The 270,918-nt window shown below is 41.0% G+C and overlaps 6 protein-coding genes across 9 annotated transcripts; 4 read left to right on the top strand and 2 right to left on the bottom strand.

The window, feature by feature from the left end:
* Positions 1-14,238: 14,238 nt before the first annotated feature.
* Positions 14,239-18,797, top strand: eny2 (ENY2 transcription and export complex 2 subunit). Its single transcript, XM_063486675.1, has 5 exons — positions 14,239-14,425; positions 14,652-14,732; positions 15,169-15,239; positions 17,818-17,892; positions 18,089-18,797. Exons 2-5 carry the CDS (start codon positions 14,665-14,667, stop codon positions 18,160-18,162), a joined length of 288 nt encoding a protein of 95 aa, XP_063342745.1. The 5' UTR covers positions 14,239-14,425; positions 14,652-14,664; the 3' UTR covers positions 18,163-18,797.
* An 82,824-nt stretch (positions 18,798-101,621) lies between these two features.
* gdf6a (growth differentiation factor 6a) lies at positions 101,622-109,167 on the bottom strand. The gene is made up of 2 exons (XM_063486302.1): positions 108,384-109,167; positions 101,622-104,270 (listed from the first exon to the last, which is right to left on the bottom strand). Exons 1-2 carry the CDS (start codon positions 108,742-108,744, stop codon positions 103,309-103,311), a joined length of 1,323 nt encoding a protein of 440 aa, XP_063342372.1. The 5' UTR covers positions 108,745-109,167; the 3' UTR covers positions 101,622-103,308.
* Positions 109,168-118,196: 9,029 nt separating this feature from the next.
* On the top strand, positions 118,197-132,696 carry sybu (syntabulin (syntaxin-interacting)). Of its 3 annotated transcripts, none has more exons than XM_063485282.1 (8): positions 118,197-118,383; positions 124,504-124,547; positions 124,755-124,941; positions 125,341-125,541; positions 127,793-127,892; positions 128,073-128,225; positions 129,478-129,633; positions 130,889-132,696. In XM_063485282.1, the coding sequence occupies exons 2-8, from the start codon at positions 124,524-124,526 to the stop codon at positions 132,051-132,053; spliced, it is 1,986 nt and encodes a 661-aa protein (XP_063341352.1). In that variant the 5' UTR covers positions 118,197-118,383; positions 124,504-124,523; the 3' UTR covers positions 132,054-132,696. The 3 variants fall into 3 exon arrangements, with proteins under 3 accessions (XP_063341352.1, XP_063341350.1, XP_063341353.1); XM_063485280.1 differs by having other exon boundaries at positions 118,197-118,379; XM_063485283.1 differs by having other exon boundaries at positions 118,197-118,379; positions 125,395-125,541.
* Positions 132,697-134,710: 2,014 nt separating this feature from the next.
* ebag9 (estrogen receptor binding site associated antigen 9) lies at positions 134,711-141,551 on the bottom strand. 2 transcript variants are annotated; one of them, XM_063486192.1, is made up of 7 exons: positions 141,259-141,551; positions 140,843-140,937; positions 140,464-140,545; positions 140,162-140,317; positions 138,822-138,932; positions 138,351-138,442; positions 134,711-136,161 (listed from the first exon to the last, which is right to left on the bottom strand). In XM_063486192.1, exons 2-7 carry the CDS (start codon positions 140,923-140,925, stop codon positions 136,044-136,046), a joined length of 642 nt encoding a protein of 213 aa, XP_063342262.1. In that variant the 5' UTR covers positions 140,926-140,937; positions 141,259-141,551; the 3' UTR covers positions 134,711-136,043. The 2 variants fall into 2 exon arrangements, with proteins under 2 accessions (XP_063342262.1, XP_063342263.1); XM_063486193.1 differs by lacking the exon at positions 140,843-140,937.
* A 622-nt stretch (positions 141,552-142,173) lies between these two features.
* ttk (ttk protein kinase) lies at positions 142,174-154,786 on the top strand. Its single transcript, XM_063486999.1, has 25 exons — positions 142,174-142,220; positions 142,794-142,881; positions 142,964-143,186; positions 143,267-143,373; positions 143,465-143,608; positions 143,764-143,875; positions 143,958-144,039; positions 144,149-144,261; positions 144,446-144,533; positions 144,646-144,754; positions 145,613-145,838; positions 149,299-149,405; positions 149,972-150,115; positions 150,230-150,399; positions 150,591-150,736; positions 150,996-151,122; positions 151,425-151,517; positions 151,631-151,788; positions 151,926-152,077; positions 152,201-152,325; positions 153,296-153,370; positions 153,467-153,643; positions 153,805-153,901; positions 153,986-154,071; positions 154,154-154,786. The coding sequence occupies exons 2-25, from the start codon at positions 142,794-142,796 to the stop codon at positions 154,220-154,222; spliced, it is 3,018 nt and encodes a 1,005-aa protein (XP_063343069.1). The 5' UTR covers positions 142,174-142,220; the 3' UTR covers positions 154,223-154,786.
* Positions 154,787-157,585: 2,799 nt separating this feature from the next.
* On the top strand, positions 157,586-226,136 carry bckdhb (branched chain keto acid dehydrogenase E1 subunit beta). The gene is made up of 11 exons (XM_063486134.1): positions 157,586-157,808; positions 160,196-160,273; positions 160,476-160,544; positions 164,984-165,117; positions 167,665-167,820; positions 169,186-169,294; positions 174,290-174,387; positions 175,727-175,837; positions 210,261-210,347; positions 223,302-223,456; positions 225,673-226,136. The coding sequence occupies exons 1-10, from the start codon at positions 157,631-157,633 to the stop codon at positions 223,440-223,442; spliced, it is 1,161 nt and encodes a 386-aa protein (XP_063342204.1). The 5' UTR covers positions 157,586-157,630; the 3' UTR covers positions 223,443-223,456; positions 225,673-226,136.
* Positions 226,137-270,918: the final 44,782 nt, after the last annotated feature.

The following is a 270,918-nucleotide window of genomic DNA, read 5'->3' on the forward strand; positions in this document are numbered from 1 at the left end:
TAGCCTTTTTCACATTTCAAGTGTTTGTTTTTATTATTTCTGGCTCTGCAGCTGTCTGCTGCTGCAGCCATTATGCTAATAACTGAATGTATAAATTCACTGAGATTTAGAAGTAGAAGGGGCTGCTTAATTAATATGAACAGGTAAAATTTTTTAAAAGTATATAACATCCTTAAAGTGCAGCATAAAGTAGTGTTTGGTATTTCAGTTGTTTTAAAACACCTGTTTTTCCCCCCATAAAATGGAGACTCTGAAGTAATGACTTCATCACGTAGCCTTCTTAACTCTGCTTTAGCTGTTTTGTTTGTCATTTCTTTTCACATTGTTTTTAAATGCTGCTCTTAAGAGAATGTGTTAAAAGCTAGTCCATTAGAGTAAAAGAACAAAAGAGCAGAGCAATAATGATGTGTTGTGCTCTGCAGTCTTGAACTGAGGTAGCCTCTCTCCCTAAAATTCATTTTGTCTGTGTCCTGGTAAGGTTTAGTGGTTTTTGCCTTTTACAACTCATACTTTAAAGAAATATAAAGCTGTATGCTTTTCTGTCTATAGAGCTTTGGAAATGCTGCAGCGTATAGACAGAATTAATGAGGAAGGCCACGTTTCATTAACAGAAAGGAAATCAGGGCAGTGGTAGAAAATGAAATGAGCCATAACAGCTCTGTTTGTTTGTGACATTAAAACCCGTCTCTTCAGATCTCATGGCGTAATAGGTCACTAAATGAAGATAAAGTGCGCGCTGGAAAAAGCTGGGGGAGGAGAATTATTAAGGCAGTACATTAACCTTTTCAGGGAATCCGAATAATGACAGATACTCACTGACCTCATTTCAGGGAGTGTACAATGCGCTGCACTGTACAACTTCCGGCACACCGCCATTTACAATCATACACTTGGTTGTAACTGTGGCAACCTGGTATACAGAGTAGTTAGACAGTTTTAGAGTGGCATGTTGTGGTTAAACGGGATGGTATTTGTGTATGGGTGCAGAGCTCAGTCTCTAAGCTTTGAGATAAGGAGGAGGAAATTTAGAAAATGTACTGACTGTAAAGGCTGTCTGCACCGGTGCTGTGATTAAATGTCATATTTCATACAGTTAAAAACATTAATCTCCTTTTTGCAAATTTCAGAAGGGGCACTGATTTAGGAAGCAATTACAATTACGTTTTCATCCACACATTGTGAAAAACCACTATGAAATGCAAAGCAGCAAGCTCACAGATGTCATCAGACTGGTCAAGCTGCCTAACTTAAAGTGAAGCGAGTCCTCTTTAATCAGACAATCACACTGTTTTGTTGTGTTAAAGCAGCATGTAAGCCACTGTTTACTTTTTGGGCTGATTGTGTCCTGCCCTCCAAGTCAGAAACAGAGACTCAGGTTTGTAAAGAGGGTGTGCTAACCAAGATTACCTTTATCACAGTGTGCAGACACAAAAACTGTGTTCACACCAGTGTCAACTGTTATAATAATACCCAAATACTGCACGAAGTAGGCAAGAGCGTTCAGCCAAAAATAAACAAATTCTAAAATAATAAACACAGCAAGTTAGAAACTCTTCAAGGGAAATTTTCATCTCCTTGGGACCTTAATAGTTTCTCTAGATTTCATGGTAATTCATCAAGTAGTTATTTTTAGAGATATTATTAATGATTTTTAAGAGAGAGATATTTTAATCTGAACCAAACTAAGCTGCAATGCCAGAGACTGGCAAAAAGGAGAAACAATACTAATTAAGTGTCTAATTAATAGATTGTAAAACAAATAAACTGCTGAATCAAAATGAATAGATACTATACATACAGGACTGGGCCACCTACATATTATATCCTTAACTCTTTAATTTCGATGTTAGACTAATCAAATTATTAGGTGTGTTTTATTGCATGATTTGATGTTGTAGACATCAAATAAAATGATGAGTCATCTTTTTGAAAGTCTTGATGCGTAAACTGTCGTGCTAATGGCATGGGTACTATCCAGTGCTGGGGTAGCAATGTTCTTACCCAGGTGTTTTCACCTGGCCTCTGTGCTAGTTTACTAAAAATTAGAAGACACTGATGGTGCACAAATTACACTCGTGTTCATAAAACTGAAATGTAACAGCAAGCCAAAACACAAAAGATCTCAGTCTCATTTTATAATTTTTTAATTTTAATAAATAACATGCCAGCTGAGTCGTGTAAAGTCTTAAAGGGCAGGTGTATAGGAATGGATATGTATCAGCTAAATTGGAATGCTGTGTTCATAATGCTATGTAATAATAGGATTGCTTAATAAGAGCCCTTTGTGTTTACTTGGTAGATGTACAGATAAATCAAACACTTTCTGTAGGGACTTTTACATTTTAATGTTGACACGAAATCTGACCTATACCATCGACTCATCCTTCAGTCCATTCATCAATTTTCTTCTGGTATTCCAGTTCAAGGTCAGAGTTTTTCCCAAGCTGTCATAGGGTGAGAGGCAGCGTACATCCTGCACACATCGCCCTATAGTCTTATCTAAATGACTAAAAACAGCGAAGGAGGTACATTTAATTGGTCTCTGCCTGTAGCTTTACTAGATGTCACTGAATTCTATACAGCAGTTGTTTAAAGTGATCAGAACGTTTCGGGTGAAGAAATGTAAAAGGCTTTTACAACGCCAAGTTTGAGGGCACAGAATTCCAGGAGATGACCAGCTTGTCTTTACATTTTTAATTCAGTCTGTTCCTTATGTTGGACATCAACCTTTTCAGTTTCAGGGTGAATACCACTGAACCCATGACCCAGCTCACAGAACAGCTCGGATATAGTATTTCAAGGAGAAGTGATTCTGAGCCCAATTCTGAAACTCACTCATGTAGAAATCTGACCTATACCAAGAAGAAGGAGGGAATTAGATAAGGCTGACTGCACTTTTTAAATCACTAGTTATTCTTTAAAACCTCTACACAGCTGCAATCTCTGATGACGTTACATTTATATTTATAGTCACATGTCGCAAGTTTTAGTGAAACAGGTGGCGTGAATTAAGAACATAATTTTCACTTAGAGTTCCCTGCAGCTTTCATCGTTATTTCTGCTCTTATGCAATTAGCTGCGTAAACAATTTCCTCATTCAAGAGGCTGTGATTACCACAAATACAGCGAGGAATCTTGTTTGGAAAGGTGAGTAGGGGCATTTTGATAAATATATAAGAGAGATGAGATTTTTATTGCAATGATGACATTTCTGTTTGCCAGGCATAATTTGAATATACTCGGTCTTTGCTGTGTCCTCCCATAAATCCACATCCAGGCATCCTAGACTTTAGCCTATCACATCAAATCTATTATGTCTGTCTCGAGGGAGATTTCCCAAACTTGTTACCAGCTACTGGCTAAAGATGGATATATTTCATGAAACTGTAACACTGCAGAAGAATATAGCAGACTGTTAAGACTGAAACTTTCATCATCCTTGACAAAACAAAGGTGGGATTGACATTTAATTATTGAAGGAAAAGTGTTGATTCCATGTGATGGACTGGCAATATATCCAGTGTGTAGCCTGCATCTTGATGGCCCCCCACAAGGCTAAGTCGGATTAGCTGTTAAGAAAATGATGGATGGTCACATGTAAAAAATGCTGACGGACTCTAAAGTAAAAAAGTAATGCGACTGATCCTTATTATTCATCCTCACACACATAGTGGTGTCGAAACGCTGAAGCACATCAATATTGAGTGATGAATACTGAGTTGTGACAGCAAGTCCAAATACTTCAGCACTGCTCATCCATCCCTGACACCATGATAACTGCTTCTGTCTCCCTGCAACAGTGATCATGACAAAACTGCTCTGTCAAAGCTCTGACTGCAGGTGATTGTTTTTTTACTCACCAGAAACAACATGAAGTCACATATCTGTGTGTCTGCGTACATGTGTGTGTTAAGCCATGACTCCTTGACTGTGTGTTATATTGTAAGGTGATGAATGTTTCTCAAAAAGCGAACAATCTATTAAGTGCGGCTGCCCTTCTGGTTAATGAAGTCAGGGAGCTTCAGAGCACACAGAGCACTCTTCACCACCAACAAGAACAAACAGGAACGCCTGAGCGATCACATCACTGCGACTGCTACCCCCTCCCCCACCCCACCCCACCATACCAGTTCACCAAATACAACTAAAACTCAGCACCACATCATTTCGAAGAAGCACCTGTGCCGCACGCTGGCAGTTCAGTCGCTTTCAGATACAGCTGCTCAGTATAAACTCAATTTAGGGTTTTAGAGCTCATTAAGGAGGAGAAAATAAGTACACCTTTGCAACATGAGTCACACTTCAGGGAAATGATTGGAGAAGTGGAGTCCAAGATTTTTAAAAAATGACCTTCTGCCTTAATGCCCTGATCTGCAAATAATTACAGATGAGTTGAAGTTAGGTCTGTAGAGGCTATTAAGATTAGTACATTTTAAAAAATGTGAATTAAGTGTAAGAAGTTGTGAGTTATTTCTTAATTTCTCTCAATATTTCTGTCTGACATATCAAAAATGAAAACAGGTGTTGGGCAGTAGCGCATCGCAGAGCAATGTAATGACTTTTCCCAGCACTGACTGATCCAGGCAGGTTACGATGCATCAAAGGTGTCCAGGTGTCCTGTTGTTTGCCATCTTACCAAACGATGAGATATTTAACAAGGGTTCTTGTCTCCTGTCCATTGCACGGTTTATCGGTTACGCCCTCTGGCAGCTTCCCTTTGCAGCGTGGCTCAGCTGTAATTCACTTAATGAAACTGGGCCTGGGCTGCATGTGGTAATTTAACCACTGTCAACCTCAGCTCAGAGAAGAATCTAGTTTGGAAGAAAAAGAAGGGGTTCCATTTTAGGTCCAATTCTATTTTCTACTTACCTGCTCCCATATGGCAAAACCATCTGAGGGCACATGTCTTTCCCTAAAAAACGTTTAGCTGCTTTCACAGGGATATGAGCATTTTCTTCCACTTCTAAACTGAAAATCAGAAATTTTCAGCACGAGTCTCACTGGTCTGCAGATGTGAAGCCTGCTTGTATTTTCAAATACTGTTCAAAGTTTTAGAACCACTCCCACTTCCTTCAAAGAAAAGTCATCTCCAGAACAAAACAATGCCCTTGCATGGCAACTAAACTGAGTCAGTTATGCAGTTATAAAGTCCTTTTTTGACACAAATCAAAGGTCACACTTCTGTTTAAAAGCTTTTAATAGTTTGTGTTCATCATGTCCTGACTGTCCTTCGCTGGCTACCTTACTTTAGAATGAATTTACAAGATTTTCCTCTTCACGCCTGGGTATGGCCCCAAACTATATAGCATAAATTCTGACCCCATATAAGCCAGTTTAGCCTCACGGTGCGTTCACACCGAACGCGATAGACGCGACCAGAGCATCAGGTTTACATATAAAGTCATGGGAGAAGCGCGATGATGTGCGACTGGGGGTCCCGCAAAAATTCAGAAGCAGATTTGCGTCACGAAAACGCGAAAATGCATCAGTCGAGCGTCCAAGTAATGCGACTGACGCGTTTGACGCGCGAATAAAAATATGCGCGTCAGTTTGTGTGGTGCATTTTGTGCATTCGCACATTGTGCATTCCCATCCTCAGCCCTTCTGGCTGTTCTAAAGTCAAGGCTTCAAGGGCCCTTTGGCTTTGGGAACTTGAGGATATAAAACCGTGACATTTTTTTTAAGTGTTCCTGAAAATTCACTTTCATAGAGTTGCATTTATGTGGTCTTCTAAGGAGCTTGGAAAGAAAAGCGTCTGGACTTGTTTAAGTTGCTTGAAGACGTTTCACCTCTCATCCAAGAAGCTTCTTCAGTTCTAAGGTCAAATGGTGGGGAGTCCCAGATTTAAACCCTATGGGAGTGTCCGCCAAGAGGGATATGGACCCCCTAATGATCCTCTGCCTAATCACAAGGTGTGAGCCAAGGTTTTTCACACCTTGGCTCGTGTTTGAAACACAGTCAGAAACAACTAATAAAGAAATTGGGAAGATCATTAGTTAGATGGAAACATTAGCCAAGTACTTATGGAGTTGTTGTTAAGTGCCTGATTTGTTCACTGCTCATTTTTAAAGGAACATCAAAACCATGTGGTTTTAGTATATAGGTTTTGTGTAAAAAGTAGCAGTCTTACTATATGAGATTGCACAAAATGAAAACAAATCCAGCAAAGTACATGTACCTCTAATTTTTGCTTACTTGAATATTTAAGGAAATGCATTTAGTCACATTCCAACACTTTTAATAAGTAAAAACATCAACATTCATGCCACAAAAGAAATAGCTGCTAAAAACCAGGATTTTAGAAGAGGATGCTGACTAAACGTAAGCACCAGCACCGTATAGGCATAGAGCAATCTCTGATGTGATTGGTGATGTGTAGCACAGTGGAGCAGCGGTTTGCACCATCACCTTATAGCTCATCCCACGATCCAAAGACATGCATGGGATTAGGTTAATTAGGGATTTTAAACTGGCCATATGTGTGAATATGTTTGTACATGGGTGTCTGTCTCTATGTGTTAACTCTGCGATAGACTGTCCAGGGTGTACCCCGCCTCACACCCTGTGACAGCTGGGATGATTTTCTCATTTTGGCTAGCCACTCTAGTGGAAATCATAAATTCAATAATCAGCACGATGAAGTGAGTTCTCAATAAAGTTATGTTGATATCCTAAGTGCCAAATTTATGTATCTTACCTAGCTTGTGGGTTTTCTTTTGCAACAGTGAGTTACTTTTGCAAAACTACAGAAGAAAACAGCTTATTATGACAGACAGAAGTAGAGAAGGCCCTGGGAAATCACTGAGATGATTGAGCCCTGTCTCTCTCGAGACCTGACGCAGCACCAGCACAAACCCTCTTCTTTTGCATTAAAAAAACACTATTGGGATTTACTGAGGATGCATAGTAACAACACAGTTAAATTTTTGTGGTGTGCTTATTTAATGTGGATTTGTAGGTCTTTCAAGTTGTCAAACCTTTGGGGAGGAAAATCAGGGGTTAAACTATATAGCCCCCCACCCATTTAGGGCTGAAGATGCTGAAGTATCACAGCAGCAAAATTCACTAACATCTGCATACATGAACATACAGCATGGGCGAGAAACAAAAAAGTAAGAGAGTGACAAGTCAGTGTGAGACAAGGACCATGGGTCATTTTAATTTCCTATGTCACTGGCGTCGGTTGGAAGGAACGCAAAGTCCAAACGCATGAAAAATGAAATCACTTGTTATCATTATGTGTTTAGCTGCCTGAGACTTAATAACTCGTTAACTGAACGTTGCAATGCAGTTCTGGCCCAATTTAACCCCTGAGGAGAACATGAATCATGCAAGGTGATTAACTATGGCTTGGGTTACCAGTTTTGTGCTGATTGCACTGTTACTAATTGCTGAAAACTGTGAGTCATCACTGCGTCATAACTACACCTGTTTCAGGCTAAGTCACATGTATTTCTGGTTTTCAGAGGGTGGTTTGAGGTAGTTTTGCTTATTTGAAGAGGTATGCTGGATTCAGATGAATAACAGGCATTCTTTAGAGAGTGAAGTCGTTAGCTGTGTTCAGATTGTTCTGCAGAGTAAACCAAAGCCTCTATTTGGGTGTCTTTACTCAGTAACAGTACGCTCACACATATCTCCAGCATCTCAAATCAGCTTTCTTGTATTTTGTCTCTTTCACTTCTCTTATCAAACACTGACTCGTATCTTGTTGATCACATAACATATTAAAATGTGTGTCAAAATACAGATATTATTCTTACCCAGGCAGAAACTAAACATATTACATTACTGTCTGATTCTTACAGTGCTGTCATGCAGGTTTAATGAATGAAATCAAGAGTCTCGCAGCAGTACTGATACAACTGGCTGTGTGGAAGATTATTTTATTTGACTATAATAAATACGTGCAGCATCGCACAACATGCAGAAACAATAAGTACCTCTTTAAACTGATGCTGATGTGCATATTTAAGCATCTGGCACAGCTGCAACGGTTTATTAAAACTTTATTTGTGAAGTAACTATTTTTAAACATAACTTTATTGGGTCATGATTTGACAGAAATAATGTTCTTTATTCTTCTACACATTCAAGAAGGTTTATATAACTGAGCAGTTTGGATTGAAGTTGCAGCATTGTGGAAAAATCCTGAGCTCCATCTGAGCTGTCGGGATTCATCATGACTGTCGGAATGAAGAGTTTGCCCGGATGTTGGGACAAATGGATTAGATAAAGTGGTCACAAGCGATGATCCTCTGGCTTCAGATACATGCAAAAGCAAGAGCAATTATGCCAGTTAATCTGCAACTGATGTGCCACCATGGGTGCTGAAAAAAAACACAAGAGTCCACACACAGAACAGAGAAGATGACGTAAAAGAGACATTGGTGAGCAGAAGGAACATTAACCTGGAAATTTCTTTGATGCCTGTGCAGAAGAGTGACGAGGGGCACCGAACTGTAAGAGAGCTGTCATCTAGTCTCTGCTGATGCTTGCTGTATGTCTTGGAAAATGTCTGAGAAGCAGATGGCAGCAGGAAATGATCTCTCAGAAGCTAAACTTGGGTCACACCAGAGGTGATTCGGTGAGTGACGGGAACATCAGAGACACTTCTGGCATCACTGCAAACATCGAAAGACATTTTTACGAGTTCATCATTAAATTGGTTGTTCTGACTCTCTTACTACAGCTTTTTATTCCCCCAATGCACTGCCTTGCATTGCAAGCTAAAAGGATATCACAGAAAAAGACAGTCGTGGTTCTCCTAGTCGAACTCAATATTTCACATTAGGGTGTAAACCTTAACATTTTGAACTTATTTTTACTGGGTAAATGCAGATGGTTCCCACCCCTTTATTTCCTGTTGCATCTCGCAACCTCTCCTTATGCCAAGCATGAAGTGCAGTACAACTATTATTAGCACACCCAACACTGAATTGACTTCTTGCGGTGGTGCAGGGATGTCAGCTAGAAGGCAAAGCCACATAAACAGCCAATTTAATTCTGCACACACAATTTTAGAGTTCTAGGACAGAGTCACAGGGCTTATGACCAGTAGCAGAGCTCAGGGAAGTATCTTCAGCTTTTCATTTGAAGAATTATCCAGTTTTAATGCCTTCTCTCCTGTGTGTCTGTGTAGATTCAGTCACCCAGGTCATGATAGTCTTGAGAGCTTGATAAAAGAAGGCTAGTGGACTTTGTTAGGTTTGCGAAGACATTTCCCATCTTATCCAAGAGGCTTCTTCAGTTCTAAAAATGACAGAGAGTCCCAGGTATTTTCCCCCAGGGGGAGGAGTTATCCCATTTGGAAGTGGTTCTGAGGGTCATTGGCTAGCATAGCACCTAGCCATTGTGGATGACACTGGGGTCACACACACCCTTTGTAGCAGGTTTCCCAGAGAAACTCAGGAGACTTTTCTCCAAGCATGGCATCCCAGTGGACCTATCAGCCACTTACAATCCAGTCTTGAGATCCCTTCCCAGCTGCCTCAACCCCCACTCACGTCTTGCCTCAGGTGGCCTCAATAGGTCACATAATAGGGTGGGGCAAGGTTTCACAGTGGTTTCACCTTTAACCCCCGATGATTGTAATGACCCATGCTTTTTTTTCACACCTTGGTTCATGTGGTGACTCACATGATCAGTAGTGGGTCAATGACCCTCGGGATCACATCCAAGAAGACAACCCCCACTTGGGGATTTGTACCTGGGGATCTCCCAGGTACAAAACCTTTTTAAAACTGAAGAAACCTCTTGGGTAAGAAGTAAAACATCCTCAAAAACCTAAAGAAGTGCAACTGCCTTCTCTTTTCACACTCTCAAGCCTTCTCTCCTGTGTGCAGCACGATCATCTAGTGGGAGTTCTAACAGCCAAGAAAATAATTATAGAATCACAATTAACTGAGCAAAGAACTTAATGCTATAAGTTCTTCAAAAAAGCCCAATACTGAACCACATCTTCTGACTTATGGTACCCAATTTAAAAAAAAAAACAAAAAAAAAACCTTTAAATCCCTGTAGGTCCTGTGCGTTGCTAGAAGCGAAGCACATCTCTTCAGCTACCTGTCCAGCTGCCCCAGGCTGCTCCAGCAGAGATAAGTGTGGTAATAGGCCAACACTATGTCAGTATTAGAGGTGAGGAGGGAGAAAAGATAAAGAGTCTGAAAATCTCTGAATGGAAGGGAAAAAATTTATAACCAAGCTGTGGAAACTGGAGCTCTCCCCCTCTCAAGCTAAAGGCACATGTGCTTGTCTACAAACATAAACACTAGTATAAACTCCTTATAGTGTCTCTGGGATGAAAAAAGGTCAACAGCAGCAATGAAACCCTCTCTATCTTTTCATTTTCTTTTCATCTCACTGACCAAATGTCAGCAGAGAAGAAGATAGTTAACCAAGGCTCCCCACACAGACAGAGAGGTTTACTCTGTCATGCAGTCCTGCACGCACACAGAAGACCATTACTCATCCCAAAGCAGGTACTGCATCAATCAGTCTGACATAAGGCAATGCAGGGGGAGGAATTTCCCACTCAAACAAGTAAGGGAGTCCTGCTAAATTCTCCCCTTAGACAGTTCTTGGTCAGAACTCAAAAGGCAGAGTCTCCATCTGGGGCATAAGATTTCTACAGTCCTGCTCAGCCTTTGACATGACGTCCTGTAGCTACCCTGTCATTTTATTAAAAAGGTTTCCAGCCTTCTCACACCATCTATCCTGCAATGAGAGTCTATCAGTTGTGGCTGAGTGTGACTCCCCTAAATTTGAGGAAATAGCAGCAGCAGTTAAACTTATGCAAGCAACTGAGGAGAACTGGAGTGGTAGCTGTGGTAAAGAGTCTTTTATAATCATAAAGGAAAAAAAGTCTTTTTTTTTTCTTTTTTTTTTACATTTAACAGTTATTTTGAAGACATATTCAGACTAAAGTTCCAGCTTATTGACTGTGTAAGACAAGAACTGGTAACATCTTATCAGATTTGTGCACTAGATTGGAGCAGTCTTCATTTGGCATGAATCGTGGCCTTTGAATTTGCTTTATTTTCCTGTTTCTCCTCTCGTTCTCGATCCCCTGCCTTATTAAAAGACTTTGCATTCTACAAGTCTGTTTCATTAGCGTTGGAAAGTTGGATTTCTTCAGTTATCTGTGCAAGACATTTTGTGCCCTTAAAACTTCACTTTTACATTTCTTCTCAGTGGAGCTATATCTGCAAGCTTCTACCAACTTTTACATTAATAAAGCTAAATCCATTTATCATCCCTCTCTCATACAAAGAACTCTGGAGGTGGGGAGCACAGAAAAATGGCTGCAAAGATTGAACTGCTTAGGAAAAGGAGCACTGCTTGTTGCAAATGAAGATGCTTTTCACTCCTGCATTAAAATGATTATCAAAAATATAGATTGATGCTTTTTATTAAAGTAGCTATGCATCAATGTGCCTGAAAGAACAACAGTTGTAAGTTTATTTGGCATTGCCACTTCACAAAATGAACACAAAAATGCTTGCGCATCCTTTCTGCTACATAGTTATGTTGTTGTTGTTGTTTTAAGATTTAAATGTTGCTTAATGATGTAAAATGAGCAAAGCAGAGAAGGGAACTTTAAATGATCAATTAGTGACGCCAAACAAGTGGGGATAATTACAGCTCCTCCTTTTGAGAAGCAGGGCTCCTTTGGTGGTGTCACATTTTTTAAGATCCAACGTATTCCAAGTTCAGGCTAATAAAAAACAACAATGGAAATCTGCAATATGTGAATGAGCAACCCCCAAACTGAGCAAACCCTGACCAAAAAGTAGATGAGTGAATGAATGAATGAATATTAGGTCAGTCTGGAGAAGATACATGCTGACCATTCAGGACACTGCTACCCATAAAACCAGGACGTTAAAATGTGACTCAAAGTTTGAGTCTGCTGCTGGATCAGACTGTTTCATTCAGAAGAAGCTTCTCAGTTCCATTTCACAAAATAAATGCAATATAAACACCGTTTTTACAGGATGTGTTACAGGTGATTCAATAACTCCAGTGAATGGCTGATTTTGGGGTTTGGTATCCTTTTTTTAAAAAACAAAAGACTCGATGAGATTTTTGGAACAAAAAACATGTTCCAGAATGACTTCTTTCTTTTGTTTTGTTTTTTTGCTACAATGCTGGAAATAAAAAATTATGTATGCCGATGAGGTTCACCAGAAGCTAGAAGACTATTTATAAAACTAAAGGTCTTTATGTGAAACAGAAAACTGAACGTTTCTGCAGAAGTCTCTGGGGGAACCAAAAAAAAAAAAAGGTTTTCAAAGGCAATGCTCCCCTGGCCACCCAACTTTTCTTTCTTTCTTTCTTTCTTTCTTTCTTTCTTTCTTTCTTTTTCTTTCTTTCTTTCTTTTTTTTTTTTTTTTACAAATTATGAGAAGAAAAGGCAACACTGGATGCCCAGACCTTTAAAAAGGTGTCATGTACCAGCCAAGTCACAGGTGGCTTTATTGGAATAGATATATGCCCTATGTGCAAGTGTTCCGGGGGTATTTGGAGCACCACTTGTGCTCAGCAGAAAGAAAGAACTAGGTATTCATTTTCGTTTTCAACTCTCTGCATGAAAGCATTTTTCTAGGCCTCACCATCTGAATTCTGATGTGTGCTCTCCAGGACACCAGCATTATTGCTTCCACGCCACTCCTGTGCAGTGCCGGCTTTGTTTCGCATTGTCATTTTGTAGTGGCTGTTTCCGACTAACTCTCCAACTATTTTTTCCTTTTTTTTCCCTTTTTAATATTACTCTTCCTCTCGCAAAGTAGAAGTAGTTTAATGTGAAGCTCAAAAAACTTAATTTGGCTCTTATCAAACCTTCATCTAGTTTTCAGAGTCTCTCAGGTGTTATCAAAGCTGTAACAGCAGGCACCTCCGCCTAAAGAGGCACCCTGCAAATCCTTACACCAACTCAATTTTTGCCTGCGAATATGTTCACTGTGGTATGTAATGAGTATATGAACAACATCAGACATGAATAAACAACCACCAGGCATCACTTACTGGGCTTCTGTGCACCATAAAAATGCTGACGGGTGTCAGCTGATCTGGAGAAGCCTCATTCATTTCGCATCAAGTCACATTATCGAGCCCAAACTGAGAACACTCAGGCTTTGCTTTTGTTTGCTATCCAGACACTCCATCATCTGCATGCACCATTTTCCCTTAGATACTTTTCATTACTTGTTAATATGAATTTGATTAAGAATTGTGTTTTTAATTTGCCCTGCTTAACATTTGCTCGTAGCTTGATGCAGCTGTCATCTGTAATCTAAAATCTGAACACTTGTAAGCTTTAATATTTTTCTATATATTGTATATATAGAAACATTTTGACTTTTTGTCTCATTTTTTTTAACTAATATGTATACACAAAACACACTGACATACAAAATAGTACTTGCAATGTTGAGTAGAGCCTATTTTGGAACTTTTGCTTACTACCATATCAGAACATATACAACGATAAAGATGTAGTGGGTTTTACGATTTCTGGATGTGTGATGTGACACGTGCAAATTCAGACCAGTAGTGTCTGAGTGGTGTGTGTGCTGTCTCTCACACACACATGAAAAAACAACTAACTGCAGAGCATTAAAGCTTCTTTCTTTCTTTCTTTGGCATCCAATTTGAGACTGCTTTCCACAAGAGCTTTGCTGAAGAGGTGTTGTGGAAGAGTTAATGCTGCTCATGGAAACTAAATGAATAATACTTTATTTACCCCATCTCAAAATACGACTGATTGTGCTTGCTTCAAACAATATTTTTAACTGCATTTCCAATACAACTACAAACTACAGTCAACCAGCTATGATGTTTTTAAGATAAACAGCTGCTTAACTAAATTCCTTAAACTTGTAAATTCTATTAGTGCTATTTCTTAAATTTGTAAATTCTGTAACTTAGTTTAGTCTGTTACTGTTACTGTCTTCGGGATTAATAAAGTATTCTCATTCTGATTCTAATTAACCTATCCAAGTCATCTCTTGAAAAGCTGGTGACCAGGTCAAGCTAATAAAATGCATGTAAGACACAGTATACACCAGCAGGGACCAATAGCTGAGGAGCTCATTTCACTTTAAAGGTCAAAGTGAGCTGCAGATTTCGATTAGAGTAAATATCGTAATCAACATCGCCGCCGCGTGATCTATTAGAGTATTGCACTGCATGGGCTGCGAAGCGTAGGAACCATTGAACGCAGCTGTGTTTCCTCTCGGAGTGTAATACGTGATGGTTAAATCCGCGAAGTAAAAACAACTTGTGATTCTTTTCTTGGATCTCTTGTGGAATCGGATATTTGTTACTTAAAGCACAGCTTGTTAGCGCCATTTCTATTTTTGATGTAGCTTATGCTTACCGAATCTGGTAAAGACTGAGACCTCTGTCATTCAACTTTCTCCGGAGTGTAAGTAAATGTTGACTTTTCACTTCGGTTGTGAAGCTTACATTTTTAATGACTTTAAAGACCTGGATGCTGGGAATGGGAACTAATGTCGTTTAAAGTACTTTAGTAACGTGGGTGTGCGCGCGCGCATTCACGTTCGGGTTACTGTTGTTAATGAGCTAACATGGCTACATTAGCCCGATTTTCCTCTGGATTCACTACACGGTGTGTTCTTTGTTGCTCTTAGGAAATCAAAGATTATGAGTAGGGAGTCCAGAATGAGAGCAACAATAAACCAAAAGTTGACCGAGATGGGAGAAAGAGAGAGGTGAGTCGGTTATAGCCTTTTCTTAATAATTATATCTTCGTATTTGTTCACTGTAACTAGCTGAATCCATACATGTGTGACTGTAAAGCTTCTATAAAGCACAAGCTCTGTCACGTTTCAGTACGTCAGTAGTGCTCAGTGCATCAGTTGAGTTAAAGACATTACCAGCTATTGTAAAGCAAACATGTGGCTGCTACATGTTCACTAGGCACACATTTCATATAATAGTAAATACTCAACTCCGGTTGATGCTTCAAACTAGTAAGCATCTGCACTTATCACATCTTCATTTCAGTAGCATGCATCACTCTGAATAACATGTTTGTAAAGTTGACGATGTTTATATGAAACAGTGGGATTTCCAGCCGTTATTCATAACTTCATAACATTAGGATATAAGGGCGCAGTGTGATATGTGCTTGTATCTTATGGACAGATTGAAAGAGATACTGAGGGCTAGGCTCACTGAGTGCGGATGGAAGGACCAGATGAAGGCTCACTGCAGAGGTAAAGAGAACAGTGGTGTTGTTATCATAAATATCACATCAATATGGTCAGGTTATAGGATTAAAAAAACAAAAACTGAACTTCAGGCGGTGTGATGTGGTTTTTTTTTTTTTTTTTTTTTTTTTTTAAAAACCTGTCCCGTTTGGTTCTTTTGCCATCAGAATTATTGTCTAAAGGCGAAGAAAGATGCCCAACGGATTTACTTTACCAAATGGACCATCCCAGCCTTGCCGTAATGGTCCATTTGATTTACCTTTTATTGTTTATTTTATTTTATTTTTTTTTTTTACTTGCTAGATACGGGACAGGGGAAAAGAAAAGGGAGAAAGAAAGAGGGGGGAAAAAACAAAACAAACAAAAAAAAAAAAAACAGCGGAGAACAGGGACGGGGATAAAGGGCAAAAAACAAAAACCAACAAAATAAGCAGACAAAAAATACATATATCGATCACCTGGATCACCTGTTGAGAAAGAAAAAAGAAAACAAGCAGAAGAAAACGAGAGTAATAGAATAAACAACATCACAATGATATATGGGAATATAACACTACAAACTTAATATTAAACATTATTGTGCAGCACGTAAGATCGACAGCGCACAGTGTGCTTTGAGGTAGGAGCCAAAAAGGGTGTAGTTTGTGTGTGTGATCACCTGTGTGTACACCTGTGAGCATGAGCGCGCTTGTATTTAAAAGGTTCCTTAATGTAATGATCTGCTAGAGGGTGTGGGGGGCCACAGTCCCATCCTCCAGGGCATGAAGCAGGTATGGAGGAGATCAAAACTCCAGACATCCAGAGGCCCCCAGAACACAAGAGACCAAGGAAGACCAACAGAGGGGCAGCCACGCCACTGTCCCAGAAAGAGCTGAGGAGAGTCCCAGATGAGGGATCACTCAGCAGCCGCGGAGCAGAAGCCAGGGGGGGTTGCAGTGACGTGCCCGTGAGCTCCGCCGGCAGCCAGCTGTGCCTGAGTGACCGAGCCCCAGGCCGAGGGCACCCCACCCCCGAAGTGGCCCGAGCGAGCCCCAGGTTCCAGGCCCCGATAAGCAGCCACCAAGGAGTGAGCCGGTGTGTACCCGGACGCCCACCCCCGGACACAAAGAACCACCAACGCATCGATGTCTGAGGGCGTCTGCCACCGGCAGGGGAAGTGGTGGGGGGAGATAGGCCTCCAAACCTTGGAGGGCCTGAGATGTCCCCAGAGAGGTGGCGTCTGATACCCAACCTGACATATAGACACAGACATACAGGCACACTCAAATACAAACATCCATTCCCACCCTCATGCTCTCATAGGCAATTACTCCACACTCAACCAACGTGGAGACAGACATAAAGAGACGCTGTACACACAATCACACTCCCCAAGCGTACTCTAAGAACCGGGTCTAGGTACCCTTGCCCCTGGAGGGGGAAACTGCACCCAGACCCAGGTGGTGTTACCCTTTTCCCTGCAGTGGGGAGAAGCAGACTGCCCCGACTCCGCAGCAGCAGGGAGGCCCCACACCCCAGACCCCAGTCGGACGGCCAACTCCTCCTCCTAGCCCCCCCGCTCCAGCAGGCCGCAGAGACCGGGGGTGTGAGAAGACTCCAAACCTCCCTCTACCCGCTCATATGTAGTGTTGATGTATATGTGTTCTAAGGTGCAATTAAAACCCAGGAGGGCATGGAGCTACCTGCCAGAGAGCAGCAGGTAAGCGCATAGCCCCTCCTGATAGCCCTCAATGTCTACGTGTATTTAAAATTGAGAGGTGGGCAACGACGCCAGGGGTGAGGTGTACACCCTGATGGTAATTTGGAGTCCGTGTTGTGATGTGGTTTTAAAGAGGCTGATATATTAACAAATGTAGATTACTGTATGAAAGTTGGAGCATATTTAAATATAGTTTTTCTGTAAATCTGACTGGTTAAACTATATTAATATGTAACCAGTGCCATTTCTACTATCTTAACATTAAAGTGACCTTTAATGTCTGTTTTGAAGTTATTAAAGAAACCCTAAAATAACAGTGCCCAACAGCATGTGGTAATAAAGTTGCTAAATGTCAGCATTAAAATAAACATTTTATACCTGAGGTGGAAGCACCTTTGGTCGCTGCACGACCCAGCCAAAGCCCAGGCTTCACTGTGCCCAGCCTTAATGATGCACAGTAGTGCATGCCCTGTCTTAACAATTTATCGTTCTTGATTTGAAGCAGTTATGGATTATCGTATCAAAAGAAAAGACACATTAACTGAAATGAGATCATTGTATGTTGCCAATCTGCATGAAAGCATCCTTCGTTCATAAAACAATGTGAGGAAAAGTCGAAAGACTTGATGAGATAAGCATAGAAATGTGTTCCCCTAGGCTAGACTTGCACCCTTGTCCTGTTCATGCAAGGTGGTTCACGAAAAGAATGATGCCAGTTGAAGACATGAAGGCAGTGCACTCTTGGCATGCACATGGTTAGCTGCTGAAACTAAAGTTTGACTGTAGAAACTCCTTTCATTAACTAGATGTTGGAAAGCTTGCGGTTGTGTTTTGTTGTAGACTGATGTGAGACTGACTCATCTTTTGCTTTTGTTCAATATGCAGAAGTCATCAAAGAAAAGGGCTTGGAGCACGTTACTGTGGACGACCTGGTTGTAGAAATCACTCCCAAAGGCAGAGGTACCTCACCTTCTCTATTCAAATGAAACCGTGTGTAGTATAAGTATTAGTTCCTGTCTAAGCTCTCCTTTTTTCCCGCATTGTTTATATAAGAAAACATAATATTTTAGATGATCTAAATTGACAAGGTTGTGTTTGTGTGAGTTTAGACACAGAGGTCATTCACAGCCACTGATATTATTTTTTTGTCTTGCAGCCTTGGTGCCAGACAGCGTGAAGAAAGACCTTCTACACAGAATAAGAGGCTTCTTGGCTCAGCATGCCACATAATTTGGATTAATGTTTCATTACACCACTTGTCTATACTACCCTAATACAGATTTATATTTCTCATGATTTTAATGAATTTCAGAGACAAATACCAGTCAGCCACAACGTTAAAGCTACCTCCTTAATATTCTGCTTTGACAGCAGCCCACGGACACAGAACCTGCCTGTCTTGTCTGGCCCCAGGATGTTGGCAGTGGATCCTTTTAAATCCTGTGCGTTGCGGGATTTGGCCTCAGGATTGTCACACTGAGGATGCTCAGTCAGATTGGCCGTTCTGTGCCTTGGTCAATGCCGTGGGCTTTCTGTCATCTTGTCAATCAGTGTTTGCAGTGTGGTAGAGTAGGGAGTAATGCTTGGTTTTCCACAATGTTTGGATGGCAACAAATGAATGCTGGGATTAAAGGGTTCCCATCAGAACATGGCAGTGTCATATAATGAAGTAATCAATGTTATATACGTCTCCTGTGAGTGGTTCTAATGTTGTGGCTGATCACACAAAGTACTGACAGATCTAGTTGTTTCTACCAATCCTATGCCTCCCGTTATTACAGTTATGTAAATACACCTGCCTTGCTTATGTAGTCATCCTTTGTACATGAGATGTGCTGTTTAAATAAAGGTTTTTCTTCTTTGAACTGGAGAAAGTCATTTTTAGAACAAATTCCTTCAGATTGAAGCAGTTACTGTCCAGACTCTTGGAGCGGCACTTGTTTTATGGGCACAGGGTGGAAACAGTTGCTGATATCATGATGATGCAAACCATGAAGAAAATCATCCACTCACTTTGATAACTTTGATTTAAAAAAAACAATTAAATCAAATTCCTGCATATTGTCATTCCAACATCCAATTTGCATCTGTGCCAGTGGTAAATGTATAATGCAATTTATCCTACTACTTTTATGTACTGGTTATTTTAATACATAAAACGTCTGATATTTCTATTTCAGACTTCTTGTACAGTGGGGTAAATAAGAAGGCCGTGTTTAGAGAAAGAGAAATGCTGATTATGATCCAAAGAACACCACAGCCAAGCACGGAGGTGGAAACATTATGTTTTGGGGATGTTTTTCTGTACAGGACAGCTTTACTGACTTGAGGGGCTCATGAACAGGGCCATGTACCATAAAATTCTGGACGAGAACCTTCTCTCAGCCAGAACACTGAAGATGGGTTATTGCCGGGTCTTCTAGCAAAACATACCACCAAAATAACAAAGCAGTGGCTAAAGAAGAAGAACAATAGAGTCACAAAATGCAATAGCAAGTCTCCAGACCTATAGAAAATCTGAGGAGGGAGCTGAAGCTTTGAGTGGCCAAGCAGCAGACGAGAAACCTAAAGGATTCAAAGAGTTTCTGTAAAGAGGAGTGGAACAAAATCCCTCCTTAGACGTGAAAACCTGGTGACCAACTACAAGAAACATCTTAGCGCTGTGCTTACCATCATGAGTTTCTCCTTCAAGTATTAAATCATGTTTTGCTGGGCGATCAAATACTTATTTCACTCAGTGACATGCAAATCAATTTAAAATTTTTATCTAATGTGTTATTTTCTGTATTTTTGATTGATATTCTATCTATCTCCATTAAAATTAAACTACCATAGAAATTAGAGACTGTTTCTTTCTTTGTTCATGAGCAAACTTAACAAATTAAACAGGGAAACAAATAATGATTTTCCCCACTGTACATTATAAATTAAACGTGACTGATGCAATGTCTTTATGTACCAAATCATTTCCTGACTTAAAGCCCATTGTTAACTTCAAATAAACCTGCTATGCAGAGTGAAAGCCTGTCAGCCAGGTCTAAGTTGCAGATTGTTCCTCCCATGTTAAGGTAGAAACAGGACATTTATCCAGATTTCTGTGTGAATGAACTAGATTACATTTACAAATACCCAAAATTAAGGTTTAAGTTTGGGTGGTACAACTGGTGACTGCAAGCCTAGACTAGCACTCTTGTCTTCTACATGTAGTCACTTGAAGGACATGAAGGAAATAAAATCAGTTTTTCAACCTATAAGATCACTGGACCTTCCAAAAAATTTGAGTTATGCTGCGAAAATTGTTTTGTGCTGTGAATTTCAGAAATTTTTTAACTTATATGGATGACATTTGATGTTGAGATGCTACCTATATCCCCGAAGAAGGTCAGGAGTTCTGTTTAATTGTTTTTATAGTTTTTTTCCCTCTGATTTTAAAATTCATATGAAGCCTTGCATATGATCTTCTTAAGATATACTCTTAGCTTCATATGGGGTTTTATGCATTTTATAAGAGTGAAAGAATGACTTTTTTGCCTTTGGTATTCTGTCTGTAGCTACTCTGTAGACAGTTATGCGAGAACAAAATGATATGCATTCCTAGGACATGTGCTTTCCATTGTATTCCAGTGTAAATGAGGGGCCAATTGTATGTGCAGTGTGTAATCCGTGGTATCAACACAGCAGGCAGCTTCACACCTGGCCCTTCAAAGATGGAACCAGAACAAAAATGTGACAAATGAGAGAACAGCTTGAAAATAGTTGACGGGGAAAAAAAAAAGTTATTTCCCACAGCCGCACGAATCACACCCAGCTGGTGCTGTGAATTAACATTGTCCTTTGATTAAATGGACTTGGATGCGAAGAAGAGCCATGATCCTGTAATGACAAGCCTGGTGCTGCTTTACTTCCCAGAATAACAAACTGTTCCCAGCAGAGGGGAGAGATCCTGGAAGGATGAACAGGGGTGACCTTCTTGATGGAGGGGACATGTTTCCTTTACTAAAAACCTGGTTGTCAGGTCATTTCAAGGTCCTCGGAGTGTACTGGACAAAATGAACAAGTGTGCTCAAGTGTTTCAATGAGAGATGGGGGGTGGGGGGATCCATAAAACATAAATTACCACAGTCTAAAAGAGAGCTCATCTCTGTTTTAGTTTAGATGTTGTCTTTGTTTTGTGGTTTTCCATCCACCGTATACTAAACCTTATCACGAGGGTTATTAAAATGCTTCTCTAGTTACACATGCACGACACCTAATTGGTTATGGATGCACTGTTGCATTGACATAGGCCATGAACTCCAAATGACCCGCCCCTAGTAGCACATTAGCGGGTGGAGAGTGACTCTGCGTTCGTCGCCCACGCAGGACAGAGAGTGTGTTTTCTTAGCCAAAGGACCTGCTGTGACATCAGTTCAGGTGACAACATGCTGATATACAGTGGTGCTGCAGAGGCCAAATGTAACGCACTCCTTCAACCAAGCACACACACTCCTTTTTAATGGCCGGCATTAATCCCAATGTTATCAGCAGATCTCTCCGGGCCCTTGCATATACAGTAAAAGGGGGGTTAGGTGCACTGTGGCGCACTGCAGGCTGACATTGGACTGAATTACCAATGATGCAATTTATTATCACATAGTTTTTTGTTTTTCAAATTTACATTCTCACTCTCTGTTCTCGGCTCAGGACCCAAACTGCTCTGCAGAGGAGCTGTACAGTAACCAGATGACTCTGCACATCAATAAAAAGAAGTTAAAGTTGTGGGAAAAAAATGAGTGAAACATGATTTAACAACTACCTCTTCTCATTCACTGGTTCAGGTGGACGCATCTGTGGATATGGCAGAGATTTATGCAGGTGCTGATGGTCAGAATGATTCGTGGCATCCTCCGAATGAGCCACAATCAGTCAGGCAACAACAAAGAGCAATTGCCAAAGTCAATATCAATCTGTGCCTGAGCAGCACTTGACATTTGAAAGGAGAAGACAAACGTGTTATAGGTCTGTGTGTGTGTTACCATGTGCAATTATGTGCATGAAGGTTAAGCGTGTGCAGATACGTTCACCACTCCCAGAATCAGACCGCTACAGCACGACAGCAGCTGTGTCAATAGGTGAAAGAGCCAAATGTGTGGCCCTGTATGCTGAGTCCCAGTGCTCGGCAGTGCTCGGCAGTACTCGGCAGTGCTCTCTCGTTCTCTCTCTCTCCAGTGAAATTGGCAACATTCAAAGACCATAAACACTTCTCGTACTGTACAAACAGCTGAAGAAAAAGGCAGCCCAGGGTGGAAACGTGGCAGAAATGTGCTTATATTATAAACACAATGTTGGGAAATGATGATGTTACAGTGCATCTCCTTATTTGGGATAACAGTGCACCTGCTTCAGTGGGGAACAGTTTAAGAAGTGCCCATGAAATCTTCCATGCCAAGCAGTGTTCATAAATGACTCTCATGTTTACAACAGGACATCTAACCTTTCTTACGTATACGACACAGCTATAGGACTCATGTATCTTTCACACTGTTTTTCTTAACGGAAAGGGCAAAGACAGTGCATAAAAGGCAAACGGTCAAAAAGGGTGTTTCAAAACCAAGAGAGAGAAAGGGAGAATGTGCTCCTCCAAATTCTCAAGACCCGGTGTGCAGTTGGCCCTCTTTACTGTCAACACATGTGAATGCCACGCTCAATAAATTTTTCTTTGAATTCCCCCACTAGAATTTATGAGACGTGCAACATGGGGTTGCAACTCTTTTGAAGCCTACACACTTGCAGCGCTCGGTGCTGTCTGCATTCACGTTTCGAGCGAGCCCAGAGGAGCAGAAATACGGAGGCGCTGGCATGCAGCATCCTGCGGCGAGAAGGGTTTTAAATGTATTTACATTCTGTTGAGTCTCCTGGGAACTGCACTGCTACAAGCTAATGAGGCTGCAGAGCAAGTTTCTTTCTGTTATTCCTGGCATCAGTGCGCCAGTCACAGGCATACCACTCTCACCCACCTCCCCTCCCTTTTCCCTCTCAGTAGCCCAGTGCAAATAATAAATAAGAGGAAATACATCATCCCCCTTTTTCAGTCCCAGAGCCAGAGTGGGTCTGCCAAAGTTAACACAAAGCAATCGTAGGTAATGATCAGCAAATGTGTATAAAGTTTCATAGAGCTTGACTTCACATAATTCTTGTTTAGATCATATTGGCTGGCTGAAGCTCAGCTGTGATGTTGGTGCAGTAGGAACCACGCATTCAAACCCAAGTACACACACACAGAAGCAATCACTCGCACGGTTTTCTCTCATCATGCTTGTTTGTGTGGAATGCTTCGAAGCAGCACTTCTGTTTTATAAGTCGCTGTAACTGATTTGATATGGTATAACGCTGTGGCAAGGATTAGCTACCAGTCATAAAATTGCAGAATTTTAACAGAGGCTTTGTGACACGCTCATACACATTCATTCTGCGCATGTGTTGTCAGATTTTCCATTCATTTACACACGTCGGTGGCTCGCGTACAAAACATTTCATCATGGCTCAATTGATGAAAATTATTTGCTCATTGTAAAAAAAAGAAGAAAAAAGAAGGGGGAAGAAAAAAAAAGCTTCATTGAGTTGGTTTAGTGCTTTACCTACAGCACAGCCAGTGTGTAGAGGGAAAGCCGGGGGGTCTCTGTGCAACAACACGGAGGAAAGAAGCGAAACACAATCCAGACATTGTTTATCCTGTTTCTGATGTAAAGGCCACTTACTGTCGTGTCCAATGCCTAACCCTTAATTTGCTGCTCCAGCCTTTGAAGTGTGTGCATTTTTCTGTTTCCTGACACTACCTTTCCCCCTCTTGCGTGCTCACTCTCTCTCTCTCTCTCTCTTGCTCTCTCACGCTCTCTCTCCTCCAAGCCCCAGCAGTTGATATTGCAACAGGATAGGCCATGTTTCCATGTAGGGGCTCCTTTTAGCCCTGCTCTGATGATAGAAAACACAAGTGGGGCAGGAGGGGGAGAAAGAAAAAGAGTGCTGGGCGCACAGATCCACAGAGAGGCCCCAGCCCCTGCCCCGGCCCAGACAACGCTGCAGGGGATTAGAGCACACCCTGGCAGCAGAATGGTTTCACTTAAGAATTTCAGTAATCACTTTTAGGAGTGTAATATATAGCTGACCTTCGGCAGTGCCACACGACCCCCCGCTCCCCCAGCCATTTGATCAAAGGAAGCGGCAGTGGCTGTGCAAACAGGCGCTATCAGTGGACTCCAATGGATTTACTGCCTGCTTCTTCTCTCTTGTCTCCCCTGAGTCGTGTGCTGATACAAGCCGAAACCCAGTTTCATCTTACAGAACCTATTTTTCTCCCAGCACTAATTTACGGGCCAGATCATGACTTAAGGGAACTTAAAGGAGGCAGAGGATGGGGGGAGGAAGGAGGGTGGCTCAGGAGGCCTCGGGGAAGGGGAGAGAGAGTGGATGTAGGAGCAGCTCCGGGCCCTTATCCATTGCCTGCTGGCTGTGCTGAGAAGAGCGGGGTTCTCATCATCATGGGAAAAGCCCAGTAGGGGCTCTCGTCTCAGCTGGAGCAACCAAACAGCATGGCCTGTGCACAGCAACAATAACTGCAAGCAAAAAGAAGCCAGAAGGCCAGCCCAGTAGGTTTTATGTAGTGCCCTAAACCACAGGAGGCTCTGACAAAGAAATGAGAATAGAGGATGTGGGTATCATAGCAACTAATAATAATCTAGCACAGCCAAAGTTTTAAGATGTTTTTTTTTATCTGCAGCTTAGCCTTTCCTTATTTTTAATTAAACTCATGTACACCTTTCCTCTTAACATACCAGGGCACATTCTGGCATTTTAATGGGCTATTTTATTGCTACAAGATTTCCATCAATCATAAACAGGTAATTACTGCAAACATTCCTCGATAAGGAGCAGACTATCAGCGAACAATGTCAACATGTTGACCTTTACGCTTTTATAAGGAAATATCTTTCAGCTGGTTAAATCTCCAGCAATTTGTAATTTGTGACTCAAACGCACCCCTTCGGTTTCATGCTCTTGTTAAAATGTTTCTCGGGGGCCTTTCTGGTTTCTGTTCATTTCAAAGCGGTTGTTTTTATTTTGACTCAGTTTAGCAGTGATTTATCTGCTCTCTTCGTTTCTATTTTGGCACGAACGCTGGTGAAAAGCTGAAGCCGTGGTTTTCGCAGAGCAGGAAGTACCAATTGCAACCAGCTGAGGGAGCCGAAGAACAGATGACAGAGGGGGAAGTACAGTGAGCACTCTGTATGAGAAGACATAGCAGGTCATTTAAATTGCTGCTGATTCATTAAGAAAATTGGAAATACACATGGAATGTTTTGCTTTGATTTGAGTTTTCTGTGTCCTTTGGATAAACTCTCTGTGGGACATCATTATAAGTCCCCTCCTTGCCTGTACTTATACGATCTCAATTTTCCCCACAGTTTTTCGGGTGCATAAAAGCACTTCATTCATAAAGAATTTAAAGCTAACGATAAACAGACAGATCTTCTTTGGTTGGCATGTCATGGAGCATTTATGTGACTCAGCTGATGACAATGCATGCCATGTTATTACCTGACCACAGAAAGTCCTGTCCTTTTATGAGTTTCTCAGGCAAGCACTGGGAGCGAAATAAAGAAGAATGTTCCTTATTTTGAGCACCTGAAAGCAACTCGGCTGTATGTTTTGTTTGTCCCAGAAACAGCAGGGGAAGACCCAAGGAAAACCTGCTATGGCAAAGAGACATTACTCCTCATTTTCAAAGGCTGTGAGATATATAAAGACACAGATATTCGACTTCTTCAGTTTATACTGATGTGAATCCAGCCTGGTAGTTATGTAATTGCGGTATATAACAAGAAGTAATGAGAAGCAAGTGCAGGTGTAGCACATTCTTCCTGAAATGGTCCTGGATTCCACTCATTAGCTGATAAAGTTTCTTGTTTGGAGAGCAAACAGGAGGAAAAAGTAAGTATTTTATGGTGTGACACAGCTATGGGCAGACTGATAAGCGCAATGCCTGAGTGCTTGCCATTTCATTACCGTAATGCAGCTGGTTATTTTGATGCTAATTGGTGGTGAGTCAGTTTCAGTAAGAAATAATAACTCCTGGCTTTGCTTCATAGAAGTCATTTCGGACTGTGATAATGCAATCGCCTTATTAGTTTTGAGTTCAGAGCCAGCTACATGAACATGTGGTCAACAGTTGCTTTTGGGAAAATGGGAGAACTCTGCTGACCTTCATGATTATTGCTAATTTTGTGGAAGACTGTGCAGCTTGCTGGGTGGGCAAATAAGCTTTCAGGCTTAAAGATGATTAACAACAAGTCTATTCTAATTAGCATCAAGTTGTTAAAACCATTCCATCGGCTCTGTGCTTTATAATCATTATCATCCAGCCCCATCTATTTCACACACATTGTGTTTTGGCCCTCTGATCTTACTATAGATATGTATGGGCAGGAAGGCCAGGCTGCCTGTGTGAATCAGTTGTGGGTGTGTGAATCAGCTGAGCCTCATGTGGCTGCCGTGGCCTTTCTCCCTTGCGACCCAGCAGGGCTCAGCCACCAGCTGCCTTTCACCCACTGCACATTCCTGCTTTATTCCCAAGCTCACCTCACTTCTACTACACCGGTCAGGACAAAATGTATACCAGCTGCAACATAATTAAGTAAATAGGATTCTTGCACAGTTGTTTAAGCCACCTTTATTGAAAAGGTAGCTGTGTAACATACAGGTGTATATGCGCCCAGGCACATACACATAAATTTAGGCACTCAAAGAAAGTCAGTTTACTAACCATTTTCAGTAGGCTATGGCTGTAAGCTGCACTAAAAGGACTCCAGGAATGTCAGTATTGATCTGTCACTCTGAGCACAGGTGTCAAAACATAAGGAACAGGGGCCAGAATTGGCCCAGGAAAGACTCCAATATGGCTCGCTGGACGGCCTTTGGAGTGTAAAGGAGGGCATAAATTTGGGCCTTTTAACTGTAATTTTAGGGTTTTTACTGCTTTTCCTAATATTAAAGACCTACCCCATGGGCATCCATACCACACCAAAGTAATTAAGTAACAGACAAAAAATTAATGACAGAAAGGCTTATTTTTACAGTAGGCCCACAAAAACAATAATAATAAAAAACATTAAAAAAAAAAAGCTCAAACAGTCATGCTGACACATTTCTGTCACTAACTACAGCAGCATATTTTTTTTATCATGTATATAAACGTCATGGTAAAATTCCTCTTCTTTTTTACATTATGACATCACAGGGATCAAATGTGTAGTTAAACCTCTTTACACTGACAGAAAGTTTCACTAGTTTGGCCCACAGTGCATGGCCGTGGCCTAAAAAGTAACTTACTATTGGATGGATTGAGAGGAACTTGTTTTCAAGGCATCCACTGTCCCGAGAGGATGAATACTGTGAATTACTCTGGTGACTCCCTTCCTTAAAATGAGGGTGAAAGACCTGCTCCGTTCTCCATCGGTGTAAATTGAATTGTATAACGTTAAGTAACACCAGATTAAAAAAAAAAAAAAAACTTCAAACACCCCTGAGGTGAGTAGGCCAGTATTTCAGCAATTTCACTTATTATTTGCAGCCTTTGTCAAGACCACATGTCACACAAGGTGTTTGTATGACAGTAGTTTATTATTTGTTATTCAACTAGCAAAACCCTGAGCTGCTCCTCTGCTTCAGTGAAGTGCAAGCACGCCTGGGGACTCTTTCTTTACAATTTGATTCTCTTCTGGCTGCATAATTACATCACATATCAAACTGGCGTTTAAAAAGCAAACTGAGCTGCATTATAGGTCCACAAGGTACTTCATAAATCAGATTTATTCTCTATCATCATCGTGTCTTCATCCAAAAGGATTACCCTCTAGAGATATACAAACACACACACACACACACACACACACACACACACACACACACACACACACACACACACACACACACACACACACACACACCAGTATTTGTGTACCAAGAAGCTGCACACTAGAGTGTCCGCATCCACTATAACTATCAGACACACACAGCTAGACATACACACCCTTCCCTCCAGACTGCTGTTACAGCACTCCAAGCACAGCTGTCAAAACTCAAGGACTTCCAACACAACAATAGCGAGATGGCTCGGGAGGACCAGAGACTGACAGAGAGAGATGAGAGGAAAAGAGATGTTGAAATGACACCTGTGGACAACTCAGGTCGGGCCCCCACCCCCCACCCCCCAGCCCCCACTGTTCCCTCTTTTCTGTCACTCATGCGATCCACCTCCTTCTCTTTCCGATCCCTCCCTCTAAATATACCTCCCTTTTGCTCCAGGCACGAACCACTGTTGTCTCACATCAGCTCTCATAACAGCTCCGGGAAGACCTCCCTCAACCTCACGCCTCGCATGTGAGTCCACACGTCCGAGAGGAGTAATAACACTGAAATCCTCCAAATCAGGTCATGTCAAATTAAGGGAGGTATTTCGGGAGCCCACCCAAGTCTCCGAAGGGGTCAGCTGAAAGCTTGCTCAGGGCCATATTTGCATGTCAAAATATGCTGAATGACTCACACTGCATCACAAACTGAGACTGGAACGTGGTCTCTGAGTGTCGTACAGTCTCTGAGATTTGTTTTTGCGAAGTCAGGTGCAGACACGGGTGAGAAATCCTCTTGGCATGCAGGGACTGGCAAATCAAAACTTTTGACTTAATTGCAGCAAGCAAGTGCTTCTCGGTTGAATTGGCTGCAATAATATTTTTTCACCATTTACATTCCAAATCCTTGGTAAGAAGAATAACTTGAGCGTTGTGTTTATTTTCACTTGTGATGCCACTTTTGGACACCAAAAACATGTGTTTCCTGAAGTTGAATCAAATGCAAAAATGCACACCTGGTGTTACAGCATGCAACAGGGGTGATTCCAGGAGTGTTTTCTTTTTTCTTCTTTAATTAGGTAGCAAGGGGTGATTGAGAAATAGGTCATGAAAGTGACCTATGACTTTCACTTCAAAAACACTTTGCATGCATCCTGTGCACTACACTAGAGGGGTGGCGGTCATATTTAAGACACACACTGGCATACAAGTTAACAATCATAACCAGAGCAGAACACTTAGATGTTCTGTTGCTGGGACAGCAACTGCCTATAGCAATCTATGTGACGATAAAGGTGGGATTCTCAAAGTTTTGATGCCTGACCATCATCTGAAGAGGGCCAACCTAAAAAGTGTACAGAACTCAAGCACTATTAATTGTCAACCTGTTTCAGTCAGCTATAATAATAATAACTTCAACAGAAGAGTCCAAATGAAAGAGAAGTGCTCCTTTAGTTAAAGCTGATTTACACCGTAAATAGGTAGTATAGTATGACGTAAACTCGATACGATACATAAACACATAAATTCTTTCCTTGTTACATCACTGGTCACACAAAATGCTACCGAGGGCTGCCATTGGCCCATGGGCCGTATTTTGAGAACCCGGGATCTAGGAAAATTGCTTTTATCTCTGCTTCATGTGTGATTACACAGAGACGTGTTGGACACTGATAAGGTTTGGACCTTGCTTGGACTTACAATCATCTGCAGTCAACAAGCATTCCAAGGAAGTCCAGCTAACCCACTGATTTATTGCCTAGTGCAGAGTGCGTGGATTCCAGTTTTGAAGTAGCTGGTGGCACGGTAGGTCAGCGAGATAGCTGAGCTACATAGCAGTCTGGGACTTATTCAGGAAAACTCCCAAGGGGGCTGTTGACTGGAAGGAGGTGGTAAATTCCCAGTCTGAGGACTTTGTTTCTGCTGCTATTGTGCAGCAACTTGAGAGGAAATTTGAGCTCATCTAACTTCACATAGTCTGCTGTGTGGAGTTTGAAAATGGAGGAAAGCATAGATGGTTGTAATTAGTATCTGTATACACAAACAAAACTGACACTTCTAATTTGCCCTTTTACTTCAAACTTACTTACTAAATGCTTTCTGTTATCACCAATTTATTAGATTTGGACAATGAATTTTTAGTGTAATTTGTGCACCCAGCACCTAAAATATCTTTGTTCTCTTTTTCATTAAATTTAATCGATCTAAAAATGATTAAAAACACTTTAATGTGCTATGTGGTCTTTCACTACAAGGACCATGAGTTCATGAGTTCAAATGGTTTTACTGTGGTAACATTTCTTACAGTGAGAACAAAGCCAGGGGCAGAACAGTGAGTCTCCATTCAAAGACAGCAGGTTCTGTCCATAACGCACAGAAAAATAACCAAAAAACAGTTTATTGTATCCTAGCTCACCCAGCTTTGTTAACAGGACAAATACATAAACATGAAAATAGCAAACACTACAGATTCCAGTGGCTTCTGGTCAAGCGAACCTCCAGAGATAGTAGATAAGGGCAGCCACAAGATGACAGTAACTTACAGGAAGGATTCAAAGCAACATGAGATCCTTTGTGGAATACTTTCACTTTGGTATGTTTTAACCGATGTCTTTTTAAATTATGCGGGACAAGCACTGCTTGCCTTGCTTGTCCTGACAAAATGCCACTACAGTACAGTAGGTTTATAAGATCTTTTTAAAAAGATAAACCTTTTTGTTTCTGTTGAAATCAGGTTCCCCAGAACACTGACAGTGGCCAAACATTAAAGTTAGACTACATTAAAAAATGGTAAGATTAGCTGAAAAAACCCCAGCTTTGCCCCAGCCCCCCTACGACTATGTACTGAATAAGCAGAAGAAAATGGATTCAGTGCAGACAGGCAATGCAGAGTCCAGCAATAATTATCTGCGGGTTCGTCACATGAATTCATTATCCTGTCATTATTGGCAATAATGTTGATAAGTGCAGCTTTAGAATTCAAGTGTTAGCCTCCCCAAAGTGACAAACCATATATTATACTAAAAAGAACTGTTTATTCAGAGAAACCTGGACTTAACATTACATCTTTCAGTAGCTCTCTTTGGTGTTTGGCTTTGCTTTGAGAAAGTTAAGAGCCACCGCTCTTTGCTATTGACACAGCAGATAAAAAATGAAAAGCTACAAACACAATAACCTTTTTATCATCATCACTGCTTTCACATATTTACCACAGTGAAATAAAATAAGCATACTTTGTAAACTCATCTGCATGATTCATGTGAGCTGGTGTATACAGGCCCTTTGCAGCTGAAAAAGATGCCAAGCGCTTTTCAAGTGCAAGGAAACAGTGTGGTTTCACAATTCCTAGATTAGGACTGAAATCTGCAGTTCCCCCCACCTCTTTAAGTGGCTGTGGTGCACACACAAACCCACTGAGACCATAGAAACATACACAGTGGTTTAGTGTTGGGCACTGGCCAAGATAAATGACTACTTCAGGTGAAAACAAACTATGGCCCCAGCAGATTCTTTTTTTCTTTTCTTTTTTTTTCCATTTGAAGGTTTTGGGGCGACTTTTCTTTGTGTGCCAACTGTTCTTTCACATATGCTCTAGTTTGGCTCTTCAAGCTTCTAACACTCTTCGGGCTTGTGAATTATTCAGAATGAAGAATTAAAGTTTAAATGGTGTTCTGCAGGCACAATGTTTCACATGTGGGGATGTGGTCAGAACTGAAGGTCTAGCAACCCTTTCAAATCTAAATTCAGGAAAATAAAGAGAAGTTGCAAATCTGTCATTCATGTGGTAGGTTGATAGCTGGAGAATAACTGATGCATGTTATGACCCACTGTAACAATGACTTAAATGCGGTCATTTCATGGATTGCACTATGCCAGAACAGCTGAATATGCAAACTGGATATTTAGGGGAGGACTGTTTTACACACAAGTATAAATGATTTTCCCAGCTATTCGGTTACTCTTAGACCACTGCTGTTTTGAATTTACCGTGCTGCTTGTTGCTCTAAAAACATGAGCACAGTCTTGATTAACAATATAAAAACATCTTCTCTTTCAGCGCCTTATCACCTGAGTCCCACGTGAATTATATCACTTGATCACCTGAGTCCCACCTGAGGGTAAGGGGGGAGGACGCCACAGAAGACCCGAATGGCTTTAATTAAGAGAACAATTGCTTTAGTCACACTATTATGAGCTCAGGGTGACTAAATGCAAAAGGCCCTGAAGGAGCATTTCTGAAGATCTCTGGCATCCTATTCAATGTGGACCACCCACCCCCCATTGCTCATTACTAGGACCACCAGCTGGGAGCAACATTACCAAAATGAACAACAGCAAATGTCATGAGTGATTCAGCTTTAACTGTCACCCATGTTAGAAATGAGATACAGAAGTTACTAATTAATTACTATACAAAAACCCCGATTTATCCAAAAAAAACAAAAAACAACAACAACAACTCAGGAACAACTCATGGATTAAATCAAAAAGTCCAGTATTTTGACCTTTTCACCAAACAACTCAGAAGATCAAAAAGGATCTGAGGCTAGAGTCTATACCAGCAGAGAGACAGCCAACCAAGTACAGTCATATTCACAACTACAGCCAAATTATAGTCACCAATCAAACTAACATGCAAGTCTTTGGACTTTGGGAGGAAGCAGCGGTACGCATGGAGAAACGCTCTCCATACAAAGGCCCCAGAGTTGATTGTCTCAAGTAACTAGTAGCCTAGATTTGAACACAGAACATTTTTGCAGTGAGGCGACTATGCTAACGATCGCACCACCGTACAGTCCTACCATATATGTGTCAGATTTTAAAAAAAATATATGTATATATATATATATTATCAGCAAAAAAAATTATTTTGAGGAAAATCTTGATGCATGCTCAATCATCCAGGTAACTTAATCCCAAAAGGTTGATTCTGTTCGTATGGACGTAACGTTTTCAGTGGAGAAAATGTTTCATCACTCAGCCAAGTGACTCAGCCTTATGGTTATATGGTTTCCTCAACCTTATAAATGGTACATTTGCACAATAACTGAGTTTCCTCCTGGTCTTGAATCAAATTGAATTAACCTGACTAACATACTTTTATATGTGTGCCATCAGACAACTGATTTGAAAACTGTATTTTGTTTGAACAGTTCAAACATTACAATATATTATACAAAGGCCTCACTTTGATTTTCTTAAATATGTATGAATCATCCCCAAACCCCTCAGATGAAGGATTCTTCTGAGGGGTTTAGGGAAGACGTACACACAGGAATATGCGCCGAGGCTACTGAGGTATTAGACTGAGATAATGGAAAAGTCCTAGATGAATGGCCTAATTATCATCTAAGATACTGGTATGTATACAGTTTGTGAAGAGCTTACCCATCAAATTAATCATTTGATGTATTCATGTTAGTGAAATCCCTGGGTCTCTCTCTGACATTCCAAAGGCCTTTCTTTTACCTTCCCTCTCCTGTTTCCTGGGCGTAGCATAAATGTTAATGTATACAAATATAAAGATTTCATACATAAACTCCAAAGTCATCAGGTTCTAAATGAATCAGCAGCCATCTTGGGTACACTATTAAGATTTGTAACTCAGCAGAGCTGCACACTTCCACTGGGCTCAGGCTTTGCTTTGGCAACAGGATTTCTCCTTGGAGAGGAATGAATGTGCAAATGTGTTACAGGTGGGATTCATTAAACCGAGACCTGGCACACTGGTGCTCGCTCTGCACAGTTACCACGTTACAAAACCAAGAAGAGGCGAAACGCTAACATACAGCTGTAGCGTACAGAAGTGTGCGCTTCATGCACAAAAAGCTAGCAATGGAAAAATATATAAACACGAGCATATTGTGCATTATTAAGCACATCCATACACATTTGACATCCACAGCTGAGATTTAATAGCCTGATTTCATTGCTCTCCAATGAGCTCTTCAAAACAAAATAACCCATTAATAGAGCTGTTTGTGCCAGCATTATTTCACAGAGGATGAAAAAAGAAAACGTTTTTGGTTAATCCCTGTTCTGCTTCCATTTCCCTCGTCTCTGAGATAAAGATTAAACCTGTCAATACACCATATTTTCTGGATAAATACCATGTGTTCCAAAACTTAACACATGATGAGAAGCTTATCCTTCATCTTCTTCTCAGTGTCAAAGCTGTGATATTAATTTCTATGAATAATGCATTTGAGCTGTGGTCACATCACAGAGCATGCTTACAGATTGTAACTTCCTTTGCCATATTTTTTTTTTCTGTTGCACAGGGACCATTAAAGAACTAAAGGCATTTACTGAGCAGCGATACTGAATATGTAAGAGAGAGCTGGGTGGAAACTGAAGGTGTTCAACAGATCCTAATTATCACTGACTACTACAATGCGTGGAATTCGTTTACAGTGTTGGAAGCAATAAAGTCTTGGGTCTTACAGCACTAATGGGAACTGGCTTGCATAGTTGTGTGCTTTTTGATTTGATTTCAGGCGTATTTGAAATTTTCTCTTGTAAACTCGTTGGCTGGCAGCTGTTTCTTGTCTCTCCACACATACAGTTCATGCATTCTCTTTAATGTGTGTATATTTAAATGTCTTAAAAACTTCAGTGTATATAGGTATTATATTACAACCAAGACTTTCTTACTTCTTGAAGGAAATAGCAGTCCTGTTACAAATGAAAAATGGACTTTGTCAATTAGCTATAACAAAGAAGTTATGGTGTCCAATGTTGACTAGCGTTTAACAGATATTACTCTAGTAAGGTTCTGCAGTCATGGGACTGCTATCCACATGACGTTACCTTGTCCACCATTTTGGATGTGTGATCCTACAGGGTCAAGTGGTTAAGGTTACAGTTACACAAGCCCAGACATCATTTGGCAACCATCTGCCAGCCATAGTTCACTATGGAAAAAAGTATATTCCCCAGGTTACTTGAATTCTCTTCTCACAGATAGGTATATGTTGCTGCACTAAAAACCCTCCTTGCAGTTGCTTTGATTGCTAGCAGATTGCCCCCGGTCACCCATAGTTTGCATAGAAGATGCTGACTTGCCTGCAAACACTTGCAAATAATTCTCCGAGCTGTAATGAAACTGTGAAAAGTGAGACAAAAAGCGGAGAATCTTCTGTTCTGAATGGTGAACAAGATTAAGGAAAATCTGTTGATCAACACAGAAACCGTTTGCCTTTAGCGTAAAAGTTGCACCTTTTAAAATGTGCTGGATACAGCAGTAAGACAAATTTTGTTTAATCTTGCTTTTCATGTAAGTACATTTAGCTTTAAGTCTAATTTTTACAAGCCAAAATTAGCATCCAATTTAACATCACACTGAATCACACATAGAGCTCGCAAACTAAGCTAGCTAGTGCTAGTGCTAGCGTTAGCGTAAGAGCGCTAAACCCCAAAATCCCAAACTTAAGGTTTTCTACTGCTATCTGGCATATTTAGATTTATCTTTGAAGTTGTTTAGACCATTTCAAGTATTTTTGTCAATTGTTGGTCATTTCTAGAATAATCTGGATTGGACTATGACGGCAATTCACAAATCCACTAAATGCATGTTTAAAGCATAGAAAGTATAATACATAGATATGCAGCATCTTCTGGATTGGAAAAACACAGCCAGTGCAATTTTATGTGAAAGCCACCAGATGGCGAAAGCTGTGGTTGCTAAAAGAAATTCTAGCCATATAGAAGTCTATGGGAAAACAGCTTTCTCTCTTGACCTCTGTACACATCTTCCTGCTGACTTTATAGGTTCAGACTTTCATTTTAGGGCCGTATTTAATAAAAAAAATTAATCTGTTTAGTAAAGTTTGGTTATACTATGTTTCAAAAGGGGGTGATTATCTGTTGTGTGAGACCACATTGGTTAGTTGTTGCTTGTCACTCACAAATAATTGGCCAACAGGCGTGTGGTTTCACGTCACACCTTCACCATTGTTGCAACCAAAGATGGTGACTGCAGAAACCCTCAACTTGAGGCTTCAAAAGAGGACTTCAGCAAGCAGTGGGTGATGTAATGGTAGCTATGTCCATCTTTTATACTGTCTATGGTTTGAAATCTTACCTCAGTTATAACTGACAGTACAAACTAAATTTTAAAGAAGTGAGCAAATCGGATATCATCATAATTGAAATATACATGAAGTATTACCTTCTTGTAAATCTTGTAGATCTTATTAAGATCAAACAAATGGCGACAGAACTTCCAGAGGCAACAGTTTTAATACAAACTCAGCTGCTCTTTATAAATGTAGGTGCTATTTCTGCATATTGAGGAATATTTAGATAATGTAACATTGTGATATATTTATCAAAATGCAATGTGTCATCTTTGCAGGTTACATTATTATTATATAGCATTTTGATCAGGCTTCATGTGGCAAATTTGTTAATTTTCAACTTACAAGTAATTTAAGTATTTTTCATCAAGTATCACTTCTAACACATTAATTTCACATTCACACACCAGTTGTAGCTATAGGAATTCAGGTTTCTCTGCACTTGGACAGCCATGAATCAGTCACAACCACCCACCAACCATTTACACCTGGTGATGAGGGCAGGGTGCGTTCAAGTGACCCTCTGTACAAAGTCCACAGCCAGATAATTATTTCCAGTTGCAATTAGAATAACCGCAAGATTTTTTCTGTGTGAGCAAAGGGGATCAGCAAATATCCTTTTCCCTAGTTTTTGCTTTTTTGACATGCTTATATAAATACCCTCCACCTGGTCAGGGGAGTGCCTTTAGGGGAGCTATCAAAGCATTCATAAAAATCAAGATGTATGTGACATCCAGTGGTTTTCCCCCTGCGCTGCACACGGCAGGCCAACTCAGGAGGGCCAGAGTTGGGGTAAAGTTTCCCCTCTTTTACTCCCTGACTAGCAGCTGATCTCTGATTGACTGTGATGGGCTTTTTTAGGCCCTGCATGTATTTGTTTCACAGCTCAGCCCTCACTTCGTCATCTCTCTTCTCAGCATGGTGTTTCAGTGGCCTCTGCTGCTGCTGCTGCTGTGTTTGTCAGTCCAGAACTTAACCTGAAATCATTTGCTTGGTTGTCCACTTCAAATTTTGCTCTTAAACAACTCTTTCACCACAGAGCTCTCATTCCTCCCATGCTTCATTTACAGATTAGGGCATGCCTTGGCATATGTAAAAGCATAAGAGGAGGCAACCGGATATTAGGACTGCGAATGACTGCATCTGCATATGTACATCTGTCAGTATCAGTGAGCGCCATGACGTGCGTGTAAAACGTTTACAAAATTGGGACTGATGACATGCACACTCATATCTTGTGATCAGAAACTCTGGGAAGGCAGCCATGATGGAGGTCTGCCTGACTTCTGTGTGTTCAGCTCTGTGAAGACTGATTGTTCTGTCTGAAAAAGGTTAATACAGGATGGAAAAGTTGAATGAAAAGCAAACTGATTTGTGGGAGGAATGGTGCAAAGCAGGGACTCAGATGTGTTTGAATGGCTTAAAGAAAAACAGAAATACCTCAGATTTTCTGCAATGATTGACGAATGATGAAATGTGGTGTTAAATCTGAGAAAACCCTTATTTGTATTAGTCATGCCAGGGTGTAGCTTTAAGTGTAGCGACATTTACCACTTTGGTCAAAAAAAGGAAAGGAATTAAAAACCATCTGCTCTCTTAGATCTTGTTTCCTTTCATTTTTATTGCAATGGTACTAACAAACCCGTAGGGGGCAGTGTTTATTTTACTCAGCTGGGTTGAACTCTGGCCATAACTGGGCATATATGGTGCAGGTGAGTGCTGTGGCCAGCCTGCAGAGATGGCCACATATTTTCCATTCTTTAATGAAGCCCTTCAATGACTGCTGGGCTACAGCACTTAAGACACACAAGTTCCACTGGTGGAAGGCCCCTGATGATAGACTCTACATAGGGATGCTTACTGTATGAAGTATTTTGAAACATCAAACAGCCAACAGAATGTAGATGTCTGAAGGACAGTAATACAAAAGCCGAGCCCTGACATAAACAACATTATTCACATAAAAGGAGGGCCGCAATCACTGGGACATTTTTGGAGAGATGGCACTTTCCATTGTTGCCCTAACGCCTTTGGTTGTTTAAACATGCAGATCTGTTTCAATGCCTATTCCTTTGTAATCTCTCTCTTCAAACCAACCACTGTGGTGGTTATTATTATTATTCTGTCCAAGTCTTTATCAAAACCTTCAAACTTTTTTAAAAATATGTTCTTCTATATGGCTGTTATCCCACATTAGCCATCAGAATTCTGCTGAAAAGAAACTATAGCAGCTGTTCAAATAGACTCCTCTCCATTGTGAAACTCACAATTACACTTTTTTTTTTCCATTTTGGATTCCTGTAACTTACAACCGCCTGGAGACTATAGCTGGCCAGCGCATCGGTTTCTCACAAAATTATTAATCCGAAAGACACGTCGGCCCACCATAAAGCTGCTCCACTCCAACATCTTGTGCGGCAAATGCACCAGACCCGACCACTGTCAGCAGCAGTATAACATGGCCATCCCACCGGCAGCAGATTGTAACACGAAGCAGAACAAAACATCCTTGTAATCTTTGAGGAAGATCCAATCGGATGAAGTGGGAAGGAACATACAGTAAAGGGGAGGCAAAGAGGATGAATAACACATTTCTTTTTTGGCTACAATAGCCCACTCAGTAGGATATTAAACAAATGAAAGTGTGTTTTTTTTTTCAAAGTCAAAGACAAAGAAGATTAATTAGATTTGAATTGCTCTCAGTAGACAGAAGAAATCAGCTGTCGTGACTTTCAGTCGCATGGTTTTGATCAGCGAGAGAGATGAGAGAGCCAATTTGGTTATTGTTCAGCTGGTCTTTCTTTCCACTCCACATACACCTTGTCAACACATTTACCCGCTTCCTCTTACAATGATGCATTTGCCAATATTTAGAGTCTAAACTGACAGGACACACATTTGAAGTCTTTGTTTGTTTCTTTATTTTACTCTGTTGTAAACCCAGTAAACATCACTCACAACGCAGCCAGTGCAGTCTTGCTTGCTTGCTTTTCTGCAGAAGTTCATACAATGTTATACCCCAGAAATATTCAAATCATGTTCATTTCAGGTTTTTTTGGCATGTTTGCCCTGTATAAAACCTAACACAGTTTTTAAAATCCTTTTCTCATTTGATGTCAACCAGCAATCAAAAAAACATAAGAACGAAGAAACTCAGTATGAATTTGTGAGTCAGTGACACAATTTTCTCTTTGATTTAGACAAACCTTTCCATCATTGAGGGTTAAATCCCTCAGTACCACTCCGTGACCCAACCACTGGCCAGACCCATCAGAGATTAAAGGTGAATTCAGGGGCAAATCAGTTTTCAAGTCTGAAACACTCATCGTCAGCTTCCCACTGTGCCATTACTGCACAGGCATACACACACACGTATATATGCACACACATGGTCAACCCTCATCCTTCCTGCTATGGAGGTCATGACCCCATGTACCAGCACCACAAAAGGAATGAAGGAGCGGATGCATGACCCTTAAAGAGTAAGATGATCATTTTCAGTAGGCCAAGGATGACGTATGTGAAGTTTTACATATATGGATAAGGGATTTACAGGAAGAACTTTACCTTCTGTAACTGTTAAATGTGCACAACATAAGTGGCAGCACTGCCTAGTAAATTGTGAGATATTAAATGTAAGATTAACACTCCAAATGTTTTTTGCATTCTAACTTTTACATGTCACAGGATATAATATTATTATGAGTCAGAAATATGCACACACAGGCAGACACACAAAAATTCCTTTACTTTTGGAATTGTTGCTTACAAAATTCTCTCGAAACAGATTAGACCAGTTATTTTTCCTTTGCAGCTTACCAGCTCAAAATTGGACCGTCTCAACACAATTACCTGCTTAATCTGTGTAATCTTGCTTGTTAGTCTGTGTGTGGTTTAGGACTGTATGTCCGTGTCACCCAGGCACATTTGCAAAAATGAAAGGCATAAGCATTTAAAGTTTTTTTTTTCTTTTTCTGAAAGCTAGATGAAAAGATTGACCGTGCTCATGAGCGTAAGCTCAAAGTATAAATTAGCTTAGTTTAAACACTATAAACAAGCAGTAAGAGCAAGCTTCATTTTCCCCAGATATTAGAGTGGCGGTGACTTAAAAACTGAGACTTGCCCAACAATTTCTTAAAAGAAATAAAGAGTCGAATTTTTTCCTTTTCTTTTTTCCATTTTTTTTGCTCACTTGTGGTTCGGTGAGCGTCTTTCAACACTGCAAACACCACGAAATCTAGAGAAATGAGGCCCAGTGAAACTGTAGGAGGCTAAACATGGATGGCCCATAATTGGATACTGACGAGTGACAATATGTATAAGTCTGATTTAGTCAGTGAGAAAAGGGAGGAAAGACAGAAACATAAAAGAACTCTGGCCTTTGTTTGACCAATAGGGAGTAGATGCTAGTGATTGACTGTGCAAGCTACTCACATCACCATCTTGTCACCATCTTGTTTTCATTCTTAAAACTGTATTTTTACACTTATATTACAAGAAGTATTTACATATTATGGTGATGTGATAAAGAGACTGTGGTATTTGTTTTGTTCTTGTTGAAGTGCTAAATCTGACAGATTGCTTTTTTTTCCTTTTAAAGTTCAGCTTAAATCACCCATAGAAGCACTGTAAACACTGGCTGTGTATTTGATCCAAGTATCCCAGTTTCCTGCTAATGCTAATTTTGGCTAGTGAAAACCATTTTTTTTCTTTTTTTTAAGAAAAAAAGAAAACAACATATATGAACCACGCCAATAAATGCCAAAGCTTCTTGTCTACTGGATGTATAAACAGAGATATTTTCACATACACAAAATCCTGGCTTGAAATCTATGCAAAAATTTCACATTATTAAAGGTTTGCAATAAAGTAAAAACTTCCAGGTGTTAAAAAGCTTTTAGAAACTTATTTTGGCATGAAGGTAATGCAGTTTTTATGTTCCTGTGAGCAATGAAATACAAATTTATTTAGATAATGCTTTCAAACAACAGCACAAAAAGTCCATATACTGCCCAAACAGGTGGCCATATTTGCTTCTAGAAGATCACTGAAGTTTCTGCTATGTTGACTGCTGCTTGGTTTGCCCAAAATTACTCAATATATGGCTGATTTATTTACATTTATGAGGCAGTTTGATTAATGAGCTATGTATTAAGATACCTTTAGTTGTTGGCTATAACTGGCCTCTTCTTCATTTGAAATAGTCTATGATAATGTTTAGATTGTTAAGACAATATTTAGTCTATAGTTATGTATATAGTGTGTAAATAATCATCTTATTACTGTCTTCCAATAACTTTAATGCCTCCAAAGCAATCTTGATGACTTTAAAAAGTCACAGAGGGGCTTAGTGGATCTTAGCAGTGAGTAAGTGGAAAAAACACAGCTGTAAAGACCTAATAAAGCGTTAGCTCACATCGCCTCTACCCCCCACTGTCATCCCCTGATAGTCCAGGCATCTCATCAGTTATCTTTCTGCGAACCTGTTGCTCCTCAGTGTCTCAGGCCAACCACTGCAGCTTCCCCTTGCAGCGAATTTTCATACACACCGCTGACAGCTATCTCCCAGAGCAGTTGTTGGTAAACACAAATGAACTGCTTACCCCAACAACAGGTTTCCTCTAACCCCTAATCCAAGCCAGAGGAGACCCCCCTCTTACCCTTTTGACCTTTTCCTCAGACCAAGCTCCCTCCACTCCTCCTCTGTGGTGGTGGTGGCAGTCGATGGGCCGGTGAGATAAGCCTGAGTGGAATTCCTGTCTGGGTGTTCTTGGGAGTAGTCTGGGTGGCAAAGGAGCATCAGTGAAAATCACTCACCACTCTAGTCAATAAGGAACCAGTTTGAACCACGGCTGCATTTCACGTAGGGGTTTTTTCTGTCTCTCTTCTGACTGTGTTTGAAGTTTTACAGTAGCAAGGAGAAGGTTTTAGAGAGGAAACAGTGCTATATTAGTTGTGAGCCTGTGTGAACTTTTCACAACCTCTAACCTGAGGTAAAACAGCCATAAAAAGCCTTGGTGTGCATGAATCAAAGAATCAGCTTAGCACTGAAAAAGAGCACCAGGAATGTGATCTTATACAAATCGGATTTCTTAGAATTATGAAAGAAAAAAACATTTAGGTCATAGTTATTCTATCACCAGATAGTGGGGGGGGGTTTTCGGTAGAATGACATACGCAGAGTGATTTGTCAATATCTAAATGTGATATACTACTGCAGACCGGGGTCATATCGGCCATATTAACCATGCGTCTAGCACTTCCTTAGAGACTGTAGGTCCATGGTAGAGGGGCCACTCGTCTGGGAAAGAATGCTGGTGTCTAGAGTGGCCTGGGCTAGGCAGCGGCGTGGCCATTGTGCCCCAGGAGAAGGTAATTAGGAAGTGAAACCTTGACCAGTTGACAGCAGGCTTTGTTCAGGGGCGAGTGGGCCAAGAGAAATGCTTTTGAAAGCTTTTTCACTTTCTTTGCAGTGGCGACCTCAACCCCTTCCTCCAGACACATGCTGGGGGAGATCATATATGTTTATTTATGTGGAATATATATATATGAGGGAAAAAATGAATTTGGGAGGGGAAGGGGGGGTTAAGTGGTGGTATTTATTGAAAGAGAAGAAATCTATAGGCAGTCCGTTGTTTGACATGGGCACCAAAACAAATATACAGAGTACAGTACCTGTTTAACAAAAATGGCACTCCTAATCCGAGTTTAAATATGGTTCAATTATTTGTTTCCTTACTTATCATACCCGCAATATATGTTACATTTGAAAGATTCTTACAATTATGCTAATAACGGCCACATCCTGGGCAGAACAGCAGTCCATCCAGTTCAGGATGTGTTTCTGAGCTGCAGCTGCAGCTGGAGCCCATAATCAACTCTGCTGTTTACTTTTCCTGTACTGTACACTTGCTGTCCAGCATTAAACTTGTGGATGAGCCAAACAACCAGCATCACTCTAGTGAGGGCATCCAGCACTAGGAGCCCACGCCTGTCCTGTCCCTGTTGACCCCGGCATTTTGCTCTGGGCTCCTAATGTGACAGCAGAAGTGTGAACATAGTTTTGGCAAAGAGTAAGTTGCAGTAAGAGGAAACTACACACAGCTGGTATACAAGATCCTGGACTGTGTACTTGTGTATATATAGTCCAATTTTAAATTATATTGCTTTAAAATAATTTAAAAAAAAGGTGCTTAGCTCTATGTGATCGCCTGGTTTTTATAACGATTTCAAATTCATACAGTACAAAGTGGAACTATCACATGTTTAACCTGAAAAGCCCTTGACCACAACAAACACATTCCTCTGTGCTTGAAATTGAGCACTAGCCTCGCAGCTAGTCTATAAAGCACAAGAAGAATACGTGAGGAATCTCCCAAGTCCTTTGTTATCCTCTTCTCTACTTTATTATGGCAAGTCTTTCAGCAGGGTCCCTTTGTTACACAGTGGTCTCATTCAGCTCAGCCCCATGACTCGATTTCTGCCCCTCCACACCGGCTCCAACGGGTTAAATGATGTGTAGCTGCTGCCTGAGTAACTAAACCACGGTAGATGAACGTGAAGCCATCAAACAGATCATTAAACTGTGTGCTGCGATCCTTATGATCCAAACAGCTTGGAGATTCAAAGACAAATAAGTTGATGCAAATTTGTCAAAAGCCCCCGTGTTTGCTTATTTAAACATTAAAATAACCCCAAACATTTACAGTTTACAGTTTATAACTGTACAAACTCTGGTGTGGATCTTCAAGCACACCTCACCGTTGTGTTTTGGAAAAAAGTACATCACCTACTTAAAGTGGTTATTCTTACCATCACTCAGCTTTTATGAAGTTCTTAGGGAAAAGCTGCAGCTTTATGGGTGGTTCTTGCGCTGCTTTCGTGCATTTACAGTGCTTACGTCTCTTAGCACAGGTGTCACAAACAGGCTTTTCCAAGTAAATGAAGTCAACTGATTGCTCTTGACTTTCTCCTGGAGACTGTGGAGCTCAGCTGGGACAGGGATCAGTCCTCTGTGACTGCAGTGATTAAAGTTTTATGTAGTTGACAGAGGAGTTAGAAAATGCCAGAGGACATTTCGCTTAATGATGCCATCCCCGAGGCCGGTATTATGTCACTCTGAATGAGGACTGAAGAGACAGAGGGATGACATTTTTACAGGTCGGGTTCTTATAAACACACTTGTGTGTGTCTGCAAAAGAAAGATGTGCCAAACACACACAAACACACACACACAATCCTGCATGAACCACCACACAAACACACACATACAGGCACCTAAGTACATGCATACACTTCTCAAGTGCGACACCATAACACAGTCACTCTGCTGCTGTTGTATCCCGTAAGTGTGTGTATACGTGTGTGGTGAGTGCCATAGTTGGCTGGTGGGCCAGTGTTTGATGATGAAGTCATCAGTTTAAGTAAACTCCAGATGGCCAGGCAAGAAAGTAAAACAAGTGCCATCTGCTTAGATTCAACTGCTGCTCAACTTCTCTCCTCCCCGTCTCCCCGTTTCCCCCTCCACTTTAGTTGGCACAGCTAAGGACCCGAGCACTCAGAACATTAATGCCATTAGTGAAATGTTTCAGAAGAGGCAGCCAAGCACAATGCATTACACTAGCACTACATTACCACCAAGGCCCACGCTCGCTGCTGGCTCACTTGGTCACAAGGTAATGCACAACCTGTAAATCAACTACGGTATTGTGCCTTGATTAAGTGAATGTGTATCACATCGTGCATATTGTTAGCACAGAAAACAGCACAAAGGAGCATATTTTAGTGACTTTAGTCTGACTTACCGTGCACGTCAAGTACTTGACCTTCAGATTTTAGCTCATAATTCAAAGAACGTTAGCAATAAATTTTCATTTTGTCGACAAAAAATAACAAAAGGAGTAAAAAGAAAAAAAAACTTGTGGGTGTTTAAAATGTAAATTTTTTCACCTTCAGGGGACCGTGGATCTGCTTGGAAAATTCCACAAGAACTGATCTGTAAGATTAGGACACATTTTGTATGCAAAGTTGCCATTTTTGCCTGAAGCTGGTTAAAGAGATAATTTGCCTGGAACTAAAATGCATACTTTGTGGTTTGTCATGCTAATGCAGTTGCTTATTTTTTAGGCCATTTATTCTAATGGTGAACACTAATTTAATATATACAAATATATACTTGTTAAATACAAATATTTAACAAGTATATACTGCAGTCTGTTTTTTCTAATACCTAATCAAATTACAGTTTCTATAGATAATATATCAAAGAGGCTCCTGGTTCTGAAATATAATGTATTTCGTCTATTCACGGTTAAGTTAGTAATATTTCTGTTGCAGCACACGTCCCCTCACTTATGAATTTTGAGTGTTGAGCAGTATTCTTTTTGATAGAAAATTTTTATTTTGTTTTAGTCCTTTTATCAAACCATCATTTAGTCTGAATTCTTTTAGTATTAGAGAGTATTAGAGTATTCAGATTATAATAGACAAAATATTTTCATTTGACTAAAATATCAAATGTAAAAGTTTGTTGTGTTTTTATCAATGAGAGTTGCTCCACAAAGGTTAACAAACCGTCTTTGACATCAGATGTGAAACATGTCCACCTTCATACCTTCTTAGTCTTACCTTCCTTCCACATATTGATGTCCATCCATCCATTCACTGCCGCTTATCCTTTTCAGGGTCGCGAGGGGGGTGCCTGGAGCCTATATTGATGTTTTGTTGCCCAGAAAAAGGCTGTACTGTTTCCTTGGCGCAGATCAAATGTGCACTAACCTTACTGCACAAAATATGTCCTGCTTTTCTAGACAACTTAATTTTTCGTGAATAGATCTCATCTCACCAAATCATTTTTATCTTATTTTTATTAATTGAAAAAATGTCAATACATTTCATCATCGCTTTTTGGTGCTGGTACAGTAGTATGTCACTCAACAGATTGAAGATGTGTATACTTTCAATCTACATGCAGAAATATAGACATACATATAGAAATATAGCATTTGTCTTATCATATTTAACAAGTGAATTTGTAGCCTTTTATGCATTTATTAATATGAATTACAACTACTTTGATGGTATCCTTATGCACCTAGCTACTTACCTATTGGGTCACCTAAAAAGTTGGGGAATTGTGATGGCTTTACCAGTTATTTGACTGGCTTGTGTTGCAGTTATTGCCCTGTGTGATGAACAAGCTCAGGCAGGTTTCTTTTCTGTCCTCTCACTGATGCAGAACTCTCAGCGATGCCCTTCATCTGGTTTAACAACATTGGAGTCTACACATCGGTTAAGCTGTGCGTCCTAGAAGAAAAACAGGACCAATCTCCTTCACCACTCTGTGCTGTAATTAAGCCCACAGCTGGCAGTTCCCATTACGCCATCAGAGCAAGTAGACTGACTATGTTCTGTGGCACTGCAGAGCCTTACCTCTCCATTTTTCCCCCCTCTCCTCAGCACCTGTATATTGTAAAGAAGTGCGTCGGCCCAACGAGCCCTGCAGCGAACAGCCTGATGGCTTTGAGAGTGTTTGTTGTGAAACACTTTGGTGTAACACATCATCTCTCCCCTGCTTCAATGCACATTTTAGCATTCCGCCCCAGTTTAGCTGCGCCAGGTGGGGAAAAATGTCCACACGTGTTTTTAGGTTGAGTAAAATTCACACCAGCCTTTTTTTATATATTTGACAGGAAACTACATGGAAATGTGGCATAATGGAGAACAGGCAAGCGCCCCGACAATTGCTGTGGGGGGGACAACAGTGAGGGCCACGAACAGCAACAAGCGAGGGTTTCATCACATCGGGCTACCCCCGAAGCCCCCCACCTCCTCTGTTCTCTCTCTCTCACTCACTCATTCTCGCCTCTTTCACGTCACGTTCGAGCAGGAATTTTAATGCTGTGCAGTCTTGAGTTTGCCCACACCAAATGCAGGCCTGTCCCCTTAGACCAGCTCTCTCCTGGCCAAGATCAGCTGTCTGACCGCAAAGCAGCCTTCTGTAAACACTAGCCAGACAACACAATCACACACACAAAACACTCCAAGAATTATCACACTGACAAAATTACAAGCAAACATTGTCAACAAAATAATTTGCTTCCAGCTGCATACCATATTGGTTTAGATGGAGGCAGTTAGAAAGATTACAACTGGATCAAGTAAAAACAGAACATTACCGTCCAAATCCATTTCAGATTGTGGGAAGTCTTATGTAACATGTAAGGGGAGGGAGGGAAAAAAAACTAATGATGTGCACATGATTGGCAATAGTTGGCTATTAAAATTCCCTTCCCCCTCAAAAAAACCTACTGCAGGTGCTGCAGCAGGACGATTAGAAGTAAAACTGAAAAACTAGAACCGACCAAAACACAGCGGCCCAAGGTCACTGCTGTTATTGTTCCAAGTGGCGCTGTCAAACATAAAAATGACCATGCATTTTTTTTGGTCAGTCGCCGCTTTGTTGATGTATGTTTATGTAAGAGTTTCTGTCAAAACACTGAAAAAAAAGATAAATGTGGCTAATTAAAAGAACATTTCTTTGGTAGTTGCTGTAATAGATACCTCATTGTGAGGTCCAGGGGCAAAAGCTCCCCTTTAACCAATCACGACCTCAGCTCATATTGAATTTGACTCTTGCAGAAGTACTTGATTTCTGGAGTCTTGCTTACCTACAACCCTCCCGTGCCTCCACACACACACACAAAGTCATATATGAGAACAAGTATATGTGCACATGCTATACTAGGGGGAAAAAAGTCTTTGGTGTGTCACATCAGATTTGTACAAAGGTGAGACTGAGGTTCACACTTCGTATTAAAAAAGATGAACTGATGGAAAGACTGAGTCCCTGTGAGTCACGGCTCTGAAGCAAATTGGACCGAGATGCTACAACATGAGCACACCTGCTGCACCTTCACGCTGCCCTCAGAATGTCCTCTGAGTCCTGCTCTGCCATGTCAGAAAGCAACATGTTCCAGCTGACTGCAATTAAACGGTAAACTGGAAATACTTACCATTGATTTAGTTGTACATAAATTGGTCGAAATGTGTTCCAGGGAGGAGACGCTTACCTCACCGCTCACCACCCAGGGCGGACACACATCTACCAAACCAGGGGGTTTCTCAATTAAAGCCTCCACCGACCTTATCCTCACCTGTTTGGATTTTCGTTTGTGTGTGCTTGTGTGTGTGTGTTTCAAGGAAACATGAAGATCATCTGGGGGGGGAAGCGCACAGAAATTGCAGGCTTCACAATCAATCAAGGAAGAAAGCTGCTAGACAAAAAAAAAAAAACAATTTCATAAATTGTTTTTTTTCCTCTCTCTCTCTTTATTATTTGAGTCTGTTAAACATCATAAATCCTCTGGATAGGAGATAGACTGGAGAGCCTCTGTGAGAGATTTATATCCCTTGCCTTTTTCTAATCCAATATCCCCTCCTCTCCAGCCATTCCCAAAATGGTTTGGCTGTGAGGACGCTGTGGAGGCTCTGCTGAGGGGAAACACACACACACACACACATGTTCACACACCCCGAGTGACCAGAGCAACAAGAGGAATGTAGCGAGTTGCGCCACATCCCAGCTGGACTGACAGTGTGCACTAGCGGTGTCCTCCTTTCCACCGAGGAGGATGAAAGGACATCAGCTCATCTAAGACGCTGAAGGAACGCCTGGAATTAAGAAAAGGGGAAGCTCTCCAACAGGGGCTTGCCTGGGAGACGACCTCGGTTCACTGCTAAAGCAAAGAAGAGGAAGAAGATGCGGGGGAGCAGGAGAAAGGGAGAGAGAAGAGAACTTCAAAAACACTCCCCACGCCACACCTGTGATCAATTATGATCTGCAAAATTAGAGAGTTACTAACAAAAACCCCAGCCTGTAATAATTCATAATTATCAAAAGAGCAGAGAGGGAGGGAGCCTGCAGGGTTCACAGGGACTTTGGAATATGTTTGGAGGATGGGGGGGTAAATTGTACAATGTCCTCAGTGTGGCGTCCCACCTTAGGCCCCCTTCAACCAAAGGGTCAAACGAATCTAATTGCGATTCAGTCCTATGCTCGCATGTCTGTTGTCAGTAAAAATATTTGCTTTGAGCAGTGCAACCAGAGTCATATTATTGTAGAACATCAATGTTAATCTCCCGTTCCAAAAGCTCTTTTGGATTTCCAACTTCTAAAACAAAACTGCACGGTAAAATAAATAGAGCGGCAATAAACACCTACTCCACCAGTTTGAGCCGTGCTGTTTGTGTAGCTGCAAGGAGCTGCTCTGCGATGTAACACATTTGTGAGTTAATCCTGCACATTATCCACTGACATGAAACAAGTGAGCAGAGCTATTGGGGTCCAAGAACTGTCGAGCGAGGCCATGACAAAGAGGATGACTCAGTAAGGTGAGAACCTGCTCATAAAGAGCGCTATAAAATGTGATCCTTTATCTCTATCTCTGGTTGTTATATTTGCAGACACTGCTCTTATCTTAACGAGGGATTAAGTGAGATAAATGCACACAACCCTCGTAACTGCCTCTTTTTTTTTTTAGCACAATCATCGAGGCGAAATTTCTGCGAAATCTAAAACACAAGTGTGTAGATACTTCACTCAGAGGATTAAGGCAGGAAGAGATAGTATCAGTGTGAACTGCGATGCTCTAAACCCATCCCGTGCTTATCACTGCTGCTGCTAAACCTGTCAGAGAATCCCAGCAGTAGGAATCAGATACCAGCAGACACTTCTGGGAGGAGTGCGGGTGTGGTGGAGGGAGGAGGAGGAGGAGGAGAGGGGAGCCAAATGACACTCCTTTCCAAACAATCCCAGTGCCAGTGAATATCCCAGAGAATACACTCCCCCTGAAAGAAAATAAATGGAATCTCCTGTTTGGGTTAGATCGCTGAGAAAAAAAAAAGAGAGAAAGAAAAAAAAAGAGGCCAATTTGCTGAAACTGCTCAACATGCTGTGTTTTAGTCACTGGACTTAACTGGAGGAAAAATGTGGCATGCGAGCCAAAATGGATAAGAATGATTGCTGTTCACTACAAGCTGGTAGTACACAGTGTTATCTTTTAGAATACAGTCTAATTTGAACAAAGACCACTGCTGATGTGCTTATTTTAGATACATATAGCAGTTTGGGATGTTAAATTACAAGACTAAAAGTCTGATATGAGCAACAAAGTAAAACAGCTCAAGTCAAAACTTCAGCGAAACTGAACACCAAGTTTTCTCAGCTGCAGATATCCACAGTGCGTATGTATCCACATCCATACATCAGACTTGTGTTCAGTTTTAATTCTGTGAAAACATCAAACATTAAACATTTACACTGAGCATGTAAAGTGGCGCTTATTAGCTGTTACGTGTTTGGCACAATAGAGAGATAAGTGTAGGAGGCAGATACTGGAGGCAAAAGATGTAATTAGATCACATTTAGTAGTCAAAATGTGTTTTTGTAAAGTGGTTGCGTGCATCTGAATAGGGAAAAGCTGATAAGGATGGATATTTTTCTAAATAATGCATGTCAGCAGTGGCTGCTGGGACAAAAATTATTACTCTGCTATCAGGGGTAGGACGATTGATCAGTCTCTCCATTTATTTTGCAGTATTTGCAAAGGGTTTGCAAGTTTTTGGTTCTCTGTGTATTTGTTTGAGTCTGTTGTGTCATGCACCAAGGCAAATGGTGATGCCGTCAGATAAGAACCTTGTTCAGTGATGGAAACTGAAAAATATTTTCCTATTGAAATCACAAAGGGGCTCTGATATTACTCTACAGAGTACAGCTTGTTTGCCAGCAGTAAAAATGCTGTCGAAATAAAGATCATGCATGTTAACTATGATGAAACATCTACAGTTAGTAACAGACAACTCTGCTTTATTCTCCAGTTCCTTTATAGGTTAAAAGAATCAGCAATACTAAAATAATTTTCTTGGTATCAAATTGATACCAAAATTTGTAATATTGTACAGCACTAGTCTGTAACTCATCACATTCTCAAGTTTGGGTATTACAAAATAAAGCAAACCCTGTGACATGTGACATTTGTACATGTCTAGGATCTGGGATCATTGAATCAAAAACTACTGAGAGCTTGAAAAAGGAAATTGTGGTGATGGCAACCAAAAGACCAGAAGTGTAATAGCATTTCACGGTGAAATAGCATGGCTCTGCATGGCCTACAGCCCTGGGAACCACATCAAAGCCTCATCCATTTCCCCCACTCCCCTATTTCAGAACCACTGCTCTCCTTTACTATGTACACTATTTTTAAAAATCCTGATTAATTGTAATGAACCTTTTTAATACACATTCCTTTACTGAAAACTGTATGATGAATCCCTTAAAGAATGGTCATCTTTAATTTATTTAATCTATTTAGGAGGGTCACATTGCTCAAATGGTTTCCCTGGAGGGCTGCCTGGTGAGGTCCATGGTGTACCCACTTAGCAGGAGGCCAAGTCGGTCTCCCAAAAACCTTCTGCGCTAGCATGCACATCATTACGTTAACAGCTCGCTGTCAGCACGGAGACAGGAAGTCAGACTGTTGTGCCATGATGAATGCTCTCGTAAGCAATGCATGTCAAGGATGGCGGTTCAACTGAGGTATTCAGACAAAGGGTGGAGAAGGGGAGGTGGAGTCATTGTGTTGCTGAGTTGTGAGAATCCAAATCTATTCTCGTAACGTTCGCACACCTTTGTTATTTTCCCAGCTACCTCGACAGTAAATTGCATAATAGTAAAGTTAGTTTTTAGCTGGGCATTTTAAGATGAATACACTCGAAAAGTCATATAATCTATGTGATTTTTAAAATCATCACCATCAACAAATTTCGAATCTCAGATATCGCAATCTTCTTCAGATTCCTCTGCTTCTGGCATTGTTGTATATCTTTGACACCTAAGGTAAACATTTAAGATATGATGATGATGTTCAAAGCAAATCTTGTCTGTCTTAAATAAAGTGCATTCAAAAGATTTGTTAACCAAATTGATCCGTGTTCGCTCAGAGTCTGCAGAAATGAGTGATGAATATCAGGCTGGCATTCATTTCAAACTTACTAACCCTGATTCCTGCAGTTTGAGACACTTATTGCCAATCGAGGCTCGCGATTAAGGTCTTGCCAATTTGTTGCATCAGTCACTGGACGTATGCGATTCCTTCACAGTGGATCTGAAGAAACACCGGTGAGTCTCCTTTAATATACGGAAGTCAACAAGAAGACATGAAGGTGTGAGAAATAAGGCTAATGATTATCTTGTGCTAACTCCTGGCTATAATAGCTGCTAGCTTAAAGAAAAGATTGGCCTCTGCATGTTCATTAGCAACTGACTGAGACCCTAAGCGAACAGAGGAATGAACAAATAACTACAGGAGATGATTCAGTACAATCCATTTAGTAGGAAAACTCTTCATTTTGAAAATTAGCAAACGCTTAGATTCCTGCCCCACATGTTTGAATACAAGCTGTTTGAAAACTGAACACAAGGCCAAATGTAAAACGTTTGACAAACAGCAGAGTTATGCCTGACAATGTAACTGACTCCATAATTATTTTAAAGCCCTAAAAGCCCATTTGTGATTGGCTTACCCAGCCCTAAATGGCCTGGAAGTCTTTAGTCCATGGCAGCCGTGTTTTAATGGGAATTGAGGCATAAAACACTCGCCTGACACACACGTATGCTTTTTTATTTTTTTTTTCAATTGATTTGCAAATAATACCCCAAGCACTTCATCTATAATAATTTTCTGGGAATAATTTGATTGCTCAGATGCCTGTTTGGGTCCCCTGTGTCAAAGCCTCTTGCCCCAGTGTGCAATGTACACTATTTCAGCAATGAAAATAAACCTTGTAAATTCTGGGGTCTTTGCCAACAAGTACCCAGATGGTTCATTTAAAAACCATGAAAACAACACTACATGTTTCTACCCCCCTCAAACATATAATTCATATGTAATGTGTGTTTCAAATGCATCAGAATAGTATGATGTGTGTGTTTACATTAAAATTCATGGGCACCTACCTTCCATATGGTCATAGCCTTTAAAAAAAGGGGGAAAATATTATACAAGCAGATGTGAGAACCGGAGCAACACTTAATTTTGGTTAAGTGTGTGGGGCGCCAAGGACTGCTGACTGATGCAAGTGCATAGATGTTGACAGTTAGATTTCATATAATCAGATAAAGTGTGTGATTGCCCCCAAAATCAATCATGATCAGTTTTAAAATCTTCTTACATATAAAAATACAAGATAAATGAAAAAAAAAAAAAAGATTTATTATGTTATTGATCAGTAGCCCAGGTAAATTATATTATTTAGACAAAAAAAGCTAAAGACTGTCTAAATAACTTGGTTTTAATACTACTATAAAAATATATTTAAAACTTGTATAAAAAGGATATAATATTGTGCAAAACTCTTGAGCCACCCTTCATTTCTTCATATTGTTCTAGGAAAGTGAGAAGTTGGTGCAGTGAATTATTGAAACTTCTACTGAAATAAATGGTCAACTGATTCGTATATTGTCTAATTGAACACTCAAGGCACTTTATACAACATGCCACATTCACCCATTCATACAATCACTTTTTTCTACCCAAGTGTTTTCTATCTAACATTGACACTGAAACGGCTGCATTGGAGAGCGACTTGAGGTTCAGTATCTTGCCCAAGGATACTTTGAAATGCAAGCTGGAACAGCTAGGAATTGAACCACCAGCCTTATGATGTGGTTCAACCTGCTCTACTTCCTGAGATACAGCCACCCAGATTATACTGTATATGAGGCGAAAAGGAGAAGCTGCTATTGGTATTGCATGGTGTATAAAAACCTTTTCTATGTTCATAATTGCGTCAATTTTGACAAGATCCCCAACACCACTGGCTGAAATGAAACCCCGAACCATGACAGAGCCTTTACCATGATATATACATGGCTGTAGACACCCACTGTTGTATCCATCTCCTGATCTTTTCCATACGTAATGATAACAATTTGAACAAAAATGTCAAATTTAGATTAATCTCTCAGACCTGTTGCCACTGATTTTCAGTCTACTTCTTGTATAGTTTGGCATTCCTCAGCCTTCTCTACTTCGAAATGACTTTCAGAAAGTGTTGAGCTGCTGCAGATAGTTTTTGTGTGACTTCTTCTTTTGTCCTTTGTCCTTTGTTTTACTCCGTGGAGGCAAAATATAAAGAAATGGGGGGGGTTTCTCAAGACTATTGCACACTGCTCTGCATTTCTGAGGTCATAAATTGCACCACACATTTTTCCAATATACTTGGCATACCAATGGGCCAATTCCTGTAAAAAAAAAAAAAAAAACATGCATGTAAAGTGCATATGTGAAAAGTTGTAGGGAATGTAGAAAAAAGATACCAGATATATGGCTATCCTGTAAACCACAAACCTGATCATTTGAGCAGGAAATCCAGCTACGTCATCACGCTCTTATCAAGTGGTGGCAATAACTCACCTTTTCGTGTAACCTAAATGAAGGGGAAAAACAGCTTGTCTGTTAAAGTGTTTCGGTGATGACAATAAATCATCCAAAAAATGCTACATGTAAGTCGCAGTGCAACATGTCGTTCCTGCCAAGCTTTGGTTTTTATAGCTGGGGACAAAAATACCTGCCTGTGGGGTGTCATTTCTGTATGATATTTTTCACGTCAGTGTTATCATCTGCTTACAGTTGATTGTATTTGGTTTTGAAAACCAATTTAGGTGTTTATTTAACCCAACCACACTGTAACAGAAAAGAGTAAGTCTTCTAATAAATTCCATGGTGACAGGGCACTCCCAAAATGACGATCCCTCCTTCTTTCACCATCTCAAACCAAACCAACCCCCATCTTTGCTCCTCCGGCATCATTCCCGACCCCTGCCAGTCTCTGGGAAACTCCCAGCGTGCTCTCTGCTCCACCAGTAACCGCAGGAAATGAGTCTCGGAGAGTGCTGAAGTTTAATAAAAAATAAATGAATGGGGTGTCCCGGGGATCGACTGAATGAAGAGTGGGAAACAGAGAAAGAGTGAAGTTGCAGTGGGTGCCCTGCAGTGGAGAACAGACAAGGCAGGATACAGAGAAGGAAAAACAACGTATAAATTTGAGCCTTTTTACCGTGTGTGTTTCTGTACAGTCAAACACGGAAACCAAAACCAGCTGCAACGAGAGGTTCTCGTGGACAAGAATGGAAACTCGGATCAACTAGCGGATCATTTAAAACCATCTAACCTTCTCTTTACCCTTCTCTACAACAACCAGCGGGCATTGGGCCTACAAACATGGCACAAACACATACTCAAACACAAATACCTTGTGCATGTGTGCACGCAGACTTAGCTGCATAGATCCTTTTCTTCCCTCTCCTGACACAATAACTCTCATGCTCTGAATGGAGGGACAAACATTCCAGACATGCCACATGTCGGGCTGCTGGCGAATCATTAAACTGTGGAAGAGAAACTGCAGGATACCCTCTTTTTCTCCCATGTCTTCTCTAATTACCCTTATACCTTTAATTGATGTTAAACATGAAACAGGTATTAACTTAAAGAGAAGGAGTAAAATGGAAATCCGCTGGGCACTTGGAGGCAACCGGATGCACTTTATGCGCCGATGAGGATATGTGATAACTCTATAAATTAGGAGTGGGTGTTATCTCCTTTCAGCTGCTGGTTGCTCCCAGGATTACAGCTTACCTCTGGGCCTCCTGAGGGAAAGAAAGAAAAAAAAAAAACAGGCTTGCCACGACAAGGGAGTGAAGTGGAGAAGTGGAGAAACAGCTACAGTAATATACGTTTGTTCAGCAAATCCAACTCTGAGCTGGACAAAAAAAGGGATTCGGAAGTGCTAGTTGTTGGATATCCACTCAGAGCTCGCATATCCTCGGGGCCCCGCTTTGAAAGCGTGGCCCTCTAAGTGCCTGAAGTGTAACACCAAGCAGTCTATTGAGAGGCAGGTGATGTGCAGAACAAAGGGAGGATTCAGCACCTCAGTGACACAGTGGGAAAGAGATGAGTGATTATTAGCCCCGCTGAGGGCCTTGACAGACCATTTAAAGGCAGCTTCCTTTGATTGTGACAGTGTAATTGTTTCACAGATACAATCACGTTGAGCACTTACCTGGGGCAGGGGAAACTGGACTTTCATTAAAGTGCGGGATTGTCTCCAGGCTGCTTTGTAATTGTGCCTGTTGTCTTGTTTTGTGCTGTTGCCCGGACTCCGTCCCCCCGCTTCTGCACTGAGGTAATCCAAAGGTGTGTGGTTGTGAATGCGTGTGGGGATTTGACTGGAGGCTGTCAAGAATCTACGGCAGCCATGAATATGGCATTTTAAGACAATTGAATTCACTCTGCAGATTTAAAAGATTGCCAGCACCTAAGGAAACATTACAAAACTGCAAAAAAAAATACCTAGCCAGACTTGCATGAAACAGTGACAAGACATAGGAATAAATCAAACTCAAGGAGTGTAAACATGCTAAATAAACAGTGGAGGAGGGTGGGAAGGCCTCTCGCTTAATCCTGGTCTCCTCAAAACAGCGAGCTAGCCCCTGTGTTTGTTTTTGATTCGGCAGGCTGAGATGACACAGTCTGTTGGGTGCTCTATTGGCCATGTGGTCTGGGTCCATTGAGCGTGGCTGTGTGTCCAAGGGCCGAGCTGATTAGATAATAAACTGCAGAACGAAGAGAGAGGACGGAACGTTTGGGATGGTCACCCTGCGTTTTTTTGAGGGGGGGTTAGCTCTTGCAGCTGCATCATCTGTCAGGACGCTAAAGAGCTTGATTACTGATAAAAACCTAAAAAAACAAAAAGGAAAACAGTGCTGCATAAACATTTTTAAAGATCTTTAATGTGTTGACATCCAGTATTCGCTGCCAGCTATTATTCTGTATCAGGAGTGGAATGAACAACTTTAAGACATTTATCTGCTTTGTAAACACAGGATGTTTACCCGTTAGCTTAAGAAATTACACAAGTTGAGAGCTGGCCATGGTTTGCAGATTTTGCAACTTGATAAGAACAACATACAAATCATTGGCGCTTTGATATTTCGTGGATGTTTGATTTGAGAAGATTAGTTCCGGGGTAATAACAGGGCCCCAGCATGCTGCCAACCATGATTTGGCAAGAAGAAATACACAAATGCACAGCTGAGGGCTCGACATGAGAGCTCTCCCTCGCTTGTTTATTCCCCCATGTCAAAAAGCGGTGTGAAGAATTTTTCATTAAAGAAAAATAAATTGATGTTATTATTAGTTGAATCAGTCACGCTTTCCACAGCGCATGTAACACAATCCCACTCCCCTTCCTCTTGGTTTTGTGTTCACGGCTCAATTTAAGTAATGCATTTTTGTTGTCAAATGACAAATGTACACTAACTAGGATGGTGCAAGCCCCGCTGACCCTTGTCCTCCATTTACATTTATGCGTAGATGGCCCACGGCTAATTTGAAATCTGTTGCTAGGCATGCAACCCATCCAGAGGAATTTAAGAGCTAGGCAAAATGTCTGCGAGGACACATGAGAGCAAGAGAAAAAAATGTGCGGAATCAAGTGAAGCAAAGACATAAAGCTGATTCAAAAAATGCCTAAAACTGCCAAGGTTAAACACAAGAATTTGCAACTTTCATCACTCTGTGTAGATCATTACTAATCTAAGAAATGGATGCAAAAGAGAAAACCAGAAAACAATTGAGAGAGGCAAGTGGAGGTCACAGTTAAATGACGTTTGAAATTTTTCTATTGACACAGCGGTGGACCAAAAAAAACTGAGGATGAAAACGTCAACCCCCATAAAACAAGTGTACAATTTTGTAACTCGTTTTACTGTCATTGAAAAACATAAATAAAAATTCACTAACAGATATGATGCAATATTTTGCAATGTGGACTACAGGAGTATTTGTTCTGTTGATTGTTTTAAGTAAATTTTAGAGCACATGATTCATTAGGTTTATTCATTTTTTAAAATTAGAGCTTTTCTCCCTTTTCTGTTTGTTTTATGCCGATCTCTTGTCATCCTTACTCCTTTCCTGCTAACTTCTTATTTAGTCATTTTTTACTTTAGAGGTGGCCTATTCATTAGCTAAAGCGTAGCTAACCTTATGCCAGGTTAGCTACAGAAATTTAGCATGCTAGACAACAGCCATTAATATAATGCTCATTTAAAGCAAAGTCTATTCACATTTTAGTGCATTAGACTCTTCCTTGACAGGACATTTGCATAAAATATAAAAAATATTTATATGTATCAAATACACAAAAGTGAGATGCATATTAATGTTGCATATATGAATTTAGCTTTAGCCTTTATACTAATAAGGCCAGAAAAAGAATAACAAATCAGGGACATTTTATTTTTGCCACTGTAATTTTTTCCTGCTTTCTAGCCCCTTCCTTTTCTTGCTGTAACTGCCCTGTATTGTAGTCTCTTAGTTAGTATTGCTAGCAACAGTCTGCTCACCTGCAACTCCACAGAGCCACTTAATCCATCTGTCATTATATTTATATCTGTATGTTAATATTTTTTTAATACGTTCCAGTAAAGTGACAGTTGACACCAATATTGCATCCCTTAGTGGTTTGGCGTGTGTCCACGAGTCCCTGCGCTATGCGTTCCACACAAGAGACTCATTTCTTAAGCCAGATCTCATTCCAAAGGGCTTAGGGGAGTGCTGTTAACGGGGCCCCCAGGAACAGAACCATAATGGGGATCCAATGGGCCCCGATCTCTGTGGAAAGATCAGTTCCTCTGCTTAATGAGACTCGGGGCCCCTTCATGCAGTCGACCTACCTCTCCTCATCGTTTCTCACGTCTGTGAGATCAGATTCGCTTCTTTCTCACCGTAAATCTGGAGAGCAGCGGCCCTGATCGACGTTAATTACCTGCACTCCTCCTCGAGGAAGTTCCCTCACTCGTCAGGTGACTGGATGGACCGTTAATGTGCGACGGAGTTTCTATGCACATGTCCGTGCATGTGTGAAACGGGGAAATTGAGTTATGATAACAGGAGATGAGCAAATTGAATTCTCACACCATATATCCACACAGTGGGACAGCCCGATCCCTCCCTCCCTCCTCTCCACCCCACCACACATCCACCTACCCCCCCACCGTCTCCCTCCCTCCAACTGCGAGAGTCCCCAGCTCTCAGTTTTTAAGTGCCTGAGCTCCCAGAATTTAAAATAATACGATCAGGTTTCCAGGCAGGTAAGTGCATCCAGACTTGTTATCTGTGATATCACCCGTGCTTCAGCCTTCTTCCTCCTGCTCTCTCGTTTTCTCCCCGTCTTCCCCTCCATCTCTCTCTCTCTCTCTTTCTAAGGTATCTCCTGGTTTTCTAAAACTGTACAGTGAAACCCAATACTTTGCATTATATACTTTGTGAAAAGCGGTTTCTGCAGCATCTTGTCATCGTTTGGGTGACCGGCTGCTGTTTGAAGTGCTCTCAGGTTCAGGGCTCGGCGCATAACAGTGACGGCTCGGCTGCACAACAGCGTATTATTTACCCAGATGGGGTTAATTGCTGAATAAAAGAATGGTTCTTTTCAGTTGACCATTGTAAAGCTTCACCCACCCCTCTTCCAAGCCTTCTTCTACACAGACACACACACACACGCACAACTGCACAGAAATATGAGCTAATATACTGAAAACACACACACAGGGATGTATACATGCGCATAGACTCTTAGACACAAACATGTGCACAGCAAGAAAACTATTACAAGGATGTAAGCAAGAAACTAAACGAAGCACCATTCTAAAGATGTGTATCTATTGTGTGAAGTGTAGAGGTAAAGGGGGAAGTGCAGGTCTGCACTGATGGGTGATTATCCACCAGCTTCCAGCATCAGATCAGAACTGAAGGCGATGGCATCATTCCGCAAAAATGCACGCCTCCCTCTGATCACATACAGTACAGTTACTTATCTAAATGAAACTCACATTGCCTGCCTAATCAGATGACATATGATGGCATGCAGTAAGTATGAGAGGTAAAATTCATAATGCGTGAGACGGAAGAAAGAGAGAAAGAGGAAAAAAAGAGTTAATGGAGGAACAGGAGGGGTGGGAGGCAGAAACAGGGAAAATGTGAGAAAGAGAGAGGAGGAGAGGTTAAATAGCTCCCACACTTCAGGGCAGGATGGCAGGTTGGACAGGGCTTGACAAGTCCCAGAACAGTAGCCTCTCCTGATCCCCATTAGCAGCAGCCTGACAGTATTTCTCCTTTGAAGACCAGAAAGTCAACACTCCATTTGTGGAGATAAGGGGCAGGTGAAGGAGTGAGCAAGGCGGCGAGGAAAACAGTCTAAGCTATACTGACTTAGAAAAAAAAAAGGTTAAATCATTTGAACTTCTGCGCTGCTTCGCTGAAACACCGTGCACATTACTCCAGTGCCCTTCATCTTTCTTCCAAAACTGTTTATCAACGCATTAAACTGCCTTCCTTCCTACATATTATACACAGATGCAGCGAGCCAAAGCCATTAGCGTTCTCGCTCTCTGTCTCGGTGACCTGCGCGTCTCTTACAGGGCTCACACTCTCACAGCCAAGACACCCCCCACCCACACCACCCCTTTTAGAAAAGCCAGTGTCCCATCTTAGCCCCGCTCTTCAAACAGGTCTGCATTGATTGACTCAGGGGGCTTTCTCGCCTATCCACCTATTAATTATATGGCCTTCATTAACACCGGGCTGATGAATGGCCTCTGCTGGAAAGGCAAGTTAAGAGGAGGTGTTAACACAGCACCTGCCTGCACTCATGTGGCCACTTATTAACCAACAATGACCTTCCACATCATAAACCCACTGGCCGGCTATTTGCTGTCTAATAAACAGAGCCCCTCTCTCTCTCTCGCTCTCGCTCTCTCTGCCTTCCCTCTTCCATGCACAGACCCCTTTGCTTTAGGCCTCTCAGAGTTTATTGTTCTGGAGGGGGGAAAAAAATAGATGCCTGTAAACTTCGGACACCTGGAATCAACTAAAATACAGATCCATGGGACCAAAAAGGAGTTAAGTAGCATAGGTGGTTAATGGACTGATGAAGAGCCTCTCCACAAGCCCTCTGAAGAGAAGACAGACGTAGCTATACATGTCGGAGCTTTTTCTCTCTTGACAATGTAGCTAATGGTAGCAGCTAGGCAGCACTCCAATGCTAATCTGTCATAATAGCAGGTCAGTATACAATGATCATACGCTGGGTAGATATAAGCCTACATATGTGTGTGTGTATATATATAATACACATTTGTCTTCCACATACAAGTTCATCAGGTTTAATTCAGACATGACGGGAACATATGGACAATAACAATATCTCCCAATATTTGGACAGAAGGAAGAAACAAGAATTGTCTGCTATGGTGCCTCATTTTGTTTTGAAACCTTAATAAATCTCAACCTTTACTGCAGCAGGCACTGCACCATTACTCATACAGCATATTCACTGATACAGTTCACACAAATGCGGCTAACTGGGACTCTTAATCTGTATTTGCTTGTATGCCGTAAAATGATTTTTTTTTTCACAGTTTCATTCCTTAATAATCCCCTTTGACTCAACACTGTACACTTAACAAAAACCACCTTACAGGGCTGGTGGATGGTTAATGCTAGTTTAGTGATTCTGTGCAGGTGCATGTTGGATGAGTAAAGGACCAAGAAGTGAGTCGATGCTTCTATAAGAAACTGGTTTGTATCTGAACCAGTCAACCTGTGTGAGCAGAAGCCTTCTCCGGGTTTATGTCTGTCTGATGAATATTGATTTTCAAATCAGTCTGACTGGATGTTGTTTTAATATTTGTAGTCACACGATTTTTAATTTAATTTTACTTGTGGTTTGGTTAGGTTTAGCTCACTATTTGGTTAGGAATGACAAATGTAGCTTGGATTAAAGTATGCTCTCTTGATTACCTCAACAGAAAGCATCTATATGCACACCTTGACACTATAACTCGAGGCCATGATATAACAGCTCGCATAAATGACGTCTCCAGATGTTTCAGGAAGATGGTCTCAAAAATGCTTTGGGTGATAAATGTTAAAATTGAAAGCGAGCTCTGATCCGATCTGATCCATGGTTTAACTGAACTGGTTCTAACTTTTTGATGTTGGCAGCCCACTTAGCAATACATGAGCACATCAGTTTAAATAGTGGTTTAAAAAAGACTGATGTAACCCCAGTAGATTCAGTTGGCTCTTGAACTGTGTCACAAAGCATCTGCTAGACTTGCCATTGGGACTTCCATGGTTATAGACAACATGTAATAATCAAAATTTTGAAATATGCTTTTTGTTATTAAATGTTTAGCTGAGGAATGAATGAATAAAATAAGTTTAAATTCAGCCAAGTTAATAGTAAAGTTTAAAAAAAACTCTTCCATATAAATCAGTGATGACTGAGACTGTTGCAGGGATATATTTCTGTCAGTGTCAGAGTGAGTAGTTTTGGCCATTTACTCCGAGGTTAGAGTGCTTCATAGTGGTTGTGTGGATGGAGACCTCTCAACGGAGGCTATAGTTTGGTGCATGTCAGACAGACATAATGGTCTGGGGGCTGAGCCACCCGCTCAGTCCCTCTGCAGACCGGGGGAGAAATGGGAGAGAGAGTCCTGGTAATGGGCCCTAATGTGAGGACGTATTTATTTCATCCACTGGCCCAAGTAATTGGCTGTCTTTCAGTGTGGCCGAGGTTAAAACGCCGAGTGATGGATGGCAGTTTTGACAGAGGTTAGCTGGCTTCCGCTTTCACTGCTATTCTTCTCTCTGAGAGATGGATCCTGTCGCTGACTTTGGTGGAGTGATCCACTCTGAAGCCCTTTATCTCGGACCAAAACCTCAAGGCCAATTTTAGCCAAAACACTAACTGTACATTGAATAAAACACGAATTAAGGAAAACAAAAAAGCTATTAGCAATGAACAGAAACCTCATATTTACTCTGGACTGGAACATAATTCTCCCAGTTTGGGTTATAATGTCACATTGAAATTCCTTCATGTAGTACCAAAGTCACTATGGGAGTATGGGATAAATGGGCATGCCAGAGCTTTTAGCAACTAATCTTAATGAACGTAATGATGAGGGATGAATTTAGTGGGTAAAGCACAAACTGAACCAATTATAGAAAGCCACTGCTATGCTGGCATGAGAATATTTCCCTATTAGTACAGTAAATGTATTGTACAATAAACTCAAGCAATTCCCCAGTTGGGGAAAATAACAGAAAGAAACTGTGGCCTCTGCAGACGGTTCTGATAATGTTTCAGTCGTTTATAGCCATTAGTGTTGAGACTTCATCTCTTTATTTATGTCAAAACTACACCAATGTTGATTGCCGAATCGATACACTTTGGACTTACCATCCACTGAAGTGTTTTTATTTGAACATTTCATCCGTTCTGAGGTCTGCCAAACCCGCAAAGAGCTAAATGTGTGAACTGATTCTTAAAAAATGGCTCCAAAAGAGACAGAAGCAAGTTTTCTTTTGTATTGTGAGAAACTATAAAAATATTTTAATGAAAGAGAAGCAAATACTTTGTACAATAATACCAAGAAAATACATGAATATAGACTAGCATGTGGCTACCTCACCTTTTGTATCTACCCATTTGCAGGTTTTAGCACCTGGCAGGTGCATTCAACCATCACAGGAAAATGGGTGGGGTGGGCATATTGAAATGCCACAGAGTTTTCACTGGTGACTTCCAACTAAGCAAAAGTCATTTAATGCATCCTATAAATCTATTTTTTGTTGTTGTTGTTTTAACCCCCCCTCCCCGTCTCATTAGTCCATGTGATTTAGCATCCCTCTCTCATGCCATGTGTAGAGCACCATGCCAGGACAGCTGAAAGCCCTGAAATGCAAAAACAAACTACAACACAATACAACGATGAGGACACTTTAAAACCAGACGTGGACACGGTGCATGTTTTGCTTTTTCACTCTGAGGAGACTTGAAGAGTTATGTTCTCTGTTATCCTTCAGTTGATCCCTTGATTATAGTCGTGCAGGTTATGCTGAAATTCTTAAGCAAGCTGGGAAAAGGGCTTTGTGCATGCAAAACATACTGCTTTATGGGAATGAATCAACCATGTGACAGCTTTTAAATTCCTCAGAGTCTCCCAAACAAATGTTACTCCTGATAGTCGGAAAGGAAGTCTTTGCCTCATCCAAAAGTAAATCAAATACATACTTACGTCTCTATTTTCTGTCTCACACACTTTTCTTACCCCCTCCCTTCCTTCTGTGAAGCATAGCCTGAAAAGAGAAGTTTCCCTGCTTCAGCAGACTAGGCCATAGGGATATTAGTCAAGACAGGCAATAGTGTTGATTACTCATTGGCCATTAGATTGCTTTCACTGCAGTGGCTAAGCCTCCTGCATCATGAGATCGCTTGGCTGAGTGCAAGATTAGAGAGCGTGCTTTGCTCAAATCCCCCCGCTCACCCCCCGCCCTCATGCCCAGCACCCCTTCACCCCTTTAAGCCACCCTTCCCTTTCCTTTCCCTACCCTGAAAAAAAAGCTCATCTGGCTCCCCTCAGGTCAGCAAGGCAGTGCAGCAGCAAGACAGGTTGACTAGCTGTGCAGTCCTTATTACCTCATTTCCTGTGACCACAGTTTTACCCCCTTTTCTTTTTCTGCTGCTGGAACATGTTTTATGATGGTTATACATAGTTAATGGTCCCTATGACTTAATTGTTTTTAGGGTCAATTTAGAGTGACAAATTTAACTGAACCCAATTGTTTCGCTGGCTCCTCGGAACGCATATGGTGAGTGAGGAGGGAGCGGTAATGTTTATGATCTTTGCGAGACCTGTCATACACACATACAAAAAGCCAGGAAAAGTCCCTGTATGCTTAAAACACATGGATAAACATACTGCCACACATACTTGTACTTATGACACCCATGTGGACAGAATGAAGGATGGTAAGAGCTCGGCATTAAATAAAAGTCGTCTGACCTGTTTCAACCTGAGTTTTATCCCTCGGTTTCTAATGTTGGCTTCTAAAGCTCTGACGGGATTCAGTAAAAGCAACAAAAGATTTCCTTCTTAAAACAGAACAAGAAGGTGCGGGGGGGGGGGGTCATATGCGGCACTCCAACGTCCAAAAGTTCTCTCAGAGTCGTTTGGCAAAGTGAAGCTAAAACTTACTATGAGGGTTTATAGCTTTTGAGCCTCCTCTTCAAAATAAGCTTGGACTTGAAAGCTGGTGAAGGAAAAGCGGGGAGAGGCATAGCAGTGCAGCTTAAAGCTCATTACCTTCTCTCCCTGGCACCTTGCTGAGTTGAAAAGGCTTGGTTGCCTCTCATAGACACATCCACTGGCTGCTAATCAGGTCAACAACGGAATTAACCAATCTTTTAGATTTGGTCACTGATGCTTGCAGGTTGTAAAAATACTTGCTTTTGAGTGTCGTTGTGGTTTACTGTGATATAGCTCTTGTCTGTCACTTAGAACAAAGAGGGATAGAGAGTTAAAAGATCAGGCTAAGGCTGAGGGAGTTTTTTGGGTACAAGAACTCAAAAACTCATGTTATGAATCACAGAGCCCCTGTAGTAGTGGAAAGTATCCGAGCACATTAACGCAGCACATTTAAATGGAGGGTGCTGTTGTGTTTTTTCTAACCTAATTCCACTCCATTGCAGTGGCTTAAGTGACAGCCACTTCACTTTTTCTCCTCTACATTTACCAACAGCTGTGACCATCTTCTAAATATAATGCTTACATATCAAACTCATGAACAGTTATCTGGAAATAGCTTAGACTCAATCAGCTCCATTATTTTTTTTAAAAAAAAAGTTGCCTGTGTTTATGAATAATAATTCATTAAAAGCACAGTTTTTGTTAGAGTTTTGCAGATATTAAATGCAGAGATGGTGTATCTTGCTGCAAATCATGACCCTGTGGGTTTGAAAAAAAAAGTCACTCTTGCAAGATAGTAACCTATTAACGTTGACTGTTAGGTTGTGTCCTCTTGTAGCCAACCCCCAGCTATATCACTGAAAGTTAAAGTGAACTAGAAAATCAAGTTATATTGTTTTATATCTTTAATGCTATATTAATTTCTCTTTGAAGTTAAGTCAAAGGTGCTTGCTATACTCAAGCTTGTAAATTTATCCTGTCTTCCTCCTCTAACCCCCAATCACAGCAGATGGCTGCCCCTCCCTGAGCCTGGCTCTGCCAGGGGTTTCTTCCTGTTAAAAGAGAGTTTTTCCTTCCCACTGTCACCAAGTGCTCACTCATAAGGAGTCACCTGATTGTTGGGTTTTCTCTCTATTATTGTAGGGTCTATACCTTACAAGACTGTTGTTGGGATTTGCCACTTTAAATAAAGTAAATTAGATTGAAGTTTATAGTAAACAGATATAGGTAGCTAACATAACAGCTCAATTAAGCGTTTATCATTTTTCCACAGTGAAGCACCTGCCAGATAGAAAATGGTAAAAGAAAATAGTTCCTATAAGCAAGTTCACAAAAGGACTTGTGGATTTTTTTAAGTGAATATATTATGATCCTTAATTTTTCTTTTTTCTTCTTTTTTGCAATCTTCGTATTATTTTGCTATTTGGCCAGAAATGCTGTGCTGCACAAACAGAAACACTGCATTTCAGACCTAATTAACAAATAAATAAATAAATAAAGTGATTTTACTTCAAAGTATAACATTAAGTATAATATTTGTCAATCAAAGTAGATGTTGTCTACTTGTTTTACCACTATACTACATTATAATATCAGTAAAAATATGTGTAGCCTGTCTCAAGGGTTAATTTATTGTGGTTAATTTACAACTAGCTTTTATTACACATTTAAAGGACCAAACAACCCAAAAGATAGTAAGTGTTCAGAATCTTTATCTCTGCATTTCATCACTCACTACAGTTTCTGCTCTGCTGTGTGACACATGCACACACTTTAGGCCAGCTGGAGTGCACTAGCAGCCCTCCCTGACACAGACAGTTACCCGGCACATTGTCCTTGCTGAGAGGTACATCAATCACTCTGATGCAGCATGGTGCTAAACCTGAACCATAAAACTGCTAAAGCTGAGAGTGGCATGTGTGTGTTTTTCGTTCAAAGAATTTTTACTGAGCTTTCTTTCTGAAATAACCCATCCTAACTTATTCTCTTTTCATTGCCACTTGTCCACTCAACACAGAAACACACACACTGATAAACACATCAATTTTAGACGGAAATAGGCTGAAGTTCAACTGGATGTTTTATCAAGTCTTTATTCAATGTGACAAAACAGCACCCGAAAATATTGAGGTTAAAATATGAGGTCGCACAGCTTTGACAGTTCCCACATTAAAGGTTATTGATCTCTCTTAGGGGACAGATGTAAATCTAAATGCAGTGAACCTCTGCAGCTGGCCCCCCTACACCTTAATCCTGTCTGCTGCTTCTCCCCTGCAGTCATGCTGCTTCTGGGAGCCAAGCGGGAAGATCATGAAGGAGGCTGGGAGGGTGAAGGGTTAGGTGGAAGGTGCTATAGCGGTGGAAGAGACCTAGGGTGAGGGCTACTGAGCTATGGGAATGTGTTACATCTCTGGTTAGATTACGGCTCCCAGATGTCCCTTCCCTACATAGCCATGCACAAGGGCCTTTGCAGGACAAGGACTGGCCTTGTTCAACAGTGTTAGCATACATACATTGTTATTTAGTCGCCGGTATTGCTAGTACGCAAGCTAGCATTTTAGCTTTAGCTCATTAGTGTTAAAATGTTGAACATTTATATCTATCAAAAAAGGGGGGAAATGACAGAAGAAGTGATCTTCCAATCTAAGATAAAAGGGTTTGCTTTCTTTGGAAAGAATAGCTGTCATCCAGTTCATTCCTCAGATTCCAGTGAGAAGCAAGAGCGAGACTCACCAGCAGCTCATTTGGCGTGATTGACATTATTTGCTACCATTAGCCACTAGTATGCAGTTGCCCTTTGACCCGCCAGCAACCATGTTGTTTGAAACAACTTTAAGCTGTACGATTTAATCTGCATGGGAAAAAAAGCTTGAGGAACCCGCCTTTCCAAGGCCTCTCAGATCAATCAACAATTAGAGGTGAGATAATGGTGACCATATCTCCAGGGTCAGTGATCATATACTCTCCTCCCTGCCCAGCCTGGCTCAGCCGAATCCCTCCCACTCCATCACCAGAGTCAGAATAACAACCATGAAGGTTGCAGGTGTAGTGAGCTGTGTGTGTTTCTTTAACCACGGCAGTTTGACGTTAAGAAACGCAGAAACTGTCTTTTTTTTTCACTTCTAAATGACAGTCACGGCGTGGAGGCAAAGAAACTGATGCCCTTGCCTAATCACACTGATGTTAAGTGTGAATCAGGCTGTACGAGACAGAGGCAAAGCAGAACTGGTTTATGCTGTGAGCTCTGTGTTGGAGCATTTTGACTGACAGTTTGATCCAGCAGTTGAAAGCTTGTTTACCATCTACTGTGCATGGTCTATGGCAGCGCTGAGACATTTATGCCCAATAAAATAAGTTACAGTAAGGCAATGGTATACAGTCCAATGAAAGATATGCCAGTGACTGTAACAAATTTACTCAGCCACAGTCAAAAGGTTTTATTACAGAAAGAACTTGTTTTTATATTTTGAAATAGGAGTAAGATTCATGATATGGTTTTGACTAACTGTGCAGCTTTGCTTCCAACAATAATTCAGTGTTTCAGGTAAAAAGTTATAAATGTGACCACATCTACGCTCAGCGCCACTGCAGGAACTTAATGGTCATAGTGTTGCTAGTGTACGTCCATGTTAAAAAGGGCCAGTGGTGTTGAAAAATGAAGAACACCTGATGTATATTAAGTTTGCAACAGGCTGAACTGTGACCCTCCCATATTGAGCAGCTGGTGTGAAACAAGGGTTAACAACATCTACACCCAGTCCCCCCATTTCATACTCCCAGTGCCTCATCTTCAGCCCCCTCCCCAAAAAGACTGCAGGCCACATGAGGCAAGGAAGGGGGAACTAAAGGCAGGGCAAAGAGGACCACGGGAGGCTTAAAAGCAAGCTGGATACTTGCCGCTACTATTTATGCCATCTAAAAGTAACAAGCGGTGACTTCTCAAAATGTTCAAGTGTTTAAACTCAGGTGAAAAAGAATCAAAACAAAACAAAAAAAGGAAAAACTACCAAGGTGAGCACTTGCTGTAATAGGACTTTCTCTGACATGTGATATTGATTTGCTCTTGCCTGTCAGTAAAGTGAGTCATTGTTTAACTTCCTCTTCAACACCCAAAACCATCACCTCTCTCCACGGGATGAGGAATGTTTGGATGTCGAAGGATCAGAGTTCTACTGTTGGTAATAATCCTGCTCGCTGTGTTGGGCTGCGCTAACACATTGGGTTTACACATGCATTGATTGCACCAATGACAGCTCAAAGCCAGAACTGAGAGTAAACACAAGATGGTTCGGTGCAAAAATTCAAACTATGTACTTGGATATTTTTAAATGTCTGAAGCAATTAGGGCATAGCAGTGCTTGATTGTAACAAAGGACATCTGCCTGAGTACTAGGCTGAAATGTAGTTTGTAGCTCCTCATTTTGTGTTATTTTACAATTTTACATTTACATTTAAGAGGCTGAACTATGTATGTACTACACAGCCTCATATAGTTTGATTAATGACTGCAGTAATACGTTTGTAAAGATGTTCAATGCACTATGGTAAGCCTACAACAATTATATTGATATATATTTACTGTACTCTGATCCATAAAACAGACATGCTGCTCACTATTATCAGAAACAAATCTGTGTGCATCTGTGTGACTTTTACAGTATTGTAATTGTCTGGACTTTCTTTAGAAATTAACATATTTTCTCTAGGAGTTTGAACAAAACAGTGTACCATGTGTCTTTATGCTCCGTGGTAGCCTGTTAATTGTTTAAATGTGTTTGTTCTTTGCCTTCTGGTGTGTGTTTGACTACAAGGAGGTTAATAAAATAATGTTTCCTTACTTGGGGCAAAATTCCGCATCTAAGGAAGTGTTAAAACCATAGTGCATTTACCAAGCAACGCCAACCAGTCGTTTAAGGCTTTGTGGTTACTTTTTGTTTATTAAAGAATGTCTGACATAGAAAATGTTTTTTAAGGAACTCTTCCCCCCCAAAAAAGGAAAGCATTATCCTGACGCATGCAGCTGACATAAGGACTTGTGTACAGTAGTGGTTAGTTGTTGTGAACACACACGTGTCTGCCGGAGACCTGTTTGTCTCTTCTCTCTGCGCTGCCAGATGCTGCACTGGTGTGTTCTTCCATATGGAACCACTCGGTTGAACAAACATAGAGAAGCCTGATCACCGCAGTGGGAAGGGAACCATCCCTTTGAGTAATAATACTAAAAAGTAGGCTAACTATGCATCAGCTATCACACTTTTACAGGAGTCTACTTGTCCCTAATCCTCTATCCTTCACTCGCCTTCTGAAAATATGTTTTTCACCTTTTGGTCCCATTTACACCTCAGGGGGCCCTAACCCTGTGCCAGTGACTAGCCTGTGACCATCTGGTAGCCATTGGCCACTATGGAAAAACATGCTACAATGAAGCAGAAGTTTGCTTTGTGCATAGTTTGCATGAAAGATACCAACTTGTCTGCAAACCCTTGCGAACTATTCTCAGAATGGTCAGCTCCTGTGCTTAGCTGACTGAAGTGACACAGTGTGTTCTTCTGCTGCTGTAGCCCAGCTGCTTCAAATAGTAAATGGACTGATTCTTATATAGCGTTTTTCTACTCTACATGAGAACGTAAAGTGCTCATGATGTCTAAAACTCATGATGTCTAAATTCGATTAAAAGAACAGTAAACAAAAAAAAAGGTTTAGCTGCACTTCAGCTAATTTTCACACAGTTGAAGTTAACAAAAAAGACAGGATAAAAGACACAAGTGGCTGAATGCTAACATCGCCACGTTGCCATGCTTATCCATCATTATCAAGAGGCAAATTTTCATAGAAGTTCCCCTTGCATAGCTAAAATCAACAATAGATAACTGTGTGATAACAATGAGGTTGAATGCAGTGACATCCAGCCTACAAACACAAATGCCTGCATGCATGTATTCAAACATGTGAAAAATCTTAACACACTTTAATGGACCAGGTCACTCCCTTGGATGTCATTTTTCAGGAGGCAGGGTAGTCCAGCAGACTTTACCAAATGTTCTCTGCTGAGATACCAAAAACTGATGAAGTGTCCAATTTTGCTAAACCTTCCCAGTTACTTTTGTTACATGAATCTAATCATCCAGTGAGAGAAAAATAAACCAAAAGAATCCTACACCGTTTAAAATCAATCAAGTCAGCTGTTTCAGCTTCTTGTCAGTTATTATATTTATTATATAAATATTATATAAAGCCACAATATGACAGCTTAGAACTGGACATGCTTTATCTTGAATATCAGTTTGAAGGCTTTTTTTCATTTTTTGTTGTTGTTTTTTTTTTCTTGTTACAGGAACATTTAATCTTTTAACTGGTGTTAACATCCAAAAATCCTCTGAATCAGAGCTTTGATATTTAACATACACTAGACGTACGCCAGCGCACCACCAGCTATATCATAATGTCTGAAAACCTCATTCCCCATGGAAGCCCGTCTTTGATCATAGGATTGGCTTCTTTCAGCCCCTGATGACACATACTTTTGTGCGTGTGTGTGTGTGTCAGTCTGCCTTGGGATCCCCTGGGGTGAAAATGAGCCAGCCAGTGTCATATCAAGACACGCACACCACAGCACACCTCACCAATGGTCCCCCTATCTGCCTAAATTACAAGATATGGTTTATAGCCCCTAAAAACAGCCATGAGTTTCTTCAATAAGACAGTGAGCTTATAAAGACAGACGTGCAATTAAAAGAAAATCCCAGATCCTTCTGGGTCTATAAGGAGCATATCATGTTGTCAAGGATTGTGATTAGGGCTGGATGTGATAAGGACAGATGTACACTGGACCTGAAGGTATGGCAGTGAGATCCTTTGAGCTGTTGGAACCAATCCAGCCCGAACTGGAGCCCTGCAGTGATCGTCCTCTAAGGGAGAAGATATTACAAAATAGAAAGGAATTCTCCTTTTTCATCTCTGTTGTATGATTAAAGTGGTAGTATTTATCTACTGCTGTAATGAAAAAAGACATAGAATAATGCACATGGTCATGGTTTTCAACTAGACCGCTGAGAAATAACTAAAGCCTTTCTGCACGGCCCCTCGTGACTGAGCTGTTTAGAAACCGAGGCTGCGTTACTCTTCAGCAATTACATACCCTGCATGTGATGTGATCCAGGCTGCTCTTGCACTAATTGTGGCATTTTAGTCAAAGGGTGGGGTCTCTGGGATCCACTGCAAGGCAAGAAATACATGCACACACATTCATCTATTCGCTCCTCCTGCTCTATACCTTCATGGAACACAGTCGACTCTGGCTAGCGTGACAAAGCCTGGTGGTCAAAGTTGTTGTAAAAGACTACAAACAGTTCAATCTCTGTAACTTAAACATACACCTTTTCAAAGTAGTAACTGAAAAAAAAAATAAAGATGTTATTATTTAGATTTACAGGTTTAAGGACCTAAGGGTATTTTTTGGTGTTTGGAGTGGTTAAATGTATGGCTCTTTAAAAACACGAGTAACGGCACATGTTTTCAGACAAAGAAAAAGAAGAAGGAGTGCTTACCATCCCCACACACCTAGCTAATGGGATTGTTGGTATCCCAAAGTTGCTGTAAATGGTTGGAACAGACGGTCCCTTTCCACTGTGTGGAGGCAACAACATCAAACCATTCAACATGCACTTTCTGAGCACTGCAATCAATTTCACCCAATAGAACAAGACCGTGTTTCTAGCAAATGTTTTAGGCTCACAGCCTTCTCTGAAAGGGTTTAAATAATGTATCTCATGCTGCAATGTTATTCTATTCTATTCACAAGTTTAGGACTGCAGTCATCTTGCATTTTTTATCAAAGAGCTCAATGCTAACACTTTAGGCTGTATATAAAGGATGGAAGTATCAAACATGGCATCACACATTTGTCTCTGGAGTCTATATGTTGATGCATCAACATCTTAATGCGTCAAAATTGATGCACCAGTCAAACAAGTGTTGTTGTTTTGTTTTGTTTTTTAATTATTTGTTTTTGAGCCAGAAGGGGGAATCTATGGCGACCGACTCACCTTTGGAATCAGTTTCAAGTAGCAACTCCAGAGACTGCAGCTTTTGGCACTTCTGCAGTGACTTTAGGTTGGAGCTACAATTTAACTTGTAGCAGTGAAGGCAGGCAGTTTTACCTCATCATCCAGTCTCAGAGCGCTTTGTTTAATAACCTCCGCAAAAAGCTAGCACTTCTGAAGCCATCCAGTGGCACTCCAGTACATTTTGCAGATGTTTGACAGTGGGAGGGCAGCAGTAATTTGTGACGTTTTCTCCTCTTTTTCAAACTATATAAGCAGAAAAAGGAGCTGTCATATTAAATAGGCCAGAGGGTTCTATGGTCAGCCATAACACAAATTAAACACAGTATCTATAATGTAAAGTCATCTATGCAGTGACGCTTGCTTCTGCGCAAAAACAGCTCAGTTATGCCAATGTGAGAATTCACTGAAGTAATCACAAAAAGCATATCTGTAAAGCATTGTTCTACATGGGAGATTCTGTGAAATGAAAGATTATTATATAATGAGGATTTCACCAATTCACTTTAATCAATCAATCAATTTAATCGATTTAATATTAAAATTTAGTCATGTAAAGATGTTGAAAACTGTTACCACAAAGCAAAATTTGAATTGCTCTCCTTCAGCTACTTTTTTAACTGCACGATCTGTCCTAGTTAAGCGCAGTCTCAGACTGTCCCTGCAGCTCAGCTGTGAAACTGGGGAAGCCATTAGCATCAGAAAGACATCCCTCCAGGTCTGAGGGCTGCTGCAGTCCAGCCTTCGATTTGGAGTCAGCTGAGGCGTGTGGCGAGCGAGCAAGGTCTCATCATCACCACCACTCACAACCTCTCTCTCTCTCTGTGCGGTCCAAAGTGTTGACCATCTGGGAGAGATGGAGGAGGAGGACAGGGTCCCAATCCAACTAACTCTGTCAGCGAGGCAATGCATTTTCCTCCCGTCTGTGTGTGCAAAGGACAGAGCAAGTAACAGAGCAATATTAGAGAGGCAGAAACACACATAGCAGGAGAGAGGGAGAGAGCCTGTCCTCACTTCGACTAGTGTCTGCTCACTGCTAACCTCCCCAGGTTCTGCATTGCCTCATCCTATATGAGCTCAAAATGGGCTGGGACCCATGTGTCAGGGGTCGCACTGTGGGGACTAGGCTTGGCCTAAAAGCCTGGGAAACGTGTAGATATTTGGCCATATACATTGTCGCTGCCAAGAGCAAATACTGCATGCATGTTAGCTTTTGCACAAACATGGAAATAGACATATACACACATTTAAAAAACACACGGGCAAGTAAGTGGGTGTAAAGCTGTGAAAGAAAGAGGAGGAGGGACACTCTGTAGGTAAACAGGTTGAGAGCATCATGACTGTGCAGTAGGGAAAATCCCCCTGCAGGCTCCCATCCCCCTGTTGTCCTTCCACCACACACACACGCACACACACACCTCACAAATCATAGCAGCTTCTCACCAAAGTCCACATTCCTCAAGATTCAACTTCATGAGAAACATATGGCTGACGTGAATCACATTATTCCTGATTAAGTGAGTATTGGAGAAAAGCATCCATAATAAACATTTTGGATATTAGACATGAGTTCATTAGATTGCTGCAGTGCACTGTAGTGAAAATAATGCCCTGCCATGGTTGGGAGTTTACATTTCTTGGCATTGTGTCAACGCAGCCTTCCAAAGATGGCTAAATAAATGCAAACACAACCATAATGTGCTATTTTCAACTCGTTTTCTCATCATTAAAAATAAGTGAAGATCCTTTTTTTTTCCAAACACCAGTGAAAGAAATTATTGTATTATTGTATATCCTTGTATTTAAACACATAAAGATGTGGTGACATTAGATTTCAGGTGCCATGGTCACGCTGCACTGCATTACAGGATATTTATGGCAGTGTAATGTTCTGTAGTTGCATACTCTTATATTCCCTTGGTGATTGTGTACATGTTTTGTTTTTTTTTAAATCTACCAGCTATTTTAGTATTTTAAATATTAGTGTAATTAGTGTGACCTTTATTATTTTATTATTATCAAAAAATAATTATTAATTATTTTTAAAATACTTATTTTTGACTCATATGATCGAATAAAGATGCAGCATTTAAGGCTCCGTCACACTAGAGTAAACATAGGGAGCAGCCTCCTTGTAACTAGAAAAAAATTTGTGGTTGCATTTCATTTATTTGTTTGTTTGGTTTTTTGCTGTTGAGACCAGTTGCAAGTAACAACCAGCTGATTGCCAAGAGATTGAGTGTGCAACGCCCTGGACTTCTGGGTGACCACTTAAACACAAGGTGACTGCACAGGTAACCTGGTGGGAGGCGACCTGTGTCCCAACTAAGACTGACGGCAATTACTCTCACACATATCAGGTTTGCAAATAACTGGTGTCTAATTTATGAATCCAAACATACTGCCAACAAGTTATAACCTTAGTCTGTTTAGGCCAATGAGTGCAACTTGTCTCTTTGCAATAGGAGACTCAACTGGTTGCCATGACATTGCACTCTGGTTATATACCTATATAAAGGCAAGGTTGCTGACCACCTATGCCACTTTGCAATAAGATTCCTGGAGTAACTATGTAACTTTTCTTTTCTAAGTGGACTCTGGATCTGAGTACTTAATGTGAATTTCTGTTTAATGAGAATTTATGTGTTTGTATATAACAATAAATGTATAATAGAGGGCAATACATTTCAGAATTTTCCTTTTTATCATAGTTAATCATTGTATTATCACACATAACTGTGTGACTATTGCACATAAATGCCAATTCAATAGCAGGCTAATAGCAAACTCAATCTTGCTATTTTATCACCTTAATCTTGATGCAGCACAGTCATTTTGAATCAAAGTAAATACTTCAAAGGCAACAAGAAGTCTGCAAGTTCACTGCACACGGTCGCAATGATTTTGGACATGCAAACCACAGTTTTCCCTCATTTGACTGTGGAAATATTGAAAACCAGTTGTTAACAATAGATGAATATCTTCTTTAAAGGAAACTTTACCGTAAAAACTTTAATACAAGATCAACAGCAATTTTAGAATATTTAAATCGTTGGTTAAGCCGATGGTTTGGGAAAGATGAAATAATTAAGATGAAACTGGTGCCCAGTTTTTTTTTTCTTCTGAAAACACAAACCAATGTAAGCTTTTCTCAGTTTTAGTTTGAATGAAACAGCTAACTACGTTACTATTCAAGGCTTGGAGTTCACTTGACTGTAAATTCTTCTTGTAGTGTTTAAAAGGTGAGTGCTTATGTTTTGACTTGTCAGATATGAATCACAGAGATTAAACAGTTTGAGGGCATAGGGTACAGTCTGGCCTGTGGGGACATGGCTGGAAGCTTTAAGAGTCATTACGTGAAGAAGAGAGTGGCGTGTCAGTGATGGTATGTCATTTGGTCATTGGATGCGCTGTACCCTCCAATTCACTCCATCCCACAATCAGCTGAGGACCCAGATGAAAGGAGCAAGACAGTGACAGCACAGCAAAGAGAGGGAAAATGTATAGAAAGAAAATAGACCGTAGGAGAAAAAAAAGTGCTCCAGCAAACATTGGCGAGGGATAATTAAAGGGCAGGATCTAGTCATGCCATGCGATTACTCAATTCCTGTGATATCCTTGAGAAGTTCCAGACAGCTTGCTCTATAATCTAAAGCTCAACTGAAGATGCTGCAGAGGTGGAAGCGAAGGGCTAAGGTCACAGTGTCATGGCAAGGAGAGGCTTAAGGAAGATGCCATTCCTCTTATTTTGATGGATCTTGCAAAGTCTTGCATATTGCCATAGAAGATATAGAGTATGTGTACGACAGTGAGGAAATAAAACACTCATCAAAGGAGAAAATTAAGCCTGCAATGATAAAAACCAAAAACCTGTTCACTGCGTGAGTCATTCTGCTCGAGGGAGTATGGGAGTATGAAACTTTATTAAGAGCCCTCCAAATCCAGGGCACCTAAATTACAGCTTTGATTATTAATTACCCAAAAAGAAGCCATCTATTACTGCAGCACGTCATCATGTTGTTGGCAAAGAAGCCAGCCAGTGATTCACAACTATGAAGCACAGGAAACTACTCTGGTAAATTACACACAGGGCAGGAAGAGTGTGAAGCATGCACCATAGAGGAAATGCTGAACAGCCTGCAGTCATAATGACTGGGGGGAAAGAATTGTCTGAAGAGTTCATCCCACAGTAAAATTGAGATTGATTTTAATTGATCTAATGAATGTTTCCCATATATGTGACAAAGGAAGCATTTAATAATCTTGATCAGGAGTCCTAAAGCACCTTGAGGTGACTGTTGTTGTGATTTGGCTCTATATAAAATTATGGACAATGTTCTCCTGTGCCTGCAGTGGTTCTCTCTGAGTACTCTGGGTCACACAATCCAAAAGATATGCAAGTATGCAAGGTGATTCTCGATTTGCTATGGATGTGAATGTGATGTGTGTGGATGTATGGGATGTGCAAAAGTGTCAAGCCACCCCTTGTTTCTTTATATTTTCCTAGGAAAAATGGAAATAGGTGCAGTTATTCATTGTAGCATGGAGACATTAATGGAATAACAGAACAAACAAAGATTATGCAATTCTAACTAACCTAAAAGTCAAAATTAGTTCTGAACACCTTTATTCTTCAACACATCTTTATCATGGTCTGGGCGGGTCTGAGTAACTTTCCACTGCATCGGCTCCCCTCCTTTAGGTGGAGTCCTTGTTGTTCCTCACCTGATGGCAATCACACCGGCAGTATTTATGACCAGCGTGCACAACTAGTCTTCGCCAGATTGTCTGCTAACCTTAGTTAGTTCCCGGCATCACGTCGTTTCCTTGGTGTATCATAGTGTGTTGCTTACCTCATTCTTCTGTCTTTTAGTTGGCATCTGGAGCTCACCTACCAAGCCTCACCTCTGGATCTCCTGGATTCTGGTTTGCAGCTGCTGGTAACTTCTATCCTTCCAAACTGCCAGTCTCTCCTGCCTGCCTCCCTGCATCGCACTCTGTACTCACCTGGACCTTTGCCTCCCCTCTAAACAGTCTCCACCTGCAAGCACATAAGGCGGCTCAGTGTTATAATTCTCGGATTAACTCACAACTTTCTTTTGGACCCCTCTGACAATTCTCTCCTCTGTTTTAGTGCCCTGGTCTGCCATATTTCTTCCCGCCCAGTCCCTGTGATCTGTCATATTTTAGTTATTGTCTCAGACGTCTAGTTTATGTTCCTCACTAAATATAGTCTGAGTTTTCAATTTGCTTAAGACTACGGACATTGTGAATAAAGATTTTTTGTTACACTGCACTTCAAGCCTCCGGTTTTGAATCTAAGCTTCAGCCCATCCCATTTTCACGGGCCACTGTGCCATTTTGAATTCTTTCAAACAGGTTTCTTATCATTTTCTGTGTAGTCTTCAGGAATAGTTCTCCAGACTTCTTGAAGGACATTCAAATCTCTTATTTGGATGTTGGCTGCCTTTTGATCCATTCCCTGTCAACATGATCCCGTACTGCTTCAATAATGCAGAGGTCCGGACCATATCGAGGCCAAGCCACGACTTATGCTGTTCCGTTCTGTGTTTTTCAATCCAGGTATTCTATCCATTGGCTGAATTGTAGCCCCAACCCATGACAGAACCTCCACCATGTCTTACAAATGACCACACACACTCACTGTTGAACCTCTCTCCTGACCTCCCCTATATATACTGCTGACAATTTAAACCAAAATGTTCCCATTTGGATTCATCACTCCAATAAGCCCTGTTGTCATTTTCAGTTCCGTTCTTGTGTAACTTGCCAAACCTCAGCTTTTCCCCCGTTTCTCATCCTTAAAAATTGCTTCTTGACAGCCAGACTTCAACTGAGACCATTTTTCATTAGGTGATGATGATGTTTGATGATGTGTTTTTGTGACAGGCTGGTAGTAACAAAGGTAAAAAGACCCTAAAGATACAGTTTAAAATGTATTCTGTGCTAAGTGGTGTATATACAAACAGTTTCTTTTTCTTTTTTTGGTGTATTTTTATTTGAGGGAAAACAACAGACATCCAGCAGCATCTTTGCTTGTGAAAACATTTTATATAAATCTGCCAGATTGGCCCAGAACTTTTTGACCTCAGTCGATTAATTAGCACTTTCCCAGAGTAGCTGCATCCGCTCCGTCTGCCTGAAGATTTATGCCTGAAAGAAGGAGAGTGAAAAAAGAACACTCTCTGATTTCAACCTCTCTTATTTTTTTCCTTTTCTCTTCCTTCACACAGACCTTATCCCACCTTTTCTACCCACCTACCACTCTGCAGAACAGCACTGATCTATAAAAACACACAAACATGACACTGAAACTATGATAAACACCAGGTCTGTATTTAGAGAGGAGAGGAAATCAACTCCAGTTCAGGATGTGACCACTACCTCTGCCCAGATCAATCATGCTCATGCTCCACATGCAGACCTGCATGTGGGGGGCAACTCTATCAGTTGGGCTTTACCTACACACACACACACACAAACTTAGAAATACGCACATACACACAAAGAAAAGCCGTTGTATACAAGTCTCAGTGCAATGCAACACACAGCACACAGAAAGTTAACAAGTCTCCCAAGCAGACAGGTAAAGAATGAGCCCACTGCAACTGGATTCCAGGGCCGTGGTGCTGGGTTTACACTTTCAACTCCCCCCTCCTTATCTCCCAGATTAGTTCGATAAGAGAATTATGAAGCCAGACGGACATCTAAAGCTTCCTGGGGGGTCAGCGGTGTGATGAGAGACAGCATGGGAGGGGAGACGGCCACCTCTGAAACACTTAACCCTCCCAATACATATATATATATATATATATATATATATACACACACACACACAGTTGTGCATGTGCATGCACAGTCCCCTCAACACAAGGGTTTTCCTTATTCCTTTGCTCCATCATCCCTTCTCCCCTTTATCAGAAAGAGAACAAGCGCGAAACAAAGGGGGAGGGAAGTGAAGGAAAGCGCTGAGTACAGATAGCCTTACTTCTGTGACTTCCTTCCTTCTGTGCATTCCAGGTTTTGTGACCCTCCTTCAAGGACAAAGAGCTTCCCTCCTTTTCTTAAAATTCAGGGTTGGGGGGAGACTCCTGTGCAAGTCGCAGGATGTAAAGGATGATAAATTATAGAGGTCAGCAAGTCACCTGGTTACAAGAGCGACTCAGCACTGTGCAGGTACAAACATCTGGACTTGGAATGTCTCTGAAATATATGCAACACAATGAGAAAAATGCCTTCAGTTTGAAAACTTTGAGTTTTTTTGAGTATAGTAAGAACAAATGAAAGCAAATAAAAGAGATATGGATTGTAAAAGACTTTAAAAACCAACAACCTTTATAACATCAAATATATCTGCAAAGCTTCAAATGTATTATGTGTCACAGCATCAATGAAAGCACCAAAAAAGCATCACTGGAGCTTAAACACTAACTAATTTGAAGTGTCAGGTGAAGGTTTCAGTTTATAGCGTGTACACTTTGATAGCTAGCTCTGTCTCAAACTGAACATTTGTGAACATTTACACCCTCCGAATATGAATGTAAAGGTATATTCAACATTTAATTCAGTGTTCAGAAACATCAGAAATGCCAAAACACATTTTGTGTCAATACCCAATAAGAGCCTGTCGCTATTACACCGCTGCCATTATCACATCGATTTTTGGAACCCAGTGTATGTAGTGCAGCAAGCTAGCTCAGCCAGGTGAAAAACAAAAATCTTTACACCGACTACAGTACAGTACAGAGCTCCAGTATTGATACATCGTTGAAGGGCAACTTCAACGATGTATCAGTACTGGAGCTCGGAGATTCCCTGAGTATAGAAATAATTTTAAAAAAAGAAAGCTTTCAGCTGAAACCTTTTCTACTCTTATATCAGAACTGAGAACAGAGGTTTTTTTCTGAATGGCGACACCTATCATTCAGGAGAAGATTGCAGTGATTCCAGTGCACCTCAAGCTTTAATATAAAAAAGTTATAGGGCTGTGATGATGTCACAGCTGGCACACGCAACAGTCAAAGCTGGAAGCATAAACTAAGCTTTAGCTAACTTGCTAGCTATCTAACTAGCTTTAGCTCTTTCTCTCAGGTTTTGATTGTGACCCCTTAGAGGTAATCAGGTTGCGAACTACTTCTGTAGAATCAGCCTAGCCAGCAGCTACATGCTCCCTGAAAAAAAGGGAAAAAAAAAAGTCTGGTGTTTTCACTACTACAAACTCGTTTGAGAACAACATCTCCTGCTGGGTTTTCTGTTGGCAGTGAAAAATCTACCCCCTCACACATCCTCATTTGGATGAGCCCCTACTTGATGCCAGTACCTAAGAGTTTTAAAGAGGCTTTAAAGGAACAACAAGCACTACCCCACCCATACACCAAGTCTCTCCACGGTTCCCCGGCACCTCAAAACCGGCAAGTCTCGGCCTCCATCCATCCCATGATTCATCCTCCAGCTCTGTCATCTGTGACTGGTGACGCACCCTGCTGCCCAGGGCATAATTAAACTCTCACAGAGATCGCAGCTGCACAACACCTTCACCCTCTGTGTTCCTCCACTTTGGTATCATCTTCACCTATGATCAGGGCAAAATAGCTCCTCTGAACCTCCGTAACTCCAACCTTGCTCACACTTGTGCCCTCACCCCCAATCCAGACCAGCCAACTTCTAATGCCAAGCTAATTTAATCCAAAAACACTTCCTATAGCAGCCTGTTAATGTCAGAATAGATTTCCTCTACGTTCTCTGTGACCCAGAAAAGAGCACCACCCTGCCACTTTGCCAGGAACCTTCCACGGTTTTGTGTTTCCCAACAAATGGCAAATATGCTTCAAAACCAATAAACCTACCCCTGATATTTATTAGGCTGTTATTCAAGTATTCCTTCCCTGCCTGGCCAAATAGAGATGCACATCCATGCATTCATGCACGTGTGCGCACACACTAACGCAAACACGCACATGAAAGCGGTCACACACCTTTCGTCAGCTGCAGACACATTAGTAATTCTAATGAGGAGCAGAAGATTAAAGAGCTGTGTTGTCTTGGGTGTTACAGTACACGTCTAACTTTACTTTGAGGACCAGAGGTCAAGAAGAGGAACACGGAGGGAGGAAATTGAGAACATTTCTTGATTAAAGGCCTCTGGAACATCTAACCTTTGACTGTGCACATACTCAGACGGCATATGCTACCCAGCCTGGGTCCTTTCAGTGTGTTAAACCTCCGATAGCACCTGGAAATAAGCTAGGCAAATAGGCAGATGCTTAAGGATTCACATCACTTGCCCAGCCATCTTAGCAGAAGCAGTTAAAGTTTGGGTAATGTAAGTATAGAGAATGACACTAGCATATTTTAGTATGTAGTTAACGTGCACACATCGAAGCTTACTCTCTTCTTTCTTCCCTCTACATGCTTTGATATCTTCTTTAGTATTTGGTCAGTTTGGGTTTGTTAGAGTAAAAAGAAGTGAAAAAACACCAGGTTAATCTGAAAAGTAATGGTTAAGTCTAGAATTGAATCCTGTTGTGAGCAGACGAAGGTGTAAAAATTTTTCACACTTTAAACAACTTTATGGGGCTCATCTCCACCCCTTCCTTTCATTCAGTCGAGCCGGTTTCCTCATGTCCCCTGACCTCACAGTTCTTCTCTCCAACCAGGCAGTTTGCTTATCAATCCTCTCTCAGCTCCGTCATCAGTCTCTCAGTAAAAATCTGGTCCTTTCTTCCAGTTGTTTCCTCCACAACCAGCGTGTTTGCTAGGACCCTGCAACGGCTGCCCTTTTCCTGCTGACTTGGTTGGAGGCTAATAAAACTGTCTTGGTCAGTCATAAGACACCCTGAAAGAGAGAGAAAAGGGTGGGGTTGTTGGTTGGGTAGCTGGGTCACAGCTAAGAACAGGCTCAGTTCTACCTGACTGGCTCAGCTTAGGGGAGGGTTCTTGCTCTAGGACCTCCAAACCTCCAGGATGATAAATGGCATTTAAAAGAGACAGTAAAACACAAATATTGCATAAAGTCCTCAGGTCAAGTTAATTACAGAATATATGGGGATTTGATTGAATGGGTCTCTGGGGTGTGATCAGGCAGAGAAGCTGCAGGCAAGTCTTAGAACGTCGTCCGATGAGCGGCAGTGACTCACACACATTCCTTGAGCTGGGACCTGGTCTGTGTAAAGGACTTCAGGAGACGCAGATGATTCATCCTCCAACCAGCATAAAAGCAGAAGCCATGAGCCAATGTTGGGCACTGCCATATTTGAGTCTTGATTTTGGAAACATTAAGGCAAGCCATTTAAAAACATGTAGCTTTATACTGAAAGCTGCGCTGATCTGTATTTTTATGTGAATTACAAGAAAGATATGCTAAACGTTAATGAACAAATGTTAAAATAACACCACCCCGATTAAAGGAATCCCTGATCCAAATGCTAACTGCTCAGCCAACGGTGCTGCTTTTTTTTTTTCAGGTATTTATATCTCATGTATTTTTATGTGGTTTGATGTTTATAGGAAGGTGTGATCTCAGATTTTAAAGAATTCAGTATTAGTTATGGCACCTAGTAAAACAGTGATAACTCAAAGACTGCTGAGAATTAATTTAAGATGAGGGGGTAGTTTTATCTGAAACAACGCATAAACTGTCAAAATTCATGCAAAACACAAGCATGTCCATAGTGTACACCAGAGGTTCCCAAAGTGTGGGGCCCGCCCCCTAGGGGGGGGGGCGCAGAGCCATTGCAGGGGGGGCGCGGTATGAAAAGAAAAAAAAAAAAAGAGCGCTTGGACACTGCTAGCATAATGGACAGGTTTTTGACGGGGCTCCCACACAATCGCAAAGCAGGAGATGAAGCATCGCCAAATATGTTTCCAAACCAACTTCCTTTCAAGCCAAAGACTAGAAAATATGGTGAAGCATATCTTCCCTTTGGCTTCACCTGCACAAGTGCCGAGGTAGGTCTCCCTGCAGAATTGGTTTTCCCTGCGTCAAGAGCACGCGCTGGGCTCTCCAAATCACGGACAAACAGGATCCCACATTCTTGATTTTTAGTTCACAAACACTTCTTGTAATGACTAAATACTCCTGACATTTTGGAGATGTTAGCTCTTTATACAGTAAAGTTACAGTGGGATACAAATAATATCAGGCTGATCCTGCCGTAATTTGTTCCCCCCGGTTCAAATCACGGACAAACAGTATCCCACAGTTGTTTATGTTTTTAAACCCATTTTGCACAGAGAGGCATTTTTTGAAAAATGTATTGATAGCAATGTTGAATATTATTACACAGGAAAAAAACAACTACACGTAAAATAATCACACCGTGACGCCTCTGCCTTTCTAAATGGAGGGACAGTAACTGCCTGTGTATATGTAAGCGTGTAAAACCTGCAGACAGTCAGATTAACAGTAACAGTATTTTGTCTCTATCTGCCATTCTGCAATCCAGCTCATGTAAACAATAACATGGCGCACAGCGTGACGTGAAAAAAGCCACATACCTTTGACGTTGCGTGACGAACTCTGTATTCCTCGTCCACACGTAAACGCAAAAAAGGAGTTTTAAATAATCTCAGTTTTCGGTGAATCACAACGCCGTTTACGTGTTGACGAAAGGCCCAATAGAAACAGCTGCATTTTCAAAAATACCCGTGTAGGTGTGGACGTAGCGTAAACGAGTTAGTAGTATATTTTATTACTACCTGTAATTTATTGCCGTTTACTTGTATTTGCTTAATTGTTTACTAAATGTTTGAGGTGTGAAATAAACCGCAATATGGGTGTGTGTGTTTGGAGGATGTGTTTGTGCGGGGGGGGGGGGGGGGGTTAGGTGGTGGTGGGGGGGTTAGGTGGTGGGGGGCGCGAACATTTTTCTTGTAAAAAAGGGGGGCCTGGCAAAAAAAGTTTGGGAACCACTGGTGTACACAATGCACTATCTGTAATGTCTTGTTTATACTCTACTGTGGATATGCACACGGACAGCTGTCAATCATGTTATACTTTTTTGAAGACTGCTTGAAGTCCACTGCCTGGAGCACATGTGTAGTTGGAGCATTGTTAAAAATTTTATACGGAAAAGTCCGCAGGTGTCATGATGGACAGGTATGTATGCACCCTAGCCTTCTGACGAAACTGAGCAGACTATAGCAGATTTGCATACTTGGGAGGTATAATAGAGGCTTAAGAGTGTTAGTGGAAGTGTGCAGGAAAAAAATTTATATAAATAAAATACAATGCAATATTTTAAAATAAAAGAATTTTCCATATTAATTTTTACGGATTTTTTTCCACATTTTTAACCATGAATGGAAGTTTACATGCCCATAAACTTCCATAAAAAAAGATAATATACTGACAAAAAGCTATTTATTTACTTGTTTGTTTATTTTAAACAGCGTAGGCCTAGCTGAACTAGGACAGAATTACTTTTTAATGGTTGTAATTCCCAGTTTCAAGTCCATTCACAAACTTCAGAATCTCACAATATGATCAACCGCGATTCCAACATTTTTCAAAGCCCCCCGTTTCACTGTATTTGTTTCATTGGGATACAGTTAAAGTAACAAAAGTTTAAAGTTATGGCAATTCAATTATGATACACTTGGCTAATGTTAGGGAGATGCACTTAATAAAAAGGACAAAATTAATTGCAGGTCTGTGATGACCAGTGAACACCACTCACCTGCCTGAAAGTCTAACATAATACCTTGTTGCACTGCTGCTGATTAGAGGCACTGAATGTAAATGGACAGATGCTGAATTGTGTAACATGGATGAAATTCGATGTTGCACATAGAATACTGAACCACACTGTTATGCGTTAAAGGAAGTTAAACCTTTTGAAACTTCTTTTTCAGTCTTTTAGTTGTGCTGAATGACAACAGCATATTTTTTGCCCTGCTGTATGAATTTGGACACAGAGAATTATGTGCAAAGTTATATCACAAAGCCTTATATTTTACAAAGAAAACAGAATTTCATTGCAAAGCCAGTATTGTTCATTCTTCTGGAAGTTGAAATTCAAGTTTCTGTTTAATCAGTGTTGGTCGTTACTTGAAAATAGTAATTAGTTACTCATTACTGATTACTTCTACAAGAAAGTAATCGTGTTACTTTACTTATTACTTATTTTCAAAAGTAATAAGTTACTTTATTCCTTAGTTACTTTTTAAAAACATGATACACAACCTGAATACATTATAAAGCAATAGACCTTTCAGCCCAATTCTATTTTTCTCTATAATCCATCATACCGAATTGAATCAAATGAAAAAGTCTCTTTATGAAATCTTTTAACTTTATGCACATTGTATCAGGCAAAAATTAAATTATATGCATCAGTGCTTGACTTGAATACATTTGTTTAACAATTAAACCTATTTTTCTGCATATTCCAGCATATAAAATAAAATAATTGTTTGTTTTTGCACTCACTCTTTCAAATAGATGCAAGTAAAACACAGCAAAAAATAAATAAAATCAAAGATTCAGCAGAACTGAGTCCTGTTGCTGTTAAATCTATTTTCACCTGTTTAGCTGGAGCGGGGCCGGTGGAGGTTTGCCCGGTGCCACAGCGGTCATGTCAGCGGAGGGATCCGGGGGTTTCTCTGTGAATTTCACATTCCCGTGGTGGCGTGCTCGGTGCTTGCTCACATTTTAAGTTTAATTTTCATTGTAGAAAGTTTTCTTCCTACGCAGAGTGCAGCAGATGCTAATGTTTTTGTCACTTTTTACTGACTAAAACTTCGAGAAATTTAAGTACATCCACGCATTAAACGCTGCATGTTCGTACTCTCTCCCGCACTCCATATTATCCATTGTTGATCTACACGCGTCTGTTGCTGCCACGGATGTCGCACGCTCGTACATCATTGTCATGAGACACTCTCACCAAAAAAAAAATCACGATTTAATAACGCAGTAACGCAGCGTGAAAGTAACAGTAGTCTAATTACTTTTTGGCAATAGTAATCCCTTACTTTACTCGTTGCTTGAAAAAAGTAATCAGATTACTGCCCATCTCTGTATGTAACACAAACAGAAATTTCATCACACTGGATTGTTCGTGTGTTTGGATAGCTGGAGCGCAAAGGGCAATGGAAACAAGAGATTCTGAGATCTACTGAAAGTCTAAAAAATAAAAAATAAAAACATGGAAAACATGATAAGAATAGTGCAGAGGTTAGTATGCATGCTTTGTGTATGTGCTCACGTCTGTGTTTGTGTGTAGGTGTGTGTATGCATGTTTAAGGGGATCTGTTACGTTTCAGACAGGGGGTTACGTTACCGTTTCTGAGTGTCGGGGTGCAGCCGTGCATGCAATCAGTCTTTTTCTTTATAATTTTCAATATGTCTGTTTTTTTGGACTCTATAACTCAGCACCAATTCACCAACACAATCGCAGCAATCCCAAACACACACACATGAACATTTCCAAGCTAAATGATTTAAACCCCTTCCTCATCTAACTAGCAGACGCCATGTGTTTCTCATGTTGCCCTGACAGTCCCTTTTCATGAGATCTTCATGTTTTATTTCAGAGTAAAAGGGACAGAAAGTGTATTCTCCGTGTATCATGTTATAAAGTACAAATCACATTGAGAGGGAGAGAAAAGCTGCAAAAGAGAAGAATGAAAGGTGGGGGGAAGCAGGCATGGTGGTGGTGTATAAATCTTCATGAGGTTTGCAGGGAAGGAAACTCTTATGCTGACGAACAAGAAGCACATGTAGCAAGCAAGCTACCAGGAAATTGGTATAGTCTTGTATGATTTTATAGGGATCTTGGGCATGCCCTTCACATTAATTAGGATGTGGAGTGCTGAGGTATTTTTTACAGGAAACTAAGTATGGAACCCCTGCTGTCTGCCTCAGGGCTCCAGCTCCTGAATGAAAAAAAACTCTGAGGACTCTGTAACCAAAGTAAAGCAGGATAATGCAGGTCATATGCACACTAACATGCTGACACACTACAAGAGGCTTAAACAAAGAAACATACCTATGTAAGCATGAAAGGAACATTATTTGATGAGTGCAAACAAATGACATTTTTTTCCTTAACCTTGCATTGGCATTGGTAAGGAAAGTAGGCTAATGACTCTTTCTGATGCCTTCGTTTCAACTAACGAGACACTACAGGGACTCATTTTCTATTTGGGGACACAAACCTGATCCCCCACAAGTTAAATTTCCGTTGTAAAGATGAAACACTTGCATTCTTACCTCAGATCTGCATTTCAGCTCTGGTCCCCGCCTCATCTTTTTTTTTTTTAAACCAGCATAAGTGTGTGTTGACTCCCTATTTGCAAACGCCTTCTTCTTTCTGCCCACCCAGGTTGCTCTTCAGAAGTACACAGCAGTAACTTCATCCTCCTTTGCCTTAAACATAGCACTCTTTGAAAAGGCTGGTGCTCTGTCACCAGCCTGAACCGGCACCAAATGAACCTCAAAAAGATGATGTCAAACTGAATTGAACACCTCATCCTCACATGAGCACGCATTACGTATTTTGAGTGTGTGCTGCAAAAAGTCAAAAAACATACTCTGACTCAGGACAGATTTTGTAATCCCTGGGATTCAATTTCTACTGATACTGCTTTACAATATTTTTTTATTAAACAAAAAAACTTGCTTGTATTGTACCCTGGATTGTGAGGGTAACCATAATTATAATAGTGAGGTTTTTCTATCAAAATGATATTTGCATGTTTGGTTATTAAAAGAAAAAGTATGCCTTGTTTTGCACCAGTAAACACTGCTTTGACTGAAGCAGTCTACCATCATTTAAATCTAAAGGAGGCATATGATGCTCCTTTCCGCAGCTTTGCATGATTCACCTTCCTCCTTCATTTAACCCAACTTTCTTTTGATTGGCTGCCTCTGGTAAACAAAAAAGTTTAAATTGCAAATGGGTGGGGCTCATTAATTGCTTCTAACATGGATTTTTATTTGTTTATTTATTTTGCTGCATATGCAATAATGTGTACTTCAGAATGTCCAGGTAACCCTTTGGTTGAATAATTAGTAAATAATGTTAGTAAGAATTATGCTGTTGTTTTGTTTAGTCTTTGATGGTTTTGTGCAAGGACAGTACAGCGAGGAAAAGCCCTTTTTAGGTTGAATAGTCACAGCTGAAAGTATGGAACTGCAAACAGACATAGCTTTGTTGAGCGCTAGTAATCCAGTGTGCATTGGCAGGCTCTTCATATTTCATTTCACTAAATAAAAAACATATAATAGTCAGTGCTGGTTTTATTTCTGATTCTTTGCACTCCACGCAGACAAGCCTGTGGGTAGACCCTGCTGTTGCAGAGGAGGAAGAGCAGTCGGAGTGTGTAGCGCTGCGTCAGAGCAAGCTGTGTCCAAATGTCGTGATGTATGTTTACATAATCTAATGCACAAGTTCAAAGGTGAAGGGGAAAAGGGCTTTTAATGTTTCCGGGTTTATTTATTCAGCCTAGTGTCTGGCTAAGAACTAACTCCCACCCACGCAACCCCTCCCTCCGCCCCACCACCACCTCCACTACCACTCACCCACACACCCTCACTTCAAACCCTCCTAGAAGGGCTCCCACCTCAAATGACACTGCGAGGCCTGGGATGTGATTGGTGAAGAGCACAGTATGGTGGTGGTGGTTGCAACAACTTCTATCCACATGTTTTCCAAGCCAAGTTAAGTACACACAGTAGTATGTAAAGCTAATAATTTAGCAAACAGCAGTCGCTTATTTCTGAAAGGGGGGTGAGGGGTGTGGGTGGAGTGGGGGTGTTATCAATTTCAAATACCTCATGATTTTTTCTGTGCAGGAAAAGATCAGGTTCTTTAATGACAAGTTGTTTCTTTTTGAGAAGAAGTGAAATTGGAATTATGCGTGGAAACCTGCGCATCTGTATCACATATGTATAAAACACTGACTGTGAACGATCCTTTTCCCAGCAGATGGTCAGAATAGTATTAAATGCACACACACACACACACACACACACACACACACACACACGCACACACACACACACACACAATAAAAAATTCCTTTAGGTAGGCAAACACAGTATGCCAGACTTTAACTGTTGTTCTTGTGAGCACAGTCAATCATAAATAGTTGAGCCATTTTATTTGGCCAACTAGCTGTTAGTGGATAGCGTTGGCACTCCAGCCAGAGGCTCATAAAATTGACATGTCTGTAAATTCATGCATTTATTGACACAAACTAATAGATGCAATGCCTTTTCTGCTCTTTCATTCAGTGTTTTCTCGCCATCTTTTTCAGCCATCTGGACACTTTTTGGATGAGGTTTGAAGTCTGAGGGAAGTGCATTTTTTTCTTTTCCTTTTTTTTCAGAGAAAAGGGAAGCTTCAAAATCCTTTAGCAGAATGTTGCAGCCAGACGAAATACACAACAGAAAGGTTTACTGTGCACGGATGCATTCATATTCAGTTTGACTCCAGGAACCGAAGCCAGAGAGTCATGGCTGGCTGTATGTTATAGCTATCAGTCGAATCATGTCTTCAGACAAGGACAAACCATTACATTATGCATTGCAGTTTGAATCCAATTTTAGTGACCCTAAACAGGAATAAGCAGGTGTAAGAAAAATAATAATGTACATTAAAAAAAACATGTACAACTATAAATAATTCCTCAATGTGTTCACAAATGTGCAAAGCAGAAAAAAAAACCCTTCTGCAATCCAATCTATAATAGTAAGTCTACTGTAGTCATACAGACAGTTGTTTCCTGACTGATTTCCTTGAATGCTATTGTACTGTTTGGGTTCTCAATGTACAATTTACTAAACCATACAAAAATATTGTTTTAGCACTTCAAAAATCATAGTTGACATCATGCTTCAGAAATCATGCTTATCTATCTGTCTATCCACATCTGGTCTGATATATCTGGACTATAGGGTGGCTGTGCGGTGCACCCATGCACTCTATTGGCTGCCACTTGCTAACCAAGCTGGCTAGCATTGGCATTAACTTTGCCTCTTACAGCCACAGACGATCACTTCTGCTTCCAAAATAAACTGGAGATGAAAGTAAAGCTTGGACTAGGCTGTGTTGATCTTTCTATACAGTCTGGTTTACTTGTGATCGGTGGCGGATGTTTTGTGTTTTTATGTAGCACAAACCCTTGAAGAGCCCAAACAAATGTGTTTCTTTATTTTCTATTAGTGGAGATTTATAGTTTAATGTCACTGAGAGGAAACTGATAAATTGCACTTTTTTTCATTTTCTTTTTTTTTTCTTTTTTTTTGGTCTGTAAATAACTTACTAAACAGTCTACCACAATGCACATTATGTGCATTAAAATGCATTATAAAGTATCGCAATCACATGCTCAGTTTAAGGTTCAGTACTTATCTACACACTGGGTTTAATGAAATCAGAAAGAAAAGCAAAAATTATTATTATTATTATTATTATTATTATTATTAAAACATGGATCTCATTGAGACCCCATAAAAAAAGAACTAAAGTTAACATGATCTTATAATAAATTGGAAAATAAGGGTAAGGGTAACAGTTGCAGCCAATTTGACTGATTATGCTGTAGAAGCTGAACTGACGTTGCTAAGAATCTGCTTCCTGATCCATCCCCTGTCCCACCCAGTGAAAGGAAGCACTGTACATTACGGATTAAACGTGCCATGAATTATGGGCTAAAGTTTTCCCCCTGTAGAAAGTCCTTTCATTTGCCAAATGGCTGGGCAGTGAAAGAAGAATGAATGGCTCTCCTGTGGCTTTGCTTGTGATGTTATATGTATTCAAATGATTATGCAACCTATCCCCAATTTAAGCTAAAGCAAACCAGCAGCAAGCTTGAGAACAAGCTAACCCTGCTTTCCCAGTCTCATTTTCTCAGTTTCACCCTCGCTCGTCCCTTCCTCCTCATGCTAACAAGATGTGCCATGCACAGGACACCCTGCAGGCTCCAGAGAGCATTGCCTCTGTGGGACAGATGAGGAGCAGGCTTTTGCCGATCAGCCTGGCTGGAAATCAGGAATGCTCTCCTTCTCCACCTCCTCATCCTTTGCCACTACCTCCTCCTCTTCCTCCTCCTTCCTTTCCTAATAGCTCATACCAAACTCACCAGGAGATCTGTGACCGCACCATCCAGAGACCATGAGAAGACTGCCACCAACTTCCCCAGAGGTGCACGATTATGAGCGCAAATGCTTTGCATCTGTGCACTATATCTGTCTGTGCATGCCGCAGTGGTATTTGTGCTATATGTAATGACAGGCAGTCTCATGTCCCCGTGAGGTGAAAGTGTCATTCAACGAGCACAGATATTTTTGGACTTGCAAACAAAAAAACAAAGTCTGTATTATTTTTATTTTTATTCATGAGCCTGTAAGGAAGCACTGGTGCAATTTAATTAGGTTCACAGACAACTGAATGGCACTCCATCATGAGAATGTACTCATTAATGCACAAGCTTGTTAAGAGACTTCGTTTTGAAAATGATGAAAAGACGTTTCACTCCTGTTCTGGTATTTTTATTATTTTATTTTTATGAGAACTTTGTTCCTCCCTTTCCGTTTTGCTTCTTTGCCTCAGTTTAGTCTCTTTACTGCCCTTTCTCTGGGGTTCAGCTGGAAGTGCTCTGTTTTCTCCACAAGAATTTTATGACTGTGTAACAGAGTGTTGAGACACAAAACACTTCAGCAGCACTGGAGAAGACGGAGGGACGGGACTGACAAACAGGGACACAAAGCCTCACAGGAATGAGGAGAAGTGAGATGGAAACAGACCGGAAGAGAATGTGTGTGTGTAGATAGTTAAAGTCAGTGTGTTGACTAAGCATTATTTTTGGTATTTAAAGTTTTTTCCAATTGCTCACAGCAAGTGTCTTTAACTTCCAGAGGACATATGGTGTTAAATGTACCTGCGTTATCCAGTTGTGCTACAATCGCACAGTGATGAGCCACTCTGCATGCCTTTAGCATCTGTTCTATGTCTGTCTGAGGGTGAATGTGCATTTTTTGGGCCAATAAGTGCACAAGTGACAGGTTTGGATGGAACAGTTTGCCTCTGATTAATCAGATTCAGTGCAATCCTAGAAGTTTGAAGCAAGACCCCAGATCTTAATTCAGACTTTCATTTCAAACCCCTCTGAAGTAGACAAAGAGGTAATTTGCAAAAGCATCTGGATCCGGTGGCAAAGCAGACCGGGCAGCAGAGCAAGTTCCCATCCGCAGCCCCTCTCCCAAAACTCCCTCCACCCAGCACCCCCACCCCCAACCACCACCCTCGTCTGTTTATCATAGGATCTCCAACACACAATCAAACATGAAAGGATGAGTGCTCGCAAGAGCCTTTCTAGATTTTGTGGAAATGTGACATCTCTGGAAACGTTTAGCCTGTCATAGCTGCCGCTGCTCTTCAAAGAGCGCCGAGAGGAATAGATTAATGTTGCTTCTGTAACAAACCTTCTTCCTGTCTGTTCGCCTTTCCTACTAAACATGTTGGCTCCCCATATCTACTGTAAGCATAAACAGAGATTACCGACTGTAGAACGATAAGAAGACAACAAATCATTCTAAGATGTGTGCATGCATATCGGAAGCGTACTGGTCACGATTTTAACTCGATAAAGCATTTAGGCTTATTTTTTTTATATCGCAAAATGTTTGCATCTAAATTTCATTATGTCATCTAGATTTAAATAGGTTTATGCCTTTGAGTTAGGCTGACTAAATGGGAAAGGCATGGGGACACATACAATACAGCTGAATGTAATGAAACCAAATGGAGATTTTAAATATGTTATATCAATTTTTTTTTAATTTTTGTTATAGATGAGTACAGTTTAGTAGGAATTACTGAATGTATGAAAATAAGGATACTCAGCATTAGATGAACACTAACATTCTTTTACTCATACATATAAATGAGTGTTTCTTTCATCTTATCATCACTGCATGTGGTGCAAGTTCTACACTTTTTTTTTCTTTTTTTAAGGTGAGTTCAGATTGAACCCACACAGATTTTAGCAGTTGCTGGATACAAAGCCAAAGGGAGGATACAGATAGCTGCAAATCTATTAGTTGTAAATTCATCTGAAAGAGTGTGAAACTATGAAAATATGCGCTGCCCAAAAAAACCCACATTCTAGAACAACTAACTACTTAAGTGTAAAGGGAAAGGAGGGGAAACATAAAATGGACCCGCACATACACACACACACAAATACAGTTGTGCTCCCATCACTTACACTGTCTTACACTGATCTAAACTTCTTAGCCTCAAAACGAACTCCAATTTATCTTCAACCTTAAATCAAGCCTCCATATTAAATATTTGTGTCCTGAACTAAGGAGCAAGTTGTTCTGTTCTTATGGTGTGTTTTGGTTGGGCTCCAAGTTATTGTGTTAGTAGCCTTGAGTCACATAAATAAATACATGAACGAATCCCAAACAACTCCAGCACTGCCATTCCACAGTCGTTCCTGACCTTTGACCTGTGAGGAAGTTCAAACTGAATGAAAGTAACTGTTATTTTGACTTTTTCCCCTATCGTCCTGATGATCTGCGTTCTTAAACAGTATTGGTGCAACTTAACATGACTGCTTTATATTTCAGTCACATTAGACCAAATTTAAAAAAGAATGAGTTCATGTGAAGGAGACCAAAGTACAGATGCAGTCTTGATAGACCTGTAGAGAGCAATTAGACTCATACGTCATAGTGAGAGAATAACAGCGATGGCAAAAGCATGGTGCATTTAACAAAGAGTTACTGTGAAAAAGAACAGCACTACAATATACGGTATATAAATACGAATAGTATAATAGGTCATAGCAACAAGCTCGAAGTGAATCGTTTTTATAATAGCTGATAGTGCTTTTACTTACAGTTGTGGGGGAGCCTATCCCAGCCGTCATAGGACAAAAGGCAGGACAGCCTGGACAGGTCGCCAGTCCGTCATGGGGATGACACAATGAGACAGACAACCATTCACACCTAAAGCCAATTTAAAACCTCAATTAACCTAACCTGCTAATCTTTGGACTGTAGCAAGCTGGAGTATCCAGACATCAGGAGAACATGCATATTCCACACAGAAAGACCCCAACCAGTGAAATCAAACCCGGGACTTTCAGCACTAGCAACTGCACTTCTGTGTGCCACCACTGAGAAACAACCTGGGCGGTACAAGGGTGGCTGATAAGAAATTGGACAGATGGTCAAATGCAGCTAACATTTACAGTAGCCAACTAGACAGCAGTTTTTGAATGACGATAAGTAGTCATTGTTTAATGGAGCATTTTTTTGCATGAGATATTGACTTCTTAAATCACATGTTTAATGGTCTTACAAGCTAAAGGTTGATAGTGCTAAATATTAATAGGGTGCACTTCCTTCCACCTGCTCCTAGAGTTTCATCATTGCAGATCGTCCGATTGTTGGGCTTTTTGAGGGGCTTCTTGCACTGAACTCTAACAGGTCTCAAGTAGCAGGAGTTGCTGCTCTATTCTGTATTGGAAGCCTTTTTCTGGGGGGGTGCGTTATGTGAAGGACAGACATATAGGGACAGAGAGGGTCAGACAGAGAAAGGAATGCTGTTTACTCATTGCACTCATCCATAAGAGGCCCCCCCAGCAGCCAGTCAGCCGGACACTGCCTCGAGTTCAGCGCCACACCCACCCAATACCCCCCCCACCCCAAACCTCCCGACCTTAAACCGCCACCACTTTACCAACACAAAAAGATGCAGCACGGCACTTTCCTTTTCACCCTAGCATGCAACTCCCCCCACCACCGCCACCACTACACCACCCAACACACACACACACACACACCCCTGGCCTCCCCCTTTCCCACCTTTGTATCAGTTGAAAGGCATATGGTTACTGCCATCCGATTCCCCCCGGCTGAAAGTGCCTTTCACTTTACCGCAGTTCACAAAGAGGTCAGACTACGGCAAACAGAAATATTGTGTGAGAGCTCCCTTTTTTTGTGCCTGAGCTAAGAGATGTGAGAGACACAAGAATAGCGGGGGGAAAGAGAGAGAGATAGAGAAAGAGTCGCTGATAAAGTTACATCTGGTCAAACAAACCTCACTCCATTCCTCATGCCAGAAAAGGAGAATTTATGTTGCAGTGAATAAAAAGCAGTATTTGAGAGAACTGACAGAAACTAACGTCGGACGTGGTCAGCCATACATCATTCACTCAGCTCCGCGTCCACGTCCCACATTTTCGAGCCAGGTGGGATTTCCGTATGTAGTCGAAACAGCTGCATTTTTGGAAGCTTGCTGTTTTTTAGGCCACGGCGGTGCGATTTTCAGCAAAGGGCTTTGTTTCTAACTATCTATCTCGCAGGGAGAAAAATCAATCATCAGTGGGCAGGTAGGGCTGATAGGAGCGAGGTGTCGGAAGTGTCACAGTGGCCGGTGTGTGTGCAACACGATGAGGCTGCGTTTCAGTAACAAACCCCTGGGTCCTCAGGGCTATCTAGTCTCTCCAGTCTCTCTTTGTGCTACCCTAGTAAATGATTAATAATGAGTGTTCCTCTGGTGACTTTGTTTGTTAAAAGACTTGTACCTGACAACTCTCGGCAGTTTGTGCACGAAGAGGAGACGGTTTCTAAGAAAGAGCAGGACCTGCTCATCTTTCAGAACATATCCCTGCGTCGGTTAAGCGGGTCGTAAAATAAGCCGAGTTTTTTTGAAGCTATGCAATCTCTACCCCACTGTCCCTATTGTTAACCTTAATAATTGCAGCCATGAGTTGCAGAGTAAATTTTCAATCCACAGCCCTGTAATTAGGCTGCCAATTCAGGCACCAATTTACGACCAATATTTTTCTTGGCATTAAAAAGCTACTGAGCTAAAAGATTTGATTTCCAAACGGGAACTCTGGGGAACCACACCAAAACAGCCTCTGGAAAGAAACCACGCAGCCAAAGAGTCTTCAGCACTTCAAACACTTCACTGGAAGCTAAAAGAGATTAATTCTGAAAAGCTAACTGCTGTTTACTTTGCCCTTTATGAGGGTTTCTTTTTTGGTAGGATAACATTTGGTGAGAAAGTGTCAGAGTCGGTTTTACTCGAGGCCTGTTGTTTCCCCACAGACCAGGGACTCTTCGAGGAGGTCTTCCCCCAGCAAACCTCCCTCCCGCTCTTCTAACTGGAGCAACAGATTGACGACCAGCCATGAAGTGCGCCCTGTTCCACGAGGCCATCAAACATTTATTCATCTCTTAAGCTCCTGCCAACAACTTCATTCACAGACCCTGGGCACTGCACTGCGCTGGGTCGGGGCAGAACATGTTAGGATAACATAAAGATAATGCAGTGAATTTACACATATAAACTCAAGCCAGTGTGTGTGTTTGCATATTAAGTAACGCACTTGTGAGGGGTTTTTTTTTCTTACCCCTGAATGGAAGATTGTCTTGCACCATAAATCTGTCCCTCACTGGGAAGACAAAATGAAAATGGCCCCCGTCATAAAACATCTGTAATGGCTCCATCTACCACCAACACATAATGGGGCAATTACCAAGAAGGGGGCTGGGACAGCATGAAGCCCTTAGCTCTCTTTGGTAAACCACACAGCGCTTTGGTGTATGTGTTTGTGTCTCACATGCATATGTCTCTGCATATGCTTATGCTTTATCCTGGCTTGAGGCCTCTGCGTGTAGATGTTAGCTTGAGGCCCAGAGAAAACTATGTTGCAATGTTCCATTTTTAACCTGTTCACTGACCCCTGGATGCTTCTCCCCTACGAAGCCTCACTGTCCATTCCCCCGCAGTGATATGAAGGCACAGCTAATATAAAAGTGCATTATTGATGCCTGATCTTATGCAAGACCCGGCTCGGGCCTTGCATCTTCCACACCTCGTAATCAAGCGTAATTGAGGTTAACTGTACCACACGGTTGAAATGCTAGACAGGTAAGCCGCAGCCTCTCATGATTAATGTAGTGTGTTAGCGTTCTGGGCTCTGACCTTTTGAGATAGGCCAGGCACCATTTTTAAGTGAAAGCTCTGCCTCTGCCGAGCTGTGGAGTTGTCCATCAAGTCCTCCTGCTGCACCCCCTCCCTCCAAAGTCAGATCCATGTCTTGCTGCCTCATTGCCCCTGACCCATGTTTGTTTGCCTCCATGTCTTGTTTTACAATGCAGAACCAACACCTTTTCGATACCACCCATTTTAAAATCATTTTTAAACCTATGTAGAGCAGTGAAAAAGTTAATAGACACTGAGTCGGTGTCAATCAGGACAGAAAAAATGGCACAGCTGGTACATCAGATTCTTATCTAAGCCATAAATGGTTATTCCAGCATAATCTGGGGTCACTTTGCTGATTAGTTCTTGTTTTTTTCTTAAATGTTGCAAGCACAAAACATAAACTTTAGACCTAACACATACTCGAGTGGCCCAAGCATGTAGGCCAGTGAAAGCTATGAGTCAGGCGCCCGCTGGTCGGTGACCTTCCCTCTGCTCTCGAGCCGCCGCACGGATGTAAACTGGCAGCAAGGTTACGTCCTTACCATGCTCCCAAACATAAGCATTGTCACTGCGAACTGAGTAAATTTACTTTTCACTTGAGCTCATTCAGACACTCACACACGCGCTCTCATAAAAACAAAAAGATGGACTCTGAGCACACAAGAAGACAAGCTGCCTTTATGCAGAGATCCGCAGGAGAACCTAAAAGGTACGCTTGTTAATCAAGGATGGCGAAGACCTGGGTCACCATCTGTAACATAGACCAGGGGCAGTGAATGGATGAGGAGGGGTGAAAGGGCGCCCTCAGACATTCCTTTAGAAAATAAACAGAACACAAACTGGCTTCTCTGGACAGGTACTCCACGCAGATCCATCAGCCTGAGCTTTTGCTGTTTCTTGAAGGTTCTAAATGTGTTTTAATGTGACGCTACAAAGCAGACTTTCACGCTCGGGAAAACAATGCTCTATTGCTCGAAACATTTAAGTGGCATTCGACTGCAACTGCAATAAGATACACTTCCTTCATCCTCACATTTCAAAAGCCCAGTTGGGAGTGTGTTTAATGCAATTAGCAGGTTATCTGTGGTGAAGCGGAGGTGTCTGCTGTCTTCCTGTTACCGTATGGCCTGGCAGGAGGGAGGGATAGCTTTCTTTTGTACCTTGGAGGAACACAAGGCAGATGCCCTGTTAGAAGAGAGCAGCCCAGTCTCTTTTGTTACATCATAGCTGTTCAGGGTTTGGGGGTGTTTGTCCAGACTTTATTAAATTTCTCTGCTCAGACAATGTCTGCTAACCTGAGCAGTTTGGGTTCTCTTTTTGCAAAAAGAGAACCCAAACTCTTTTTGCAAAGAAAGAAAGAAAGAAAGAAAGAAAGAAAGAAAGAAAAAAAAGAAAGAAAGAAGAAGGAAACCTTACAAATACATTTTTACCTTTTTTATGACTCACTGCAAAGACAAAAAAAATGACCTCTGGCATTAAGGCAGAGACAAGTGTATTTAATGTTTAGGGGCCAGCCCCTGCCTTTGTGTTTGAGCCAGTGGTTCAATGAAAGGCAGCAGTAGGGGTCACTTCAGGCATCTGCTCCTCTCCTGCACCACTCGTCTGCCCATCTGTGTGTGACGTTGCCCTTCTGTCCACTCAGACACGCTCACAGATACACAGATACGTCTAGAGACTCACACTCGCTGAATAACGTGGGGTAAGTCTGTGAGAGTCAATTTATTCTGCGTCTGTTTGAACCCAGAGAAGTACCACCTTGCACTGCCTTGGAAAGAAATGTCTGGCTTTATTATTGAAGAGACGACACTATCTGGGAAACCGGAAATGGAGGTCAAATAAGTAAATGATATGTGAGGAAAGAAAACTGTTAAATAAATTGACTGTGTTCTTACTGGAGTGTATCAGTAGCAGTTTAAAAGTCAGACCTGGGCCAAATCTAAGCATTCTCATCTGTGTTTTCATGTATCCAGTAAGTAAGTCAAAGCACAGCATCTAAGCCTTCACAGAGCATTTTCTAATGCTTCTTAATGCCGGTTTAATACATTTCTGTACTCGCTTAGAGGTCCCCTGCTGTCTGGACGATCAGTGTGATTTATGCCTTTCCTGTCGCTGCTGAGGGCATCACTGATAAGAAAGCCGTTAAGTATGAGGAGCATTTATGTCTCCAGAAGAGCCGAGACATTTTCTAAACTCTTGGAGACGCTCCCGGGCTTTCACTGAGTACAGCACCTTGTAGATCTTCACTTGGGCAGCCTTACAGTTCTCTCAAGAGGAGCCTCCATGCACAGATGTGGGGTGTCAAGACTATTTGTGTTATACATTCTCCACATTTCTGATGAAAAGGACCCCTCTCTTTGCCAGTTTTGGTTTGCTTAGACTAATGTATTAGGACCGAGTTTCAAATAAACACAACTCTGGTTTTGTGCTCTCTCTCTCTCTCTGTGCTCGGTGCGGATGGAGGGACAATAACGCAGTTGTGATGGAGAACTTTATAGGAACGTTCAACTTAAGAGTGAGGGATTGAAGCGGGGTAAACAAAGCATTCCTTTCCCTTTCATCGCCATTTAACTGTTCCCTTAAAATCCCGTCTCACCTCCAGGCCAGTGCCCACCAGACCGAGGGACTTGTCAAATAAATATAAATCAAACAGCAAAGGTTTACTGCACGAGTTAATACGCAATAGCTTAGAAATTTCAACTTGATTGAGCAACTTTACAGTTTCTCTAATCCAGAATCAGCTGCAAAGTCTTCATCTCTGGTGCGGAAAAGAGTCCCTTGGTGGTGCACCGTATCTCTCACAGTAGCGCCCCGGTGATGGTACTCCAGACATGTGGCCTGTTTGGGGTGGGGGGCATTTGGTTATACTCAGGGGAATGCTTGTTGTGTCAGTCATTTGCAGCAGCCGCTAAAGAGTGCACTTAGCATCCTCTGTTTCCGCGTAGCAAACATGTGGGGAGTGACATGATACTGTACAAGAGCCTGGACAACATATAACATTTCAAAGCAATTTCCTAATTGTTTCCAGGCCAAGGTCGATAGCACTATATGGAAGCAATCCCTTCTTTCAAACTTTTTTTATTTTCCTTTTTTCTTTTACTTTCTTTTTTTTCCTGTTTTCATCCACAGATTGGAAAACATTAAAGTATTAAGTAAACTTGACCCAGGCAGGGCTAATTCATTGAGAAATAGCTGCATTCAGTGTCATATCAGTGACAGTCAAGTCAGTGGATTCCCCTCGCTGTGGATGGTCACCATGTGGGGCAATCCTGACACATCCAGTCAGTGCACACTTACATTTGTGGTCTGTGATGAGAACGTGTTCACTAAGATCAGATCTGACCTGCCAGGAAACGTGTATGTGGACCAGATGCACTTTGTACATCTCATTCAGGGAATAAAAGTAAAACTACTCAGAGAGACTCTAATGAAGTAGTATCAGGTGACTCTTTTTTTCTTCAGGTAATGAGAGGAAGGATTTTATTAAGATAAAGGAATATTGCGAGAGTGGGAAAATGAATGAAAATGAAGAGTGGAAAATGCAAGGGGTTAAGAATCAGTAATGCAAGCAATTTAGTGTATCAACAGATTAAAAAGACATCTTATTGCCTTCCCATAGCTTCCCCAGAAACTAATCCCCTGCAAAGTTCTTACTGGACTTAAAAACACATCAAATTAATGCAAAAAGAATTTTTCTTAAAAGAATAGTTGGCATCAATCATCAGAAGGCCAGACTGGTGGGCTTTCTTTTGAATTTTATTTGTACAGTAATGGTGTGGAATATTAGCCAGTAATATATGTAAATAAATGATCTTATATATCATTGTAAAAGCTCTTTACACTCTAACTGAATGCACCTCCTATATGCAATTATGAGGTAGACATTAATAATGGTATTTTCCACCCTCTGCAAAATATCGAATACACCTTAAATTACTCTTATCCACGTAAGAAATATATGATTATCATGAAAACTCTGTACATCACAAATAATAAAATAATTATAGAATAGAAATTATACCGATTTGAGTGCATTTTTGTACATTTACAAAGAAATGCCGTTTTCTCATTTCTTCATTCGTTGCACTTTGTAGAGTTCTTTTGGGGCGGGGGACTGTACAAGTATTTACAACTCAAACAAACAAAAAGAAAACGAACAGCAGTGCATTCAAAGCTAATGTGCATTTAAATAACGTCTCGTTTGTGAGTCCTTTTTCTTTTTCTTGTCTTTTTTTAATATTTTGTTTTTTCGTCATCAGAGAAGACGAATTCAGCTGACCACATGTCCTTGGCGCAGTCAGTTGTGGAAGTGCATTTTGTAAAGATGCCGACTTTTGAGCTTGAAATTACGCCTCAGTTATGTGTTCTTTCTTTCATTCACGCATTAAGTCTCATTTTGTGTCCTTTCTGTCCGTAAATGCGCCCTCTCCCAGCGCCTTTCAGCTGGTCTCCAGTAAGGAAAAACAAGAAATCTCTTTGAAGGCATTGCCACCACCACCACCATCACGACCACCGTCTTATCACCTCTCCTCAGACCAGTCTGTGTTTGTGTTTGGTAGATTAGACATTCACCCCCTTCATTTTTATTTTTTTTTGAAAACGGGCACTTGCTCGGGCCTGTAATGACTCCAGCTGGACAGTTACATTTGAGGCCTGGATGCACATACCCAAAAGAGTCCGGCCAGGCTGCCAGGATCACACGTCAGCGCTACAACAAAGCGCTGCTTACAGGCAAAGCCCGCTGTCCTCGGCACGCACAGGTGCGCAGTCGGACTTAATAGTTCCCCCCATCTCACTCAGAACGCCCATCTCCTCGTGCCATGTGGACACGTCACACTTTTTGGGAAAAAACAACAAGAAAAATCTATTTTATGATACTTGACGCCTGGTTGGGAAATATTGTGCTTAACACTTTAAGGCAGAGAGTGGAATTTAATGCGACTGAGCCTGAATAAATAAAAGATATGGCCTCGTGTGCGTGTGTGTGTGTGTGTGTGTGTGTGTGTGTGTGTGTGTGTGCGTGCGTGCGTGCGTGCGTGCGTGTGTGTGCGCGCGAGCGCATCCCTTTTGAATAAAAACAAGGCGCATCATGCGTCAAAACGCTTTGAGACCCATGAGGACTTTCTACCTTCAGCCTTGAACCCACTGAGAGTATCTTTAACAATCTTCTGTTGTTGTTGTTGTTTTTTGTTTTGTTTTGTTTTTTCACAATAATGGCCGCTACCTGCACCCACACTGCTCCACCACCATATCCTCGTACTGTTTGTACACCACGTTATTGCCCGAGTCTATGTACAGGATGCTGATAGGGCTGAGTTTGGTGGGCACGCAGCAGCTGGGCGGGGTGCTGTTGGGGTCCATGGAGTTCATGAGCGTCTGTATGATGGCGTGGTTGGTCGGCTCCAGGTGCGACCTCAGGGGGAAGTCGCACACCCCCTCGCAGTGGTAAGCCTCGTAATCCAGGGGCGCAATGATCCAGTCGTCCCAGCCCAGCTCTTTGAAATTCACGTGCAGGGCCTTTTTGCTGCACCTGGATTTGGATTTCTTCCCGTGCCGCTTCCCGTGCCGGTTGCCCAGCGCCGTCCTCCTCCGCCGCCTGGGCCCTTCTCTTTTGGCCCCAGTCAGCGGAGATACCCCCTCCTCCTTTGCCACCTTCACTTCCTTCTCACCGACCGACCTCCGCGACTTGATCTGCTCCTTCATCTCGTTGAACAGGTTCTCCCTCTTCTTGGAGCGGGTGTAGGCCACCAAGATGGCCTTCTCCTGCTGGGACCGGCCGCTCCTGTCCAGCCCCAGCTGCCTCAGGTCGACCTCGGTGTCCGATTTGCCCAGTGTGACCCTTAGCTGGAGGCAAAGCTGGTTCTCCTGCTGATAGTGACGAGAGCGATGGGGGTGGTGATAATGATGCTGGCGCGCTTTAAACACTTCCCACACGTCCAGCACTTCCCAGCCGGCTTTCGTGGAATCCAGCGGGTCCAGGGACCTGGAGTCCAGCAGCTTGTCTGAGCGGCAGGGGTAGAGCTGAATGTCGTAGAGGCCCGTCGTCTGCAGGGAAGTCTGCAAATCCCCGGGCGCTCTCCTAAATATCCTTAATTCCGCCCCGACCAGCTCCTCTTTTTCTGAAAGGGTTGAGACATCAAACAGATACTTTTGTCTTCGCAGAGGAGAGTGCAAAAGATCGTCTGCGGGGATAAAAGGAGAAAATAATTGCAGTCAGATTCACTTAGGGTGTACAGTGTTCAGAGGGAGGACAGGAGGGGTGAGAGGAAGGAGGGGGTCGGGGGGTGGGGGGCTCACATTCTCCCACAGAGGCCTTCTCTCTCTTTCTTGTTGTTCAAATGTCCACCCTGGACCTGACTGAAACAAACTGCAGCTGACAAGTCCCCAGTCTGGAGGGGAATTGAAAAAAGAAAACAACTCATACCATTATATGGAACTTAAAACTATTGTTTTCCTCGAAATGACGCCTTTTTAAAACTTTTATAAGGCTAAAGGCGGGATGAAGGTTAAGCTCACAGAGTTTATTTGAAAACTTCCTTATATAAAATTTGTGGTTTCTTAATTTCATTTCCTGCAAAACGTTCACGTATTTTGAGATGAATTATAAACTCTGTCTTTTTTTTTTCACTTGATATCACATTTCTCCGAAAATCACGGGAATGACATGAACACTTTTTATAAATATTTTTTTTTCGAACAAAACTCCAGAACAACCTGCCAATATTTGCATTCCGTGCCACTTTTAATCAAAGCCAGTGTATTTTCGCAAAAATACCCACGCTTTCGTTCAACATGCTGACAGACCGATCATTAATTTCCACTTCTCTGGCTGAGCAGAAGAAGCCTAAAACTATTCCTTCCCTAAAAGTCTGAGAAGCAGCCAGAGCATCAGAAAAAAATGTATTTAGTTTTCTCTTCTTTTTTTTTCTTTTTTGGAGGAGGGGGAGAGAGATTTATTGCTGAGTCTTGTTTGTAAAAAAAAAAAAAAAAAAAAAAAACAAGGGGCTTTGTGATGCGAAGGGTCCTCAGTGCTGCCAGACACTAACAGACCAAGCGACATACTGTACACTCAGCTGAACAATACACAATTAATGCATTATTCCCCACTGGAGACCCAGGAGGTCAACAAATATTTCATCAAGGCGAAGCAATGAGACTGGAATTTAACACCGAGACAGGCTGCATGAGAAGGTGTTAGCACGTTTTCAATTTCTCATTTAATGGAAACATTTTTATTTAATTGTGTGTGTGTGTGTGTGTGTGTGTGTGTGTGTGTGTGTGTGTGTGTGTGTGTGTGTGTGTGTGTGTGTGTGTGTGTGTGTGTGTGTTGAAAGGGGGGAAAACTGCATCTATGGCGAATTTTTTCTCCCTCCCCGGTGCTTTTTACTGTTTTCGAATTTTTCCTCAAAGGAGCTTCAACAGTTTCAGTAAAGCACAAAAAAGTAATTTAAAAAAAAGACGAAAAAAATGAATTTAGATTTATTATATGAAATGTTAAAGTTTTATTATACAAATATCTCAACATGTTTCAACTGTTTGTCATTTCACCGTGATTTACTGCGCACTTTTTTTAGTCAAATCAGTATTTTATCGTGATTCTTTTTATTATTATTCATTTATATTATTAAAGTGACTTGGCTAGATCGAAAAGCCCTCGTGATCTGATTTGTAAAAGTTACTCCATAGAGATATTTAAATGCGGTTGTCAGTTTCCTCTGTGATCTCAGCCGAGTCAGACAGTAAAAGCAGATTGAAACCTTGTGCTCCTTTCAGTGACTTTGCACGTCTGGTTTGCATTACTTTTTTTTTATAAGACCTCAAACAAATCGAATACAAGTTCACCAAATAATTAACAGTTCTCAATTCCCATATTCCTCATTAAAGTACTTTCCCTCTTATATTTAATCTCATCCCTGCCAACGACAACATCCCCCTTAAAACGCAAAGGGGACTGTCAGTGACTGACTGCAGGAATTATTTTGTTATTTTTGTTGACAGTTAAAAAAGAAAGTTACAAACTTTTCTTCATTTGAGTATTATACACAAAGCCAATTTTTTCCATTATGCGTAACACGCTTGACGGCGGATAATTGGGGGAGAGTGCGGTAGATTTTATTGCGTGGTTAAAGCCTGCATCCTGTGCACTTTTTTGTGACCTTGTTGGTTGTATCTGAGCAAATGCAAAACATGTTTTTGTCATCTATGCCTGTTTAGAGAGAGAGGGGGATAGAGAGAGGGGGGATAGAGAAAGAGAGCGAGAGAGAGAGAGAGAGAGGCCAGGCTGCACCATCTGCGCTTTAATGAGTTACCCCAAGTGCCAAAAGTAATTTTCAGAATCGGGTTATTCTTTTCTGATCTTGCCTTTTCTGACCTCCAGGAAACACCGCCTGGTTAATAAGCAAATTTCATCTACCTAAAAAAAATGTAAAAAAGTGTGAAAGCAAAAGAAGCTACAGGTCTTTAAAAAAATAAAAAGCTATCTCTGCACGTATGAGTCATGCGCAAAAGTTACTACTTTCCGCGTCAAAAAGCCTTCCCCCGTGTTTCCTGATGGAGGCTATTCAAATAGGGAAATGTCCCAGCTGAGATTCATTGTGCAGGTTAATTCAGTGCAACACTTTAGGGATGCTGGGAGGAATCCCAGAAGTAACCGAAGGTACTTGAGCTGAAAGAACGGAAAGAAAAATAATTTTCCGTAATTAAAGTGGCGGTGGCAAAAAAAGAATACAAACCACTTCACAGCGACGAAACTTCCCTTTCGATTTTTTCCTCTCTCGTCATTTTTTTGGTGATGTGCCCATTGTGGCCGAGTTGGGTCATTATGGGAGAATAGACAGTGTTTGATATGTTATGACATGAACACTCAATTAGATCATCGAGTTCAAATACTCTAGTCAGCCGTTCGATGCCAAGCAGCTCTCAGAGGGTCCAGCTCGGGGTCACAGCCAGTGACACATCACATCAAAATCACAGGAGAGAGTGAGGCGTTTTTCCTATCAAACCAGCTCACACTGCAAGAAATGGCTGCACGGACGAGCAAATTAAATTTACAATCACCCTAACAAAGTCTCTCTTTTTTCTGTTTTTTCTGTCTTAAAAAGAACACCAGCGTGAGAGAACCGCTTTTATTTTCATTGCGCATTTTTGGTTGCTTTCTATGAACTTGAAATACATCTATTTAAAAATCAATTTTCTTGACAAGCGAAGAAAAACATTTGATTATTAGTTAAATCATTTCAATTGCGCATCATTGGGGCTGATATGCTTCTACCGGTCTGCACGGAACAGCTCAGGATGGACATTTTTTGCAGCGCGCAGTCTGCGTCCCGGAGCCGAGGCTCGGAGTGTTTCAGACAGGAGGGGACGCAAACAAAGATAGCTTTTATTTCTCCCTCAAAGATTAACTCGGCGTATGTCCCCTTGTGTGTGTTGGATGTGTTAGTGTTTATCAGATTGTGTTTGTTCTCGCGGGCCGGTCAAATCACTTGGTTACACACGTTAACTGAGCCAAACACCTGCTCCTCACACCGACCCGCTTCTTCCCCCCGGCCCTCCCAGCTCCTCTTTGTCAGAACAAGTTGGTCAAACTGGGCACCATGAAGGCAACAGATTCCACGCTTTAATATATGTGGGACTGGGGTGCTTGCGTTTGAAACTCGGATAATTATTTAAGGATTCTTGGGTAAAAGAACCGACCACGAAACTCACAGCAAGTGTTTTAAGTTGGGGGGGCAAAAGTTCTCTGTGTTCACGTGGAGGTTGGGAGCGGGGACAGCTTTTGCTACAGCCTGCATTGACAGTGATTTACAGCTTTCATCTAGAGAGAGCCTCAATTAGTGTTTTACTGTCGTGTTGCCCAGAGGTTAATTTAAGTGTAATATAATACTCGAAAGAAAAGTTATATGTTTCAGTCAACCGTGGGGAAAACACATCCAAAAATACATAAATAAATAAATAAATAACCATGAAAATCAGCGCAGTGTTCAGGAGCAACAAATAAACCTGCAGCCTTTAAATCTTTGCTTTTGTTCAGCACATTTTTAAGAATCTCACTGGATTCTGTGTGCGTAAAAGTTTGCCTGTACGGTGCTTTAAAGCGTGCGTAAAAGCAGCTTGTTCTTCACTCGTTATGCGTTACTGTCATTTCTTAGCAACATTTTAACAACCTCTACAAGGAGAATATTAAACCTGTCTGAAGGTGGGTGGGGGAGTGGGGGGGGGGGGGGGGGGGAGAGACTGTGCCACAAAATTATGCAAGACTGAGCTGATGGAGACAGCAGCTGAAAGAAACCAACCTGTTCCTCTGTCCACAAAACTTGTTATGGTGTTGGCAGATTTAGAAGAGCGGAAAAAGCTGGCGTTTAGTCCGAGTTTCTCTGCAGCAGAGTATGTCCTGTATATGGAGAGCATGTACTCATGCGGAACAATAGCGTCCTTTAGATCTTCTTTGTGGTGTCCCGCGACAGGATGAGAGGACGCGAAGATGTCTTTTAGGAATTTGGAAGAGCTCTGTCCATCCTGGTGAGGGATCCTGGCACCCCTGTTTCTCCTCGGCGCAGAGGGAGAGATGATAGCAGCAGACTGGAAACACGGTATATTCCCAAGGAAAACAAGGAGGAGGCCCAGATATATCGTAATGACTCGAAATGCGTCCATGGCTGAAACATTCACCGGGAGATGTTAATAAACTCAATTTTTTCCCTCCCCCGCGCAGTGAAGTTAAATTCGAGGAGCTGCGTGAGCCAGAGATGGTGTGTGCTTCAGGGTCTGAGAGCAGCTAACTTTTGCGCTCTCCGGCCGCACCAGAAGAAGTGCGTTTTTCGCTCTGGACTCCACACAAGAGCGGAGACTGTTGGGCCGAAAAGAAACACGCCCACATGGTGGCTCAGTGCAGGGCTTCCCAAACAATTTTATGTCACAGACGTACTACAAAACGTGCATGCTAGAGGACAGAGTGAAAGGGGGAAATAACAGTGTGGGAAAGTTTGGAATGTTTTTGATTTAGCAGTGAGTAAAATGCGTGCACGTGAGAAATCTGATTTCTTTTATTGTGAATGGCAAAAACTCGATTAGGGGAGACCGGGGATAGTTGTAATATTTTTGACATTTCTGTCTGTAGCTTGGAGCTCTTTTAAGGTAGTGGATTCAAAATGTAATGCAAAGTATTTATATGTCTCTGCTATTAAATAGTACAGCTATTTTCTCTGCAGCACAATTACTCATTGCATGGTATGGTCTCAAACACAAAGAGTGAAATGTTACAATTAACCCCATAGTCTGGGTTAGTTGTAACATATCCTGGGGTGAAATGTAACGCAATGAAATAAGGGTACTGACAAAATCTTAAAATGTAATCTTTTTTATTCAACACCTGAATGCACATATAGCTATTTATGTAGCGCTGTGTGTGTGTGTGTGTGTGTGTGTGTGTGTGTGTGTGTGTGTGTGTGTGTGTGTGTGTGTGTGTGTGTGTGTGTGTGTGTGACAGAATGCAGAAATCTAGCTTTTGAACATATTCCAACCCCTAAAAAAAAGACAAATTATGGAATTTTCAACAACTGAATATTTCATTAATTGTGGTTGGTCTTCCTTGAGTTTGGCCTCATTGGCTCAGTGGGCATTGTAACCTACAACTCTTGCACCAACCTTTGAACATAACAATGAAGCTGAATTACTTTTTTCATGGCTTACCTTGGTGTGGTTTGCAAAGTGCTTCAGAGAGAAGGAAGTCTGTTTCTTGCACCCATCCTGATTTATTTCCACTACCAATACTTCCTACTGGCCCATCTCTGGCAAAGTGGTCTGCATAACGTATGCGTGGGAACACAAACATTGGAGGAATTGTGTTGCCAATGGCATTAACCGCATATACAAAGGTGACCAGTGAACCTCTCTGCTGATGTCATTGCCCCATCTTGTTTAATATAAGTTAAAGTAATAGTGTGGTAAGTTGCAACATTTGCATTTTTGTTACAACTAACCCAGACTGTTGCTGTTACAACTGACCCAGACTCCTATAGGCATGAACTAGCTAACATTACAGCCAACGGCTAAAACATTAGCACTAAAGACCTACACAGAATATATCCCCATAGACATACAAATAACATAATTTAAGTTTGATGAGTTTAACTGCAAAGCAGATAATGCTATTAAAAATTGAAATAAAGTTAAAAAACAAAAAACAAAAAACAACTTACTTTTTAGCATACAGATTACTTTTTTTCTTCTTAAATTGTCTGTGTTTGCCAAAATGTGCTAATTTTTCACATGTGATAGAAGAACTGAATTGGGCATGTACAGGATGAATCACATCATTTGAAACTTAGCCCTGATTGTTACAACTGACCCACGTTACAACTATCCCCGGTCTCCCCTATCTAATTTTGTGGATGGAATTATATGAGACATTTCACTGTTTCCTCTTATTACCGTTGCTTTTTTTTCACTGGCAAGTTTGCAAAATTACGTGTAGGCCTTGACAAATTTGAGAAACACTGGAAGTGACTAACAGCCCTCCTTATCGGTAAGTCTGACAGCGTGAAAGCTTCCAAGGATGATGACGTTAGATTAGATTAGAGTTTAAGCGCAGATACGCTGAAGACACAAACGAAGTGATCATAAAGTTGCGACATTTTTTAAAGAAATCTTTAAAGATTATTCATATTTTACAAAAATATATAAAATGTAGGGAAAACTAACTTTCAGGATAAATATCATTTGATGATTTCTTTATTTTTCCGTTTTTACTAATGACTGAGTAGGCGTAGGTTTTCAGAGGCAGAAATGTCATTAAATAACCAGAGCCGTAAAGGCTCCTGGGTTTAAATGTAACTCAGTGGTGTGAACATTGTAAAGTTAAAACGCTCAGCCTCGGTGTAGAGCCCTTCAAATGATTTCGTCGAGACTCTGCTGACCTCTAATGGCCTCCAGCGTACATTACAAGAGGGGTGGGGGGGAGACGTTTCCCACGTCCGTGAACAGAACAGAGACCAACGTGGGAGCAGCTAAGGGTTAAAATGTAATTGGTGTTGAAACTTTTATTCGTGATCAGCTTTCACTCAAACCTAGCCACTTGTTTTAAAGCAGAGCAGACTGTGAGACAGAGTTTGGTGATTGAGGGTTTTTTTCTACTCTTTGCTCTGTATGATGTCAGTAAGAGTAGATATCCTTACCGTGGTCATCTCAGGTACGCAGTTCTTGTCATGAGCAGCGGCTTTTCAATATTTTTGTTGGCAAGAGGCAACTATCAGAAGAAAGCAGTTGTCCTCAAAGGAACTTTTAGCAGACAGTGAGGAAACTGCATCATGGTCCAGTTAAAATAAACAAGGATTATTTTGAACTGTGAATCATGCAAAGCTACTCTAGTAGAGTCTGGGAATAAAAAATATGTCAGTGGAGATGAGCACAACTGCCCCCCTTTAAAGAGATCATTCCGGATATTTGTGTAAATGTATTTACAACACATGAGGTCAGAAGCATCACAGTCTTGATTCAAATTTTGCATTGAGTTTCCCAGGCCTTATCTTGTCTGTCTCCTTACATTAGTAGCAAACAGAAGAAAATTATCATAATGGCGAAAGACTCCAGTGTTATCCCAAACATCAGAATCAGACAGCTAATGATCGTCAGAACAAATAAACTTAGCAACAAAGGAAGGACATGTGTGTTTGGTTAATGATTTCTCTGTTGTAACAATGCTTCTTAGCAATCAGTCCTACACTGTTGGAAAACCTGTTTATTTCCTTAATTGGTGCCACATTTGTAAGTACAATGCATTTGTGGTTTGTGCCCGTTAAAAACTTGACAAATCTTCTCTGTCATTGCTAAACAGCTTATTCTGCTGGTGACGACAATCAGGTGATTAGCATCTATACACCTGTGAGTATGGATGCTGCCACAGTATCAGTTGGTGTTTGTTCTGATAAGTGTTGGTTCTGAGCATATTATGTTTGATATGGTCTACACCATGGGGCAACTTCAAGCCAGTGATTCACAAAACCAAGTTTCAGCATTTTCTGGAGTGAGCCTTGGTACCATCTTGAGACTGAAGGCCACGTTCCATATAACAGGGGATGTCAGAGACAGGCTGTGAAGTGGATGTCCCAAGCAAAAACACCACAAGGATGTTTGCATGGCAATATGGCCGACGGACCAGACGATCTGGAACAGACTGCACACAGTCAATCTCCAGGCTCATAGGCCTGCCAGGAGACCTGCCATGACTGTCCTTCACTGTTAGGTCCATTTGTGGTGGACCTTGTGAAACTTGAGCTTGTGGAGGAATGTTATGTTCAGTGATGAGTCCTAATTCTGTTTACAGTGGTTGGATAATCGGGTAGTATGGAGAAGATCCGGAGAACGCTACGCTGATTGCTGCACTGATAGGGTAACAGCTTTAGGTAGGGCAGCGTGATGATGTGGAGCAGCATCTCCCTCACTAGAAAAAAAACAAGGCTTATCATCACTGGAGATGATCTCAATGCAGCGAGATGAGATTCTACAATCAGTGTCAGTCCCATATCTCCACAGTCTGTGACCAAACTCTGTCCTCCAGGATGACAACGCTTACCCCCACAGATTGGGGTTTATCAGAGACTACCTCCAGAATTTTGGAGTAAAGAGTAGGGAATGGCCCGCCTGCAGTCCTGACCTCAACCTTATTGAACACTTTTGACCAAACACAAATTCCTTTGTTTTGTGCTTAGTTTGTTTAGTCTCGGTTGTCTGTGGCTTCCATATACATTGATAAACTATGCTAATGGTAGTTACTGTTCTGAAAATACTGAATATTGCCCCCTTAGTCTTGTTGATTTAATGATTTATTGATAGTAACTATGGCAATGGCAGGTCTCTGTAAGGTCACAACAGTGTTGTTCGCAGGATCCTATATGCTTCAGTTCAAAATAGATCCTAATAAAAACCTGCCCAGATCTGTACTCCCTTTAAATCATTTTAATTTTTTTTTAACTTTTTTTATTTACCACAAACAAAAATATACATTTTTTAATAAGGAACATAAAGTAAGACACAACCTATAAAAACACAAGTAAACAAAAGTAAACAAACAGGTGTACCATCTAGTTAACACACACACACATACACACACACACACACATATGTATATATATATATATATATATATATATATATATATATATATATTGGTCGGTCGGACCGACCAATAACCTGCCTCAGTACTACATGGAAGCTCCTGTCAGGCATCATATCGGCTAAGATGAACAGGCACATGGGTCAATACATGAGCGGGGCACAGAAAGGGATTGGCAAGAATACCAGAGGCGCAAAACACCAGCTACTGGTAGACAGAACAGCCAGCCGGGACTGCAAGACCAGACTGACCAACCTGTGCACAGCCTGGATTGATTACAAGAAGGCCTATGACTCAATGCCCCACAGCTGGATACTGGAATGCCTAGAACTGTACAAGATCAACAGGACCCTAAGAGCCTTCATCAGGAACTCAATGGGGATGTGGCATACAACACTAGAGGCCAACTCCAAGCCCATAGCACAAGTCACCATCAAGTGCGGGATCTACCAAGGAGATGCTCTGTCCCCACTGCTGTTCTGCATAGGCCTGAACCCCCTCAGTGAGATCATTAACAAGACTGGCTACGGATACCGACTACGAAACGGAGCGGTTGTCAGCCACCTCCTGTACATGGATGACATCAAGCTGTATGCCAAGAGTGAACGAGACATCGATTCACTGATCCACACTACCAGGCTATACAGCAATGACATTGGGATGTCGTTCAGGCTGGAGAAGTGTAGTCGGATGGTAACAAAGAGAGGGAAGGTAGTCAGAACTGAGGGGATTGAACTACCAGAAGGCAACATTGCAGACATAGAGGACAGTTACAAGTACCTGGGGATCCCACAGGCAAATGGGAACCATGAAGAGGCCGCTAGGAAAGCTGCAACCACCAAGTACCTGCAGAGGGTCAGGCAAGTCCTGAGGAGTCAGCTGAACGGTAAGAACAAGATCAGGGCTATCAACACCTACGCCCTGCCCGTGATCAGGTACCCTGCTGGGGTAATAGGCTGGCCAAAGGAGGAGATCGAAGCCACTGACATAAAGACAAGAAAGCTCCTGACCATGCATGGAGGGTTTCACCCCAAGTCCAGCACCCTGAGGCTGTACGCTAAGCGGAAGGAAGGGGGCCGGGGACTGGTGAGTGTCAGCACCACAGTCCAGGATGAGACAAGAAACATCCACGAATACATCACGAAGATGGCCCCAACTGACAGTGTGCTCAGTGAATACCTCAGGCAGCAGAAACCCAAGAAAGAGGAGGAAGGCGAGGAACCATCATGGAAGGACAGGCCCCTGCACGGTATGTACCACCGGCAGATAGAGGAGGTGGCTGATATCCAGAAATCCTACCAGTGGCTGGACAAAGCTGGACTGAAAGACAGCACAGAGGCACTAATCATGGCAGCACAAGAACAAGCTCTGAGTACAAGATCCATAGAGGCTGGGGTCTATCACACCAGGCAAGACCCCAGGTGCAGGCTGTGTAAAGATGCCCCAGAAACAATCCAGCACATAACAGCAGGGTGCAAGATGCTAGCAGGCAAGGCATACATGGAACGCCATAACCAAGTGGCCGGCATAGTGTACAGGAAGATCTGTGCCGAGTATAACCTGGAAGTCCCGAGGTCAAAATGGGAGATGCCCCCAAGGGTGATGGAGAATGACCGAGCTAAGATCCTGTGGGACTTCCATATACAGACGGACAAAATGGTGGTGGCTAACCAACCGGACATAGTGGTGGTAGACAAACAGGAGAAGACGGCTGTAGTGATCGATGTAGCGGTTCCGAATGACAGCAATATCAGGAAGAAGGAACACGAGAAGCTGGAGAAATACCAAGGGCTCAGAGAAGAGCTCGAGAGGATGTGGAGGGTGAAGGTAACGGTGGTCCCCGTGGTAATCGGAGCACTAGGTGCGGTGACTCCCAAGCTAGGCGAGTGGCTCCAGCAGATCCCGGGAACAACATCAGAGATCTCTGTCCAGAAGAGCGCAGTCCTGGGAACAGCTAAGATACTGCGCAGGACCCTCAAGCTCCCAGGCCTCTGGTAGAGGACCCGAGCTTGAAGGATAAACCGCCCGCAGGGGCGAGATGGGTGTTGTTATATATATATATATATATATATATATATATATATATATATATATATATATATATATATATATATATATATATATATATATATATATATATATATATATATATATATATATATACATACATATATATATATATATATATATATATATATCAGTTCAAAAATATGACATACAGGATTACAGAGGTTCAAATAAATTCGGGTCGCCTTGACAAAATGTAATGTTTCCATTTGTCCCAAATCTCAACAAATGTGTCATACTGAAATCTGTGAGAGAATGTAATTTTTTACATTTTAAACAACCCATAGACAGTCTCGTGCCAGTCATTTAGTGATGGAATTTTTACACTTCGCCATTTCTTAGTGATAGTCTTTCGGGCAGCCAGACTCAAAATGCCATATAACAGCTTGGTCACTTTATCCACATTTACTGAGTATAAATATCCAAACAAGAGTTCATCCCAATTAAAGGGAAGTTGCATACTGAGAATAGTCTGTAACTCAGAGTGAATCGAAATTCAAAAAGTGTTGATCAATGGACAAGACCAAAACAAGTGGAAATGTTTTATTCTTTGGGCCCCACAGTTTCTCCAGCAGCTGGAGTAATTAGAATAATGTTTACTTTGTGCAGGTGTAATAAAAAAACCTAAAAAGACTCTTCCAGCCAAAACATCTCCATATATTAGAACTAGAGATTCTCCACTGAAAAGCACATTGCTGATACCAAATATCATTTGAGATTGCCATATTTGTTTCCCTTTCCCATTTTTGTTTAATGTAGATTGTATTCAAATTCTTAACCTCTTGTAAACCCTTGTACAGTCTAGAAATCACTTTGAGACCAGGATCTGCATGGTATGACTTAACAAATATATTCAGAACAAGAAGAAAGAAAAGATTTGTTCTCTTGGGTATAAAGTTATGTAGATGATGCCGGATTTGAAGAAACCTAAAAAAAATCCGTATTGCTTAACTGGTATTGATCTTTTACTGATTGGAAGTCCCTAAGAGTTCCCTTATCATAAAACATACAGTATGCCGTTAAGCCTTGTCCTACCCAGTTTTTATATCTCGCATCTAACTTATTGGGGAAAAAATCGAGATCATAAGCGCACCATCTTAAGATCCTGGTCTCTTCATTCCAATCATTCTTGTTAAGAAATTGTAACCAAAGTTTTAAAGGCAAGTTAATCCATTGGTTTCCTTGATTAATTTGTTTCTTAATAAGTGTCACATCCCCTAAGCTTGCCTGAATTGGAAAATCTCTTGAGGCAGCTATTTCTATTTCTTTCCATCTTGCTTGGTAGTCTACATTGCACCAACACACTACGGTCCTCAGTTGAGCTGAAACATAATAATCTTTCAAACATGGGAACCCCAACCCCCCTTTATCTTTAGCCAGCTGGATAGTTTGGTACTTAATTCATGGCCTTTTCCCCTGTCATATGAACCTGGAAATTATTTTGTCTCACTCCTGAAATTGTTTATCAGTTATTTCAACTGGGAGTGTTTGGAACAGATAAATCATCCTAGGCAAGACGTTCATTTTGACCGTATCAATACGCGACTCGAAATTTAAAATTGGTGTGAAGTTCCATCTTTTAATATCCTCATTTATTTTATAGCACAAAGGTTTAAAATTTGCATGATATATTTTTGAGAGATCTTTAGGGATACTTGCTCCAAGATACTTAATTTGCTCCAAATCCCAATTCAAGTTAGCTTTGGACTTAATTTCCTGATTTGACTTATAATTAAAAGTTAAAATCTGAGTCTTCGATATACTAAGTTTATAACCTGATATTGAGCTAAAGGTTTCCAGAAGTGATAACAGCTTTTGGAAGGTAATATTTGACCCTTTAAATCATTGTTAATCACATTTATAGCAGGACGGTGAACAAAACGTTAGGACACTGAAACTGCTTCAGCTACATTAACTAGTGCTACTATTACTTTCCCTCCTGTTTCATGTCGAGCTGCTCTTTGTGGAGTAGGCCTGTGAGGGCAAAAATGGTAGTTGATTTTAAACGCGCATACGGTCAGCTGTTCTGTTTACCATCTTAAAATAAAGCATCACTGCCCACCGAGCTTCAGTGTCTTCTTGTTCCAGCAGAGGTCCTCCGTGATACAAAAAAAAACTCCTGCTTAGAGGTGGCACGCTGGCATCTTAGTCACTGTGCTGTGTTTCCATTTAGAATCCACTTTAAAACGACTGGAATTAGCTGATGAAAATCCAAATAAATGAGGTAAGACAAAAACATTAACAGTCGAGTTATTTCACCGCGCTCAAAGTTTTATTTTTATGTGTGAATCACACTCTGATTTCAGCACATTTGCCAGTCAGCGGCGTGACAAAACACTGTTTTATGTATGTGTGTGTTTGCAGAATCTGTAAACGTTACGGCATGAATGGCATTTAAAGCGCCAGCATCGTATTTCAATCGGCCTCAGTTTCAGCACCATGGAGAGCCAACAGTCCCTGACAGCAAGTCAGCAGACAGTGTTTACCTTCATGTACATATTCGAGCAAAAAAAAAAACAAAAAACAACCTTCTGTATGCGTACAGCAGATGACATTTTTATATCTGGTATTTAAACGGTTCTAACTTGTGTCCGTTGGGATGATTTTAAGGAATGCCGCAAATCCGTGCAGGGAATGTAAAATCTTTGATAGATGATATGGTTTCGATAAATGTTAAATCCTGTTAAATCTAGTTTTGCAGTGTCGGGGGCGGGGTATTATAATATAGCATACTATTGCATCATGTGCATTTCTAAGAATAATGTATAGACTAAGTGTATGTAAAATTGAAACGTGGACAGCACGCAGTGTACTGCTGTACAAAGTCCATATCGCTACACGGTGGGGGGCTTCGGTGGTTAAGTAACGCCCCGCTCGTTATGTAACACACTTGGGATGGCGGGCACTTTATTGCGCGCGCACAGTCAGTGGTCTCACTTCTTGCCAAATCGCGTGCGTCGTCAGTCTGCACTCAGCTCTCATCCGCCCGACATCCACACAGCAGCGCGCAGGCTGGCACCACCAGCAGAGGAACGACCCTTTGTGCTTCACCCAAACTGACGCGCATCCTTCTGAGAGACATCACCGTTTAACGTCACCGTCCACCATCCAGGCAGGTGTTGTTGTGTTTTTGATCCTCTCATTGAAAACGATGTCGCATCAAACGCGTGTTAGCCTCTAAAATTTTCCCTTAAAACTATTTTAGGAATGGCAGCAGGTGGGGAGGGGTGGAGCTGTTTACAAGTTCAGGAGCGAGTCTTCTTTAGATTTTTTTTTTTCCAATCATGATATTTTTGCCTATGCGCATAAATATGACATTTTGGATGCTTCTGGGTGAAATCTGTCCACCCCATGCTTGAAGTTGTTTACAGCCAGAGACGTCCTGTAGCTGACTCCGCACATCGTTATTTTGGAGACATGTCAGCGCCTCAGGAAAACATTCCCAGAAACTGCGGGGGCGCCAGATGAAACAAAACAAAAATCCCACGGCTGCATGCGATAGGATAAAAATGTAAATCGAGCACATATTAAATGGTTATATGAAAAGAACCGCTTTATTTGTTGGTATGATATTATCTAAATAGGCTTTATAGTACTCAGTTTAAAAAAAGAAAAGGAAAAATGGATTTTGAAGGGAGCTGTGGTAAACAAAGGGAGGCATGTAAACACATGGTGCGCTGTCCTAGGGTTTATTAATGATGGTTTAAATGGCTGCCCAAATTCTCTTTTATTTTCGATGTGTTGACAGCACTGGAAAGACATGCAAACGAAAATGATCGCCACTATATGGAGAATAATTCTGTTGACTGTGGTTTTCTTTTGCATAAACACATCTTCTGTACTGACAGGAAGCTATTTTACCAAAAGTCACTTTTAGTTTCAGAATGCTTCATACTGAAAGTGAAAGTCACTTCCAAGCACTGACATCATGCATTTATGATGCAGCCTGTTTAAGGGTTGGTGGGCTTAAAATAAAAGTTGCAGGTATGACATGTGACTCAGCAGAGAGATTGAAATCATTCCACTGAATCTTTCCTTTTTTTATTTCAGCAAAGGGAGGGGGAACAAGAGTCAAACATCAGCTGGTTTTCACAGAAATCAAGCAATTTAATGCCTCAGTAATAAACACAGCAAATGTACCGACTGCATTATGACGTTAATGTCAAAGTGGAATGAGAAGCTTCGCATTAGTTCATGTGTGTCATCGCCATTATGAAAAAACACATACTCTGGGATGGATTAAGGGAATTATTATTGACGCCCACTCCATGCTGTTTTAAAACAACACCATCTGGATGAGGGGAGTAGCTCCAGTGGAGGCTTAAAGACTTGTTTACTTGTATCCCACTGACAGTTCTTATAAAACATCCTTTCCCAGTTCATCTTCTTACTAAATCAGCAACCTCCCATGAAGTTTGTTTGGAATACAGTTTTTTAAATTATTATTTATTTATGTTTGGATTGATTATGGTTCATATGTGCAGGCAATTTGGCTGTTTGTTGCTTAAAGGGAGGCTTTGCAGCTTAGGCAGTTCTTAGCCTCTTACTCTGCAGGTAGCCAATCAACTTTGTCTAGAGACAAGTAAAGGATCGAATGTATGGGTGCAAGTGGAAAGACTTGGCCACAGTCAAATCATCAAATATGGGTATACCACAGATGGATGGGCAGGAATCAATGTCAACACAATGTAACACAATACTACAAAACCAAGGTGTGTACAGTTCAAATAAAAACAACCTCAAGCAAAGCTAAGTAGAAGAAAGGAACCAGCAAATCTCTTTAGTTCATTTAATCAGGAGACTTCAGTGCATAGGCTTATTCTAACTGAGATGTTTGACACTGTGACTAAGAGCTATACAGTGGCTTGCAAAAGTATTTGGCCCCCTTGAACTTTTCCACATTTTGTCACATTACAGCCACAAACATGAATCAATTTTATTGGAATTCCACGTGAAAGACCAATACAAAGTGGTGTACACGTGAGAAGTGGAACGAAAATCATACATGATTCCAAACATTTTTTACAAATAAATAACTGCAAAGTGGGGTGTGCGTAATTATTCAGCCCCCTTTGGTCTGAGTGCAGTCAGTTGCCCATAGACATTGCCTGATGAGTGCTAATGACTAAATAGAGTGCACCTGTGTGTAATCTAATATCAGTACAAATACAGCTGCTCTGTGATGGCCTCAGAGGTTGTCTAAGAGAATATTGGGAGCAACAACACCATGAAGTGCAAAGAACACACCAGACAGGTCAGGGATAAAGTTATTGAGAAATTTAAAGCAGTCTTAGGCTACAAAAAGATTTCCCAAGCCTTGAACATCCCACAGAGCACTGTTCAAGCAATCATTCAGAAATGGAAGGAGTATGGCACAAATGTAAACCTACCAAGACAAGGCCGTCCACCTAAACTCACAGGCCGAACAAGGAGAGCGCTGATCAGAAATGCAGCCAAGAGGCCCATGGTGACTCTGGACGAGCTGCAGAGATCTACAGCTCAGGTGGGGGAATCTGTCCATAGGACAACTATTAGTCGTGCACTGCACAAAGTTGGCCTTTATGAAAGAGTGGCAAGAAGAAAGCCATTGTTAACAGAAAACCATAAGAAGTCCCGTTTGCAGTTTGCCACAAGCCATGTGGGGGACACAGCAAACATGTGGAAGAAGGTGCTCTGGTCAGATGAGACCAAAATGGAACTTTTTGGCTAAAATGCAAAACGCTATGTGTGGCAGAAAACTAACACTGCACATCACTCTGAACACACCATCCCCACTGTCAAATATGGTGGTAGCAGCATCATGCTCTGGGGGTGCTTCTCTTCAGCAGGCAAAGGGAAGCTGGTCAGAGTTGATGGGAAGATGGATGGAGCCAAATACAGGGCAATCTTGGAAGAAAACCTCTTGGAGTCTGCAAAAGACTTGAGACTGGGGCGGAGGTTCCCCTTCCAGCAGGACAACGACCCTAAACATAAAGCCAGGGCAACAATGGAATGGTTTAAAACAAAACATATCCATGTGTTAGAATGGCCCAGTCAAAGTCCAGATCTAAATCCAATCGAGAATCTGTGGCAAGATCTGAAAACTGCTGTTCACAAACGCTGTCCATCTAATCTGACTGAGCTGGAGCTGTTTTGCAAAGAAGAATGGGCAAGGATTTCAGTCTCTAGATGTGCAAAGCTGGTAGAGACATACCCTAAAAGACTGGCAGCTGTAATTGCAGCAAAAGGTGGTTCTGCAAAATATTGACTCAGGGGGCTGAATAATTACGCACACCCCACTTTTCAGTTATTTATTTGTAAAAAATGTTTGGAATCATGTATGATTTTCGTTCCACTTCTCACGTGTACACCACTTTGTATTGGTCTTTCACGTGGAATTCCGATAAAATTGATTCATGTTTGTGGCTGTAATGTGACAAAATGTGGAAAAGTTTAAGGGGGCCGAATACTTTTGCAAGCCACTGTATATTTACAATGAAAGTCCTTGTAGCCAGTTGTAAAGCTAAAACATCCAGCATCATCAGCAGACTGTCAGAATCCACTGAGACCACTCTTTTTCCAGCCAATTGTTATTAAGACACTACATTCAAAACTGAAAACCTCAGCCTCTGAGAGATACTAGAAAGGAAGTCAAAAGATCAATAAAGTCGTGTCGAGTTATTTTCAGGGAACCATGGATGCCTTTGCTTTGCATAACGTCAGTCCATTCGGTGGCATCACCTCCAAAATTTGTCATCCTGATAGCGGTGCTTCCTAAAAAGAAAAAAATCATTGGTATTCTCGTGACAATCTGCCTCATAGTTGTTTAGACACCACATTTCAGTCAGCACCAAAACTGTCAGACAGGCTGACACCACCATCCACATTTCCTCTTGACCACACCCTGTTTGATTGAAAAATCACACATCTCATCTTCTCTGCTCAGCTCTTGTTTCAGTTTATCCACGTCCACCACCCCTCTATGCCTTACTCATGTTTGTCTTTTAGTTTGTTTTACCTTTAAAATCCATTAATGAGAGCCACAGTTTAAAAGAAAATCCATTAAATATATAAAAATATAAATATTCATTGATTTCATCAAATCAGTGGCACAATGCTCCGTAAACACGCTGGCTAGAGTACACAGTGTTCATTCAGTCTGAGGAACGCATCAAGCAGCTGAATGGTACCTCCCCTTCATCACTTCCAGATATTTCCTCAGTGAAGGGACGAGTAGGATGAGCAGCAGAAGCCTTCACTCTGTGCACATTCATACATAACTGGTTCCTTCTAGCTCGACTCTTTCGCACAGCTTACCCCCTTCAGTTGCTATGACTGTTGCTAGGGCACGGCTGCAGTCGCCCGGCCCTGCTTGGTGCCTATAATCTGATTCTGCCATGCTATTGCACCGGGCTTTTGTGTATTACTACAGCGAAGGATGAAATTGTGGATGCCTGAAAACCAAAAGAATAAAAGTGTAAGATAAAGTGGTGCAGTACAATTCAGAACACATCAGTCTATTTTTGAAGAAGATGGAAGTGGAGTTTGAGTCCCGAGACTCTGTGTTCTAATTTTGCAGTTCAGTTTGGTCCTTTGTGGGTTGGAAAGGAGGATTTTGCACACTTCTGGGCTACTCATTAATGGATAATAGGTCGTATTAGGTCCTTAGTTTTGCAAAGGCAGGTGATCGAAGTACTTTTCTTTTTAATGTAGTAGGGGGGAAGGTGAGATCAGAGTCAAAGGATGCGACAGCAGCACACAGGCCCTGGGGTCAATGACATAATTCCCAATGCTGCTCCCAAAAAAGAATCTGTATGTACTTATGCAACTGACACCCTTACTCGAGGGTGCTGAGAGGCAATCAACAGGCAAGAGGAACTAAAGTAATTTTATAAAGTTTATTCAAGCGTGAGAGAAGATCTGCATTATTTAGCTATGGAGCATCAATAAAAAATGCTTCTCTCTTGTTTAAATATGCACGTACAAAAAAAAAGTTCAGCGTTAGACCAGAGTTTCTCTCTGCTTTGGCTTCTACTTGAAACCCTTTTATAGAAAAAGAAGCCACAGCATCGCTCCAGCATCCATTAGATTTCATTGATTGAAGCACTTTGTGGCATTTGGCAGGCAGCACTGCACTTTTTGCACAGACAGCTGATAAGCAGAGTTAGCATGGCCTCATCTACTGTATTACTGTGCTTTATATCTATCATTTTAATCTGGGATAACTTTGATGAATAATCCGAACATGAAGAGATTGCTCTTTATATCTGCATCTGCACAAAAACCGAACTGTTCCAAAACCACAAGCAAACTGAGTTAAAGGTCCAGTGTGTAGAATTTAGAGGTATTATCACGTCCAACTACAGATGTAAGTAAGTTTAGAACGAGCCCTTTATAGGCAGCGCATCTTCTTATAATAATCCTGCCATGCTGCTGAGCAGAACAAGCAAACCAAATATGGTTTCTAGAAAGGGCTTTTCACATTTAGACTGAATCAACACGCTTATGAGCTCTCCACCATGCTTGGAAATGAAAGGATTAATTTTGTTCCATTTTGCAATGTGATGCCATTGAATCTCACAGTGTTCCTGATTTAAAATTCATTTCTGCCATATGTTTTTTGTTTGTTTTTTTGTCCAGGGTTAGGGTTAAAACTTAGATTTTCTGAACTTTTGATTAGCATCATTATGTAATAGTTTTCCTGCAAAGGTAAAGACATTTCAGCCCATGCTCTGCATGTCTTTATTGCTCATTGGCAAACTTCAGCATGCTAACACAGTAAACAGAAATGCCAAACCTCTGTACGTTAACATCAGCATGCTTGTACATTGAAGCTCTGCAACTATTAAGATTCTTACATAGATGTAGACTCATAATTATTTTTACATAATCTCCTCTCATTTGGATTTTCTATGTAATTCCTTGGCTTCATTTGATTGTTTAAAGGCCGACTGATCCTGATATGAAAAGGTAGCCAACTGTTTATTTTTAGCATTTTTTTTATTTATTTCCTGTGTTGGGCCAAGTCTGCCTTCAGGCTTCTAGTGCCATCTGTACCAGACAGCATTTGTCTGTGTGTGTGTGTGTGTGTGTGTGTGTGTGTGTGTGAGGGGGGTGGGATTCAATGGTGTAACAGGGTTCAGATAGAGGGCCTTTGTTTATTATGAGTTTGACTTCCACATCAAAATTCTTATCTATATACGGTCCACGGGAATGTGACTTACCTGTTTATTTTTTTCTTCTTTCACACTGATCAGAGGAGAAAGCGTGAGGCACAATGGGACCATTCCAAGAGTATGAGGTGAGTCTTAACTGAATGCAAAATACTCTTTTTTACCCATAAAAACAAAGATAAAACAAAAATATCTGCAACCTTGCAGTTATTATCATAAGATAATTAATGATAAATATGACCTGAACTAAATCTTTTGGTAATTCAAGAGAAAAAAAAAGAAAATCATAGTTATCATACATGCACTACATCAGTGCCTCCTGCTCTGATAAACAGGAAAACAAATCACCACAGAAAGGGAGCCCCCGCAGCCGCATCCCACGTCTGGTCCTCCATCCTTTCCGACCGAAAGACAAGGGATCACCTCTGTCTGATTCCCCTTTCTCAGAGGAGGAGGGCAGGGAGTGTGACATCAGCTCTGAGCACTCCAAGAGGACCATCAGCACCAACAGTTTTTGTTCTGGTAAGAAGCTCAGCTCCAGGGCAAGGGCAGGACATGCCTAATATAAACTGAACGTGACTGGTGGTCAGTTGAAAAATCTTATGACAATACTACAATGCAAACATTTTACAAATTTTGAGCATCTTTTTGAACAAAGATGCTCAAAAAGAAAAAGCATCTTTGTTTGGTTTTCTCCCAAACTAACCTCTATTAAGAAACAGAGCAAAAAATGCAAAGAGTGAATGTGTGTGACCACAGAAACTACTTGACAGCTACTTTCTGGTGGTGATGAGCCATTGTAAAAGCTGTTGTGCTATCTGCCAGAGAGCAAACTTAGATTGCGATTGACTGCTTATGCTCGCTGCCTGCCCTGCGCTGCCCATTCTTGGCTATTACTGTCTGTGTGCCTGTCTACAATAGATGACACCGGCTGCCCCACTAGTCAGTCTGTGTCCCCCTCCAAAACCCCGTCAGGCTCAGAGCAGAGTGCCCACGGATCGCCGATACTCCCAGAGCGCAAGACCAAAGTGAAGAGGGTGAGGGTGATGGCCGAGTGGAGTGGTGAAGCACGGAGTGCGCCGAGGCACAAGAGGGAGCTGAGGTCGGCCATGAAAGCCAGAGGTACAATAAAAGAGTACTGCGAAAAATACAAAAACAAAATTTGAGATAAAGCTGACTCAGGTCAAGAAATCTCAAAATCTTCACCTTAGCCCTGCTGTATTATCATCTGATCCTAAGGTTTGATTCTGTTACCACTCATGAGTTTTGTTTTTTTCTACTCACAGACTTCTGTAGTGCAGCATGGTTATCACATAACAATTTCCCACTCTGGGATGCAGCTGCTTACTAAAAAGAAAATTGTGAATGGGAGAAAAGCCATTTGTGTATCTGTGCATTTTTTCTTTATCAGAAAATTAATTTTTTTCTCTTATAATCTGAGGCAAAGGGTGGGAAATGCTTGATTAATAATCAGACTGAACAAGAACTACTGATTGGTGGGGAGAAATGTTTGGGAGCTTAACCAATTAGGCTGATTAGCAGGAGGTCAGCTCACTGATTGAAGGTGCACAGACTCTTAGTTGACTCACAAAGTGGTGGAGGATCACTGAGATTTGAGCAGTTTTAATTGTCACAGTTGTCACTGGACACAGTAATATGGTTTTGTTTAATGGAAAAAGACACTACTCAGGTATGACTCTGATTTCAGTTTTGAATCACTGAAACTCTAAAATGATGACCTGCTTTTGTTCTGCTTGCATTACTGAGCTCACTGATGTTCTTCATCACTGTGCCCAGGCCTCAAGCCTTTGTCCTGCTGCAACAGGACAACAGCAGAGAGAGATTGCATAAGGCTGGATAGCATTGGCTAATTGTGACGTTCCAGTGATATTTATGATGATCTGGTTCATTTTTGGCTAAGCATTAGTATAGATTGCTCATAAATCTTGATGGAAATCCTGTTTAGAGATATCAACACCATAATCCTGCAGTGTTTGCTGAATGAGGGATTGTTTATGATTTTTAAAAAAGAAAATGGGTTTCTAATGCACAACAATAAGTTAAACTCAATCTAAAACGGTTTCAGTTTCTAATGTGGCACCTGGGGAAAATTAATTGCTCTGATGCATTAAACTCAAATTAACTTGGGCTGTGGTTTAAAGGCAGGAGTCATATGACTAGCTGGTAACTTTTGGCTTCTTTTAGCAGGAATTTAAGTAGGATTCTTTTTTTTAATTTTTATAAAATTGACCCTTATTAAATTAAGTAGAACCCAGAGTGTTGCTGAAGAAGTATAGCGGTGATCAAAAGTTATACTGTGTCTTTGTGGATCCAGAGGAAGTATATAATGGTGTACCAAGAGAGGAACTGTGTGACTGCATGAGGAAGTCAGGAGTGGCAGAAAAATATGTAAGAAGACAGAGAGACAGTGGTGAGGTGTGTCGTAGGAGTGACAGAGGAGCTCAAGGCAGGGATGGGATTGCGTCAGGATTAAGCTCTGAGCCCCTTCTTGTTTGCACTGGTGAGGGATGGGTTGACAGATGAGGTCAGGCAGGAGTCTCCGTGGACTATGATGATTGGAGACAACACTGTGGCACGTAGTGAGAGTAGGGAGCAGGTTTGAAGAGAGTCTGGAGAAAAAAGGAATGAAAGTCAGAAGAAGAAAGATGGACTACATGCGTGTGAATGAGAGGGAGGTGGGTGAAACGGCCAAGATGCAAGGAGCAGAGGGAGTAAAGGTGGATGAAGTTAAATACCTGGGGTCAACGAGCCAAAGCAATGGATAGTGCACAGGAGAGGTGAAGAAGAGTGTGGGTGGAGATGAGTGTTTGGGATAATATGTGACAGAATCATGCAGCAACAGTGAAAGGGAAGGTTTACCAGATTGTAATGAGACTTACTATTATGTATGGATTGCAGAGCAGACAGAGCTGGACATGTTAAGATTTTCTCAGTGGGGGTGACCGGAATGGATAAGATTAGAAAGGAGTACGTCAGAGGGACAGCTTAGGTCATGCGGTTTGGAGACAAGGAAAGAGAGACAAGGCTGAGATAGTTTGGACATACGTAGAGGGGGGATAGTGGATATATTGGACAAAGGGTGCTGAAGATGGAGCAGCCCGGCAGGAGTGGACATGGAGAGGGTTGGTGTGACAGGAAGATGCAAGGGATAAGCTGAGATAGAAGCGGATGATCTGCTGCGCTGACCTCTACAGGTAGCAGCCAAAAAAAGGAGACATAATTATGTAGAACCCACATTTTTTACACTTACAGGAATCAATCAGTGTTTCTGAATCACTAAAGATGACTGTTCAACAGTTTGTTTTATCCTGTTGGGACATTGTGCTCTTTTTCCTTTTTTTCCTTCCTTCAGGTAGTGAGGCAGACTTCAGCTCTTCCAGCAGCACAGGCAGCCTAAAGACCAGGGAGGGTCTCAGTTCCAATTCAGTTGGAAAGAAGGCTCTTTCACGCAGGTATGAGGTTTAATATGTGCATCATAAATCACTAACAGATTTGAACTTAAGTTTTCAAGACATGCATTATCCAGCAAGACTGCAGTGTGCATATACACACTTTAAATTTTTTTTTATTAATGAGCACCCATATTTATTTGTCGTCATTTATTTATTTTTATTTTTTTCTTTCATCTTAAGTCGCAGCACTCACATCAGGCCACTTCCGGTGTTCAAACCAGCCGGGAACCCAGCAGCCAACAGAGATGCAGAACTCTACGCTCCCTACCGAACTCCTCCAAGAGCTGCCTCCTCAACCAACAGCAGCAGCTGCACCTCCAGCCCCACTTCTAGGTAATAAATATAGATTTCATGCTTATTTGCCCTTTTCTCTTTATTTCCTGTTAAATGTGTTTGAAGTGTAACCTTTTTTGTAAGAGAAGCAGGTAGATTTTGGAGACTGTAGAGGTTTAGGCTGTGGCTTGGTCCATGTGCAGTGACCACTAGTGAGTGGGTGGCTGGATTAAGCTCAGACAGTTATCATTTCCTCTCTTGCAGCTGGCTGGGATTATATTGGTCATGATTTGGCTGTAGCTAGGATTAATGGGGATTTAATATAGCAAATGTCTGAATATGGTACCCAGACAGTGACCTTTCTGACTGGGTCTCATTTGCAACTAGAGCGAAAGCACTTTGCTTTGGCAAAGAGAACAGGGTCATAAAGTTTTTCATACAACAGAATACAGTTGTCTGAGTCTTAAATATTTGCTAAAACTGAATTTCTAACATGGTGCTTAAGGCAGCAGATTATTTGAAAGGCTCTGTTAGTTTGCATCTCAGCCCTGCATAAGCCTTGACTTTAAAAATCTACTCTCAGGAGCAGTCCAAACGATAGACACTCAACCCTTAGTTTCTGTGCAGACACAGAATCTGCCCTGTTTTCCATGCTCACAGCTTCCATAAGTGCATCATAATCCTCCAGTCCTGTCACTCCAAGACGTGCCGTTTGTCAGCATTCCTCTGCCTGGCTAAGTGTCATGTGACATTGCTTCCCCCTCACATGCTGCTTTCTCCAGGGCTGTATCTATTTCTGGCAGGGATGCAGCATATTTGCATCAAAGCCTAGAGTAACCCAGGTTGCTAGGATATCGTGCTGGTGAAAGAGAGCGGCTTAAATGCTGCTTTGCATATCATCCAAATCCGCTAACTTTTTTGGGGGGTGACAGGAATCCTTTTATCAGTTTTCTCTGAGCATGATGACACACCTGTAGGGGACATTTGCCAAGGCTTTCTCCACTAAGGTGATTTCTTTGCTAGCTAACGCTGCTTGTATTCAGCATTTTAGGATTTTAAGTCTGTTGCCTGCATACCAGTAATCCTGTGTCAGACAGTAATTCCAGGCTTCAGGGAGCATCTGCCCTGACAGCACTCCGAATCCAACTAATTACATTCTGTGGGGAGAATTTAGCTGAAGTTTTAAATTGGTTTGTTTTCTGCAGCTGTTTAAAAATGTCTGCTTGATGAATGACAGACAATCAGTTCCCAAGGTGTAAACATCCACCGTCAATCTAATTTCCCTTTCTCCCTCTCTTTGTCTGCCCAACAGAAGGGCAGGTCTGGGCCGCTACCATTCATGTGGTGACAACCATGGAATCAGGCCTCCGAACCCTGAGCAGTACCTCACCCCTCTGCAGCAGAAGGAAGTGGCCATCAGACACCTGAAGACCAAACTGCTGGAGTCTGAGAACAGAGTCCATGACAGGTTGGCAGCACAGTGGCTCCTCATGTCCAGCTGTTCAGTTTTAAGACAGGATGACGGCAAAAATGTACTGCTGTGCTGATGTAATGCTTGCATGCTGCAGTTCTGCTCCTCACTAACATCTTGTGAAGTCTAAACCCCCTGGAAAAGGAGTGTTGCATAAGACTGCACATAGCAAAGCATACTTTTAAAGAGTGTTTCTTTATTCCTATGCTGCACTTATAACAGTGATGGATTAAATAATGTCCTTGTCATGCATTAAGTATGGGACTGTGGTCAATTAGTTTAGCATGAAGACTCAAACAGGAGCATCTGGGCAAATGGCAAAATATGCCATTTTTATTTTGGGTGAAAATTTGAGTTATTTATTTTACTTTACTACAATTTCTTTGAATGTATACTAAGACAAAAAGGAGGCATAGTAAGAAATCAATAGGAATGGCATTGCTGGGGTTAGATGGGTTAAAAGTGTGGTAGCTAGGTTACACCAGCCATTCCCAAAGTCAAGAGTGCTCTGGCCCACTTAAAAACCAGGGAATCCCATGGGGCCCACTCAATTTTAAATTTTCACTCTAATCAAAATACAAGACACAGGTTTCTTAAATTTTATTCAAAAACCATAAACGACACAGGTTGTTGGCTTTAAATTGATAATGCTACCCAGTCATATGTCATGTGTTAAGGCCCATGTGTGGCCCACCTGCCACTCTGACACACACTTCAAGACACGAGCAATAAATTTAGGTCAGAGTAATATTGCAAACTAATGACCTCCTATTTGATTTATTTTTTTTTTACATAAATGTGTAACTGTACATACTTGTCATTTCAACCTGAATAGTTATTCCCTCCCCCCTTTGAATTCAGGCCATCAGCCTTCACAAACATTTGTATTAAAGTGGCAGACAACACCAAGTTACAAACTCAATAAGTGCAGTGTTTTTTAAAAAAACAAACAAAAACCTCCTGGCATGTGTAAGTGGCCTAGGACTTCTGTCCATATAGTGTATTTCTCTGTTCTAACAGTAAATGTCTAGCCACCTAAACCCACACATACAGTGGGTTGTCACAGCCATCCTCCAGAACATCCAGTCTTTAGCTAAACTATGTATAGCTTCAGACTTGGCATATAGACATGAAAGTGGCATTTTTTTTTTTCAAACTTACAGACTTTACAAATTACATGGTAATGTTCACAAGTGTGTATTCAGAAACTGTTCCTTTAAGTTACTTGGATGTTTTCCTCCCTCTTTATTAGAGAGACAGAGATTGAGGAGCTTAAAGCCCAGCTTAGCAGAATGAGGGAGGACTGGATTGAAGAGGAGTGCCACCGGGTGGAGGCTCAGCTGTCCCTCAAAGAAGCACGCAAAGAGATCAAGCAGCTGCGTCAGGTGGTGGAAACCATGAAGAGCAGCCTGATGGAAAAAGATAAAGGAATTCAGAAATACTTCATTGACATCAACATCCAAAACAGGAAGTTGGAGTCCCTGCTGCAAAGCATGGAGCTCGCCCAGAGTGGTGCCAACCTCCAAGATGAAAGCACCCTGGACTTTATGTACGACAGCTCTGATGGCAGCGGGAAGAAGATGGTGGGGGATGAGGAAGGTGCGATGGAGCTGGGACACCAAGGAGCAGAGGCAATGGCAGACAGCGGGCTGCTGGCAAATGATGAGATGGCGAACAGAGCGGACATTTTGGAGAAGGTCTTCATGTCCACTGCAATGGATTTCAGTCAGGACTGTAGCAGCAAGCTGAGGGCCAGTGCAGAGTCTGGGCCCGGAGTGTCTGCGCTGTCAGGAGAGAGACAGTCAACCGATTCATCCACTGGAACCCAGCCCACTCTACCAGATATGGTTGCCACCTCAGGCACACTTCCGCATCAGGACAAAGAAGTCCAGGCCGACATCATGCCCATGCCTCCAGACCTGCAGGCTCTGCTCTTTCAGCTTCTAAAGTACCATGGGGTTGCAGCAGGAGATGCAGCTCTGTCAGCCCCAGTTAGTCTTCTAGGGTTCCCAAACCTACCTGGCTCCATTTGCACCACCACCAAACAGCCTGACTCAACACCTTCCCAACCCAGTACATTTCCAGAGAGCCCCGAGACCTCTGCCGATTCTGGCACATGTTGCTCAGAGCCTTCCGAGAACAGACGATTCATGGAGGAGCTGGACTTTACTGTCGGCGAGGAGGAGCCTCATCTGTCATCAGGACTGGATGTGGTCGGCAAGCGTTACTGGAGCAACAGCTTCCTGGTGGATCTGGTGGCAGTAGCGGCACCAGTATTGCCTACAGTGGCTTGGCTGTACTCACGGCATGGCTTGGACGGAAGCACTCCGGTGTACAACATCGCTGCCCTGATTAGGGGCTGCTGCATCATGGGATTGCACTCTCTTCGTCACATCACTCATAGGCCTGATGCGTAATGGCTTCCAATCTGCATGCAAAACCCCTGACCTTGAACTAAAGCACTTAAGCATCTTTTCAAGAGTATTTGTGACATCGTTGAACACTTGATATCAATGCAGTCATTTTGGTTCGAGCACTGTTATTTTTTTTTTTGCACTGTAGTTACCAAGAGGTGACATGGAAGGGATTATTTATAACAAAGTTTATTTATGTATTTATTTATGATTTACATGTATAAGCAGATCATCTGGGTAGATGGTTGTGTGTTATCATAGTCCTGTGGTGTCCCTAGCTGTTTAAAGCAAAAGTTCTTTGTGTTAAGAGATTTTCAGGAGGTGAAAGACTGACTGCTGCTTTCTGTTTGATGGGTGGTGGATTCTGGAATGTTTCCTTTCTTCAAAAAGAAACCTTAAACCTTCAGCCAAAGCTTTAATGTAAGTTCACCGTTTTGTGGATTTTTTTTTTTTTTTTTTTTTTTTTTCCTTTTTCCTCCCCTCACTCTGGGGGTGTAGAGCTTTACTTGGTACTGCCTGTGTATTGTTCATAGAAGCTAATGCTTCAAAGCAACTGACACTTGTTATGTGCCTGAGCAATGTGCAATACTGGTAGTAACATCAATGTCCTTGCATCTTTATTATTAAAGCATGATAATTCTGGTTATGTTGTAGTTGGGTTTTTTTGGGGGGGGGTTTCCCCTGACATATTTGCTTTTGGGTTTATTAAAATTCATGGAAATCTTTTTCCAAGTTTGACTTGCGTAAGGGGCCTGTTTGAGGCACAAACAATGGGAGGTTTTTTGTTGTTTTTTTTTCCCATAAATAAATAAACGGGGGTGGGGTATCTCATCAGAACCGAAGTTCCAGCAAGCAGCATGCTCTCGTGATGGCTCATCTTACATAAAAGCTTTCTCGACCTGTCTACAGATGTCCCCTGGGTTGTGGTTCCGACTGTGGAGTGCATTAGATCCACTTTACTGGGATCTCTCAGCTGTTAAATCTGCCCTTACACCAGTAAAAACTGGGTCAGTGCAGCTCCGAGTCTGCCCACATAAGCCTTTAGTGATTGCATAATACCCATCACATTCAGTGAAAATTAAAGCAAAAAGCTGATTAAATCTACATGAGCTAACACTTGCATCTTTGCTACAATGGGTCCATTTCCGCTCCAGCTGTAAGAAGAAATGCTACGTTGACATTGCATAACGATGACTCCTCGGTTCATAAGGCATCTGGTGAGTCACCAGATGCTGTAATCCCCGCATCAGTGTAGGGATGCTAGATTAAATGAGTGGGCAAGCATTGGTTTGAGCATGAGTGCACACCAGTCTTTTAAAGAACACTGGATGTGACTGCACCCACTTAGCTTATCCCCTTTCTGAAAGTAGGTCAGTCTCTGAGAGGTTTGGCTGGCAGAGTCCCCAGGTAGACGGGACTGACATCATTATGATGGAGGTCAGATGTGTGATGACAATAGTCTGTCAGTACCTTCTACAGGAAAGTTTAGCATCAGACTGTGTTTTGATACTGGAATCTTCATGCATGTTGACGCTTGACTCTAATGCTTAAATGATTGATCATGAAAAGAAATGCTTTACAACATGGTAACCATCCTACATTAGCCTATTAGCCACATTGCTAACATTTATGGCCTTGAGAAAGTACGGCCCAGCTAGTGAAATAAAGAAGGCCTCGAAGGGGACTGGCGATGGCTCCCGGGCCTGGCAGATCCCCATGCACTAAATAGAGATGAAGAAGTTAAAGAATTGAGAACAAGGAGGGAGGGTGGGGCACGTAAACGAGAATGAACAGCTTGCAGAACTGGGGGAACCTATATAGATGACAACCAGAACGAGAGTGTTTGGAGGCGTGGTCCTGCTCCTGAAATTCCGATACATAATCTCCAACTAAGTGCAATCGTTCACACAATCTTTGTGTCACTCCATCAAGGTTTTGTCACATTTTCTCCCCTTAATCACTTCTGTAGTTTGCAGCATTTTTCATGAGGCTGGTTTGCAGGTAGGAGATTAAAAAATAGAAAGTTCTAGGTCAGTTTTATTTTAACATGACGATGTCAAGGGAAGAGTCTATACATATTTCTGTTTTGCGGGAAATGGCAATTCCACCAATAGCTTGACAAATTTCAATAAAAACCAGAGTGAGATATTGGTAAGGTTCATCCTCTGGGGACCATCACTGATGGTAACATTTTACAGAGCTCCTTCCAATAGAGTGAGATTTCACTGTAGAAACAAGTTGTTTGCCAAGCGGCCGACACCTAAAAAACACTCATAGACAGTGAAAAAGCCTGAACCTAAAGGTCGTATTCATGAAAAATAATTACCTATCCCACAATGGTTGCTGGAGTTATTTTACTATTTACATATCAGGCGTAGCCAGATTGGCTTCAGTTGAAGGTATGAATCAAAATTTATTAAAAACCTGTGTAGGTCTAATACAGCAGGGATACAATTTGTCAACTCTGGACTTATTACTTTATATTAGTCCTATGTTGTGCTCAACCACTGCTATTTTTACCATTAAGCATGTGTGAAAACAGGATTTTAATGATTAATTTCTGAAAAAAAGAAATCACGACGTGCAAAATTTAAAAAGGAAAACATGACATGCAGCCTTTCTCAGTGAAAATAACGGGGAAAGGGCATTTCCAAAGAAAATAAATCCACACCTGCTTTTAATTTCATTCTTGAATCTATTCATGCTCTAATTATTTTCATATTCATTTTATCATTGAAATTTTAACAGAAATTTTGTCAGTAAATCATTGATTAATATTAACCCAGATATGTCTTCTTTGACTTGCTTTGCACCATTTATCACAAGTCATGGACGAACACATGCTGTATCTGCACTTGCCAATGTTTCCATGACAACACTGACTGGGAATTTCATTACAATGATGCATAACAAGATGCTCAGTCAGAAGCACTTACTTAAAATGATGTGCTAGGAAACGTTTATCCATCAGCCCATTATTTGCCAAGATTACTGTATGAGTGTCCACTGTGATGATGACCCATGTTTTTAAAGTAAACTGCAGACAATTCATCAACTATTTAACAGCAGAGCAAGATTTCCTCCCCCAAGATAAAAGGGAAAAAAAAGACGCATCGATCACTGGAAATTCTCCTTCAATATTAAGGGCTGACAAAAAATGAGTGAATGGCAGATGTGCTGCAGTGAGATTACCATAGGAACCCACAGCTAACATCTGCATTGGCTACGTTCTAGTCTACCATCATGTATCCACACGCACTTAGAAAATCTCCAGCCTTCATTTTAATGCAGATTTCCAGCGAAATTAGGGCCATACAGCACAGGGAGATAATGTGAAATATAAAAGCATCATTCATTTAAAAAAACAAAACAAAAAAAAAAAGTGAAACAGATCAGTTGTCAGACAAAGACATAAATATAAAAAAAATAATAATCAAGCAAACCAAGGGATGTCACTGGTATTCAGTGACGCATAAAATAAATTAGACGTCCTTGCCCTTTGAGGTTGTAAAAATTACAAAAAAAAAAAAAAAAAAAAGGATCAAGAAGGAGAAATGTACTCCCTGTGTATGTTTCAACAGGTAGCACAAGTACCGGTTTATTTACAAATGTTCCTGGAAAATCCAAAATGGAAGATTTTCCTACAGATTTAGTCAGAATCTCAGAAAGCCACTTCTGACCTTTAACCTAAAATGATCTGGATGGTATAAACACAATCTCCCTTAAAGACCAAAATGACCCTGCCACATGAAGAATGAGAATACCCGCTGCCCTCAACATTGCCATGTTTTATGCCGCTGCAGCTGGAAAACACACTAAAACGCTGCTGGTGGAAAAAAGGAGGAGGAGGACAATCTGCTAACATGTGAGTAGTGTACAGTAAGAATCCTGGTAGGTTTGGTGACTTTAAAGACAGAGTAATGATTGAGCTAGTGTCTTTGCCCCTCCCCCACCCCCAATTCCTGTTGCTCAAAAGTGAGCCTCTTTAAAATGTTATGAGAGCTTGACGGCAATTTTCTGCTCCTTCTTCATCATTCTCTGAGCTTCTTTCTCCATCTTTTTCCTCTGCTGCTCCATGAAGCGCTTCTCTCTCTCAGCCATCTTCTGTTGTCTGTTTAAAAAAAAAGAAACAAAAAAAAAAACAACACAAAATTATAGTTAAAAAAAAAAAACAGATGACAGGAAGTGATGTCACACCAAAGCATGTCACCAAAAGCTAGGTCAGCTGAGAATTGGGGAAAACAAAACCCTGCTTTTTGTGCCACTGCTGACAAAGTATTATCAAACACTGTCATCTGGTGGCCATGAAATGAAGATACACATTTAGAAAAGTGATGACTGCAAGAAGAAATATAATGGACCCATTATGCTCGCTGTATTGATGTTGTGTGCAAACAGTGATGTCGCCACAGTTCGGTATCATTTTATACCAGCACTGAGGGTGCGAGTACCGGCTGGCGTATTCTACTCAATGATAGGTCATCACTCAGACAAATCTTCCACATCAGTGCAAGCATAGGAAGAGAAGTCAAAACCAGAAGCAAAGAAGTAGTTTTTTTTTGTTTGGGGTTTCCCACAAAGTCATCTGTATCTGTATAATCTGTGAATACCTGAACATCTGTACTGATCATCAAATAGCAGTACAAAAACAAAAAACAAACTAACAACAATAACACCCCCCCCCCTCCCAAAAAAACAAAACAAAAAAACCCAACATTGTACACTCGTGTTGTAACTATATAGATGTGAGGTGCACAAACAAAGGAAAAGCCAAAGTTCAGCTTTCGGCAGCAGATGTGAGACCACTGTTGACGTGCAGTGCCGTTCACGAGGACAAGAGACGGCGAGCATAATGGGCTCACGAGACTTCTTTGAGTTGTGTGAGATAAAAACAAATGAATTAAAATACTTTTATAGAGCCATGTTGTTGTGCAGATAGAATAATTCAAGTTAAGTTTTTTTTTTTAATCTGAACAAATAACACCATCTATTAGAGCAGGGGTATCAAACTTATATGAGCTGTGGGCCACTGCTGGCACTGTCATCTCATTGGCGATCCACTTTAGTGTTCAAGTAGTACCAAAAAAACCAAACAAACAAGAAAACACCCAAAAATATTTCTGAAAATACAGTGGTTTTTTTCGTTTTTTAAAAAATTTAATATATTGTATAACAAGACAAAATTGCAAACGTGAACGCAATTCTTTTTCCTCACTCTTAACTAACTGAAGCCATTCATTGAACTACCACATAAACAGACTGGTACTCTCTTTCTGGCCAGACATGTGGAAGGTCTTCTGCTATAATTTTATTCATATTTAACAAAATAAAAATGCAGGCATAAGTGTGCACATTAGTTTTTGACTGCTAGTGAAAATTGTTCTCTTTACAAATAACTCTCTTACTGAACTAACACATGTTTGTACTCTCTGCTCATATTGCCTTCATATTAGATAATTTTCAGCTTATAAAAGAACTTATTTTAACATTGCACTCAGCAACAAACAAATCCTCCCCAACAAAAAAAGTAACTTCAAGGACCAAACTGTATTATATTTCTACGTCAATGTAAGGGCCGCAAGCAGCGGTGACGTGTGCCGCAAGTGGTCCCCGGGCTGCGAGTTTGAGACCCCTGTATTAGAGGATGAGCTAAAGGAAACTAGAGGAGCTAAATATTAATTAACTGCTAATGACCAGCTATGTTAACAATCTATGTTTTTTTAGACCAAGATTAAGAAATTCTTTTGTAAGGCTGGAAGCAAAGATTTCTTATTCGGCAGTTTAGATACCTCTGTCCTCACTGGTAGGAGGTGTGAGGAAGAGATGCAAGGAACACATGTGTTGGCATAATAAAAGGTTTGGGCACTCTCTCTTTTACATAATTTCCCCCTAGTCTGCAAAAAATTACAATTAAAAATAAAAATTAAATAAAACAGCACAGGAGGCATCTACTTGGGGTCATTTAGATGACAGCTAAGAAATCCAACTATAACCTGGTGTGCATTAACACAAGGATTGTGAATAATAATCTTTTACAACTGTTTTGTGCTGTAAAAAAATGTTTTTCTGAATAAATACAGACATTGTTGTATGTGGCCATGAAACCTGTTGTTGTGCATTCCTCAGTCTTTACTGCAATCAAATCTGGGTTCAATGACAATGTGTTGGAATTGTATCTTAACTGGTTTAATGACATAAAAAAACACTCCTTGTGCCTGTTGTTGTGTCATAACTGGTTAGTTAAGGTGGCAAACTGGTATTTGCTGTATATAGAAGCAGACGAACTCTTGACCCATTTACCTGAGCACCTCCTCTGCCTCCCAGGCAGCATCAGACTCATCCTCCCAGGCATTTGTGTCCTCCTGCCAGTTGTCCATTTCACCCAGTTCAGCCTGTGGAAATTGACAGTTTGCAGTCTTATATACAGAGATAACACTATGATAACATTTGTAGTCAGGAGCTTTTGATGTCTAATACATCAAAAACGTCAGTTCACACAAGAGTGTTGCAAACTGCATCAAAATTTACTGAACCAGTGGAATGAGAGAAGGGGATTGGTGCATTCTTTTGAAGGCTTACTGAGTCATTCTGACATTTGGGTGTTCTAACATTCAAGTCCTGCAGCTTTAATAATTTTTTTCACAAGCCTATTTACTGATAAAACAAGTTTTGCTTTCCTTTGATGGCCAACTAATTCTCCTGCATAATTATAAAATTATTAGCATACAGAGTGTAAAACATAAACAGTCTTCCAACAATAGTGTAACTTACTGAGGGGGGAATGAAAGTCATCATATCCTGAGAGGCTGCCAACCTGCTGGAGAAGCCTGCTGAGCCATCAGGCACCAGATAGTTCAAAGGTTCCCTTTTCTTCAACACAATCTTCAATGTGAAAACCAGAAAGAAAGAAGAGGAGCTTAGAGTCAAAGTAAAAGGAGTTAATGTTGAATCGCTGCTCAACTATTAATAGGAAGGACAAGTTGAGAATGGGAGATTTTCAAGCAATCACACTGTTACACTACAAAAATTGTATGTCTAGAAATGACAAACCCAACATTTTAAAAGCACTTTACTTCTGCACCCAAACAACTTCTAATCAGTGGCTGCAGGAATTATCAGGCTATATATCAAAAGAAGACGTTTCAATCAAAAGCCATGGGTTTGGATCACAAGAAACATTTAATCGCATTCAAAGCATTGATAGCAAAACCTTTACTCTTTACTGTATCTGGATGCCTACAGAATATTTATGTCATGCTCCTTGGTTTAGACACCAGTTAAGAATTTGCTAAAAATAAACAAATAGATTTGCTAAAAACAAACAAACAGAGTTATATATTAGATGCCATTTCTTGTTATTACAGGAAATCAAAGCTAAAGTTTTAATATTGCAATGGAATACATAAATGAAACTCTGCACTGTGTGTCTCTTATTTTACATCTGCCCATTTCTAAACTGAGTAAAAAACAAAGACTAACATCGACACTGTTTGTGCAAATTACTTCTAGATGCTACTGTTAAGTTTCTAATAGAATATACATCTTATTAACAGCCCCTCGTAAGTAGCCTGACACCAGCTACAGTTATAATATTATTCTTAGAATTTTCTGTGGCATGGATCCATTTAAAACAGTTGGAAAAAAAAATAGTAGCCTTTCCCTTTGAAGCGGCAACTTTTTTCCGCATCTTCATTCTATTTTGTATCATGTTTGCTTAAGTCAAACACAATAGTCACGGCTTCTTTTTTTTCTTTTTTTTGCTGTTACAGTTTTTCCTCATTTACAAAAATAACCGCTTTTCCATCTCTGACATTGTAATGACACCTACGACTCTTCAGTTAAATCAGTTAAAACAAACAAACAAAAAAAAAGCCAACCACATAAACAAACTATAAATTCCATGACATAGAGTGGACCTATTACGCTTCACCTTATTTTCTGTCACATTTACACTGGTATAATTGTGTATACTCAGCAAACATGGTCAAAGTTCACCACAAATAAGGAGCTGAGCCTCACAGGTGAAGTTTACTTTATAGAAAGACAAATTTAAAAGAGTTATACACTTTCATAGACACGGCACCAACTGCTTTGACTTGTTGCAGACATACCTTCTGTGTTTTCCTGATGGTGGGAGCCATGTCTTTGAAGTAGTCCGGCTCTTCATCTACATCGTTGGGTGGAGGGGAGACATTGCCGTTGCCACCTTCAATCTTAATACTTGTAGGAGCCTCTTCATCCCAAGAGCTCCATTCCTCAATCTCTGGCTGTGCAGACAAAAATAAACTAATAAATAAACTAATAAAAACACAATAGTGCCTGAAAGTTATTTGTTTATGAAAACAAGAAAATTGTGTCTCCTGTATGGCAGCCTCTTCTCAAAGCAGCTGCTGCTGACTGCTGCAGTACGTGCCTGTTTTGGTACAGATGATGAAAAATCCACTGTTGTTGGGAGAGTTATTTGATCACCACTGAGCTTGCGGCCCCTTCCAGTCCTGTGTTACACAATGAAATTAAACTCTCCATTATTATAAAAGCAGAAACTGCACATTACCGAACACCACAATCAAATTACTGTGCATTGTGACAACCTTGCATCCAGCACATGCACAAAAAAGGATCTCTAGTTGAGGAGCTGACGCATGCAAAAATTGTGGTAAATGCTGTGAGTTTCATAAAGCTAGAACAATATTTTTTAAATCCATATCTCCTATTTTATTTTCAAAAATATCGTAGTAGTGTAAAGATAAATGTCTCATACATGCTGTAATGGACAATGCATTTGTGCTTACCTGCATATTAACCTTTTAAAGAAAGAAAGAAAGCTGGCTAGGCATGTGCAGATCTTAAATAGACGGAACTGAGAGATGGCCATGATGAAATTGAGCTGGTGGGAAAGAAAAGGAAAGATTTCCGCATCTGATTTTGCAAGTACGGACATGACTTGTATGCTCCATTTGCAGCAAAGCAGACGAATATTTACACAGGACTGCGCGAAAACAAAATCTGTAGGCGTTTATAAACGCTTAATCTCGAGAGCCGTGCCACGAGCACCTCACTGAAAAACGAACCCGTATTTATTCACCATAGAATAAGACCGAGCTTAAGGCTAACGTTAACAATGCAAGTTCTTTACTCATGAAAACAACCGAGCTGTACCTACTAATAAAATACGTGTCTCTACAATCATAAAAAAATACAAACTCACCTTATAAGATGCCAATAGACCGTATGAAAGGCAACTGCTTCCTTCTTGTGTGGCAGAAGAGACAAGTTCATTTATTTGCTAACCTTTGCTTGCTAGCTTAGCCCACAGGAAAACATATTTCTGAACCCTTTTAAACTATTCCTACGACGACACATTGACGGTGACAGCTTAATTCACTGTTATGTCAAAACAATGGAGGTATCAGCTCCGCAACCCAGTTTTGTTTCATGACAAAAGTCCTAAATTTGTGTCGTCTCTCGTCTCTGTCCCATGGCTGCCATCTTTGAACTGGGAGGAGCAGAAACACAGGAAGCGTGATTGTGCTGTATTCAAGTGCTGTTGGGAAAAAAATGGGAGAGTATGTAATACAGGAGAGAATGGAGAAGACATGCACTGTATGGCTTTATGGTGAGAACGTGCACTACAGATTTTATGCTGGCTTTGAGAGTGTTGATGGTCACATATAGAGAAGGTCAGTGTCTTTGTGGCCCTACAGAAAGCATATACAGCATCATAGGGTGCCAAGAGAGGAACTGTGGTATTGCATGAGGAAGTCAAAAGTGGTAGACAAGTATTTGAGGTTGATACAGGACAGCGAGATTACATTAGAGATCGGCTCTGAGCCCCTTCTTGAAAAATATTTGCATATTTCAATTTATACACGTTCAAAATACAAACTAGAAGTAATTATAAAAATTACAACGCGCTGGTAAATGTCGATAGATACTTCTCAAAAACGTTTAGAGAGACACGCGTCTCCCTTATATTTATCCTTTATTATTGTCGTCTTGCTTGTTTGTAAACTGAACGCATCGTGACGTCATCACAAAGTACCCAATCAATACACAACGCCAACGGAAGTGGCATATTTGAAATCTGGCAGTTGAAGTCGAGCCTTTTTGCCCGTATATTGTGCTGTAATTCCCGTCGCAAGAGAATTTTTTGTGGCAGACTTAAACACGGTGAGATGGTTTTCGCTTTACTGTACTTTAACGTCATGTTTTTAAAAATGTTCTAATGCGTGTTTAACTTCTTGAGTACGCGAGTCTTCGGCAGAGTGGGGAGATTTGATGAGCAAGTTATCTTGAGCAAAATTGCTACATGCTACCTAGCCAGAAAATGAGCTAGCCCCGATTGTAAACACGAAACTATCCCGGTTTATAAGGAAAGCATTTGTTCAGTAACTTGTCTTCAACTTGTTATCTAGGCTATTTCTTGCTGCTCACCAAGTCAGTATATGGTATCTTCTAGGTATTCCTCACCTTAGAATGAGAAATCACACAAAACTGGTAACTTAATGTTAATTAAATACTGATAATTGTCTCAGTGTTGGTTACTCCCTTAACAACAGCTCTGGATTTTTTAAAAATGTCTGCAGTCCTAGCTCCCCATTATTAATAACCGTTAATAAACGCGTCATATTAATATTAAATCGCATTTTCTGTGCTGGATTTTGTGTTCTTGTTATTCAAGCAAAATGCTTATCTTCATTTGGGCTCATTTGTTATTTGTGTTGACTGAACTCATCATTTCAGATGGAGGAAGAGGAGCACACAGACAGAAAGCAGAAACTCGCCATGCTTTATCAAAAGCTTAACAAAATTAAAAAGTATCTCAATGAAGGTAACAAAGGATTAACAAGTAGTCATGTATGCCAGATGTCTGCATTGCCGTGCATAACTGTGACACTTTGTGCTTGTTACAGATGACACAGACAATATTAACCAGGTCATTGGCTCAAACTCACCCAAATCATGCCTTTCATATTTGATGGACTTGGAGAAAAAAGGAGACCCTCACTTGGATAGTAATCACCTCACCAGGCTCATTGACTTTTATACCAGGGTGTTCTCCAATATGCCACTGGGAAAACACTGTCACAATGAGAGCTACGCAAGGATGTTGGTCAGATTTGCAGAGCTGAAAGCGTGAGTAGAAATCCTTTTCTTGGTTTAATTATATTTTCATCTGTGCATTCACTGGGTCATTTATTCTTTTTTTCTATTAGAATTCAAGATGTCAGTGAGGCAGAGGCTAACTTCAACGTGGCAAGATCCCACAGCCAGAATTTTGCATTTGTCCACATTGCACATGCACAGTTTGAGATTTCTCAAGGTAGAAATGTGATGTTTGTCCTTCAGAACATGTGCCAATTCTCAAGAAATGCTATGTAGAGTATTTAATTTAATCTCTAACACTTTATCAGGCAACACAAAGAGAGGCATCTACATATTGCAGAATGCTGTTCAGGTGGGTGCCCAACCAAAAGAACAGCTGGAGGCTGCTTTGCGAAGCATTCAGAATGGAAAAGCACAACTATGGAGTTCAGAGGATAAGGAAAATTTACCAGGTGAGTATTCATGTTTATCTTGTGTCATTATATACATGTTGCTGTTTGACTTGACTGTCCAGCAGTAGAAAGTCACAATAGAGCTCAAATGTAATAATGCCCTTTTCCCAATCATGCTTTTCTCTTCTAAATATTTTGTGTTTTCTTTCTGCCAGTAACAAACAGTAATGCACAGGACTCTGTCAAAAAAGGCTCAGAGTTACAAAAAGTAAGCAGAACGTCAGATGGGACAGGTGACTTGCAGCTCTCGAGTATTTTTAGTTCAGGGTAAGAATAAAGTGGTTCTCAACCTCCCAGAAGGCTTCTTCTAAGGGCAAACATCTGACATTTTTTGTTCTCTGTCCTTCAGGAGGGACTCCCTTGGTGGAGCACCAGATGACCAACTACCAGGCTGGAGGACAGGATCTCAGCGCAAGAGAGCAGTTGGAATGGTCTGTGGGGTTTTGTTTTTTTTTTTTTCACTTGAAACTGTTCTGTGTTACCCATTACCAAATAGTCTTTGAGGATCCCAAGTTCTGTTCTTACCTTTTTGCTTTATAGCCAGCTAGAGTTCCCATAGTACCTTTCTCTATCCCAGAAAAGGATGATGATGGCTACAATAATAGCAGGGTCTCCAAAGGAAGCGATGCATTAATCCCCACAAGTTTGTCCAGGTATGTTTATGTTTATTTAGTTTGGTTTAAAATGTAGTGAATGTAGGCCGGGGGTGGGGTGATCTGAGAAATACATCTGAAATATATGTAATTAAGTGAATTTACTTTACGTGTAATGCCCTGCAGTGTCAATGAAACCTGTATCAGAGTTTTTGTTCATGCTTAATTTGTGTCACTGTCTTAGGCAAACATCTGGTTCAAATATGAACCCAATATTTGGGCTATCCTCCTCAAAGAACAGTGCTGTGGATCGGGATTTAGTGTGTGTTCAAGTGAGTACAAATTCCACACTTGGTGGCTTTCATTTCTAATGATCTGTTCTGTGAAGAACCTTAGCTTGAGCCAAAGAAAGAAACGTTGAATCCTTGTTTTTTGTGTTCTCAGCAACCAGCTCTTAGTCCAGAGAAATCCATCTGGGAGGACCAGGCAGCCATAGACTCAACCACAACACTTCTTCACACGTGTGACACAAAGAACGCCTCAAGAATGGAAGGTACTACATTACATATTTCCATGTGGAATCTTATTTTCTATAGTTGTGAGTAGTGGTGCAACGGATCAAAAATCTCACGGTTCGGATCGGATCATGGTTTGAAGTCACGGATCGGATCAATTTTCGGATCAGCAAAAAAAGAAAAAAAATTAACATTTACTTATTAACTTATTTAAGTATTTTTTTGCCTATTAAAAACATTCAACTCAAGACTCATTCCACGCAATTATATAAAAACAAATTAAGGTGCAATATAGGGCAGTACAGGGCTTTGTATCTACCACTCCGCTGTGATATAATGAGCGGTCATGGTCACGTAGCTTTCCGTTGACCTGGAGGTCCACCCACTTGTAGTTGGGCAACAGAAGATGCCTGGGACAGTTCAGCCATAACTTTAAACTTTTTCTGCTCATACATGCCTGGGTACGATCTTGTCACTGAAGTGCACGCTCAACGGGATATCGTAGCGTGGCTCAAGCACCTTCATCATAGTTTATACCCCTTGTTTTGCACAAGGGAATACGGCCTCACGTCTGCAGCTCAACACCCCAGTAGCTTTTGTAATAGCTTTAGCCCGGTCGGATTGGGCAGCAAAGGGCTGCTTAAATGCCGCAAACTCCTCTGCTCCTCCACTTGGACCACCAGCGCTGGCCATAACTATCGCTTGACAGACTGACCACGCGCACCATACACATACTTTTTTTCCTTCTTTTTCGAATCTTCGGATCACGTGCGTGCCGAACCGTGGAGTGGGATCGGTTCGGATTACGGATCAACTGTGATCCGTTGCACCACTAGTTGTGAGAATGAAAGACACTGTGTCCCCTTCTCTGTTTTCATTACTGTTTTCCTTTCTAGCAGATGTAACTTGCAATTTCGATCAGATCGTCAATTCCAACTCTCCTGAGTCATGTTGGGCATACCTGACTAACCTGGAGAAGAGAGGGAACCCTCACACAGACATCAATCTTCTTAATAAGCTCAAGGACTGTTACTCTAAAGTCTTCTTCAAGCTGCCAGTCAGACAATACAGCAAAAACGCCACCTACGCCAGAATACTAGTCCGATATGCAGAACTAAAAGGGTGAGTACCCCATCATATCATTCACAATAATACCAATATAAAATTTTATAAGATATAAAAGTGTTAAATCATGATATCAATGATTCAGTGGCAGCTTTCAACAAAGCACAGTACTCTGCAAAATTTCTGCTAAAGGTGGGAACTTTTACTTGGAGTTACAAGGAATACACTACCTGGGTTGCTTTTGCACTTACATAGAGCTGGGCGGTATAAGATTTTTTCATATCACGATATGTTTTTTTTTTTTTCATTTCAGGCGATAACGATATATATCATGATATAAGCCAAATAACTATATTTGTAAGATTCAAATGTGCCGTTGCTCACAAGTAAAATGTGAAATAATCAGCAGCTTGTCTTGATTTTACTATTTATTTCCCATAATAAGTTCAACAGGGTAGATGTACTTAAGGAACATGAGACTTTTTCAGATAAATAAAGGCAAATATTGCAAACTACACAAAAGGCAGCCGCTAAAGCGTTTAAGTTTCAAAATAGAACAAACAAAACAGACTACTAAATTGTCAATTCCACTTAGAAACAAAATATTAATTCTAAAAATAAATCTTAGTTTGTTTTACAGAAGAACAGACAAAATTGACTAACTTTTGTCAATATCAAATAAACTGAGAACTAAAAGGAAATTTTCAATCTCTCCTTGTTGTATAGCTTTCTGAACTTTCTGAATCATTTATCATCCGCAACTGAAAATAGTTGTGGATGATTACTATACCTTTCTAATGTGACGTTGTTGTCCCTGGCTCTCTTTCTCTCTCTCTCCCTCCCTCCCGCTCTGTTCCTGTGCTACTGCGAGTGTAACTACCGCCCCTCCCCCCTCTTCCCAGCGCAAAGCGCAAGGCTCGTGTGCAGAGTGAAGTGGAAATTAAGTGCGAGAGAGAGGGTGAGAGAAAGAAAGAAGAAAAAAAAAAACCCCACGGGTCGCGATAAGGAGCCGGCTCACGTCGTTCACGTCAAAGATCCGGCTCTAAGAGCCATTTCGTTCCCGACCGACACATCACTACGAAATACTACTACTACTACTACTACTAATAATAATAATAATAATAATGTGCGTCTTGGCACTTGTGCTGTACGTAACAAGTCACGTGACGTGACGCTGCGGCTGTGATTGGTTCGGCTCTGCGCTACTTAATTTGGATTGGCTGTTCTTCTTTTCTTTTTTTTTAAGAGCAAGAGAGAGATGAGGTCTATCGCAATAGTTTAATTTTTCTATCGAGAAAAAGTTATTTCGCAATACATATCTTTATCGCCCAGCTCTACACTTACATTTGACTTATCCTGTGTGACTGGATATAATGCTGTCGTTATGGTTGCATTGGTACTGCTAGCACCTTGTGGCAATAAATTCACACTTTGAATTAGGTTGTCACTGGAAAAACAAAGATGGAAAATGCAGTGCATTTTGTTTTAACTAATAAATCTTCTGCCTGCAAGCTGCAATCACTGATAAAACATTTTTTCTATAATATAATTAATATCTTTATTGCAAATTTCCTTGAAATGTTGTGAAATAATCGGTAGTCACCTGAAATGGTTTTCCAACAGTCTTGAAGGAGTTCCCAGAGATGCTGAGCATGTGTTGGCCCTTTTGCCTTCAATCTGCGGTCCATTTCATCCCAAACCATCTTAATTGGTTTACATCAGCTGTTCCTACCAAATGTAAACCAGATGGGATGGAATGTCGCTGCAGGATGCTGTGGTAGCCAAGTTGGTTCAGTGTGCCTTCATTTTGGAGTAAATCCCCAACAGTGTCACCAGCAAAGCACCCACACACCATCACACCACCTCCTCCGTACTTCACGATGGGAACCATGCATGTAGAGACGATCTGTTCACCTTTTCTGCGTCACCCAAAGACGGAACCAAAGATCTCGAATTTGGATCTCAAATTGGACTCACCAGACCAAGCACAGATTTCCACTAGTCTAATGTCCATTCCCTATGTTTCCTGGCCCAAACAAATCTCTTCTGCTTCTTGCTTTTCTTAGTAGCTGTTTGACCCTAAAGGCCTGATTCAGTCTTGTCTGAACAGTTGATGTAGAGATGTGTCTGCTACTAGAACTCTAGAGCAGATAAATGCCACATAATCTGTTGTGCTGTTAACTTGTGGTTTCTGAGGCTAGTGACTCGAATGAATTTATCCTCAGCAGCAGAGGCGACTCTTGGTCTTCCTTTCCTGGGGCGGTCCTTGTGTGAGCCAGTTTCGTCGTAGCGCTTGATAGTTTTTGCGACTGCACTTGGGGACACAGTCAAAGTTTTAGCAATTTTCCAGACTGACTGACCTTCAGTTCTTAAGGAAGGGGGGGGGGAGGGGGGGTGACATAACCCCCATATGTCTGAAAATAACACATGCATGAAATGCATAAGAAGGATACTATAAATATACACACAGATTTAAAAAAAAAAAAAAAAAAAAAAAAAGGGCAGTATTTAATAGTAAAAGCACGTTTGAATTAGAAAACAAGATTATATCATCACATGGGAACACATTTGTTAAAAGATCCTTATTTATGTCTCTAAAATGTAAAATCTCTAAAATTTAGACTTAAAATGTAGACTTAAGATGAGATGTCTAGAACGCTACTCCTTCTTTGGCTGAAATAATAAGATTAATTGAATAAACATTACTTTTTTTTGTTGTTGTTTTTTTTTATTGTTTTTTACATTTATTTCTTTATCCTAATTTTATCAGTTATTTTATCAGTTTATCACTCTCACATGAGTAATGTTTATTCAATTAATCTTATTATTTCAGCCAAAGAAGGAGTAGCGTTCTAGACATCTCATCTTAAGTCTAAATTTTAGAGATTTTACATTTTAGAGACATAAATAAGGATCTTTTAACAAATGTGTTCCCATGTGATGATATAATCTTGTTTTCTAATTCAAACGTGCTTTTACTATTAAATACTGCCCTTTTTTTTTTTTATCTGTGTGTATATTTATAGTATCCTCCTTATGCATTTCATGCATGTGTTATTTTCAGACATATGGGGGTTATGTCACTCCCCCCCCTCCTCCTCATCATTAATGATCTAGTCCAGTATTTACTTGGGCGTGACTTAACCAAATAACCAATACCTATCTATGAAGTTTTGACTGGTTAATTTGAATTTTTTTCTGTTTCCTGTCTTATATTTAAGCAATTTTCTACAATGTTTTACTATGACCCTGATGAAGGCCACAAGCCGAAACGCGTCGGTCAATTATTAAAGTTGTTCATCTTCCCTCAAGTGTTGCTGGAGTTCCTGCTTTGTGAATTCTTTCATCCTCTCCATGCACCTTTTTGCGACTTTCAGGAATTGAAAATATAAAAAGTGTCCACACAGCCCTTCAGTCCCACCAAAAAAGCATTGGCACAACCAAATGATAGCTATCAGTGCTAATAGGATTTTCACATGCTCTTTAAGTGTATCATTGTTTCCTTTTTCTTCTGGAGGATCGAGGATCCAGATGAAGCACAGGACCACTTCATAGTTGCAAGATCCAACTGCAAAGCCTTTGCCTTTGTCCACATAGCACATGCCCAGTTTGAGGTCTCTCAAGGTATGTAATTTTCTGGAACCACATTCTCAAAACAAAAAGCTGAAAATAAGGAGCAACTCATACAAATAAGGACATTGTTTTGCACAACTTTAAGAGTCCTCCTTGAAGAATTTAAATTTAAAGGTGGCACCACTTTAGAAAATTAATAGGTAGTCCAGAGCGGCAATGTACTGCTGTAAAAGCAACTAATTAAGTCGGTCCTTTAGAAAAACAGTATCGCCATAACTGAAGCCAGTTGCAGTAGTGTAACTTATTACAGAAAGATCATTATAAAGCCTTGTAATCAGTAATCACAATGGCTTTAATAAATGTCTATCTCGGTGTAATCTGTTACAATGAGGTCCCATATACACCTGGAAGGAACATCATTTTTGTCTAGATCTGATTGATGGATCACTATGTCTGCATAGTTTATTCAAAATGCATGCCAAACATTTGCTAGCGAGTGAAAAGTTTTGTCTGTATTTTGTGTTGTTTAGCCATAAGAATGTCTACTAATCAATCAATCGTTCATTAAAACATAATTGAAGTGCCATTTATTTATGCCCCTACTATCCTCTTTTTAGGTAATGTCAACAAAGCAACTTCAATTCTGCACAAAGCCCGCACTTTAAATGCGAAGCCAGCTGAGCTCCTGGACATGGCCATACATAACCTTAAAGCTGGAGAGAAACGGCTACTGCCCACCAGTGAGGAGGAACCTCCCACAGGTAGAGATTTAAGTCAGTTCATTGTATGGGTCAAAACTTGAAGATGCTTTTAAATTAAATTTAAATACATTGTTATTTTTTAAATGCATTATATATTTTCCAAATTCCTTTTAGATTTGCATGCAAGTGCTCCCGTAATGTCTGCATGTAGTGGAATCCAGGAAGTACAGCTTCCTGCTCGGGTCCCTGTCAGACGTTCAGTAGAGCAGCCTAAACCTGCGAGCAGGGAGCCTTTATCGGAGTGGAAGATCCCAACTTCCATCAACCGGCATGTTTCTCCTGAGGTCTGATGGCCCTTTTTAAATCTACTGCTAAATTTTTAGATACACAGATTTTAGTTTGTTTTTTCTACATGCAAGCTGGTGTTAGCTTATGTCTTCCCTTATGTCCCTCAGAACATGTATGTAAACATTTATTTTGGTTATGTCTCAAAACCTTAAATGTTTTTTTGTTGTTTTTTTTTTTCCCTTATAAGGTTAAACAGACAACGCCCCCTGAACCTAGACCCATTCCTCGTCTGGCAGAGTCTTTCCTTACGCCATCCCTCCAACTTCCATCCAAAGTTAACTCACAAACAGTCTGCGAAACACCTAACAGCAATAGATATCCAGCTGCTAACAGGTAATACTCTGACTTGGGTATTTGTGAAATCTCTCTTTAAATATGCAGCATAAGCAAAAGTGTTTTTTCATATCTGTAATTCTGCTCTTTAGTTTCCATTGGGAATGGTATTTAAATATATGCTTTATTGTAGGGTTCTAAAAAGTTGCGCTAAAAGTCAATTCTACTTCAAATCAATAAGCTTATACATTTGTATTCTAGAATATTTCTATTGAAATAAAACGTCACACTCTGCATGCCTGTATTTGTCTCCTCTCAGCTTTATTACTCCCGTTGTAAAGAGAGGCCCTGAAGTGTCTTCCTCTGCAGCAGCGGCACACAGAGCTGGGCCTGCTCAGCAGCCATGCACACCTCTAAATCAAACGCTGTGTGCCCAGACACCACAGGTATATGTTCATGCCCTCCTTTGGGTTTGTCTTATACATTAAAAAAAAAAACATGCTGTGGAGTTTTTTGTTTCGTTTTTTTTTTTTTTCGTTTTTTTTAATAAAGATTTCAGATGTGTGTGGGGAAAAGCACTTGATAGTATAAACATTTTTTTTCCCAGCTTGACTGAACAGTAAACAGTCACTTGAATGCCAAGTAGACAGAGTTCAGTCAGTCCAGTCAGTTGGAAATATCAGCAGTAATTTAAATACTACTCTCAACTGTAATGAGAAAATATATCTTTGTTTGGATCTCATTTTAGGCTTCCCTCAGTGCGTTGTCCAATGAATCCATTATGATTAAGGGGAAGCAGTTCTTCATTCTGAAGATGATTGGACGTGGGGGATCGAGTAAGGTAACAACAGTGTTAAGGAGTTCCCATAATGCCAAAAACATTTCACCACAGTCTGACAGTCCAGTTGGCCTCTAATCTTGTATTTTAAACAACTGCTTGTTTTCCCCCTCCAGGTCTACCAGGTGCTCGATCATAAAAAGCAGCTGTATGCAGTGAAATATGTGAACCTCGAGGAGGCCGATGCCCAGACAATAGAGAGTTACAAAAATGAAATTGAACATCTGAACCACCTGCAGCAGTACAGCGACCAGATTATAAAGCTCTATGACTAGTGAGTGCACAGCCTATCCAGAAATTATTTTTTAAATTAGGCAGCCTTTTTTCTATTGTTTACCTGAAGTATACATCTCTGCCACAATAAATGTCCTGATGGTTGTGTTTTATGTGGGTTTTGTTTGTTTCTTTCAGTGAAATGACCAACAGCTACATCTACATGCTGATGGAGTGTGGAAACTTGGATCTGAACACTTGGTTGCGAAACCGCAAAACTGTGAACCCTCTAGAGAGGAAGTTCTACTGGAAGAACATGCTGGAGGCCGTCCACACCATCCACAAACACGGTTCATTTCTCTTGTGCCTCTCACTATCAGTTGACTACCACTTTCAGTGTTGTTCAAATGTCATAAATGTCCTAGTAACTGATGGTCATTTCTAACCACTGCATGTGTGTGTGTTCTGTATAGGAATTGTCCACAGCGACTTGAAGCCAGCTAACTTCGTCATAGTGAATGCTTCGCTGAAACTGATCGACTTTGGCATCGCAAACAGAATCCAACCAGATGTAACGAGCATCATGAAGGATTCACAAGTAAGCCATACTAATTAATACACTGAACCTCTCGTGTGTCATGTCAGCTTGGGTCCCAATCAAACAAATGCAAAGGAATGTAATTGCTGGAAAACAATCTGGTGGACTCTAGAGGAGTGATGATATCTGTTCTAGACTGTCCAGTATAGCCTGATAGTCAGACATTTTCTGGTTAGCATGGTCAATGTCTGCATACTTCCAGTCCCAGGCTACAAATGGTATCTGTTCCAGAGTCTGTCAGATAAGATAGATGGAGGGCCCACGGTCATTTCTTCCAATAGACCAGCAGATGTTTTGACATCGCAGGAAAAAGCACAGATGAATTAATAACACAGATGTATGAATGAGTGCATTCCACTAAGGTGCGGCCCAGATGCTTGTTGGCCTGTGATCATGGCCTACTGGGAAAGTTAAAGCAACAGAGCCATTGTTAAAGAAATTTATTTCACCTGTGTGTTTTTGGTTTTTTGGAGGGGTTTTTTCTTCTTCTTCTTCTTCTTCTGCTTCTGCTTCTTCTTCTTCTTCTGCTTCTTCTTCTTCTTTAATAAATCAAAATGTCTGCAGGGGTGGTGTCCTAAGTATATTGTAGCATCTTTGAAACGACCTGCTGAAGTTGAAAAAACAGAATGGTCTTTAAAGGAAAGAGAGAGAGAATATATAGCGAGCGGCTTTTCACTGGGTAAAAATGCCAATCAGAAGAAGGCTGAAGCAGAGCTAAAACGGCTCTCTTCAGACACTGGATGAAGTCAGGGATTGCACCAAGATCCCGCAGAAGATACAGAAGAATGATTTTGAACTTCGAACCATGCAAAGCAACTCTAAATGAGCATACTGTGAGGGACAACAGAAAATGCCAGTTTTCTAATTTAAGTTCTGTTAAAAATGTTGAAGCTGCAGCTCAGCTTAAGGATGTCAAACAGTTGGTAAAAATGGCTTAACATGTGTAACATGTAATCATTTGTCAACACAGGTAGGAACTCTGAACTATATGCCCCCTGAAGCCATCAAAGACACGTCATCCCAGACAGGAAAAGCACGCTCAAAGGTATGTTACTTTCATTTTTACTGATTTGACAGAGTCACTAACCAAACCAAGAATGCAACAGCAGGTAAGACACCTTCTGCTAATTTTGTTCGACAGATCAGCCCCAAAGGTGACGTGTGGTCCCTCGGATGTATCTTGTACTGTATGACTTACGGGAAGACTCCGTTCCAAAGCATCACCAACCAGATCAGCAAACTGCACGCCATCATTGATCCCTCCCATAAAATAGAGTTTCCTGACATCTCGGAGAAGGATTTGCTCGATGTGTTGAAGGTGAAACGATGCCATAGATGGGACTTCTGTGTTACAGTTTTTAAAATGAGAATCTGTCCAATCAGTTGTTGATGAGTCTTTATTAGAAGTGTTACTGGGGTCATGTAAAATAGAAATATTCAACTTTTGCTTTTTTGTTGTTGTTTTTTTCCTTTTACCAGAGATGCTTGGTACGAAACCCCAGAGAGAGAATTTCCATTGCAGAACTGCTGGAGCATCCGTACCTGCAGCTCAAACCACAAGCATCACCTGAACCAGGTACATGCACATCAATCAGTTACAAGTTTGTGTCCTAAGAAGATGCCAGGTTAACATTAGAAATTCACCTGTACTCTGTTCCAGAATATCCTTCTAACAACGATCTTAAGAAGATCCTGACAGACCTCGCAGCCCTCCAGTCTCCAAACAGCATCATTCGAGCTGCTAATGTAAGAATAACCTCCCAAAATTTCTTCTCAGACTTCTTAAACAAGTTTCTGAAGCGCTAACTTTGCTCTCTCATTGTCACAGAATTTGGCAAGAATGTGCAGCAGTGGCAGGAAGCTGGATGTTGCAGAGTGTGCAAAGTCATCATCTTAACTGCCCTGGAAAATGTGTTGTGGCTGCTTTGGTTCTTTTAAACCACTCGTAACCACTAAAGTTTCCCTTTTTTGTGAGATAAACAAAGCAATATCTTTGTTTTTCTTGAAACAAAATAGCACATTGTTTCATTTTTACTCATTAGTAAATATAAGCACAAGCCATTTAGCCATCATTAAAACTAATTGTTTAGTTTTGTGTGGTTTAAACCACCAAAAGAACCCCCCAAAAGCTCTGACCTGTAGTCAGAGATGCCAGACATTTGGCAGTGGCTCATTTGGATCCTGTCAGTTGCAGGATGGGCTTTCATCCCATGGAAATTGACTGGCTTGTTCCAGTGCATCCTGTGAATGCTGTTTCAGATTCTGGGGAGATCAGGAAAAAACTTTGTGTCTGTGTGTTCTTGAACCGTTCCTGAGCAGTTTCAGGGAGTGCTGTTGCCATTACAGGATGTGCTTGGTCTGCAACAGAATTTATGTGGGTAGTACCTTTCAGAAATCCACACGAATGGTAGAATCTGTAAGTGTTACTCACTTAACTTTGTTTTAATGTTTTGGCTTATCAGTTTGTGCAGTATAGTATAATCCAATAAACATACTGTATTGTACCATAAGTTTGTGCTTTGTTTATTTCCATTGACATGAAGGAACTTTTTTTCTTGAACCTGAAGCTTCTTCCTGTGAGGGCAGCAATACTGTCGAGTTGTAATGCAAATGCTTTACACACAAATGTAGAAATTTTCATACAGCTAATGTAAAAAATACATTTGTACCTGTTTTGTAACGATCTTACATGTACCAGAAATGGCTCGTATGTGCTAGTCAATACTTCACTTGTTTGTTATACAATGGTTGTTCTTGATGAATCTGCCTGTATCAACCCTACACCATGAGTCAAATAACGAGAGTCTGAAGGTCCGCTTTTACTGTCTGGGAGGTTAAAACCTCAGGCCTCAGTTCCTCCACAAAGAGGAGGGAAGACAGTGGCACACTGCAGGTCTTAAGTGCAAACAGGTATAGGGGAAGGCATGAGGAAAGTCCCAATGAGTTTCCGGTTTCAGCTCTTTGACACAGGAACGCAAGGGGAAAAAAAACTACAGGGAGTCTGCACCCTCAACCTCAGGTGCAAAGTCCTTCTATCTGCCTCTGTAAGCACAAGATCATGGGAGACCTTTTGGGTGCCCAGTGTGGGCTAAGAATCCAGACCAGTTTGCTGCAGGACTGTAAAACTTAAACCTTTGCATCTGGAAAGGTTTTCATACACTCTGTAGTATCTTTTGCCAGAGCTTATGTGTACCTATTTGGCATGTATGTATTTGTTTTGTTTTGTTTTTTTGTTTGGTAGGACAAGGAATGTCCAAGATTCATTTTTCTTGTGTCATTCTAAGTAGGTAATGACATAATTAGCCACTTGAAACATATTTATCAACATCTTTATATTGATATTTGTTTTCAGTTATAGTTTTAATGTTCCTGTTATGTACAGCACTGGCCTTAGCTTTGGGTTCAATCAGGGGAACAGTCTGTCCCAGAGACACCTTACAATGGTGACAGAAGCACTGACAGCGTGTCTGGACATTCTGGTGACATCCTAGCAGTTAGTCACATGGCTGATACATTTAGATGGACAGTATTCACATTTGCACCCATCATGGGGGGTAATCAGTCTGACCCCCATGTGTTTGCAAAGAAATGGGAGCAACAAGATAAAAATCCACCAAGCAAGTCGACGACAGTGCAGACCACTGGTGACTAAAGGTAACACCATGGCCCCGTGAATAAATTCATTAGAATGGATTTTATTAAGTGATACACTTTATTGCCTTTTAGTAAGATATAATGTGACTGGTAACTGAGACTTGGGAAATAACCATAGCGATGGAAGTCACACACTCGCGAGAGAGATTCATTGATTTTTACTTAGAACTTGGTCTAAACTATAAGGGCATTGCCCCAGGCATTTGCAGTACACACGGTTTTGTGAGAGACATCTGAAGATAGTTCTTATTGGAAGGGGAAACACTCTGGACAGCTTCACGGGTGCCGATGGAAGTACGATAATAGACGATCTTTAGTTGTAGGTTAATCTTGTATTTCTCAGGATCTCTCAAAAGTATGTGAACACGTTTACAGTAAAATACATACATAAATAAAGACAACTAAAGACATCATAAGAAGACCGTGAGTTGATAAATAAAAATATAAAATAATATATGAAATACATATGAATATATAAAATGAATTACATCACAGGGAACTCAAACTCAGTCTCGGCGTCTAGTGAACGATTTTAGACACCTGTACGTACTGCGCACACCACCCTCCCTTTTGACCAATCACGGCCTCACTGGCTGAGGCTGAGGCAGGAAGAAAAGAAGAGCTCTCACTCGCTGATACATTTAGATGGACAGTATTCACATTTGCACCCATCATGGGGGGTAATCAGTCTGACCCCCATGTGTTTGCAAAGAAATGGGAGCAACAAGATAAAAATCCACCAAGCAAGTCGACGACAGTGCAGACCACTGGTGACTAAAGGTAACACCATGGCCCCGTGAATAAATTCATTAGAATGGATTTTATTAAGTGATACACTTTATTGCCTTTTAGTAAGATATAATGTGACTGGTAACTGAGACTTGGGAAATAACCATAGCGATGGAAGTCACACACTCGCGAGAGAGATTCATTGATTTTTACTTAGAACTTGGTCTAAACTATAAGGGCATTGCCCCAGGCATTTGCAGTACACACGGTTTTGTGAGAGACATCTGAAGATAGTTCTTATTGGAAGGGGAAACACTCTGGACAGCTTCACGGGTGCCGATGGAAGTACGATAATAGACGATCTTTAGTTGTAGGTTAATCTTGTATTTCTCAGGATCTCTCAAAAGTATGTGAACACGTTTACAGTAAAATACATACATAAATAAAGACAACTAAAGACATCATAAGAAGACCGTGAGTTGATAAATAAAAATATAAAATAATATATGAAATACATATGAATATATAAAATGAATTACATCACAGGGAACTCAAACTCAGTCTCGGCGTCTAGTGAACGATTTTAGACACCTGTACGTACTGCGCACACCACCCTCCCTTTTGACCAATCACGGCCTCACTGGCTGAGGCTGAGGCAGGAAGAAAAGAAGAGCTCTCACTCCGCCACTATTCCCAGAAATCACAAAGAGCGGGGTCTCTCCTACTCGTATTCTAAAGAGTATAGCAATAGCTTCTAAAACGTTAATAGAGAAATTTGTTTTAAACAATCTGGCATGAAATCTCTCCGCGTCGTTGATCGGGAGCGAAACAATTCCCTCCGCTAGAATTGGGAGCTTGCTCTAATAGACGATCTTTAGTCGTAGGTTCATCTTGCCCTTCCTGTTCACTCATAACAACAGTGATGGCGGCTGCTGCTCGGCTCTTCATTCGAGGTGCAAACTCGAAACTTTCCATCGTTCCCAGCTCTCTGGGGGCCACGCTGCTAAAACTGTCGCCGAACTGCAGCTCCCGCACAAAAACACAACGAAGGCATGCGGCACACTTTACCTTCCAGCCTGACCCCGTCCCGTCTCAGTACGGTGAGTGTCTGGCTAACCGGCTAACATGGGGGAGCGGGTCGTGTTGATACCGCTGGAATGTTCCTCAGTTCAACCGAGAAATAAGCTGTCACCGTGAATTACACCGTGTATGGTTAAAGGGCGTGAAACAGCTGCACGTGGGGTTTTCTGTTTACTTGTTAAGTCAGAGCAAAAATTTCTGGCACAACTTCACCTACTTCCAAGGTGCATGGAGAGGATGAAAGAATTCACAATGCAGGAACTCCAGCAACACTTAAGGGAAGATGAACAACTTTAATAATTGACCAACGCGTTTCGGCTTGTGGCCTTCATCAGGGTCTTGTGACATACTCTATTGTGACATACTGTCATGTTGTTCATCTTCCCGTAAGTGTTGATGGAGTTCCTACTTGTTAAGTCAGGACAGAGCAGTGTCGGGTATTTTCACCGGTCTATCAGTACGGGCTTGCATTAAAGTGTGCTTGGAATAATAAATATTTATTTTCACACAGTTATTCAGTAACAGAGCCAGATAAGCTGATCATCTGTGTGTGGCAGTGTGGCACATTGCTGGATGTCCACAAAAGGTAAATGGCACTGTTTGCTGTCGCAGAGCTACTTTGGCTTTTCGGACTAATCTGGCCTTTTTTGTCCCTGGGAATGGTCACTGGTTTGTACTGTTTTATTTGCTCGCAGGAAGGCTAAATACCCTTGAAAACAGGGTTAGGTAACGGTATACTTACCACCTTCATCTTCCTTTTCCCATTGTTGTGAAGCTGTCCTCATCATGGAAAGGATCCTACAGTATTATCCTCTCCTCTGTTGACGGCAAGGCTCACCAGTGTGTTGTTGTTGGTGTTTTTTAAATTGTTATTATTATATCATTATTTTATTCTAGAATAAATCAAAATGGGGATTTGGACATTTTATGTTTAATGCAGTCTCTTTGTTTAGGCCCCCCAAAGGATGCTCTGTTTCACTTACATGAAAAGCTCCTGCATCTTGTGGGTTCATAGCCACGGCGTCCATACGACTTCTTGCAATCGGGTCCAGTCTTTTTACCTGGTTAATGAATGCTGAAATAACAAAGCAATAGCACACACCATTGCAGAAAACAGCCCTTGACTTACTTGTTGCCAGACAAGTGAAAGAGTTCTGGTTTGATGCTGGGAGGAGACACGGTCTCTTGGCTCAAGAAGGGCACCTGGTGTAAAACTGAGAAAATAAAACATTCAAAGCTACCTGCTGCTACTAAGGAAGTAATTAAAAATGTATTTAATTTTTCCTTGTAGTGTGATCTAGTCCCAGACTCTAAGATGATTGCTTATTCTATAATATACTTTTACTTGATCCAGAATCACAACATGGTACTGAAAATTATAGGTGGGAATCACCTGACACCCCACAATACAATATTATCACAATACTTTAATCCGATGTTAATTCAAATTTTTAACATTTTGCAATAAGTTGAGTATTTCAAAAGTTCAATTTCACATTGTTTCAACTGCAAATTATGTACTCAGAGTTAAACATTTTCAATATCTGTCTTATCCAATAAAACAATGTTATCACATTTTAGTTATTTTGTTTTTGTTGTTGGAAAAACAAGATGGCGTCAGTCTATCAGTCTGCAATTCAGTGAAGTCAAGCTGGCAACTCTTGAACATGTTTTTAATAATACAGCAATTAACTGCTATAAATCCTAATAAATCACATATCCGTTGTTGACTGTATAGACAGAAAGTCACATTTCACTACTCCATTTGTGCTCATCAGCCTTCCTGTTCTGTAGGAATATAACCAGAATACAACCAGCTGGTAGCCAGTTGGCTCAGGTCCTATCGAGTTGTGCTCATTGATAAACATTCATCCAGATTGATGGCAACATGGTGGCAATCTGTCTGCGTTTATAAATTAAACAGCAGTTATTTGCAAACCTTCGACAACCTCTCTGAGAATGATTGCAGCCAGTTCGAGTCAGACCGCAACTATTTGCAGAAAGGTTGCCTTCTTTCAAGCGAGTTGAGCCCTCTTTTTCGTTGTGCTTTAATTTATTTATTACAATATCCATATTTAGCATGCCTGTGTCAATACAATATCACAATGTTGTAATATATAATTACAATAAATTGTAAATATATTGTGATCAAATATTGTAAAACCATGCTGTATCTTTTTTTTTTTTTCCTTTCCTGCCCTTGTTGAAAACCTGCTATCCTTTTGTGTTCTTTATTTTGTAACACAGTGTGTACGCCATTGAAAACAGGAAATCAAATCACAGTTGATGTGTTTTTCCTGCAGTACCTGTTCTGTTGAGGCCTAGTTGTGTAAAACCATTAAGACATATGTATTTTTTTATGTGTGAAGTTCTTCATTTTTTTTTAATTTAATTGTTTCACCTTAAGGTCCTACCCAGAAGATGAACTTGTTCCAGTCCATTACGAGTGCCTTGGACAACACTCTGGCCAGCGATCCTACCGCAGGTAAAAGGCAAGCAGACACACTCTGTAAACCTCCAGGCTGCCTAACAATCATGAAAGTATCAATCAAGCTGTTCAAGACAACAGTTATTGGAAATCTAAAACATTCAAAGTGGCTTAATCTAAGGAGTTTTCAGTATTTTTTCACTCTTGCGTACTTGAGCACTAACGGTGCTGACTGTACTGTACTCTTGTTTCTCTGCAGTCATCTTTGGGGAAGATGTCGCCTTTGGTGGAGTGTTCCGATGCACAGTGGGGCTGAGGGACAAATATGGTAAGATGCTGCTTTCTAGTTTAACGCTGACCTTAAAACAAACGAGGTTTACCTGATTTCAGCGATGCATACCAATGCACGGCATCACAAAAAAAATCATAATATTTTTTTTCCCCCAAAGTTGTTCTTGGTTGGTATATGGTGGTAAGGAACATAATTTCGAGCTGTCTTAAGTCAGCCTTTTTCCTCATTGACGTTTGCTTGTTTTGGCTCATGGAAACAGTGAAGTTCAGGCAGCTGAACAATGGGTGCTCTGTCCTTGTTCCCTCAGTCAGCATTGTGAAGTATTGAGTAACCATTCTTTTTCCCTCTGTTTCTACTCCATTGTTTTAAGGGTTTTCACCTTGACTATTACAATTACGAGCATCATGGAAAATAATCTCAAAAAGAACCCCGTTGTAGTCTTGGAAATAGTGCAGTCCGCTAAATCTTACACTCTGTGACCAAAGACTGACTTGTCTTTAGGTTTTTCAAATGTATGGTAGACATTAACAATCCCTCTCAAAAGTGACACTTGAATAGTTGAAAGGAAAAAGAAAAGTTAGAAACCTGTAGTCTGTGTATTTTCGCCACTAGATGGCAGCAAAACACTGCTGAGAATCTCACCATCCACTACTCTTCGGAAGGGCTTGTTACTGCCTAGCGTTCACCCAGAGGACCAGCATGAGCTACTGGCACACGTGTCAGTCATTGTAGGGGAAGCCTTACAACGAGCTGATATAGTATGAAGCTCACTGTTATAAGTTTTGTTTTTGGGGCTCATTATTTTCTCTTAAGTTTTCTGATATTGTTAAATAGCGCACTCAGAATCCTACAGGTCGTTTGGACAGATCCTGTTGAAGAGGATCTGCCCTGTATGCAGTCTCAGTGACAGCCGGAGAAGCACAGGTGTAATGTATAATGCAGTCAGTGGACAAAATATACTGAGACACTGAAATGCAGAGCTCCACAGACATAAATACTGTTTTGTGACGCCCACTATTATATTTGTTTAAGCAGTCAAAAATAGTTTTTATTACAGCTATTGAATTCATTAACAGTATATTGTAAGAAGTTTTAAAATTTTTAATTTTAATCTTGCCTGATCGTTGAGATCCAAATCCTTAAAGAGTGTAATGCTGCAGCTGCTGCTGTACAGCTCTTACAGTCAACATTTTAACTTGTCATAGTCAGAAAATAACAGGTGTCAATAATAATGTTAATGAAGGCTCTGTTCCATTTCTAATCAAGTGTCCATGTAACCTGTGACAGACTGCCAGGCAATGCGAGGACTGTGGGTTTTTTTTGTTTTTGTTTCCACACTTGTTGTCTGTTCAGCTTTAATCCTGCAACTTCTCTGGTAACAGTGTACTCACACTGGACTTTTGTCATGACCTGACTCCTCGCTTTGAATAGGATCGGCTCACCTTTATATTGATTTCCAGCAGACTATGAGCTGTGGCTTTTATATCAGGTCAGCGTATTAGGGACCTGATAGGGACCTTATTGATGTCATAGAAAGCCAAGAGTAGGAAACAAAAATACTAAAATAGAGCATTTATAGCAGAGCTAAGCCTAAGTTTCCAGCAGTCGAGGGTTACTTGCACAGATGCTGACCTCTTGATTTGAAATTTTGGCCATATTTAACGAGCACCACTGTAACATAATATACAGTATGTGACTGAAAATGAGGAATAGCTTAATAAGTCTGCTGTAATACCCATAATTCATAGATGCCTTGTGGCACATTGCTGTCTAAAACGAGGGTCAGAACAGGGCCGTTCATTGAGATCAATCTGATTCACAAGAATTTACATCAGTAACTGCCTCGAAGCACTTTATACTGTATTAAAGAGACAGTCAGGTTCCTCTGGTTCTGCCGGAGGTCTCTTCCTTGAAAAAGAAGAGACTTCCGGCGGAACCACTCTTAGGGACGGTGAGTATAACCTTGACGCATCCCATTGATGTTATTACAGCTCATTAGAGTTCATTAATGCTGAATTGTGGGAAAACTGAGGTAGGGAGCCCCCTGCAGACTGTGTTGAATGACAAATCGAATTTGAGCCTGCAGAGTCTAAGTTCTGTGACTAATTCGTGGTTAAAATGAGGCAATGTCTGCCTGGCCTTAAACTGAAGAAGCTGCTGAGCTTGTTTTTTTGTTTTGATTTGTTTTTTTTATTTATTCTTGTGCTTTTCAGGCTGTGGTCAAGTTTCCAACCAAAAGCAGTACATATTTTAATTAAATATCAAGAAAATCTTCAAAGGCCAACACTAATTAATATGTCTTCCCTGAATTTGAGTTGAATGACTATTAAGAGTTGGCCACACAGAGAAACAGTTGGTGGAGCTAATTCTCCACACAGATGCTGTTCGTGGGCCACCGCAGAACAAGACATGACTTAATTAAAAGGGTGCCAATCAAACCTCAAGCAAATAAATTGAAGCAATGTGGGAAATGTGGCGTTTCTGTTTTGTTTAAGGCACTGATTTGAGGAAGGTTAGAATCATCTCGCAGGCCCACACACACACCTTTGACTCTTTTTTTTTTTTTCTTCTTCTTCTTTTTTTGGGTCTGCCATCACGTTTTGCGACTCCACTGGAGCAGTTCGAGTTTCAGTGGACAGTTAGACCACATGCTTCGTGACTTAGCATGTTTGCATTTGTTTCTGGTTTTGATGACAGATGGAATTTACATTAAAGCCAAGTATTAAAATTATTTACTTGTGTTCTAAAATAAAAGGCACATTAATAAAAAACAGCTTGGTGAAAATGCTCTGCATTTAGCTGTCCTGCATGGTAAAATTTAATTTTTTTTTTTCAGTTTCAACCTGTGGAGAAAAATGTACTTTGGCATTTAAAAAGGAGGAAAAAAAGGGTTTTTTTTTGTCCCCACAGTGTCATTCAGTTATGACGTATTATTTAAAAGAAGATGACCACTTTGGTTTGGTTGTATCATTGACCACCATAGTAGTAAATCTGTTTGGGTACACAAATGTCTAATGACATGGCAACAGCACCCAAATAGCAACTCACACTGTCTTCCATTAAACTCTGCCACTCCATAACACAAGCGTGGAGACTGACTATGTGTGTGAGCAACAGAATTTAATTGTTTTCCTCGTTTCTCACAAGCCTGATTGGCTAATTGGATGTCAATAGATTTCCTTTCTTGTTTACATTTTCGGTGGATATTTGTATGCAACCTGGAAATGGCGAGAAGTCTCAAACGCACCCTACAGTAGCAGGCTCTGCCTTTTTGTTTTCATTGACGTCAGAAGTGTTGACCTTTTGGAAAGGGATCATTATTTTCCATCTCATCCTTGTGTACAGTGACGAGAGCAAAGCTGTTTTTATTCCTCTCTGTGCTGAAAAGGATGGCACACACCTCTGCCCCGCTGCCATTACACACAACAGAGGGGTAATGCAGGGCGGACTCCGTATGAATGGCTTTTTACGAGACCGATGCATTCACCTCGGTGATCACTCCTTCCACCTCTGGCTGCCGGCCTGTGCTTGATTGCTGTGAGAGCTACGGCGCACTAGCTCTCCTCTCACTCCCGTTTAGCCCGTTGCACTGAATGCAGTGTGGGTGTCAGACAGCTGACTATAAAAGTTCCACGTCGTCTATTTAAAATTGCATTCTAGACTCATGAAGCACAAACAGCAACACAACAGAGTTATTTTGGCATCACTTGATGTGTGTTTGTGGAGTTTTTTTTGTGTGTGTGTTATTACTTTACTTACTACTGATTGCTTTGATGACACAGAAGCTCACACACGTTATTTACTGTCGCTTTCACATGAGGCTGCTTTTTTTTTCTTTTCATTTTTGAGGTCGGCCTCAGTCTGAGCAGCGAGGCACTAAATTTTGATCACTTAATTGTGTGTTCCTCCGAGGGGTGGGGGTGGGGGTTTGGTTGTGGTGCCGCAGTTGCTAATTGAACTTTGTGAGTCCAGAGGGCACATAAGGGCAGAGTTTCGCTGCTGAGAAGCACACTTCCCAGAGAAACAGAAAAAGGACTGGGCTGGCAAATACACAAAGATGAGAGCAAAAAATAACATTCTCAGCCCAAATTTAGTGCCCCACTCTTGCGGTTCTTTCTCAGATTATAGGGTGGAGATTGGAAAATAGTATTTTTTTTTTCTCTCTCTCTCTTTCCTGTTTTTACTCCATGGGGGTTGTGTGTTTGTTGCAGGTTTGGTTAGTTACAGCTCAGGAGAAGTCATCAGCTTCTCAGTTCATTTATTTTAGGACCACATGGCATTGTAACGGTGTGTTTCTCTGGGATCTCCTCAGTCAGGTGTGAAAAGTCTCAGAAATTTCTCTGAATCAATGCATTATCCAGCAATCCTAAAACCTTAAAAGCTCAGTGAGAACTTATTTTTTTCTGTGTGTGTGTGTGTGTGTGTGTGTGTGTGTGTGTGTGTGTGTTACCTTCCTAATTTTTTCTTGTCACCAGGTAAGGACCGAGTCTTCAACACTCCTCTTTGTGAGCAGGGGATTGTGGGATTTGGCATCGGTGTAGCTGTCGCTGGTGCCACAGCCATCGCTGAGATCCAGTTTGCTGACTACATCTTTCCTGCTTTTGACCAGGTATGGCGCTGGCTTGCTCTGTGACAAAGTAATGCGAGTATTCACACAGGTCCAGAAATATCAACATGTTCATGAAGGAACTGTCTGTTTTTTAAAAATCTGCTGTATTTTTTTTTCAGTATTTTTTAAGCGCTCGTGATTTCGTACGTACTGGGGAAAAAAAACACATGAAATTTTCAGAATGCTACCAAAATAATTTTAAACCCATTCCAATGGTTACAGTCTGAAGCCTGAATTGTTTTTCGTTTAGCATGAATTTTTAAAAAGTATGTATTTCCAGCTGTAAGTGATGTCTGTGATGCTGAGCAGAAATCTCACATTCATTTTACATTGTGGCCTGCATGTAGTCTGTAGTGTGAAAAAAATAGTTTACATTTAAATTAAAAGTATAGTTAAAGTTTTTGCTAAATCATGAAAAATGGACCCACTGTAAATAAATAAATAAATATATAGATTATATAGAAATTAGACCTTTTTTGGAGTAGATGGTGGAAAATAAGAACTTTTCTGTCATTTCCATGTACAGTATTGGATTGTTTGCAGTTCTGTAAGTAACCAAAATAAGTTACTGTTTTCTGTATTTTATTTGCTGCCATAACAGTCAAGACAATGTTTGTATATATATTCCTGTTGTTTGCATATAGGTTTTTTTTTTAATGACTTTTTTGTAGTTGTTTTTATTATTACTGTTTTTTTTAACTACATTAATCCACCAAACAAATGTCATTAAATCTTTCTACAAGGACAAACAAAGAATCTTAATTGTTAATTTATAACTTAATTAGTATGTTGTATGAATGGCAATGAGGAGCTCTTTATCTGTAGGAAAAGCTGTGAAACTTCAATATCAAAAAGTTGAAAAACTATGACCTTCTTCACAATTTCCCAAGCCATCCAGTGGGCCGGATTGGAGTCTTTACCAGACCGATTCTGGCCCCCGTGCCTTATGTTTGACACCCGTGATGTAGAGTAACAGAAACAAGTACCTGCTTGCTTGATCTGTTTTCTGGTGTTCAGATGTTCTGTATAGTAGTTTGGATGTACTATAGATCCTGAAGAAGCTTTTTTTTTTTTAAAAATCCTTGTAACACAAGAGAAACCTGGGTTACAGGAGGTCTCTGAATCAAGCCTGTGACTTGTTCAGGTTAGAAAACCTGTTAATGGGTAAATATCCATGTGCTAAATTTGATGTGAGGTTTAAATATTTATGTATCTTGGCAGCTAAAATTTGAAATTAGAAGGCTGTTTACAGATAAGCAGTTGATATACCTTCTTGTGGTACGGGCACATGCTGTGTTTACCTTTTGCAGGTCTCAGCTCTGCTGTTGTCACATACAAAGTGTTGCTGAATCTTCAAATTGATGCCTAAAAGTCTTGGATGTGATCATGTAAAATAGTTGGTTTGCATTCCTAGTGTTATTCTCAGTGTTCCTAGTGGCACGCATATTTCTCCCATATTAGCTTCCCTTCATTAGCTCTGAATCCAGAACATAATTTAAAGTCCTTCTCATCACGAGGCCTCATCTTATCTTAAAGAACTCATATAAACCAAATAGAGCACCTTACTTACTTACTTTACTTTCTTTGTTTTATTTTAGGTCTTTACTTTACAATATAAAACACCTCGAAGTGACTGTTGTTGTAATTGTGATTGACAGTCAGCATCCTCGCATACGTCTCTCACTCAATATCTTTAGAAGCTTCAAGCAAATACAGACAGAATGGGGGAAAAATGAACCTTTTACTCCTTGCTTTTCATATTTAACTTCTATCTCCTTTGTGCTGCATATTTCTTGCAGCGGACCTTGAATGTCTGTTATTTAATATTTCTGCAGCCTTGTACAGAAACATCAGCTGAACAAAAGAAGCCCTTTGAACAACCCCCTGCTTCAAAGCTTTGCTACAGAAGATTAATGTGACGTTAACACACTGAGCAGCACGTTGGGCAGTGCTGCTGTTTAACCATGCATACATGTTGACACCAGTGTCATCCTGTGTATTCTTGCCCTCCACAAGATAAATGAAAGTCTCGCTGCTATGTCAAGGCGACATGAAACAAAATATGCGATTGTGGAGCCAGTTTTTAAGAGCCTCCTATTGCGACGCAGACAAACAGTAGATTAAATCTGGTGTCGGGCCTTGACTGGGATCCCTCTCGCCTTCTGCGCTCTCACTTAACACGATGGAGTCCAAACTGACCTTAGAGAGTCGTAAAAGGCGAATTAACAGTCCACCTGAGCTTCGGGGAGGGAAAATTTGGGACACCTTTTTGGTGGAAGCCCAGTGTCTGAAACTGTAGATGTAAAAGAAACCAAAGACACTTGAGGTGATGGCGCTCGTTAAAAATTAAGTGGCGTTTTAATATCTTTAAGGGGAATAGCAGAGAGAATGCCTCCGCACATGAAGCCAGGTCTTTATTCACAGAAACCAAAGAAAGTGCTCTGTTTTTGTTGGGATGTTTTTGCAAAGTAGTTTCCCTTATATTTACATGACTATGTTCTGGACTAATCTGCAGGTGCATTAATCTAAGTTATTATCGCTTTTCAGATAGTCAATGAAGCAGCCAAGTACCGCTACCGTTCAGGGAACATGTTCGACTGCGGCAACCTCACTATTCGGGCTCCGTGGGGGTGCGTCGGCCATGGATCCCTTTACCACTCTCAAAGTCCCGAAGCCTTCTTTGCTCACTGCCCAGGCCTCAAGGTCAGTCCACTGCTTCACTGTATATGCATTTCCTTTGTGGGTGTTTAATCTGAATTTCATCTCTCACCTGAAAGCAGAATTTGAAAGTCTACTAGCAAAACCATATAGAAGTTGTAAATAGGCTGGTACATCATTACTCTTTATATTTTTATTTATTTCATTATTTTATAACTTTTCCTGCACCATCATCAGTGGTGATGCAGGGGGATATGAACTGGCCTGAGGAAAACCAACAATAAGGTTGTGATCCTGCCTCAAGTGCAGTCGAAGAGTTACGGTGTTCCAGAGAAATGGTGCTCAGAACAGAACACCCACATTTTTGCTTTGAATTGCACCTCTTCTTTACCCCTCTCCACTAGTGTTTTTAAGTTTCTGCTGCCATTTTTGAACTGTTTGAATTTGGCATATCTGATGCAGGTAGTGACGCAGTTTTCAGTAGAACCTTTAGTTGATCTCAGCTCTGCCACCTCCTCCTAACTCCACTCGAAAACATTTGCACACATCACTTTTTTTGGGTTTCTTTCTTCTTCAGTCAGCTAAATGAAAGTAAGCAGCAAAAGAGGCAAGGCTCATCACTGAGGCTGGCATCTCTGCCATTCAGAATTATATGACTGGCAGCTATGGGCATTTAAAGAAAACAAAAACTACAGAAACAGATCACTGCAACAGTGGAGGAGTAGAACAAAGTGGATGTCTTACAGTGGATCCGGAAAGTATTCACAATGCTTCATTTGTTCCACATTTTGACATGTTAAAAAATGGATTAAATTCATTTTTCACCTCAAACTATAACACGCCATAATGACAAAGGGAAACAAGTTCAGTTGAAATTCTTGTGTGTTTTAGTCTTGTAGAGAACGAAGCGTCTGTATGTGTGTGTGAAAAGGGCCTGAGGAATGAAATTATTCATCAGTCCTGTGATACTGTCAGTGCAACTACTTTTAATCCAGGAGTTTTCTCATATACTTCCATCTGAGGTCTGTAAAGTTTACAGCTGCAGTTCATCCCCTGTGAGTAATAAACAGGTCTTTCAGTAAAAGGTCACAAACTGATAAATCCTTGTGCATAATATCAGCCCGGTTCCCTCCTTCTGAGGGTCGGTCTCAATACACAGAAATGTTTTAGCTCTGCTAAATACACAGTGCTGCAGTTAAACCTGGATTTTGCCTTAAGTACAGCAGAACCACTGTAGTGTGCAGTAGCATGCATTGGGCGGTTTAAAGCATGTTGGACTATATGATGATATTCTCTGCAGTCGAAATGTGAAACCGTTTTAAACGTTTAAATATTCCATTCTGTTTAATAGGGAACATTAAGGTCAGTTCATTATATTCTTTGGCCTAACAGATGTCATTTGTTTCTCAGATTGTAATACCTCGTGGTCCAATTCAGGCCAAAGGGCTGCTCCTCTCCTGCATTGCTGACAAGAACCCATGCATTTTCTTTGAGCCCAAGATTCTGTACAGAGCAGCAGGTAAGCCGGTTTGTGTGTAAATGTTACTGTAAAATCAACACACGATTGAAGCTTTGTTGATGTTTGTTCAGTTGTCCTCTCCTCAGCTTTTTTTCCCTCAACTTTCTGCTTGGATTCTTTATGAAAAGCAAATGTTCTCCCTCTTTAGAGGTGCGAAGCTAGACAAACAAACAATGTGCCTGACTACAAACAATGTGACTGAGATCAGCTGGGCCACAAGTGTGAAGCAGGCCGTCTAAATGGTCTGTGAAGTGTTGACAGTGGCGAGCTGAACCCTCTCCCCCTTCTGCTCCTTGGGTGCAGTGTTTAGGGGTAGCATGAAAAAGCCCCAAGGCCAGCGTGGCCTTGGGAACACTGCCGGAGTAAACAGTGTCCAGCATTACCAGCAATACCATAATAAACTGTTAACAGTTGTTGAAAGCTGCTGTAAAACAGCACTGCCTCGTCCACATGTTGGTAATTTGATTTCCAAGAATTAAGACAGATGAATTTTTAGAGATTTTTAAAGACTTAACTTGTACTGACAGACCTTAAGAAAATGTTTTGTTTGTTTTTTTTAAAGTGTTTTCTGCTTTGACAGGAATCAGATCAAATTATAAAAAAAGTATGCTCCTTTCTTCTTCTGAGCAGTTCATACTGTAACAAAGGGCATTAGTAAAAATGGCTGTCGCAACACAGATAAGGCATTTTAATAGCTTCCATTCTATTTGATTTAGGTTTGCTTACACAGCCTGACAAGTACTTCTTCAAAAATGTAAGTCCGTGAGGCGGCAACGCAGACCACAACAGTTGTGATTGGTCCATATGGTAGCAATCGCACATACACAATTTGGACAAGGATTTCCTACACGATTTTAAAATGGAATATTTATTGGACTGTCATTTTATTTAGCTTCGTTATTAGGCTAACACAATGGCCAATATTATTTATTTATATTTCTTTCGTTTCTCTGTGTATAAACTCAATCAGTTCTAAAGTTTTCTCTCATAATATTCTCTCATAAAACTTCAGTGTGATCTGCTGAGCTCAGTCATTACTGTTTAGAGTATACAAAGCATCTCAGCAGAGTGGTGTAGAACCACCGATACCAACTAGTGCAGAACCAGCCTGCCGAAGAGTCCAGCTGGGGCCACTTGATGGCTTTGTTAAGTGCGGCGGTGGGAGAGATTGAATGGCTCACTGGTTGTCTAAAGGGTTTGTTTCATTCGACGTGCAGACCAGAATTATTGTTAGTCTCACAGCCTTCTTAATGACAAAGACATCACCCACAGTTGCCATACCACACTGAAGTAAGGAGTCATGTCTTTGAGTTACGACAGCAGTGTTTCTTTGTAATGAGCATAAACCGAGTGAATGTGGAAAAACTGAAACATACTGTTGAAACTGCACTCTTTCTCTTCAAGGAAAAAAAAGGGGTAAGTTAGTTAATAGATCTTCAATAACATGTGACTTATTTCAACAATGTGCTTGTTTGGGCAGTTTTATTGGCCTTGTGCTAGAGCTGATTGTTGTCTGTGAGCGTCAGCTGTGGTGGCATGTCAAATTTTCATAAATTAGGATTTACTGTTACTAGTTTAAGTTGTGTTTAAAAGTATACATACATTTTCTTTAAGGCTGTAAAGCAGTGCAGTATTTTATTACAAAGTCAGTGGCCTATTATGACCATGAGTTAAATTATCAGTCTGTCTATTTGTAACTGCTTATCCAGTTCAGGGTCATGGGGGGAGCTGGAGCTCATCCCAGCTATTACAGAGAATAAAGCAGGATACACCCTGGACAGGTTGCTAGTCCATCACAGAGTTAACACAGACTGAAAGACAACAACTAACACGTTTATTCAAACATACAGACAATTTAAAATCATCAGTTAATCTAAGGAGAACAAATGATAAGAACTTACAACATGATTATGCCCTTAAAGTAAAATACAGAATTGTGGTGGCCTTGAAATCTTTTGCCCTAGTAAACTCTGTTTCTTAATTTATGTTTATCCTTGCTTTTATTAGAAATGCACAAAACAAAATGTATAAAAGCAGATTCAAGCTTACTTTCATCATTATTGATGGCTTTAATACCTCAGAGCTATAGCTACTCACTGACAAATGACTGATAAGGGATATAAGAGTGTAATACATGTGTCATGTTTCAGATTTATGTAGTTAATAAAATCAGTATCATCAATAACTGTAGCCAGGAAGAAGGCAGGTGTTTTTGTTTGCATTATTTCTCTGTTGATGCTGTCTGCCTCTTGTGGGATTGATGAAATAGTAGATCAGTGAGATAGTGTATGGAAAAAGAGAGATATTGCTGAGCCTTCCGCAGATCGTTTTTACAAGAGCGATTTATTTATTTATGTGCCCATGAGTAATTTTGCTAATAATGTTGGTTGAAGCTAAGAGAAGCGCTGTTTTAACGGCACCCTCTTCCAGCTGCGAGCAAATGGACCCTCCTCAGACTGTGCCCAAATGAAGCGATTCATTTACTCAAACTCATAACAGAAAGAAAGAAAGACAGTAGCCTATGTTCAGACCCCCCCCCCCCCCCACACACACACACACACACCCCACACACACACACAAAAAAAAAAAACCCATTTTGTTTAAATAAAAAAACCCACAATGGGTGGGGAGGAAAACAAAGATAAACTGGCTTCTTTTTTCCACTATAACCATGTTTAAAGGCTGTTCCAGTGTTTATCTGTCTTATACACTCGACCAAACAACAAATACAAAATTAAACAAAAAGTAAGTTAAAAATCAAAATGTCTCTTCCAGCCAACATTTAAAAAAATCTCAGACATAAAGTTAAGTCTTTGTGCGATTTGGCGCATCTCAAAAAATTAATTAAGTAATTAATTAATAATCCAAAAAGTAGCTATGTTAATACTGAAGCAAACAAGAAAAGAAGGTAAAATATTCCCTACAAACAAAACGTATAAATTCTAAATGCGCAAATCAGTCCGTGCATGATCACATTGCTCTGCCCATCAAGAAGTCTGCGCCTGCGCGAATATATCGCCTATCATTGGTTATTGGACTGACCATTGTTGGTTGGAAAATTTTTACACATCGCCCGACCTTAGAAGACAATAAATAAATGTTGTTGCGTCTCTGGATGACCTTCTTTAAAACTACAGCAAAGGCCGATGTTTGATGATGCACTCGCTGCTATATTGCAACATATTCTACTTGAGAAAGTCCAAATATGGTAGCTTTTACAAGGATATGACAAGATAACGGTCAAATCAAAACAAATCTTACGCCATGTAAGAGGCACTTAAAAATCAGCTGTACCATCATTGCATGCACAATAGTTTTAGCTAATAGTTTTCTACCCCTTTTCTGTCCTGAATGCAGGACATTGCTGCTGTCAAAGTGATCTTACTCAGACGTGGGTGGCCTTTACTTTAATATTACTTACAGCTGTTTTCAGACATGCCTAGGCCATTACACATGAAGCCATAGTGCATGTGGGTATTTGGAATTCATCGTGCAGGAGTGTAGACAGTGTATCAAGCTGCATATAGCAAATCAGACCTTTTTTTTACATTCACATTGAGATGCCTGGTTATTACATCCCAGAGTTGGGGTTAAACACATGCAGGAAAAACTCTGGGGTGTTGCACTAGGAGTGACCTAGTAAGGCCGCCGTTGTGACTGGCACATCAAATCGCCTCCTGTTACATTGTGACAAATCCATTGTCTGCGTCACACTGAGGGGTTCTTTAGCGGTAGCGTACGCAGGGTTATTTTCATTTCCTACAGGAGCAGAGCAAACCAGCTTCTCGTGCCACATGCCTCTAATGATCTCTGCTCGATTATGAAGTCATGTTTTTTGATTGCTGGGGTCTCTCATTTTTCGCGTACAAGAGGACAAAAACCACTCATTTGCCCCATTGAGGTTATACTGGTTTGCAAGGACCTAAGATTCCACTTGTTAAACCGTAACCCAGTTTTCATAATTCAGGTTTAACTTTCTGAAAAAGGCTATTTTTCCACTCAATTGGCCAATTTTCTGTCTCGTCTGGAAGCCTAAACAGGAGAGTCGCACATAATTCATCAAAGTCGTTGGGATGGGCAGCCTTTCTTTCCTTTAACGGCTTCTCGTAGGCTCTAAAGGATCATGGAAGCCGTTCAAGGTTTCCAGAAAGGTCTCAAACTCAGCATCTCCTTAGAGCACAATTACTCCGCCTAATTGCAATTTTAACTTTTTGTGTTGCCTTTGAGGAACGCTTTTTAGTAGTTCACGTTCTCCAAGATCCACTCACACTTTAAGATCCTGTACGCTGTGCAAACTTTGGAGCCAAAACCAAGATGGTGAATGAGATTCAAAGACAGTAAATGCTACATTTAGAGGTTAAATGTTTGCATCTGTGCAGTATAAATACTGCTAATAAGCCGCTTGTTTGAAAGTGATGGCAGTTCTGAGTTTATGATAAGTTTTTGCGTTATAATAAATTCCATGACTGTGCTAATGTTTTCCAAGACTTTAATAGCTTTTATTCAAACCATATACTTACATGCACTTTGTCTTGGACTTGAGTTCAAAGAGGGCCTGGCTGCGAGGCTCCCCATTTTGGGCTGATATTCCGTTTATGTGGCCCCTTTTCTGATTGATACCCCATCCCAATGTGTTGTTGTCAAGATTAATCAGAGTTACAAGCCCATAGCTGGCAGAGGATCTCATTAGATCATGCATTAGATTGTGCTGATAAAAGCACACTGGCTGTGGTGAGAGATGAGGTTCTGGAAAAAGCCTGAAGAAGCATTTGAAGTGAGCCAGATAAAATGTTCAAGAGCAGGGATCTTTTTTTGTTTTGTTTTGTTTTTGAAGGTCTGTTATTTGATCAGTTTGTCATCTGGTCTGTCATTTAGAGGCACGTTTAGTTCGAGTATTTTAGCTAAAAATCTCAGACTTCATAGTGAAATGATGAATGAATGTTTTTTTTGTTGCTCATTTTACATGTTTATGTTTTGTTTTTTGTTTTTTCTCAGTGGAGCAGGTTCCCGAGGACCCTTACACCATCCCGCTCTCACAGGCTGAGATCCTACAGGAAGGAAGTGATGTCACTCTGGTTGCCTGGGGAACGCAGGTAGGCAATCACACTCATCATTGACACACTCTCAGCAGGTTACCCGTGCAGTTTCAGTGTTATAGTCTATCTTTGACTCATTTTCCATGGCCACAGGAATATAGGAGGGTCCAAGTTTAATTTTCACTAAATGACATTTAAACCCAGGGAGGGTAGCAATGGATTAACTCTAAGTTTCTCCCTAGCCCCCCTTGTGTCCCAGCAAGGTCTCTCAGCAGGCAGCCTGAGAGACCATATCTGCCCAGACATCTCCACGACATCAAGGCTGTTGATGACTCTCTATTAACACTACATGTCTGCTGCACACTTTCCATTGTGGCCTTTTTCTTTTCAAATGTGAGATTTTATGTTCCTCAGCTTGATATAAAGATGCCTGTAACTCACCAGGAGTCATCCCTGACTTCGATTGTACCCAGCCACTTTAACAGGCTTATCCAGGGCATCATGTACCTGCAAGCGTGGCAGGGGGAGGGTCGGACAGTGCTGAAGGAAACTGTCTAACTATTAATACTGAAGGGTGGATAGGGAGGAAAGAGGATCTAGTAGAGGAAAACATGATTCTCCTTTCTCTAAACAGCATCCTTTACCACCCTCATTCATCCGTCTCGCTTATTTAAATGATAATAAGCAAACAATGTAACTTTTTATTCTTCAGAATTGCAGAATTGCATTATTGAGTATTATGCTTGTTTATAAGTTTGAAGTTGTGTTTTTGTTTTTATCTTTTCAAACTGGCACATCTGCTGACAACTATTGTAGTTGCGATCATTCAGATTTATCACAGCAATTCTTGTTTGGAAGCTTCGAAAAAAAAGATGGCTGCCAGTAAACACAGACTCAGTGAACCCGGACACTACAGCGATGAATTGATGAGGCAGGACGATTTCTACGCCTGTTTTTCTTTTTCTTGTGACTTTTCTCATTCAGCTTTCTTTTTGTTAGTCTGTTCTGAATCGGATGCAATATTTGTTTAGCTGAAAGTAAAATAAAAGGCAATTCTTAAATTATTGTCATTATTATGAAATTGCATTTTTACCACCTGTAAACCAGCACAGTAGCGCTTACAAAGATGTGAATATGAATGTTAAGTTACAAACTATTAGTCAAGCGCTGGCTTTTAGTTGGGATGTGTCAAAAGAGCAGTAAACAAGTTCCTAAACATTCCGTATTGTGGTGGGAAAGGAACAAGCTTTTGTTTTTCCATTCAGAAACCAACAGTGTTTCAGCATCTGGAGATAATATAAAAATATGCCTTTTTATTGTCACATTATTTTAAGTGTAAGACTTAGTGTTAGCAAATTTAAGGCAGACTGAAAACTCTTTTTCATTTCCTGTTTAGATTCATGTGTTGAAGGAGGTGGCGTCCATGGCTCAAGAAAAACTGGGAGTATCCTGCGAGGTCATTGATCTACAGACCATCCTACCCTGGGATATTGAAACCGTTTGCAAGGTAACAGAGATGCATGCACACTGCACAAACAGAGCAAACTGAAAAAAAGTACCACAAACATTTATTTTGGTTCCACTTGTTTTTTTTAAGTAAGTGAATAAATGGATTATATATAATAGTGGAGCAATAGATGTAAAACACAGTCCACAGTCCTGCATAAAGGATGCCAGTTAAATGAAAGCTGTAATGTTTAAAGTTGTTGAATAACAGGAAATAATCAGATTTGGAGAATCATATCGTTTGAGTTTCAGACTGAATACTTTGACATTTGTTATTCATTTAGATGGTCATTTGCCATAAATACTGCTGGTCAGTGGAACCTTCTTCCTACTGGATCTTTGTTTATTGTGGTACAAAGTTGGGCAACGTTCATCTGGGCAGTGTGGTTCTCTTTGGTTCCTGATAAACAGGATCCCTTCTACCGCTGGAAAGACGCGACTGCTAGTTTATGTTGCCTCAGCCTTACACAGGCTATGGCACTCGCTAAAATAAAATATTTAATTTGGGAGAGCTTTGAGAAGGGAGCTTTCTTTCCAGTGGGTATTCCATCCTTATTTACTTTGAAATACAGGAAGGAGCATGACACAAGACAGTTTGGAGAATTGTGGCCTAGAAAGATTCTTTCCTGCTCACCAAGGGCAAAGCGCCTGTAGACTAAACCACCAGGAGACCAGCTGGAGAGGGTCTGATGTTATGAAGAGACAAAAAGGCGTGTCTGTCAAGTCAAACCTTAAGGAGCCTTGCAGTGAGACACGACTCATAATCATGCATCCTCTTGACATTCGGATTGCTGCCTTTTGCAATGGTCCTTGAATACATCACAAACCGTCTTTGTTTGTCACCAGCTGTTTAATTTCGCATGTTTATTATCCAAGTTTCATGCTCCTCTGCTGAAAGATACACCTTCATCAGCAAGCACCAGGTTGCGCCTGCTGCCAAGCATATCTTATAACCAGCATTTAAAAGGCAGGAAGAAACTGTGGTAGGAGGGTAGTAATTTAATAGGGAGTCAATTTGAACTGATGGCAGAGACTGCAGCGTTGTGTTGGCACGGAAATACTCGGAGTGAGCCGCAGTCAGTTACAGTTTGTTCAAGGGGGCTTCTCAAGTCCATGCAATCTTTCTTTCATTTTTCTTTTTTTTTCCTTTTTTTTGTTGTAATTTGTGCCCCATTAAAACAACTGCCATGAAATTGAATAGTGTGTTTATGTGCTGCTTAACAGGCCTGATGCCAAGCCTGCCACCTCGAGCTTGTCAACAACATCTCTGCTTGTCATTTCCTCCAACCCAATATTCCTTAAACATCTGTCAAACCCATAAACCAATTTCCCCAAACACACACACTCGCATACAATCAAACACACACACACACACAGGGCCTGTTCCTTCTTTCATATTTGGCAGTAAAGTCACTGTTGCATTACACTAATCACTCTAGGGATACCAGTCTCTTTTTCAAGCCTCTTCTGCTGGATGAGCAGTGAAACAGCCTTTTAATCAGGCTATTATCAAATTTCAGTGAAGGCACAGAATTAATTTCAGTGCAAATCACGATTATTATCACCCAGACTAATGCACAGGAATATGCATTAACGGCTTTTATTTTATCTTTTAATTAATCAGAAACAAGCAAGCAAATAGCCAGATGTACATTATTCACAACGAAAACAAATGGAAGTAGCTTACGCAACACCACACAATAATCACAAATAAAAGGTGGCAGATGCAATGCTGCGGAGACATCCAAATGCTACGGCTTGTTCATTTCAAGCATAAAAGGAGCCAAAGGCACAATGCTGAGATGACCTTTGGTTGTCCAGAGGTAGACATATCTGCCATTATTTTTGTTTGGAATGGGAGACGTGTTAACAGATAGGTTTTAGCATTTAAATTAAAGCTGTGTTTGTCTGCCTTTTGTGCATATATTTAAAATACGTTACATTTCATTGAACTGGCTAGAGATGAAACAATTAGCCGACTCATTAGTGCGCTAACGGAACAAATGATCTTTTGATATTACAAAAGATTACTTAGCTTTATTTTAAGGCCTTTAGCTTTCAAGTAACTTTTAAAGGCAAAGTATCTTTAGTGTTAAAATTAAGCTAAAGTTACTTTCAGCATCTGCTTTACCACAAGGGGTCACCACAGCTGGTAGTTCTGCATGTTTGATTTGGCAGATTTACACTGGATGTCCTTCCTGATACCAACCTCAGAGGGAATTTGGATGCAAACCAGTGACTTTTTTACTCACCAAGCGAATGTGTAAAAGAGCTTATGTGGAAAATAATTAGCATTATATACAGAATAAATGAAATCTTCAGCTTTCTTAAAACTATGTTTTATGGAAAATCAACTAACTTCAGCAGTCTTGAGACAATACTACAAAGCCGAGTGACACTATAGATAGAAATCTTCAAAGTTTCATACACTTTGTTGCTTATTTATGTTATAAAATGCACAAAAAGAAACACACCCCATAGTTAAAAGCTTTCACTTTTGTGGCAGTGACAGCAAGCAGTAGTACAGTGCCCTGAGTGTCCTCAGTAACCCCTCACAAGTGGTGCCCTAAAAACTGGGCGCTGCACAGCTGCTCTGGGCTGGCAGGAGTTTAAATGCCTGAGAATCAGCAGAGCTGCAATCCACACAACCATCTAAGTTTCGTCACACTGCAACCCACCCATGCAGAACTAGTCTAAGTATAATATCTATAAACGGCTCTTTGATGCTGAATCTTTGATCAGTCCATTTGTTGTTGACTCCAAAATTTTTTAAGAAAGTCACATTGGTTAAAAACCTTTTTTGTCTATGTGAGTTTAAATCCCAGAAATGCACTATATGGACAAAAGTAGTGGGCCTATATATTACACCTACAGTAGCTACTTAGCCATGGAAACATGCCCTATGAAGCTGCTGGTGCACAGTTTCTGTGCTGATGTTAATACTGAGGAGGTTTGAAACTGTGTAGTTATTGAGTCGGTAGAGCATCGAAGACATTTGTGCACTGTACAACCCTGCTGTGGTTCCTAAATGCTTCCACTTTGCAGTAATATAACTTGCAGTCAATCGTGAAATATCCTGGAGGAAAGAAATTTGACCAACTGACAGCATTATGCTGTTGCTGTTACAGCACTATGCTCAAATTCAATGACAATTTTAGAATGTCCCTTTCTTTCATTAGTAGGTATAAAGGCAGACTCCATGGATAGGTGCTTGGTTTTATACATATGTGAGTGAATGAAACTGATAACACCTGAATGAAAATATTAAGAGGTGTCAGTAACTTTGCCCATGCAGTATATGTAGTTTAAAATGGACAAAAGCATCACTGATGGTAAGAGGATATAAACTTGAAACAGTCTCCTCCTGACTTAGCTTGGCTGGCCATCAGTGACCCAGGTGGGAGGCCTTCGACTGACCTCCCCTGCACCCTCTCAATAAAAGCATAAAAAAACTGATTGAGCCACACACCAGACAGCACTCCTATAAGAACTGTATTGTCTGCGTAGCTTTTTTGGAAAAAGGTGAGTTACACAAAAGTAATACAAAAAAAGATACCCCCACAATAATTTGCACTCCATAAAGGACATCATTTGGGCTGAGTAGCTATCATATATGCTACCTATTAGAGGTTTCTCTCCCTAATTAAGTAGAGTTGTAAGTTGAAAAAGTAATATATACGACATACGTTAAATAGTAAAGCATGGAGAACAGTGTGTTCTGTATATGATATGCAACAAGGCTTTTAGTTGTTATTTCTTACGAGATAGCAACACATTTGAGAAACCCCCACGGGTAAACCACACTAACAAAACATGACTCTAAAAGATAAACTCTACTGCACAAGGGATGTATTAAAATATATTTTTATCGTTTCATTGACTGAGGCACTGTGAGATGGAACCATTTTCGGTTCAGTAAATAAACAGTTAAGAATCGTTGGAGCCTTTTGAAACGGGTGTTCTCTTCTGATAAATAGATTTTCAGGACAAGTTGTGTTCTTCAGTTTAGAGAGGAAGTAGCCAAGACATTGTTAATTCAAAAGATTGTACACCTGGTGTCCAGCTTTTCCGGCAGCCTCGCGTCTCCGTAAAGCCGGCCCTTTTGTGCTGCTTATTAACTGGACGTGAGAAGCGGCGAGTGTGCAGGCAGTGAGATAGGCTGCAGACACACATCCAGCTGTTGGCAGCCAATTAAAATTTCTCATGTCCGATGAGTCACATTTCCCCCCTGTATCCTTTGAGTGGAGGATTTGTACGTGTGTGCGTGCATGTGCAGTCTGTGGTTAGCTGGTTTATATATAGCCCGTGAGTCGTTTTTTGAGTGTGCACGTATATAGTGAAGCACGATGTGTCTCCAAAGTAGAAATTTTTAAAGCTAAGAGAAGCATGCCTTTTTCTTCCCGAGGGATCTGTTGAGGTAGCCACCAGCTACACTCAGATCTAAATATATTCACGCCTCTTGTTGACAAAAGGAATCATGGGTAGAAATTGCTATGAAAATACAGAAAAAGTGAGTGTATTTAATTTTGTCCCAGTGTCTCAAGCGTTCCAGTAAATGTAATAGTCGTTCTTTAAGGGATAAACAAAATGGCTGGTTTATGTCTGCCAGACCCACGACTCAGATGATACTCTGTGGAAAGTCTTCCTGCCGTGCTTGGGCAGCGCACGTGTAGAGTTGTGTAAAGATGCTACATAAGAGCTTGCTGATTCCTCGCTAAGTGGACCGCTTTACTCCCTACTGATTAACAGCTTTTCTTGTTGAGCTGATGAGCATTTTGCCAACATTTTCATCTGTTCTTACACGGGCCTACATTTGTTTGACTTGGCCACTCGGGAGGCTTACAAAATATCTCTGCTACTCCCATTATTCTTTTGGTCCGATGTTGGTGATTCAGCCTCATTCTCAGGATTTCCAGACTCCGAATCCGGCCAGTGAAGAACCGACCGAGGCCAGTTTATAATTCAGTCTTCGGTTCACACACAGGTCCTTATAGGAAGCAGCCTGTACACCCAGGATGCCCCAAGGACCTCAATAAGGGCTTTTTTTCTCTCTCTTCTGTTTTCCAGTGGCTCTTCCTTAACTTCCCAATCTTTAGGACTGCCAGAATGTAAGAGTTTTAAGACATGATTATGGCGAAAAGAATTCAGAATAGCAATAATTGATAGAGGTTCAGGAAATGCTTTGTTAAAATCATAGTTAACCTTTGATGTGAACAAATCTCGACACGGTGGATGCAGGGTGAGAGTGAAAGAAGAATTTGGGTGGGGAAAAAACAAAACAAAAAAGAAAACAGTACCAACTATATTGTCCCCAGTGAGGCAAAAAGGAAAACTGAAACACACAGTACCCAGTTTGCACAGCTAATGAAGAGCATCAAACTGCAAAGACTATCAGGCTATCCACAAACTGCAAATACATCAGTGAGGCAAGATGCTGGGGACAGTAGCACCTTTTACAGAGCGCCTAGCTTTAGCTTCAAGTTGGAAAAGCAGAGAGGAGCAAGGGCAAGTGCAGACAACGAAACGGTAATTAAAGAAAGAATTCAGTCCTTATTAGTTCACCCCCATCTCCAGTGCTGCCGTCGACATGTACCATAGCCTGAGGATAACACCAAGTAACTCTGTTACCTTGTGAGAACCCAGTCTCTCCTGGTTTGTGAGAGGAGTATCTGCAGCAACAGCCAGTCAGCCATAAAATGTGTAGACAAACTGAGGCTGCCGTGCAGTAGTTACTTATTAATAGTCTACTACTAAAATGGAAGCGAGCTATGAACTGGAAAGTGGGTCTCTAACTGTGATTGTATTGGTGCTGGGTTGTTTGCAATATTATCTATGCTATTTATTTTTTATTTTTTAAAGTTTTGTAGTTATCGGCGCAGCATGTATAACATGCCTAGATTTAGCACCAGCAAAAACACAAAATCCACTGATATTAATGTCCTGCTTTAGCCAAAATGAAGTTTCGTTTCATAGGAAAACCCCACAGAAGAGTTCTACACTTGTCATCAATAAAGCTCTTAAGTCATGTGAAAGTATGCTTCTTCTGTTTAAATGGGCTCTTGAGAAGAGCGAGCTTTCTTTCCTTTCCTCCCGATCAGTGTTTAACAGCGCTGAAAGCAAGCTGTAAATGCTAAACTTGTGCATTATGATACATAAAACTATCAGCAGACAGTCGGAGTGCTTGTTGCATTTCTTCAATCATAACTTTTACATCACTTCTTAACAAAATTAACATTTTGCAAATGGCAAACTGCAGAAATACAGTGGGCCAAAAAGCTGTCTGTGTAATATCACCTCGGGAAGAAAGTTTTTTTTATAGCCTGTGTTGTGTTGGTATCTCTTAGTTACTTGCAGAGCATAACACAATCTGTCATCTTCCTGTCTTTATCTCTTGTATGTTGTAGTGTTATTAGATTGACCCTTTGTTCTTTTTCTTTTTTCTTTTTTTTTGTCTTTTTCGCATTGTGCCAGTGAACAATTGCAGTTTGGCGGTTGCAGTTTCAGTCATTTCCACTGAGTGCTCATCATCATATGCCTCAAAGTGTTGTAGTTGAAACACTGTACTGTCTTCTCTATCCTGTTTACACGAAAAACCATACACACAGAAGAAACATGCAAAGCCAAAGACTTGATCTGTGTGACACTTCCAAAAAATACCACGCTGGTGGCGGTCCTTTAAGGGGTCTTCTCAGATGTGGGAAGAATTTATCAGGTATAAAAAATTTTTTTTTTTTTTATGCCGAGAATCCCAAACCTTTTATGATCACGGTTTGATTTTCATTGGCAACAGGTTTTTACAGCTGGTTAAAATATCAAACAACTTTGTGTGCGGCCTTGTTTATACAGCGTAGATCTGTCTGGCCGGTGAAGGAGGTCAGCATTTAGTTTTGTGATTTAGAGACCATTGAGGAAGAATTGGATGGGCTGTGGTAAAACTGTCTTACAATTGGGTCTATTTTCAATGACATGGCATTAAAGACAACAGTGAGTCGTCGTAAGCGGTGAGCAGGGTGAAAGCGCAGCCTGACTCTATGTTAGGAACTGTAGGACTACGTGACTTCAAGCGAGTGTCCCTACACCACAGTACAGCTATAAACATGTGGTCTGCAAACACAAGGGGAGGCTTAGGTTAAGTGAAGAATTTGAATCCTCTACTACAGACAACAGAGGCATATTATAATAGCTTAGCACAGCCTATTAAAGAACTTAACAGGCACTGTTCTGCATCGTGTGTTGCTCAAACCTGTCGCGGCTGTGACTTGTCAAAGCAGGTTTTATGTCAAAAGACAAGTTATTTAAAGTAATTCACATTTCCTGGCATGAAACCTTTGATAAAAGACATGCTAATTTGCTGGACTGACTGCAGTTTGTGTATATCTGGCAGCCATGCTGCCTGTGTTGCTTTTCTTTTTGGACGTGAGATAACTTGTAGGTCTCTGGCGTACCTGGTAACTGCTTTCTCCAGCTCACGATCCTCTCTATAATGTGCATAGCTTTCTCCCTTAATAGATGTCTCTTGGCCTGCTCTCCAGTTGAAGTCTCTGTGACTGTAGCGCTGCCTGGATCTCAACCCTTGTAGTGATGCAACCAGTTTGGCTGAACCTGTTAAACCCTCTCTAACACATGCAGGAGGAGTCACTTAGGGATACACAGTGCACGAATGCACCAATATCTCAGGTCTTATAAAATATGAATAACATTATGTCAGTCCCAAACAAAGGCAGAATTTACTGGATGCTTAATAGAGGAGGAAGATTTGTAGCGAGCCGTACTTGGGGAGCGATGTGCATCAGCATCTGTTCTGATTCTTGGAACTGATGCGGGTTATGATGAGTGCTCTGAGTGCGCTGGAGTCTGTTGACTCACTGTAGCAGATAAGACCTTCTTATCACATCTACGCTCAACTTGCACTCTCTCTTAATGGCTTCAGGCTGTAAATGTACGTCCTAAGGCAAAGACTGCAGGTAAACATAGTGTGTGTGTGGAAGCAGCCGGGGAGCCAGCCGGTACGCTGACATCAGTTTGTTTGCCATTCACTCAGGTGGAAAGAGATGCAAGCAAATAGAAGCCACCACCAAGCTCTGCTTGGCTTCAAGTTCAGCGTGTTGTCCCCATCTCTGCAGCTGTGGTTGCTATTGTTTTTAATACTACCTACCATAATTACAAAGGGGGAAAATGTGTCATTTGAGGTCGACTTCAGACTTCAGCCAAGCAGAACACAATTGGACCGATGGAAAATATTCAAAAATTTTGACCACACATTAAACACATGTTGCTTCAAAAAATATTTTAATGTCCGGCCATGGAAAAGTGATCACGGCTTTCTCAGATGGAAGCAGTTTTCTGATAATGAATAAAAACACGATTAAAGACATGAAACCAAAACTTTTAGAACATTTATGGTAAATAAAGGAGCGTGATGTGTGCTTCCAGTGGGGGGTGGGGGTGAGAGTCAATATCAGTGCATTGATTTTTTTCCCGCCATTCTCCTCAACCTCTTCTAAACATGTTTTGGAAAACCTGATTGAAATGCGTGAGTGCTAGAACTGTTGTGGTTAAGTGAGCTTTTGATTGAATGATTATTTTTCCTCATGGAGCAAAACCTTTAAATTGAGGCTCTCCATGTTTGAGTCAGTTGGTCTGCCACATCTGGCAGCAGCCTTTTTTAATAACTCCATGACAAACATCAAGAGTTGTTCTCCATTCACCCTGATCTCAGTTACGGAGGTAAATAAATAAATAAATGATGATGATGTCAGTTTATAAATGATTCCACATTGCCAAGCATTTATTTGAGGTCAGGTGGTCAGTTTAAAGAATGGCCTCAAGTCTGTCAGCAAAAGCTTATTCAGAACATTCATACTTGGTTTTAATTTTCCTGTTGCATGTGTTTGATTTTAAGTTGTCACTGCAGTAATGCAGATGAAACCCAACCTTAAAACATGTTCACGGCTCTCCAGTTATTCCCAGCTAAGTCTCTTCTTCTTGGTGTAGATATGGAAACAGCTCACTTCTAACAAACTGAAGAAAGTCCCCATCTAAGCCAGAGACATCTCTTTTCATTTGAAGTAATTTGACGTGGCCTTGTTCCAGCCGCACCCGCTGCCACCTACGCGCTTTGAATTTCAATGAAACTTCCAGTAGAAATGACCCATCCATGCTTAATTTTAAAATATGATCATACTTAGCTAAAGACTCATTATGATAATCATGTGAACAGACAACCGTGGATAGAAACAGTTGGCCTCCAGATACAGAGATGGAGAGCCAGGATGAGTATGTTCAGTGCGTGCGTGCGTGCGTGCGTGCGTGCGTGCGTGCGTGCGTGCGTGTGTGTGTGTGTGTACGGGTTCTTACTATCTTGGTGGGGACCAAAATCTGAAATTTACTATACTGGTGGGGACCAACAGCCCCCGCGGGGACCAAAATCCAGGTCCCCACGAGGTTGAAGGCATTTATCACACTTAAAATGTGGTTTTGGTATCAGGGTTGCAATTGGGTTATGGTTAGGTTTAGGGTAAGGGTTAGGGTTACGCATTCATTTTTGATGGTTAGGGTAAGCAGCTAGGGAAAGCATTATGTCAATGGGAAGTCCCCACGAGGATAGATGGATAGATGGATAGGAGAGCTCGACAGGGCCGTAGAAGGTCCTGAACCCATCAGCAGGACTGGTATCTGCTCCTTTGTCCAAGGAGGAACAGGGTAAGTATTGCCAGAGCTGCAAAATGACCTCCAACAGGACACTGGTGTGAATGTTTCTGACTAGAAAACAGAAACAGACATCATGATTGTGGCCTGATGCCCCAACATCCTTTTGTGGACCCTGTGCTCACCCTGCAGCCCGATTGGCATTTGACATAAAATACCAGAATTTACAGCTCCACCACTGGCAGCCTGTGCTTTTCACACAGTGCTGCCTGTGACATCGTTCAGCATGACAGGGTTGATGGTGGGTCAGTGATGGCCTGGGGAAGCATATCCATGGAGGCACACTCCCACCTCTACAGGCTATCTTGACTACCATTAGGTATCAGGATGGAATCCTTGGACCCATTTTCAGAGCCTATGCTGGTGCAATGGGTCCTCGGTTCCACCTGGTGCACAACAATGGCCAGCCTCAATTGGCAAGAGGATGTATGCAGTTCCTGGAGGATGAAGGACTTGATACCAGTGACTGTCCTTCATGCTTTCCTGACTGCTAAATACTGTAGAACACCACTGGGACATTATGTTTCAGTCCGTTCGACGCTGCTAGGTTGCACCTCAGATTGTCCAGGACCTCACTGATACTACAATCCAGATCTGGTAGAATATTCCTCAGGACACCATCCGTAGTCTCATTAGGAGGATGCTATGTAGTTTAAGTATTTTCCTTAGACTGCAGCTAAAATCTGTCTTAAGTGCACCAACAATTTTTATATGCAGGAAAAAATATAGCTGCCAGCTAATTTGAATCTTGAATATATGAGGTAAAATCACTATATCAATAATGTGTATTTAATAATGCGTGTAAATGGAGAGGCCCATTGGTTTAGTCATTAATCATATACATTAAATTAATTCATATATTATGCTACATTACATGAGATTCATGTCAATCTGGTTCTTTTAATATACCATCTTTTTTCTTTTTTCTTTTTTTAAACTTTTTTTAAAAATTGAAAACAATTGTAAGCCCCAATTTTCTGTCAGAGGAAAAAAACCTTTCAGCTGGCTGTGTATTCAGTCACTATTGTATAATCCAAGATACATTTTGACTTTAAAGAAGTTCAAATCTAGATATGTTTGGATTCACGTCTGGATCTGTTGTAGTGTCTGGGTGCCCACTTTCAGCACTCATCTCAGTGAGCAAGCAGAGCCTGCTTTTATCTGACTGTGGTCTGGAGCTGGGCCAGGGAAGGGGCAAGCAGCCTGCTGGCGATTAGCTCACAGACAAGCTGGGGCTCATGCCTCTGTTTCCCTTTCAGGCGAGGGGTTCTCTGCCAGTATCTGCTTACTGGCCCACCACAGCATCCCTAATGTCTTTGGCCCGCTGTCACACATGCACTGGAATCAATCAAACGAGAAGAAAAATGGCGCATGAAGAAAGTGGACAGAGGTTTGGGCCCCACGTTCTTATTATTGTAGCCTGTGTCTATAATTACAATGTTAACACTGAGCTCTGTAGACCCAAGCAAGCAGGACTGCTACACCAGTGTTTGGTGGTTATATCAGTGGAAAATTACTCATGCTAGTTTTTCGGTGGTGGATCCAGCTCCTTCCTCGCTTTCTCCACCGACGGTGATGCTCAAAATATTGCGTAATGCAGCGGAACAGAAGAAACCAGCACTTAACTTCATAGCAGTTGGATAATTTTATCTGGATTAGACGTGTAAATCACAAAATTTGCGATTAATTTGTGGTTTACCAGACTATTCAAGGTATAGTAATCTCCCCTGGTCGTCTCCTCCAACGTCCCCCCCCTCCACTTGCGTCTGTCTGCTACTGACCACTTTTCCAGCCTTCCTCCTGGCAGTACTGAGCATTCACATTCCACAGCTAGGCACTGGAGATTTCTCAAATTCTTCCCAGTGTCACTCACTGGAGAAATGTGGCCTCTAAATTTGGCAAATGCACATCAAGGCACATTGAAAAGTCATATACACTCACAGTCCTGAAAATTGAAAACCTTGAAAATTAGACATAGTTGTTCTGTAGCCAGTGATTACGGCAATTCAACCCCACACACCCTCCTCCAAATTGTACTGTAACAGGTTAATTGCCTTATTGTGTTGACGGCAGATGCAAATATCCAAATCGGGTATGGGAATCGGCTGCTGAAGGAAAATGATAAATGAAGTGGCCCTTTTCATTACGAAATAAGCCCTCTAAAATCAGTCTGGACTATAAATTGGACTGCCTGTTGCTTCTTTGAGCCAGGTTGTAGGCTTTCCACTGGAGAGGACAGTTCAGTTAAGTAGCTTTGGCCTGAGGTGTGGGCAGATTGAGATCATTGAGGTCAGCCTGCAGGCCGATAACAAGACCGAGCGGAAAACGCAGAACGTCTGAAGTCACAAGGACAGAAAGACATCCAAGAGGTCTGCTCAGATACAACACACACTACTAGATTGTCCTTTGCCGAGGGATTTTCCAGCTCCTTTTAAAAGTCAGCTGTAAATCATCAAGTCAGTTACATAAACCAAAACCAAAAACTAATAATAATTTGTCATTAATCTTAACTGTTTTTGTTTTGCTTTTCACATCAGCTCTATTCTAACTATTAAATATGTTCATGTTTTTCTTTTCTTTTTTACTTTTATCTTTTCAGAACTTTTATTGGCTTTGTTAACTTTTGAAGTCTTGGCAACTGTTTTTTGACTGCACGTCATGGAGTTCAGTCAGAATTATTATTTCCTCCTTCATACTGAAGCTTAGGGATGGGTATTGATAAGATTTTCACGATTCCGATTCCATTTTCGATTCTGTTTAACGATTCGATTCTTTATCGATTCTCTTATCGATTCTTATTTTTAAAAAAGGAGAACACTAAGGTCGATTAGCTTAGAACTTTGTTTTATATCTTCTCTTTGAACAAGATAGAAATTTAGGAGTAACATGGCCTTACAAACCCAACAGTGAGATCTTAAGAGATCCACAGCCTATGGCTCTTCAATGGGGTGTCACAGGGTCCCCGGGGGAAAAAAATTGTAAATGTAAAATAATAAAATAAATATTCTTCTGTAGCAATAACAAAGCATAACATAAATTATTCTGTAGCAATTACACAAGAATATCCAGTAATGTCCCTGCCTACAATTAAACACATTCACTTACCGAAAATCGGGGGCATCTGCTGTGGCAAATGGGTGCAACCCTTTGACCACAAACTTAGTCACTGCTCGGTGACATTCGTCTATCCTGGCCTGAAAGGAGACGCTACCGGTAGACTGCAGCGAGAACTGAGCCAGCCAGACTCTGTCTGTCTCTCTCATCATGGTCACCTAAATGCAGCGCACAGTAATGGCAGGTTTTGTAATAAGGCAGATCGCGCTAACATAATATGCACTGTTAGTTGATTATTTACCTGCCGCATTAACGGGAGAGGAGGTGCAAACGTTACCGCTGCTGCTGGGTTGAGATTCACGAGTCCGGAGCGGAATTAAAAACACGACATTCATTTAAGTTCATCGCGTGTTTTGTATATTCGTAGTGTTTCCTCCCTTAAATGAAATATCTAGTTTGCAAGTATTGCAAGTTGCCCCGTTGTCATCCGTTCTTGTAAAGTATAACCAAACTTTTGAGCGTTTGAGCCGCTTAGGTTCCCTGCCAGGTAAATGACGCTCCGCAACGTGGTGACGTCATTCGGTGCGACTGGAATCGATAAGGGAATCGTTTGCAAAAATGGCAAACAATTCCAAGGAATTGAAACATTGGGAACCGGTTCTCAACAAGACCTGGGTTTCGATACCTATCCCTACTGAAGCTAGAATTTTTAAAATTATTTATTTATGGGGGGCTCAACCCGGGGTAGCGGTCATGGCCAATTAGGGGCTCTGTCGGCTCTTAGGTGACGGTTTCCTCGTGGCTGCGTGCAGCGGGGCTAGGGGAGGGTCTGTGCTGACGGACGTGGGTTACTGACCTGGTAGCCTGGCTGCCCCTGGGTGGATCCGGGACGGGCGTGAGGTTCTGGGGGCGCTCCGTCTCTGGGCTGGGGCCCTGGCCGGGCCTCAGGGGTTTGGGTCCTGGTTGGTGTGTTGCCGGGGTTGTGGGCGGGTGGGTGTATGGGGGCCCAGCCCTGGCGCAGGGTGCCGCCGGTGCATCGAGCCACCTGGGGGGCTCTTCAACTGGTGGGGGAGGATGTCACATCTTGCAGGAGCTTTCCTCTCCTCAGGAGTTCTCTCTGCAGGAGGGGGAGATACAGGAGAGGTGGAGGAAGATCTCAGCCTGGGCGTCTATTGTCTTGTGTAGTCTGGAAGATGAGTGGATGATGGGGTGGGTGCAGTTTTCTCTGTGGTGGGGTCGGGTGGACTGTCCCGGGCTCTGTGGGGCCGGGCGGCGCTGCTGCACTGGGCCCCGGTCCGGATGGGCCTGGGCCCCCTTTCCCTGGCGGGTTGCGGAGTATGGGGGTGCCTACTGGGGTCAGCGGGGGAGCTGGCCCCAGGGAGGGGTCACTTGCCCCTCCCTTCCTTCCCTCCCCATCTCCAGCTGCCTCCCTCTTCCCGCTCCACCACAATCACCCACACATGCAGGGCCTTGGGGTAGGGGTGTGTCACCAGGGTGCAGAGGAGGCATCCCCCCCCCCCTCTGTCCCCTTCTGGCTGCCTGTGCCTCAATTTTATCCCACGACTTAGACATTCACATTACTCACACTCTCATTACACATACATATAGGATCTTGGGGGTGGGCACGCTACACGGAATCCAAATTACCATCAGGGTGTACACCTCACCCCTGGCGTCGTTGCCCACCTCTCAATCTTAAATACACGTAGACATTGAGGGCTAGCAGGAGGGGCTATGCGCTTACCTGCTGCTCTGGCAGGTAGCTCCATGCCCTCCTGGGTTTTAATTGCACCTTAGAACACATATACATCAACACTACATATGAGCGGGCGGAGGGAGGTTTGGAGTCTTCTCACACCCCCGTTCTCTGCGGCCTGCTGGAGCGGGGGGGCTAGGAGGAGGAGTTGGCCGTCCGACTGGGGTCTGGAATGTGGGGCCTCCCTGCTGCTGCGGAGTCGGGGCGGTCTGCTTCTTTCCACCGCAGGGAAAAGGGTAACACCACCTGGGTCTGGGTGCAGTTTCCCCCTCCAGGGGCAAGGGTACCTAGACCCGGTTCTTAGAGTACGCTTGGGGAGTGTGATTGTGTGTACAGTGTCTCTTTATGTCTGTCTCCACGTTGGTTGAGTGTGGAGTAATTGCAATTGAGAGCATGAGGGTGGGAGTGGATGTTTGTATCTGTGTGTGCCTGTATGTCTGTGTCTATATGTCAGGTTGGGTATCAGACGCCACCTCTCTGGGGACATCTCAGGTCCTCCAAGGTTTGGAGGCCTATCTCCCCCCACCACTTCCCCTGCCGGTGGCGGACGCCCCCAGACATCGGTGCGTTGGTGGTTCTTTGTGTCCGGGGGTGGGCGTCCAGATACACACCGGCTCACTCCTTGGCGGCTGCTTATCGAGGCCTGGAGCCTGGGGCTTGCTCGGGCCACTTCCGAGGTGGGGTGCCCTCGGCCTCTCGGCCCGGGGCTCGGTCACTTGGGCGCAGCCGGCTGCCGGCGGAGCTCACGGGCACGTCACTGCAACCCCCCCTGGCCTCTGCTCCGCGGCTGCTGAGTGACCCCTCATCTGGGACTCTCCTCAGCTCTTTCTGGGACAGTGGCGCGGCTGCCCCTCTGTTGGTCTTCCTTGGTCTCTTGTGTTCTGGTGGCCTCTGGATGTCTGGAGTTTTGATCTCCTCCACACCTGCTTCGTGCCCTGGAGGACGGGGCAGTGGCCCCCCACACCCTCTAGCAGATCATTACATGAAGGAACCTTTTAAAAAAATCAAGCGCGTCCATGTCCACAGGTGTACACACAGGTGATCACACACACAAACTACACCCTTTTTGGCTCCTACCTCAAAGCACACTGTGCGCTGTCAATCTTACGTGCTGCACAACAATGTTTAACATTTAATATTTACTGCCATATTCCCATATATCATTGTGATGTTGTTTATTCTATTACTCTAGTTTTCTTCTGCTTGTTTTCTTTTTTCTTTCTCAACAGGTGATCCAGGTGGTCAATATGTATTTTTTTTTTGTCTGCTTATTCTGTTGGTTTTTGTTTTTTTGCCCTTTTTCCCCGTCCATCTTCCCAGCTGTTTTTCTTTCCCTCTTTCTTTCTCCCCTTTCTTTCCCCCAGTAAAGTCTGTCCCGCATACAACAAGTAAAAATAAAATAAACAATTAAAGGTGAATCAAATAGACCATTACGGCAAGGCTGGGATGGTCCATTTGGTAAAGTAAATCCGTTGGGCATCTTTCTTTGCCTTTAGACAATAATTCTGATGGCAAAAGATCCAAACGGGACAGGCAAAAAAAAAATAAATTATTTATTTATTTGTTTTTCATAGTCGGACGGCAACTTGGATTCTCTGAACGTTTTGTGGAAGGAAGCAAACTCCAAAGATAGATTTGTTTGGTTGAAACGCACGTTTTTGAGATGTGCTATTAGCCTCTTGTGCAGAAAAATATACAAGTCTTTGCTCCTTTTTTAAGCATTGTTACCAGTGTAATTTAAGCCATCCAAAGACAGAAGGATAGTTCCTTTTTGCTGAGCTATTATTGGCTGTAGACACTGTAGTGCTTGTCTTGCATTATGCTGACAGCTCATGACACAAACTTTGAATCTCATAGGAAAAGCTTCCTTTTCCTATGTCTACAGCCAATAATAGCTCAGCAAAAAGGCTTGCTTCCTCAGTGTTTTGCATATAAATTATATTAAGCATAACTTTTTTTCAAGGCTCTTGGCCAGTAGGTGGTTTTAAGCATTTTGTGTAAATTTCCACGGTTCATCTCGGTGGATTTAGCCTGTCTCTTTGTGTTGTGTGTTTTAATATAATCCCAGACTCTTGACTACTTGTTGTTGCTGCTAAAGATAATTCTTTTTGACTGTGGCTGGATGCTTGGACTTGGTGTTAGGCTATAAAACAAAGAGAGTACATTTAAGACTAATCAGCTGCCTCTTCAGTGGTATTGTGTATCTCATATAAAAGATGTCAGAACATATTAGAACATGCCTGTTCTGTGGCATGTACTGAAGCATTATTATATGATAACAAGATTATTTTTAAAAGAAAAAGCTGCTAAAGTTAAAAAAAAGATGAAACCATTGCTTTCATGTAAATGCTACACATCTTTGAGGAACGCTGCACATTTGAAAAACATCTTCAGACCATTTCTACAGATTTTATGTCCAGTAGCAGTTGACAAAAAATAAATTCTTTCAAGAAATTGATGATGAGACTCACATTGTCTACAACACAACAAAAACAGAGAATAGATTTAGGGTAGATTTTTTTTTCTTTGTGTGTAGAGTGTTGATGTGAGCCAGATGTCATGGCCACTGAGATGCTCTTGCGCTCCTGTAGGAATGTCACTGGGACACATTAAGCCAACATCCTGTTGTGGAAGTGTGTGAAGCACTGAAGCAGGAGTTCTTCTTTTTGTTGATTAATCCTGTTTTATTTTTGCCTTGTAGCGGCTTTCAAGGTTTCTACCATCACCAGGTTCACAGAGTATTTTTTAAATGCTTATTGTTGTTGTCTATGTATCTGTTCAATTTTATGGAAAAAATGGAATGAGGCATTTTTTTCCCTCCATTATTCAGTGATGTGTCTGGAAGTTTCTTTGGTCACATTATTTGTTAAGAAGGTCTCTCTTGATAACATTGTGCTCATTTAGTCCTGAAGGTATTTTGTTTTAGTAGTAGTACCAGTAGTAGTTGTAGTAGTAAGTCACAAGCTAAAAGTGGCAGTTTTTATTTAGAGCACAATAAAAGTTGAATGTCTCTGCTGGACTGTTTCCTTGGCAAACTATAGTCTAACACAACTTGCACTGCAGCATTATCATTATCATTTGATTATCAGTTTCTTTTACGCTTTGATCAGAACTGGGGTATGAAATCAAAATAATACAATCTGTTAATCATCTTATTAGCGTTATTTCTCTGAAATGAGTCTCCCTCAGCACTTGGCTATTGCCATTGCAAACTTTGCAGCACTGATGTCTCACAGCAACAAGGTTGTGGGTTTGAACCTTGTTGCTGGCTTTGATGTTTCTCTGTGGACTTTTCTCCTTTTGCATTTATGTCCATACACTTGCATATTAGGTTCATCAGTGATTCTAAATTTACCCTATCTGTGGTTGTAAGTGTGAATGGTTCTCTGTCTTTGTGTTAACCACCATGATGGTGGTATACCAGCATATCATCTTGGATATGCTCCAGCACCCGATTTAACCCTCCACACACCCTACTATAAACGGGATAATGTGTTTATAGTAGGGTTTATAGTAGGGATGCTTTAAACTGCTTTAAATTAAACCCATTTTTAAGGACAACATGCACAACATCTCTACTTACTGCAGTTAGCAGACTTTCATTTATAGTTTTTAACCCTCATCCTACCAACATATTTAACATAAATGGATTATCAAGAATAATTTACTTAAAGAAGCAATCATAACATTTGCATGTTTTGTAAAATTAAAATCTGTACTTTTCTTTGATACAGCTTGCAGCTATTATTGACAGTACAATCCACATTATAATTATTATTACTTTCTTCCCGGCTTGGGGCCTGCAGCGTAGGAGCATCAGTTCTCCTTCTTATGAATGACATGACTAGGGCATGCCCCAGCTGCCTCGGGTAGATCTGGTGACATCAGTCCAAAGTTCTGATAACTTTCATTCTGGGAAGCTCCCCTTATAGAAAATGAATGCAGCAATTGAATCGTTCTCATTTAAAATGAATGATATGACATTTTAATTTAGAACCCATGGCAAACATTAACTGGATAAACGGCTCCATTTAGTAGTAAAATTGCATATTGGGAAATTGGTATTTTTCACCAGGGTCCTCTCAGAACCCCAAAACATTTGTATTTTTAAGAGTAGAAATGGAAAGCAATAATGTGACATCATTTGGAACAAATTCATTGACAAAGAAAAAATACTGGAATGAAAAAGGAAAAAAATCCCTCTGAGATACGACTAAAAATATATCTCCAGGGTATAATCTGTAACTAATCATCCAATAGTCTTCAGTGTCACCACATCAGTTGTTTGGTTTATAATTTTTTTACTGATTTATTTTCCTTTTTTAAGCCTTTATTTGACAGCGCAGTGCAGAAAGTAGACAGGAAAGCAGGAAGAGAGTTGGCACATCCAGGGCCAACTCAACACTCCACGGACTCCGGGTCCGTGGAGTGTTCTTGGATACATGGGTTGCCCGCTCAACAAGGAGATCTGTAGCAGTGCCCTCGTCTACTACACAGCACAGAAGATTTGCATTAAAAAATTACAGAGCCCGAAGTTATGCTTTCAAATTGCTTGTTTTGTCCCAACATTTCCATCCCAATTTGTAATGAAGTAAAAACAGAGAATTGTGCTACATCCTTGTGTTAGACAAGCTTGAATCTGAGAGCATTTGTGGTCTTGGCTCGAAAACAGATTGGTTCCCTTTCCAGGTTACTTTTTTTTCAAAAGATTCTTGACTAATCACTTTTAATAAAATAGCTGTTGTATGAGCCTTGACAGACCCAAGCATTGTGAGCTTTGAACTGGTAGTGTTTATATCCTTTGGGGCTACATTATGCTTCACTGTATGGTACCATTGTTCTATCCACCACCTGCAGTATCTGTTGTAGTCTTAATGCCGAACAAGCTGCCTTGTGTACTGTTGTCACTGCAGACTACAGCGTTGTCCTGGCTCTGACTGCGTTAAACATGCGCTCCTGCCCAAGTCAAAAATTCCAGCCAGTTTGCCTCAAATGCTATATAATTTCAGTTTATACAGGTTATCCTGCTGAGAAATAACCCTCCTTACAAGACGTTGTTGAGATGTTACATCCACAGAAAACCACCCCTTTGTTATGTTATACATGACTTTATATGGCCTTTAAAAATGGTTGATTGATTTTTTACTACCTTACTGTCTGCTGATACACGCGTCAGCCTGTGGGATGCTCACAGAGAGCTGTCATCAAGTTGAAGTGTGCGCAGTCATGGATGTGTGTGTGTGTGTGTGTGTGTGTGTGTGTGTGTGTGTGTGTGTGTGTGTGTGTGTGTGTGTGTGTGTGTGTGTGTGTGTGTGTGTGTGTGTGTGTGTGTGTGTGTGAACACTGACACACACAGTCAGCGGTGCAGCGTGGTTACAGGGCAGAAAGGTAGAGTGAGTATGTGTGTCTGTGTGTGCACGTCAGGGAGTAATTGAGTTGAATTGGTTTTAATGGGTCTTTATGGGATGTTTGGAGTTATTTCTGTCTGAGGTCTCCTCTGGCGTCCTGGCTCCTCTGAAGGATGGCTTGGCCCTCTGCCCAGCATCGAGGCAGTTCTACACTTTCTCCTCTGTTGTTTCGTTCTTGCGCTCCCTCGCCCTCTCTCTTTCTTCCTCTCTTCTTCTCCCCTGGCGCTCACTTTCTCTCTCTCCGTCATGACAGACAGCGAGTGATTTTGCGGCAGCAGAAAGCGAACGAGTGTTTGTGTTTTCCTCCCGCCCTGCCTCCCCCTCAGCATTGCGATTTTTAATGGGGGCCCCCTTTTCGCCGAGCACTCACCCCTCTCCGCTAATCGCTGAGCGCCACTTTAAAGGCCCCAGCGAGCAGTCGAGCCTCGTCCCGACTCTCATTTGTCACAGAGATCACATGGTGGCGCATGAGTTAGGACCCTGTGGTGGCGGCGCAATTACAGGGTCGGCGGAAGGGAGCAAAGCCAGCGGATCCAGTGGCAAGGACGACTCCTCGGTGGCGGCACTGAACTAAACTTTCTGTTCCTGTCTCTTTTTGATGGACGGCCTGAGGAAAGAGGAGGCACATTATATGGGAAGACGGGGCGTTACTTATACCCGTGTGTGTATGTGTGTGTGAGAGTGTAGGCATACAGTGAAAGCATAGCACATTTTGTTTTTGTCATCGCCACTCTTTTTAAATTATTCTCAACCAATTTAGTGGCGCAAAAAAAATAAAGATCCAACAAATAAGTGTTGGCAACGACTTCTGGAAACAATCTCACATGTGTTTTGAGAACTTTGAAGGCACATTATGTGATTCTGCACCAGTCAAACCACATCCCAGTTTAGCTCCAAGTATGGACTGTTTTTATTCACTTCTGCCTGAACACTCTCCTTTTAGAATGAGTTACTGCTCTGTGATAACTACATACTGTATAAATATGCTACTGTCTTTTTAGATGTCTTCTTTCTGCTTAATGTAAATGTGAATGAATCAAATCTGATGAAGTAGTGTGTGGTACACAATTTATAATTATGTGTGTGTATTTGTTCACATGTCTTGTGCCCCCCCCCCCCCCCGTGTGTGTGTGTGTGTGTGTGTGTGTGTGTGTGTGTGTGTGTGTGTGTGTGTGTGTGTGTATGTATGTCTCTGTGTGTGTTTGAGTTTATGTGCCATGGGAGAGTGACAGTTCTGACCTTAGCCTCTGAGGCCATGCCAGGTCATTGGCCGCCAGCCTCAGAGTGGTGAGGCCACATACTGGGGTGAGCGCTGCGACTGAGAAAACAGGCTTCATGAAAACAGAGTAGGATAAATAGATGGTTTGAAGGATGGATCGTGGGAGGAATGAAGAAAAAAAAAAGATGGGTGACGAGGATGAGACAGACCGACCGCAGCACAGAGGAGCAAGAGTCAGGAAGGAGCCTGGTGGAGGAAAAGTCGAATCCTTGTAGCGAGGATGGAGAAAATGCTGAAGATGGGCTCCATGCTGCTCATTAGGTTTGGGTGTGTATGGGAATGGCAGCAAACATGACATTTCCTCTGCAGCCAGCGGAACGACTCCGGCATCAAATAACAGCCCTGCTGCACAATGAGTAGTAAAGCTGTAGCCACCAGAGCTGTCGCCCAGCCCAACTACCACCAGCCACCATGAGCCAGGAGCCTTCACTTTGACTCAGGGCCAGGGCAGGGAGCAGGATGTAACAAACAAGCTTCGTACAGATTTGAGACTCTGGCTTGGTAGATGCATCAAGCATCCAGTTAACTAGACAGAGATACCTGAACACTTTATTATTATTATTTTTTTTTTTACCAAATTGAGTCTTTAACCTAGTTAACAAACCTTAAAATGAAACTGGTGTCCGTGACCAAGCTGGCACTTAAATCAAGCATGGCCCTGGGTGTGTATCCTTGTTTGGTCGTGTAATTATTGTCTGGGAAAATTCTCATAGTAAATGACAAGTTTACTGATTTATAGCACAACTTAAAGTTTGTTGGTTTTTCTCAGAAGCTAGGACAAATTCAGAGTTTATTCAGTCTGAGAATGTTGTGCAATAGAACAAATTAAAGATGAAGCAGATCAACATTGTTAAAAAGACTAATACATTAAAACAACTGCAAATAATCATTTGAATGTATTCCATTTGTTGTATTTTTCATCATTCACTACCCTATAAAATAGATTTTCAAAATTAAGTTTTGCTTTGAATGCACTCTTCTTCACCAGAACAAGATCTCCTCTAAACACAAATGTGCTTAAAACAACAGGTTTAAGAACATTTCCGGTCTCCATTCTGTACTCACGTTTTCAGCTTGCCTTTTCTCACTTCCACTCTCATCCTCCCAATTAATATTGCTGCACAGTCTTCTGTTCTTCGGCTTTTATTTTGGTAAGTAAAGGCTCTTTGATTCAGTAGACACGAGCCGCAGAGTAATAAACCCATCAGGCACGTGTCCATGATGTAACCATAACAAAGGGATCCCCCTGCCAGAATGTCTTCCTGAGGTTATATTGAAAGATTCATGACATGTTTAACAGTCCTTTGCACACTGAAGACATATAATTTCTCCCATTGGACGCATCTAACTGGTCATCTTCTTACAGTGTCTGATGTACTTCCTCTGGCTCCACAGCTGTCTTGAAAGTAGCAGCTTTGCTCCCAGTTTTACCGACATGGAAGGTGGCTGTTATGGGCAAATAAGAGGACAGGACGAGTTTAGAGAAAAGGGTCAAACCGCATGATGAGAGCGGATGGTTCTGTCTCCTGAAAGCCCTTCCAGCAACCGGAAGCAACCAAGTTAAAGGCCACAGCCACAATTACTGTGTTGGTGTGCTGCGACAGGCTCCTGTCAGAGAAGTTAAAAAAACAACTGAGTTTGTGTGTGTCTTTTTTAAATGTAATGTAATTGAACCTCTGCCGGTGAGGTGAGTTGAATGACTCTGACAGCTGAGGTGTAAATCCAGCCATGGATAGGCTGGAATAAGACTACCAAAGCAATTACATTTGGCCTTCTGTAGATGCTGAATAGAGTATATTGAAAGACACAGGGGAAAATTTGTTAATAATAGGTCCTTAAAGACATGAGTAAAATGGTTCTTGTGTTTTATTTTTTAACAGAAGTTTGTGGAATACTGGTTGGGCTATCTTCGTCCCAGATTGAAATGTATATAATGGATTATCTTAAAATCTTGTCGATGGTCCCCCGAGGATAAAGCCTGAGGACTGGAAATTAAGTTTGAATTTGACTATGTTTTAGTCACTAACAGGGTGGCTCAAGGGATGTTGTCAGTCTAAAAGACATGCCTGTGTCCAGACTGGAAAAAAACATAAAGGGAGCAGGTCACTGTTGAATTTTGTACAGATGATGTGATCGTCTGTTTTTTTTCTCCACTGACAGTGAAGTTGGTTTCGATTAAAATCTTTAGGCGGTTATTAATTGGAATAATTCCTAAAAGACTTTGGTGATTCCCTTTCTTTTTCTGTAGCAAAATTATCCATTTCGTTTGACCTGGAATTGGTTTACTACCAAAGTACTTGTAAAACTAATGACATTCCCAGCATGAGCTGCTTGTGTTTTCTCTTACTAGTTTCTTTTGCCAGTACAGTAAAATGCGAGAGTAAGACAACAGGAAGCCTTTTACTGCCACCCTTGCTCTGCACCAAATGAAACAACTTAAATATAGCAAATGCAAAGCCAAGTCTCATATTCAGGAACTAACCCAAGGCAAGGTTACAGTTTGAACAAGATATAGCCTGATCATATCCAGCATAGGCATGTATGAATTCAAACTCATACATCATAAGTTCATTTAGCAATGCAGTCAGCAACAGGGTACCAAAACGTTTCTTGGTTTTAATCTGTCGGTGCAGCTTTGACTGTTTCTCTTAAATGCAGTAACTTCAACCCATCATATAAATTGCATTAACTACTGTAGCAGTGCACCGGCTGCCACTTAGCTGCCCCAGACATTACTGCATTTTGCCATTTTCCAAACATATTGTCATATTGTGCACTGGCATCCAGCACAGCTTCTAAAGTAGCTCTAACTAACTTAGCTTATGCCAGCTAGCCAGTAACTGTCTCTGTGCATTTAAGCTGCATGGGTTTTGCACAAGTCTATAAAATAGGTCACAAGTTTTTTTTGTTTTTTTTTCCCCTGAGCCCCCAGTGTCTGAAATTCTATCCCACGATATTATATAAACAGTGGCAGGCTCCTTTTGTGTCATAAGCATCTGAAGAATGCACTGGTGCAGCGAGTACTATGAGGGGTGTTCCCCCAGGGACATGACCAACAAGAGGGGATCGATCAAGGCGATGCTGGCGTCACAGTGTAAATTGGAACTTATGTTAGCATTGTCTTCGTGGGTGTGTGTTTGCATAAGCTGAGCAATGGGTTCACCGTCAGGGCGGGGAAAAAGATTGGACAGCGGCTCTGTTTATTCACCAGACCTGGATGAGTCATTTCGCTAAGGCAATGCTGACAGCAACATGTCACATCAAGACATCGCCCAGCTCTCAGCTCCTCGCTTGATTCCTCCTTATAGTGTAGATCGCCAACTGTTGTTATTGTCTTCCAGTGCTGTTATTAACTTCCACATTCCTGAGCATAGTGTCATATCATCAGTGAATTTTGCACACTGAACTCATTTACCTCAGCTGGTTATGGATTGCTAAAAACAGCATTCAGCCTCAGTGAATTGACTTGAAATTAGGTTTTCTACTGTGTTAAATTTAACTTCTATAAGCCCAGCTTGCAACACAATGTTTCCAGTGTACCCTGTGGCATGTTGACATTAGTGACACAGCCCTGACTCATTTAGCCTCCAATAAGTGAGTGATAGTGGCACAAGTTTGCCACAGTTATTTAGTCCTTCACAGCCAAAACCCCGGACCTCAGCAATGTAAACATTGCCTCTGTGCGCATATGTGTATGTGGATCCCAGGCTTAACTTACAGTGCCATATGGACATGTGATGCTTATTTTCAGCAGGTTATTTGGTTACAATGGCTGTTTGGTTTGTGGTTTTTAAGGATGGAAAAGTATGTGATGTTCTCCCAGCCATGCCTAAATGAAGAGCGTATTGTGCGGTACAGTTATTTCAGTGGAAAACACATGCACGGAGCCCATGACCAGCGTTTCCACTCATATACACTGCTCAAAAGCACTAAAGGAACACTTTGAAAAAACATCAGATCTTAGTGTTGGGGGCAAAAAATCATGCTGAATATCTATACTGATATGGACTGGGTAATGTGTTAAGAATGAAAGCTTGCCACATCACATTGGTTGATCAATTACATTTCCATCAATCAACAGTGCTAAATTCAACGACACCCCAAAAATCAAAGTGAAAAGATGACACAGGAGGTCAGTCTTTTTTGCCGAAATTTAATTGCAGGATCTCCAAATGGTACTCAGAAGTTTGTAAGGCCCCCCACATGCTTGCTAGGTTGCACCTATGACATTGCCTGACAATGTCGTAGGTGCAACCTAGCAGCGAAACATAATGTTCCAGAGGTGTGCCGTTAGATTTGGTTCAGTGGAGTTCAGGGGCCAGTCAATGGTATCAGTTCCTTCATCCTTCAGGAACTGCCTGCATACTCCTCACATGAGGCCGGGCATTGTGGTGCACCAGTGGGAAATCGGGACCCATGGCACCAGAGTAGGGTGTGACAATAAGTTCAAATATTTCATCTCAACACCTAATGACTGTCAGGGTGCAGTTTTCTGTGCATCGCTCTATGGATATACTTCCCCAGATCATCACTGACCCAGCACCAAATCAGTCTTGCTGAATGGTCTTACAGGCAGTACATCTGTCACATGTGCTCAGAGTGAACCTGCTTTTATCTGTGAAAGCATGGGGCACCAGTGGTGGCGCTGCCAGTTCCGGTATTTTTATTGCAAAAGCCAATCCAGCTGCACAGTAAGGACCGGCCCCACATTCACACCACTGTCCTTATTACCGCGGAAGCACTAGCTGGTAGTCAGGCCGTACGCGTGTCCTTGTGCCGTTGAACATAATCCACAAAGTCCGCTTGTAGTTGAAAAACAAACAGGCAAACATTTATTTCCACAGTCTTGCAACACAATAATCCGTTTGTATGTTCATGTACACTGCAAACACGGTAAGAAAACTGTTTGACTCCACAGCCAGTTAGAGCCCTGCTACTCCACACTCTAGCTCGTGCACGCTCCCCCCGTGCACAGTTATCATTAAAGGAACAGTACGTAAAAATGAAATAAGGAAAGAAAATACAATTTAACTGTAAATATTACGCTAAACAAAATTAGAAAGTAGAAACTGAAATTACCCATTATCTTACACTTGTCCTTATCCAAAATAATTCAAATTATTAACAAATATACACTCCGTGCAATCTGAGTAAAGTAAGAGATGATTAGACCTTTATCTTATACATTCCCGGCCCCTAATTGTTCTATAAACTTATAAACAATTATTAACAATTTGGCACAATGAGCAAGTTCAACAGCATAGGCATTCAGTCCTTAGAACATAATTTCTTCTTTCTTCTGATGTCAGAGGTCACCAGTACATGACATACCGTTGGAGTGCAGTCTTTACCACTGACTCATACTGCTTCTAGTAACAGACAGACCTTAGTGATCGGTCTATCCAGTTCACTGGTCTTGGTCTTCACACGAACCCTGCGAACAAGTCCATGTTCATCCGGCAATACTTGAGTGACCCTACCAATGAGCCAAGAGTTTCTCGGTGCGGTCTCGTCCACGAGCAAAACGATGTCTCCAGGCACAAAGTTCCTAGACACCCGTGTCCACTTCTGCCGTGTCTGAAGCTGAGGCAAATACTCTCTCACCCAGCGCTTCCAGAAAAGATCTGCCATATATTGAACTTGCTTCCATCTTCGGCGGGCATAGATGTCCTCCCTCTGGAACAGTCCTGGAGGAAGGGATGGCTTTGCTTTCAAGAGCAGGAGATGATTTGGAGTGAGTGCTTCCAAGTCATTAGGGTCATTGGAGGGCGTAGTAATAGGCCGACTGTTGAGGATTGCTTCGGTTTCACAAAGAAATGTCTGAAGGCTCTCCTCATCCAGATTCTGAGTTTTAAGGGTGGCACTAAGGATTTTTCTGACCGATTTAATCAAACGTTCCCATACCCCTCCATGATGAGAAGCAGCTGGAGTGTTAAAGATCCACTTAATGCCCCTTTGCGTCAATGTGCTTTCTATTTTGCAGGTGTTCCACTCTTGAATAGCCTTCGTAAGCTCTCGTTCTGCACCGACAAAATTGGTCCCGTTATCCGAGCGCAGCTCTACCACTTGTCCTCTTCTTGCAATAAATCTGCGAAGAGCATTGATGAAAGAGTCGGTATCCAAAGATGCTGCCACCTCTAAGTGTACAGCTCGAATGGCCAAACAGGTGAAGATTACACCATATCTCTTCACAGTGCTTCTTCCACGTTTGACCTCAAAGGGCCCAAAATAGTCTGCTCCTGTCCTCGTGAATGGCGGTTCGTCAGGTGTAACTCTGTTTTGTGGCAAGTCAGCCATCTGTTGTTGCCCAACGATGCCATGCAGTCGTCGACACACAGTGCATTTGGAAAGAACTTTCCTGATAGCGCCGTTTGCTCCGGGAATCCAGAACCTTTGCCGTAGCTTGGACAGGACATGGTTGCGTCCGCTATGACCCACCTCCTTGTGTATTTCTTGTAGAATGAGCTCAGACACCCTTAAGCTCTTATCCAGAATGACGGGGTGTTTGAACTCTTCTGGCAAGGATGAGCGACTGAGCTTTCCCCCAACTCTCAAGATCCCATCCTGGAGAAGCGGATTGAGCTTGTATATGTGGCTGCTCCTTTTAACAGGCTCACCCTTTTGTAGGGCAGTGATTTCTTCTTGAAATTTTTGTCTTTGGCAGTGGCCTATAATCTCAAGTTCAGCTTCTTTTAAGTCATCCACTGTGAGGGTTTCTTTGCGGTGGCTTAACCTGATGTTTGTCAGGTTTTGACTTTGCTGTCTCTGTGCTTTACAGATGTCTTGTGCAGTGTCAGCAGTCTGTTCTAGCCGTTCTTTGGCTCGAACCAGCAAGATGTTCTTTGCCTTAAGGATCCATGCCACAGCTTTCTTAAGGCGTATCCATGAGGAGTAGTGTTCTATCAACTGCTGCAGTACATCCGTTCCTTTATTTAATGCGAAGGTGCTGATGGACACATTTTTTTTGATCTCCGGGTCTGCTGGGTTAAGAGCTTCTAGATGATCAAGATTCTTTGGCCAACTGGTGTTTGGTCCTGTGAGAAAGTCTGGTCCAGAAATCCAGACATGGTTCTGTAGGAAAAGGCCTACGTTCTGTCCTCTTGAGACACAATCAGCCGGATTGAGATGTGAGTTGATATGTCGCCATTGAGAAGCCACGGACACTTTTAGGATTTGAGAGACTCGGTTGGCGACAAAGGTGCGGAACCTTGTTGTCTCGTTGTTTATGTACTTTAGCACCGCTGTACTATCAGTCCAAAACACCGACTCTGCGAGCTGTATTTGTAGCACTTTCCTTAACATCCTGTCCATTCGTCCTGCCATAGTTGCTGCTGTTAATTCCAGACGTGGAATGGTGGTGTGTTTGAGTGGTGCAACTCTTGCCTTCCCCATAACAAAGGAACACTGGACTTGACCATTCCAGCTTTTCTGCACTAGATAGGTTACAGTACCATAAGCCTCCTCACTAGCATCACAGAAATGATGAAGCTGAGCAAATGAAGTGCCTCCAAAATGTGCAGGCTTGAAAGATCGCTCAACCTCAAACCCCTGGAGTAACTCCAAATCATTAAGCCATTCATTCCACTGCTGAGCAAGATGTTCTGGCATGACGCTATCCCAGCCAATTTTTAGCCTACAGCACTCTTGCAAAATCCTTTTAGCCGGCAGAACCACTGGCGCCAAGATGCCTAGTGGGTCGTAGATGGAACTTGCAGTAGAGAGAATGTTCCTTCTTGTGGGTTGTTTCTCTTGAATGGCAATTCGGAATTTGAAGCTATCCGACTGGACACACCACTGTACTCCCAGTGCTCTCTCTATGGGCAGTACATCCTGATCGAAGTCCAGATCTTTAACTTCCTTTGCCCTTTCAGTGTCAGGAATGGATGCCAGCACCACACGGCTGTTGCTTATCCATTTCGTCAACCTGAATCCTCCCGTTTGACAGGCTGCTTTCAGATTGTGGAAAAGCAACACAGCTTCATCCTCAGAGCCAACTGACTTCAGGCAGTCATCCACGTAAAAGTTCTGCAGTATAGTTTCAATAGTTGTACTGTCAAACTGGTCCCTGTTGTCCTCAGCACACCGTCTCAGAGCATAGCTGGCACAGCTTGGTGATGACGTTGCGCCAAATAGGTGCACAACCATTCTGTACGCCACCAGAGCTTGGTTAAGGTCACCATTTGGCCACCATAAGAACCTTAAGAGGTCTGTGTCTTCTGGTGGAACCTTCACCTGGTGGAACATGGCTTCCACATCGGCCATGACAGCTACAGGTTCTTGGCGAAATCTTGTGAGAACTCCAATCAGAGTACTGGTAAGGTTCGGCCCTTGAAGAAGTTGCCCATTCAACGTGAACCCCTGATAGGCAGCTCCACAGTCGAATACAACACGCATTTTGTGCTTTTTGGGATGGTACACTCCATGGTGTGGGATGTACCAAACCTTTCCATCACTACGCTCGAGGTCTTTGTCAGGAACCTTCGCGGCATAGCCCTTGGAGATCAGATCCTTCATGAAGGCACTATAGTCCTCGCAAAATGCGGGGTCTTTCAGAAGCCTCTTCTTCAAATTTAAGGCACGCTGTTCTGCTAGCACTCGGTTGTTGGGCATTCGAATCTCTTTGTTCTTAAGAGGTAGACCGATGCAGTAATGTCCGTTAACCAGTCTGGCAGAAAGTGTTACACTGTCCATGAATTGGAGATCTTCCCTAGACATCTCCAATTGCTCTTCCTGGTTGCATTCAGGAAAGTCATATCTGAGCTGCTGTTTCCACAGGTCATCCAGTTTGGCTACGGATATTCGATTTGATCTGATAGTTACTGTTCTGCTCCTTGCAGCTCTGCGATTGCCATCCCGCAGCGGTCCATTCACTGTCCAGCCAAGGCTTGTTTTTACTGCATAGGGTCCGTCGTCTATGCTGTGAATGACTTCCTCTGGCTCCATAGCCCTTGGTACATTAGTTCCGATTAGCAGACCTATTTCTGCATTGATGTAGGGTATTCGCACCTGCTTTAGATAAGGCCATTTGTCCACGTCTGCCTGCAGTGGAATGTTCCTTTTATCAGCTGGGATTGCCTTCTGAGAAAACACTTCCTGCAGCTCAATGAAGTTGCATTTTTCTAGGCTGCTAACCTCTAGGCCTGTGACAAGATGGCTGCTGACCGTTTTCTGTTGCCCCATGGTTGTCAACAGTATGTCCATTTTCTTTCCACTGAGATTGAGCTCATTCATTAGCTTTTCGGTACAAAACGTTGCAGTGCTGCCTGGGTCCAAGAAAGCATATGTGATAGCCGCCTTGTCGCCTTTCTTTGCCTTAACTTGGACTGGAACAATAGCAAGGATGCTATCTGCGCCTCCGGCCCCAGTACCAGAACATAGTGTATTAGCTGTCTCTACAAACCCACTGCTCACAGACTGCTTCTCATCATGTTCTGGTGACTCCTCCTTTGGTGCAGGCTTATCCTTGCTCCTGATGTGCAACACAGTTGGATGAGTCAGTGAACAGAGCTCACAGTTCAATTTCTCCTCACAAGACCTACTCATATGGCCCTGCTTTAAGCAGCTGAAGCAAAGTCCCTTCCCTCGAAGAAATTCTAGTTTCTCTTTGTGTAGAGATTTTCTCAGTCTCTTGCATTGTGCCATGGTATGATCACTGTGGCAAAACAAACATGGCTTGTTGAATGCAGAGGTAGGATTAGTGAGTCCCTTTTTGCCTCCCTTTGCCTCTGCATCAATGCTGCCTGAGTGGTTTACAGGTGTGGCTGTTGTTGTAAAAATGGTCTTGCCACTCTTCCTCCCTAAAGTGACATTTGGTGGAGACTTGGTTGGTGCCTTATTGCTGTCTTTTATATCTCCAAACACTGGGTGTAATGCTACCTTAGCCTGCGTGTTAATAAACTTGACAAGGTCCATAAACTTAGGCCGCCGAGCTTCTGTCTCCTCTATTTCAAAGGCAACACTCCTCCACCTTCCCCTGAGTTTGTACGGTAGCTTATTCACAATGGCACGCATGTTGGCAACATTATCCAACTCCTCCATGTACTCCATGTCTGACATTGCATTGCCACAACTGGTGAGGAATAGTGCCAATGCGCTGAGGGCTTCACCATCTTCTGTCTTTATTGGAGGCCAGCCTAGAGCCTTATTTATGTATGCCACAGAAATCCTGTATTCGTTGCCAAAGTGCTCTTTCAGAAGCCTTTTTGCTTCACAGTAGCCTTTTTCTGGATCCATATGCAGACAACTGCGTATTAGCTCCCTGGGCTGTCCAGAAGTGTATTGCTCCAAGAAGTAAAGACGATCCTTTCTGCTTTCTGTTTTACACTCTACTCCATGCTCAAAGGCTCTGATAAACAGTCTATATTCCAATGGATCCCCACTGAAGATGGAAATGTTCTGAGGAGGTAGAGTAGAAAGTCTTTGTTGCGTTGCAAGGACTTCTGCAATGTCATTCTGTCGTTGCATAACAGCTAACAACGTCTGTGAAGCTTCTACGCCCGCTGAGTGAGAAGAACTGTTGCCTGAAGAACAGTGGCTGTTCTTTCTGATAGCTGACTGATTTACCTGTGCAAAGTTAGCTGACTGAGGCTGGATGATGGGCATCCCGTTTTGCTCACCACCACAATCCTCAGTAGTCGCTCTGTGATGATCAGTCTGTACCACAGCTGGCTGCATCTGGATGGAAGATACCTTTTCATCTCTATGTGGCACATCTGATCCCTCAAACCTCTGCAAAATCTTAAGTTTAGCATCAGTTGCTGCTAAAGCAGTTCGCAATTCAAGCTCTTCCTTCTCAGCCTTAAGTTTAGCTTCTTGCTCCTCCAAAGCTCGCCGTTCCTTTAAAGCTGCTGCCTGTGCCAAGAGTGCAGCCTTCTCCAATTCCGCCTTCAAGCGAGCTGAAGATGCTGAAGATTGACCAGTGCTGCTTTTGGACATTCTAGACTTCCTAGATGCTGCTACTGATATGCTGTCAGTGGGCTGAACACTCTCATCAACCATTTTTGCTTCCTTTGTACGTTGATGGACTTCCTTTATCCAAGCATCCACACTGTCAACAAAGCTTCTCATTGCATCTGCTTTGGGCTCAAACCAATGCTGCTGATCATTATCCATGTCCTCCCTTGACACAGCTTGCTGAAATAGCCCCTTTACAGTTGTATTCAGTTCACAAAACTCTCCAAAGATGTGATTAAATTCTGTAGCCAACTTGGTTTTAACTATTTCCACATTGCCATCATCCTCCATTAACTGCAGCATCTCATTCTTTTTCTCTGTTAGCTGACCCAACTTAGCCTTTCTTGAGCCTATTTTCCTTTGTAATGCATCCTCCATCGCCTTAGCTGTAGGCTTCACCTGTCGCTTTTCCACTGTTGCTGAACCTTTATCATCTTCCATGATTCTCCGATTAGCTTGTTCCACTTAGCTGGGAGCTCAATACAGCTAACTGCACCAATAGCCTCAGGAAACACGCAAAGGGTAGCTGTTCACATGTAGTTAGCTAGTCGTTAGCGGGTCGTTCGCTGCTAATTAGCATAACACTGTGTTGCCAATATGTCACGTTTCACTCCCCAATCTCCTCCTTATCCACGAGTAACTGCACTTACTTTTTGTGCTGAAGGGCTGACTGGTGAATCCTCTCCTCGTATTTCATGTCCCTGTGTTGCAGTTAAATTTCCAATCCAAAGACTGCGGCCGCGAGGAGTCAGTTTTCTTACGAATATTACCGCGGAAGCACTAGCTGGTAGTCAGGCCGTACGCGTGTCCTTGTGCCGTTGAACATAATCCACAAAGTCCGCTTGTAGTTGAAAAACAAACAGGCAAACATTTATTTCCACAGTCTTGCAACACAATAATCCGTTTGTATGTTCATGTACACTGCAAACACGGTAAGAAAACTGTTTGACTCCACAGCCAGTTAGAGCCCTGCTACTCCACACTCTAGCTCGTGCACGCTCCCCCCGTGCACAGTTATCATTAAAGGAACAGTACGTAAAAATGAAATAAGGAAAGAAAATACAATTTAACTGTAAATATTACGCTAAACAAAATTAGAAAGTAGAAACTGAAATTACCCATTATCTTACACTTGTCCTTATCCAAAATAATTCAAATTATTAACAAATATACACTCCGTGCAATCTGAGTAAAGTAAGAGATGATTAGACCTTTATCTTATACAGTCCTGCTATAGATCATTTTGTATTTCTGGCAGTGCTCATCCTGTACCTCCTTGTAGAAAGGAGCAGATACCGCTCCTGCTGATGGGTTCAGGACCTTCCTCGGCCCTGTCCAGCTCTCCTAGAGTAACTGCCTGTCTCATGGAATCTCCTCCATGCTCTTGAGACTGTGTCTTAATTTCATTCACACCAAAGCAGCTGAAACTGAATAATAGCCCACAAGTTGAACTGACTTGATAATATACTATTATTAAAAATTGTTTTTATTTTTTTGATTATTCTATATTAGCCTCTTCTTGTAACGCCATGAAAGTTGCACATCTCAAAACAATGCTGGCAAAAATATGCTCAACACTGGTATCAGAGGTGTTTTTCTTAACTTTATTGATGGAAACAAACTGGTGAGGGTAAAAGAAAAGGCTTGCTGAAGTTGCAGAGAACAGACATAGCTTTGGTCTGGACAAGTGGCAAGTGGATAAGATTATAGTATAGTACTGGTTTTATGTTGTGGTAGATAACGGGTGGAGCAGAGGCATCCTTGTGCAGTAATGTCAGGTTTCAGAAAACCCAAATGCAAATGCCTGGGAGGCTGAGACCTCTAATGTCCATGATTGTCCCATTGGCCCTGTGTACCAGCCTAAATCAGCCCTCCAGCTCGTACCGTTGTGTCATATCCATTTTATAAATGCACTCACACACATGCACTGTGAGGGAAGGAAGCAGATATAGCTGACCACAGCAGGCTGCATGTGAACCGTTCTGACTCAGTAACGCCAGTCTCCCTGCCCACATACAGCTGAAGGAGTAGCACCTCCAGTAGTTAAGCTTTCACCTCTACACAGTGTCTCACACATCCAAAAATCACACAGTTATTACACTGCCCGAATGAGTTTAACTCTTCATTTAGTGTTGCAGATTTTCGATGGAACTTTATTTTGATTTTGGAAGTGTTCTCACTTCTTCTCTACTTATCTGCCATCTATAAGGCTTGTTCAAGTTTAGAGATGGCTCACTGATTTATTTATGTATTTTTTGTTTTTCAGTCGGTGGTCAAAACAGGACGCTTGCTTATCAGTCATGAGGCACCGGTAACAGGAGGCTTTGCTGCTGAAATCAGCTCTACAGTACAGGTGAGTGCAGGCCATGAGTGTATGCGTTCATGCATCTCATTGATTGTGTGTCCATGCTGATAGTGTGCTATAGTTGACTTTTATTTGACAATCTGTCTCCCAGGGGTAGATATAAAACTCCTAAAATCTTCTCACTGATTCCCCCAGAGCAGTGGTTTTGAAAACTGAGAGGCCTGCCTCCCAGCTGGGTTTACAGTAGAGCTGAGAAGAGGCACCGATTTTTGCACCATGAAGCAAAGATTATGAGTAAGGTCAAAGGAGAGGTGCTTGCCAGCTGATTTGGCTGCTAACCAGCACGCTCAGCAGCTGGAGCTGCAGCAGTGGCTTTGACACACAGCTCACAGAGGCAATCAATTAAGGCACTTTAGAAACCTCTAGTGCTTCACCACTGCAGTTTGCATCAGAAATGATATTCCTTCTATGAGTCAACAGGAACTCAGACAATGAGGAAATCATATTCTCTAGTCCGAGTGAAAGTCAATCTCCATAAAATAGCCTAGAATGGATAAAGAGACATTTCCTATGTCAAGGAGATTCACTGATAAATGTGGACTGCTAATAGTTGATTCTGTATTTCTAGAGGAACTATGCTGCCAGTCATTGTGCGGTAAAATATAATCATGGTTGGCTTGAATGTTGAATGTGCAGTTGTGTTGATGTGGTTTCCCGAAAAATGAGCATAGATAGAATGAGTTCAAAATCAATTTTGTCAGATGATGTGCATAAATATATCTTACAATTTATAGTGCCAATGTCAGTATGATTTTTTTTTAAACTTATAAACCACTATAACATACACCAGAAAAATTGTTCCACCAGCCTGGCTAGGAGAGATTCGTGAACTACACACCCAGGCATGGTTTCAAAACTGTTCAAGAACAGCTCAACGTAGTCAGAGGTACACTCTTGGCTCAATCTTCAAACTGATCAATCACACACTCTGTGTTTATACATCACTTTGTATTTGGTTATTAGTTATTAATCTCTGGCGCTCTTCCACAGTGTGTCTTTGTCCTGTCTTCCTCCCCTCACCTCAAGATTGTGCCATTGTATTAACACACCTGAATGTTCCAGACTACCAAAACTTTATAGAGGTGGTCACACTTTCTGATCTTCACTTAGTCAAATTAATTTGGTCAGCTATTTGCATTCGTAATTCTTATAAAACACTTTAAATGCTAACTAGTGTTATTGTTTGTCCTCTCTTCCTACCCAGCCATGTGCCACATGGCCGCCCCTCCCTGAGCCTAGTTCTGCCAGAGGTTTCTTCCTGTTAAAAGGGAGGTTTTCATTCCCACTGTCACCAAATGCTTGCTCATAGGGGAGTAGTTTGATTGTTGGGGTTTTCTCTCTAGTATTGTTGGGTCTTTACCTTATAATATAAAGCTACTGTTCTTGTAATTTGGTACTATATAAATAACTTTCAACTGATTTCAATGAAGCTTGATTCATATATCCACCCCTACTCCAAAAAAGTTCTAGACTCTTAAAGATATCCACAGGGATCCCATGTGGATCCTCCAGCTAACAGAGCTAACTGATTACTTAAAATTCCTGATAATGTGATTTCACAAAATAATAAAGCAAACTTCCAGCTCTGGCATATAGTCAGCTCATTTGGACTTTCTTCTGTCACTGTCACAAGTGATTCAGTTGCTTCAGTAACATTTAATGCATCTTTTAAAATCTAGCCTACAGCTAATTCACAGACTGAGCAGCATGATTATATTTCTTGCTGGCATCCACTTTAGTACTATATCAACTACAGTTCCCAAACTTGGAACATTATCAGCTCAGATAGCAGTAGAAAAGTAGGAGTAAGATGGGCAGAATCTATTAATATTAACTTTTTGTTTGACATTGTTTGGTTTTCCTTAAGTATATTGGAATTTCCCTTCTTGTTTGGAACCTGTGGGCATACAGGCCAAGACATCAAACTGTTCAATCAAATTTTAATAAACACTGTTCACTGAACATATAAATTAACCACTGATATGACATGATGGTATATACAACATGTTTAACCTATGCCCAGGTATGCCCAGACAGCTTCCAGCACAGCTGCTGTTCTAACTACTTGCACTGGTGCCCTTTGTGGGCTGTTTCCTGGAACATTATCACGCCTCCTATACAATAATAATGATTTTGGCACAAGTCTGTAAACAAAATAGACTAACACCCAGCAAAAAAACTGAGGAGCTGCACAGATAATACAATGCAACTCATCTAAGGGTTGTGAATCCAGCTGAGCTATCTGCTCATATTGGATTTCTGAAGTATTGCTTGCTGCTGGTAATGCAAAAGGTCTGCACACTGTAACCACAACATGCCAGAGACAGTCGATGCCAAATTCTGAGCTAAGTACGATGCATGACTAAATGAAAAGTCCTCCCTTTCCCTTCATCCTAATTGCATCTACTCTTGTGTTCTGGGGTAATTATCCTCAGTGTGTGGGGTGTTTTCTCTCTCAGAGACACTCACTGTAGCAGCGACTAGCACTCCCATCTAGATGAGCAATTAGTGTCTTAACAAATGACACATCTCCCCTTTTATGACCACCTCCTCAAAAGTCATCAACCTAATTGTATGCATGACACACTATGCATTACCTGGAGCAGTTTCTTTGTTAATTCTCGTGAGTTGGAGCTGTCAAATGAAGAAATCGATCCCATGCTCATTTACTGTCAATCAGATGTTGCCTTCTCCCCCTCCCCTGTTTGCTAGGGCTTAAATGGCCAGTGAGTCATCCACCTCATTTCCATGTTTTCACATTGTGTACAGATGATGTAAGCTGTTGGTGTATTCACTGATTGCATCGATCTGCAGTTTTCGCCTGGCCTCGGGAGATTTGGATGCTCTTGTCGGAAAAGAAATCTTTACAGTTGCTGATTGTTGTACTTCAACAGGATGCAGCTTGACCTACTGGCATCTGTTGCACTCTTAAAACCATGAATTATATCAAAGATATCCCTTCATCAGAGAGAACGTAATGGGCTCGTTGAAGATCTTCTAAAAGGCAGTCTCACTAAAAAAAAAAGTGCGATGGCTTTACAACAAGCCATTCCGCTTAAAAATAAATGAGCACAGCGCCATTGACACTTTGAAGACTGCAGCCAGTTACAAGCCCGTGGCGTGACAACATAATAAACGATCGGCGTTACCTAGCGCAGCGTGTCAAACTTTGCCTTGTGCCGGAGTGATCCAGATGTACTTGCCTGGCTACGTGACAGCACCTTTCTCAGCTCTGCTTGACAGTTTTGACCAAAAACATGCTTGTATGTTGCCTAAAAGGGCTGTGAGTCATGATTCGAGCTGAACTCATGTGTTCAGCAGATTTGTAAAGGAAAAGGTGACACACTTTCAGATTTAGCTTGGTCAGATAGAAGAATCAAACCTGCAATTATATCAGACTAGTCACTAGTTGTAGGGATGATGTGCCACGTTAAGCATGGTTCTTTTTTTCTTTTTTTTTTGCCAGAACATTGAGTTTGTTTTCCTTCCACTCGCTCACCACTGAGGTTTCCTCAGTTCTAATGTGTTTTTATTAGAAATATTTGTTCTTCGCACACAGTGTTAATCCGTCTTTGTTTGACGCAGCTTAAAAAGTCACAAAGCGATTGGTTTGTTGTAACTTTTGTTGCTCACTTGAATGCAGAGTAAATGCTGTCATGTGTGTTCCCTTTGAGTTGTAAAATAAAATGGCCATTTAAATGTGATTGTGCAGTCCCACTCAGCTTTGATGATAATAAGAATAATAAATAAAGCTTCTAAAAATACAGCTTTTAAGGAGATTGTGAGTCAGAGGTCCCCGTCAACAACAATAACATCCTGGAGAGTTTCTGAATATTGGAGACAGATTAGTGGTATTGTGGAAAATCGAGGTCCTAACATATACCACACTTCTTTGTTTACTTGTGTGGTCTCGCAACTGTGAAATCAAGTGAAGAAAAAGATAAGCTGGTTGTCAGTAAAGCTTGTATAGTCTGGACTTAGTTGCCTGGGAGCACTGTTTAAACTAAAGTCTGTTATTTTGAAGACAGCGTGGATTCAACTACTATCTACTTCAGACTTTTGGGCTCTTACAGAAAGATCCTTAGATGGAGTCAATCTTCTGTTTTGTGTTATGAACAGAAGAGTGTTTGGTAGGACTTGGCAAGTTTCCTTTATCAGGCTTTGGATCTCACCCCCATGATTTAATGATGTGTCATTTTGGCCCTTTTCTAAGTGTTTTACTGATGTCTGGATCGGACGCAGTAGGGCAGAAAGATGAGGCTCAGGACAATGCTTTTGTGGACCTCAGGGATGCACAGAGAGAAATGGTGAATCATCCTATAAAAGCGTTGCAGACATGACTAAAGTAGCTTCAGGTTCCAAAAAAGTACTTGCTTTGGCTGATCATTTGAAAATAATAAAATGCTGCATAATTGTGACCACACTGGACGACAATAGCTCTTGGCAGCTTCAAGCAATTAGACCGGAGCGTACTTAACATAACCTATGTAGGGTATCAAATATGGTAGTTTTCTAACTTATGCTTGGTGTTCTCCAGTTTCTGCTTCACTCTCTAACCACAAATGACATTGCACTGAATCATGTGGCACTGTCACGGAGGGGGTTTAACAGTTATTCACTGGCCCCTTTGATTCCCTGCTTATTGTTCCACTGGTAGTGGTTTCGATTATTCTTGTGTAATTAAACCTAACAGAATCAAACATCCAGCTTAGGATGTCCTGTTGAGCTGTGGTCCTCTGCTATGATACAATTCAAAAGCTGGCGTCTCCACTCTGGCCCACTTGTTGTTAGCCAAGGATGAAGGCCTTGCCATCTCCTGCCATAAATGCCTTCTAAATCAGAATCAGGTTCCTGGTTGCCAGTCAGACGCATCTGAATGAGAAGCAGCCCAAGGCCCTGGGCGCTGTTCTCCACAGTGGTAGGCCCCCCGCCTCCGACTTGTCGTTCTCCATCAGGGGATACACTAAACTGCCTTTAAAGTTCAATGTGTAAACAAGAAAGCTCCTTCAGAAGATTTGATTGGATACATGTACTGCACTGGCTAAGAAGGTCTCCTTCCGCTCATTATCATCACTTGCTTAACAGCAGGAAGCCCACACCAGGCCAGTAATGTAAGTTAATGGCTTACCTATATGAAATAAACCCAGAAGTCTAAAGCAATAGCAGCCGCAAGGATTCTCAGATAAAGAAGCTGACTGATGACGGATGAAATCTTTTTTTTTTTTTTCTTTTTAAAAAAAAATATATGTTATTTATAGTTGGCATTTGTCATGATCCAATCTATTTATTTTCTCTAGTGGCCTCACTGTATAGTTGTTCTTATTGTTAGAAGAACTGCAATTCCCACACATCATATTGTTCTCACACCCACTAAACTTTAGTAAGAGGCCTCCGTGTTTTTTCTTTACAGTGGATCCTTTTTGAGCTCAATGGTTTTTCCACAGGTCTAATATCAACAGTACAACCACAAAACAATGTCACATTCACAGCTCTGACACTCAAGCCTTTCTGTTGTATTTCTTAGTATTATTTCATTTCTTCTTTGCCGCACATCCGATAAGTAGTAACTTGCCTTATCCTTAACTCAGCATAACACGATGAACTATCTGTGCTTTACTTTGCAAACTTATTCAAAACATTAAATTTACTTTGCATAGCATCAGCTTACAATTACTATGTGAGTAAAGATCAGAACAGAGACGTTGCATACATGCTGTATCTCTCCTTCAATCTCATTATCATTGGGAGAGCTTTAAAAACACGTTTAGAAGTCATGAACTTAACACTAACTGAAATCTAGCTGGTTTGGCTTGGGACTTTCTTAACTGATATAGCATGTGATACTGGCTCTTTTCTACCCCTGTCTGACTGCAACCTCCAATCTGCGGGTGTTTCTGACAATCTAAATATCATCATTTTGATTCTAAGCCCCCGCTGTGTAGTATTTTTAAATCCTGCACCACTGTAGGACTCGAGCTTTTTTGCAACTGCCCTGTTGACATATTTTTATTCTGACATTTAAGTATATTACATATAATGATGCACCTCTCATAAGATAAACACAGATTTAAATGAAATCTGAGATGCATGGCCATCCCCCATCCAGCTGGGATGGCAGGCAGTCAAACTGCTGTACTTTTCTCCCACTTCAAGTAGATGTATTTAAAGGAGATTACAGCTCTGATCCAGACAAAAAGACCAAACTCCCTGGTACCGTCTGACTAGTTGTCTGTAGTCGGACAGAGAATAGATCTCAATGTTGTAATCTCAGTGGACAAGGGTCATCACATTGTTACTTCCACTAATACCCTGAGATGAAGAGAAAGCGTCATGTGGCGTGGTATTTTTTCCCCTCTTCAGTCTCCAACAGAAATTCATCATTTCATAAATACCTTGGACAAAAGCTCATTCACTGCATATCCTGCTGTCAAATGGATACTGTAAAAAAGCAGGGCTTTTCAGTCAAGGCTGCACAGGAGCAAAAAGACTGATCCAGACCCAACAAGATACAATCTTATTATGAGTGCCAGAGCTTTGCTCCAGTCTGTCTATTCAAGCACACTCCTGTTCAACGCTGAGATTTGACATTACAAAGTTTACAGGTTTTTTAGTAAATGAGTATGAGAGCTAACTTTTCCCAGAAAAGCCACAGTTACCTGCTAATAAAAGCCATTAATGGTGTTTAAATTCTATGTGCAAGGCTAAAGAACTGGTCTTTTAATTAATCTGCATCTCCAAAGTAACAGTCCAGATTCCAAGAAGTTGGTATATTTTGTAAAATGTAGATTAAAAATAGAACAAAAAATGAACCAATCACTGCAACTATTTATTTATTTATTTCAAAAAGTAGCAGCACAAAAAGAACATATCAGATGTCATCCTTGCAAAATTTTACACACCTTGTAAGCATTTTGGAACTGAGGAGACCAGCTGCTGAACTTTGAAAAGCCAATGTCTGCCCTTTTTTGTCTGATATACAATTTCAGCTGCTCAGCAATTCAAGATCTCTTTTGTTAACCAAATTTTTTAAATTGGTGAGAAGTCAGTGCCCGTTGACGGTCTTGGATTGCATTCAGAATGTGGATTGGCACTGTCCTGCTTAAATAAGACATTGTCTGTTTGACAGCACATGTTGCTCCAAAAGCTGTAGTCTGTCTTCAAGCTTCACAGATACGGACATTGCATTTCAACGTCATGTCAAGAAAATCTAGTCTTTAAATGGTTTACAAATCATCACTTTCTGTGTTAGCAGAGGTAAAACATGTCTGCCGTCTGCAGCAGTTGTACAGTAGCACCACTGTTCAGTGAAAGCTTCAGATTTTACAAGACGGTTCAGAACAAGTGTGTTTTTTTTCTTCTTTTTTTCCCTCCTACTTCTCACGTTCTCTTTTCAATCTCCTTCATAGACCCTAAGGCCATGGACATTTGTCAGCACATGAAAGTAGCGCGCTCAAGCAAACTTATAAAGAAATGGAAAAATATCTGCCGCAGCCTGTTGGAGCAAATCAGTCACAGGTTATTCTGGAGTTCACAAGAAAAGGAGGAAACAGAACAGTGAAGTGGAAAGGAAGGTTTGTTGAACTAGTTGTCTCCATTCAGTGTACATTCATTAAAGCTAATCACAGTTAATTAGCTGGGTGGAGCAGACTGCCAGTTGTAGAGCACTGTGTCCAGATGTTGGACAAATAATGGTGCCAGCAGCAGGGAAAGAAAATACTTTATGGTAAATCAGGTGGAGCTCCCTGTGGGGTTTAGGTTTTAATTTTTACTGGAACCAAAATGAGAGGCCACAATGACCACTAAACAGGTCTTCATTTGCCGATCCAGTCTTCTGATTTTAGGTCTCAGAATAAATGGTCCTTTCTAAACCTATTTCCATGCAAATAGTGATGTTAGAACAAATTTCCAGTAGTTGCATAACTTGTTTGAAGTACAAAAAATAAGCTCATATACACTTAGTACCACATTTGCAGTCTGTTGGTTTAAAATTTGAAGCCCCAGTTCAAATGGTGAATTAATAACGTGATAGTCCCCATTCTTTACATTGACCAGGACTGCATGACCCTGCAGTTAAATGAGACTTCTCTGTTGTGATGTACCGCTTCTCTAAATGGAAATAGTTTTAGTAGCTTTGAGAAAGCTTCATGAGCACTTTAGTGGTTTTTTTGAGGTTTCTAAAAAGTGTGGCAAAGTTGCAGAGCACAGTAATGCAGAGCAGCAGTTGGCCTTCACTTGCAGCTCTTGTCTTGTCAAATTAGGAGTAGGAAGAGGAGGAGGAGGGAGAAATACATAAACTAACACAACCACATGCTTTTTGAAATGTAAACAAACAGAAAAGTGTTTGAAGCTCTGGAATGAGGGCCGTTGAATATGACGGGAAAATTAGTTTGTTGGTGTAAATATCATATGATTGGATATTTCTAAGTATTTCATGGTTTATGTGAATCCAGACCATTTGAATAATGTGAAACAGAAATCATCCATCACCACCACAGTCACACTGCTTTTCTGTATTTTCATTAAGAAATGATGAGAGTACACTCCTCTTTTTTTTAACTCTTTCAGGTTTGCTGAAACTTTTTTTATTTACATACATACATATATATACATATATTTTTATATACAATTTTTTTTAAATAAATATTAATTTGCCTATATGAGTTTTACTTTGTATCATATCTGCCACATCCAGTTAAAAAAAATATGGCTCAAAAAAGCATTGTGCAATTTAATGGTAATGTGGAAGTGTCAAACTCACAAAAACATATACAAATACACTATATTTTCAAAAGGGTTCACTCGTCTGCCTTCACATTCATACAGTGGTTTGAAAAAGTATTCGGCCCCCTTGAACTTTTACACATTTTGTCACATTACAGCCACAAACATGAATCAATTTTATTGGACTTCCACGTGAAAGACCAATACAAAGTGGTGTACACGTGAGAAGTGGAACGAAAATCATACATGATTCCAAACATTTTTTACAAATAAATAACTGCAAAGTGGGGTGTGCGTAATTATTCAGCCCCCTGAGTCAATACTTTGTAGAACCACCTTTTGCTGCAGTTACAGCTGCCAGTCTTTTAGGGCAGCGGTCCCCAACCCCCGGGCCTCGGACCGGTACCGGTCCGTGAGTCGTTTGGTACCGGGCCGCGAGAGTTGAGGCTCAGGTGTGAAATGTATGGTTTTCAGGATTTTTATTGGTTTTTAGCGTTATTTTGTTATCGTTTTTATCGTTAACTTGGTTTTCCTGGGTCTTTTCACGTGTGTTATGAATAAATCTTCTTTTTTTCGGTACCGGTACTAGTTTTAGTTTGTTGTATTTATCCGCAACACCTTAAAGGCCGGTCCGTGAAAATATTGTCGGGCATAAACGGGTCCGTGGCGCAAAAAAGGTTGGGGACCGCTGTTTTAGGGTATGTCTCTACCAGCTTTGCACATCTAGCGACTGAAATTCTTGCCCATTCTTCTTTGCAAAACAGCTCCAGCTCAGTCAGATTAGATGGACAGCGTTTGTGAACAGCAGTTTTCAGATCTTGCCACAGATTCTCGATTGGATTTAGATCTGGACTTTGACTGGGCCATTCTAACACATGGATATGTTTTGTTTTAAACCATTCCATTGTTGCCCTGGCTTTATGTTTAGGGTCGTTGTCCTGCTGGAAGGTGAACCTGCGCCCTAGTCTCAAGTCTTTTGCAGACTCCAAGAGGTTTTCTTCCAAGATTGCCCTGTATTTGGCTCCATCCATCTTCCCATCAACTCTGACCAGCTTCCCTGTCCCTGCTGAAGAGAAGCACCCCCAGAGCAGGATGCTGCCACCACCATATTTGACAGTGGGGATGGTGTGTTCAGAGTGATGTGGAGTGTTAGTTTTCCGCCACACATAGCGTTTTGCATTTTGGCCAAAAAGTTCCATTTTGGTCTCATCTGACCAGAGCACCTTCTTCCACATGTTTGCTGTGTCCCCCACATGGCTTGTGGCAAACTGCAAACGGGACTTCTTATGGTTTTCTGTTAACAATGGCTTTCTTCTTGCCACTCTTCCATAAAGGCCTACTTTGTGCAGTGCATGACTAATAGTTGTCCTATGGACAGATTCCCCCACCTGAGCTGTAGATCTCTGCAGCTCGTCCAGAGTCACCATGGGCCTCTTGGCAGCATTTCTGATCAGCGCTCTCCTTGTTCGGCCTGTGAGTTTAGGTGGACGGCCTTGTCTTGGTGGGTTTACAGTTGTGCCATACTCCGTCCGTTTCTGAATGATCGCTTGAACAGTGCTCCGTGGGATGTTCAAGGCTTGGGAAATCTTTTTGTAGCCTAAGCCTGCTTTAAAATTCTCAATAACTTTATCCCTGACCTGTCTGGTGTGTTCCTCTGACTTCATGGTGTTGTTGCTTCCAATATTCTCTTAGATAACCTCTGAGGCCGTCACAGAGCAGCTGTATTTGTACTGACATTAGATTACACACAGGTGCACTCCATTTAGTCATTAGCACTCATCAGGCAATGTCTATGGGCAACTGACTGCACTCAGACCAAAGGGGGCTGAATAATTACGCACACTCCACTTTGCAGTTATTTATTTGTAAAAAATGTTTGGAATCATGTATGATTTTCGTTCCACTTCTCACGTGTACACCACTTTGTATTGGTCTTTCACGTGGAATTCCAATAAAATTGATTCATGTTTGTGGCTGTAATGTGACAAAATGTGGAAAAGTTCAAGGGGGCCGAATACTTTTTCAAGCCACTGTATGAACTTGACATCCCATTCCATTTTGATATCAGCCCACCCTATGCAGCTTTAATAGCTTACACTCTTTTGAGAAGGCCTTCCACAAGGTTTAGGAGTACCAGTCCAGACTTGTTCATTGGATTGCCTAATGGAGAAGCTTGATACATGTCCACTGCTCTAGAGTTCAGTGGCGCCGTGCTTTACACCACTGCGTCCAACTCTTGGTGATGTAAGGCCTGCAGCTGCTCAGCCATGAAAACCCATTCCATGATGCTTTTTATGCATTGTTCTTGGGCTTATCTGCAAACCACATGAAGGTTTGGAGGTCTGTAGCGATTGACTCTGCAGCGAGATGGTGATTGATGTTTCAGCATCCACTGACCTCACTTTGTGATTTTACGTGGCTGAGTTGCTGTCTTTCCCAATCGCTTCTACTTTGTTACAATACCACTAACAGCTGACTGTAATATTTAGTAGTGAGGAAATTTCATGACTTTATTGCACAGGTGGCATCCTATCATGGTACCGCGCTGATCCACAAATCCTTGTAGATGCAGTTGGGATGCGGGATGGGTGCTTAACTTCATGAACATGTGGCCACGGAAGTGATTGGAACACCTGAATTCACTGATTTAGATGGGCGAATGATACTTTTGACAATACAGTGGCAATATATACTAGTCATTAAGGGGACTTTTGATACCCCTGGTATCAAAGTCCAATTTGATGGTCGCACACGTGGATTGGAAACCTCCCCTGTACTAACATCAGCTCCACACACAGCAGCAATCTTCTGCTGCTGGAGTCGTCTTTCTTTTGTCTTAGTTTCTCTTGTTGCGTTGCACTTTTACAGGCTGTAAAATCACTGAAGCATAAAAGATCTCCTCATCAAGTCTGACATTCCTCTAGACTCTGCCAGATGTTGCATAAGAAATGAAAAACATAGTGTGAAACATTCAAGTCCTGCCTTGCTGACTGTCAGAGTGCTCCATGGCAGCCAGTTGGTGGGTTCGTAATGCAGAATTACATGCATTGCTAGGTTACTGATGCTGTTGGTGACATAAGACAAAAAGCAAAGACAACGGCATTCATTCGGTATCAGACTGTAACTTCAGATAATGTTTTGTTGTTGTTTTTTTGTTTTTTTTCTTTGAGTTGTTCGCAGCTCAGTTTAATCTGAAAGGTTAATCAGAAAGAGTGCACTTCAGGTCTGTTTCTGCAAATCTGCGCACAGGCTTCCTAGTGTGTTCGTGTAACTCATCAGGGGGTTTGTCCCATTCAGAGTGTTTTGGCCAGCTTCATTCTGCTTTGTCTCCACAGGAAGAGGTCAAAAGCCACTATGGAGACACGAGTCATGGCTTGTTTTGTACTCTGTCCAAATTGTCCCAGTAATACTTTGCTCTGAGCAGTTTGAATGAGCCACGTTAGATCATATTATACATATTAATCAAAGTAAAGTTTGTTTAACTCTCAAATACCATTTTGCTGTTGCCCTAAATTTATCTTTATTACCACATGTAGTTTGTTTCTCTGCTGTCAGTAGTTCTGTGAATATAAATTTGAAGGTGAAAACAAATCGCCAAGGTCAAAATGCTGAGTTGAGGAAGTACCAGTGATGATGATCTTGCTTTGGTGGAAAAGTCTGAAAGAGATCCATGCCCTCTCAACTGTCAAAAACCCCTTCAAATCAAACACACGCTGTCCATTTCCAACTTTCAGAAATAGTGTTTCTGTCAAATAAAATCATTTTTATTTTACCCACATCTGTTTTATCTGTACTACATGATCAGGAGCACACAATTCATAGCAAAAGTTTTGACTGTGGGTCTGCAAAGAAGATTTGGCGATGTTTTGGTCATTTATCTATACAGCTCATTAAGAAAAGCTGGGATCTTTGCCTTACTGAACATTTTCATTTACGCCATTTAATCTCTTTATATTTGAATCAATAACAGGTTGGCCTCAGTCACATTGCACGTCATTTATAAGACTACTGGATTATCGTGGCTTTAAGGTTTCTGCTGGCCTAACCTTTGTCAGTCCATAAGTTGACTCAGTGTATGTGTGACACGCAGGAGTAAGACTGTTTTCCATAGTTGTTGCAGTCTGAACATGTTAGTGTTCCTGTCTGAATGAATGATGAATTGCAATAAGAATAATAATAATACTAATAATAACGATGGTGGCATTTGTTCTAATCATGCAGGAGGAGTGCTTTCTTAACCTGGAGGCTCCAATCAGTAGGGTCTGCGGTTACGACACCCCCTTCCCGCACATCTTTGAGCCCTTCTACATCCCAGACAAGTGGAAGTGCTTTGAAGCAATCAAGAAGATGATCAACTACTGAAGCACCCCCATCAGGTAGGAGAGATCTGACAGCTTCTTTTTGAAGCAAATTTATGATGGGACATTATGTAATTTTCTAACTCTTATTCTATATTAAAGCCTGCCAACAGCTACCCTGTAATATGTATTATTTATATCAGTAATGCAAACATGAGAAGGTGACTTAACTACGACCTGCCTTCAGGAGCAAGAAGCATCATTATAGGAAATCTGATTGCCTCTTCTCTTAAACACTCAGATTGTGTTTCATACAAGCCGTCACTGCACATGTAGAGGATTTTTATCAAGACTTACAAATGTTGTTGCCATGCAAAACTGCATTTTATTTATCTGTTGGTAGTTGCCACTGTTGGATATATTGTGCATTTGAACGGTTATGTGCAAATTTTGGTAATTACAAACATTACAGGTTGCTAGTTGTAACTACAATGACGAACACGGTCTTAGTTTCTGGGAGTCATACAACATACAGTATTGTTTTTAAACCAACACCAAATTCTTCAACAAACCAATTAAAGGATTTATTTAAGAGGGAACAATTTAACAGTGTTTTATAAGTAAGAAAAAAAATGAAGGCATCTGGTTTTCATGTAACTGTGTAATACAGCGCTCCAACTATTAAATATTGTTCGCCCATAAAGTTAATGGAGTTGAGATGAGAAAAATAAAGTTTGACCTCTTGCGTGGGTAAGCTTCAGTAGAGCTAGAGTGTTCATGGTCCATCTTTGTTGTATCTGTTTTTAGAGCTTAGCTGAGCGTGAGTGATCGTATCTAGTCCTACTTTGTTACTGTGTATCTAATATTGTCTAGTAACATTTAACAGGTTCTCCAAATGTTCTGCATGGTACAGAATACAGATGTTTGAAGTCATCTTATGTGAGGTATTGGGATGATGACATCAGCTTATTACTTCCAGTGAAGACAGGGTTTTTCCTGGCTCATGCTGGGCTGTTAGGGGGTAATTGCACACGTGTCTGCATACAGTAAGGACGATCATTCTCTATAGCTTAGTTTGTGAGAAATACGTTTCTTTTACTTTTTCTTTTTTCAACCATTTCTTAACAGAAATCATCCTTTAGTAAAAAAAACAAAATATTTAAAAATAAATCGTTTTTTAATGATACGTGTGATTTTCTTGTGACTTTGTATTTTTTGGAGGGTTTTGTAAGATTCAGTATGGGTGGTATGGTAGTGTAGTACTTCTGAGCACAGTTTTCTCACCCGCCCCTGAATTTAATAAGCAATTAAGAAAAATACAGGAGATCCAGTATGTAACTGGGGGGGGTGGTGGGTTAAGAGTACTTGCTGTCAAATACAGTCAGCCTCATTTTACTTTTATTTCTTGCAAAGTTTCATATCCATAAATGTAAGTTTTACCATGTTAAACTTCATTTTATTGCTTTCAAAAAAGGAAGTGGCACTAATGATCAGGCACATATTTTCCTGTATTTTTGTTGTTACCAATAATGTGATTACCAATAATGTGATTACCAATATCTCTAATTGTAACATTTACTGTTCCATTTACTGTGCTCCCACATAAATATTACATTTGACAATCTGTAAACTTTGTAACCCTGAATGGAAGCAAATACCAAAACTGTTTATGTACAAATTTCCCAGTAAAAATTTAGTAAATGCTATAGTAACACCTGTCTGGATTTGCTAATCTAGCAGTGCAAACTGTAAATTAATCAAAATAAATTGCCATAGATTTGTCATTGTAGTTGAGGACGTGCATGTGGTCACTCTGCATACAGTGTATGTACCTGATGTGAAGCTGGAGAGTTCTGAAAATGCCATAGCATTTATTATGTGTGCTTAAATACCTACCACCTTGTAATCAGACCACCCAAGGCTCATTTTAATGCCAAGCGTTAACAGGACATACATAACAGGGGTATGCCCTTGGATTTGTGGAACTTCATCCTGGGAATCTAATACTAACAGTTTGATTCTGGTCCTTTGATTGTTTCCAGAAATGTTGAATAATGTATTGAGAGCTCTTTTGCAATTCCTTTTTAATTATTACTGTCACCTTGAGTTATAGCCTTTTAAATGTTGGCCTGTAAGTCTGAAGGAGGCATTTATTACATCTCTAATTGCATCCAACACATGTCACCTCTCATCCTCACTCTTCACTATCTCCATCCAGATCTGTTTTCCTCCTCATCTGCCATCTACAGCACACCGCCAAGTTCTTCACTTATTGAATCTTTCTCCTTTTCCAGAGCCAACTCCTGGTAGCCCTGAACTTGATCGCCTCTCCTTCTTCCTCTTCTTTCATCCAGACAGTGGAGAGCAGCCAGGAAAAGACACTTTGTTGACCATCCAATCAGAAAGCAGTAACCAGATGGGTTCCATGTTGTTCTGTGTCCTCAAACTAAAAGACTGTTACCATATCTCTGAATTAGAGAGCCTTGTTCTTCTGCAAGACAAAAGTGACTTCATTTGCTCGATGAACCTCCATGTAAAACTGATGTGATTTAGTTATCTCTTAGGTTAAAGTTGGATACTGTGGGGTAAAGTGTATTTGGTTTCATTTGTGACTGTCTGCCTCTCTGTGCTGTTGCTTTTAATTTGAATGTGTCCAACTGTGCTCTAATCTTCATTTAGTTTGACATGAACTGAACCTTGTTGTACTAATAAAGGTGGATCTGTGGATTTTAAGGAAAATAAAAGATGCTGAATTGGTGAAAGCATTTGGTTTTGGTGTTTTGGATTTGTAGGGATTTACTTTGTCATGTTGGAAACAGAAAACAATTTCTGCTCAAGAGGTCTGGTAAAATATTTTACAGCTATATTTTACTGCTCATTCAATATATTTTGTTGTATTTATTGCACCACTTTTGATTTTTCAGCCATCTGCTCATCTTGTTCAGCCTGCAAGGAGTCTAAAGAGGAGCTGATGGGTTTTCTGTTATCGCAGCTTTGATGTAAAATTGTGAAACAACGGAAAAAGTTGTAGAATTTTATCACATGCCATTACTGGGATGTTTTAAGGCTTTTCCATCTTATCAGCGCTTCCATAAGGAAATCAGTTTTCTTGTTAAACCTCTTGTCCATGTTTGCCATTTTAGATTTCAGCATGGAATCAATCATGATCGCGGTTGGGAGCCTTTGCCCATTTACTGCATTTTCTGAAAATCTTGAGTTATGGTAAACCATAACTCAATGGACAATAAAAACAGTAGTTGAAAACCTGCCCTCAATTCCATTAATAAACACTGACAAGAAGCAATCGTGCCCTTAACCAGTGCTTAATGCGCCACATATATGTGATGATCATTTAAGTATCTGGGTATGACTGTAAAGTTTTGGTCAGGCAATCATTAGGTCAAAAAAACAAATCGTTCAAAAGTGCTCGGCAAATATCTTTGTATGTCCGTTAGACACTTCAAACCCTGTATACATGTGGAAATGGGTGCAGTTTCTCTTTAGGATTATACAGTAGACTGTAAATCATTCAGTACTGTGCAAAAGGCATCCCTCCTGTCTTGACATTTCATCATCATCATCATCATCACCATCATCGTTTATTTATATAGCACTTTAAAAACGCACCAGGCATACCAAAGTGCTGAACAACACAAAAACAAAGAGAAACAAAATATAGTATAAAATAATAGGAGGGATGTCAGTTTCCCGCCGACATTTTGCTAAGAAAATGGGAAATAAGTGCATCGATTTACTGAAACTTGCAAACATAAATAGAAATGCAGGATATACTGTAAGGCAAAAACAATTCTAACTAGCATGAAAGTCGATATCGAGTGTGTGAACAGTCTTGGGTAAGCTTTGCTTTAAGTAGTCTTCGTGAATAGTTCTCCAGGCTTCTTGAAAGGCATTTCAAGCTTTTATGTGGACGTTGGCCAACTTTTGTTCTGTTCTCTGTCAGGGTGATCCCACAGTGCTTCAATAATGTTGGGATCTGGGTTCTGGCAAGGCCAATCCATCACTGTGTTTGAGATTGTTGTCATGCTAAAAAATGAAGCTGGATGATCCAAATCTGACTTTGTTCAACAATTCTGGCAAGATCTCTAACACCACGGTCTGAAGTGACAGAACCCCCATTGTCTACAGATGCCTATACACTCACTGTGGTACTGTGGTACCTTATGAAGTTAAAAAAAAATCAAACAAACTCAAATTTGGATTCATTGCTCCATAATACTTGTTACCATTGATTTCCAGTCCATTTCTTATTTAATTTTGGCATACCTTACGAACAACTGTTTGTCATGGCTCCAGCAGTACCTACTCCCTTTGTCTCCTGCTTTCCTTCTTTTCAATTGCTCTTTCTCTTGTTCTCTGATGAGTGTGGGCAATGCCCTGGGGTCTAGCCTGAGCCCTGCTTCCCAGTTTGTTCATTCTTGTAAATATAACTGAATGATTTGACCACTCAGTGGGCTCAGCAGACTCAGCTGCTGTTCATATGATGATATTCAGCCAGCAGGTGTTAGGAAAGCATGAGCAAGTCTTGCACTTCCTAGTAAAAAAGCAGCAGGCCAACAATATATCCTTAGATCTGCTGAGTAATGCAATTCAAAAGATAAATGCCAGACTCCTTTAGTCCTCACCCTCAGAAACAGTTCCTCCTCCCTAGCCAGAGGCTTCAGTAAGTGTAATCCATCCTACTCAGGCTTTTCCAATTCCTGATATCTTTGAAGACAGGCAAACCTCTGTCAAAGCTTTCTTCTCCAGTGTTCTTTAGCCTTTAGTCATACTCCTTATTAATTTACTTCAGTCTAAGATTTTGTACATTTTCAGTTTACTCAAGAGCAGAATTTAAGAAAGTGTTAGACCATCTACTGCGAGCAGAAGCCACTACAAACTGCATATTAGATATGCTAGAGTAATTAGTAATCAGATTAACAAATTCTGCGTCCCAGTTGCTGAAACCAGTTGGAATGATGGAGCTCATAAGGGATTATTCTTTAACTTTCTTCACATGAGCTGTTACAAAATGAGCTGCTCTCTTGTGAGGACTCCACAATTGGCTCGAAAGACGTGCAAACCCATCATAGTAGTTCCCACATCTGCTCAGCACCATCTTCCATTTTCCGTACCCCTGCTCCAAATGCTTCCAACATACCTGGAATGGTATCAGGACCTGTGAAAATTCACCAAAACTTTCATGCCAGATACACCTTGGGATTTCCAGTCCTCCTTGGCAGGGTCAGGGCCTATGATCCTGAGGAGAGGTCTTTGGTTCATTGGGCTCACATCCTGGTTCGCTTTCTGATCTCTGACTTTTACAAGACAAACCCTGACCAAGCTTGCAGGCCACCTAGAAGCATTTGTTTCTATCTTGTTCTCAGGTAGAGTGTACCCTGGGTCACTGTTCTGCCCTACTTTCTGGTCCACTGCACACCTGCTTCGCATTTCCTCAACACTCCTCTGGAACAAATGCCCAGCTGAAACCTCCACTCTTGGCCAGATCATTGCTTCAAACATTGTGATTTACCTAGTTTCCTGACCTTGTTTTGTCATCTCTGTTCCTAATTCCTCCTGCTGTGTATTTTGGCTGGCCCCTGCAACCCAATGGAATGGCTTGATATGTCCTTGGCTCCAGTTGAACTTGCAATCCAAGATCTGGCAATTCCTCAACAATACTCACCCTAGAATATTTATCTGCTTGCTCACCCTCTACCACTTCTTACCTCTATAGCTGGCATCTGCCTTCCCCACCTGCAACTCAGAAAAGAGACCCAAGTTAGATGTCCATTCACAGTTCATTCCTTAGATTCATTGGAAACACTTCTAACCTGTTCTTTCTTCTCTAGCAATCATCTGGCACAACAGTGTTTGGACCCTTCAAGCAAAATTTTTACCTGAAAGTATTGACCTGAATCCTGAGTGCATCTTTGCTTGTCTAAATAAATGTGTAATGCTTGCACTGGTCTCTTTGGGTCTTGCTTATTCTTGAAATAATAACACTCATTGACAGCCACCCTTCCACCCTTGGTAGAAAAACTGGATTTAAAATTGATTAAGCCATTGTCCAACAATGAAAGCCTGGCTTCTTGGAAGTAAGATAAAAAGACATGTAACAAAACCGGACTATCACCAAACCCTTTATCTTCAAGAAAGCATGACAATGAATAATAATAATAATCATTTTTAACCTTCCCAATAAGCTTTTGGCTAAACTGTGAAAAATGTGTAAGCTCTACATTTTTGTCTTATGAGGTCTACAAATACCCAAGAAAAAAAAGCTGCTAAAATGCTTCATAGAGCTTAGGGCATCTGCAATTGCGTGGCTTCCGTGACCTTTTCAGTACAAGTGACTCACATTCACATTACACTTCGCATTACACTGAATCATTTGATGCAATAACGCTGTAAAAATATAACTGGGTGCAGCTTATACAGATCTAAATTGACATCAAATGATAACTAAATTTGCTAGATTCTCATCCTATGATTTGTTTTAAGAATACAGGTGCTTTCATTGTTTACAGATCATCATTTCAGAGCCATGCTGAATTACATCAACACAAATGGAATTTATAGTGTTGATGTATAAATTGAAATTCTTTTATGGTATTGTATGAATGGGTGAAAGACACTATGAAAGCAATTTTTGGCACTTACATACACTTTACTTTATTCCTAAGCAAATTTTAAATAAAAAACAAAAAACAAACATTTTGCCTTTGTAGTATGTTAAAACATAGCACTTTGACCTTCAAATCATTCTTTTGTCTTCTCATTCCTTGCAGTTTCATGTGAAAACTGCAATTTAGTGAGATTATAAACTAATTTATTTATTCATTATTTTGGTACTTGCTCAGTATGGAAAATTCTTCCCCATATGCTCAGTTTACTATTTAGAAACAGTCATGCTAAGTCATGTAAAAATGTCTTACTGCCTCTTGCCCTCAGTACGTACTGTTTCACCGGGTCTCATGCTGTGGGGAAAGAAAAATCAGCCTGCTAATGAAATGTACAGCCGAGGCATACGAAGGACCAGATGGCCCCATGCCTCAAGGCTTTTGCTTTTAATTTGTGCCTTAAATGCTGAGCTGAGTGGAGTTTAGGAGAAAGGTGAGAAGGACTTCAAAGTGTGAATAATAACTTAATAGGGTGATGTTTTCCCTGTGGCGCTGCCTGCCTGGGATTTTTAAAGGAAGGGGTATAAGGCCCAGAATTCTCGACAGGATGGCTTAAATTCAAATCTACACCCCAACGAAAGTCCCAATGCTTTAATGTAAAACAGCCATCTGGAAAATCTTCTGAATGTTACTCACTTTGCAGATTTGGCTATTTCTTTCAGTTGTTTTTAATTTTTATTTTTTCTTGTTAGGTGCATAGAAATCAAGATGTGTGCCACAGTGTGCGCCACTTGCCCATTTTCTTTTAATATTTTGGGAGCAAATCTACTCAGTGTGTCACTTTGTAAACGATTTGTAAAAGTAACATGAACAGCCTTGTGAACTGTACAAGAAACTCCAACAGTGATGTTTGCCGAGCTTCCAAGAAATCGACTCTGTTGCAAAAAAAAGAAAAACATTTGAAAGCATGTAGCTCTGATCCTGGCTTGCAAAAAACATAAATTTAGGACAGCTGTATTAGAAGTGTACTGGTAGATTTCAGGGTTTTTTGGGTTTTTTTAAAAGGTGCATGTTCAGTGCACAAAATCTTCAGTGCATTCAAAGTCTATCACCATGTGTACTTTCAAAGGCAAAAAATTTAAATGGATTTTTGGCTCAAGTTGGAACCCCTTTGTGAATCGCTACCTTATCATGGTGGAGAGGTTTGTGTGTCCAAGGGTACCGGGGCTTTGTTTTCAGGGGGCTTTTGCCCCCTGGCAGGGTCTCCCATGGCAAATTGGTCTTGGGTGAGGGACTAGACAAAAAGTGATTCAAAAACCCCTATGAGTGGAAGATCTAGGAAACAGTTCACCCTACCTGGCATAGGGTTACTGAGGCCCTGCCCTGGAGCCAAACCCAGAGAAGGTGCCCACGGGTGAGTGCATGGTGGCCAGGCCTTAGTCCATGGGGCCCAACCGAGCCTGAAAAAGGGATATGGGCCCACCTTCCGGTAAGCCCACTAACCGCAGGAGGAGCCCTAGGGGTCATGTACAGTGTGAGCTGGGTGGTGGCCAGGGACGGAGACCCTGGCGGATCTATTCCTGGTACTGAGACTACCAACTGGGACATCTGAACATCACCTCTCTGGTGGGGAAGGAGCCTGAGCTAGTGCGTTAGGGTTAACAGGTGCCGGCTAGATATAGTCGGGCTCACCTCAATGCACAGCTTTTGCTCCTGGAACCAGTCTCCTGGTTCCAGGCTGGACTCTGTCTCAGTCTGGAGATGCTCTTAGTGAAAGGCGGCAGGCTGGGTTGGGTATCTTAGTATCCCCTCGACTTGCTGCCTGCACATTGGGTTTTTTCCCAGTGGATAAGATGGTTTGTTCCCTGGGCCTTCGGGTCCGGAATGTCGTCTACGCCATGACATTTCAGAGTTACCAGCCTTCCTGGAGTCCCTGGGTGGGGTTTTTGAAGGTGCTCTCTGTAGTCTTACTGGGAGACTTCTACGTTCATGAGAGATCTGCAACAGAGAGATCTGGAGGGGGCGTGATTTGGAAGAATGGGCTGCCAGATCTGAACCCAAGCAGTGCTCTATTACTAGACTTCTGTGCAAATCACAGTTTGTCCATAACAAACACGATGTTCGAACATAAGGGTGTCCATAAGAGCATGTGGCACCAGGACACCCCAGGCCGCGGCCCAATGATCAATTTTGTAATTGTATCATCAGATCTATATGTCCATATGTTCTGGACGCCCGGGTGAAGAGCGGTGCTGAGCTGTCAACTGATCACCACCTAGTGGTGAGTTGGATCAGGTAGCAGGGGAGGATGCTGGACTGACCTGGGGTGCCTAAATGAATTGTGAGGGTGCACTGAGAACGCCTGGCAGAAGCCCCTGTCCGTGAGATCTTCAACTCCCACCTCTGGCAGAGCTTCGACAGCACTCCAAGAGAGACTGGGGGCATTGAGTCCAAACGGACCATGTTCAGCACCTCCATTGCTGAAGCTGCTGCTGCACTGAGCTGCAGCCACAAAGTGGTTGATAACCACTGAACCAGATGGTGAACACCAGAGGTGAAGGGAGCCATCAGGCTGAAGAAGGAGTCCTATTGGGCTTGGCTAGCCTGTGGGACTTTGGAGGCAGTCGATAGGTACTGACAGGCCAAGCAGAAAGCGGCTCGGGCAGTGGCTGAAGCAAAAACTCGGGTGTTGGTCTTCCTTGGTCTCCTTTGCTCTTGGGGCCTCTGGATGTCTGGAGCCTTGATCTCCTCCATACCTGCTTCATGCCCAGGAGGACGGGGCTATGGCTCCCCACACCCTCTAGCAGATCATTACATGAAGGAACCTTTTAAATACAAGCACGCTCATGCTCACAGGTGTACACACAGGTGCTCACACAAACAAACTACACCCTTTTTGGCTGCTACCTCAAAGCACACTGTGCGCTGTCGATCTTACGTGCTGCACAACAATATTTAATATTTAGTATTTACTGTTATATTCACATAGATCATCGTGATGATGTTGTTTATTATTTTCTTTGCTTGTTTTCTCTTTTTTCTTTCTCAACAGGTGATCCAGGTGATTGATATATGTATTTTTTGTCTGTTTGTTTTGTTGGTTTTTGGTTTTTGCCCTTTATCACCGTCCCTCTTCCCCGCTCTTTTTCTTTCCCTCTTTCTTTCTCCCGTTTCTTTTCCCCAGTCAAGTCTGTCCCGTGTTCAGCAAATGAAAATAAAATAAACAATAAAAGCAAAGGTGAATCAAATAGACCAATACAGCAAGGCTGGGATGGTCCATTTGGTAAACTAAATCCGTTGGGCTTCTTTCTTTGCCTTTAGACAACAATTCTGATGCCAAAAGAACCAAATGGGACAGGTAAAAAAAAAAAAAAACCTCGGGTGTTGGAGGACTTTGAAGAGCCTATGGAAAACCCTCATAGGGTTCTGTGGGAGGTGCTTCGGGAGTATGGGGTGTGGCCCGCTGCTACAAGCCATTCGATCCTTATGCAATTAGACAGTTACTGCCCCAAGTGGAGGAGTTTAAGTACCTTGGGGTCTTGTTCACAAGTGAGGGGAGCGAGAGATTGACAGATGGATTGATGCTTCGGTTGCAGTCATGCAGACACTATATCAGTCCATTATTTTGAAGAGAGAGCTAAGCGTAAAGCTGAGCTCTTAATTTACCACTTGATCTATGTCCCTCACGTTTGTTCACAAGCTTTGGATAGTGACCAAAAGAACAAGATCATGGACACAAGCGGTAAAAATTAGCTTTCTTCGTAGGGTGGCTAGTCTGTCCCTTAGAGATAAGGTGAGTAGTTCAGCCATCCGGGAAGGGCTCAGAGTAGAGCCGCTCCACATCTCCATACTCCACATCGAAGGTGGAGTATGGAGGTAGTTCGGACATCTGACAAGGATGCCTCCTGGGCGCCTCCTGGGTGAGGTTTTCCGGGCATGTCACACCAGGAGGAGGCCCCGGCCGTAGATCCAGGACATGCTGGAGAGATTTTACCTCTCAGCTGGCCTGGGAACACCTTGGTCTTCCCCGGGGCAAGCTGGAGGAGATGACTGGGCATCAGGACACCCCAGGTGTGCTTAGGCTGCTGCACCCGGTCCTGGATAAGCGGAAGAAAATGGATGGATGGATGGACTTGTCTGCATGCCAAATGGTCTCTTCCCTGTTTCTCATAATCTTAGAGACTTGGCTGGAGTACTTCCTACCTTTCCACTGTACCAACCAAGAAAGTGACCTCACAGCCGTTGTTCGTCAGTGGTGCTAGTTTCAGTCTTTATGCAAATGCACTGTTTATAAGGTTGGGGAAAAGTGCATTTAGCTGAGCCTGAAAAATTCACTTGAATGAGTAACAAAGTGTTTCTCCCATTGTCCCATACGTCTAGATGAAGAGAATAAACTTTTTGGGGGGCACTTGTAATAGTGTTTCCCCAGTTTGAAGTCTCTTGACTCTAAAGTAAATTAATCAAAAGAGAACAAATAAATCAAAATTATAGCACATGTAACAACCTGTAAAGAAAACTTCACTTAAGTATCTGTTTGGCTTGTACAGTTTCAGATAGGATTCTCAGCACTCTGCACCACAAACTCTTGCCAATATATAGATAAAATCATATGTCATTTTGGTCTGGGTGAAAGCAGGGCCTTTAACCATGTTGGCGCAGCAATCCCTCCTTTGGGCGGGGTGGCAAAAGATGACCTCTGCTTGGTAGGGATACCATAATAGCATCTGTGCGCTTGACAGTGTGTCATTACACACTAAATTTACATGAAACTCAAAAACCCAGGGTGGCAGGTCACGACGCAAAGCCACGGGGGGTGAAGATCCTCCGGTGCATGTCCAACCGTACAACCACAGATGAGTGGAGATTATAGAACTGCTTAGCCTGTAATGTGGCCCTTTGTACATTTCAGCGGTCGTAGAGGCATGTTTTACAACATTGGTACAAATTCATGAGATTGCGTTGTATTTAATTAACATGATATTTAATTATAACACGAACAGCCTGGGATAGTTTTCTGTGGTCAACGCAGACAAAAAATGAAGATAGTGGTAAAGTAAATGATCTGTTGTGGACAGAAAAAAGTACCAAATGACTTCATTTCAGCATTGCTGAGAGTTGTTTCTTGCAGTGCTACATAAACTCTATAAATCGAATTAGAAACTAATTCCTGAGAAGCACGTTCATTTTTACTGATAAGAAAAACACTGCTGGTTTTATTAAAAACGGCAAATGAGCAGTACAGCATGTCATGACAGCTCATATCTGCACAATAGAGTTGTGTTGAACATGCCTTCAGTAATGAGTGGTGGCAAGGCCTCTGTCAGTCAAATCAAAAGCCTCCAAGTGTTACCCTTGCATGAAAGTCCTTTAAAACATTATGGTCAGCAAAAAAGTAAATCTTAGCTTAGTTGTAACATTCTTGTTGGGAAAACTGTGATTTATGCATCACATGAAGTTCATAGATTGGAATAAAAGATTTACACAAAATATGCAAGCCCAGCTGACTCAAACCAGTTCAGTTCAATTTCATTTATACAGAGCCAGTTCACAACAGCTGTTGTCTCAAGTCGCTTCATAAAGATCCTACGATGTTAAAGAGAGAACCAAAGGATTTGGCAAGCAAAGAGTAAGATCGTCTGTTAATTAGGAAGAGACTTTTGGAAGAACCATTCAAATAAGTGCAAATTGGCTATTTTTTAAACTGGTGACTGTCAGTTGAAACCAGTGGTGTCAAGCATAAGGCCCAAGGGCCAGAATTGGCCTGGCAAAGACTCCAATCCACCCCACAGGACAGCTTTGGAAAGTGTGACGAAGTGCATGTAGCATGTCGTTTTCAGGGTTAGCGTTTGCTATTCATACTACACCAAAGTAATTAAGCAATAGATAAACAAGAAAATGACAGAAAAGTCCCTGTTTTTCCACTGTCTGCTATAGAAATATCGTTCCACATTTAAAGGGATTTTTTTAAATTGGCATTTTCTGTAAATTGAAACAAAATGGATTTTTTGCAAAGAGATATATGTTGGTGCACTTGTGATTGATTTGCACACAATCATTAGTTATTATTAAAATTTGGCTCTATTCCACAGTATGTCTTGTGTCCTGTCTTCCTCCCCTTATCCCCCAATCAACTGCGGCACATGGCTGCCCCAAACTTACTGCCTGGTTCTGCCAAAGGTTTCTTCCTGTTAAAAGGGAGTTTTTCCTTCCCCACTGTCACTAAGTGCTTGCTCATAGGGTGTTGTCTGTTTCTTGAGGTTTTCTCTTTATTATTGTAAAGTCTTTACCTTACAAATAGCAACTGGTTGTGATTTGGCACTATATAAATAAAATTGAGTTGAAGCTTAGTAATGGGTTTACTAACAGCTGCACAGCACAATAACTACACAGCGCAACCTTTTTGTCACTGTAATTATGCCATCTGTCTGTTCTCAAGCTAAAAGTAAGCTATTGTGTTTTTGTTTTATAGTCTGTTTTATTCATAGAACAGGCTGTGTTATCTATCTTTGCCGGGATACTTTCCAATTGCGCTTTAGATCTGAAAGGATCCCTGACTTCAGAGGTTCATGGAGTTAGGGCACACTAATGCAGAACAGGATATAGCCTACATTTTATTATCTGTTAGTAATGGAGAGATAAAAAACTAAGCCTTTGCTGAACTTTGACAGAGAGGCACGTGAACGCTGTTCCTTATAGGTCAGTCCTTCATATAGTGTTTGACAGGAAAGAAAATAACGAGGTGTTAGAAATTCTACCCTTTAAGGCAGAACTGAAATCTCTCTCAACTCTGTGGATTATATTATGTTCGATAATCACTCAGAGGATAAAATTACTGCCTATAAACTACTGTTCTTATGAGATAAGTGTATTTGCCTGTAAAAACCCAGACCATAGTGTTTACCTCCTAGAATAACACGGGACTGATGGAGAACACCAGCTGTTTTTGTTCCATTTATTCAAAGCTTCATTACCTAGTCAAACATTTACCTGCAAGCAGTGTGCTGTCACAAGTACACACACAGACACAAAGCATGCACTGTACATTAGTTCACTAGTGCCATAAGACCTAAGAATTGACTCCACAGCAAATACTGTTCGGGTTTTCAAGTGTTGTCCACATGTCTCTTTAAAACCAAACAGAGCACTCTGAACGACTCTAAAACACAAAACACATGCACATTTGCCTGTCTGCCGATCAGAGCTTCCCCTCTCATGCAGAACTGCTGGGTATCATGAATGAGTCTTTCTTCGTCATCACAGAGTTACAAAAGTTCTGGCCATTTTGTCTGACAGTTGGTTGCACTAGAGTTATTGGAAAGTGGTGGGGGGGATACAAAACACTCTTGGTTGAATGGATGTAATTTTGCCTGGCTGTTGGCTTGACAGTGTGTTTTAATGTGCCAGTGACATCCTGTTAGAGACGGAGGGCAGTTCAGTGTCACCTGACGTAAGGGGCGCTAATTTGTTTAGCAATGAAATAATTTCCAGCCTAATTGCAGGAGTGTTGCATGTAAGGCTCACACGTTTACGCTCTCTGTGGAAAGTTCTGTTTCTATGTGTTGCCCATTCGAGAAGGGCAGCGTTTTTGCACTTCATCTTGGTGGTAACAACACATTATTATGTCTGAAAACTGATACTGCACAAATGCATCCCATCTGCGCGAGTCTGACCGGTGGGGGAGCATGATGTTTGCAAAGAGAGAAGGTGAATTTAACAGACCCGAAAGGCTTTTGGTTAAGGTAACATCCTGATTATTGGTGAGATTATGTCATTGTTGTTGTCTTCACAGTGGAAACAGATCAGGTCTCTATTTGGACTGGGTTATTTGGGACAGAAAATTGAAATCCCAATTGGTGAATTAGCATGAACTGTTTGTACTGTGCCTACAAATGGAAACTCCAAGGGCCCACTTCCTTCTCGAAAGTTATGTTTTCAGGCAAAGTCAGCTTCCACCTCAACAGAGTTTCAGTCCTTTTGCTTGAAATTTTGTTAGAGCAGCCTTTGAGGTTTGTGCATTAGAAACAGAGAAGGAAAATGCTTGTCTAATATTTGTTCTAGGAAAAGTCATTATAAGAAAGTTGAAAAATTCTTCAAAGAGAAGGCTGTTCTTGCCTATCACTCTTCACATTGTGAAGATGAATAATGAATAAAGCCTTGGTCTGGAGTTTAAAGAAAATTCTTTAAAACTGACCTCCCATTATTATTTTTTCTTAGCTTAACCATTTGACGAGCTTTTACACTTAAAGTGCTTAGAAAAATTTAAAAGAGCGCACATGAGAAATTATCCAAACCTTACATACTATTTCATCTCTCACATGGCCTTTCTGCATTGTTATCCTTACTGAAAATGTTGTGTAAGCAGCATATTTAGCAGCAGCCTTGAATACTCTCAATGCAGTTACACAGAAGCTATTAAAGTAAGAGTGTAGGTGATACCTGCATTTTGAAGGTGCTTAACATATAACAGTGATACAAGTATCATTGTTACACAGTATGTTAGGCAGATGGATTAGAGTCGACACTGTTACAGTGCGCCACATGTAGCAATCTGTTTGATTAGAGATGAGGCAGACATCTAGAAAAACCTCTTTTTTTGTAGGCATAGCATTCTTCTTCTTTTTGTGTCTGCAAAGAACACACATGATAGCCACTTTTCCACCACACTCCTTTGCCTCCATACTTTTAGATGACATGTGTTTAGCAAATTCTGACCTCAACTCAGGACACGGTCTGTCATTTTTTTCGACTGTGTGGCATAGTTTTTACCACCTATGGAAGTATGAGTGTAACGTGAAATCGACTGGACTGGCCATATATATGTGTGTGTGTGTGTGTGTGTGTGTGTGTGTGTGTGTGTGTGTGTGTGTGTGTGTGTGTGTGTGTGTGTGTGGCTAACAGTTTTCACTTAACATTTAAAGGTTTTCACTTAACAGGTTCAGCAGCTGGTTTGTCACAATTTAGAAAACTCTACCATACCCCTTTGAATTTGAATAAGAATTCATTTGGTTACCACTAAAAAGCATTTCCACCACTTATTTGCAAATGTTGCAAATGAAATAAAAATATATTTGATTAGGTGTGAGTAAGTGTTCTCATAAGCACACACCAAATTGTGATATGAAAAAATGCCATCAACCTGTGACCCTAAGGAAGTATTTCTAATATGCTGCCTGAGCAACTCTGGTTTCTGCTTTTATCAGAATATACTGATTGCTTTCTGTTGACACAAAGATGTGATAATGCACTAAAAGGATTTGCAGTCTTCTTGTATGTGCGAGTATCTGTGTTCTCCCTGTGACTGTGTGGGGTTTCTCAGGGTGCTTTGGTTTCCCTCCAAATTCCAAAGACATTCCTGTGAGGTTATTTGTGGATTATTAATCCAGTAGGTGTGCATGTGAGAGTATGTGGTCGTCTCTGTGTCGCTTAGCTCTGTGATGGATTGGTGACCTCTCGAGTGTGTACCCTGCCTCTCATCCTATGATAGCTGGGACAGGATCCAGCCCCCTCCCCTGACCCTAAGTTGGATGAGCGGTTAAGAGAATGGATGGATGAATTTCAGCCTCTCAGTTGTTTTGTTTTTTTAATACTGCCTCTGAACTCAGCCAGAGGGGGATTTCTTTCCAAATTCTCCGTATGGTGGCTTTAAATCTAGAAACTGTCACAAGAGTTTTTACTTTTCCATTGTGCTGGCGACATCCTCAGTTTTTAATGGCTACATAACTGCACCAGACTATAAAGTGCAGACGTTCATTGCGTTTCAGTTCTAAGTGATTGATGAGCTAAACTGCTAGAGAAGCGATATCTCCGCATTAAAGCCGATTATTGTTAAATTTTGGGTTTGTGGCATCTGAGGTAAATGTTGCCTGTTTTTAAGTATGCTATCTCACATTCTGTGAATATGCTTACATCCAGTATCCTTTCAGCTGTGTGTGGTCAGATAGGGTCTGCTCAGCAGCTGGTCAGCAGGAATGTTAAAGATAGGTAAAAATGTCTGGGCACGCTTACATCAACAGCATCTACTATGCTGCATTTCTGTCCAACACTTTGATGTCCCTCTGTACTGAAGCTCCCATCGAGAAGGACAAGTGTAAACCACTTGTATTGCTTATCACAAAATGATCTATTGATATCAGCTGCTTGTCCAAGAGTCGTATAAAGGCTGCATCTTCCTGCATTCCACGAGATAAATAGCTTCCTCTGGGATGTTTATAAGTATGCAGTTAATCAGTTTATACGATATCTACAAAGGGGAAAGGCACCAAAGAAAAGTCCGGTTAACATTCGCATCAAGCCATTTGTGTTATCTTACACTGTCTCATATATATTGTGCGTACAGTTGTAGCAGTTTCAGAAAGCAGTGCTCTGAAAATTTAGCTTTTCCTCCATGAAGAACTTTTTATGAGAGAATTTATTACAGTAACAGTTTGCTATGATATTAGCCAGTCAGTAGCTAGAAACTGCAGCTTTACCAAACCATTAGCACAGCATGATATCGGCACAACTCTCCGCCGGTCTTTGCATCAAGACCATCTGCTAGACACATATTTCCACAGTTTGAACATGCCAGCCTTCGTGCAGAGCTCGTAAATACACTATCGTGCCTTAAAATGTAATGTTTTCACAGACTGAACATACCAGTCAGGGCTTGTGGCATGACTTCTATTGTTCCACTCTTTAAGGAACTTGCACTTTTCAGAGAAACAGAGCGCTTCGCTCCTCTCTCGGTTCCCAGCTGTGTCAGATGTGCCGTTGAGCAGCGGTGCTGAAGGATCTCAAGGAACAGTTATTTTGCAGGGAGGGAGAAGAGGAGTCATTTGAGGTCAGCAAAAGGGAAATGTGCGAGCAGTAAAACATTTCACCTTCCTGGAGGCTGAGTCAGAGCACTTCTATCTGAGCTGGGAGTGAGTCAGGGGTGGGGTGGGGGGGGGGGGGGGGGGGGGGGGGGCAGTGAAGTGATGGTGAAAAGTGATGAGAACTGACTGACCTGCAACACCCCTGAGACTGGATAGGAGGGATAAATGTGATTATTACCGTTGCTATTACTCAAAGCAAAAGTAATCTGAACAAGATTTTGGTGAAGAAAAACACTACAGGCTATCTGAGCGTCTGGACTCTCATACAATTTCACTGACTGCAAGAATTACTGGTGTACCTCACACATCTTTTATGTATATTTATGCATGTACGTACATGTATGTACTTAAATATTTTTAAACATATATTTTTAAACACCACATTGCTATTCGGGTAAAAAGACAAATATTTGCAGGGATATTGTAGAGGTTTGAAGCACAGCCAGGACTTTGCCTTTCCTCATAATATGCTCAGACTTTGATATGCTCCTGCTAAGAATGTCTTTATCAGGCAGCGCCAACTTTCCTCAGATGGATGTCATATGAACTTGAACCTAGAGCTGGTTTGCAAGGATACATCCAATATGAGGGAATTTAACAAAATAAACAACAGTGACAGAACCTCCAAAAGTTGATTCTGTTCATCTGGAGCTAGCGTTTTCAGTGGGAGAAACGTTTTGTCATCCAAGTGACTTCTTCAGTCTCAGCTGACTGCAGGTTTCCCCAATCTTATAAACAGAACATTTGCATAATGACTGAAACCAGCCCACTGAAGGAACAATAGGCTGGGAGGTCAGTTCCTTCATCATGATTATGCAAATTCTCATGGCCATTGATCAACAACCACTGTGAGAACACAACAGTGCCAGAAATGTGAGAAAATGATATATAAGTTTACCTACTACAATCTTTAATAGTTTAAACTGGCACTAATTTTTATGCGTAACGTGAACAACACCCAACACTCCCTACACCTGGTTCTGCAAGCAGTTTCTTCCTGTTAAAACAGAGGTTTTCATTCCCACTGTCACCAAGTGCTTGCTCGAAGGGGCGCGTTTGATTGTTGGGGTTTTCTCTGTATTACTGAATTGAGCTGAACTATGGAAACAATAAGAGTGTACTTAGTTTTTCACACAGTCCTGTAAAAGCTTTCTTTTTCACATGACTGAATACTCATCAAATTACATAAAAATAAAACTAGATAACTGTTTGCTGTTTTTTTCATTGTAGCAAACGTGGCTACAACGTTTTTAAAGTTGCCCGAAGAATGTAAAGATAATCACCATTATGTATATGATAATATCTGATATTTTTTCCTGCTAAATTCGCACTTTATTACACTAGTGGAATCAGAGAACACTTTTTGCAGGGGCTCATCTAAATTGAACCACTTTAAAATAGAAGGAAGAACATTTTCTGTCTGAAATTTCTGCAAACTGCCTCAGTGACACTGTGACCCTTCCTGCCTTTCTAAAATCTCTCAGAGCTCCTGCTTCATAGTCACAGTCTCAAAACTTGTGACCAAACCACAGACTTCTGTCGCTGCTGCACTTCTCCTTCAGTTAAGCAAATACACATAAAGTCACCTTACCACTTATATTTTTCAATTTTGACCTTGATTTTTCTGTCTAAATGTTTATAATTTTCCATTTGGAAGCTTTGTTTTTGTTTTGGTATATTTAGCCATCCCTCATCCTGGGCTCAGTGCCCGCTTGACAGACAGTCTCTAATTAGCACAGCAGAAATACATATTTAGAGCGGTGTGGCTTTGGAGACTCTCTTTATTTAAGTCGCCAGGGAGAACAATGGAGGAAACAATGGCTGCCTGCTGCATGCAAGGTCTTCAGAGCACTGACTCGGAGTAGATCTTTTCAGTATGAAGGTTCTGCTCAAATTTGAATGCTGTCATACCCACTCACTGCAGAAGCTGAAAGCTAGTTTATTTTCTGCAGTGACATGGAGTTGATTGTTGTGTAGCATGTTTTTACACACAGTGTGAATAGCTGCGGTACCATGTCTGGTAAAGATTTAGTTGCAAATGTTTTTGGCTGATTTTTTTTTCATGAATAATAATGAATCATCGCTTAAAAGATGGATATTGTGGCTGCTTGTAATTAAGACAAGTGTTTGTTTGCCCTATTCATGGGTGACACGGGTGATTTAAGACATAATAGACATTTTGGAAACAAACTGTGTAAATCTCCCTGTGGCAGAGCTGATAAGAGGAAACTGTGTCTTAATACTGATAGCTGTTTTGGGTTTTTGTCCTCTATGGAGGCAGGCTTTGAACAGGAAGTGTGGGTGAGGCAGGCAGACATTTCCCTCGGCTCCCCTGCTGAGACTCTTTTAAAAGTGAAACTTGAATCAGAGTCTCTCGCTTGTCTGCGGTTCACAAATGAGTAAGCAGCTGGGGATTGCTCTTCTAGTGTGCTATAATTTTGGAAATTATTTCACATTAATTTTAATTTTCTTGAAAACTGTAAGGCAGCCGCACAGTAAATGATACCCTCGGAGGGAGCTTAGGTTTCACTGTGAAATATAAGGGTGTCAAAATAATGGTTCAATGTGTAGGTAGCAAAACCATTCTTCATTGAGACCATGAGTTTCTGCCAGCTTTGGCTTCAGATACAAAAGACGTCTCACCATATATCACTGCTCTTTTTAGTTTTTCTCCTGGAGTTTGATGAAAACAGACTGTATTAAGATAAAGGTTCAGCCTTGACTGCCAAGCTGTATTAATTCTCTCTATAGAGACTGTCTAGTTTTAGTTAGTAGTTAGTCTCTTTTGGCTGGCATAATGTTTGCCTTTTTTAGAGTTCTGGACAACAATGCTAAGAAAAGACTAAATCTGGAAAGGACTTAGGTCAATCAAGATATTTTCATAACAAAAGCTGTGGCATTTCCTTGTTAAATTCAATAACAGTACTTTCCCCCCCAGCTGTTTAGTTTTCTCAGTTTCTTTTAGTCACTCAGCAGATTCTGCCATGGCTTACATGTCTAGGTGAAAACATGTTAGTAATTAGACAAAAACTTGCTCTGATCCCCTTTCAAAGGCACCGACTGGCTCGAGGCACACCCTCCCTCTCTTCATGGGTCTCCCAACTCCCAGCCACTGACCAGTCCTACACCCAAGGCAAATATTTGGCGAAATGGCATGCACGTGGCATGCACACACACACACACACACACACACACACACACACACACACACACACACACACACACACACACACACACAAACACATTTGTATAAATGTGTGTGTGTGTGTGTGTGTTTAGTAGGTGTGACTAAATGGTTGCAAAGAGAGACTGAAGGGGTGTAGGCGCCCAGAAGGGAGAATAGCAGATATACAGGACAGCTACAAGCGCCTGGGTATCCCACAGGCCATCATGAAGATGCATGAAGGTCAGCCACAGCCAAATACTGCCAGAAGGTAAAACAGGTGCTGACAAGCCAACTCAGTGGTAGAATGAGATCTAAGCCATCAATACATGCTCCCCTACTGACCATCAGATACCCAGCTGGAACAATAAGCTGCAATAAGCTGGCCATAGGAGGAAATAGATGGCACTAATGTTAATACACAAAAACTTCTCGCTCGAAGTCTAGTACCCTAAGGCTCTATGAACAGAGGAAAGAGAGAAGGCAAAGATTACTGAGTGTGAACCCCAGAATCCAGTATGAAAAATGGAGCATCTGCAAATGCATTAGGAAGATGGCACCTCAAGATGAGCCGCTCCAAGAATGCTGCAGGCACCTGAAGACTGTGATGAGGATGGAGATCTATGATGGAAAACCAGGCCCCTCATGTGATATACCATCAACAGATGGAAGTGGCTGACATCAAGAAATCCTACCAGGGGATGGAAAAGAATGGCTTAAAGGACTGCACAGAGGCTCTGCTCATGGGAGCTCAAGAACAAGCCCAAAGCACCAGCTGGCAGAGCCCAATTTGCAGCATGTGCCCTGGAGACTATCCAACATATAGTAATAGGGTGTAGGAAGCAAGTTGGGACAGAATAAACTTAGAGGCACAACCAAGTGGCTGTGATCGTGTACAGGAACATCTGTGCTGCATATGGACTAGAAGTCCCCAAGTCCTCAACCACAAAAGGTGGTTGAGAACAACAGGACTAAGGTCCTTTGCGACTTCCACTTCCAGACAGACAAACAGCTGCTGGCCAACCAAGCAGACATAATGTAGTGGTTGTTGACAAGGAACAGAAGACCGCAGTTGTGATAGATGTGGCAATCCAAGCTGACAGCAACATTGGGAAGAAGGAGCTCAAGAAAATGGAGAAGAACCAGGTGCTGAACAAACATCTGGAGCAGATATGGAAGGTAAAGTCCAAAGTAGTCCTAGTGGTTAGGAGCTGGACCCCAAAAACTGGAAAATTAGCTTGAGCAGATTTGAGGCACAACATCAAAGGTCTCTGTTTTTTTAATTAATATTTTGCATTATCCCTCTGTGGCTGAGATTCGCAAATATACTAGCCCACCACTTAGCCAAGTGTGGACAGAAGTAGAGCAACTCATACTGCACATGCAAGCATCTTCCTGTGACCATCTCCTAACCATGAGAAATATTCATGGATTTCAGATATGCCTCAGGGCATTTCCCATAACCAGCATGCCATAGAAGTCTACAGTCAACTGTCTGGACTGATATTAATACAGCTGAACTTAAAACAACTTGTTTGGAAGATGAAGAATTGGCTCTGTCAGAAAAACTGGAATTTGCCTGTTCAAATCCTCAGCTGCTGAAGGATTGAGAGAAGGAGCAGAGAATCTCTTCATGCGAACTCATGAACCTAATCCAGGATAGGGCTCTGAAAGTTTCCTGGCCCCTATTTATTTATTTATAACATTAACAAAGTGGTTATAATGGGCTTATAGTAACTTAAAAAGCCTTCTAAGTCCTGCTGGCACTGGTTCCCCCAGAGCAACAAAGCCAACCCTCATCATTAGATTATCAATTGAGCAATAATCTGGCATGGACATACACTTTTGTAATCATAAAATTTCAAACATGTAGCAGTTATTTTTATTGACAGTGACAGCCCAGATTTGAAGTTCTCAGGTTTCCTGCATTTGGACAGTGACAGCTTTGACAAATATTGGCTGGATGGAATAAGATGATTTGAGTTGCATTACATTAATTCTATCCTCGCACATGTGATGGGTGATATTTTTATGCAAACAAAAATCTATTATTTTTCTGTTGCCTGATAAAAGATCCTGACAAAAGATCTATGTGCAGCTGAAATGTTAAAGTCAGTATACACATAAGTAGTTGGAAAATAGGTAATAAAAACGTTTTATTTATGGCGAACAGTTTTTAAAAGATGTTTTGACATTTAAAGCACATTTTTTGGTTATTTCATGCATGTCACACTGTAGAGATTACATAAATGGACAGAAATGGGAGTTACTGTATTAAGAGAAGACGCTTATTTATTAATTTTTTTAATCCTTTTTAGTATAGTAATCCCTACAATCATGTTATCTCTTCTGAATCTCATGTTAAAAAATGTGTTTCATTGTCAAACATTTACATTCGCATATTCTCACATCTTTGAAAACTACATTGCAATTTCATTTAAAATAATGTACATAGCATTCATGTATTTAAAACACGTTTTTTTTTTAGAACTCTTATTAAACAGATGCTTATCACTCCAGTATATGTAGAGTTTCCCTTCAGCCTTTTATTTATGATACCTGCTTGAAAAAGAAGGTAGAAAAAATATTGTCAATGTAACAAATTACCAGTGCAATTCAGTATGAATTTACAGTGCTTCTGGAAACTATTCCTGGTGCTTCACTTGTTCCACATTTATCATGTTACGGGACTACTCAAAAATAAATTACATTTCTTTTCACCACCAAATAGCTGCATAGAATACCTCATGATGACAAAGTGAAAAAATGTTTGCTTGAACTTCTTGTAAATTTATTAAACATCAAAAAACAAAAATACAACATGTATTCACAGCCTTTGCAGTGACACTCTACTTGTGTTTCTACAACTTGACAGGAGTCCACTTGTGGTAAACTCACTTGAATGGAAAGGCACACATCTTCCAACAGGACAACAACCCTAAGGACAGACGAGATAACAAAATGGAACAAGTGAAGTGCCGTGAATACTTTCTGCATGCACTGTACTATACTAGACTAGGGGACATGTGATCCATATTCTGTCCAAATGCCTGGAAGTGGCCAGAGCTCCAGTTCAGTGACTTTCATATGTATCTTGTAGAGAATCGCTCACCTTACGCTGCTGCCAGGATGAAAGATTTCAAATGCAGCTGATCCGGCTGGGGGGATTTTCGTGATTGATGAAAATGTCCGAGTTTTTCTATAGGCCTACAGAGGACCCATATGTATGATGTCATCCCAAGCTGCTGCTTCGTGAGTGGTTGTTCTGCGCTCACAGACAGGACAGACAGCGCACTGCAGTGCGCCTGATGATGTTTAAAAGACGCCAAAGCGCAAGCGCAGCTTTTGAGATGAATTGCAAAAGAAATTTCCCTTGTACCGTCCCGGTACGGGTAATTTTTTTTTATACAGATGAGGCCTTATTTCTGTACCATTATTTGATTCCAGAGGTTTTTAAGTTATTTTTTTTGCACTTGTTGTCTTGAAAAAGCCTATGTGACATTTTTTATTTCACCATACATTAATCGCACAGAGAAGGCATCATTTAAATATGTTAAAATTTTCTTTAAGCAAACAGTATCATTAAAGTTCTTCATGACGGGGCCAAGTGTCCTCCTTTTTGGAAATCAAAATATATGGATTTTTCAATGTAGGGCCAGAAAAGGTCAGGTAGTATTAATTTGTCAATAAACAATTAACCTGATGAGTACTCTACACTCTTTTGGCAGCTGTAAATGAACAGACTGATTAATGCATCCGATAGCACAGCAAATATCAGGCGTTTTGGGTAAATTCGAGTTAAATAGATCATCAAAGGATGGCTGGAGGGCAAAGCACTGCTTTTGCTCACCAGATGGGCATGTCCCCGTAGCTCTGACATCACATGAAAACTGGTTAGGTCCACACAAAATAAAGGCAATGTTTAGCTATTTAGAACATTTTAAATGAGAACAATACCAGCTTAATTGATTTTCTTAGATGCTGAAACATCAACAACCCACATGAAAAGAAAGTTGAAGATATACATCTGCTATCTGCAACATTAAAAACACCTGCTTAATACTTTGTATGACCTTCTTGTTCTGCCAAAGCAAGACTTAGCCTTTAAGGCATACATTCAGCAATACCTCTGAAGGTGTTCCTTGTATCAGCCATCAAGACATAAACAGCATATCTCCCAAGCCCTCTGAGCTGCAAGGTGGTGCCTCAGTGGCTCGGACTTGCACATCCTAGACATGCTTGTTTGGATTGAGTGAATTTGGAGCTTAAGTAAATATCTTGAACATCTTTTTCATGTTCCTCGAATCATTCCCAAATCATTTCTGCAGTGCAACAGGGTGCATTAATCTGCCAGAAGGCATCGCTGCAATCGGGGAATACTTTTGCCATGAAGTGATGTATGTGATCTGCAAAAATGTTTTGATAGGTGGTACATGTCATTGTAACATAACATAAAGCTTTTCCAGCAGAAAATCTTTCCCATAGCCCCATACTGCCTCAGGCAGCTTGTCTTCTTCCCATAAATAACCCTGCTGCCATCGCTTCACCAGGTAGCAGGCATGCATCTGTCTTTGATGTGAAAGAAAACATCACAGCTGAGGATTTCTAACTGCAGAATGACACTGGTCAGCAATGTGGACCAAATAAAACTTTCTCTCATGTGTACACACACCTGTGTCATGATGGCACTATTTGGTCAGAAGTCAGCCATATCATTTGATCAACATCCCAGGTGTAATATATGTAATATATATACAAAGTATAGAAATCAATATAATATTCCTTTTTTGCCCCTTCCCATTCTCCTTGTACCAGATGGCTGCCATTCCCAAGCCTGGTTCTGCTGGAGGTCTTTTCTCTCTCACACAGAAGTATTTTATCCTACAATATTGCAGTGAATTGGTGTTATATGAATAAAGCGGAATTGAATTAAAAGTTAATTAAACATTGAATTATTTTCAATTATTTTCAGTTGTTTGTTTTAAGCTTAATGTTTATTTTAGGCTAGAAGGGTCAGCTGGCTGAAATCCTAAAAACTCTAAATGGTTAAAATGACAGATCATTTTAGACATGTCTTGTGTCTGGCCCAAAACCTAGACTTGCTTTGTTGTCATGTGTGGCAATGAAAAGTATCACATACTGTGTTGTAGGGATAATTATACTAAAATAAATTGATTTTATACTAAACTATTAGGTGCATTTATTGTTTCTTTATAAAATAAAAAAGCAAAGAAAAAAGGAAAAACAAAACGAAAATATTTTCTCGTTTTGTTTTTATTTTTAATTACTGTAGGTCTTAAAAAGCATTGTTTCTGAATTTTAAAGTGGTGCCGAAACCCTGTATGTCAAATTTACAGAGGAAATGCAAACCATCTGTAGGGGGCACAGGGTGAAAGAAACTCAGTGCCCCTCTTAAACACTTTATGGAAAACATCAGTTTGTCTTGAAGAGTTTAGGAGGCAAAAAAAAAATCCTAGTACTATCAGTTAGGTTGGATCACTGAATGACTTTATACATTAATAGTATTTACATAGTAGTAGTGAGTATGTGGGGTATGTTGCTTTTGTAGTGTAGTCTCCAGTTACAGGATTTGCAAGCTGGCTAGCTCTGTTAATCACTTCCTTTGTGTGTCAGGCAATAAAGTTCCCCTTTGCTTGATGGTTTCTAATAGTTTCTGAAGTGATTTCGTAATGTTTACTCATTGTAATTAACACCCCTACAAACACAGTACTTTCACTGTTCCCCTCTATTATTCTGTGTAAAGTTTGTCTTCATATTCACGTGTTTACCCTGCCTCTCATCAGAGTTACTCACACCAATGGCTGCTTCTCATCTCTACACACACCCTGTTTGACACACTGTTAAATACAGCTGCATTTTTAACACTGTTCTTCTATCAGATCTCGTTTGCTTACTTTAGAACTTCCTCTAAGGGTGTATTTGATCCTACAGGACTGACATGATCAAAGGGGGATCAGATCAAAGGAAATTGAAAGTTTTAGCATTTTCATTTCAGATTGTTGTGTGTGACATACTGTACATACTGTGCTGTACAGTCTGAAACGTCATATACAAATATGAGGTTTCAAAGGCACTTTGCATGACCTCATATCCCAAAACACTTTATTCTTTAACACAGATAAAGAAAAATGAAGCTCATATATTCTCATAATGTCTTTCGCACTGAGGTTATAATGTGAAAATATGTTTTAAGATACTGTATGATTTAGTTTTATAGCCTATTCCCACTAGAAGTCCCCATATATATGAGTGTGTGTATCTCCTTTGCTGAAACCTCTCCAAGTTTCACTTAATTGATTCTCGCTACGATTCAGTGAACTTCAGGCGACCTGATTAAGACTACAGGTAGAAGCCAGGAAATAATCCATCACTGCAGGTGCTGAGATTTGGCCCAGGATACTGATTCTTCCAGCTGGAGCTGCAGCCGAGCATGTCACCTCAAGAAAACGTCACCTATAGCATAGTTTAACTTAAAATCTTGGCAAGACGATCGAGCTGCAAAGTCGTAAATTACAAACAGAGGTAAATGAAAAGGAAGGAAAATGTTACACTGCAGGTGCTAATTTGCTGATTTATGTATTGTCTCTCATTGGCATGTTTGTTTTCGAACGATCAAAGCTGCGTCCATAGATTGGCAGCAACTTGTATTTGATTGCTCTCGTCTGCAGTATTTTATGAAGCGGAAGCATTTTTATGACCCTGATCAATTGTTTTTTTTGGAATTAGCACAACATAAAAAGAAGTGAACACAGCAGCATCGGTTATTCTGATGCTCTGCCATTTCTCACCAGTTGGCCTGTGACGCAGGGTATCACTTTCTACTTTCCCACAGGAGCTTACTTTTTGCCCCGAGATCATTTGAAGGAAGATATGAAAACGGTATTTTATGTTTCTCGGATTTTACTGAATGCTGGGCTGTAGCTCATGGTTGTTAATTCACAGATGTTGGGAGATGAATAGCAGTCATTACCTCCCCATTGTTTTTCCTGTGGGCTCTGTCAATTGATAAATTGTGTTTTTCTGTTAGAAAGCTTTCAATAGCTCTGCACCATACTGTTCTTTTATGACTTTAGCTTTACCAGACCACGGCACTAGTGTAATTATACATCTTTCATCATTAATTCCCATTTTTACCATATAAAATATTTACTCAGGTCAGTCATAATCACAGTGTCGCTTGATGTGGACACTCACGCACACACATCTTATCACACCCACAAACTCTTGTGTACTGTATTTACCACATGGAGGAGCAAAGATACACAAAAGTATTCACTCGTCTGTTTTCACACGCATATGAACTTGAGTGACAAGCCTTTGGCATTACATTGGCCTCCAGTAACACTGTGAGGAATGTTAGAGTCATTTCTCACCAGTATATATTCAATGCACATATTAAACAAATATGTTGTGCAATATCTCTAAAATTAGAAACACCCTGTCTCAGAGTGAGACTGAAAAACTAGTTATTACTTCTATGCTGGACTATTGTAATTCATCATTATCAGGATGTCTTAAAAACTCCCTCAAAAGCTTCAGTTGTTCCAAAATGCTGCAGCAAGAGTACTAACAGGGGCTAGAAAGAGAGAACATATTTCTCCTTTTCTTCACTGCTTCCTGTTCAATTTAGACTCAAATTTAAAATCCTGATCCTCACATACAAGGTCTTGAATAATCAGGCACCATCTTATCTTAAAGACCTCATGGTACCATATCACCCCATTAGAGTACTTCTCTCTCAGACTGCAGGTTTACTTGTTGTTCCTACAGTATTTAAAAGTAGAATGGGAGGGAGAGCCTTCAGCTTTCTGTGGAATCAGCTCCCAGGTTGAATTCAGGAGACAGACACCCTCTCTACTTTTAAGATTAGGCTTAAAACTTTCCTTTTTGATAAAGCATATAGTTAGGGCTGGATCAGATGACCCCGAATCCTCACTTAGTTATGCTGCAATGGACTTAGACTGCTGGGGGCTTCACATGATGCACGGAGTGTTTCTCCTTCTCTCATCCCTTTTCACTCACTTTGTCTTTATACAACACTTTGCATTTAATTATGAGATATTGTTAATCTCTGGCTCTGTTCGACAGCATCTATTGTCCTGTCTCCCTCCCCTCCCCCCCAAATGGTTGTGGCAGATGGCTGTCTCTCCTTGAGCCTGGTTCTGCCGGCGGTTTTGTCCTTGCTGAGTTTTTCTTTCCCACTGTCACCAAAATGCTTGCTCATAGGGTTTTGTCTGATTGCTGAGGTTCTCTATATTATGATAGAGTGTTTATCTTACAATATTAAGTGCATTAAGGGAATAAAACTGAATTTAATAACAACTTCAGCTCTTCTAGGAAGGCTTTCAACAAGGTTTAGGAGTGTGTTTAAGTGTTTATGGAAATTTTTGACCATTCGTGAGATCAGTTTCTGATGTTCGATGGGAAGGTCTGGCTCACAGTCTCCACTCTAATTCATCCCAAAGGTGTTCTTTCAAGTTGAAATCAGGACTCTGTGCAGGCCAGTCAAGTTCTTCCACACCAAACTCGCTCATCCATGTCTTTATGCACCTTGCTTTGTGCACTGGTGTGCAGTCATGTTGGAACAGGAAGGGGCCATCCCCTTACTTGCTGATTATATACACTTGTGAGCATGAAAGTGATTGGGACAGCTGTATTTAATAATTTGGATGGGGATGGGGATACTTTTGACAATATGATGTACACTGAAGTGTTGCATTTGGTTCACCGCTTTAAGATAGTTGGTTGAAGCATACTCGGTAGCAAAGTGCACCCTGTCATTTAACCCCATTCCAAAGATCCCAAAGATTATATCATGTGAATCCCTATATAACTTTCTTTCCTGTTTTGCATTTTACTATATGTAACAACTACATGCTGCATCCTTTGTATATTATGCTTGTGCTATGAAGCATGTAGGACTCAGAAAGTGTAAAGCCCCTGTTTGAGATAATAACCTGTCCTAAACTGACATCAACACGGCCTTCAGCTCCACACATGGTTCAAGGTGGACCTCAAACTGCCGGCTCTTGGCGTTGGTCAGCACTCCGGGATCACGCTATAGCAAAACCTCATGTGCCGTTACCATCCTGTGTGTTCCTTGCTCTATCCATGTCATTCCAACTAACCGAGACTGACAGCTGTTCTCTTACTTTCTCTGTAATTTCAACCTCAGAATTTGACCATAAATTGGGCTCCCATGTGAGCAGGAAAAAATATCTCCCCTGTGCTGAAGTAAACCCTAATTACAATTGATGTTTTTCCATGGACACTGGCCAAAAAGCTGCCTTCAGACTGTATGGATGGACAGCGTGTGGAAGGTTGTGTCAATTTCATCACCATAAAAGTAAATTAATCTTCTGATGGTATTTTCACCCTAAATGCAATGCATGGTTGGTTATAATTTGTGTTATGGCCTAAATGTTCTGTTTAAATTTTCATTTTTATTTTTAGCACGTGTCCTCGGTGCATTCGTTTTATTCGATTTTGTTTTCCTCAGCCTTTACCTTATATTCATAGTTTAAGTATTTCTATATAATTTAGAAACACATCACTTATCAAAAGTGTATGTACACTATTTATCAAACAGCTACAACATGTGAAAGATAAAAGGCTGACTATGTCATTACTGTCAGATCTACATGGTTTTAATATCTTTTGGCTCTTATCAACTTAAGTTTCCTGTCACAGCTGTTTTATTTAAAAAAAAAAATAGAGTGGGTAACATAAAGCTGCTTAATGCTGGATGCCCATTAACAAATGATAAAGGATGCAAGCAGGTGAACAAATTCATGCATTTAGCAGCCAAAGAGAGAGAGACCAATGGAGATGAACAGGAGAACTGATATGGGACTCACATTCACTGAAAGATACATATACATGTTTGTGTTAGGTATTTTTAAGGCACGAAATTTTTTTTTTTCATTCTTATCTTATCTGCAAAATTGTCTATATCTCTTCCTCCATATGATGCCATAAATCAAATAAATAAATAAGTAAATAAATCAAGTAAATAAATTGAAAATTGAAACTATAATGGTCTTTTTGACTTTACACTGCCTCAGAGACTGAACTTCATCTTCATCCAGCACTGCTCTTCCCCTGATTTTACCAAATTTCTTTATTCTAACCAATTACCCAATAACTGGCAGCCTTTACAGCACACTGGAACAAAACTAGACCCTTTAATATATCTTTTGCCTCAAATACTCTCTTCAAATTTCTGGCACTGCAGCTTCATAATCCTGTAAGCTTTGGCTCTCCCAGGCCCAAGGTATGACTGATCTGTTCTCTGAATGTTCCCAGAAATAGGGAGGAATCTCAGAGTCTTCAGCAGGTACAGTTTCAAGCATGATATGCCACTGCATGATGATTCATGCTCATAAACAGACGTCATAAGTGGAGATCTTTGGCTGATAGTGATGACCCATGTTACGTTTGTCTCTGCTACCAGCTTGCACTAATTAATTCCTGTCCCTTGACCTTTGACTCCCCAAGCGGCAGGTTGTGTCTCCGGCTGTGCCCGGGTGTTGACTCATGTCATCAGTGAGTCACAGGCACGGGGACATTTAGCCACTTGTGATGTGCAGTGACAAGCACTCTGGATTCATATGGAACCAGATGCTACTTTTTGCTTAAAGGCAAAAACGGAGGGATGATTCATGATTCAAATAATGATTAAGGTTAAATTGTTTTGATGTTAAAGCTATGCCTAAAAATATCTTTCTTTGTTTATTTGTTAACATCTTTAGGTCCTGTGTTAGTCAGGCCTTATCTTTAGCCTTTCCTTTTAGTTCTCTTATTATTAGACACTAAATGTAAAAGTGTGATTTTGAGGTTATCCTCTCATTAAAGAAAAATACATTAGCACAAAATTTCCACTGCAGTGCACCTTCACATGGTCTTGGTTTTGCCCACATGGATCTCATATTCCAGATTAAATGAAACAATCCCGCGATCCTTACGTCCCTCTGTTGTTGTAACCACTTCACCCTGCTTCACAGCAGAAAATGTTCCTCTGATGCAAACCAATGTGCAGCCCTTATGCCTTCAAGGTTACGCCATGTTTTTTATTCTTGTCTGCGCTTTGATGCTTTATTATTATTAGTTAAGTGAATAAGAAAGCTCCCACAGAGCAAAGATATTAAATTCTGTTTGCTCAGAACTACTTCTCAAATCAGTTTATCACATGTTTCACGTATTCCAGATAAGACTTAAATATCACACTTTGATTCACAGGCATGTAGCTGGAAAAATCACTGATTGCAGTGACTGCATAAAAGCGACTGTAGTATTTTATTATTCATACACCTAATAACCCTCTTTGTGTAACGGGTGCACTTCATTACTACTAACAAACTCGCTTTCTGCAAGGGAAAAATAAAAGTGGCTACAGCAGAGATTTGACATCCAGCCAGAGAGTGTGACACACATGTGACAGGGCTACCATCCAAACAAAATAATGATGTGCTGGCCTGGGCAGAGGCAATGGAAAACAGCTTGTTCTGGTTAGATGCTGACCGGTGTGTGTCCCCCATTGACAGCACTCACACCGCTCGCGGTAGAACAAAAAAACTGCCTGTCTATCACTCCCAAAGTTCCAGTCAGGTTTAGGGGTGCAGCAACGGCTGGAGGGTTTACAGTAGAGCGTGTGGATACAGTGCAGAATGCCAGCAACAACCGTTTGACCCAATGAGCCCAATGTTGGTTCTAGTCAGTGACAGCAGATCGGTAACAGCAACCTGAGGATATGACAGATGCTTCGGTGTGCACTTTGAATGTTTCACACACGATTTAAGTATAAAGCAGAACAGACTTTTCACCACATGGACCACATACTGGTTGACTCCAGACATAAAACTGCAATCAAATGCTCTTTTGATCCAAGAGGCTTATCTGTATTCTCGACCAACCACCAGTGCACTTTTTGACAATGGATTCAAGACACAGAGCATGTCAAAAGCCATATAGCCTTTTTCCCAAAACATGCAAAATTAATTTTGTCTTTCCACATACTACACATTAAATGTTTTTAAATACAATGTCCTAAACTAGATCCAGATTCCAGAGTGTTACGTTAGACAGTCAGGAAACAAGACCCTTTGAATCCTGTTATATAAATGCAAGACTGAACTTGAATGATCCTAAGATTTCATTAAAGGCAGAGGCTGATGTCAGATCAAAAGTCCTGAAGGTGCTGTGGAAGAATTTATATCACATATCATCAACATTATTATCATCCTGTAGTCATTTTAGCGCATGTTGTGTGCACATCTGTTATAAGTTGGTCGTAGATCAGTTGAGAGGAGTCCAATTCAGGACTGTCTTTAATTGTATCATCTAAAGACAACACAACAGCGAAACAGATAACAAGATGGGGTTTAATGGCGGCTGGAATGTAGTAATGGGTGAGAGGAAAACCAACAAGAAGTTTCTTTGTAAGGTTATGCTTTGCTCCGCGTCTTCTTTGCAAGGAATTTAGAAGTAGCTGAAACCAAAGCAGCACAAGAATGACTGTTTTCATCATTGATTTCTGTGCTTTTCCTGTGGTGATACATCAAAATGTGAAAGCTCGAGAACAGGTCTGTGGCCGGTAGTTCTTCATACAGATGTTGCTTCATCTGAAAGAAAGGAGAAGACAAGATATCTCACTTGAAAAAGTGCATTACCTGCTTTATTTATTGATTACTTGATTTACTTATTTGATCATTGAATTATTTGTATTGCAAGTCGCATCTTGCCTCAAAACATCTCAGTTTAGCTCAGTTGTGATATAGCACTTACGTCACTTTCATACTCATTCAACGTCTGAATTTTTCATGCTTTTCCATTTATCTATTCAGACATTGCCTCACAGTAGTTTCACAGGGGACAAAACACAGGGCAGAAGGCCATAGCTTCCGGATCTCTGTCCGTCATTTAAGCCTTACATCCTACCCCCCTTATCCAATTTTAATATATCCTTAGCCTAACTGCAGTGTTGTGCAGATGTGGCTGTCTGTAAGAAAAATCACCATGGGAGTAGAATTCAGCATGCCTACCCGGTGGAGTAATTGGACAATAAAATTGTTCACCTCCTCCTCATGTTCCCTCCAGGCGATGTGGTGTAGTTCTAGTAGTGTGGTCTAATGAACTGTGGATGCACAACAAGCCCCACGAAACAAACATTCAGACTTTTGGTTAGCGTGGGCCACAACCTTTTATATGTCATTTCACCTGAAGTCCACTGCGGGGAGAGGAGGAAAGAGGGAGGGGGAGCGCGGGGGAGACGGGCTTCGTTCTGGCAGATCAAATGCCATATCAATCATACATACTTTAACGGCCCAGAGCAAATAAATCTCCTTCTATGCTGGCTCCCGTTCTCTTGGTTAAAGTATCTACCAGAAATTAATCTGCTTTAATGATCTTGAATGCTCAATAGCTTCCTGAATGGCAAGCCACAATATGGAAGACAACTGTGGACATCTACGCTGTAAAATATCCCCCTAGGCATGTTAGTTGCACAGTTTTGTGCTTTTTAGAGTAAATCAGCTTCTTCTTCTTTTGCTATCATATTTTAGTAGAGTGTAGTTGAGAACCATCAAGTGTAATGTCCTGCTCCATGTGTTTAAGTAACACTTAACCTCAAATAAAAGTAGGCCAGGAAAACACCCTTAATAAATTAAAGTTCTTCAAAAGCTACAGTATTGTAAAAAAAAGACAGTTTTACAGGACTCTGTACAGTCCTCTGAAAAACTAAGTACATCGCATGAGTCAATAACTTCAGCAGCAAGAACTTGCTGTATGATATCATTAGCGTCTCACATCGCTGTGACAGTTCATTGGGGATTGTGGCCATTTGTTGATGACCAGCTCTCTTAATGCGCCACCAAAGCATTTCAGTCAGGTCAAGGTCTGGACTTTGACTAGGCCATTGCAACACCTTGATTCTTTCTCACTTCATCTGTTGTAGATTTGCTGCTGTGCTTGGAATCATTGTTCTGTTGCATGACCCAATTTCAGCCAAGCTTTAGCTGGCAGACAGATGTCCTCATATTTGACTCCTAACCTAAGCATACTGCCATGTTCTTTTAAGAGCCTCCTGGCAAACTTTCCAAATAAACCATATTTATTCGGGGGGGGGGTTTCTTTTTGAAATTGTACTGTCAAGAACTTCACAGTTTACACAGTTTACATAGAAAGTGAGGCCTGTAGATTCTGAGCTGTAGCTCTTGGGGGTTTTTTTTGTTTTGTTTTTTTATATTCTGAGCTGAGGGAAATGTGGCATTGTATTAACACACACCTGAATGCTCCAGACCAGCAAACTGCCAAAACGTCCACTTTTATGGAGGTGATCATACTTACCGATGATCATTTATTCAAGTGCATTTGATCGATCACGTGCTGTTACTTAGTCTCTTTATTCCTCTGGATCCAGTAAGAGTGACAGTGTATCCACTCATATGTTTATTAATATGTTCATATTTAGCCTGAGACGAGCAACTAAAAATAATGTTCATGTATATAGACACAAGTGAAAACAAAACGTTTACATTTTCACTCTCTCATTTCCTTTCTCGATGGGCAATTTGGGAATAATTCAAAGTAGTTTTGTTGACTGCTTTGATCATTTTCAGAAAACATTAGCTAACACTTCTGACAGTGGCACGAAGCCTCCTACTGAAGAAAGGATAATTCTAAGAAGTCTATAAATTAACAAATCAGGAGCTTATTAGAGTACATGGAAATAATGACACTATCTCTAGAAAATAGTAATTAGTGTAATTTTTATTCTTTTGCACTATCTCTGTACTTGAGAACTCGTGTTTTTTCCCCCTCAAAGCATATTTACTTACATAACCCAGTTAGGACTGTCTGAGATGACTTCCTGAGGCCAGCAGCCATTTTGACTCGGGATAGGATAAGCACAGGTGTTAGTTATAAACATTAATGATGGCGCGGTTCTGTGGAGCCATCATTCTATCTGTTCCATCTGTTCTTTGGCTCTGCTCAGTGAGCCAGCATTCACAAGACCAGGAACCTGAAACCAAAGCAGCAGATGAATGACAGCTTTTATCATTGACTCCTGTGCTTTCCCTCTGGTCACACATCAAAATGTGAGCTGTGAAGCTTAGAAAAGGGTCTTTGCCTTGCTATTTGAGAGAAGCAGGAATCAGAATAACCAGATAGACCAGGTACTTGCAATATTTTGTCCACGCAGTAACTGTTAATGAGGTTCAGTGGAACTTATTAGTGGAAATAATTTTTTAGTATCATTCAATTCAGGAGGATAATAGCCTCTAAAATTAACTCAAAGATAACTTGATACCTCTGAGAAGTTTTCAATGATATATTGCTGCAAGGCTGTTGTATTACACAGTGATAGTTTTATCCATATATAAATGCCCTAAACTAATTACAAACATAAAGCTCTTTTTCTTATGTCGCATTTGCATTCTCTTGAATTTTAATATGGATGAAAAAAAGTGTTAAAATATATACAAGTAATTTGATTTTTTTATTCTATTTCTGTGTGTCAAAACATTTTTTGCCAGTTGCTACTGAAGGTTGCTTATATATTAAAAACCATTATTAGCTGCAAGCTTCTTTTAGGATGTGTGTGCATGTGACAGAGCGAGAAAGTGAGAGAGAGAAAATATGAAATCATATCTGTGAAAATCACGTGTATCTTTTTAGTTTTATGTTTGCATCTCCATAAGCCCTGTTTCATAGTGGCCATAGAGATGTCACTGCAGGTGTAATACAGGTGTAATTGATTACATTAATTATGGCCCTGTCGTATTTATATGGGCCCTGGTGTTGTGCATGCTGACTCACTGGCATGCCTGTTACATAATGAGACCATAATTAATTTGATCAATCACACCAGTATATGCTACTATGACAAGTCAAAATGGTCTATTGAAGCGACTGGCCCGTTGGCCTGCTGTTCCACCTTATTAAAAAGCTTTTTCTGCTGTCAACTATCTGTGATAATATAAGAAAATAGTCCAATTATACACAAAACTATACTAGCTGCTGTTGCAAAGATTACTGCTACGGCTCAGTGGAGCATCAAACAAATGCCAGTAGCTTGAGTGGGGGTTGATTTTCCACAGCATTTCATGAGCAATTAAATTCTGACTCATCTCAATCAATTACTAAAAAGTGTCGCCCTCCATTTCCCATCAACGTTAGGCACAGCACTGCAGTGCCATCATGAAACTGTTTGTCTAAGATTGTTTAAACTTAAACTATATATTCCAGACCTTTATTGTTTAATGCACATTTCCTGCTTCTTTGTGCTTCTGTAAATTTAGTTTGACAAAAAAAATTACTCACTACTAACTTGACTTAAATAATAATGATACATTATATTGAGTTTTAAACTGGACACTTGGCTTCTGAATGTTTCTATAGCAGGGGTGTCTCATTTTGGCATTAATTCATACACCATTGCTCAGAGTTAATTAAGATTTACGAGCTGCCAAATGTCTAAAATCAATAGGGAACATTCAAAAAGCAAATGCACCATAGACTGTGTAAAAAAGATGAATGGAGCCATAGTAACCTCACCCAGTATGCTCATCTTTAAGTTTTTTGTTTGTTTTTTTGTTTTTTCGGAACCAAAATTTGCCATATATAGATGAGATGAGTGAGTGCCAAGTAAAACTAGCCAGCATTGTTAACTAGTGACATTAATAAACTGTGGGGGACACACACATCTAGTAATTAGAGCTAACTGGTAACAAACTAATAAAATTCTAGAATGTGACCCACCAAAAAACAAAAGCATTCCATTTCCATTTCAAAAACACAAACGGTACCAAAAGCATAATAAATTTGGTTGAGAGGTTCAGTTGAGTGACTCTAGCTAACAGAAGCCTAGCCGACACTGAAAAGGTATAGCTCAGTATGAGGACACCTGTCTTTTAAAGGGGACAAACCCCTAATTCCAGAACTCAGACTGACGAGTTATATGTATATTTAAATATAAAAATAACTTGCAGTTGTTATGAGTTGGGAAACTAGACATAGAGTCTGAATCTATTTGACCCAATACATTTAGAGTTATGGAGCAAACTCAATCGACTGATCTATCAAATCGTCTATCAAAATGATGGAAAGAGGAAAGTGTGGAGAAATATGGGAACACATCATGACCCCAAGGATAGTTGCTCTGTAAGACACTGTGGGGCTTCTGTTATGCCTCAGACATCTTTGGCTGCCAACTAAACTCCCAATCTTGCATTTATTGGTGATCCCCCTGCTGACAGATGCACCAGGAGGAAAACAGAAGCAGTGTGTGTGGTCAGATTAAGCTATATGCACTTAAATTAACTGGATGACATCATTATCATTTGGTGGGATAACAATCCAAAAGATCTGGCCAAGAACTTTTCAGACAGAGCTGGTTGAGACAGTCTGACCTCCTCCGACCTCTGGGTAAACTACAGCTGCTAAATGATCCAAAATGTTTACCAGCAAGTCACTAACGTGCTGCTTGTTGCTTGGTCCAGGCCAGGTCACATACATGTTTTTTATAACTACATTTAAACCTTAAAACTTTACAGAGTTTAGGACAGTCAAGTTATGACGTTATTGAATGTTTTAGCACCTCCGACATTATGGTATCTAGACAGGAGCTCTATATAAAGTAGAAGATTGCCGTTACCATCTGCAGTAATTTGTATTTGTTGCTATGGCTCTTTTCTAGGACCTATACTGTGGGAAAAGAAACAGTAAGACCTTGTACAGAACAGCACAAGCATCAATGACACCGAAAGATTAATCCAGATTAAGGCAGATATCACATGAAAAGAAGAAGCTAGGGAAGACGTGGGTTGCAAAGTGGCTTGGAACAACTGTAGACAACCTAATGCAGCTTGAAACGTGCACTCATAAGTTTTGTCAGCAGAATTCAAAGAGAAGTAATGAGTTGATATTTTCATGACCTGCCTGGATCAATGCTGTGGTTGATTTGTTTTCATAGATCATGTAAAAATATTACTAAGCAAAGCTTACTCTAGCATCTAACCTCATTACCAGTTAAATAGCTCAGCTCTCAAACCAAAAGATATCCATAAGACCAATAAAAGCATTCATTGGACATAATTTAGAAGGGCACGCACAAATGAGGTCTCTTTGATGGTGTATTATAGAGTAAAAGCAATGAGCTCTAGAACTGACAGGACTTTTTGTATGCACTGATATGAGAAAAAGATGCAGTAAACAAACAAACAGTAAAGTAGTTCTTAAAGACAAGAAATTTAGAACCACCAGTAATCTTCCTAGATCTGACCATTAAGACTAAGTGACTGAAAAGAATCTGAAATGAACTACAAAAACACAGCTTTTGTTATCCTGAGCCAGCAGAACCCTACAAAAGTACAAGCTCTGCTCCAGCACTAATCGAGCCTTTATGATAGAGAGACCATAAAGAATTCCTGAGCCACATGCTCACTAAACGGCATAAATTTAGCCAGAAGGCATCCAAGTAACTGTCAGTCCATGAAAACAAATAAGTCCTCTGGTCTGAATTATTTGGCCACAATTCCAGAAGGAAACCCGGCACTAAGCATTACCTCAGCCAAACACAGTGGCGGTAGCATCAAATGCTGGGGTGTGATTCTGTGACAGGGACCGAAAGATGAATGAACAACAATCTAGAGCATGCTGAGTAAAATACATGAATTAAGCACTAAGTGAATATTTGAACTCATTTACCCAAGTATCCACTCTTTTATTTTTAATATATTAACAAAAGACTTTTGACAAAAGACAAAAACTTTTGTGCTTTTTGTCCTTTCAACGGGGATTACTGTGTGTAGCCTAGTAAGAAAAAAAAAAACTGATTCCATTTTAGCATGAGTGATATATTAGAAATTGTGGAAACTAAGGGGTCTAAAGGCTTACAGATTGCACTATAGTGATCGGTCTCACATGACATGTTTACACACTGTGTGTTGCAGCCAGTGCCAAGGTTTGGCTCACAATGCTGCGGTTGAAGTAAAGCTGATGCTGTTTCCCATATCCTTACAGGCCATGAAACCCAATCAAGACCATAGCAGCAGCGCGTAAAACCGCCAATTTCTTAAACATCACAACAGTGCAGAGACAATTTCACCAACAAGAAATGCTTAGTGATTTGCCACCCAGTTTGGCACTTGATGAAGGAATATTTGTAGCTGAGCAGTGAGCCATCAAAACACTGCTGAGTCTGATGTTCTCTGCTTCACAGAGCATATTGTGTCACGTGAAAGGAAATGAACTCAAACACACTGGATAGAAATGTGCATATGTCTATATGTTTCGTGTGATTAATGAATATACCCATTTCACCTTTGCAATATTTCCAAATTCCATCAGTTTCTCTGCAATCTTTGCAGCTTCACTCAACATATATTTCATAAAATGTCACCTCTAGGCATAAAATAATGGAATTCCTCCCAAGCTCACAAAGAAAATGTCCTGCACTTACATGTAGGGAGTACCTCTTAACATCGGCTTGCTAAGCTAATCTAACTTGGCTATGCAAAGCAGTGTAGACAGGCCAGAGATCACATCACTGACCCTAGAATTAGTGGGCAACCTTCTTTACCACCTGAGAAACAGCACCCAGTGTGGCTGTGTAGCATGTAGCCCCAACAACAGCACCAACGTATTTCAACGTATTTCAACGTAACAAAGGGAGGATTCATGGCCACCTGATTCAGCCCTAGCTAGAGGGGCCTGGTTATTCAAGACCTCAGGTGTAAGTAGAAGGATTATAAATAAGATTCTGTAATTAACAATAATAATATCTACCATGTTAATCATATTAGCTTAGCATACTTTTATTTGCTAACAAGTGCTAAAACAAAGAGCAGAGTTTTTGTTAAATGCATCTGACTAATTAAAACTCCAAATGTTATCAAAAATGCTCAAAAATATTGCAGTTGATTCTGTAATAAATATGAATATCTGTAGCAAGTTTCAAAGTAGTCCCTCTAATACTTATTTAAATATCATGGCCTTGTCACTGCTAGTGTGACACAAATGTAGGTCAAAAATAAACTGAAGTTATATCAATGTACATGTGTAAAAAGAAAAAAAAAGAGAAAAGTTCATTATTGAGTCATGATTAACAAACGTTCACAATGACACACTTTTTCCTCCTGAAGTCCAAATGTTTTTGGCACATACACACAGCCCATGGGATCCTTTGTTGAGCAACTATATCTAACTGCAAAAACAAAGGAGCAAATAAGACAAGGAGAACAATTTTAGAAAGATGTGTGTACTGTTACAACAAAGTCAATCAGCTCATCAATCATCCACCACGATTGCCATTCTGTATTACCAAATATCATCTGCTTGCTTCACAAAATATTTCACTGAAACTCACAAACTCAGGTCACAGATGTTTACTCAACTACTTCCCATTTTTGGCAGTCTAGTTTCCAGTCTTCACACTGACCCGCCAGTCCTCGTCTCATAGGGAACCCCTCCTTATCTTTGATGGACTGTGCAATATTGTTAAGGTGATTCACTCTGTTTCACAGAATGCTTCACAGAATGCCTTTAGCACACAGCAAAAGAACATACATGTCCCATAGCAATTACATACACCAATAAACCACTGTGTAAAACCGCCTTGTGTAGCTACCTTTGCTGCAAAAACAATAGCATATGGGGGAGCATTAATACCCACAAGATCCAAGATGTTCCAGCAGAGCTTGGCATTGTGACAAGATTATGATGTTATTTAATTTACCTATCAGTGGTTTTGTATTTGCACACACACACACACACACACACACACAAGTTGATGGTTAACCTCAGACTTGAGTCAGCCCTGCTAAACCCGTATTCCTGTCATCCGCTCTACTGCTAAAAGACTAGGGAAAACACTGTTCAACAGAGCATTCCCCACATTCTGCCTTTATGGAAATGTTTGGTGAATTGGTCACGGGGATCAGTCAGTTAACCTAACACCTAAACACAGTGATCTAACTGTTCATGTGTTTAAGATTTGTGTATAAGACTACACACATCTGCTGTTCTGTATGAATGTTCATACTAGGGGGGAAAAATGCACGTGTCTATGAAAAAGGACAATTTATGAATGCAACATGTTAAAGGCAAACATAATGTGAACCCTGGCTAGCTCTGCAGAGTAAATGCAGAGCCCTATGATGGAACTTCCTAAACGCGTTACACCCCTCCTTCCTCTGTCTATAAAAAACTTGGTGCACAGCTGCGCCTTAAAGGATGACAAGCTGTGCTGGGTAAAACCAAAGTAAAACATGCTTTAGGAAATGCCATATTTCGGAATTACTGTAACTCTATTAACCCATTCGAAACTCTGTAGGAAAACATTGTCCTTGGACCAGTAAGTTATAGTATAAAGTATAGGCAGTTAGAACACTAACACTGAAAGGTTCCTTCTAATGTAACGCCACTGTTTTGGTTGGATCCAAGAAGTGCTACTAATTGCCTACTTTAAACTAGAAGTGTAATTGGAGCACTCCACCAAAGCCATTGTAATGTCTTGGAGTATCTTGGAACCATGTCAGAGTTAGAAAACATTACTTTGCCTTTTCTCCTACAATGTAATGAAACTACAGTTACTGATAATTAAATCTTATTCACAACTATAACTTGTAAATGCAGTATGATGCACAGTAACGTTAACAAAGTCTGAGGTTGCATAAATGAGTAAAGCAGTCAATTATGGAATATGGAACATGAGGCAAAAACAGAGTTTGTAGAGTTCTAACAAGCTTGAAATTTGATATGGTCACTTTCATCACAGCCTGAACTCTCAGTTTTCTTATAATGTCTGTAAGTAGACTTCAATAATTGTCCTCCAGGCTTCTTGAAAGGCTGACTGCCTTTTGTTCTGTTCTCTGTCAAGATGATCCCACACTGCTTCAGTAATGTTGAGATTGAGGCTCTGGGGAGGCCACTCAATGCTTGGTAATGTTTCACTGTGTGTTTTTCCTTCCAGGTATGCTTTTATTGTATTGGCAGTGTGCTTTGAATCATTGTCATACTGAAAAATGCCAATCAGATTTTTTTTTTTTTTCATAATTTTATCAATTTTGATAACATCTTCAACACCCCTGGCTAAAATACAGCCCCCAAACCATGACAATCTCCACTGTGTTTTACAGATGGCTACAATCACTATTGTGTCTCTCTACTGACCTCCTCCCTCCTTACTGATGACAATTTGTACCATTTCAAATTTGGATTCACCATTCATCAGACCTGTTGCCACTGATTTTCAGTTCATTTCTTGTGTAATTTTCATACCTCAGCCTATTCTCCTTGTTTCCCTTCCTTAAACATGGCTTCTTGACAGCCACCCTTCCACTGAGACCATTTCTAGTGACATTTCAGTGAACAGTTAATGGATCAAATGAAGGGCCAAATGCATCTCTCAGACTTTCAGACACCGTTCTTCTGCAGGATATAGTTTTTTAGGCTTGACACTTGACACCAGTTTCCTGAAATTTATTTGAGGACACACTGCACACCACACTGAGATATGCCAAGGTTTCAAACTCTGGGAATTCATTGCTGGTGCAAAAAAAAAACTATTTTAGGCCTCCTCAGATTGAGGGTGAGCTATCAGGCTGTACAAAAGCCCAGTAAATAAGATAATATTAAATTCTGAATCATGCAGACCTGCTACAGATAAATGGAGTTGCAAATGAGCATAACAGATCCCTTTTAATCAAAAGCAAACACTTGGAATCAAAGTCCTTATGACCACAGCTTCAGATGGAAAATTTACATGGTTGCTTTAATTTTCTTCAGCCATATGGCACTGTTAGAACATAACGTGACGGTCAGATGATCATAGCTGATAAAAGCTCTCGACAACAACATCTGACTCTCTCCCCTTGGTGCTTATGGGACTCTGCATTGTGTTGCTTTGTTTTCTTTGGCAGCCCTAACAGTCAAAGCGGCTTTCAGCAGCTGTCCACAGATCCCTCCATGCCTAAGTATGAATTTGTCTCACAGGATTTGGTTTCTTCCTGCACAACCAGCAACACAACAGCAAGAGGCCATTATACAGCAAAACCCTGCAAGACCAAGTTGAGCGTCAGCAAATGTCTGTGAGAGAATGACACCCTGAACATTCCCTACCTACAAACGGTGCTTCGTAACGTGACGTCATCTTATTTTCTCCACCTGAGAAAAATCACACCCTTTTTACTTGCAGGGAATGGACTCAGGGCTCTGGCTATGTTCACAGATGCTGTGTTGAGATTTAGAAAAAGCAAAATAACATTTTCTCTGCTACTGTCTTTGTTTACAGCCTTGAAAAAAATCAAAGCAGGCTGCAAAATAATACATGGTTTATTGCCTTCAAAATATATTCGCACACAAATATTGGAATATGAAAAAGGGTGCACATGGAAATTATTTGTCACGGCTAGGTCATTTAGCATGTGTTAGGGCAACATTCTGGATGACTGCACATTACTTACAGCAACCGAGTCCAACAGATGCCATGATAAGCATGTAATTATCTTGTCTCGTTTATGAGACATTTAAAACAGAGTCATCAGAAGCCAGCAAGGATTACGTACAGGTTTTCTTAATGCTTGTCCTCTGTAGTGTAGCAGAGCAGCAGAGTCATGCCATTCCAGCCAGTCTCTTACACTTCAAGATACACATCTGGGAAGTGTTTCCGCAGCTTCAGCATCTTGTTTTGCTTTTGGATGAGGGAATGGTAGAGAGGCTGGGGTCTTGTTTATAACAGTTTTATTTCGTATAAGCCAGTGAAAGAAATGTTTGTGCCTTTGTGGGCTGGATGCTGCCAGAGCTCATCAATACTCTCAGCAGGGACATAAAAGTAACACCAGTGAGCCATGGGGATCACAATCTCGCTCAGCAAAGGCTTGGTGTTGAATGCATGTGGTGGATTGCAAGAGCAAAAAAAGCAGACTGATTAGGAGACACAATACAGTAAGAAAGGTAAATCCCAACTGAAAGAAATGCTTGAGTATCTTGACAACACCAGCGCCATGATTTACTGCCTGAACGTGCGCTTTTGAAAACAGAGCCGGGGTGAATCAGTGGACATGGATGCCACACAGATGAATTCTGGGATTAAAATGGCAGCAGCGCAGCCTCTCATCATCTGGTTCCCATGTCTCTTGGAGAGCCAGCAAAGAAACAAGGGAAAGTTTGTCAGCACAATGACTTTGAACTGTTTCCACCAATTACTGCTCTGGACTTGTAATATGTAGCCACTACAAATACTATTTTTGCATATTTTTACCACTTTGCATTTTTTCCACTCCATACCAGCCAAATGGCAAAACCAACAAACAACAGGCTTCAGGAAGAGGCAATCGCCCACTATGGCAGAGAAAACACTTAATGGTATGATTACTAACATAACATCTGGCAAAGTCTGACAGTGATTACGATGCTAAGTGAGTCTGCAGTGTGAATTTACACAGTATATATCTCTTAGTTGTTTGGTGTCATTTCGAGAGTCCCTACAAAAAAACAAGTAAATACAAACATCCATACATTATGAAAGATAGAGTGTGTCCCTGTTATCCAACCTGATGAGCAGATTATATATTATGACTGTTCCTGTCATTTTAATATATTGTTTCTTTGACTGGATATGATGTGTTTGTACTCACTGAACAGTTTCTTTTAAGAGCTTTGGCTTCATAATGGTGGTGTATGAAATGGTATCTCATGTATAAATCAATATATATATACACTGTACATAAATCTGTAAATAAAAGGATTTTTTATGGAGTCAGTTTGGTGCAAAAAACATATTTTAATGACCAGAGTGACAAAATTCACATTTTTACAATTTAAAAAAATGAACATGTCATATCTCGATGAAATCTATTCATTAATACAGGTGAGCGTGTGTTTTTTCCAGTTTTCACTGTGTCAATACAAAGATGTGCTGAGACACATATTGTTGCAAAGAAGGATATACAATTTAAAATGGTTTGTAGAGCCAAAGCCAGATCTGTGCAGTCAAACTCGTTCAACTTGTTAGGTTTGGATCTAAGACGTGGACATATATATATATATATATATATATATATATATATATATATATATATATATATATACATATATGGCTTTTGTCCCATGGTTTTTGAGTTCCTTTGAGTTTTGTGTCCATGTTTATTATTTGAGATTTCGGTGCCATGAAGCATACCCAGGGCACTACAGGCAGTCAGGGTAAACTGTCACATGAATCTGGCTGTAACTGTCTAAGTTAACCCAGGGTTTCCTTTCCACATTTGCATTAAAGGGGTAGCGTTGGCAGCATTTGGTGAATCACACTTAAAGGTAAGTGTAGTGGCAGTAGAGCAGCTGATTTTACAAAGGAAGAATATTGTACTGTGGGCAAAATGTGAAGAGGTTAAACACAGAATACAGGCTGAAAGCAACACAGCAGCTGCAGACAAAAGCAGAGGCATGAGTGTGTGTGAGAAGAAGAGCGCCATACACCACTTTGATATTAACAGTGCTGCATGGAAGCATGATTGCTTTAGGTGCTTTAGTCAATAAGAGTGGAAAAGAGCTAGTGCAAAAATAAAGTTTAGCCTATTTGAAGCCAGGAAAGAAAGGCCAGCAAAATGCCAACACACAGTCGACCATCAGCGTACCATTTAGTGACTATTTTTGATTTTTTTTAAAAACACATGTTCAGAATTTAGACATAATTACTGAATTTGCAATGATATTTGGATCTTTTCAATGTCCCTTTTTTGTCCTTCCCTTTTGAGGATGTAACGGAAGATTATTCAAAACTTTAACAGTGTTTTAAAAACAGCACAATTAATTTTGTACCTATCAAGGCCAAAAATATTAAGCAGATGGGAACACTGGCAAAATACTGATACTGACAGACTGTGTTACAACTTAACGTGTTGTTTCTCAACAGCAGTGTTTTAACAGCATGTTGATTTCTGGAGCAGTGCTCGTCAGTTTATGACAAAGACTACTTTGATTTGCATTCATTTTCATGGGAAGCATAAATCAAGCTTCAAAATGCTTAATGCTTGCTGAACACTGCTGGCTCTGCAGGCTGTACAGAGCTATCTTGTAAATTGCACCACACATTGAACTAGTTGAGTTAGCATTAGCATTGTTTTGGGCTTTTTTTTTAAACAGCCATTTGCAAACAGTGTTTACCTCTTGAAAACATTAAGATTTTTTTTCTTAATTTGCAGTTCATAGCTCACTTTGAAGACACTTCCTTTAATTACTCTGTTATTTTGTGATTAGAAACAATTTGGCATTCACACTTGCATTAATATTTTAGAGGTAGGAAACTACAAACTCTATTTGTAATGTCGTGAGCATTACATTTTCCATTTGTGCTCTGTTCTTTCTCTCTCTAATTATTGCCTTTATGTAATATTTGTTTTTAAAACTGCTGATCTTATTTTTTTTAAATACAGAAGAAAATGGTCAACAAACATTACTGTAATTTGTGATAAGTGCTCTATCTTCTCATGGAGTTTATATCTATGTTCGACCCCCTCACTGTGCAGTCTCTCCATCATTTCTGTAATAAATCTTAAACTAATGTATGGCATTCCCCTAATACTGATCACTTCATTTCCACGCAAAAAGCCATTTCCTGTGACTGGAATCATTTCCCTCTAAATAGCTGGGGTTTCACAGCAAGTCACTGTCACTCTGGTTTAATCTATGAAACTTCTCCACTTATTTCTATGGCAACTGCTTGCTCACATCAGCCATGTACAATGGCATCCAACCTATGAATAAAGGACAGCAAATAATGTGTTTATGTGAGAGATAGGACGGAAAGGCGACAGGAGAGCATCTTTACAGCATGGAGTGTGTATACATGTACAAGTCCAAGAGTGATTTCCATGCATAAAATGTGTG

Source organism: Pelmatolapia mariae, linkage group LG10_11 (assembly GCF_036321145.2).
Source record: "Pelmatolapia mariae isolate MD_Pm_ZW linkage group LG10_11, Pm_UMD_F_2, whole genome shotgun sequence".
NCBI classification, from domain to species: Eukaryota; Metazoa; Chordata; class Actinopteri; order Cichliformes; family Cichlidae; genus Pelmatolapia; species Pelmatolapia mariae.

Excerpts from the sequence above, each read along its gene's own strand:
- eny2 (XM_063486675.1), top strand. The coding sequence starts at position 14,665 with ATGAGTAGGGAGTCCAGAATGAGAGCAACAATAAACCAAAAGTTGACC. Across the intron at positions 14,733-15,168 it reads GAGATGGGAGAAAGAGAGAG|ATTGAAAGAGATACTGAGGG; the intron begins GTGAGTCGGTTA and ends TCTTATGGACAG. Across the intron at positions 15,240-17,817 it reads GATGAAGGCTCACTGCAGAG|AAGTCATCAAAGAAAAGGGC; the intron begins GTAAAGAGAACA and ends TTCAATATGCAG.
- gdf6a (XM_063486302.1), bottom strand. The coding sequence starts at position 108,744 with ATGGACGCATTTCGAGTCATTACGATATATCTGGGCCTCCTCCTTGTT. Across the intron at positions 104,271-108,383 it reads TTTTGTGGACAGAGGAACAG|ACGATCTTTTGCACTCTCCT; the intron begins GTTGGTTTCTTT and ends TTATCCCCGCAG.
- sybu (XM_063485282.1), top strand. The coding sequence starts at position 124,524 with ATGGGACCATTCCAAGAGTATGAG. Across the intron at positions 124,942-125,340 it reads CACCAACAGTTTTTGTTCTG|ATGACACCGGCTGCCCCACT; the intron begins GTAAGAAGCTCA and ends TGTCTACAATAG. Across the intron at positions 127,893-128,072 it reads AAGAAGGCTCTTTCACGCAG|TCGCAGCACTCACATCAGGC; the intron begins GTATGAGGTTTA and ends TTTCATCTTAAG.
- ebag9 (XM_063486192.1), bottom strand. The coding sequence starts at position 140,925 with ATGGCCATCTCTCAGTTCCGTCTATTTAAGATCTGCACATGCCTAGCC. Across the intron at positions 138,933-140,161 it reads CCATCAGGAAAACACAGAAG|ATTGTGTTGAAGAAAAGGGA; the intron begins GTATGTCTGCAA and ends TTCACATTGAAG. Across the intron at positions 138,443-138,821 it reads TGACTTTCATTCCCCCCTCA|GCTGAACTGGGTGAAATGGA; the intron begins GTAAGTTACACT and ends CAATTTCCACAG.
- ttk (XM_063486999.1), top strand. The coding sequence starts at position 142,794 with ATGGAGGAAGAGGAGCACACAGACAGAAAGCAGAAACTCGCCATGCTT. Across the intron at positions 144,534-144,645 it reads GGGATTTAGTGTGTGTTCAA|CAACCAGCTCTTAGTCCAGA; the intron begins GTGAGTACAAAT and ends TTGTGTTCTCAG. Across the intron at positions 144,755-145,612 it reads GAACGCCTCAAGAATGGAAG|CAGATGTAACTTGCAATTTC; the intron begins GTACTACATTAC and ends TTTCCTTTCTAG.
- bckdhb (XM_063486134.1), top strand. The coding sequence starts at position 157,631 with ATGGCGGCTGCTGCTCGGCTCTTCATTCGAGGTGCAAACTCGAAACTT. Across the intron at positions 160,274-160,475 it reads GGCCAGCGATCCTACCGCAG|TCATCTTTGGGGAAGATGTC; the intron begins GTAAAAGGCAAG and ends GTTTCTCTGCAG. Across the intron at positions 167,821-169,185 it reads CTCACTGCCCAGGCCTCAAG|ATTGTAATACCTCGTGGTCC; the intron begins GTCAGTCCACTG and ends TTTGTTTCTCAG.